The sequence below is a fragment of the Desmodus rotundus genome, chromosome 4 (assembly GCF_022682495.2).
Source record: "Desmodus rotundus isolate HL8 chromosome 4, HLdesRot8A.1, whole genome shotgun sequence".
In the NCBI taxonomy this organism is placed as follows: domain Eukaryota; kingdom Metazoa; phylum Chordata; class Mammalia; order Chiroptera; family Phyllostomidae; genus Desmodus; species Desmodus rotundus.
The window spans coordinates 115,409,136-115,697,493 of record NC_071390.1 but is presented as its reverse complement, the minus strand read 5'-3'; the positions used below and the strand labels follow the sequence as shown (position 1 = coordinate 115,697,493).

General features: G+C 41.5%; 2 protein-coding genes and 1 pseudogene across 2 annotated transcripts; 1 reads left to right on the top strand and 2 right to left on the bottom strand.

The window, feature by feature from the left end:
- Positions 1–24,690: 24,690 nt before the first annotated feature.
- On the bottom strand, positions 24,691–25,102 carry LOC112320527 (elongin-B). The gene has a single exon (XM_045187502.2). It carries the CDS (start codon positions 25,089–25,091, stop codon positions 24,750–24,752), a length of 342 nt encoding a protein of 113 aa, XP_045043437.1. The 5' UTR covers positions 25,092–25,102; the 3' UTR covers positions 24,691–24,749.
- Positions 25,103–75,426: 50,324 nt separating this feature from the next.
- ITGA8 (integrin subunit alpha 8) lies at positions 75,427–252,334 on the bottom strand. Its single transcript, XM_024578009.3, has 30 exons — positions 251,966–252,334; positions 251,130–251,263; positions 229,402–229,502; positions 226,252–226,375; positions 216,933–216,994; positions 215,939–215,984; positions 213,353–213,478; positions 208,829–208,873; positions 203,685–203,728; positions 202,218–202,274; positions 199,760–199,812; positions 187,997–188,202; positions 186,911–187,102; positions 162,443–162,488; positions 159,434–159,541; positions 152,343–152,398; positions 151,798–151,952; positions 150,422–150,559; positions 149,864–149,931; positions 148,310–148,457; positions 135,474–135,566; positions 130,857–130,936; positions 125,830–125,910; positions 113,568–113,673; positions 110,749–110,907; positions 100,514–100,642; positions 95,145–95,258; positions 88,551–88,652; positions 80,355–80,477; positions 75,427–78,530 (listed from the first exon to the last, which is right to left on the bottom strand). Exons 1-30 carry the CDS (start codon positions 252,169–252,171, stop codon positions 78,444–78,446), a joined length of 3,189 nt encoding a protein of 1,062 aa, XP_024433777.1. The 5' UTR covers positions 252,172–252,334; the 3' UTR covers positions 75,427–78,443.
- Positions 210,005–212,849, top strand: LOC112320543 (AP-1 complex subunit beta-1 pseudogene; annotated as a pseudogene).
- Positions 252,335–288,358: the final 36,024 nt, after the last annotated feature.

Here is a 288,358-nt window from a genome sequence, read left to right as displayed (position 1 = left end):
CATCAATACACTTACCAAAACCAGCAGTGAGCAGCTGGTAGAGGGTATGTGCCAGAAATGAGGGTGACAGGTGAATCAGATGTGTTCCATTTGCATCAATTGGTTGTAAAATGAAAGCGAGATTAAAACCCCCAGCGTGGTTTATCTGAATTTGCAACCTTTTCTTCTTCACATCTTGCTGGCAAATGATATTCATGGTGAAAAAATCTGGGTTTGAACAATCTGATTGTTCTGTTTTGTCTTGGCATGAAAACTATGCCTAGACAGCTATGAGTTCAGAAGAAAAGCTGGAAGTTATTGCTGTATCTAAATAAGTCCCAGTTGTATAAGTTCTGAGACAAAAGTATTTTCATGGAATGTTGATATTTCAAAGATGTAATGTGAAGAAACTGCTAGATTTTGGATTTGAATGAATATGATTACTTAACATTTACTCTATTTTGAAGACACACATTTTTAAAGGATGTTGACAATTTTAAAATTTCTTAATGTGGTCCCTGTTGCCTTATTTTAAAAAACTGTGGAAATGGAAAAAGGATTCCAGACTAAAGACATACTAACACTTTGGGGGAATTCCAGGCGTGTGACAAAATGAATAGAGAGAAATATGTTGAGACACAAACCGAGAAAACCCAACGCATAAGGAAATTTTTATGACAGTTTGAGGCCCCCATGGAGCACCAACCTGACCACTTGTCTTCCAAGGTGAAGGTGCTCACCACACTGCTTTATGCAGAGTGGTGACCAGCAAATATTGTTGCTGGTGAGGAGTTTATTATGGAGAAAAAGGGAATTTTGTGGATGAAGAAAAATAAAATTGTGAGGCAACACGGTCAAATGTTTTCAATGACTTTAGAATATTTTTTGAAATATAGGTAATCAATTAAAATATGTCATCGATGTGCACAATAAGAATTTGAAGTGATGATCTCAGGGAATAATTGAGTTAATTTTGGCCTAAGACATTTCAGATAGAAATAAAAATGTAATTTAAGTAACATTTTATTTACCTAAAATGTTCAGTGACTCACATAAACCTGGTAACAACATATGAGGGGGGACTCCCCCCAAAATGGAATTTGTTTATAAAAAATGGTTTATTTATTCTTACATCTTTAAACTTCAGTCACCTTGAAAGTACTTGATAGGTGCACCTATTTATTAGACGTTTTTCCCACTGCTCAAAACAGTTTTTGAACTTGTTGATTCTGATGCTTTTTCGTGCTTCTGCCGTTTTCGTTTGTTTGTTTCACCTCTTCCATATTGACAAAATGTTTCCCTTTGAGGAATTTTTTCATCTGGGGACACAAAAGAAAAGTCGCTCAGGCAAGATCATGTGAATAGAGAAGGTGGGGCATGGGAGTCACGCCGTTTTGGGTCAAAAACTGCTAAACAGTCTGCATGGTGTGGGGAGGTGGGCTCATAAATCACACCTCAGGAAATGGGCAAAGGGGTTGAAAGAGTGTTCAGAAAAATTCACTGGAGCCTAACGCAGCCTCTCACCAGACACCAGCTGGTACAGTGATACAGATGGGTTCCTAGAACACTCACCTAGCGGGGGAAGCCTGTACTACAAGGGGCCTGCCCTCTGGAAGATAATTCTGGTTTTGGGGGGTTCCCCCTTGTAGTACTAAATATTGACTATGATTCTGAATGCTCAGATATTGACTCTTCTTGAAGAAACATCTCCAAGTTAGATTTTTCTGTTGAGATGCTTTTCTTCTAGGGAGCATCTTTTTCATCCCAGTATTTACATGATGATAATGGCCTGTGTTTTTCCATTTTAAGTGAGCAAAGTTGGTCGTGGGAGAGTCCAGAATGAGAAAAACGACAATTTGAAAAACATACATCCCTTACTTTGGAACTTTGCACTGGATTTCCTTTTATGGCCAAAGTCCAGCTGGCCAAACTTCCTTACCTTGTCTTGCCTCCTTGGATTTTGTTTGGGGTGAAGGACTGAGAAACAGCTAACAGAGAGCTGGATTTGAAGTGGACAGCAGGGGGAGGCAGCCGAGTCCCCTCCTGCCCGGGGAAGTTGCCTTCCTTCCGACAGAGGCCATGGCGCCTCCCTGCAGGCAGATCCCACAGAGGTTTGTTTGAGTTCTCACAGACGTCCGAAGAATGTCATTCCCTTGGGGTCAGCACTCATGTGTGTCCTCTCCAAATCTCTTGATAGTGTCATACGAACTCCTAACAATGAGCTGGACAGAACTACAAATGGTAGAGTTCGTTGCCCCTCATCGTGGTGCTGGAATCGCAGAGCTCACTTCCACAAGGGAGGAAAGTCTGCCAAGTGTTCGCGGCCACTTCCACCGCGATATGCCGGATAATGCGGATGTCACAGAAACCCTCTGTGCCAAGACAGACACTCTCTCCTCCCCTTACGGAGAAAGAAGCCAGTTCGGGGAAACCAGCACAGACTCACAGAATAGAGGATGTGGAGGAACATTAAGTAGGAGGAACTCCAAAGAATCTTGTGGTTTTGCTTTTGGGGGGTTTGTTTTGTTTTGGCTCACTTGTAGAAGTGGAAGTAGGAGAAAAAGAGGTGAGAAGGGAGAGAGAGGATTCAGGCTTCCATGGTGAAAAGCAGTCCTAGTCCTAGCAGAGGTGAGACTGGGAAGTTGGTCAATATATTTTACCCCCCTTTCATTTGCTTAGTTAATTAAAAAGTATTTCTTGAGTGGCCCCCTTTGGTTGCCAGACAATGTTCTGAGAGCCAGAACTATAGTAGTGAAAGATCAAGTCCCTGACATTATGGCATTTATATTTTTATATCTACACATTATTATTTGTATATAATAATTCATAATTACAAATATATTATTTTATACTTATACTATTTCAGTGAGAGAGATAGGCAAGAACAAAGTAACCAATTAAATAAGTAGATCATGCAAATTCAGCCAGTGATAGGTGCTGTGAAATAAAATAAAACAAGGTCAGTGAATAAAGAGGGGTGAGTGTGTCTATTTTAGATAAGCAGTCAAGGAGGGCTTCTGGGAAGTGACATTTGGAAAAAGAACCTGGAATGAGGGGTGTGAGTGATTTGTCAATAAAATTGGGAAGTGCTTTTTTTTCCCCTCCAGCCCAGGATGCGGGTTGTCCCCAGAGCTGGGACCACAGCCTCACTTCCAGAAGGGAGTCAGAGCTCTTCTACTGTAGCCACGTGGAGCAGACTGACGTCAGGGCTGAGGCCCTATTGGGAGCACGCCTTCTGAGAGAGGTGAAGGAGTAGCTGCAGCCCAAGCTACAGGCCCGGTTGGGGGCGGGAGTAGTGTCTAAGAGGCATAGTTAGCTCTGGAAGTATAGGGCTTGAATCCCAGCACTGCTACTCATCCGCTGGGCGACCTGGGCAAGTTATTTAACCTCTCTGTGCGTCAGTTTCTTTATCTGGAGAATGAAGTCAATGAGTCTATGTAGGGGCCTTAGGATGGCAACTGGAGCATAATTAGCTCCGTGTATGTGTGGGTTGTAATTAACACATTGCCCTCTTTAGGGGCCCTAGCTTCTCCTGCTCTTCCTCACCCCGCTGAAAAGGTTGATTAAGAAGCGCCTTCAATAAGGTCATTATTTTACGCTGTCGAAGCCAGTGTCTTCAGGGCCTACTTCGGTGCTTCCTCACTGAACCTAACCACAAAAGGGCTGATTGTTTTCACCTCTCCGGCAACATGGTGTCCAGAGGGCCTCTCCCGACTCTTGGAGAGGATTTCTCCTGGAAGGATGGACGCCCCTTTCAGGCCTCTTCCTGCCTAGACCCGAGGGAAAAAAATTTACATTAATCTTCCTTGGGAAATCTAGCTACGTTAAGCACCCATATATTTAAGTCTATATACAGAGAACTGTATTTAATAGTTTATAGGAAAATAGAGAACAAAAAGCCCAACCTGGTCCTATCACTTCTCTGCTTAGGACATTTTAATACTAAAATTGTCCCACTGTCTGCTGGACAGAGTGCTCTGCCCCTGCCTACCTCTCCTGACTCATTGCTCCACATTCCATAGGCCTCCCCTGGAAATTCCAGCTCCACAGGAATTCTTTCAGTTTCTGCGGCTGGACAAGGACTTTCTGGCCTCCAGCTGTGCTGTGTGCTGTTCCTCAGCCTGGAGCACTGCCCTCTCTCGCAGGCCCGCCGTTCTTTACCTGCCCAATGCGAATTCATCCTAAAAGTCTCCATTCTCGCATTCCTCCCAGGCCTTCCAACTCTGGGTTAAAGGCCTCTCTTAGGTGCTCCATTGCCTCAGCAATGGTCACCTCCTCCATCACTGACAGTGTTAGCTTGTTACTCAGAGAGATCTGAGCCCCCCATCGCATGCTTGCCCCTCATCCCGTTGCACCGTCAGCAGCAATGAGGAGTAACGCATGAGGTTATTCATCGGAGGCATGTTCTTTGCTTCCTAGGAGTTTACAGTCTGTTTCCTCGGAGGGCTGCAGAATACACTGCACACACACACATCTGCAAAGTGATTCCCTCCGGTGAGTGGACTTCTATGAAGATTTTGCCCAGATTTAACTAGAACACAGAGGAAGGGCAGGGAGTGCTGAGAGATGCGGCTGGAGAGGAAGCGGGGGTCCAATCATGAAGGCTTTTGTAAGAGAGATGAAAGCGTTTGGATGTCATCGGAGCACAACAGGGGACAAGGAAGTGTTTTAAGCAGGGGAAATTGGCTATCCTTTAAGCTAGCCATGACAAAACAATTTCACACATCTTATCTGCGGAGACCAAGCCTAACAAGCTTCTTTTCCCACTGCCTGTGGGAAGCCTGGGTTTGGACTCACTCAGAACTGCCTTATCTCACAGTTGCCCCTCATCAGCTGTGTGGCCTCCTGCAAGTTAGTTGAGTCCTCCAAACGTCATATTGTCAGAGAATAACAAGAACAATAACCGAACTTACTTATATGACATTAGGAGAACTAAAGGAGATAACAGAAGTACAGTACTCGGCGCAGTGACTGGAACAGAATACAAAGGGAATTACAAGGACAGCTGTCAGTGGTAGCAGGAATAGTAATAGCAGTAGCGGTACAGGTTCTCTTTAACCTCCAGAAGAAAGGAGCTGCCCCAGGACTGGCGCACTGGGAACTGAGGAGAGGTCTCTTACTCTGTGGACGCTGTGTCCTGAGGGCGGGCCACAGTGAAGCCTCCTTCCCCTTGGCCCTCCTTGACTTGTCCAGGATTGACCCCCCTTCAGCAGGGAGCACCTAGAGCTGAAGGACCCACTTCACTAGAACCAGAAGAATGGGATTTGGAGGGGAGGAACGGAGGGGAGAAAAGCACAGTGGGATCCGGGGGAGGGCAAGAAGAGGCTGGAATTCCAAGGAGAAAGAGGTTTTTCTTCCTTCTGACAGGTAGGAGTTAGCCAAGCTCCTGCCCCCCATCACCCACACACACCAGTGAAAATGGGGAAGAGGAAGCTCGTGGGAAAGTGTAAAAAAGGTATTCCCAGCCCTCCTACCTCTGGAGTGGACTATGTAATGGGCTAAAGCTCACTTTAAATTGGACCTAAAGGGCCGTTTTACACACTTTTCTGCACCCCATTTGAATATGGGCTAGTGGCACAATTTTCCCTCCTTTCTCTTTCTAGAGCTAGGAGGTAGTGGTGGGGGGTATATGTAGTGCTAAGGTATGTTATTATTACCACTGCTGTAATTATGTCAACGTAAATGCAGGGATCCTTCCACTGGAGTCCATGGGAGATCTGGATTTCCTTGGGTGATCAAAGTGTAGACGCAAGGTGTGAGAAATGGAGGTCAACTTGGGGTCAATGCTCCCTGGAAATGTGTTTCTATATTGGAAATCAGCCTTATTTAAATCACTATTAGAAAAGGCAGTCATTCTTGTGTCCTAGGTTGTATACTCCCAAGGCTGTAATTTCTGTTCAGTCTCCCTCCCACATTCCTCCATCCCCTTCCAAAGCCATTCATTTCTTCTCTCTGCTGTTTAGACTTGAATCCTTTTAAAAAGAGAGATTGACACTGAGAAAAAATGATTGAAACAATTCTAGTCTTTTTTTTTCTCCCTAGGAAGAAGAGAACAAAGTGTTTAGCCTCTTGTCCACTTCAGCTCCACGTGATCGTGCGGAATTTTGGCTTGACACCATTCAAAATCTGCACGTACTGGCTGCAAATGGGGAGCAGCCACTCCCAGATGCCAGAGTGGCAACTCTGCGGAGTCTGCTTTCGGAAACAGCTCTCCTCGCTTGCCACATTCAGGACAACTGCTTTAGTGGGTTGGGAGGGAATTTCTAGGAGGAAAAGATGGATTGAGTCTTAAGGAGGATTTAAATATCTTTCCAAATTTCTTAAATTTTGATTTCTATAACTAAGCTTACTGTGATATATTCTCCCAGTCACCAGATTGCTTGTCTATTTATGCTTCATTGGATTCTGAACAGTGGATACCGAACTTTTCTCCACTTCTCCGTTTTAGACTTAAAACATAATTCCAGCATTCCTCACTGGAATGTTCTTCAAGTCCTACAGAGTTACTGGTCTTCCTGTTTAACACTCCTGTGTTCTGGGAAATATGTGAGATTTAAAACTTAGTGACAGAGACGTGACAGGCATCTGCAGAGATGACAGAAGCTCAGTTTCCAAAGGGCGCTCTGCAAGATTTTTGTTATTCTCATCCCAAGTGTGTGACAACAGTCCTCTGCCCATGTCAACATCCCAGACCAACAAATGACAGTTGAAGAGAATTGTCTCAGATAAGAACGAAGCCCTTTGCCCAAAGCCATGTCCAAGCTGAAGTATGTTGATAAGCACTCCATAAATTGTTACAGTAACAACCCATCCTCCCATTTTCCAGGGAAGCCAGCACACATCAGCTGCACAGATAATAGTCTCAGGTCCCACGTCTGGAGAGGAAAGGTTATAAACGACCCTCCTTTCTCCCAGAGCTAGATGCTGAGCAAAGGGAACTAGCAAAACAATGCCAATAGTCACCAGAACAGTTTCCAGTTTCTGCAAATCACTCTCCCTAAGAGCGGAAACCAATCGTGCAAACCCTTCCCAAGCCTCACCGCAATGTGGTGTTCAGGCCGTTAATCACTGCTCCCAGCACCGGAGGATCCTCTGGTTGATGGTGTTACTTCCTGAGCCAGGCTGCTCACTATCAGCAGGCAGGATTTATGCCTCATTATTCTCTTGGCTAAAGAGTTCCTCAAATTTCATAAGGTTTTCCTCTTCCCACAGGATGAGGAGGAAGACAACTCCCATTCTGGGGGGGTACATTGTTTTTTCCCTTTGAATTGCGACTGCTCTCTGCTCTCCTCCCTCCTTGACTAGCACCGTAATTGATGGGCCTCTAGATTTATTGGTCCAATTAAGGTTCTATTTACATGATACCAAGTGGTGGGTTTGATCACATTCCTGTCAAGAGTAGTGAATTGGGTGGTGAAAAATTTAGTTCCATTGCTGATCAATTGAGTGAAACCTGTCAGCTAGCCCCTGAACTGTGAGTAAATAGCCCCCAAGACATGCTACGACAGAGTTACGGAAAGGACATCCGGAAACTTTTCAGAATGTTTTCTTGGTGTGATGCCTTCTTCTCCATGTTTTGCTGTGGCATAGCAGTTCTCGTCTTGTTTCTGCCATGGTGATGTTCTTGTACAGCTGTCTGTTATGTTCTGTAACCAGCTATCAGGGTACAGAAAATGTGAGTTTTGGGTGTTCAGTAATAACAATCCCTTTCAATGAATGTCAGCTCAACTAAGTTTCTCAGACCAAAGTCCTAGACTATCCAACCTCAGGGAACCATTCAGATTATTAGGTTGGAAAAGTAATTGGTTAAAACCAGCACAAATGCTATAGCAGACACGGTAGGTAGCCTACCACTTTATCACTTCCCTAGCCTTCCCCACTAGTAGGACCCCAGTGTGTTGCTGCATTTGGAGGCAACGTACTCGGTGGGTCCTGCCATCCCCAGGAGTGAATGTTGGCATGGCAAGCCCCTTGTCCTTGCCAGGTTTAGGTTTGGGCTTGTGGCGTAACTTCAGTCAATGATGCATAAAAGGGAATCTGCTGGGAAGATTTGGAGGAGTTTTTCTGCCCTAAGACAAATCAACACAAGAGGAACAACTGTCCTTTTATGTCTCTGGAAGAGCTTCAGTGAGGAGGTGACCTTGGGAGCTGCAGCAGCCTTCTTACCACCATTGGTGGGAAGTGAAGGGAGGGCTGGAGGTTCCAATAAGCTGAAGATGGCAGAGCAGAAAGTTAAAAGAAACATGTTCACTGAAGTGCTGAACTGTCCTGGAACCATCTTGTCTTTGCATTTTTTTTATTATATGAGATAATAAACCCCTTATTGCTTAATGTAGCATTAGTTGGGTTTTCTGCACCTCAAAGCTGGAAAGCCTTCTAACAGGTATAAACACAAAACCAGTTTAATATTCCCAGTGAAAGCATGAAGTATATGCTCTGAAACCTTGAGCAAAACCAATCTTCAAGATTCCAGTATGAGCTGAAGCCCTGCAAAAAAAATTTTAGGTTCCAGATTAAATATCAGGAATCAGGGAAGACTCTCTAATTCAGAGAGGAAATCAAATCTAGAATTCTCACGTGAAGACAAAAGTGATGTTGATGCTCACGGCCAAGACTAAATATGCCCATTATGCTTAATGAAAGAGGCCAGACACAAGAGGCCACATACTGTCTGGTTATTTATATGAAATAGACAAGTTTCCAGAGACAAGAAGCAGATTATGTTTGTTGGGTGTGCGAAGAATGCGGAATGACTGTTAAGTGGGTGCAGGGTTTCCTTTTGGGGAGATGAAATGTTCTGAAACCGGATAGTGATGATGGCTGTCCAACATTGTAAATGTGCTAAAGATCATGGAATTGTACACTTAAATTGGATAAGTGGTACATTTTATGTGTATTTTATCACAACAAAAAATTTTAAAGAAATGTGAAATAAGCATAATTTGGCAATGACGTTGTAAGGAGACGCATTCCTGTTCATGAATTAAATTCATCATTAAGTCTTTGAACATTTTTTAATTTTAAAATTGTTGGGTTTTTCCCATATTTTAAGATGAATTAATTAGAACTTATTTACAAAATATATTGTCAGTTGGTTGATTATTTTAATTAATATTTTTACCAAAGTTAATATTTTTAAAAAGACAACAAATATACCACCTGTTTTTGCAATAGTCTAACTGTTATGTCCGAAAGGATACCAATCAATTGTAAAACATTTATTAGGTCCCTAAATACACCAGAACTGACCTACACCCTGAAAAAATGAAACCTTTGGCTTTCTTAAGAGAGGTCCTTTCTGAAAATGAAAATTTTGATTCTGTGGTACAAACCGTTCCTACAGAAATAGGAAGATGTGTCACCTCAGGAAGAAACAGGGTAAAATATTTAGCTCTAACTGGAAGTGAATATGAAGTGTTGATTGATACATTCAAGCTCTAGAGAAAGTGGGAATCAGTGTTGCCCTACTGTTGGTAATAGCACCAACAGTGCCAGCAATATCTCTGATGCACTGAGTTTTGCAATTGTCAATTAAACAATTGAAAAGAATAAGAAAGCTATCATTAAGTTATTTAACTGAGATGAATTCCATATTTGAAGCAGTTACCGTTACTTATTTTTCAGTGAGGATTAATAACTTTATTTTCCCAAAATATGTCTTTAGGAACACAATTGACTAAAGTAAGTCAATAAGGAATGGAAAGAGTGCGTGGAGAAGTTGTCTTCCAAATTGGGCTGGAAGCATGAGTAGGTTTTATTTGATACCCTCAACTGTGGACTTGGTTTTGACATCTCTTTCAAAGGCATGTGTTATAGTTTCCTAAATGAGGACCTATTTTGAGTGGACATGAGTCATCTTTTTTCACTTTTTGGTGTACTGATTCAGGCTCCAATCTCTCTCTCTCTTTAAAAAAAGCCTGAAGGGAATTAATGTTTTGTCTTAGATGTAGAGCAGAGAAAACTATTCTGATGCAAAGATGAGGCCTGTCTGGAAAAAGTCCAGCCATTGTTAATACAATGAGAATGGTTTGCGTGACATCCATGTAACCTGGCAGCCAAGAAGAGTGGACTGGAATGAACATGCATGAACAACGATGACTTCACTGTTGTAGTCAGTGGGGGTGGTAGACGCAGTGAGTGAGCATGTGTACTGTGTGGCCATAATGTTCAAAATGACTGAGCAAGTAGAGCAATGAATCTGCATCAAATTTTGCATTAAGCTTGAACAGTCCCCTGTAGAAACTATTTGGATGATTCAGAAGGCTGCAGCTAGGGGCAACTGGTGATTGGCAGCTTCATCACAACAACAGACCCACTCATGCATCACATACAGTGCAGAGTTTTTTGGTGAAACATCAGATCACCGAGGTTACTCATCCTTCCAACAGTCCAGCTTTGGTGCCCTGTGACTTCTGGCTTTTCCCAAAACTAAAATTACCTTTCTAAGGGAATTGATTTCAAACCACCAATGAGATTTAGGAAAATATGACAGGGCAGCTAATGGCAGTTGGGAGAACTGTGAGGTCCCAAGGTGTGAACTTCGAAGGGGACTAAGGCAGTCATTGTCCTATGTACAATGTTTCTTGTATCTTCTTCAATAAATGTCTCTATTTTTCCTTTTATGTGGCTGGACACCCTCTGGACAGACCTGGTATGCCTGTAATGGACTTGGTTTCTAGCTCCTAAAATTAAGGCACCTGTGATTTAGAAGAGATCTCAGAATGAAGTCCTTTTATAGAGATTGGAACTCCTGTAGATAAACAAACATTTTCTAGAAAACACAAGACTGGGAATCTCAGTGGCTTTGGGAAAAACTATTTAGGAGTGGCTTTATTTCTTCTTGTTTTGTTACAGAGGTGCTACGAGGGGATCCGTGTATTTGAATTTCTGAGTGTTTGCTTATCGAAAGGGAACAGAGAAATCTCTGAGAGCAAGATTCACACCCAGTCTTTTAGTAATTTTCCAACAGGCTACACTAGACTCTAGTCATAAATCTTAGCAGAAAATGGTTTCCTTCCTTCTGCTGGCAGCTAGCCTCATTTACTCAGGCCACTAAGTGGTGGGCAGTATCCCCAAATCTCCTGCTCTCTCCTTCTGAATCACACTGTCCCGTAGACCAGGAGAGAGAGGACAGCTGACAATCTTTGTTTTCTCTCGCGTAGGAGCAACCTCCCTTTGATCCTAACCCTTGACTTTCTGGCAGCCAGCCACATCCCGGAAGGAAGGAACGGGGCAGAGTCAGGGCAAGCATATTTACTTTAGAGGAACCAAAAGAAGCAGGAAGAACATTTAGACATGAGCAGGTATGCCATGGAGCAGAGTGAAGCGAAATCTGGAAAATGTAAGAAAAATAGACACTCTTGGAAGGTTTGAACACCCCACAGTATCATCTTTCATAGGGACCAGATACACTCTCAGGAAGGATGCACGGCCCAAGATGAATTACTTTTATGAGATTTTGTGACAACCAGGGGAGGGGTGGACAAAATCAAAGGACTCGCCTTTCTCACTGGCATGGTTTCCAGTCCCTGATTCTCTGCTTGTTATGATAAGTGGACTGGACTCATGTTTTATTCTTCACAGTGCCAACACCAACACTGTGTGTCAGGGATGCGCTGCAGACAGGGCTTTCTCCCCAACAGCTGCCTTGTGTCTTATTTTGAGATCATAACCTTATATAAATCAACAGGAAAATCTCTGCCTGGCTCCCGGAGCAAAGGGTAGCCCTGTAATCTCCTTCTGGTGAAGTGGAACTGATGTCATCTGCACGTGCTCCAAGGGACCTTGTTCCTGGCCCTCGGCGAACCATCTGTTCACTAGAGAATGGGACTAGCTCCTCTTTGGGGGGACAAAAAGGGAGAACATTTTGCTTTTAGAGCAGGGCAGGTTCATAAGTTGTTTGCTTTGTGGCAGTAATCAAACTACAAATGCCTGATTCTAGTTGAGGAAGTATTTACTTGGAAACCACTTGCCAACATGGGAAGGTGCTGTGCAGGCTTTCTGCATCCCATCTCTCACCTCTGATTTAAAATTTGGACATCCTTCAAAAACCTTTGAAAGTATGTTCTGCTCCCTTCTCTGTCCTAATTTGGCTGACTGATCATTGCTGTCGGTACAGGCTGATGCTGCAAATGTAGCTAAATGATCCCCCCTCCGCCATGATTCTCTGCCTTGAATGAAAAAGATGCAAACTGTTCATTGTTGAACTTGAGTAAGCTGGTTTGAGTTAGCATTGGAGGAATCCTTCAATTATAAAGTGAGTGATTTCTGTAAGTGAAGTCCCTTTAAGAGTTCTGGAGAAATATTCATGAAATGTTGTCATTTTATTACATAGTTTTCAATATTTCCTATTACTTAAATCACCCTAACATTGCATTTTTATTTGAGTAATATGTAGAAATATATCTCTATAAGTATGTCTAATATTTCGTTTAGTAAAACGAGTGCCATTTAGGTGAAGCATTTAGACATTCCTCTTCCTCCATTCTCGACAGCCATAAAGAAAAAGTGTCACCAACCCCACTCATTGCGTCCTCACTGAAGTCACATCCTCTGCTTTAAGGAAAAGTACCTGGGTAAGTCTCAACTCACCACACACAACCACTAAAGCTTGTGGATTCTACCCCAAAAGTTGTTAGCTTTATAAACGTATTGATTGTAGGGCTCAATTAAACAGCAAGAACCCCAAATGCTATTGTCTTTTTATAATGTTGATACAAATATTTATTGTAATAACATGTACTTTGTAGAACATTTTAAAAATTCAGAAAATAATGAAAAAGAGAATATCACCCGTAATCCCAGTTTCCAGGATAAGCACTACTAAAATTTTGGCATACCCCCTTTCAGTCTTGTTATACATACATGCACAATTACAAAATGAAGAATATACTTTATATACAATTTTATGTCCTATTGTTTTCATAACCTTCCAGTACCTTTAAGTTATTATTTAATTTTCAAGAAAACTTTTGGGAATTATCTGGTGCACAAAGCCGTTTGACAGAATGCCTGTATATTCTATCGAGACTAGGTTAGTCCACATTTGTTTCCAGTGCTTTATTCGACATTATTGAAAGTTCAGCCATGTTTTGCCATCAACTGCTTGCACATCTGTGCCAAGACTCACCCCACCACTGCCGTTACTTCACTGACACTCAGTTTCCTGTTTCTTGACCCTTTCAGAGCCGTGGAACTTATATAAGCCGTTCTCTAATCCTTAGTAATATCTAGTAAATCTAATAAATGACTCAAAATTTAAGTCATTACTTACTTTCTCCCACTCTCAGGAAAAACACGGTGTCTAGCTTCTGGGACTAGTCTGTTCAGCACCGTTGAATATTTTGCAGCTCATTCTGTTACTGAGACGGTCACCTCTCTGAAGTGGCCTTCAGCTGGAAAAGATCATCTCTACCTCTTTTCCTCTAAAAAAAGACAGCAGAAAATAAAACATTTGACCAAGCCATTCTGTATGGTAAACATTTTCATTATACCTCATAAAATTTATTTGAGAAAATTTACTTTTTATATTGACTTATTTTATATATGAAGTTAAATTATTTAGATAAAAATTAAAAATTCACACTACTATGCAGATTTGGAGATTTAAAAAGAAACTTACCAGAAATTTCAAGATATCTGTGGAATTTGTAAATTTAATGTAATAAAATGAGTGATTTTTTAAGACACTTTTTCCCAATGCATTATCACTGTGTTGATATAATTGTTTTTCTTTTCATTTCTTCCTGAAGATATTATATTGTCAAGGCATTTCTGTGGTTATGAAACAAGGATGCTCAGAGAGTATCATTTCCCAGGGTCCAAAGTAGCCTACACTTCCCACTCTCATCACTGAACTCCCTTCCCCCGGCTGGACCACTTTAGGGCCTTTTGATACCAGGCTGGATTGAGTACGGGGCATAGTAAGGGAACATTTGACAGTAGATGGATCGAAGCAGTGATTCTACCATCTGTGGTGTGGTCACCCTGTGCTGTGTGAGTCCAGTCATGTCTGCTCTCCTGATCAGCCAACCTGGAAACAGGCAGACCGAACGGATTACGGAGAGAGCTCATCTCGGGATATGTGGCCGAGCTGGAGGTGGGAGCCCTGCCGACAGCCCCAGTCTAAGAGTTGGAAGGCCTGACTTGTAGTTATGGCTTTGCCATTTACCCGTGTGGCATTGGGCAAAGCACTGTACTCTCCTGAGAGTTAATTTTCTCATCTGGAAAATGAGAATACTGATACCAGTCCTGCTTTTTTTTTCCTTCTGGTCTGCAGGTTTAGAAAACTGCTTTTAGTTTACACCACTTAATTTTTTGTCTATTCTGGACACTTCACAAAAAAGAAATCAAACAATCTGAGGTGTTTTGTGTCTGGCATATTTCACTTAGAGGATGTTTTCAAGATGAAGCCGTATTGTTACATAAATCAGTATTTCGTTTCTTTTATGGCTGAATAGTATTCCATTACATGCATGTACTACATCTTATTTCCATTCATCACTTGTTGGATGTTTGAATTGTTTCCACTATCGTTTTGGCTATTATAAATAATGCTGGGGTCATGTACAAGTTCTTGTGTAGACATATATTTTAAATTCTCTTGGGTATATGTACTTCGGAATGGAATTGTTGGATCATATAAAAACTCTAGTTTAACTTTTCAAGAAACTGTCAAACCCTTTTCATTGTGGCCATAGCATTTACATCCCCACTGCAATGCATAAGGGCTCCAGTATCTCCATATATTTGTGGACACTTGTTATGGTCTGTCTCTTTGACGTAGCCATCCTAGTGGGAGTGAAGTGGTACCTCACTGTGGTTTTGATTTCCACTTCCCTGATAATGGGCAGTATCTTTGCACAGGCTCTTTGTATATGCTTTTTGGAGAAATGTCTATTAAAGTCTTTTTCCCACTTAAAGGTCATCTATTACTGAGTTTTAATTGTTATATATTTTGAATTCTAGACCCTCATCAGATACTGATTTGCAAACATTTTACCACATTCTGTAAGCTGTCTTTTCACTTTCTTGATAATGTCTCTTGATGCACAAAAGTTTTCAATTTTGATGGAGTCCAATTTTTTTCTTTGGTTGCTTGTGTGTTTGGTGTCATATTTAAGAACCCATTGCCTGGTGAAATGTTCCAGAGCTAGATAGTGGTGGTGGTTGCATGACATTATAAATGTACTAAATGCCACTGAATGGTACCCCTCAAAATGGTTAGAATGATAAATTGTATGTCATTTCTCTTTAATGCAATAAAGAAAAAAGAAACCATTGCCTTACCCAAGGTCACAAAGATTTACATCTATTTTTTTTTTCTAAGACCTTTGGATTTTTTATCTACTTTCAGTTAATTTTTGTGTCTGGTGTGACATAGGATTCCAACCTCGTGAGCATTTCTAACCATCCCGGCACTGTTTGTTGAAAATCTCATAGCCTTTTGTCTATAACGTTATTACACCACTGATCACAGTTTGCTTGGTGTTGAAGTTATTTGTGCTTGTGTCTCTCCCCCTAGTAGAATATGGACTTATTGCTTCTCTCTCTATAATCCTCTCCTTTTCACCACACACAGGACCCACTTGCACTCAGGATGTTGCATAGAAAAGATGGTCAATGAGCTTTTACTAGAAAATTTTTTGAGGCCTTATCTCTGTAAGAGCTGCTTTCCTTCTCAATGATCGTCAATTACTATTTATATAATAACCATGTTTGTATTGCTTGTGCATTGGGACTTTCCAGAGTCAATGATTAGAACTTATCTGTTTCCTGGTTTTATTTTATTTTATTTACTTATTTTTTCCATCTCTATTTACCCCCCCATGCCCTCTTCCACTTCCATCCTCCCCAATCACCACACTGTTGTCTGTGTCCATGAGCTCTTTTTCTTTTTTGCTTGATCCCTCCACCCCACCAGGCACTCACCAACCTGAGCTGTCAGCCTGTACTCTATGAGTCTGTCTCTATTTTGCTGGTTAGTTCAGTTTGTTTATTAGATTCCACATATGAGTGAAATAATATGGTATTTGTCTTTCTCTCACTGGCTTATTTCACTTAGCAAAATGTTCTCTGGGTCCATCCATGCTGTTGCACAGGGTAAAGTTTCCTTTTTGTGGTAGAGTAATATTCCATTGTATAAATGTACCATAGCTGGTTTATCCACTCATCTACTGATGGGCACTTGGGCTGCTTCTAAATCTTGGCTATTGTAAAAATAATGCAATGAATTAATTGGAAGATAGGCTCAGGAGTCAGATGGGTGTGTAGAAAATAATCCCCCTTTGTTGTAAGGTTAAGTTGTTGGGAGAAAGGGCTTGGATCTGTAGCTAGATGGGTTTACTATGACTTTACCTGGAGTTAGGTGTACATTTTTTTTTAAAAAAAGCTACGGGCACAACTCCATAACCATAGACTTCCCACACAGGGCAGACTGCTTCCCCTTGGTAGAGAGCAGGTCAGGGGCTGGGTCAGAAGGCTAAGTTTCTCCTAAATTCACTGATCAGATATTTTGTTCAGGGTGAAAGTGAGTGAGGAACAGAGAGAAGAAAACAGATGTAATCCTCTGTGCTCATATTCTTTAGTAGACGAGCTTTGCCTAGTTGGGAAATGTGGAACAATGTCTGTCACGTATAGGTAAGAATCCTTTCCCTGTGGAGAATAAAAAAAGGGAAGGGGCAATAAACCAGGAGTGTTCTTCTGTTGGAGGTCCCTCCATAGGGAAATATGTGGAGTAAGGGAAAAGAGTTCCATATAACAGTTGGCTGAATTGGTGCCTCATTCCAAAGCAATGCTCATCTACCGGAGAACCCAATACTGGTAGGGCTAGAGGGACATTTTGAGATTAATTGTAAATCTTACCTTACCTACTTTTCACTCCTGCTAAATTGCACTATAAAGTTTGTGACTGACCTCACGAAGACAAGCATTTCCCTGTATTTATTTAGCTAAGAAGAATTTTCTGTATCATTTCTTAGCATCCATCTTTTTATGTCACTTTCTAGATTAACATTTAATAATCCTTCATTTTGTGAGGGATCCTAATGTCAGCTGAATTGAATCCTGTGAGATCAGATGATGGATTACGTCTGGAGTCCATGAGACTATTCAGTTCATATTTGTGAAAGTTAAGGAAGTTCATAATTCTGTGTTTTATGAAGGAAGTCTCCCTTACTGTAATTTCCTTAATCAAACAATACTTATGTGGAGAAGCAATGCCTTTTCTGTGATTTTATTATTTTTTTCCTCAAAGCCACTTAACCTTTTAACTTGAAGTTCTAAAGAGACAATCACTGAGTCTTATGAACTCATTGTTCCTATTCTGAAAATATATTATTCAAAAAGGGCTCTATGAAGTGTACACACAACGGTCAGGTGAAACTCTGCCATCTGTACTGCCTCCTTGTTGAGGGAAGACCTCAGCTAGGGCCCTAGGAAGTCACTCAGGCTCTTTGAGGGAAGGGCCATGCCGAATATTTGGCTCGTCATACGAGCAAAAGGGATGCACATGGAACGACTGGGTAGCTTGTTTGGCTTATGGAAATTTAGGGAATCCTCTGCCCTGGAGGAAAAGAAGAGGGGGAAAGTGAAGAAGTTGTGGGAAGGAGACTCTACCCAGAAAGAAGCTGAGGCAGTTTGAAACATACCTGCAGATTCTTTGGCACTCCTCGCGACACGGAGCCGATGAAGACACTGCCTCTCTGCAGGTTCAAGGCTCTTTCTCCTCCTTGCTTGATCCCTTTTGGTCACTCTCTGACGTCTCCTTTTTATTTTCTCTGTAGAGGTCCCGACTAATCTTTTAAAACATAACTCTGATTACACTACTCTCTGACTCAAAAACACTTAATGTCCCTCATTGTCTCCTGGACCAGCCAAGTTCATTGGCTACTCCATTTCCTATACTTGCTCTTAACATCTCCCCACCTATTCCGTAACTATCAATTTGTAACTCAATCCCTTTACCTTGTCCCCCATTCCCCCAGATCCTCCTCTCCGCTGCCATCATCCCAATGTTCTCCATATCTGATTCTATTTCTGTTTGACATGTTGGCTTAGTTTGGTTTTTTTAGATTGAATTGTTGATACTTATGTATTTATTGACATTTTAATGTTCATAGTTTTGATCTTTTTCTTAAATAAGTCCCTTTAACATTTCATACAATAATGGCTTGGTGATGATAAACTTCTTTAACTTTCCCTCGTCTGGGAAGCTCTTTATCTGCCCTTTGACTGTAGACAGCTTTGCGGGTAGAGCAGTCTTGGCTGTAGGTCTCTGCCTTTCATCATTTTGAATACTTCTAGCCAATCCCTACTAGCCAGCAAACTTTCTTTTCAGAAATCAACTGACAGTCTTATGGGAACTCTTTTGTAGGTAACTGTGTGCTTTTCTGTTGCTGCTTTTAAGATTCTCTCTTTTATCTTTAACCTTTGGCATTTTAATTATGATAGGTCTTGGTATGGTACTCTTTGGGTCCAACTTGTTTGGGACTCTCTGTGCTTCCTGGGCTTGTATGTCTATTTCCTTCACCAAATTAGGGAAGTTTTCTTTCATTATTTTTTCAAATTTCTTGCTCTTTCTCTTCTCCTTTTGGCACCCCTATGATGTGAATGTTGGAACTTTGAAGTTTTCCCAGAGTCTCCTTACACTGTCCTTGATTTTTTAAATTCTTTTTTCTTCTTGCTGTACTGATTGAATGTCTTTTTCTTCCTTATGTTCCAAATCATTGGTTTGATTCTTGACTTCATCCACTGTGCTGTTGGTTCCCTGTAAATTACTCTTTATTTCAGTTAGTATATCCTTCATTTCTGCCTTGGTCTTTTTTATGCTGTTAAAGTACCCACTGAGTTCCTTGAGTATCCTTATAACCAATGTTTTGAACTCTGCATCTGATAGGTTGCTTATCTCCATTTTGTTTAGTTCTTTTTCTGGAGTTTTGTCCTGTTCTTTCATTTGGACCATGTTTCTTTTTCTTTGTCTCCTTACTTTGGCACCTTCCCTGTGTTTGTTTCTACATATTAGGTAGAGCTTTGACTCTGTGTCTTGGTAGCATGGCCTAATGCAGCAGGTGTCCTGTAGGGTCTAGATAGCCTCCCCTCTCTCCCAAGCGTGTACTCAAGGTGCTCCCTCCATGTGGGCTGAGAACTCCCTCTTCTTGTAGATGAGTCTTGATTACTGCCAGCAGATCAATGGGAGAAATGTACCTAGTCCAGACAGCTGGTAGGACTGGCTGTGACCCCTGGCCAGCAACCACCTTCCTCCATGCCTTGTGGAGGTGGCTGGGTGGTGCTCCAATGTGGTCTGTAGCTGTGAACTGGCTGTGCAGGCTCTGGGGTTTTCCAGGTGGTGTAGGCCAAGGTCAGCCTCCACCTGTGTTCTGTCTGGGGCCCCTTGGCCTAAGCTATAAGGTGATCTGGAGATGGCTCTGCTAGTGCCACTCACTAGTGGCTCTGGAGCCGCTCAGAGAGAGGTACGGGGGCTGGGCTCAACTGTGGCTTGTTTGAGCAGATTAGGAAGGTCTGAAGCCTGTACCTAGCCCAGCAATTCATATGGAAAAGGCACTATTACCAGAGTGGGATTGTTGCTTGGGTGGGCCCTTAAATTGGATGGGGCGGACCCTTAGGTAATCATAAGGTGGGCTTACCATGTGAGCTAGGTTGATGGAGATTCAGATATAGCACTGCCGCACTGTGGCCCTATGTTGGGGAGGGCTCAGAAAAGGTACAACAGCTGCTGTCTGCAGTTCTGTCTGGAAGGAAGCTCTCACCCAGCTCTTGCCCTGGTGCCAGACACTTCAGTTTCTCCCTGTGTGCCACTGGTGCCCTTCAAGCTACTGGAGCCCAGAGGGAGTAAGTCTGAGTAAGTGCATGAGTCATGTAAGGCCCTTTAAGAGGAGAGGCCTGGGAATTTCGAAGGTTCTTTTGCTGGCCCAGACCCCACTGGTTTTTACAGCCAGAAGTTATGGGGACTTATATTCCTGGCAGTGGAACCCTGAGCTGGTTTGTCTGTGTGGGGGTGGGACCCCTTGCTCCAGAGTTATCCCTCCATTTTACATCCCCCACACATGAGTTTGGGACCAGCCACTTCCACATCTCTGTGTCTCCGGCCCTCTAGCCCTCCTACCCTTCCGGATAAATGAGTTTTCCTTTTTAAAAAATTATATTTTCTTATTTTAAAATTATTTTATTGTTATTCAATTACAATTGTCTGCATTTTCTCCCACCACTCCCCCCCCACCCCAGCCAAACCCACCTCCCTCCCTTGCTTCTACCCCCTCCTTTGGTTTTGTCCATGTGTCCTTTATAGTTGTTCCTGAAAATCCTTCCTCCCATTATCCCCTCCCACCTCCCCTCTGGTTACTGTCAGATTGTTCTTAATTTCAATGTCTCTGGTTATATTTTCCTTGCTTTTTCTCTTTTGTTGATTAGGTTCCAGTTACAGGTGAGATCATATGGTATTTGTCCCTACCCTTTGTGACAGCATGGATGGAAATGTGGTTTCTTTAATTCCTTAGATGTCAGACTTCCATACAGCTCCATTTTCTGATGGGCCCAAGTGATGGTTGTTCTATATTTTAGTTGTAATTTTGCTGTGGTTGTGCAAGGAGGTGAGCCGCGGTTTACCTACACTTCTATCTGGACCTGCTGTCTGTTCATCATTCTCAAATATCCTGAGACTGTAGGCAGTAAGCTTTATGTCAATACTGCATACGATTTTAGAGTGGATTTTTAAAAAATGAGCTGTGAATTCTTGAATAAGGAATTAGTGTTTACCAGTATCAGTTCTCCAAGAACAATTTAGTGTGTAAATCCACCAAATACTTAAGCTGGCACCTGTTGAGCAAACTTCTTCCAGTAGCAGTGTTTGTAGAATTCTGGCTCAGGGAATGATACAGTGTTTTTAGATTTTAACAGGGTGTTTGATGAGATTGCTCATAATATTCTCATGAAATGGAGGGATGTGGCTGAAAGTCATAAGGAAATCATTTTCAGCTTAACATTGAGACTCTTTAAAGCAGAAAGAACTGTTGCAAGAGCAAAAGGATTGCCTTTGACCCTAGAGATATTTGAGCACAAGTTGAACGAACACTTGTCAGGCAAGGTGTAGAGGGCACTTGAATGCTAAAGATGTGTTGGAGTTCAATGTCCTTTAAAATTTTTAAAAAATTCCTACAGTCTGTGATTCTTGCTATAGGTAAAGGTGTGGTGGATGAGATATGTCCTCAGTTCCCAGATATAACTTGCACCACATAACCCAGCCAGGTTCCCATGGACAAGTCACCGTGGGTATTAAAAAGAGAATGCCGGTGGATAAGGGCAAAGCAGTCTGAACCCCAGGGAAAGTCTAATGAAACATGCGTCCTACTGACAGTGACCCGACATGTCGTCATGCCAAGAAAAGGACAGCTTGTGTTGACCACTTTTCTGGGTCACTGGGCTAGTGGGGAGGGAGCGATGTGGCCCAATTCATGGGTGCCATCATGTCCTGCTATCATCCTAGACTGGTCAGAGTGTCATGCCTGAGGGTGAAGGACAGACTCAGAGACTGTACAAGGTTCCTATCTGGCTAATAATTTCAAGGCACAGTGACTCAGTGACCCAGAAGAAATGAGGATTTCTTGTTCAGCCAGGACTCTGAGCCAAAGCTGGCCACTCACTGTCATCAAACCCCCCATCCCCCAGGGGAGAGAAGGGATGTTTTCTGCCTCCCAACCCTTGAAGCAACAGCCGTGGCCCCTTGGCCTCAGAGCTTCTGCTCGCTTCTGTCAGAATGCTCCGGGAGGAAAGAATTGCCCTGAACTTTGGATGTAGTAAACTGCATTCTCATGACTTTCTCACTCGGGGCCTGCCCCATCAACCTCTCCTGATTAGCACTGGAAGTTCGGAGTCTGGATGGCTGGCTTCCTGCAGATGAGGCCAGGAGGCTGAGCTACAGCAGCAATTGGTGGAGGTCACTAGGTCAGTGTTCTCCTCTCTGTTTTCCTGTCCCCCGAAGCAGCATTTTGAATAAACAGCTCTTTCCTCTCACAAACCAAGACATGAAAAATACTTCTGGGTCCCACTCGCTGCTTTCCAGGTCCCGTGTTCTGTGCTCTTTTCTACCATTCCCCCAGACTTCTGTCCTTTGAGGGTGTATCATCCTGGCTAATAGGAGAGGGGCAAACAGGCCACATCAGTGCTGTTCCATTTTGGGAATGGTCTTAGTTACAGGGGTCTCTTCTGTGTTTGGAAAAGATTCTGTGTTTTCTTAAAGGTCTTTTTCTTGCTGCAATCAAGATTTTAAAAATTCCACAGAGAAATATTTCCATTCCTGGTCATGCTTGATATCATGCATCACTTAGAATTGGATGAACATAATTAAAACAAGCAGGGGATTCAAATACACATGGAAATATCAAGACCTCTGAACAGCGGTGCAGGAATATGAAGTTGGTGTCTGTCATTAACCACCTCTGCTCTGCTTTCCCAGTGTTATGGACTCCATCAATGGCTGTGTACGTCCACACAGCCAACAGGCAGGCGTGTGCTGCTCAAACGTGCAGCTGCTAACCACAGACAGACCCCCGGGTTTCTGATGATGATTTCTTTAGGACAAACAAACATAAGATGCTTGGGGAAACAAACGTTCTTAAAACATAAATAACATTTTGAATTCCAGCCCTGCTTATGCGTGATTAGAAATCTTTCTGTTTTCTTGTTTACTCTAAGTTCATTACTTAGAAACCACTGAACCTGGAAATTCACAGTGAGGCATCTATTCTCCTAACTTCTCATCTACGTGACTTTTTTCTTTCTTTTCTTTTCTTTCTTTCTTCCTTCTTTGTTTTCTTTCTTTCTTTCTTTCTTTCTTTCTTTCTTTCTTTCTTTCTTTCTTTCTTTCTTTCTTTCTTCTCTCTTTCTTTCTTTTCTTTTCTTTTTCTTCTGCTTTTTTCCTTCTCCTTCTCCTCCTCCTCCCCCCCCTCCTTCTTCTTTTTTGGCTATATGTGGAAGAAAAATTTGATATTTTTCATCCTCTAGTCTCCTGGTTCATTTATCTGATTTAAATGGTAATGACGCCATTCTCTTGAATTTAAGTTCATTAGGGACATCTTCACTGCCTCCATCCTCATTCAAGCTATCATTATTTCTTGCCTGAACGAGTAAGAGTCCTTATAATTGGTCTCATTGTCTTTACTCTTGTTTCCTTGTAGTCCATTCTCCCCATCACAGCATGAGAAATTAAAAAACAAAGCAAACAAAAGACCCACCCCCTACCCCCAGGAAATTAGACTATGTAATTCCTTTCCTTAAAATTGCCTTGTGGCTCTCCACCACACTTAAATTCAAACTCCTTACTATGGCTTACAGGGGCTGACCTGATCTAGCCCCTGCTTCTTCCTCTGACTTCACTCTTTAAATGAAATGTAATGTTTTGAGTTTTAATAAAGTTATTATCTTCTCAAGCATCACCAAATCAGCTTTAGAACATTTTTAACACCTCAGAAAGTGATCATGAGACCATTTTAGGTCAGTCTCTCCTCCTCCCTCCAGGCACCTCAGTCATGAACAGAGCTGCTTTCTGTCTCTACACCTCTACCATTTCTGAGCATTTCTTACAAACGGAGTAATGCAGTATGCAGTCTCTCGTACCTGACTCTTTCACTTAGTATCATGTTTTTGAGATTCATCCATATTGTAACATCTATGACCACTTCATTCTTTTTTTATTGCTGAATAATACCCCATTGTATAGAAATGCCATGTTTTATTTCTCTATTCACCTCTTAATGAGCACACAATTTCAGTTTCTGGTTATGAATAATGCTGCTGTGAACATTCACATAAAGTGTTTGTGTGGATGCATTTTCATTTTTCTCGGGTACATTCCTAAGAGTGGTTCTGTGCAGAGGTGATATTTGTTAACTTTTTAAGAAACTGCCAAACTGATTTCCCAAGGGGCTGTACTATTTTATGTTCCCATCAGCGGTGTACTGGGGCTCCCATTTCTCCATATCCTTGCCGATGCTTGGTATTTTCTCTCTGATTATAGGCATTTTAGTGTTTGTTCTGCATCTATTGAAATGATCATGTGAATTTTGTCCTTTATTCATATGATACATTACATTAATTGATTTTTGGATGTTAAAACAGCCCTGCATTCCTGAGATAAATCTCAGCTGGTCATGGTATATAATCCTTCCCATATGTGGTGAATTCACTTTGCTAATACTTTGTCAAGGATTTTTGTCTGTATATTCATTAGGAACGTTTGTTTTTCTTGTGTGTAGCTTCGGTATCACATTAGTGCTGATTTCATACAATGAGTTGATAGTTTTCTTTCCTCACCTAATTTCTGAAAGAGTTTATGAAGAATAGGCATTATTTTATTTATATATATATATTTGAGGGAATTTCCCAGTAAAACCATCTGGTCCTATTCTTTTCTTCCTAAGATTTAAAGTTATTAATTCAAATTATTTACTTGTCATAAACCTATTCAGATTTCCTATTTCTTCTTGAGTTAATTTGTGTCTCTCTAGGAATTTACTTCAAAAATTTCTCTAGTTTGTTGGCAAGAAGTTACAACATTCTCTTACAATTCTCTCATTTTTGTAGGGTTGGCAGTATTGTTCCTCTTTTCCTTCCAGATTTTGGTAATTTGTGCCTTCTTTCTTATTTTCTTAGTTAATGTAACTAAGCTTTTGTCAACTTGGTTAATTTTTTTTTCAGGCAGACACCCGAATCTTTTATTGGGGAACGCAGGGCAGTGGGGAGTTGGGGCCGGACTCTCTTCACTGCACAGCTGGTTCACTGGCACTGCTTCCTGAGTCCTGTGGCTTCATCACATCAGGCAGCTCTGGTGGGCTGGAGAAGGGCTCAATGCGCAGGGCCTCAAATGCATCATCTCCCCGGAAGGCCAGTCCCACAGTGGCTGGGGCCTGTGGCCGAGCTGTTTGACTGGTGAAGCCACACTCGCCCAGTATCTTGCCGTTGTCCAGAAGTTGGTCATCCTTGTATAGCCGCTGCTCGTCCGGCGGCCGCTTGAGGATGCCCTCGACGATGCGCTTCAGCTCGAACACGGTGCTCGACTCCTTGGCGTCCGTGAAGATGGTGGTCTTGTGGCGCCGGATCATGAGGAGCACGTCCTGGGGCAGCGGGCTGGCATGAACGCAGAGCCCGGGCCTACCCCCCCCCCCCCCCCCCCCGCCCCCTCTGCCACGAGGCCCGCTGCCGCGCCGCCCCCGGCCCAGCGCCCCCCTCCCCAAGCCCGCTCGGTTAATTTTTTTTAAAGAACTAACTTTTAGTTATATTAATTTTGCCTATCTTTCATGGTTTTTATTTCATTGTGTTCCGCTCTAATCATTATTTCCTTCCTTTAGCTTCGTTTGGGTGGTTTGCTCTTTTCCCTAGCTTTATGAAGTAAATTTTATGTTATCGATTTGAGAGCTTTCTCCTTTTCTGATATTGGCATTAAAGTTATAAATTTCTCTTTAGTACTGCTTTAGCTGCTTCCCATAAATTTTGAGTATTGCTTTCATTTTCATTCAGTTAAAAATTTTTTTTCAGGTTTTAAAACTTTATTTGCATACTAAAAAATTGTGCATTCCAATAATTAAAATCATTTTAACAAAAAAAAATGGCACTCTGATTAAAATGCATTGTACAGCCTGCAGGACACCTTGGACCAGCTTGGTTTTTACTCTAGATTTCACTGTCGTCCCACCCAGCTCCTCCCTTCACCAACAACATGCAAGTTCTTTCCCTGCCCTGCCAGCCAGAGAGGCAGATGGGAGAGGCAGGCGCGATCTTCATTGTCAGTAGTTCTGATATGAAAAGGGGCAGCACACTCATTTTAACTGATCCAACGTCTTTGCAGCTTACAGAGTTAAACAGCTAAAGGTAAAATAAGAAGCCAGTGCTTGTGGAGTGTACAGTGCATATTGGCGGTGCGGGCCTCATTATGGTTCGCCTGCTTGCTTCTCCTGTTCAATCATTTCTTCGGAAGGCATGGAGTTTTCTTTTGTGTTTCTGTCTTCTCCAATTTCGACTTGAATTTCTCCATCTCAGCCATCTCGAGGTTATCAGACATGGTTGCTGAGGAGGCCGAGGGAGGCAGGGAGGAGCGCGAATGAGAAGAGTCCAATCTGCTCAGTGACCACCGCCAAATGAATCCAGTTAAAAATATTTTGAAAGTTTTCTCATGTTCTTTCTTGACCTGTGGGGTTGTTTAGATACATGGTGCTTAATCTCCAAATATTTGGGGATTTCCAAAATTAATTTCTATTGTGGGTCCCTCATTCTGTTTTGGTCAGAAAACGTACTTTGTATGGTTTCAATATTTTTAAGCTCATTGAGTCTTGTTTTGCAGCCCAGCATTAGTGTATTCTGGAGAATGCTGCATGTACTCTTGAGTTTTTGATTTTTGCAGTTTTTGGATTGTGTTCTCTAAGTATCAGTGTGGTTGGTAGTGTTGCTCATTTCTCCTATGTCCTTGTTGATTTTTTTCTCTAGTGGCTTTATCAAATCAAAAGTGAGGTACTAAAATCTCCAAATAGTGAGATATTATTGTTAATTGTGTCTCTTTTAATTTATGTCAGTTAATGCTTCATGTAATTGGGGATCCTGTTGTTAGGTGCACATATATCAATAATTATTGTATCTTTCTGGTGAATGGACCCTCTTATCATCACAAAGCTTCTTTTTGTTGTTCTACAAATATGTATTTTATTAAAATCAATTTATTTTTATTTTTTTAATATATTTTACTGATTATGTTATTACAGCTGTCCTAGTTTTCCCCTTTTGCCCCCTTCTGCCCAGAACCCCCATTCCCTCCAGCAATCCCCCCACCTTAGTTCGTGTCCATAGGTCATGCATATAAGTTCTTTAGCTTCTCCATTTCCCATATTATTCTTTACACTCCCCTGTCTATTTAGTACCTACCATTTATGCTTCTTAATCCTGGCCCTTTTTTCCCCATTTCCCCTCCCAGATGATAATCCTCCAATTGATTTCCATATCTATGATTCTGCTCCTGTTCTGGTTGTTTGCTTAGTTTGTTTTTTAGATTCAGTTGTTGATAGTTGTGAATTTGTTGCCATTTTAATGTTTAGAGTTTTGATTTTCTTCTTTTTCTTAAATAAGTCCCTTTAACATTTCATGTAATAATGGCTTGATGGTGATGAACTCCTTCAGCTTTACCTTGTCTGGGAAGCACTTTATCTGCCCTCCCATTCTAAACAATAGCTTTGCTGGATAGAGTCATCTAGGTTATAGGTCCTTGCCTTTCACCCCTATGAATACTTCTTGTCAGTCCCTTCTAGCCTGCAAAGTTCCTTTTGAGAAATCTTAAAAGATTTCCCTTAAGACTGTCAGGAGACAGTCTTAAGGGAACTACTTTGTAAATAATTGTCTACTTTTCTCTTGCTGCTTTTAAGAGTCTCTCTTTATCTTTAATCTCTGGCATTTTAATTATGACGTGACTTGGTGTGGTCCTCTTTGGGTCAAACTTGTTTGGGACTCTGTGCTTTCTGGACTTGTATGTCTACGTCCTTCACCCAGTTTGGAAGTTTTCTTTCATTATTTTTTCAAATAAGTGTTCAATTTCTTGCTCTTCTTCTTCTCTTTCTGGAGTCTATGATTCAGATGTTGGTACATTTGGAGATGTCGCCAAGGCACGTTATACTATCCTCATTTTTTTTGAATTCCTTTTCTTCTTGCTGTTCTGGTTGAATGTTTATTTCTTCCCTATGTTCCAAATTGTTGATTTGAATCCCGGCTTTATTCCCTCCACTCTGAGTTCCCTGTAGATTTTTCTTTATTTCACTTAGTGTAACCTTTATTTCTTTCTGGGTCTTTTTTTTATGTTGTTGCTGTACGCAGTGAGTTCTTTGAGCATCCTGATCACCAGTGTTTTGAACTCTGCATCTGATAGGTTGGTCATCTCCATTTCATTTAGTTCTTTTTCAGGGGTTTTGTTCTCTTCTTCCATTTGGGCTATATTTCTTTGTCTCCCCGATGTGGCAGCCTTCCTGTATTTGTTTCTGTGTATTAGGAAGACCTGCTTTGACTCCCTGTCATAGTAGCTTGGCCTATTGTAGAAAAGGCACCTATAAATTGTGTGGGGCACAGCCTTAGGTAATCACCAGGGTTGGGCAACCCACTTCACCACTTTGTGGCTCTCTGTGGGGGTAGGGCTCAGAGAGGGGACAATGTTGTTGCCTGGCTTGTGGAGGTTTGCCTGGCACTGGCCCCATTTTCAGTCACTTCATCCACTTCCTGTATGCAACTGGTGCCCTTCCAGCTATTGCCCTGGTACTGCATACCAGAGTGGGTGGGTCTGCTTATGTTTTAAGACTGTGGGGACCCTTTAATCAGAGTCTCCTGAAAATCCAGCAGATTTTTTGGCCACCCAACCCCCCACTGGTTTTTACAGCCAGAAGTTATTCAGATTTATCTCCTGGTGCTGGAACCCTAGGCTGTTTGGTCTGGCCTGGGGCTGGGATCGCTCACTCTCAAGGCATCCTTCCAAATTTTTACCTGCCACATGTGAATGTGGGACCTCCCGTTCTCTTGCTGCCACCTCTCTGCACCACTTTGTGTCTCTGCCCCTTTCCATCTGTCTCTGCATCTCTGCACCTCCTACCCATCTAGATGAATGTGGCTTCTTTAATCCTTGGTTGTCGGATTTCCATACAACTTGATTTTCTGACGGTTCTGGGCGTTATTTGTTTTGAGGTCTAGTTGTAATTCTTTCTGTGATGGTACAAAGAGGTGAAACATGTTTACCTATGCTTCCATCTTGACTGGAAGACTTAAAATCAATTTTGTCTGATATTAATATAGCCACTAGCCACGCCAGATCTCTTATGATCATTTTTTATATGGTATATATTTTTCTATCCCTTCATTTATTGATTTTATTTTTATTATTATTTTAGTCCTCACCTGAGGATGTGTTTATTGATTTTAGAGAGAGAGCAAAGGTGAGAGAGAAAGGGAGGTATGTGTCCTGACCTGTAATTGAACCTACAACATTTTGGCATATGGGACAATGCTCTACCCAACTGAGCCACCCAGCCTGGGCCACCCATTTATTTTGAATGTGTTTACATTAACGAATGCAGCTGTATCTCCTGTAGTCGCCATGTACTTCAGTCATTCTCTTTTGTCTAGTTTGGCAATCTCTGTCTTTTCAGTGGGGCATCTAGTCCATTTACATTTAATGCAGTTATTGATATGGATAGATTTCTAAGTATATTTTGGTGTTTGTTTTCTATTTGCCTCATATCTTTTTGTTCCTTTATTCTTTTACTGCCTTTTTATGTAAATAAATATTTTTAGCATAGCAATGAAATCACTTGTAAATTTTTTTATCACATAATTTTTAGTTATTTTCTTAGTGGCTTGCTCCAGGGTTTATAATATGCACCTTAATGTATCACAATCTATTTTAGAATGATACTAACTTAATTCCAGTAGATACAGAAATATTACTTTAATATAATTTTATTCTTTCATCTTTGTGCCATTATCATATATTATGTTTTTATTATAAGCCCAACAAAAGTATCATAATTATTGCTTTATAGAATCTTATACTTTTTAAATAAGAAAAATATATTTATAGCCTTTTAGATTTAATCACATATTTGCCATTTCTAGCACACTTTATTCTTCATATGGATTTAATGTACCATTTGATGTCACTTTTTCCCTCCTCAATTATCATCTCCTTTAATATTAGCTGCAAAGTGTAAGTGCTAACAACAATTCTCTCAGGTTTTGTTTATCTGGAATTTTCTTTATTTCACCTATATATATTTAAAATTGTTAATCCTTACCTGAGGATATGTTTATGGACTTTAGAGAGGAAGGGAGAGAGAGACAGAGAAATATCAATGTGAGAGAGAAACATCAATCAGTTGCCTCCCATACACACCTTGACCAGGGATCAAACCCTCAACTTAGGTAGGTACTCTGACTGGGAATAACACCCTCAACCTTTTGGTGTGTGGGATGAGGCTCCAACCAATTGAGCCACTTGGCCAGGTCTCACCTACATCTTTGAACAGCAGTTTTGCTGGATATAGATTTTTTGGTTGACAATTTTTTATTTCACTGCTTTCTAGCTGTTAGAAGACAATACTCCATGGATAGTTTCATGTTTCTGCAGGATCAAGACTTTCTAAATAAAGAGCATTGGAACTTGAGTTAAAAGATGATTGATGGCAAACACACTTTGAAAGTTCAATGTAGAAACTTTCAGAGAGATTAGGAGACATCTGCCCTGAAGACAATTATTGTTTATTCCAAAGGGTAACACAAACTTCACATCCTCTCAGAAAGAATTTGTTTATATTCCAGAGTGAACGCTTCTTCCCCCCTCATCCCCTTCAGGTGCAAATGTGCCAGAAGTTCTTATGTGAGCTCTGAGTTTCAAAATTTTGGGAATTACCATCCTGTGGTATAAATTTTATTTCAAGTGCAGGTAACATTGACTTTCATCACATTGTCCTGTAGGAACTGGGAAACGGATGTTAGCTGCACTGTAAATAAAGGCCTTTACCTGAATCCAGAGGTCTCCTATTACTCTGTATATATGTGCACATTGGGAAACCAGCCATTAATAGTTATTCCCTCGTATATGTTGTTTTCTCTTGTTGCTTTTGAGATTCACTCTTTGTTTTTGTCTTTCTAAAGTTTTATTATGATAGATATAGTTGTGGATCTCTTTGTGTTTATGCAACTTGGTTTTATTGAGCTTCTTAGACATGTAGATTAATATTTTTCATCAAATTTGTGAAGTTTTTGGCCAGTATTTCTTCAAAAAATTTTCTGTCCCTTTCTCTCTCTCTTCTTCTTGAACTATCATTATATGTGTGCTGGCACCGTTGATATTGTCCCCTAAGTCCCTGGGCTTCTGTATATTTTTCTTCAGTCTTTTTTTTTCTTTGTTGTCTGAGAGAGTCATTTCTATTGCCCTATCTTCAGTTTTATTGATTCTTTTGTCCTCTCCAATATGCTGCTGAGACCCTCTGGTGAATTTTTTTAAAATTTCAGTTATTCTACTCTTCAACTTTACAATTTGCATTTGATTCTTTCTTATAATTTCTCTATATTATTGATATTTCCTATGCACGGGACATGGTTATACTTTCTTTTGATTTTGTGAACATAATTTTCTTTTGTTCTTTGAGCTTCATAAGCAAGTTTCATAAGGGCAGGGATTCTTTTCATGTTTACTGTTGTATCTACAGCACCCAGAATCATTCCCAATATATAGTATACCTCCATAAGCATTTGCTGAATGGGTGAGTTGACAATGAAGTTTATCTTTGTCCTCTATATGTGTGTCTCTTCTCTATGCATGCCTGAAACTCATATTTATTTATTTTTGTGCTCTGAAAATGTTTCCTTCAAGTGTGTGACCTTAAAATGGAGTGTTTTGGGGATCTCACCAATGTCTCAAAAAATAATGGGAGCCGTTTCCTCAATCATGAGGCAACAGCAGATGCACCGTGGGTCAAGGAACTCACAGCGCACTGATGACTGTTAACAAGATGCGGGATACAATATGCATTTTTATGCATAATATTTATTGCAAAAATAGTAGGAAAACCACCTTCCTCTGAGTTGATTTTCCTCTTTCTTTCACCTCGCCTTCATCCTTCCCACTCCCCGGCACTGGCATAAGAACAAGTCCACACTTCACCAATCTAGGCTGTATTGGAGGTTTGCTTTAAAGACAGACAACTTAATGTGGGGACATTAATAGAATGATTAAGAGAACAATCAGAGGACAAAAATTAAGTTAAAAGGGCACAGTTGAGAGGTAGGACACTTAGATGATTGTCAACATTCCTTGCAAAAGGTAGGACCTTATCTGTTTCCTGAATAGGGGAGGCAAGGGCAGAATAGAAGAGACCCAGAAAAAGTTGCTGTCATGGGAGGAAATAGAAAATTCCATGGGGGAACCACTGGAGAGAAACCTGATGTGTTTCTCTTGGTGGAAGGGGAGTGATCTGGAAGCCAGAAAAGTGTTTCCAAGAAGTCAAACCTGATATGAATTCTGGAGGATAGGCAGGAGTTTGCTGCATCTGGTGGAGAGCAAGGGGAAGGACATTCCAGGCAGAAGGAGCAGAGAAATAGCAAGAGGCTAACAGTTCACTATATAATTGCATTTCAATGCTGATAGTCACAATTATGTTTATTTAGTTCAATTTGATAATTATGTTAGCTTTGAACACATAGCAACTGACCAGGAGGGAAAGAGGCCCCAGACAGGCTTAATGGTGAAGTAAGTCAGACTAAAGTTAAAATGTCCACAGATAATACTTTAAAAGAACAGCTCACAGGGATAATGGAATGATGCCTGCATTGACATTTTGTTACAAAATCTCTATTAAGTACACATTTACAGAGATTATTTCTCTAACATTTCTACATGGATGTCATCTATTCATTTAGGTGAGATTTTACTATCTGAATTAACTATTAAAATAAGTAATAATAAAAGTGGGGAAGTTTGTTCAGTACGGCCTGATGAACTTTGATTAAATGAAGAATTACAAGTGGCACCTTGGTACTTGCCATTAATTCGTTCCGGAGCTTTTGACAAGTGCCGAATCTGATGAGTACTGAGCGGTGGAGCATTTTCTCTCACGGGATGGCATGTTATGACTCATATACATTCTAGCAAGTGTGACAAGTCCTGAGAAAGCACTGAGAGCTGAAACATTTTTACTCATCAAAATGCAACGAGTGCAGGGGTTGACAAGCTCTGAAGCTGATGAGTACCGAGGTATGACTGTGTACTCCAAGAGACCTTGAAGTCATTACAAAACCGACCTGGCCTCAAGCAGGGGTTGAGAGTTAGGAAAAATCTGTACTGCCATTTCTTCCAGTAATGCTTCTTCTCTGGCTCTATTAGTCATCTGAAGTTAAAATAACATTTATTGCTTTCTGCTTAATGTTCTGGAACAGACAATCAGGAGGCCATGAAGCAGAGACTATGGATAATCTTAAAATCAGTGAGATATCCCAACCAGCCTTCCTTCTTGACTTGCTGTAATTTATTACAGGCAGAGGAGCTAGAGCACTAAGCAGCTCCATGCTTAGCCTGAATATGTGAGTAGAGCTGAAGCATAAGACACAAAGTTAAGACTCTTAAAGTATCTCTCATATAGAAAGGCTTAGGAGTTGTATAAATAGAGACTATTGCAAGACCTGCTATTGTATATCCCAGAGCCTGAGACTCCAGTGAATTTGGGGGTGGGGGCTGGATTGGGGAAGGGTAGGAATAGGATAGTACCAGCCATTCTTCTTCTCTACGCAACAGGGGACCTCAGTGTGGACATTTGGGAGCCACATTGCACCACGTTCCATCTTTTTTCAATGTGTGGTCTTCAGGTTTAACCCAGTTTTTTTTTCTTCTTTGCAGCATATACTGTGGTCTTCAAACACGTAGACACTGCCTTTCGAGTTTACAGAGTACAGATTCTACTCAACACCTACCCCCTGTAAAGAGTATTTTGGGAAAATGAGTTACACATGGTGTCCTTCTCAGACCATCTCATCTGACTTCTGGTGGCTGGCGATCTGGGGGCTTCCCCCCCCTTCCCCACCCTGGGAGATTTGAGTCAGATAGTTAGCAAGAGCTCTGAACTGTGCCTTTGAAGCATCTCTCATCTTTTCTTTGGAATGTTTCTCTTCTCTTCCCCTCTCTGTTGCCATAACCACCACTTTTTAATTGAGACTCATTACCACGCTCGGCTTTTGGCACTAGCCTTCCCAGCTAGTTGGCTTGACTCACTGTTTAGAAACTACTGGCTCCTGATTTTGATGTCATGAAGTACACACAAGCCTGTCTTGCTCTAATGCCCTTTCTCATCTGACCCCACACTAGCCCTGTGAGAATCTGTCCTGCCAATTCTCCTCATCATAGCCCCTCTGGGCTGATTGGGCCCGTGTCCTCACTGTCCCCAGCCATTTCCCTGGAAGCTGTTTTTGCTATTTTATTTTATTTTATTTTATTTTATGGAATGCCCATTCCTTCTCTTCTGCTTATTTATATCTTACTTAGCCTTCAGGACCCCCCTTCCAGGAAGCCTCCATGGGTGTTCCTGCTCTCGCTGTCCTGTGAATTTCTCTTCGGCTTTATGACTATCCCAATAACTCCATGCAGTTCTTTTTTATTGACTTCTATCACCTAATAAATGTTTTCAAATATTGGTTTTCCAATTTTCAAAAATGCTTGATGATTCTATTAATACTCTTACTGTGTTTAAAGTATCCCCAACAGTCCTGGGTCCATGATCATTCTCCATAAATATTTAGCTTGATTAATTCTGCATTTTTCAGTACTAAAGAACACTGCAGTCAGTTCCACAAATGTAGCACTTCTTCCCTTCTTCACAGTTACTCTGAGATACTTTTAACACCATTAGGGATCTGTTTTGTCATTTTTAAAGGGGCAGGGTAAAGTGGCTTCAGCTGTTCATCTGGAAATCCATTTTCATAATACAGTCCCTCTTCCCAGCGGGTTTCTTTTGTCCCCTCTAAAACCCACTGAAATGTTCTTTGTCACCCTTTCTCCTGCCTCATAGGAGTGTTAGGACCTCTCATATAAAAGATTTCTTTTTAACCTGAGTTACTGTGTCGCTCTCACTCCATTCTTCCCCACTAAGACCTTCCTCAGGAGGAAGATCCTCTTCTCGTGGGAGGAACAGTTTTGTTAATTCCTGCAGAACGCTGGTCTTAGGTTTCCCTATCACTCGTCAGGTGTTCAGCCAGCTGTTTCCAGAACCCTCCGCAGGCTCTTTGCTCTATTCCAGTCTCACCCATACTTTTAGAGGTCTGTGTTTTGGGGTGATTATTTTACTGGAAGTGGAAGTTTTCCTGGGTTAAAACTTCACACCTCTAATTCCATTTTTTTCTCTCTGTGTTTCCTTCTAATTTTACTTTCTTCACTTTTCATCTTCTAGGTCATTAACAATGATACCCTTGCTCAGCTCTACCACAACCAAAATTCTCAAAAAAAAATTACATGATGTATTTTTATACTCATTTTACATTTAACTTCTGTTGAGATTGTTTTTAAAAGATTGAGCTACTGACACAGTAATTTCACACTCACTTATACCACTGGACCACCTGATTTTATTGTATTGTCTGGGTTAAAGAATTTAACTTAACATTAAGTTCTCAGGGATGATTAATGCGTTCAGTTCACCTGTAAAATGGCCATTTCTTTTTCCTGAAATATTCCCTAGAGATGTACATAAGCGAGGTAAATGTATTTAAAGAGAGTTCTCTTGAAGAGAACTCTTAATTAGGATGTATCCAAAATCCCCAAACTTGGTTAGGAGTGTCTTTTTTCTTCTTTGTCATTCTTTCGCAAAATTCATGATATTTTCATAGTCTCCAAAGCCTTGGTCTGTTTCACTATCCTTTCACTAACTCTATTATTTTCTTTCCCCTGACACCCAGCACTTGATTTCTTCCATTTTAGGAGATTTACAATAGAGTTTAGATTTGGGGAGAATACTTTTGAAAGGAAGGGAATTGCACCCATACCAGAGGGGATAAGATTCCTTACTTCTTAGGGATGCTATTTGTAACCTGGGATTAAACTTGATTAACAAGTGTTTAAGTTTCAGTCTAGGGTATTAGCAAGAGATTTAGGTTGAGAAATTTCTCTGTTGCAGGGTAGCCTCCTCTTAGGAGGGAGGGGAGAGGGTGTCATGTGTACTGTCAGTGAATTCACGGGGACTGAAGAAACTCAACAGAGTTCCCCAGGCTGAAGATGGGCTCCTTGGCTCCCCGGGCAGACATCCTGCCCGCTGCCTGAAACCAATAAACTTGTGTCCCTAAGCCTCTCTGTTCGAGACTGTGTTTCAGCTGTCTAGTTGTTTGTTTTGGAAATGTCACAAGAAAAAACCGAAGAAAGAATATTAGAGAAAGGCTACAGATTCTTTGGGGACACAAAGCCACATGCATGTGGCCTCTGAGAAGAGGAAATGGTTATAGATAATACTTGCTTTTTCTACATTCTCTGAGGACGATAAAATAGAAACAGGAACAAGAAGTAGAGAAAAAAGTCTGTCATTTGTTCGCTGAGTAAAGGCTTCTATTTTAGTCATTTTGGTCAAACAAGGGAATTGGGGGCACTTGATCCTGAGCTGACTCAGTGCCCTGGAACCCAGGAGTTAGATGACTATATCCAGAGGGGTGATACCCACTCCCACGCCTCCGAGGCTGGACCTCTCTCTGGGGAACTTGGCAGGGCTCTGCTGCATCAACTAGGTCTCCATCCACCTCATCGGATGCAACCTGAGGCTTTTTGGTAGAGTGAGTTTGGAGATAGCTTCATAGTCTTGGGTAAGGGAGAAGGGGTCGAAATCAAAGTACCTTCTGCATGATCTGGTCTGTGCACGTGCAGGGGCTCTCTCCTCCCTCATCTTTTTGAGCATGACTCCGTAGGGTTTGGCACAGGCACAACGAAGTCACCACAAGAATCCATGCACCAGAGCCAAACCTGACATCACCAAGATGATGAAACACACCATGTGCAAGGCCTGCAGACATAGAGCCCATTGCTCAGGGGACAAAGAGGGCACTGGCAGCATCCTAGGTGGTGACCCACCCCAGGACCAGCTGCCCCTCACCCAGAGGAGGACATGTCTGCCAAGTCGTGGCTGAATTACTCAGAGCTCATCAAAGAAAGAACTCTGCTTCCCTGGAGAGTTGCTTATTTTTTCTCTTAATTACCAGAGCATAAGGGTGTCTTTTCTGAAATGTTGATTTGGAATTTAAATTTGTGAGGCTGCCTAATTTAGCTTGCAAAGGAGATTCTAAACAGCACAGCTGGAAGGATCTTTGGATTCCAATATCCTCAGCCTGGGAGAGGTGGGCAGAAGAGCCAGGGGATGCTGAATTGCTGACATATCCAAGGGAGCTACTAAGATGGACAAAGGCCTGCAAATGACCGTGAAAGGCGGAAGCCGCTGTATTAAAAAAAAAAAAAAAAAGGATTTTAGCAAGAAATGGTCTCTTAGCCTTCCAAAGGGTGGGGTGTGGGAGGGGTGTCACACTGGGATGAAAGTGATTAATTTCACTTTAAATCTCAGAGGAAGATTCCTCTAATGTTGTAGATGACAGAAATGAAGAATGAACTTTATTATCTGATCTGAAGTAGGGAGTCAGAAGTTGCTGAAAAGATACATATGGCTGATAGGGAGGAAGAACCAAGAGCAAGTTTAAAATAGACTCAGAAAAGGCTTATTGAAAAAAAGTTTCCCTTGGTTTACAAGCCATAAATACTACTGTTTTTGGACTATAATTGACATGTGTTGAAAAAAGAAAGAAAAAAAGGACAGAAAGTACAAACCAAGTAAGTATCTAGTCCTCTGAGAGCTATGCCAACCGGGCAGCCTCCTGCTGAGTCTTTCCATCCACAGGTGTAGCTTGTGGATCTACAGACGTGCTGGGTTAACCTGGGTTCTTCGAGAAGTAGATGACAAGATGGGACTAATGAGCAAGGATTTCTGCAGGGGAAACACCTGTGTGAGAGAAACTGCAGAGAGAGTCAGGAAAGGATGGAGAGCCCTCAGACCACGTAAGGCTGACCCCAAGTGAAGAAGAGAGGGAAGGACGGTGGGGTGGCAATGCCAAGATTGCTGTGCAGTTCAAGAAAGGCTCAGGAAGGCTGTTGGTGCCAAAGCCAGATTTCATGTCAGATTACTCACCTGTCTCCTGGATGTGCTCTGCTGGGCTCAGTCCTTGGCTGAGAGCAGCCGGCGGGAAGCAGGATCTGGGTGCAGACACAGGGATGGCTTTCAGAGCACGAAGCTGGACCTCTCCTGCAATTACACTTCCTGTAGTTGGAAGTTTACGTGACTTCCCATGGCCACCATAGAACTGGAAAGAACCTTGAAGGTCATTGTTCCAACCCTCTGATTTTGCACATGCAGAGACCTGGGCACATGGGGCTGGATGACGTTCTGTATTGGGCAACCCTGTGCAGTGGAGCCGATTTTATCCCTAAAGCATTCAAATGCCCTCACTCCTGTGCTCTTTTCACTGAGCCAGGAACATCAACAAAGGTGTGGGCAAGGCCACAGTTCTTAAAAAATAAAGTTCTGATGATAAAACATTTCTGATGATAAAAGTTTATGCATACTACAAATTTGGAAAATAAAGAGAAGTAACAAGGAGGAAAAATATTGCCTTTAACTTGGCTAATCAAACCCCACCAATTCTTAACCTTTTGGTGAATTTTCTTACAGTTTTTCTATGCATTTTTATATATATTGAAGTTTATACTATGTAAAATTTGTATCCTGGTTTTCTGTACCTGGCATCATAATATAGGCATTTCCCATGCTGTAACTATTTTATAAACTTAATTTAAATAACTACGTAACACATTCATCTTTGACCCAGTTATCATGAACTGTTAAAAAACAAAGGAGAATTTAAGGACATATAAGTTGAGCATAATCTTTTAAAGAAACCTTTCTGAAACTTATTGTTTCCACCTGGGATATTAGACCATGGCTTCCTACCTTCTTACCGCTTCCTCCCCTATTTTATGGAAATTCTGTCTGGTCTCTGAATGACCAGAAAGGTTCGGGGCTATAGGTCAGGGAGTGAATGGGTGGGAATGAAGAGGAAGGGATAATTTATTACAATTCATCCCCCCAAAGCAGAATCCAAATGTGTAAGGAATGACTGCCCTGGACGTCACAGACCTGGAATCTCTGAGCCCAGAGGCAGACCGGAGGAGCTGACAGTCCTTTCTAGTCATGTCTAGGTGATGTCTGGGTTTTCCCGGGGAGGCACACATGAGCAGCTCATTGTTTTTCTTCAGCCAGCTCTGTCTCAGTTTTTCTTCCTTTCTTACCTCCTCCCTCCCTCCCTCTCTCTCTCTTTCTCTCTTTCTTCCTCCCTCCCTCCCTTCCTTCCTTCCTTCCTTTTTTTCTTTCCCCCTTTTAGTTTTCCTTTTTTCGAAGGAAGGTCAGGAGTGGTTATAGCTTGATTCTAATTGCTGTTGTTGTTTAGCTCATTCATTTAACAAGTATTTATTCAACCTTAGAAATACCATGTATTTGCTGGGTTTTGGAGATACAAAGGTATAAAGATATGAGGGGGGACCCCAAAACTGGAATTTATTTATAAAAATTGTGTATTTTTTCTTACATATTTAACTTCGGTCACCTTCAAGATACTCCTCATCTGATGCAATACACCTATTGAGACTTTTTCCCACGGCTCAAAACAGTTTTTGACCTTGTTGATTTTGGTGCCTTTTAGTGCTTCTGCTGGTTTTGTTTTACCTCCTCCACATTGTCAGAACATGGCCCTTTGAGGACTTTTTCTTTTCTTTTTTCTTTTAAGTTTTTAAAAAATTTTTATTGTTATTCAATTACAGTTGTATGCCTTTTCTCCCCATCCCTCCACCCCACCCCAGCTGAACCCACCTCCCTCCCCCACCTTCACCCTCCCCCTTGATTTTGTCCATGTGTCCTTTATAGTAGTTTCTGTAATCCCCTCTCCTCACAAAAGTCACTCCTGGTGAGATCAGGTGAATAAGGACAGTGGGGCACAGGGTCATGCCATTTTTGGTCAAAAACTGCCAAACACTGAGTGCGGTGTGGGCAGGTGCGCTTGTAAATCACCCATCATGAATGGGCAAACGTGTCGAAAGGGTCTTCAAAAACAAAGTTCACTGAAGCCGAATGCAGCCTCTCACAGCAACACCAGCTAGTACATTGATACAGGTGAGTTCCTAGGACACTCACCTAGCTGGAGAAGCCTGTACTACAAAGGGCCCGCCCTCCAGAGGATAATTCTTTTTGGGGGGGGCTCCCCCCTTATACATAGTCTCTGCTTGTAAGGAAATCAGAGTCTGATGAGGAAGATGTATGAAAAAACAAATAAATCATAGATTTTACACACACACACACACAGTATAGCAGAACACCTGTCCCAGCCGAGCTACGAGTGCGTGCACACACATACATGTTTAACCTTGTTTTAGTGCAGGCCTCCGAGTAAAGAGAGTCTTATGTAAACTATACCATGAAATGTTTTACTTGGAATTCAATCCCAGGGAAGCAGGGGTAAAGTGCAAGCGGAATAAAGCAGGGAAGGACCGAGAGCATTCTGAGGGCTGCACTGACGAGCTGGACACTGCTTGGCATCAAGCATAGAGGCTTGCTTGATTTTGTGTCTATTTTCAGATAGGCCACATTAAGAACACTCCACACCAGGGAGGAGACAAGTTTATTCACCATGCCCCTTTGGTCACAAGTTCCTCACAGGGGACAACCCCTCTCCAAACATTTGGATTGTGCATGGGTGGGCACTCGGGGAGTCCCGTGACATCTCACACATCAGCACCACAAGGAGGTCCCAGGTCAGGAGGCGATTGGCCCCCGTGCAGGCATGAGGGAAGGTGCGGTTGGGTTATGCCCAGGGGAATCATGGCAGCTAATGTTCTGGGAGAGCCCAAGGAACCTTGTGTCAGATGCCTTGTAGACGCTCTTAGGCGGTGCTTATGCAGGTCATAGTGTTGTCCACACAGCCAACAACAGTGGCTGTGAGTAGTGTCTTCGAGATTTCACTTCTGTGTGGAGTCTAATAAACAAAATAAGCTAAGAAACAAAATAGAAAGAGACTCATAGATACAGAGAACAGTCTGCAAGCTGTCTGAGGGGAGGGGGGCTAGGGGACTGAATGAAAAATGTGAAGGGATTAAGTAAAAAAAACCCCAAAACCAAACTCATAGACGCAGACAATGGTAGGATGATTATCAAAGTGAACATGGGGCGGAGGGTGGGGGGAGTGTAGAAGAAGGTAAAGAGGTGATGGAAGGAGATTTGACATGTGGTTTCTATCCTTCATGTTGTTTATGTGAGCTATCACATTTATTGATTTGTAGAAATTGTATCAACCTTGCATCCCAGAGGTAAATCCCACTTGATCAAGGTGAATGGTCTTTTAATGTTGCTGGATCTGGCTTGCTAATATTTTGTTGAGGATTTTAGCATCTATGTTCATCAGGGATATTGGCTCATAATTTTTTTTCTTTGTAGTGTCTTTATCTGGTTTTAGAATTAGGATAATGCTGACCTTGCAAAATCAGATTGGGAGCCTTCCCTTTTCCTGAATTTTTTGAAATAGTTGAGGAGAGGTGTTAGTTCTTAGTATGTTTGGTAAAAATAACCCATGAAGCCATTCAGTCCAGGGCTTTGGTTTGCTGGAAGTTTTTTGATGACTGTTTCAATTTCACTAGGTGTAATCCGTTTATTCCGATTCTTTCTGATTTAGTTTTGGAAGACTCTATGTTTCTAGGAATTTATCCATTTCATCTAGGTCGTCCATAATACATTCTTATGATTCTTTGTATTACTTTGGTGTCAGTTGTTATTTCTCCTCTTGAACTTTTGATTTTATTTATTTGGGTCCTCTCTCTCATTTTCTGGATGAGTCTGGTTGAAGGTTTGTCAATCATGTTTACCTTTTCAAAGACCCAGCTCTTAGATTCATTGATCTTTTTATTGTTTTTTTAATATTCTATTTCACTTATTTTTGCTCTGGTCCTAATTATTTCCGTCCTTCTACTCACTGTTGGCTTTGTTGTTCCTTTTTAAGTTCCTTTACATGTGAAGTGAGGGTGTTTATTTGAACTTTTTCCTTTTTTTTTTTTTTTTTGAGATAGGCTTGTAATGCTAAGAATTCCTGTCTTAAGATTGCTTTCCCAATGTCCCACAGTTTTTGGATTGTTGTGTCTTCATTTTAAGTTGTTTCAAGGTATCTTTTGATTCCTTCCTTTATCTCTTTGTTGACTCATTCATTGTTTAATAACATGTTATTTAGCTGTCACATTTTGTGTATTTTTCAGTATTCTTCTTGTGATTGGTTTCTAGTTTCATAGCATTGTGGTCAGAGAAGATGTTTGATATGATTTTAACCTTTTAAAATTCATTTGGTCTTTTTTTGTGTCCTAGGAAACATTCCATGTGCATTTGAAAAGTATGTATATTCTCTGCTTTGAAGTGAAATGCTCTGAAGATAACAATTAAATCCATTTGACCTAGTGTATCATTTAAGGCTGCTGTCTCCTTGTTGATCTTCATCTCTCCATTGAAATCAAAGGGGTGTTAAATCACAGTCCCTGACTATGACTGTACTTCTGTCAATCTCTCCGTTTATGTCAATCAAGATTTGCTTTTCATATTTAGGTGCTCCTATGTTGGGTGTGTAAATGTTTACTAGGGTTATATCCTTTTGTTGGGTTGTTCCCTTTATCATTATGTAGTGTCTTTCTTTGTTTCTTACTAGAGCCTTCATTTTAAAGTCTATTTTGTCAGATACAAGTATTGCTACCCCAGCTTTTTCCCCTTTCTGTTTGCATGAAATATCTTTTTCTATCCCTTTTCTTTTAGTGTGTGCATATCTTTCAATCTGAGGTGGTTCTCTTGGAGGCAGCATATATATGGATTTTGCTCTCTTATCCATTCAGCTACCCTCTGTCTTTTGGTGGCATTTACATTTAGGAGATTATTGATAGATATGTATTTGGTGCCATTTTACTGTTGGACTATTTTCTTCTGTTATTTTTTCTTTCTCTTTTTCTTCTTGTTAAAGCAAGTCCTTTAACATTTGTTGCAGTACTGGTTTGGTATTAACAAACTCTTGTAGCTCTTTCTTGTCTGGGAAGCTCCTTATTTCTCCTTCAATGTTAAATGATAACCTTGCTGGATAAAGTAGCCTCAGTTGTAGGTCTTTGCTTTTAGTCACCTTGAATACTTCATGCCACTCTCTTCTAGTATGAAATGTTTCTGTTGAGAAATCAGGTGACAGTCTAATTGTTGCACCTTATAAGTAACTAACTACCTGCTTTTCTCTTGCAGATTTTGGATTCTCTCCTTGTCTTTAGGCCTTGACATCTTAATTATGATACATCTTGGGGTAGGCCTCTTTGAGTTCAACTTGTTTGGGACTCTCTGAGCTCCCTGGGCTTGTGTGTCTTTTTCCTTCACCTTATTGGGGAAGTTTTCAGTCATTATTTCTTCAAATAGGTTCTTGATCCCTTGTTCGCTCTCTTCTCCTTATAAATTTCCCATGATGCTGATGTTGTTATGCTTCATGTTGTCCCAAAGGTTTCTTAAGCTCTCCTCATTTTTTGAAATTCTTTTTTCTTTTTGCTGTTCTGCTTGGTTGTTTTTTTCTACCCTGTCTGCCAAATCACTGATACAATCCTGTGCTTCATGTAACTTAACTATTTATTCTTTCCAGTGTATTATTTATTTCAAATACTGCATTCTTTATTTCTGACTGGTTCTATTTTATGCTTTCTATGTCTTTTTTCATGCTGTTGAGTATCCTTATAATCATTACTCTAAACTCTTTATCTGATAAATCACTTGCCTCCATTTCATATAGTTCTTATTCTGGAAAATTCTCTTCTTCTTTTACTTGGGGCCTGTTTCTTTGTTTACCCATTTTGGCCACCTTGTTGTGTTTGTTTCTATGTAATAGGTAGATCTGCAAGACTCTGGTACAGGCCTAAGTCAAACTCCACCTGTGACTGGCCCTGAGTAACCTGTTTGGAGCTACCAGCAATCCACAGTGTATGGCTCCCTCTGCTGGTCCTGAGTGTGTCCAGAGAGAACCAGGCTGTGTACCAAGCCCAGCTTTATCAGCAGCTGGCCCAGGGGAGAGTCATCTGAAGACTCAGAGCTCCCAGCAATCTGCCTCTGTCTGAAGGTTTTCTGTAGGGTTAATCAGTGAATGTATTCCATCTGTACCCCTCAGCAGTTCAGCATGGGGCTTAAGCACCACAGGGTAGGGCAGAATAATTCCTGTGAGCAAGGCTATTTCTTTCCCTCAGGCTGATGCCATTTGGAGAGGAGTGCTCTGCCTGAGAAAGATGGCTATTGCAGAATGGGGAATGACTCGGCTCAGGGATCCTGGCAGCTGTTCCTTCAGTTCTTTCCCCAGAGCCACCAGCCACAGATTATCTTCACACATCTCTAGTCCACTCAGCCCTCCTTCTGCCAGAGCCCAGGGTAAGTGACTGCAAATGGAATTTTGTGTTGGCCCTTTATGAGGCTCTCTGTGTCTCCAGAATCTCTCCCTGGTGGACAGAAACCCTGCTACTGTTCACAGATGTATATTATTTGTGTTCCTTTCTTGAGCTGGTGCTGTAGGCTGGGGAACCTAATCTGGGGCTTAGACTCCACACTTCTCTGGGAGAACCCCCTAGCCACTGAAATATCCCTCTGGCACTTCAGAGTCCAGTCAGCCTTCTCACTTCTCCATACTCCCTACCAGTCTTGTTGTGGCGATGTGACTTCTTCTGTCTGTCCATGGTTATGTCTTCTCTCCAACTAGTGTTCAATTTGTTATTCAGAATAATTTTTTTTATAATTTAGTTGTGATTCCAGTTTGGTCCTGGGAGGATGTGTTGTGACAATTCAAGGCCGGACAGGTCATAGAATTCAGGCAGATGAAAAAATATTCACGTAGCCATTGGGATGTCTGACATGCCTTTATTCAAGGGTGTGCTATCCATGCATGCTTCAAGCTGCATGTCCCTGCGTATCACCTGTCCCCCTGTGTGGCACCCGGTAGGGAGTGCCTACCCACTTAAATACTGGATGCAAACAAAACCGGCAGGATACCAACAGATATTATGCAACAGATCTTCATACTGCACATGTGAGCCCACTCAAGGCTATGGGAACAGTTTATCGGACCCAGTCTCAAGGCTATTAGACCACTGGTTATCAGGCCCATTCTCAAGGTTATAGGAAACTGCTTCCCTTAGTTGCCTAGACACCTGGGTGAGGAAGCTAGACTGCCTCTGTTTACCCTACAGAGGAGGTTAGTGTAGCTTCCACTTAATCCTCTGCCATCTTGGGTTCTTTGTGATTCAGTCTTGTTTTCTATTGGTCCATTTGTGTAGGGGTCAACCCTCAGTCTGGCTGACTATGGGAATTAACCCCAACCACTGTGTGCCAGCTGCTGTGTAGATGCTCACCACACAGAGTGGAATTTGCCTGGGCAGGGTCTGCTGCCTGCTGATATCTCCCTGTGCATGTGCTACTTGTGAAACTAATCGGATCCTGTTCTGATGTTGTCTGAAGCTGGCCACTGAGTGTGTTGGTTATGGGACCTCTTTGGAGGAACTCTGGTGCAGATCAATGTCAGGCACTGCCTCTGACTGGCCCAAGGCAACCTCTTTGGAACTACAGTTTGTGGCTGCCTCTGCTCGATCTGCGTGTGTGGCCACTTGGTCCTTGGGAGGGACCAAGTTGTGAACCAGGGTTAGATTTTACCAGCACTGGGCCTGGGGGCAAAAGTCCCAAGGCACACCAAGAACTGCCTTTGCCTACCGGTGGCTATGATCTCAGCTCTCTCCTCAGAGCCACAAACCCCAGACTCTCCTTTCATGATTCTAGTCTGCTTCTCCCTCCCTCTGCCAGAGCCCAGGGTGACTGCTGTGAATGAGATTTTGTGCATTGGGCCTTTAAGAGGGCAACTGTGTCTCTAGCAGGTTCTTTTCTCTCCCTGGCAGACAGAATCCCCACCAATTTTTCCAGCCAGATGATATATGGGTGCCTCTTCCTGGCTCTGGTACTCTGGCCTGGGGTGCCTGGTGTGCGGTTGAAACCCCACACTCCTCAGGGGTAACTCCCACAGTTGAGATACCCCTGCTGGGTCACAATCACCACCCATGAGAACAGGGCCAGCCCTTTTGCATCTCTGGACTTCCTACCAGTCTTGATGTGACTTCTTCAGTAAATTCTTGGATATAAGTCTTCTCTTCAGCTAGTCTTCAGTTGGTTATTCAGGTTGATTGCTCTATATTTTAGTTGTAATTCCAGATGGGTCCTGGAAGGAGGTGAGTATAGCTCCCACTTACTCTGCTGCCATCTTGGATCATTGTAATTTACTTTCAAATGACTTGCAGTATCTATTATCTATTCATCTCTCTACCCATCTATCTAGTTAAAGCAAACATGGCAAAATGTTAACAATTTTAGATTCTAGATGGAGGGTCTACGCATGATTATCATCCTATTCCTCGGTATGTTTGAGACTCTTCATCAAAAGCATTGGGGAAAGCGATATTGCAGATGTTTATGATCTTGGGGATAAATGTGACCCTAAAGGGTCATCTGTTTTAGGCTTGCCTCCCACCAGAATTGCACTTGAACCATGAGTGTTGGAGAATAATCTTTCTTACAAAAACGCATTCCTCCTTCTTCTTTGGCATCCTATTCTATATCTGTGTTTGCAGTTAAGTTCCTTCTAATGTCTGTTCCAAACAGTAACTGAAATCATTGAGGCTCTTTCTTGGCTATTTTGGTATCTTCCTATTTCCAAAGTTAGTTGGAGATTTGGAGCAGGTGCTAGATTTTTACTTTTCTTCAAGATTCAAATTCCCATAGGCATTCTTGAATGGCTGGTGAGACAAGCTTCTCTCCAGTGTGGTCTGATATTTATCCAGGAACTTTGAAAGGAAACAGAACGCAGCACTATGATGCTGAGCCAGCTCTGCACATGTCCCAGTCCCTCACTTCATTCGCTGTTCCAAACTTTTCTTCTTTGACTGCCCTGTCTGAAATAACAACCCATTACTCTTCCCTGTTTCCTTGATTTACAGGCTTAAAAAATTACATTGATCATTGCCTGACATTATATCACACATTTTAAAAAATTTATTGCTTCCTTGTGAAGGTACACTCAGGGAGGGTGGGGTCTCGATCTATTCCAGTGGTTCTCCAGCTTGAATGTGTATCCGCATCTCCTGGAGGGCTTGTTAAAGATCAGACTGCTGGGGCACCAGCTCCAGAGTTTGAGGTGGAGCCCAAGAGTTTGCATATCTAACAAGTTCCCAGGTAATATTGATATTTCTGGTCCCAGCACCACATTTTCAGAACCATAGGTCTATTAATTGCCAATGTATCCTAGCATGTAGAATAGTAAAATGCTCCACACACTTGTCAAATGGATGAATGAACGAATGAATGAATAATGAATGATGAATGAGTGGAAGCTGGCTTGCCAGTATGATCACTGGGCTCTGGAAGTGGGAGAACTTTGAAAACCGAATAGTAAACAGCTGAGGAAACTAGTGTGGTTCCCATGCTGGGGACGTCTGGCTGGGGGCCAGAGTCCAGGCACACTTTACTTTGAAGCACATGGGCATTCGAAATCCTTATTTTAAATCATTCTTACCAACTCTTGACAGGGAATTTTAGGGATATTTAGGAACATTCTAAACTTTTGACAATGACAAGAAGGAAAATTTTTATTTAATTCCTTTTAGTGCCCTTGTCAGAAAGAGAATACAGAAGTAGCTGATGCAGTGGTTTTTGTCTGAATGATCCAGTGGTCTGAATTTGTGAGACCTTTTCTTCCGTTTGGGGATGTCTTCCCAGGATGCTTTTCCTTTGCTGTAACATTTTCCTGGGAATGTTTGTTCCTTCTAGTCAGTTCTGTTCTAGAGGATGTATCATAATAAAAGATGCTTCATTTGGAGCTGCATGCTTAGAGGTATCTGGGTGGGCACCAAGAAGCCATTCTCCGACTGTATTTGATCTCCGGAATCTCAAACAGAATAGCTTTAGCTCTGTGCCCCAGATCCTTTTTCTCCAACTTCATTTCATTGTTTGCTTTCTAATTATATAAATAAAACATGCTCTTAGCCATGTAGACAACCGCATGAGCGAACTGAGTGCTGGAGAATAAGAACAGAACAATCCTAGGTGTTATTATTAGCAATGCGTTATATTTGTGTAAACCTATAGTTTCCAAATGACACAAATGATCTCATCTTTCTTGGAATTACTCTGTAGTGGACAGTTTGGTGTTTAAGGAACTCTGGGTGAGTGGAGCAATTTGTGTTTCCAGATGTACATTTGTTGGTCAAGATTGTGCACGTATGCCCTGTAGTGAAGATAAGTAGTAGTCTGAAAAAGCACAAGCTCGTGTGCACGCGCACACAGATGCACACAGTTAAATACACGACTTTGCCCCCCTGGAATCCAGGCTGAAAGCAGCAGCGCTACCCTGGGTGTGCTTGGACGGTCGGAGGAGCAGGGGTCTGGAATGTTTTCAAGGTTCTGTTTTGGTGTCAGATTGAGTGGAGATAGAGCATTCATTAATTTAACAGAGCATCTGGGATCTTTAAAGCCAGAAAGAACTATACAATTTATCAATCTTAATTTGCTCACGCTACAGTTAGACAGAGAAGATCTCTGGGAAACTGTGACAGGACCCAGATGTTCCCCATTCGGTTGCTATCACACACACCAGCCGAGCTGCACAGCTCCGCCCCCGGCTTCCTCAGCCCCGCTCAGCCTGGTCCCTTGCACTTTGGCCTGCTGTCCTCATGCCTACCCAGCCTTTAGTAGCAGAAACACACTAAGTCGGTTAGGTATCCTGTGGGCAACCTGCCCTGCACCCATACTGTCAGCCACTGGCACTGGGACCAGGATGAAACTTTCGATCTAATAAACATTTGTGTTGTTAACCAGCAGATCCAGAGGGAAATGGCCAACCCACACAGGATTCAGGACACTCCCAGGTCTCACAAATGCTCTCCTGCACCAGCCACGTGTAAAGGCCAATGGAAACGTTAGAGCTGCCACTTCTTTATTTTAAGTTCGTTGAAGGTAGGAACTGGGTTTAATGTTGTTTATTTTCCTGCAGTCTCACCTACAGTGCCTAATACAGCGATGCTCAGTGTGCATGGCTGAACGGGACCACTGGGCTCACACCGCTTTACCCACTTTTTACCTTCATCTTCTTTAAAATTTCTTCTTGAAATGAGGTTATTAGTCCCATAGGAATAAAAACAAACACATTTCTCTATTCTTCAGATTATGGATTTCCTATGAGGTACCCTATCCTAGGTCAGGTTTGGGGCATACAGAAGTAGTTTGGGCTCCAAACACTTTAAAATCTGGTGATTTTGACAGAGAAGTAGATGGCTCTAGCTGATGAACACTGCAGGGGCAGGCAAGGGGGAGGTGCTGGCTTTTATGAAAGTGCATAGCCCATTTTTATTCTAGTTTAGGGGTCAGAGAGGAGGAAGCAATACTTATTTTGATTCCTAAAGTGCGGGAAGGAGTGGGCTAGGTAGAGAGCATGGGTGAAGCTTAGCACACATTTACAAAGGAGCTGAGCATGGTGTTTTGTTGTCACTGCCAGAGCTCGGGTGGCAGGAACGACAGAGGCACTTCCCTTCAGTTTCCTAGTGGTGACCCTACGCACGGAAAGAGGAGGTGACTTTCCTTCTGCAACTTCTAGGTATGAGAATCTCAGTGTTTGCACTATTCCTTCGAACTTAGCCATTATATTTTAGGGTGCCTCAGTAAAAATGTGAATTTTCCTAGAGAGAGATAATTAAAAAATCATTACCCATAGCAACTTTAAGTGAAGTGAGTGACCTCTTCATGTGTTCTAGTCACCTCTCTGGGCCCTGAGGAAATGAGTGGTAAGACTTGAATTTTGAAGGGATGACTTGAGGTTTAGAAGAAGGAAGGAAAATTGGAGATGGTAAGGTCTTAAGGTTCCCGGGGTGGGGGGGGGTTAGGGAACACTATTTTAACCTGGTATTAGTAGGCCTTACTTTTACTCCTCTCAGAGGTCCCATGACCAAATAAGTTGGGAAAACACAGGCTTAAAGAAAGGAAAAGTTAACTTGTAATAGGACTCTTCAGAGCCCCCATGATGCCAAGATGCGTGTGGTTCTCTGAGACGTTATAACATGAAACATTTCCTAAAGATATTTCACCACAGCACCCCCTTGGCAGACAATTTTCCAAGAATAGTGTCCCAGGCATCACACTGTGAGAAATTCTGGTTTGATGTATGAAGTGGCTGAAAAGGAAGGCAAGTCCAAAAGGCGCCCCACCAGAGCACTGCAGCCGAAGCGTTCCGCAGTGATGGGTGCTGGGTTGACTCAGTTTTTACCAAGGAGCAGCCTTACTTCTCACGTACATCACTGTGTCTGACCTACTGTAGAATTTAGAATACTGTAGTTTTGTAAACAATTCTCCCCCTTTTTATCTACTTAGAAGTGTTTTGAGATTGAAGTTGTATACTGTACTCCCGAAAATGGAACAGACCCATAGAGGGTCTGAGCTCTTACGTACTTGCTTCCCAGAAGAATGCTCTGACTGTGTCTGTAAATGTCTCATTTAATCCATTTCGGCCACTTGACCTTTTTTATCTTGCTTAGCTTATCAGCTCATCTTGGAAACACACACTTTCACCGAGCTGACCGTGACTGTTTATATACATTTGGAAGACATTCTACTGCCCGTTACCCTCAAAATGTTCTGTTTGGTAGAGCAAGGAAGTGGTAATAGGACCCACTGTTTCATCCCTGTGTTTTCCCGAAGATAGTTTCCTGCGGTGTTATCAGCCAGTGAAGGATTAAGGAAACCTCCTGCGGGCATTCTGAAACTTCCTTCCAATCCTTTGGGTTTCTTCTTCTGGAGCAAGAAACATTAAAACTGTGTCTTTACTAAAAGCTGAGAAGGCAAAATCTAAGAGAGGAAAGGGGGAGAACTGTTTGTTTAATTTATTTCAACTATTTAAATTTCAACTACGAACAAGAGGCTCTGCACACCACAAAAAATGTAGAAAGGGCTATGATGTGGCCACGTGGCCCTTGCCATTGGGAGGCTGACAGGAGAGGAAAGCAAGATAGCCACATAATTGATTAACTACCAGGAGGGCAACTAGGAGATAACAAAATGTGCCAGGATTCACTCTGAGTGCGGTGAAGGGAGAGTTTTCTGTGACAACTTCATGGGAAAGGTGGTATTGGAGACAGGCTTCAAAGGATGGACGAGGTTTCATCTTGGAGATGATTAGGGATGATGTTTCATGGGAAAGGAAGACAAGAGCAAAGGTGAGGATATAACGGGTATTCAAGAAGAAGTAGGCAATTGTTTGGATATTAGCTCTGGCTCATCCTGTAATGTCAGCTAAAAATCAGGAGTCATTCTTTCCTCCTCCTCTGCCTCCCATTGCCTTATTCAATGAATCCCCAAGTCCTGTGAATTTTACCTTCTGAGCATCTTTCAAATCCCCCACTGCTCCATTCCCACTTCATCTTCCCTGGCCTGTCGCCTTGGGCTAGACCCCTACCTGCTTTCCTGTTTCCCTCCTGGGCTGCCTCCAATCTACCCTCCACACTGCCGCCAGAGGAAACTTCTGGAGTGTGAATGTAACTCTTCCACACGCATTCCAGAGTGGCCCAGGCCCTTAGGGTAGTGTCTCAGTTCCTGAGCAGGGCCTGAGCCCCACAGTCAGACAGACTTGGCCTCAGATTCCAGCTCTTTCTTAACAAGTTGTATGACCAGCTGTGTTAACCTGAACTGTGTAACCAAACTTCAATTTCCTCGCCCAGAAAATGGGCCTCATTGGCAGCCATCCTCTGTTTTCTTGTTACTCTTTCCCTGCCCCATCCCCACAGGCATCCTGGCCCCACCTTCAAGGCCTGTTTGCATTCCCCACTGCACAAGGTCCTCTCTTGGCCGTGCCTCTGTCCTCCCATCCTCTTCTGGTCCTCCTTCTTCTTGTCTTTCAAGACTGGTCCCTTGCACCTCCTCCTCTTGGAAATCAGCTGGAATCCTCCTCCCCGTCCTCTCTGGTCCTTCATGCACCTGTGTTCTGTGTTCCCATCCCCCCCCCCTACACATACTGCACCGTGGTGTGTCGCCCCCTCCCCACAGCCGGCTGACTGTTCCTCCAGGATAGACTCCCAGAAGTGGAACTGCTGGTCAAATGACGCGCATTTTGAATTTGGATAGCCAGTGCCAGACTGCGCTCTGGAACGAGGTATCGATTTCCACTCCCACAAGCAGCGGATCAAAGGGCCTTGTTTCCCACTTCCTACCCAGCCCTGGGTAGGATCGCTCTTTTTATTCTTTGCCAATCTGATAGGAGAAATGTGATATAGCATTGTTGTTTAGTAGGACTTTCTTTGATCTTTAACAGCATTTCATGGTATCTGTATTTCTACCTTTGTGAATTGCCTTTTTGTTTTTTTGCCCTTTTTTTCCTAGTGGAGAATTCCTCTTTCTCTTATTGATTCATGGAATGTCTTTCTATACTCACCTTTAAAAAGATACATTGCAAAGATTTCCCCTAACTTGTTATTTACCCATAAACTTACATCATATGTCTTTTTTTTTTAACTACAGGGAAGTTTAAAATCCATCAATCTTCTCCTTTGAAATTTCTGAGTTGTTTTTTCTTAATATTTAGAAAGACATCCCTCATGGTAGGATTATAAAAATAATCTATTTAATTTTCTTGGAATATTTTTTACATTTAAATCTCTGTCTATTCAGAATTTATCTAGATATAAAATGTAAGGTAAGGATCAATCTTCATTTTCCCCCAAAATGGTAGTTCATTGTTTCAAGAGAATTGAGTAACGGTATTTTCTCCACGAACTGCCAATTTAAAATATTGGCGTTATGTAATGTATTTGCATGGGTGCGTGTGTTTGTGCCTGGTTCTTGGACTCTGTGTTCTTTTACACTGGTCTGCCTTCCTATTCCTGTAGGAGTTCTATACTAATTTAGTGGGTGTGACACGACAGTGTGTTTTGATATCTGGCAACTCTCAACAGTGTTACTTGCTGTAATCTTCCTACGGTCCAGCCCTTGTCACCATGGAATGAGGAAAGGAATCATAGCCGTCTGCCGTCCTGAGAGAGGGCTGGGGTGCTAGTGACCTGAGCAGATCTGAATGCCTGGATGGGTGTGTTCTTTTAGAAATCCTCGAGATTGGGGGGATGGCCTCCGATTTGAGAATGTCTGCAGAGCGTGGGGGCTCAGTGCTGGCCCAAAGCTGCAGGAGTGCACATGCAAGTTTGGGCCTTTCTGTAACAGCGGAGGTTTTAGAAATTAGACAGGTACCTCTGGAGATCGATGACAGTGGGAGGCAAGGATAGCGGTGAGGGAGCCAGAAGGAGAATGATGTGATTTTGAACTCTGTTGTCATTCTGATTTATATTCAATACTGATGTGATCCCCGCAAAAGGGGATTTCCACATTTATAAAATGGGGATACCTAAGCTGATCTATTACTCTTAAAATAAGAATGTGGAAACTGACGCATTGCAAACGTGAACACTGGTGACAAGAACACTGTGTGAAATGGTCGTCCACAGAAGGAATGAAGTATTGTTTATTCATACCAAGAAATACTTTTAATATTTTTAGGGCCAAGCGGAGAGGGATTTTGCCCCAGTACCTTATATGGGCCTCATTTCTATCCTTTGCTGAAGTGAGAGCACGTGAATTCACCAAGCCTTCATTCATACATTCTTGTTCCTAGCCACTGAAACTGTCCAGCTCTTAACTCAATCCAGTCCCACAAAATACCATCTGCCAGAAATGGATCAGGAAAGCAGCAAGCAAGGTTTGGATTAAGCCTGTGGAGAAGCCCTGCTGTAGAGCTGTTACGTGAGGAAGGGAAATGGTTACACAGGTCAAATTCCACCAAAGCAACACTTGGATTAAATCATCTGTGGTCTGTGCTTTCCTAGTGATCAATGGTGTTCCTTTAAGTAGGTTATACCCTTGGGGCATAACAATCTTTTGTTATTGTGCATTTTTGTGGTGACTCGATTTAGCCTATAAATAGAAATTGCATGAATATGTTCTTCTGGGAATTAGGAGCAAATCAGTCCTAAACTCAGCTTTCAGAGGTGGCTTATCAGATTATGGACAGAGTACAGTTTCTCCTTCGTTAGGAAACTGCACATTTCTGAGTGGTGTTGTCATCGGGAAATGTGCAATACATAGAATTTCTCTAAAATGCTGCTAGAGTATCAGGATGTCTTTAGGCACCTTATTTCTGTTCTGAATTTACAAAATGAAACCCAGATTTTTCTTCTAGAGATGTAAACGGAGTGATTCTCATGTAAAAGCATGGCCATGGTGAGTAAAAACGAGCACTTCATCAGCTTCCAGTTGTGTTTTAGTGTTATCTAGGTCTGAATTCTTGAATACAATCAGCTCTCAGGAACAGAAAACAATTACACTTTCAGTTTAACACTTCTAGTAGAGAAAAACATCTTGCATGACGATCAATAGTCCAAAGAACCAAATTGAAATGAGATTGACTATGTATGCAAAGAATGCATCAATGTGTAGCTGGTGTTGGTTTTGTTGTTTTGTTTTGGTTTGGTTTGGTTTTTTGACTGGCCACTTGTCTTGGTTACACATCCCAGGCAGTAATGAGTACCTTTAATCGTGACCACAGACATTTGTTGATTGTCTAGATGTGCCAGTCACATAGATGAGCTCTGGTGCCCGAGAGGCAAAGGCCAAGCCCCTGACCTAAGGGCTGACGACGGGGTAGATGAGAAATAAATGTAGAATGACTGTCTATGATTCTGTGAGAAAACAATGGAGGGCCAACTGACCTGCATTAGGAATGGGGATGAGGAGTCACAAAAGGCTTTCAGGAGGTGGTGATCTCTGAACTGACTCCACAGAGAAGTGGAAGGAGGCCCAGTGAAGCAGGCCCAGTGAAGGACAAGTGCTATGGGAACGCGGGCTAGCATTGCAGAGTCGTGGAAATGTGATAAGTAAGCCAGTTTGGGGAGAAAGGTGGGTGCTTGTGGGAAAGGGGATAAGTGAGGGTAAAATGGGCGATGCTGGTGATGTGAAGGACCTCATATGCCACCAGCTCGAAGGTGAGGCAGAGCCTCTGAGAAGTGGGGCAAGAAGCTGGGGTGAAGGTCAAGTGGCAGATGATCAGGCTGGTACTTAGGAAAGAGCAGTTTTGCAAAAGGGTGGAAGAAGGATGACAAGAGATGGATGGCAGTGAAGGTGACTAGCAAGGTGTTGTAGAGATGAACGTGGACAATAAAACAGGCGTAGACCAGAGCAGTGACACAGAGATGGACAAGTTGCTTCTGATTTAACAGATGTTTTTGGTGGTGGGGATGGAGAGAGGGGAGTCTTGAACAACTCCTTGGATATTTGGGCAACTAAGAGCAGAACTACTGGCTGAGATAGAGAATGGAGGAGGAGGAGCAGGGTAGAGTGAGAGCTGAAGATGAAGGGTGGTGATGTGTTCAAACCGGATGTGTGGGGGCTAAGTATAAACAGTTTTTTTGTGTTTTGTGTATAGCTCAGGAAGGAACTCTGACCAAGAGATATTCCTCCCTCCCTCTAGCCCCTGGTAACCACTACTCCACTTTCTATTTCTATGAATTTGACCACTCTAGAAATTTCTTATTAGTGGGATCATACGACATTTGTCTTTTCGTAACGTGGTACCATGTATCAGAATGACTTTCCTTTGTAGAACAGTGTAGCGTTCGATTATATGAATGTACCACATTTTGTTATCCATTCATTTATTGATGAACAGTTGGGATATTTTCACCTTTTGGTTCTTGCGAATAATGCTGCTGTGAACATTCGTGTGCAAGCATCTGTTTGAGTCCCTGCTTGCAGTTCTTTTGGGCATATACAGGATTCCTGGGTCGCATGGGACTCTACCTTGAACTTACATGCCGAAACCACCATATCGTTTTCCGTAGTGGCTGCACCATTTTACACACCTACCAACAATGCACGAAAGCTCTAATCTCTCCACATCCTCACCAACGCTTTTTAAAAATCTTATTTATTTATTTTTATAGTAGCTTGGCAACTGTTCTCTTAACTTCTGTCTCTTCAGAGTTCATGGCAGACTGCTCTGTGCTCATGAAATCCCATTTCTCTTTTTCTTTTGGGTCCATAGCTAGACTACATTTCCCAGCATCCCTTGTAGTTCAGCAGGGCCATGCGGCTGACTTTTGGCCAACAGAGCATATCTGCTGCTCCCAGGCCTGGGCCATAAAAACTTAGATGCTTTTACCCCATCCACTGGCTAAATGGAAAAGGCTCTGGGGACCCAAGGGAAGGCAGAGCCATAGACAGAAGGAGCAGGATGTTGGGGACACACTGACCGAAACTTCCTGTCATAGACTACTATGTGAGCAGGAAAGAAAATTGTGTTAAGGCACTGAAATTTGGGGGTGTTTGCTATAGCAGTCACTGTACCCTAATGCAGGATTGCATGATCTCTTAATCTTGTGTGCTTTAGCACGGCTGCGTCATTTCCTTAAAGGATTCACTTTCTTTTGCTTCTGCATACATGAAGCAGAAGGTAACCATCCCTGAGTTTGCATGTCCTGCTATCCCATCCTTCTAGTTAGATAACTAGTAGAGATTATTAGCATTGCTGAATTCCAAGTCCAAGTCCTCAGAAGAGAGAATCTGACAGGCCCTAGTAGAGGAAAATATCCTCCAGTGTACCAGTCTATGGCCAGACGGCAGGGCCACTATGTACAACCTGGCGGCTGCTGGGGCCTTCCCTGTGGGGAAGAAAGTAATGGGTTTAATCGGCACCTCTAAAGGCACCTACCATAGTACTTTTTCTTGAGATGTGGTCTACAGATTCCCTGACTTAGTTTCACCCAGTGAATTAGAATCTCCGATGGATTCTGTGAAGAAGCTCCGAGAAGTGGCCGAAAAGTTGGGGTGGAAGGCAGGCACCAAGCGATCAGATTGGTACTCTGGCTCCAAAAATCGGCATTTTTGACAGGCTCTGCAGGTGATGCTGATACTCATCATCCTTGGGGAACCACTATCTTCTAGAACTCTCAATGGTATTTTAATGCCTGATCTTGATGAATGTTTGTGCAAAAATCATCTGAGACAGATAGTTAAAAATCCTATCTTAAAGGTCACCAGAAATGGGCCTGCAAAAGTTCTCTTTGATTTAGAACCGTATAGTATTTCTTCATATTTAGTCAAAGTTTCTTGAGGTGCTTTCCATTCCTTTTTGGTTATGTACTAAGGGTTTAACTGGGCATTGCAAGCTCAGATGCTTTTGGGGGCTAGGTAGGGATCATATGTAAAAGCTGAAAAGGGTTTAAATCAATCAGAAATGAGGAGACCCATGAGAAAAGGGAGGGTGTGCACCCAGGTAAAGGATTCCATATTCAGTATTGACTTCCCGGGTCAAACGAAACGCGTCTCCAGGCTGTAATGAACACGAGAGGCTGTGCGATCGGGATGTTGGTAAATAGTGCCTTTTTCCTTCCAAATCAACTGACTTCCTGTCCTTCCTCTTATATAAGGAGTCATTCTCACTACTCATTTTCAGATCCTCATCCCTTCTTTTTAAAGTGGTAGGGAAGGAGATTCTGCCCAAGTTCATCTTGCAACATGAAAACCATCAGTGCTGAGAAAAGGTCTCTGTTTACGAATGTCATCATTTCTAATAATATGTTATCACTGTGTTTGTATAAGATCACGGTCATTTAAATTTTGTTATTAAAGTAAAAGATAAACCTAAGGGAAAACTTGGAAAAGAAATACAAAAAATAAGCAAAATGATCTCATCATTTCTCCATCCAAAAGCTATCACTGTGAACATTTTTCATATTCTCCCAGTCTTTTTTCCATGTAAAGTTAGAAAAATCATTTATTTTTCAACTTGACTTTGTTCCAAAAAGGATTCAAGACAACTAAAAAGTCACTTTTAAGTGGTTGCTTATGTCCATCCATATTTATGCAGACATGTACATGTTATATATATAAATTACAATCATATTGAGTGTGTGCATGTGTGTGCCTTTTTTTAACCCATGTGTCTTGGAGATCTTTTCATGTTGTTACTTGTAACAACAACAGCTTCCAATTTATTGAGTACTTTGCTTGTGTCAGCTGCTGTTCTGATAACATCACGTGTACTGCCTTACTTAATTCTCACAATGAAATGGGTGCTGTTGTTAAGTCCCACCTTCAGATGAAGATGCTGGGGCGTGGAGAAGTTCAGAGCTTGCTGTTCATGTGAACAGTAAGTGATGTGACTGGGATGAGATATCCATTGGTCTGACTCCAGAGTCTACAAGCTTCACCACCAAATAGTATCGCCTCTCACACTTCTTAACTATTGGGTAATATTTCATAGACTGTATTTAAACTATCCATACTAATTGATGTTTATGTACCTTCTAAAATTTTAATATTATCAATAATATTACAGCAATATCTTGGTACACAAATGTACATATTTCTCTAGAATAGAATAGAATTAACATTTTTGAAAAAAATGCACCCATTTCTTCAGAGCTTCTGCATGTTGTGTCTTTTCTGAACGAGGCCTTCTCTATCCTAAGGTTATTAACAACTTCTGTTTCTTTTAATGTCAATGTAACATTTATTTTTTCTTTAATCCATTTGGAATTTCTTTTTGTGCATAGGGTGGAATAGAAATCTACCCACATCATAAAGAAAACAGTTGATGTAAATGATTTGCCAGCAGGCTGGCCCGTCTCTCTGGGGAATTTTTCCATCTCAGGAGCTCAGCCATTTGGTGCCTGCCATTGGCCGGGGGGCCCCCTGAGAGGTAAGGAGGGATCATCAATATTGTTGGGCCACGGATGGCCTCTATCTTGTGTCCCACAGTGCATGCCACATCCTCGTCTGTGCCCCAGGAGGCTGACTGCTAAGGTCTGCGTCGCCAGGGTTGCCTGCCCTCTGACATCCATCTGGGGCGGGCTGATGAGAGGTGTTGGTGGGAGATCAGAAGACGGGATGAAAGAGAGGTCAGAGTATTTCTTCCTTTTATTTTTTCCCTGTCCAGCTATACACATGCTCTCTGTAAATAATTCTTCTAATGCTCTTCAGTTCAAGTCTTTGAATGCTCCAAGTGTGTCCTGCTGGGATTGTGATTAATACAGTAATGGAAATGAAATTAATAAAAATGTGAAGCCACAGAGTTTTAGATGGGAAGAAGGCATTTAAGGCTGACACGTACAGAATGTGTCACTAATCCAGGCAAAAATCTGTGGATTATAAGAAAATATATTGACTAAAGTCCACAGTTGATGGCCACTCTTATTGTATTGCTCCTTTTGGGTGAAATAATTAATTATTTCGGCAATATGAAGTGCTCAGTTGAGATTTAAAGTTTGTGGTCATGTGCTGGAGCACAGAACTACCTTCCTGGGCGAATATTTGTGTTATTTCTGTTGGGGGAGGACAGTGAGCTGGAAAAGATGGAGTAGATTGCACTGCTGTCAACACATAATTAAAAGAATTTTTTCAAGGTCATGTTTTTAAGGGACCTATGATTCTTGCAAGATAACAAGAATAAAATGCGGTTTGCGCTCCAGGAGCATTGAAAGAATTTTTAGTGAATGTATACAAAACCCTTTGACCCACGTACTGAGGCTTCCCCCACTCTGTAAACTCCTTTAAAAATAACCTCAATGTAGCTGTGGGAAGGATTGCTACATTTTACCCTCCGCCTGTGAATAGGACACTATGGCATAGACTTGGTCAAGGTGTTACAGCAGAAAGATTGAATTAAAAACTTAAAGCTTCTTATGTAATGGTATATTAGTTAAATGGAGGTAATATTTAAACAGTATATTAGTTAAAGAGAGGTAATATTTAAACAGCTAAATCCATTCTACATAATCATAAGTTATCTCCTTCTTATGTCTCATTCATGTGCCTCATTAAAACTGTTTCCTTTCTCCCCTTTAATTTGTTCTGAGTAGTTTTATACTCATACTTCCTACTAATTTAACCAGCATGATATTAGGCATGAAGTGATTAAAATGTAAATACCCTTGAACTACTGCTCTGCAGGGACGAGGAGCATGTGTTGAGGAGGTGCTGTCATTTAAGATGTTACATGAGGAATCGTGGCCACCCTGTCTCCGTGCCATGGACATCTCTTTCAGCTGAGACTCTTGCAGGAAGTGGCACTTCCCATCCACTGTGTTTTAACCAGGACCATCTCCTCTCTTCCGTGTCCTAACCACCGAGAGGGAAAGTGAGGAAAACAGAGCAGTAGGATCTCTGAAAGCACAACCAGTATTTTTTGCACCAACTTGGAGAAAAAGAAGGCCTCCATGGGAAGAGATTGAGTATAATTAAGTATTTAAATATTACTTAGGACTCAGCTGACTTATGGTTTATTCATCCATGAGACTGTAAACCCCACGAGGAAAGGGAACATCATGTTTCATTGCATATTCGGTGCCTAAATAATGCTTTGTCCATGGTAGTTACTCAGTGCTTGTTTATTAAACGACTACCATATTTTTTGGACTATATGATGCACCAGACCATAACACGCACCTAGGTTTTAGAGGAGGAATATAGGAAAACAAAATTTGAAGCAAAAAATGTGGTCTTGCTCCTGCCTCCTGTGACCCTGCTCCACCACTGCCACCCCTCCCCCACCCCAATGAGCCAGGTAAGCTACATTTGGACTATAAGACACACCCCCATTTTCCTCCCAAATTTGGGTGAAAATAGTGCATCTTATAGTCCAAAAAATATGGTAAATTCAAGAGAAATGACTGAGCTGAAAGGACTCTGAAGAATGAAGGAATCTTGAGCAAATAGTATAGAGTTAGATCCCCTTGAGATTACAGAAGATAATTCAGTTTGGATTTTGTGGCAGATAAAATAATAGCTCCCCCCCTCCCCGCCCTTCCCAATATGTTCTTGTTTGAATCCATGGAGGCTGTGAATATGCTGTTACTAGTCAAGGGGAATTAAGGATGCAGAGGGAACTAAGAATGCTAATCAAGTGATCTGAAAGTAAAGAGATTATCCTGGTTCTTTGGATGGGCCTCACAAGGGTCCTTTAAAGTGACAGAGGGAGGCAGAAGAAGAGGTCAGAGTCAGAGACACATTTGAAGATGTTGTGCTGCTGGCTTTAAAAATGAAGGAAGGGGCCAAAACCTAAGGAATACAGGAAACTTCTAGAAGCTAGAAAGGGCAAGGCGATAGACTTTTCTCTGGAGCTTCCAGAAGCAGCATGTCGTCCTCACACTGGTTTGAGCCTAGTGAAACCATTTCAGGCTTCTGCTTACCGAACTGGATTCACATCAGATGTGCATGTGGGATTCAGCCCGGGCCCCTGAAATGCCACATTTGCCTGGTCTTACTTATTAGTTAAGGGTTGGGCATGCCTGTGTCAGTTAAAAGACCTTTTCTGGGACCTGTGGGAGAGAGGCTTACGGATTTGAACTCTAGGATATGGGGAGCTATCTACTGCCATGGAGAGCTGAGAACTGAAGGCAACAAGAGGAGCTCAGAGCCAAGAGAGGGAGACAGATTGGATCCCTAGGTTAAGCTTCTCTCAAATTTTTCTATTACAAGAGCCAATAAATTCATTTTTGCATAAGCCAGTTTAAATTGAGTTTTCTACTTCTGTCCCCTAGTTTTTAGTGAGGAGGCACAAGAAAGTGATAGAATCAACTCTATGTCTCTTATGGTACATATGTATATGAAATATGTATATCACTGCATATATTTTTATCATAGAGAGTATGTGTGTTCAGCCATTCTTAACCAGTCACTTCTTCATCTTTACAAAGACCTGAGTCAAAGCACCCTCCTCGCAGCACCACCAGTTGTAGCTCTGTGAAGAAAGATGATGTACCTGAATCCATCTGACCATTAATGTTAACACTGTATCAGGAAGACGGTGCCCAATTACGGAATTTTGCCGTAATGAGTCTTCCTTCTGTCTTATGCATTCTACACTATGACATTGCCTAGCACATTGAAATTCTTCTCTTTATCATTTGAAAGTATTAGCTATTAGAATTCTAAATATTAGTAGGAGATAATTTTTTAAAATATAATAAAATTTTAAAAAGTGATTTGTCCTCACTAATTTTGTTTGGTTTTCTTGTGGTTTATCCATATTTAAATATTCTATTTCTTATAACTTCAGCAACTTGATTTTTTTACACATTAGCAGTTTTATTTATTGAGACCTATCTGTCACCGGGTTATTCACCATCGAAAAACAAAATTTGCCTTCTGTGTGGGGGCCTCGCTAATGAGTCTATATCTTAGCTGTAAAGCTGTGCCCCCCCCCCCCATTCACATGCAAAGACTCACCAGTTCAAGTGACTGCCAGGGCCAGGAGGCTCACGGGAGAAGTGAGCTAGGTGTGATTGCAGTTGACTAGAGAGTCCATGTCAGTTTGAAGGCCACCTGCTTGCTCTTGCAGAATGTAGACCCAGTTGCTGATCTTCCAATTTTCCAAAGAGGCAATAAATCTGGATTTTTATGTGCAGCTACAGGGCTTTGCATACAGAAATCAAATTAAAATTAAAAAGTGCTTTTTGGACCAAATGAATCCCACATAAATAACAAAACTCAGGACCACAGGCTTCCCAAGCTGTGGCCCCCAGGTCCCAAGCTTGTCCTTTGAGGGTACACTGACTCACCCTCTGCACCAACAGGTGGCATCAGCCTCAGCTGGACCCTTTGTCTAGTTGTGAGCACTGTGCCTGTGCCTCACTTTCAGGTGTCTGGGACATTATTAACCTGAAATGGCCAATAAATGTGAAAGCTGTGGCCTTGTTGAAACCACTAGCAAGGACAGACATAAAATTATGGTGGGAGGATATTAGGGAAAACAAAACACAGGAAAACGGTGCGAAAAGGACAGAAGTCGCACATGCATGGGGGACACCTTATTGGGGAGTAAAGCTGATTCTGAAGTACAGAGAATCCTACATGTGCAGAGTCCATGATATGCAACCTTGTGGGGGGGCTCCACCCACAGGGCCCCCCCAGCTGCCATGGATGAGAATAAGTGTACCAAGACATGACCTGCTTGGGGAGGAAAGGTGGCCAGTCTCTCAAAGGAGAAGGGCCAAGAGCCTTTTCCTCAGTGGGCTTTTATTGGGTTCATTTTGCACAGGAATACAGGTAAAGCTCATCAATCATTGTCAGGCAGTAAGGATCAAACAATAGATAACATACAAAGAACTCTGAGGGCTTATTCTGAGTCAGGGTCAATTAGCTAAAGGGCTATAAGATTTTGGGAAACAAACTCATTTCAGGCTTGGACCCTTATCATTTAACTTGAGGGTATTAGCAAAGTAGGTTTCATAGTTTTATGCATTCTTTCTTAGGCCTGATCTCCCCGGGGAACCTGCCCTTTCCAGCACACGGCCGCACCCACCTCTGTCATAGTTTCAGGCTTAAGTCAGGCAGGGGAAGTAAGGTAGCCAAGAGATTAGGAGACGTTTTGCAGGCAGAATGAGGACTCAGGCTATGTCAAAGTCAAGGGGCGAGGGTCCATCACCCCCTTTTTCTATAGCCCCCCCCAAGTCCTTCCCTGTGGGCCTTTTTCATGACCATGCCTGTCTTAGGTCATCCCTCCCTTGAGGAATCTTACCCGTCATTGGCTAACTGGTCAAGCTCAGAGCCAAGCAGGGTCAAGTAAAGTGGGCAGAGGCGGCGCCCCTGCCAGGGAGATAAGCTTTGTCTCCTTAGTGGCTTATGGTCCCAAGGTCTCTGACTCAGCCTTAACCATGGGGGTTTCAGCCTCTGAAACCAGGCAGGGCAGTTCTCAACACAACCTTCCACATTTGCAAGAAAAGAGGAAAACTAATTAATGAAATAGGAAAAAATTTGAGTATTGGCTGTGGGATTCAGTATACAAAATAGATGTCTATTTACCTAACACTTTTCAGAAGAAGGCTAGCAATTTGTTGAAGAACTTGAAGAGCGTATGTGGCGAAACTCCTGTGGATATAACTTCTGTGGCAAGCCCTGGCTATGTCCATTGGATCGACCTGTTTTTGTAATGAGGTGGCAGAAGTGTGACTATCGTAGCTGTTCAGGAGTTTGTTGTGATATTTGTGGATGTCATCAGTGAAGAGATTTATGTGCCTCCACTAACTTCAGTGTTGGTAAACTGCTCTCTTTTTATTATGATAAACTATATATAACATACAACTTACCATTTTAACTATTCCTAAGTGTGCAGTTCAGTACATTTGCACTGTGGCACAATCATCACACCACCCATCTCCAGAAATTTTTCACCATCTTCAACTGAAATTCTGTACCCACCAAACCCTAACTCCCCATCTTCTCCTCCCCCTGCCCCTGGCAGCCACCATTCTACTTTCTGTCTCTATGAATTTGGTTACTCTAGGTACCTCATGTAAGTGAAATCATTCAATAGTTTTTCTTTCAAGCTGTTTTTCTATTTTAGAAAACTCTATTGATTAAGTTAACAAATATGTCTTGAACCCCTAGTACGTGCTCAGAATTGATCTATGTGCTAAGGATACAGTGGTGAAAACAACAGACCTTCTTCTGGCCAAAATGGAGGTATAGGTAGACACACTGTGCCTCCTCGCACAACCAAAAGAAGGACAACAATAATTTAAAAACAAAAAACAACCATAACTGACAGAAAATCGAACTGTATGGAAGTCCGAAGAAACACTTACCCAGACCGGTAGAAGGGGCGGAGACGGGCAGCCAGGCGGAGAGGACTCACAGCAAGACGGTGGCTGGCAGACCCTGCAAGGTGGCAGATTGTGGAACAGGGCAGACCAGGCTGCAGCTGGCAGACCCCACAAGGTGGTGGCTGGCAAACCCTGTGGCCCCACATTTGAGCATAGATAAACTGGGAGGAATGGCGGGGGAGTGAAGCAGACCACGCAACCCAGGGCTCCAGCGGGGGGAAATAAAGCCTCAAACCTCTTATTGAAAACACCTGTGGGGGTTGAGGCGGCAGCAGGATAAACTCCCAGCCTCACAGGAGAGTTCATTGGAGAGACCCACAGGGTCCTAGAGCGTGCACAAGCCCACCCACTTGGGAACCAGCACCAGAGGGGCCCAATTTGATTGTGGGTAGCAGAGGGAGTGACTGAAATTTGGCAGAGAGTGGAGCAGGCGCCATTGCTCCCTCTCGGCCCCTCCCCCATGTACAGTGTCACAGCACAGTGACCAGTGTTACCCCACCCCGGTGAACACCTAGGGCTCTGCCCCTTTATGTAACAGGTGCGCCAAGAAAAAAAAAAAATGGCCCAAATGAAAGAACAGATCAAAGCTCCAGAAAAAATACAACTAAGCAACAAAGAGATAGCCAACCTATCAGATGCACAGTTCAAAACACTGGTAATCAGGAAGCTCACAGAATTGGTTGAATTTGGTCACAAAGTAGATGAAAAAATGAAGGCTATGCTAAGAGAAACAAAGGAAAATGTACAGGGAACCAATAGTGATGGGAAGGAAACTAGGACTCAAATCAACGGTGTGGACCAGAAGAAAGAAAGAAACATCCAACCAGAAAAGAATGAAGAAACAAGAATTCAAAAAAATGAGGAGAGGCTTAGGAACCTCCAGGACATCTTGAAACGTTCCAACATCTGAATTATAGGGGTCCCAGAAGGAGAAGAGGAAGAACAAAAACTTGAAAACTTATTTGAACGAATAACGAAGGAGAACTTCCCTAATCTGGCAAAGGAAATAGACTTCCAGGAAGTCCAGGAAGCTCAGAGAGTCCCAAAGAAGCTGGACCCAAGGAGGAACACACCAAGGCACATCATAATTACATTACCCAAGATTAAAGGCAAGGACCTACATCCAAGATTACTGTATCCAGCAGAGCTATCATTTAGAATGGAAGGGAAGATAAAGTGCTTCTCAGATAAGGTCAAGTTAAAGAAGTTCATCATCACCAAGCCCTTATTATATGAAATGTTAAAGGGAGTTACCTAAGAAAAAGAAGATAAAAAATATGAACAATAAAAATGACAGGAAACTCACAGTTATTAATGACCACACCTAAAACAAAAATGAGAGCAAACTAGGCAAACAACTAGAACAGGAACAGAACCATAGAGATGGAGATCACATGGAGGGTTGTCAATAGGGGAGTGGGAGGGGGAGAGGGGGAGAAAGGTACAGAGAATAAGTACCATAGATGATAGGTGGAAAATAGACAGGGGGAGGGTAAGAATAGTGTAGGAAATGTAGAAGCCAAAGAACTTATAAGTATGACCCATGGACATGAACTATAGGGGGGGAATGTTGGGGGGGGCAGGATGGAGTGGAGTGAAGCGGGGGGGAATGGGACAACTGTAATAGCATAATAAATAAATATATTTTTAAAAAGAAAAAAAAACCCAACAGACCTGGTTCTTGCTATTTTGGGTGGGTGGCAGGAGCCAGATAATAAAGAAATAAAAATAAAACAGGCGAAATAATTTTATAGTAGACTTTGAATAGACTAAAGTTGAGATGCCTATTAGATGTCCAAGTGGAGATGTTGACTGGGCGGTTGAATGATAGGTGATTCCGCCTGGCATGATCAAAGGTGAAGAGTTGAAGCCATTGTCATACACACGGCATCTAAGTCCACCAGCTGGTGGAGGTAGTCTGGAAAGGATGTGGATACATCCAATCAGAGAGCCTAGGACAGCGCCCTGATGCTCCAGGATTTCGAGGTTGAGTTTTGGAAGAGATTGCACAAGAAACCAAGGAGGAATGAACAGGGACAAAGAACTTAGGTGGATGTGGGGATTCAAAAGCCAGAAGAAACTATTTCTAAAAGGATGGAATGGTCTGCTGAGCCGCATACTGCTGAGGACTGCAGATGAAGAACAAGAGGTGGCCCTTGGCTTTGGCCCCACGGAGATCTCTGGGGGACCAGGCAGGTCCAGGGAAGCAAGGGAAGTGGAGATGGAAGCTGTGGACAACTCTTTTGAGAGGCCATGGAGGTCATGGTACAAGAGATGGTTCCTGAGAGAGCGTTTCTCAGTAAGCGGGAGAAGTTTACGCTCAGCTTTCATGATTCTGCTCTGTTTTGGAGGGAATGCCTCAGGAATTGCTGGCTTTGAATCACAAATCCGCTTATGAGCCACCTGTAGGAACCTAACTTTTTTGTTAAAAAAAGAACTTCAGTAAATGATTCTCTTTCATCAAACCTAAAGGTGAATTTAAAACATTTTGTCATTTATTTTGTTCTCTAACCAGGGGTCCCCAAGCTCTGGGCTGCTACCAGTACTGGTCCGAGACTGTTAGGAACCGGGACACACAGCGGGAGGTGGGCTTGAATGTAATGCACTTGAATCATTCTGAAACCACCCCCTCCCTGTCCATGGAAAAATTGTGTTCCACGAAACAGGTCCCTGCTGCCAGAAAGGTTGGGGACACTGATAAACAACTTATGGCAGCAGTTTGCATATTAGGTCATGTTTTAGCTTAGATAATGTTTTATACTTAGCTGGAAACTTTTTCATTTCAAAATGATTTTATGTGCCAGAATTATTCCCTTTTAAAATTTTTTAAATTGATGAGAGAGAGAGAGAGAGAGAGAGAAACATCGATTTCTGGTTCCACTTATTTACACATTCATTGGTTGTTTCTCGTGTGCGCTCTGATGGGAGATCAACCTTGGCGTATCAGGATGATGTTCTAATCAACTGAGCTACCTGGCCAGGGCTCAGAATTCTTCTTATTCTTTTTTGTTTTTTAATCCTTATTGAGGACATTTTTTCATTGCTTCTAGAGAGAGAGGAAAGGAGAGAAACATTGACGTGAGAGAGAAACATCTGCTGCCTTCAGCATGTGCCCAGACCCGGGATTGTACTCATCAGGACTGCAGAGCAAACCCACAACCTAGGATGTGCCCTGACAGGGAATTGAACCCACAACCTTTTGGTTACAGGTCAACACTCCAGCCAACTGAGACACACCGACCAGGGGGAGAATTATTCTTTATTATTAATCAACGGTGCAGGTAGAAAGGTAACAGAAGAGAAGGTATTACAAATTCTCAGATGATTGCAACAAAAGCACAGTGCTGGGGGGGCATTCTTGCCGGCAACACTCAAGGCCATTAGTCACCATCCCTCAGTGACCTCAGCTTGGGTTATCGGGTTGCTGGTCTGCAAGTAAGCAAAGCAAGAGCAGCACAGGTATCAAAGAGGAACAGATAAATAAAGACCTTAAGTTTTTGAACCATTTCAAAAAGGCACTCCACAAAATCTTACTGAAAATAGCGTTCCATAATTAACTGCTGTACCAGATTTAGAATTTCTCCAAAATCTCCAATTTTAGTTAATAGTATCTTCCTAGTCAATAAATTTTAGAAGATGAATCAACTTAAATTTCTTCCCTAAAAACACACCGTATTGTTTCTTTTCAAATAAAACCCGTACCATTCAAAACCCCACATTTTTGAGCTCAGGCAAAATGGCTGCATGAGGGAAGCTTCCCCATTACATCTTCCCAGCTGCTTCTTCAGCCCCAGAGCCTAACACTCTCCAGGTGTAACCCCTCACTCTTTCTCCCTCCTCCTAAGTTTTGTCTTGACTAAAACACAGCTAAAGGAGGTTTTTCTTCCTCATATGAACGCAAAAGCAGGAGACATGGAATTGCCAGTGATAAATACTGGGTAGAGGGTGGTTTTCCTCCTGCCCCTTGGGTAGACATATAAGGGTAATGGTAGTAGGAGGAAAAACGAATACTTAAAGTTGAGTTGAAAGGACTAGATTAAAGAATATATAACTCATTTCAAAGGGAAACATCGGTTGTAAACTAAAAAGTACAATTTCCTTGTATCTACTCTCCCACAGACAACAGTATAAAGGATGGAGAGGGTGTGTGTGTGGGGGGGTGATGGTGGGAGGGAGAGAGGCAGAGGTTAGGCAGCTAAGGTAATGATTTATGAATGATATTTATGATAATAGGATGACTTCAAGAAACAGAAGCCTTGGTGGGACATAACTGACTGGCTGTGAGGAGAGGACCCCCAGTGACAAAAAGGCTCAGGCCCTGGGCAAGCACAGAATAAGGGAGGAAATGATGAGGTTACAGTCCTTTTCTCTGACACTCAGGGCCTTGATGAGGCTTCCTCCACACAGCTATGGTGGAAGTGAGATTTCAGGGTGTGTCACCTTTCCTTTTCTTTGCCCTGCACCTTTATCATCCAAAGCAACTGCTTAGCTTAGTGGCTGACAGTGGACTCTGGATTCAGGTGCCTGCAAGTTTGTCTTGCACTCAGACAAGCTACATATATTATCATGTATATTATTTGTCTCACGTCTGGGTGGTAAGTGGTCTGAGCCACACTGGGCTTGGGTGCGGTGGTTCTGCCCACGTGACCCTCATCCTCCTCCTGGGATAAGGAGGTTAGCCCTGGCTGGCCCTTCCACAAGAGTGGCAGAGTTTGTGAGGAGTAAGCTTTATTACGCATGTGCTTTTTCAAGCCTCTGCTAACATCCCATTATCCACAGTGCATTACATGGCCAAACTCAGAATTTGGCTAGGTGGCCTTGTGATGGGAGGAACACACCACCTCAGGGCAAAGGGCATAGATACAAGAAAGAGTGAAGAACTGAGGTCATTAACGCATCTACTGTTGACAGGCAGGTCAAATTCTGCCCAGTGGAATCACTGAAGAACATTGCATCATGGGAGGAAAAGAAGTTATAAGCTTCACGCTAAACATTACTATCCCATCGTCCATGGGAAGAGTGCCCACGAAGCTAAGTTCCTTACAGGGATTCCTGTTCCTCTCTTGTTCTCCTGTCCTCAGTTCTGTCACTATGCAAAACGTTTCTCTTCTCATCTCTGCTTCAAACCTCTCAGCCTTGAGGGAACCGCCCCCTCTCACTCACCAGACTGCTCCTCAGTGACCCTCCCTCTTAGCACTTCCCCACCTCTGAGCATTTAGGGTAGAGGGGTGTTCCTTAGGGTGCTCAGGTACACCTGCCTCTCCACCTGCAGCTCCCTTGGGGTTCCTCCACCAATGTGCTCTGCAGATCCTTCTCTCCCTCTTCCTCCCCTTCCCACCTCACACACACACACACACCCCTCCATCTCCTAAGGATAAATATTAATTCTTGAAGAGTGTCATCCAAATACTTAAAGAGAAAGTAAAGCATCTTCTGTATTTCCCTCTCTCCCCACCCATCCTGAATGAAACACTGCGTGCCTGCCCACAATGGCATCACCTCACTACAGGCAAAGCAGGGTCATCCCTTTCCTTGACCCAGAGTTCAAGCCAATGAAGACCATGGACTTCCCCCATCTCTGTGCAGCAGGGGAGTGAGTTAGGGAGGATTCATTCCTCTAATTGTACAGAATGCATCTTGATTAGAAAATAATGGATAGCATTTCAATGTCACAGAGCCTGAGTTACAGATGAACATGCGTTGATGTTCATACAGTTAGCAGACCCCCTAGGTAGAGGACTAAATTGGAATTCTATTTGCCAGGGGTTAATCCCTCATTATCTCTGGTTTTCAAAAGATGAAAACAAAATATCAGATTAGTTTCTTCAGCAATGAGTTCAGTAGAAAACAACGGTTTGAGGCCTTGACAGGATATTATATGAGATTGCTGTTTACTAAAGTGAAGTCGATAAAGTCTCCTGCCATTTAGGCTTCTAGTGTTTTGCTGCGGGAAAAACTATTTAAAATATCTTGTTCTTAAACTCTGAAATCCCTGTGGCTTTGGGAGTCAGCTTTGATCTTGGCAAATGACCTAAAGAATGAGTTTCTCTATTTATATATTTTGAAAATTAAAATAATCTAACTTTTTTTAGGTGTTGAAGGATATTGACAACGTTTCATCATGTGTATGAATCTAAACAGAGTTCGGAAAGTAGAAGAGGATGCAGTTCTAATTCCCAACTCTGTAAACTAAATGAAGGATTCAGCTTTCTGTTTTTGTGCCTAGAAGTCCTTATTCTTGTTCTGGGAGTTTTTAAGAAAGATCTTCAAGGAGATCTTCAAGGTCATGAAAGTCCATTCTAACCCCGCTTTCTTAGATGGGCACCTCTCTATTTTCAGTGTGGAATAGAGTAGATCCTCTCAATTTGTTGAAAATGACAGGCTGGATGATCCTGGCCTCTGGGGTAAGACAGACCTGGGTTTGCATCGAAGTTCTGCCACCAACTATGGTGCAAACCAGCAATTTACGACCAGTGTGCAGCAAGGATCTTTTAAAACGTGCAACATACCTGACTATTTAGTCAGGGGCACTGACCTCTTCTCCCTTAGATTGTCAAATAAAAAAATGACAACAGCCAACACAACAATATCTGTCTGGTGTAAATAGATCAAAATTGTATGTATTATTTTTGTCAGATCACCAAAAATATACTTTTTTGGTGTGCCACCGAATTTTAGTAATTAGTTTATGTGTGCCATCAGATGAAAAAGGTTGAAAATCACTGGTGTAAACTGCCAAGCTACCTTCTTTCTCTAGACCTCAATTCATCTGTAAAATAGGGGTAATCCTAGAATCTGCTTCATATGGTGGCCGTGAGGATTAAATAAAAAATGCATGTAAAGCACTTAGCAAGGGGCTTGACGTGGAGGGAGGGCTTAATGCATTCCAATTTTTATTGTTGTTACAGTGACATTACTTCATCCTCAGCTCCTTCCTACTCCGCTTCCTCTTACTCATAATGGCCCTTCAGATTCTCACTGTTGGCTAATATTTTCCCCAGGACATTCTCTTCTCCAGGTTAAATGACCTCAGGTTTCTCGAGCATTCTTTACATGCTTGAAGCTTTTCCTGTTGTTCTTGTTTTTCTCTCAGTAATGAAATGCAGCCAGTGCAGCTGAGGCCTGGAGCTGGTTGGCTTGCATGAATCCCTGAAGCCGAGTGCAAGGTGAGAGGCCACTGGCCAAAGGGCACCACTCAGTGCCCTCCACCTGGAGCGAGAGCCACCCCCACATATAACCGGATGGAAACTGCCCAGCAAGGACTGGGGCAGATGAGGGTGGGAGGAACAGATAGGTGAAGCGAAAACTAGAGAGAAGGTTTTCTTAGCGTGCTGTGACTCTGGCCTGTTGGCCAACCTGTGACCAGACTGGAGCCTGAGGACAGGCACCTCTCCCGCCTGTGGCACTGACAGACCTTTTTTTGGTAAACTGCCTCCTACCACCTATTGTGCAGCCCAGTGCCACACATAACATGTACCCAGTAAATTCCAGTTACCTTTGTCTTATTTTCTTGGCTCCATCATTCACAGGGCAGCAGTTTCTTCCCAGCCCTGGGTCCATGAGGGTTTAAGCAATGCCTCCCTGTGTTGAACGGTAGGGCCTGCAGCCCAAAGATAGGGCCTTCCCGTCGGCTTCTCATGTACTCAGTGACCAGCACTCTTCAGTTCCCACCAGTGAGGAATCTACTCTGTTAGGTCACAGAACTCACCTTTGTTCATATTGTCCCTGAGAATAAGATGATTATTTCAAGGGAAAGGAAAAGTAGAGAATGAGAACATGAATGGTGGTGGTAGGAAATTTCAGAGCAAAGCAGATGAGTAAATTATAGGAATAATGCAATTGTCTTACTCTTCCAGTATGTGCATAAAGGCAATAAATGAGGGAAAAGGTAAATATTTATAAATCTATTATATACCGGGCAACACTAGTGTATTACCCGAATGACTATAAATGAAAAGACTGATGTAAAGATACTCTCTTTAAACTCTTCATATGTGGTTTGTTAACGTCGGTTCACTTGTCAAACCATCCTATATGATAGTTTTTTAAAAAGACTTTATTTATTTATTTTTAGAGGGGAAGGAAGGGAGAAAGAGAGGGAGAGAAACACTGATGTGCAAGAGTAAAATACACGAGTTGCCTCTCATATGCACCCCAGCCAGGACTGAACCCGCTACCCAGGCCTGTGCCCTGACCAGTAATTGAAACGGTGACCTTTCTCTTTGTGGGACGCTGCCCAACCAACTGGGCCACACAGGTCAGGGCTTTTGTGATGCTATGAGTTGTTGAATTGTGTTCTTCCAAAAAAGTATGTTGAAATCCTAGCCCCAGTATCTTAGAATGTGACTGTAGTTGAGATAGGTTCTTTACACAGGTAATCAAGTTAGAACAAAGTCATTAGGGTGGACGCTAATTCAATACACCTGGTGTCTTTGTAAAAAGGGGAAACGTGGACATAGACACAGAAGGGAGACAACATGAGACACACAGGGAGGACTCCACGTGAAGAGGGAGGATTGGAGTGAGGCATTTATGAGCTCAGGAGTGCCTGGGACTACCAGGAGCTCTGAGAGAGGCACAGGAACAGTTTTTGCCCTAGAGCCTTAGCAGGGAGCACGCCCTGGTGACACATTATTTTTGAACTGCTTGCTTTGAAAACTGTGTGACAATGAATTTCTGTTGTTTTTAGCCACCCAATTTGTGGTACTTACAGCCCTAGGATGCAAATATAGAGGAGAAAGAAGGAGTTCTTTAAAACTGAAAATGCCATAGAAATAAAAAGTGTTAAACATGCTGGTACCCAACAGTCAATTAAGTGAATGAAAGTTGAAATGTAAAATTTGAAAACCAGGGAGACCCACTTTACTGCTTAAAAATAAGTCCCACCTAAGGATGGGATCGCAGGGAGATTTGCCGATCACTCGGTTGCTTCTACAGCACAGTGCACAACCAAAATAAACAACAGAGCAGAGATTTTAAGAACATTCCTACTGTGTCTTATCATGGCGCTGAGAGAAGTTAAATTTGAGACTTTTTATTGTCAAGAGGCACTAGTATCAGGCTACATTTCCATGTGGATTTTGGCCAACAATCATAAATAACAGAGAACTTGCTCATAAACAATTCCAAAAGGCAGTGTGTCAGGCAGATGGTATTTGGGGGGTGGGGTGGGGAGAGCTGAACATGGGAAGTAGCGTGGTGCCTTGTGTACACTGGCCATTCTGAACTCACCATTGAGTGAAGCATCGCTGGGGGTTATGGTTTTACTCAGCTCTCAAGTGAGTCCAAAGTTTTAATGCTTTAAACTTCTCATGCTAAAGAAATTAACCTTTGAATGTTGCCAGAGTTCTGAAGGAGAAAATCTTCTATATTTTGAGAAAAGAACTTTAGACCCCAAGCCAGGTAGATGCTGTCTTAACATTCGTGGATCTCAGTGAAAGGTTTTCGTGTTTTGGCTCTTCGTGCCAGGGTGCTGGGTGCTGTAGCGGTAATCTGTGAGTACAGTGCAGATTTCACGGAGGAAGAATGTGCAACTAGTAAGGGATCCTACTTTGTCACAGAATTCTGCAAGGAGCAATCCCTATCTCACTTGCCCACTCCAGGCATCCAGGTGTCAACTCCATGTTTAGAAAGTGCTGACACAGTTAAGTGTACCCGTAGAAATGGCTGGAAGTGACAAAGATAGCAACAGAATTCGGTGAGAAGACTGGGCTCTCACCACACACATTCAACTACCAAGCACTTCACTACCACAAAAGACAGGATGAGCGTGCTTTCCCCTCACTATGAGCATGTGTAGGCTTTATCCAGTGGGGGGCCCCGTGTGGGGCCTTCCATGTGCTTCTGGGAAGTCTTGCCCGCGCAGATCAGTTTGTACTGGGATGGTGCTTTCATCTTCTGCACCAGTGTCACAGAATCTTAGATCCGGTTTCGCATTTCTTCGTTTGGGCTACACAGGCACCCTGGACCAGCGTAAGCCTCTACATATGCCTAGGCTTTGAAGACGGGGTAATATACAATGTGAAGTGAAGGAATCGTTGTACTGCTTGCTGTCAGCTGCAAGGAGAGCACGCAGATGCTGGGCTCGCCTCGCCGGGGTCCATGAGCACCGGCCAGAAAAGTGGCAAGTATTTCACACCCTATGGAATATGCCCAACAAATTGGTCTATGTTGAACAACTGATAAATATTAGAACTTAAAATTAAATGTGTACATTTAATGTACTGAATTCTAGTAATATTTGCAAACAAGTACCAAAATATCCTGAAATACTGAGAGAATTATAAAGGAAATTGTGTTATTTAGGTTAATGCAAATTGATCTAGCATTCTCAAGAAAAATATTTTATCCAGAACTACAAAATCTTTATATACTTTGACCAAGTACTCTCACCCTTGTAAAGCTCGTTCACTGAAATAAACAAAAAGAAGCCTTGTGTATGAAAGTAATCGACTTACCGTTATTCGTCGTATACAAATCTGGGAATATCTGTTCTCGATCAAAGGGGGAAGCTTAAACAAACGGTGGTCCATGCATTGAATAGAATAATAAGTAACCATAACAACACTGTATGAACACTACAAATAGGAGGATATGGAAATCTGTGTGTCCTGAAGTTTGTAATGAAAACAAATTACAAAAGATTGTGTTTCCCATGATAATTACTGTGCACATATGTTCATTCATTCATTCATTCATTCATTCATTCTAGAGATGGTTTTGAGCACCGAGTAGATACCAGAGGTTGGTGCTAAGTGTAGGAGAAATAAAGGTGAAAAGATACGGTTCCTGTCCTCACTCAGGGTCAGTTCAGCTGGAACATAATCAGGCAGAGAAATAGAAAAGTGTAGTAATTCACAAAATGCCACTGAAGGACAGGGGTTGGCCGAAGACGCAAAGGAAGGTTTCATAAAAGATGTATTTACAGCCAAAATTTGAAAGGCAATGTAGAGAACAGAAATCAGGTGCATGAGGGTGGGAAGGTTAGAAATGACTTAACAAAATTTTAAACGTTTTCATTGAACTTTAATTCACATACCACAAAACTAGTCTATTTAAAGTATACAGTTCAGTGTTTTTTTAGTATATTCACAGAGTTGTGCAAACATTACTACAACCTAACTTGAGAACATTTTCATCATTCCAAAGGAGTGATGTATTTTTGCTCTTTCAAATTTCTTCCCTTATTTTTATACTACAGGAATCAAGGTGTGAAGACAGAAACTTTGATGTCTGCCGCTGCAGAAAAACGTCGCTATGCTTGTGAAACAAACCACAAGTATATCGCTGTGTCTTTAACTCTTAATTTTATTAGTGACAAGGTAAATAGGTACATGAAAATCTTCACAAGATAGCTACAAATGTGTTTAAATAAAACAAGAAAAAGAAGAGTGGAGCTGAATAGGGTTTCAGTGGTGACTAGTCCTTGTATATTTACTGTGTAAAAATCTCCAAGTTTATAAAATGTAATTTGCCCACTTTCCATGTCTTAAAAGCCAGCTGCAAGAACTTTAAAAGGTGTATCTAACACAGCGAGACACTCTAAGAAAAGCACGGTGTGTTATGGGTTATGGAAGCAGTCGGCGATACCATGATGAAAGCAGATACACCCAGTGCACGGTGAGAGGACTCTGCGTGTGCAGGGCACGCTCGGGAACTGACTGTGCACGGTTCACCTGACCTCGGTGCCCCCCGCACGCCATTTACTTCCACATTCTAAGTGGCCGAGCGGGCCAGTGTGTGTGTGTGGCCCTCTGTGAGATGTCTGCGGTAGCACTGCTCGTCCCGTGAGAAGGGACCACTCTTGGCTGAGACTGTGTGGAAGGCAGAGTTTGTCTCTGAAGTCCTCATCCCTTGCTCTATTCTGGGTCCCAGTCTTCTTTTGGGGACCTCTAGTTTCCCCAGGTGCCTGTGTATGTGGTCTCACGGGTCCTGCATTTATCTAGCTAGCTCTAAGAGTTCCGGGTACCTTCACCAGAACTGTTAGCTTAAAAGGCAATGGCTGTGTTTTCTCAGACACCTCTTAGGGCCAAACTCCCGAGGCACTAAGTTCTATCGGCTAAATGTCAGGCACTACGACAAGAGTTAGGGCATTTTTTATTTGGGGGTAGAGAGTCCCGCCTGAGATCCCTCCAATCACATCTATCGATGGCCACCTGCCTGGATAAGCAGTTCTAGCTAGATGACTAACACCCAAGGCCGGAGGCTGACGTGGGAACCTCCCAGAGCTCGAGGCACGTGCGTCTCTCACCCAGGTCAGCCTCGCACAGGGCGAGCCAGATTTCATTCCTGCCAGACTCGAAACCGCTACCACGACAGGATTCGATTCACAAGCAGGAAGAATATGAGCTGCATTAGTGTATTCTTCCATGTGCCTTTCATTTGATCTCCAAGGAAATTCTGCAGCTACAGCCAAATGGCTTGTCTCCAGGTTAAGGCGTGACAGAAAATTTAGTGTCTGTGAGTTTGGCTCTTCTTTCAAATAAACTGTGATTGGTGAAACTGGGATACAAATTTTCCAATGGCTTTATGAACTGAAGGATTTGGGGCTGCTTATTTTATCATACTTAATAATCAGAATATTAATTTAAAAATAACTAATGCCAGTGTAAACATGCTTTAGATACATAGGTCTATAAAATATTGCACATAAATATAAAATTTGTTCAGCATTTCTTCATAGTAATTTTCATTATTATAAAAAAGATACAAAGTTGTGCAGACTATATGAGTTCGGCTGGTCAATTTTACTTCGAAGGTGATAATATTACACACGATTATGGATTATTTACAACAGTTTTAAACATCAAGTTTTTGTAATGGTTAAATTCAAGATAATGGCAAAATAGCTTAAATATAGATAATTTTCCAAAGTCATGTACTATAAAGATCACCAGCAAAAATGAGTAGTAAAGTTGAAATAAGCAGTTCTAAATAAAATCCTTGGGAATCCGTTTTCTAGCTTCATCTCACATCTGCATAACTTTGTATTCCCTTCCTATTAATGTTTAATATGTCTTCTCTGTGTACATAGTAAGTCTGAGGTATAGTAGAGAAAATAGGCATTGAATCTGAAGTTAAATATTGGTGTTGCTTCTTATAGATTTAAAAAATGTTTACCCATATTGTTAAACTGCTTTTTTATTAACTGACTCTAGAAATTTTACCATAACTTTTGAAAACCACACAGAATTGAGAGTACCTTGAAATTTGTGTATTGCTACTTAAGTAAATGGGATGATTATGTTTCTTTTTTTAAAATAAAAAGAACTATAAACACAACTTCTCGCAAAGCTAAATGAAGCAGGTGTGAGTCCCTGGAAAGTGTGAAGACAAGTAAGTTTCAGGTGGAAGGCAGCAAAGTAGGAAGTGACACTACCTTCTAATACTAATTGCTTTTCCTTAACACTGCTACATCCTAAAGAAACTCTGCTGAACAACTGATCTGCACGAAATGGTTGTGTTAGAAGGAAGTTTGGTGAGTGAGTTTGAAAACCAGCTAACCAAATCTTAATTTCCAAATCCTCTAGGTGGCCAGAGTATCAGCCTAGAGAAATGGAAAATAAATAAATAACTTGTTATCCTTGCTTACAAGATTATCTTTGTCATTTCACAAGTACTTTCACAGTACCAACAACAACATATACTTGTCTCCCTGAGCCGTAATGTCATTAGAAATATTTCTTTCCTATAGGGAGGTGTCAAATATTCTGTTGGATACAGTAGTGTTGGAAGGTTCAGTCCTAGTTCACCTTCTAAATTCTATTGTAATTCAGACATTTTTGCCTTTGCTACTTAAGTTGGACTTACCTGGAAAGCAGCCTCGGTTCCCTCACCCATTTCAAAGTGTCTGCCCAATACAGAAAGACTCAAGCAAAAGGAATCTCCCATGATGGCCGGCTGTTTCTACAGTGTTGAAGGTGCTCCCTCTCCCGAAAGGCTCCCTGTGCTCCACAGCGCGTCTTCAAAGGGTGGTATGGACGAGGTGGTGTTTCCCGGGGCCATTCTGTTTCCTAGGACACTGGCAGGTACAGGAAAACCTTTGTTTAACCTTCATGTGTTTTTTTTCTTTGGACAGGACCAGTGCTGTAGTTTTTTGGTCTTTGGGTTTTCCTCCTCACGCCCCGGGGGTTTTCTCGTTTGTCAGTTGCTCCCTGTCATTCATTTCATCTTGGGGGGGTCTTGATCGGTCAAAGAATCCACACTATGACAAAGAAAAACAGGCGATAAAATCAAGCTGTTCTGGGAATTTGTGAAACCCCTCATGTTAAGAATTTTTACTTTATATAGTTTCTTTAAATTTGTTTTATTGATTGATTTAAGAGAGAGACACACTGATCTGCTGTTCCACTTGTTTATGCATCCATCGGTCGGTTCTCTTACGTATCCTGATCAGAATCAAACCCACGCCCTTGGCGTGTCAGGACGATGCCCTAACCAATGGAGACACCTGACCGGGGCCTTGCTTTATATATTCCCTAAAGAACTTAGAGCTCTGGAAGACAATCTTCCCAATTCTCCAAAGTAGGAGGTGAAAACAGGATGTGCTTTACCTGCAGAGGAACTCACTGCACAGGGCGCAGTGCTCATGTCCTTCCTCCCCCCGTGTCCTGAGAGTGGGAGTCTGTCCCTGCATTGCGGACCGCGTATCTTCTCCTGGGGTTACAGCAACACGGCCCAGGGATCTGCGCTCGCTTTCTGCCTGTTTTCTGGGGCCGGCCGCAGCACTAAGTGCTGGCCAGGGAAAGGAGATTCTTTCCTGAAATGTACTGTAGGCTCCCTCAGGATGGGTTATAGGAGGAAGTCAGGGGATCCCTGGGTAACCCTCTGCACTTGGGAGCACATATAGTATATAAAGGAAAATTAGATTGCTCATTTTTTTTTAATCCCAGAACATCTTAGAGACTTTGCAAAGATTAACCAGGAACTCAGGGAAGAGGTGATTCTAGAATGTTCATCCTCCTGAATTTCAAATGAGTATTTGGTCTAGGATAATATATCTTTTCCTAGAAATCTAGAACCTCAATTTTTTTATTGTTTCTTTACTGGAAGCCCAATTCATTGATTTTGGCTTATAACTATCAAGCTGTATTTCTTTTGGAGGCTTGGCACAGTGTTCTGTCAATTGGTGCATGGAACTGTAACATTTGCGGGGTGCAGTGACTGCAGATAACAGAATACCACAAAAGCCTGCCGTTGCGGTGTGTGAGGCTGTGTGGGCCCAGGACGGCACAGAACAGCTGACAATGACCGAGAACGCCAACATTTAACATAAAAGGCATGGTTTTCTCAGTTTAGGGGTCTACTAAGCATGCTGCTAAGTAGATGTGACTGGATTATACGCTGATAGTTATGTAATTCAGACATGGTTTTCATTTTGGAATGGGAAACTCTGTGAAACTTGGCAGGCAGGTTTGTTTTGGGGCCAGAAATTAATTTCTACTGTAGACTTTCAGAACAAACTTCAGTAAAACACATGAAAGAGTATAAGCTTCCTAATGGAGATGAACTAATTGTTAAGATTAAAAAAAAAAACAAGTCTAAGAATACTATAACATGCATAATCTATTTGCCCTACTTGATAGTCTAAGTCCCAATTAATTACTATATTAACTGCATCTGTGTAGTGCTTATAAAGAAAAATCTCAAAGGACTGTTGATAGGACCATTTCAATAAAAACTTTAAGATCTTGGTTAATTAAACAAGAAAAAGAAGTCTTAATAACATTATCACTCCAAGCATATTGGAAAGATCACAGGTCCTAGTTAATAAAGGCTAATTCTCTCTATACTCATTCACAAGAAATCTCAAGATTAAAGCAACATTAAACATGCCCAGGCTTCTTAAATACCAGCTACATGAGTACTGTTTGTCCAGGCAACAAGATACAATGTTTCTCTTATGTTTTTAGACGGTTAAAAAAAACCCAAATCGTACCTCTAGCATTGTCTTTTTAAATCCTTAGATAAACCCTTCTAAATCCCTTCAGTGACCCCTCTACTCAGAAAAGAAAAGAAAGAAACTTACCTTCCATAAAGCTAAGGTCAAAATGGCCAGAACCAGTAATCCAAGAAGGATTGCTAGTATTATTACCCACAGTGGGACTGAGAAGGAAACATTCGGGGTTGCCCAGATAACTGATGTCTTAATCTGAAATGGAAAGTAAAGCAAATGAGCTCTAATCTGAAAACTCCTTGAGGAAATAAAGCAGTAGTTACCAATACAATATAGGAGGTCGTTGTGAAAGGGTTCATATAAAAAACTGAAATCATCCTGAGACCGAAGGGGCTATCACACTTGAACACGGATCCTAAAAGTGCCCACATTCTCACATCTCCCAGGTAGGGTGAAAGTCTAATTGTAGATACTTTGTGGATGTTTGTCTTCGATAGCACAGAAACCCTAGAACAGAACTGAGGTGGACCGGGAACCAATGGGTAGAAAGACATGACCTTAAATTGGGCTGGACCTTTTATGGCAACAATAGCTAAAAGTAGGCCCTACAAAAGGCCAAGTCTGTCCACTCAAGTTTCTCCACCAAACTGAGCTGACCTCACTGAGAGGTGGGCTTGTGAACAACCACAGATTGTTGGGGGCACAGGAAGGTTGGAAGTCACCTCATCCAACCCCCCATTTTAGACGAGCGAAATGAGTCCCAGAGGGCTAAGTGAATCACATAACTAATCTGTGCCAGTGCCTCTTTACCCCTAGGTTCTGTGCCCTATCGATGAAGGATAGCCCAGAGCGTGAGGCTAGGCATCTGGCACTTCATGGACATAACTACAGTACGTGAAGTGAACACCAATCGTCCTGATGCTTCAGAGCTGCCCTTAATCCTAAATCTAATTTTCAGATGCCATGGGAACTCATTTCATTTCCCACTGTCGCAGGGGACCTTGGAAGTAAATGAGACCTTCCCAGCGGGCCAGCGTGCCCTGTGTCTGTGAACCAGCCCCACCCCACCACAAGCTCTCCTACCACGCGTGTGCCTGCGGCCTGTGCCCGAGAAAGCCAGAGAACAAAGAAGCTGCAGACCCCTTGACAAAGCCAAGTAGAGACCCCACCATGTATGTGGCTAACACCTTTTGTCAAAGAAAAAAGAAATAAATATATTCTTAGATCCAAAATGTTCTTCACCAAGATAGGCCTATCTGGTTCCATGACCTCTGCTAAACTGGCTGGAGTGATCCCTGCTTTAACCGAGCTGGTTGGAAGGATCACAAGTGCACTCCTGGCACACGCTCCCAAACTACAGGCCACGCCTCTCCAACCCACCAGCGAGCGGAGGCTGAATTCGTGCTGGATGTCAGGGGCTCTCGAATGTTCCCTGGCTGGAATCATACAGACGTCTTCAGAGCCTGCGCTCTGTGTTGGGCCCTGACCCCACTCCTTCTTTCTTCTGCCTTCTTAACCAGATCTGAGCAGCCTGTGCACGCTCTTCTCAGCTTGTCAGGGTTTTATTGCTCCTTTCATCTCGGCCCACTTCCTCTACACAACAGACATGCTGAAGACTTAACTCATTGGATTCTCCAGACTCAAATGCCATTTATATTTAGACCAAACAACAGAATCGACAGTAGTGACACTGCTCATCATTCCACAGGGACCACAGTGCCCAGGACTCGACACGTGCTCTCTGAGAGAAAAAGGCTGGCCGTAACCTACTCACTATTGTGCTTTCTTCCTTGATGGTCTACTTTCCATGCCAGCGTTGTCCAGATGTCATCCAGCAAGTTAGCAGGAAGCGCGACATTCCGTGACCACACTGGCATCACCCTCACCCTGCTCGCCACAGTTTAGGGACAGGATGCATGGGGCACATACATGGGGCACATGCATCCCAAGGGCTCAAAGCAGTCACAGTGCCACCTGGATTCTGCTGCCTGAGTCATTTATATAAAAACTATCCTTTCATGTGTCCTTTCTTGTATCTGAGCAAGTCGACTAGATCACTTCTTAATCAGTTCTTTTTATATCCCTCAGTGAATTCCATCTGGTAACATGTATGAAATTAACATACAGCGTTAACATTGTGAGGAGCTTGGAAAGAGGGCGTGAAGCCGTATTTTAAAATGACCCTTTTGCTATTCAGAGCAGACTGACACCATTTTGGCAATCAGAATTTCAGGATTTTGGAACTAAAAGAGAAGGCAGTGATCATGAGCTCACAGGCCAGTTATACTGCCCCAGGAGAGAGAAAATTAGGAGCCATGTAAAATTCTCAGGTTCCTTATGGTTTTTTTTTTCTCCATAAGCTCTAAATCCATAGAGGAAATAGTTTCAGTCTATATTTTGTGCATGTGTTAATAGGTAATTTACCGTAAGACAGGCAACAATACTTCTTGATTTTCCTTGTCCTGATTTACCTTGTTAACACCTTAAGTTACTTCCCACTGTTGCAGGTTAAACATAGGAAACAGTCCTACTTTTGTAAGTAAAAAAAAAAAAAGCTGAAAGCTGCAGAAGTTGAAATAAAGACCAGAGACTGTTCAAATATTTAGTGTAATAAAAAAGAACGGAATGAGGGGACAGCCACCGAGTACTCTGCTGGGTCTCCTGGCCGCTCTGTTATCGTGGGTTGGGATGTGCTGTCTTGACCTTTGGTGGGTCTGCAGAAAGGAGCAGGGCAGGTCCCTTTCCAGGAACTAATGGTATTTGAAGGTTTGGGGTTTTTTTTTGCAGAAGTGACGGAAAAGTAGGAATAAAACATTAAATGGAACAGGATATGCTTAGTAGGGTCTCTTGAAGCAGAAAACACCTTTATAGGTGTAATTACAAATCTACTGGCTTTTTGTTTGCATTCCCTTATGATGCTGACAGCAGCGCCTTTAAACAGCCGGAGAGTCCTTTTCAGTTCCAACATTCCGCAGTCCTCATCACCACACTGTCATCGATCTGCTTCAGTAACTTCCTGTTCCTTTGAAAAATACCACTCCGTACTCTTTCTCCAAATCCTTTAAGTGTCAGGGCTACACATGTTGTGTAACTTTCCAGTATGTCATCGTGTGTAATTAACGAAGAGGAAAGAACATCAAGAATTTTAAAAATAGGCGAACTTGGAGCGACTGTCCTCCTGCACTTGCATTCTGCTCTCCTCGCCGACTGCCTCTGTGGCATCATGTGGCACTGAGGCTGCCCCATCTTCTCAATCTAAAGGGGTGCTGCTTCAAAGACTGTCCTGGGCCCCAGCTGTTTTCCTAGACTTTTCACTGCACACTCACGGAGCCACTGCGCTAAGGAAAGTGAAAGCACAGCAAACCAACAGTGGCGCCCAGAGCACTGCTTCAGGTTCCCTGGGCACGCAGCTGCTGCAAAGAGGAGGGCGAGAGGCCAGCGTGGCCCATGACTGGGACAGTCGCAAGTCTTGGAAAGAGAGGTCTTTGTGAGAACACAGTGACTTGGGACCCATGTGACATGTGTCACATCTGTAAGTGGCAAGGGGGCATTTCATCTGCAGGTGGAAGCAGGTAAAGCAAAGTTTCCCCTGAAACTCGATGTTCTGTTTATAAATAAACTAGAAACTTGAACTGCAGAGCAAGCTAGAAAGGAAAAGATTTAATCGATCATGTGTATAGGACTGAAATTTATTTAAATCTGTATTAGTGCTGTGGAAATTATAGAATGGTTTGGGGAAAGTTTGGCAAAGAAATAAAATGTTGGAAAATACCCAAAATTTGTTACTTCTGATATTTATGTTTTTCTTGCAGCTCCTTTTGACAAGCCCACAAGCAGCTTACATTAGCCTTTGGATAATAAAGAATGAGAAAAATAGGCCTTAATTTTTAGAGTGTCTAATGACTAATTGCTGACTTATAGCAAGAATTTTTCATTCATTTCAAATAAGATTTATGAAATGCCCCCCGTTCTCTGCAGCTCCACAGGGATTCTCATCAGCTCCAAGCTGGACTCTTCCACACTCTGCTCTAGATCCATGCTGCCCGACAGGAATATAATGCAAGCTTAATTTAAAATTTTAAAACTTAAAATTAAAAAACCTCCACTGGCCACATTTTAAAAAAAGGAAAAAGAAAGATGGGCCATTAATTTTAATACACATTTTATTTAACTCTAAATACCAAAACTATTTTCAACATGTAATTAATATAAAAATATTCCCTAGATATTTTACATTCTTTTTTGTTTTTACTAACTCTCTGAAATCCAGTGTATATTTAATAGCTGCAGCACCTAACAAGTGCTAAACTTTCAAAAAACTGAAATAAAACAATAGAGTCTTAACAAATAAAGTCTTACCGAAACAATAGAGCTGTGCGTAGTGGAGAACAAATATTCTATACAGCTGCGGTGTTAAGTTTACATTTGAATGAGTTAAAGTGAGTTGTAACTATGGGTTCAGGCCTTCGGTCACACTTGTCACATTTCAGGCGCTCACGAGCCAGGTGTGGCCAGCAGCTCCCACACTGGACCGAACGGCTCTCAAACACCCTGTGTCATGGCTCAGGATGCTGTGATTGGCTGACTTAGCCACGTCTAAGATTCTTTCACCAAGAAGGTGGCCCCGAGGCAGCAAATGGGATGTACTAAGGACTAAAGGTCTACCTTCAGAACACAGGCTCGTGATTACGTATTTTAACTGCTTTAAGAAAAAACAGTAATGTTGAGTAACTGAAATACTTCAAATTTAGGGAGAAAAAAATGAATTGCATGCTAACTAATCAACAAACTGTTTTAATTTATTTTTATGTATCAAGAACCTGTAGCTATTTAAGGAAATAGTATAAAGTTTTAGCAATTCACTTATAATTATCTGCAATTTTAGGAAAGGGGATCAATAAATTGTAGGTGGTTTAGATTTTCTTAAAGTGATGCTATGTAGGGAACATTTAATCTTACCTTCATTATGTCATAAATCTTGTTGTTCTTTATTATGGTTGAAAGACCATAAATAAACCTTTAATAGGCCCACATTTTCTCATTGACATTTATAATATGTTTTTGTATATTTTGACAAAAAACCAAGGTAAAAGGAAAAAGCTCCATTGTATTTGCACTGCAATGAATGTTGACATCTGTATTTATGTATCACAAAGTCTAGTGTAAACATTCTTTAGTGGGGTCACAAGGATGTTTGAGGTAAATGTACCAAGACACCCTACCTACAGGGCCACTTTCGCATAAAGTAGACCGCTGAACACACATTTTAACAGTGTTCAAATCGCCCCTGCGAGATAAGTAGTCCCTATCGTAAGTCTGAACTCCAAACAACTGTTCAATGTAAGAATTCCATTTTAAGCTGCTGAAGTTTTGCTGAAAATCAAGTGTATTCACAGTTTATGAATGAGTTTTTAAATAAGGGTTTTCATGACATACTCGTATTTTATAATATCCAACTTCGGAGTAATACTAGACAATAATACTCTCTTTGAGATGTAAATTATGGAATTTGGCTTTAGTCACGTGGATCACAAATGTCAAAGTTAACTGGTAAGCAAAAAGAAAAAAAGCGTTCAAATAACAGAGGGATTTCTCCTGCTGTGCTGTGGTGAATCGGTGTTCAGTCCTCACCCTGTGCTTCATGCAACCTTCCCTTCGCCTCTGAACACGGCTAGTGTTGCGGCACAGGAGGAGTTCATTTTTACCAACACAGACATATGCAAGGAGCAGATGGGGCTGCTAGTTCTTCAATATGGAAAGCTTATGGAGGCCTCAAGAAATGCTTGAATTATGGCCATGTTGAAAGGGAGTATAAACAAACTAATCATCCCACACAAGGGCCTAGGAAAACAAGCAAATACTCTCTAGTCTCATTACGGAAGGAGGAACTGAGAGACTTTCTCCCCAGGGGCAGAGAAGGGACTGGAGCTCTGATGGTTTTCAAGCTACCGATTCCAATGAGTTCTGCTGCTTGAAAGCAATCCTCTCCCTCTGGGCTCTTTTCAAGATAAGAATGGCAAGACTTTCGAGATTTCACTATAAAAAATGTCTGAATGTTTTTCCAGTTACAGTTAAGTCCTCACTTAACATCATGGGCAGATTCTGTGACTTTAAGCAAATTTACATATAATGAAACCAATTTGACCATAAGCTAACTGACAGAAACAAGAGTTAAGTTCCTAGGGCATCTTATCAATGTTGTAACTAAAGAACACTGAACAATGCAATTCCAGGACCTGCTGGTGGTACCTTTCCATGAATGGTGTGGTAAATCACCTAGGTCAGATAACAAGGCTGTTTTTTTACAAATGCGGTAACAAGGGCGGTGGGGGTGGGGGAGGCATGTATTTGATCATTTTGTGGATCTCCTGAGATGAGTTGAGAACAGCAGGCTGTCACCTGTGGCCAGCGCGGAAAGATCCGATGCTGTTGATGGGATCGACTGCAACATATGTTTCTGTTAACGAACATGTGCTCAGAGACAACAAAAGGGTCCAGATTTATCTCCCTCGGCACTACAAGCCTTTGAACCTCTCTGGATGAACATTCTATATTAAAATCCCAAAGCCTCCATTTTCTAAGTTGAACATAAATCTGGGCTATACCAGACATCTTGTGAAAGAGGCGAACGAAACGAAGAAAGATGTGGCAGCGCTTGCTTTAAACTGCCACCGAAGTTCACTGAAACGGCTTGGCTCTGCAGTCTGTTGATGAGTCCGATATTGGGAGGGTCACAATTACGTTATTCCAGGTACAACGCTAGGGCTTTACAGACATAATTTTATTAACCGTTTCAACGATTCTGTCAGGTGAACATGGCTAACAGCCTCAGCAAAGTGGAGTGACTTCCTGAAGGTTTTCCAATTAGAGTGGGGTGGGGCCAGGACGAAGCCCAGGAAAGGGACTTTGAAACTGCATTTTCCTTCGAGCTGCCTGCCTGTGCTAGAGGCTCTCAGCCCCAGCCTCCCTGCAGAAGAGCCACTTGGAGGTCTTTTAAAGCGCGGTGGCAAAGCCTGCCTTCAAACACACTTAATCCTGGCAGTCGAGGTAAAGACTTTAAAGTTGCATGAGTGACCACTCTTGAATACTCAGGGTTGGGAATCACGCATCAATGGACTAAGTTAATTTAAATTACTAAAGGTAGTTCGGCTAGAAAGACTGTTACAATTACATCTGAAGACCTCTGATGTGAAGAAATGGTGGGAGTATCAATTTGTACGCCACCCAAAGCAACGCTGCCCCAGTGATGCTGTGAACATGATGCCCGATGCTTTTGACAAAACGCAGGTCTGCGGGGAGGCCTGTTTCTGAGTGTCTAACAGTTTCCTGGGTGGTGCTGGGCTCTTTGGTTTGTACACTGCACTTTGAGTAACATGGATCTGGGGACCAGGGTTCAAGTGGGGGTTGTCAATGTCTGTGGGTGGCCAAGAGATGGAGGTTTAAATCTTAATATGTTTCCCAGAGCCCTGGCTGTGGCCACTTTCACTGTGCAGGCAGAGTTTGGGGACTATTGTCTGTTCCCCCCCTCTCGCCCATTGTCCCCTCTGCTCTTCATGGCCCTGTCGGGCTGCTGAGGATGTCACAGTTGTGCTATGACAGAGAGTTGGGGGGTCAGTGATGCTAAATAGCCTCAATTTTTAAAAATAAAATGTCATTTGATTTTAAAAAATCAAATGAAGCTCACAGTATACTTTTTATTCCCCAGTAAAAATTATGGTTCTTTACACTAAAGGAAAGATTACCATCCAATGTCATGCAGCTGGTCTCTGGCATCTGTCCCTAAGGAAGAGATTTGACCCTCCCGACTCACTTGTGTTAAAATTAGGCAATCGGTACAATTTCATTATAGTGGTCATTGCTATCTGGACTTCTCTGAACCAAAATAGCTTGACTGAAAATGATATTAGTCCTGCCCTGTGGTGGTTTTTTATGGGTGAGGGCATAGAAATTTACATTAAGTTTAAAAATTTGATCAAATGACACTAAGTAATTTCCATACTGGAAGAAGGAAATAGTGATCTGAAGGGGAAACTGTTCTCAAGTCAATGTAAGAAGCACTTAAACCTAGCAACAAGCTAGAACACAGATTTTAAAAATAATTATCTCAGGAACTACTATAAAGGACACTTGGACAAAATCAAGGGGGAGGGTGGAGGTGGGGGAGGGAGGTGGGTTCAGCTGGGGTGGGGTGGAGGGATGGGGAGAAAAGGCATACAACTGTAATTGAATAACAATAAAAATTAAAAAATAAATAAAATTAATTAAAAAAACCAAAAAAAAATATTTCAACAAAATATTTCAATGCCTGTATATTTTTAAAATACTTACTGCTATGCTTCCCTCTGGGAGTTTTGCTGGCTGGTCTTTATAAGGCATCTTCTTAACTTCAAAGGACACCAGGGATGCAAGAGAATAGGGATCATTTTTTCTCTGAAATTAAAAATATTTAAATATATTTCATATAAAGCCTTTAAGAGTTATACTGGCAGCCACCCAATTGTTTTCAGTGTTTTTCCATTTTCAAAGCAAAACTTTCTCCTTTCTTCCTTTTCTTTTACTTTCCCCCATCCATCCATCCATCAATCCATTATCCATCTATCTATCCATCCATTATCCATCTATCATCCACCCACCATCCTTCATCCATCATCCATCCAGATGACCATCTATCATCTATCCATCCATCCATCGCCAGTCCAGATGTCCATCCAACTGTCTATCTATCCAACCATTTGTCCTCCTCTTATTTAAAGACAATTTGTCTTATTAACAAAAGACTTGGTACAATAAAGTTAAAATAAAAAAACAGAAAATGAGTCCTAAAACATAGTAAGCACAAAGATTTATATAGTTGCTACTAGTGAAGAACAAAGGGGAAACACAGTGAGCTAAAAAGTCTTGTCATAGAGGGAAATAGTTTAGAGAAAAAACTGGTACTGAGTTATAAAGAAATGTATCACATTTCATCTTATAGAGAAGACCCAGAGCACTGTCTCCATCTCAGTACCACTCAGATTTTAGGTTGGCTGGGGGGCTGTCCTGTGCAATGTAAAATGTTTAGCGGCATCCCTGGCCTCTACCCACTAGATGCCAGCAGCACCCCTCCATTCCCGAGCTGTGACAACCAAAAATGTCTCCCATTATTGCCAATGTCCCTTTAGAGCACAAAATTCCCCTAATTAAGAACCACAGACCTAGAGTCATACAGTGTTTTTGACAGAACTTTTCAGCAAAAGTTCTTTTTGTTTAATTGGTCCTCATTTTAACTGTTGATTAAAATCAAAGGAAAATATTTTAGAGCAAGTCAAGAAAAGACATTCTGAGAACGTAAGCTTCTGTGCTTCTCCTCCGCCTCACTTGAGGCAGTGATGAGACCCACCCAGTGGCAGCCTGTGGCTGGCTCACATGGCTCTTGAGAGATTGTTAAAGTTTCAGGAATGGTGAGGACCAGTTGTTAAATAGAGCCGTTTTTAAAATTTAAATTATGTATACATAAACCTCAGTAATTGTATTTTTAAAAGGTAATAAAAACTCAGTACTTACTACTTATTTTATTGCATTTTCCTATTACTTGTTCTCTGCATACTCTTTACGTCTACCGTGTCTGTAAGGGGAAACCCTACATGATGGTGAGCTACAAGTGCATCAAGAGATTCATATTCAGCAATGCTGGCAGCTTGAAATCATGTAGTGTTGTGTAGTGTAGTGTTCAATCATGTAGTGTTGAAATGTAGTGTTGTAGCTCTGGGGGCAACATTTACACCATGGGAATCAGCAAATGCTACATATTGGAGCTTTTTGCCCTCACAGAGTGCACTTTATTAAACATTTACCAGCAACTCACTACCCACGAGCCAATGTTGGGTTTCTTAAGGCTAATCCAACAGGTGAGATTGTAATAATTTTGTTTAAATTATCTCTATTTTAAAAAAGTTTGCTTTCTTCTGTGACTCATTTTTTTTCCTCCTTCAATAAACCCTATTTCCTCTATGTGGTAAGCACAGGCCCGAGCACGCAAAACTTTTATATACTCAAAGGCACTATCTTTGTCTTTTTCTTCCTTTCCACCCTGACATTCCAGGATAAGCAACTCCTTTCACTTGGAAAAATTCTCTGTGGCTGTTACTTGGTTGGTTATTCTTCTGATGTTCTTTTTTCTCCTGGCATTTCCATTTTAACTGAAAGCTGGATTTTGTTTGTTTGTATGAGAAGTATTTTTTTTTAAGTGCGGAAATTTTTGCTCACAAAATCATGTGTGTACTTGGTGGTTTAAACCTACTTTCCTTATCATCCTGGCAGGTAGCCACAGAGCAAACACAACAATCCCGGCAGTGAGGCCTGTGCGTGAGGGTCACAACCACCTACGCACATGTGCGTCCGTGTTCTCAAAGCTCCAACGCGCAGGTTTTCCTCAGCCTCCAAGTTCAATAAAAAAATTGACAGAAAATAATTTTCTTGCCTCGAAGTCACGTGCTTGAAAAAAAATCACGGGAGAAGCCCATCTCTGTATGGACACTAGACGGAAAGTGTTTGTGCTACGTGATTCTGCACTTACCAATATGAAAGCTTCTTAGTGCATAAGAGGTGGGATTTGAATTCTGGCATGTAGAACACAGAGAAACACATTTCTCTGAGGACTTTCTTTCGCGGACACCCTTTACCACCTCTGCTCTTGGTCACAAGTTTGATTCCTCCTCACATTTTCCATTCATTGCCACTCTTTACTGTCATTTCCAGTGGTTCACCCCCCCCCACACACATGCACCCCTTGCCAAGCTTCAGAGACACCTGGGACTGGTCTCAAGACCCTGATTCCATACTCTGGGATGAGACACCAGTTGTCATACGTCATTTGGAATTTTCACATCGTTGTTTAACTTTTTACTTTTCTCTGTTACTTTTCTCTCCAACAAGATCATGCCAAGATGAAAGGCATGAACCATGGAATGTGACATTTGTATTTCTCCACAGCACCTAGCGCAGCACACACAGAAGGGCTTCATCAGTTCAGGCTGACTGACCACACGAACGGACAGTGAATGAACTGGTCAGATGGCGTGGTTATCGATGACCTTCCCACCCCACATTAATACCCATCTGATAAACAGTACAACTCATACAGTGGTCTGCTCTTTATTTTAAATTATTCTCCATAACCAAGGTGTCTTCTATGCTTGTCAGTAAGAAATTTTTTTTTCATTTTTTTAAGATGAAAAAAATGGAGCTGCAAGGATGAGAAATGTGAGCTTTAGGCTATAGTTGGCTTGGTGGGCCTCAAAGAAAGATATATTGGGCTGTGGCCACTAGGGTGTAGGCACATCACAGGTGAGCATTTAATTCATGAAGGACAACGAGGAGCAGAGTCACAGTATTGATTCCGTGTTGAAAGTTGAATGCTTCCAGCTGTGCTCTTTACAGAGCACCTGTAGTTTTCTTAGGTTAAACAAAATCTCTTCTACGTAGCAATCTCCTTGTGTAATAGCAATCACTGCCATATTGTGGGCAATTTAGGATTAAAAAAGCAGCTGGAGTTCAGACTCCTGGACGATATTGTGGACCTTCCACCAGCCCCAGCTAGCTAGTCATCCTCACAAAATGCCCTATTCCTCTCTCATCGCAGTGCCATGGAAACTGGTTTGCAGCCCGTTCGCTACCTCAGTGAGGTACTTTTGCACAGAAGAGCCACGGTACTCAAAACAATTACAGAGTTGGCAGCAAGCGGAGTGGAGAGTGAGACTTCTGGGTTGATTAAACACTTGGTGAGGCTGGTAACATTATGAGCATGCTCACTCCCACCTCCACGCTACTCAGTTCCTTCTGAAGAATTATTTTAAAACACATATCCATTTTATGCAGCCCATGTTGCAATACCCAGCACTTACCAGAAACATTTACCTTGTGAGATGACAAAACCTGAGCAACTACAGGTAAAACTTTAAGCTGCAAAGGGGTTGCTGTTTCAAGGAGCCATCACAGAACAGGCAAATATTTAAGTTTAACCCAAAGAAAATATTTTGCTGACCAGTTTGCTTGTTTACCATGCGGATAGAAACAAACACAATAAGGCAAATCATGTCAACCAAGACTTGTAAATTTTCTATGCTGAATTAGGAAGGCAGAAAATGTTTACTTCCTTCTGGGTTGCATGCGGAAACTATCAAAAGCCTTCAGTATATCCAATAGGTGTGTGTGTGTGTGTGTGTGTGTGTGTGTGTGTGTGTGTGTGAAGAGAGAGAGAGAGACAAAGAGAGTTGCCTTGTAACACTGCACTCCCCTTTGCCAGTCAGCTTCCGAGAGTGGAATAAGAAGAAACTGGAGAAGTACAGAGATCTGGGCTATGGCTGTGGGAATACAGGGAGACACTTGTGCCACTCTCCCCCAAATCTTTGCAAGAGGCACCTTGCTCTGGTAGGACTCCAGAACGTCCCTGCAGGTGGCTCTGGTCCGCTAAGTATTTATTGTTCAGAAAGTCCCTCGACTGTTACTGACTTCTTGCAGACTCACTGGGTCTTTTCAACAGAGAATGGAGATGCCATTTCCCTCTCTGGGCGTCTTCCTGGAACAGAACGTTGTGCACAGACCTGATGCACATCCTCCACTACAAAACCGTCTTCCTTTGGCCATGGCTTCACAATGATTTCAGTCCTGCTTCACTGAAAAGTCGTTCCCCTCATTCCAGCAGGATGTGGCGCCCAAACTGACAGGAGGAATGTATGGTTACCCATTTACACTCGTGGGTTTGGGCATTCACTCGGATTCCTGTTCCTTGTCAACTCTCGGATGACAAGTAACAGCAGAGTCACCATGAGTAAATTGATGGATTGTGAGTGGCACTTGAAGCAGTGTGTGCAGCATAGTTGGATTTCCATAAATATTTGTTGAGAGAATGAATAAATAGTGGTTTAACTTAAAAAAATGCAAATTGTGCACTGCACTTCTCCCTGGGTCACTTGTTAAACCAGGGGTAACTCTGAGCCCAGAGACACTGGCAATTGTAATTACGTCTTTTCATTGTCACAGCTGGGTTAGGGGTGCTACTGGTATCTAGTGGGCGGGGCCAAGCATGCTGCTGAACGTCCTATAATACACAGGGCAGCTGTACAACAAAGAATGATCTCATCCAAAATATTAATAGTGCTAATGTTGAGAAAACCTTGCGTTAAATTTTTTTAAAAAGGGCTTCACAACAAACTTTTAAAAACAACTTAAATTTTCCTCCTGTTTATTTTAGAAGCAAAATGAAATAATATTTTTGAGACTGTGGAGGTATACTGAATCAGAAAACATGAAAATCGAGAACTACAAATTTCTCTATTTGTTAGCCAGACTCAAAAGAATTTTACCATTTGATTTGCTATGGCACAATAAACCAAATAAAACATTTTTAGTAGTTAATATTTAAGCAACAGCCCTGACCAGTGTGGCTCAGTTGGTTGGGAATCATCCTGCAAACCGAAAGGTCACCGTTTTGATTCCTGGTCAGGGCATGTGCCTGGGTCGTGGCCACGTGGCCCGGTTGGGGGCATGAGAGGCAACCAGTCAATGTTTCTCACATCAACGTGTCCCTCCTTCTCTCTCTCCCTCCCTTCCCTTCTCTCTAAAAATAAATAAAATCATATATATTAGCAACAATGCACAGATTTGGTACTTTAGTTAAGCTTTTGTCCCCCTAAATCCTTCCTACACAACAAGATCATAACACAATAGCATCATTTAAATAAATAGCTCTTTCCAAGTGGAAACATTCATCTGCTTGGTATAGAAGAGATTTAAAAGCTTTAAAACACACACGATCGATAGGGCTATCTATGGCCTTGCTGGATGCCACAGCACAGAGCGGCCGGGGCTGCGTGGAGCCTACACATCGCATGGACCTGGGACCTGGCTGAGACTCCGGCTGGGCTGGTGCCTATGCTGTGGGCTCACCTGGTAACAGCACCTCTCTGGGACAATCTCCCTTTTCCCTTCTGAACTAATTTCTATTTTTACTTTTCTGAGCACGTGGCCTGAACTGTGCCCTTATACTCACCATCATTTCCGTTAACTAGCATTTACTGAGGAACTACTATGTGCCGGGCACTGGGTACATGGTAGTGAGCTAAACAGATTTGTTTGAATATTAAGTTACTGTCTGAATGTCTTCAGGAGTCAGGTTATTTACACCATTTTCTCCTAAATTAAGGGAGATTATATATACTCAGCCATAAAAACAGGAAATCCAGTCTTTTGTGACTACATGGATGGACCTTGAAGGCATGACATTAAGTGAAATAAGTCAGACTGAGAAAGACAAACACTATGTGATTTTGCTTATATGCAGAATCTTGAAAAGAAGCTGAACTTGTAAAAATAGAGAGTAGAATGGGGGTTGCCAGGAGCTCGGGGTGGGGGAAATTGGGGAGGTTAAAGGGTTCAGATTTCCAGCTACAAGATGAGTAAATGCCAGGGACCTTATTTACAGCATGGTGATTATAGTTAACAATACTGTATTATACACTTGAAAGTTATTAATAGAGTAGATCTTAAAAGTTATCGCCACACTCACACAAAAAATATAATGTGTGAGGGGAAGAAGGTGTTAGTTGCCCTTATTGTAATAATTTTGCAATATACAAGTCATCACATCATACCGTTTAAACTTATATACGTTATACGTCAATAATATTTCAGTAAAGCTGAAAAAAATGTCTATCTGATAGGAAAGATGAACAATTGATCTTTCTTTTAAAAGAAATAAAATTTCTTTAAAAATTAAAAAGCAATTTTTAAAAATAAAATATTTTTAAAATTAAATCTAAAAATTGTAAAAACAGAAAATGTTAAGAAAATTTAAAAACCATTTAAAAAAAATAAGCTTCACACTGAGCGCTTGGGAAGAGGTTCCCCAGGGGCACAGCGTCGGCGCCCCCGCGGGCTTGGTACCTGGAGAAACGTCTGGGCCCACAGCCTCGACCTGACTTTCAGCACTGCGCTCTCCCCGCCGTCGAGGCGTCCCACCGCACAGGAGATCTGTAAGCACTCGATATTCGTACAATTCTGCAAAAGATAACAGCGACTCTGGCAAATCAGCATTTTTAAATTGTGGTACAGAATCCGCATAGAAGTCAATGTATTTATACTTTATTTTCTAAGAAATCATCACCTAATCCATGTGATTAACTTAAATGAAGAACAAATACATTAAAACAACGAAGCCAAAGCACAGTCTGGTAGCAAAGATGCCTCAACTTCAGCAGTAATGCAGAGATAAATAAAATTTAAGTTATTTTCTAAGGACTTGTTACTATCTGCTTGCATCAGGAATTGAATGTGCTGCTGGTTCACTTTCTCAGAACTCAGGAGGACATTGCTTATGGACGTGCATAGCACCCGATCCTGGACTAAGCGAAGTCCTAACAAGGCTTTCAAGGAAGGTCCCTAGGACCACATGACCTCAAAGACCCAAAGGTATTAACCTGCTGACAAGCATTTGTTCTGTAACATTCATCTTTCTGTCTAAATTACTTCCTGGTTATAAAAACTAGTTTTTAAACTAGCTTCTAGGGTTGTCCAACTTATAATGGATAACCTTTAACATATAAAAGGCAAGTTCCTGCAAAGTGTTCACTAGGATGACCTTCTACCTATCGAATTGTATTTTTTGATTGGATCCTCTTATGGGAATAAACGGACGCCTCACATCCATTTTCCATGTTCCCGTGGACAGGATGCCCTTATTGAATTACGCTCCCTGACTGAATTTATCACATGGGCCACGCTTTAGTTTTTATGTCTCAGCCCTGGGCACTGGCCTGCAGATGCCCAGTAAACATCACTATCACATTAAGGAAATCGATAAAATACAGAGGAGCCTGAGGAACATATTCCTATGAAAGCCTTTTTCGAGACCCTCAGAATTCTTTAAAAACCAAGCAATAAGTAAGCTGTTATCTGATGAACTCCAACAAGGTTAGATTTCTTCGTGATGTTTCCAAATACAAGTGGCTGGGCTGCTCTTGTTCTACTAGAGCTGGGCACTGAGGAGTTGGGGTCTTGTGTCTCCAGCAGGAGCAGGGACCCTCAAAGTCCACAGTTTGTGCCACCTGTGAGGGTCCTCACGTGAGCCTCTGCTCCATTATGGACACGCTGTATACGGCCAATGCTGCCTTCTGAAGGCAAAGCAGGTGGGGAGTCAGAAGGAGGTAATTCTCATAAACTCCCTGAAAGTGGTGGTCCCAGTTAGCTAGCTCTGTTGAAGGCTTTTGGAGGTGTTGCTTAGAGTGAATCTTGAAAGGCGAGAAGGAGTTACCTAGAAGCACAGGGTGACGGAGACACGATTCTCTCGTAAAAGATCGGTGTGTGTTCAGGAAAGAGGAGAAAAGGGTATTTGGGGCGGCGTGGGGGACAGATGGCAATGAGATAGGGAAGGATGAAAGTCCAGGTGGTAAAGAATCTTCCTACTTATGCTAAGGACTTTGGATGTTATTCAGAAGGTACTGGGGAACCTGTGAAGCTTTTTAAGCAAGGGCGATGGCCATGTTCGTAGTTTAGGGCACAGGTGGTATGTGGCGAAAGAGTGGAGAGAGGAGTGGGAGGCAAGGACGATGGTACGTACTTCTTACACGAGTCCGAGAGAAATGATGAGGCCCTGAACTGGTGCTGGCACTACTGAGACTGGGAATTTTAAAGAAGGGGCACATTTTGGAGGCCAGGGAGTCAGAGTTTTGGATATGTGCAGACTGGCATGTCTACCAGACATCCAGATGAACATTACAGTGAGCCCTGCTAGTCCTGAAAACAGTAAGATGGTAGGAGTCACCTAAGAATGACTAATGACTAGAGTTACAATCAGGCAAGAAATTTCCACGGAAGTGCAAAGCCAATGGGAAAGAAGAGACCAGGACTGAGGATGGAATCCTGAGGTCTGGGAGCATTTAAGGATGGGCAGAAGGGAAGTCCATGAAGAATTCAAAGGGGCAAGTCAAAAGGTTGGAAGAGAAACAGGAGAGAATATTTTAGGGGAAGCTAGGGGAGGTGATGGTTTCAGGAACTGGTCAAGAGTACCAAGTGCTGAACAGGATTAAGAAACATAAAGTTTCTGTAAACTGAGTAGTAGATGGAGGAGGAGGAGAAGATGGGGGTGATGGCTGCAAAAAGCAGCAGGGACCCAAGATGAGAAAAGGCACAGACATTTTAAAAAATTTTTTATTGTTGTTCGAGTACAGTTTTCTGCCTTTTCCCCCCACCCCAGCCCAACCCCCAGCCCTTCTCACCTGCCTCCCATTTCCACCCCCCACCCCGTTATTGTGTGTCCTTTATAATTGTTTCTACAAACCCTTCACCCTTTTCGCCTGAAATTCCCTCCCCTCTCCTCTCTAGTCACTGTCAGCCTGTTCTCAGTTTCAGTGTCTTTGTTATATTTTGCTTGTTTGTTTGTTTTATTGATTAGGTTCCTGTTAAAGGTGAGATCATATGGTATTTGTCTTTTACCACCTGACTTACTTCACTTAGCATAATGCTCTCCAGTTCCATCCATGCTGTCGCAAAGGGTAGGAGCTCCTTCTGCTACATAGAATTCCATTGTGTAAATATACCATAGTTTTTTGATCCACTCATTTGCTGATGGGCACCTAGGCTGCTTCCAGCACTTGGCTATTGTAAATTGTGCTGCTATGAACATTGGGTTGCATAGGTTCTTTTGGATTGGTGTTTCAGGGTTCTTAGGGTATAATCCTAGCAGTGGAATTGCTGGGTCAAAAGGCAGATCCATTTTTAGTTTTCTGAGGAAATTGAATACTGTTTTCCACAGTGGCCTCGCCAATCTGCATTCCCATCAACAATGTACTAGGGTTCCCTTTTCTCCACAACCTCTCCAACACTTGTTATTTGTTGCTTTGTTTATGATGGCTATTCTGACTGATGTGAGATGGTACTTCATTGTGGTTTTAATTTGCATCTCTCTGATGGCTATTGATGCTGAGCATCTTTTCATATGTCTCTGGACCCTCTGTATGTCGTCCTTGGAGAAGTGTCTGTTCAAGTCCTTTGCCCATTTTTTGATTGGGTTGCTTGTCTTCTTAGAGTGGGGTCATGTGAGTTCTTTATGTATTTTGGAGATTAAACCCTTGTCTGAGGTATCATTGGCAAATATGTTTTTCCATATGGTTGGTTCTCTTTTTATTTTAATACTGTTTTCTTTAGCTGAGGCACAGACATTCTTAAGTAGAGGAGAAATTATATCTCAAGGTTACACATCCAGATTTTTCCTATGCAAATTGGAAATTATGATCCCAAACAGGATTTTGGCATTTTGCACTTTCAAATTCCTAATCAGAAATGTGATTCAGTAAGTTGTTTTTAACTAAACAAAAACTGTAGGAGGTCTTATTTAGCTTTTGATTTCAGAATAAACTTTGCATAATCACTTTCTACCCAGAATTATTTTGACTCGAGGACATGGGGAGGCATATGATTTGCAATTTTTGAACCAATAAGGGAGAAAGGCAATAAAACATGATTTAACAGAATCAGACGTAGAAATCAAGGCTTGCTTTGTCCTCGTCTGCAAGTAATAAGTTTCTGTGATATTCAGAGGTTAGAAATCATCTTGCATTAAAAGTCTTTAATGAGAAAGAATACGAGGAAAAAATCTGATCCTGTAACACAAGAGCACATACTTTTCAAAAAAATATTAGTTATTGATCTCCACTGCCTTTATATACTCATGAGACATATGCCCAAGTGGAAACTGAAAAATGTAGTTGAAGTTTGATTTTCCAAATTCTTGGTCCCCAGAGGTTTGGACGTTGGTTCTCCAGAGGGCTTTCCTATTGGTACTGTGTACTAGAACTCTACAGATGTCAATCATTTTCTTTTAAAAAATTTTTTTAATGTAATGGGGTATAACTGATAGAACATGTTTCAGCTGTACAACATAATGATTTGATATTTGTTTATATTGCAAAATAATCACCACAATAAGTCTAGTTAACACCTGTTAATAATTACACAATTATACATAATTACACAATTTTTTCTTGTGATGAGAACTTTTAAGATTTACTTGCTCAACAACTTTCAGATATACCATACAGTATTACTAACTTCAGTCAGTGGGCTGTACATACATTCCCAGGACTTAAATCTCTGTTTTCTGTTCTGTTCCTTCTGGAAGCTTTTTAAAAATGATACTATGCAGAATTTCATGAATTTATTCTAAACTCAATAGCATATCTATTCTCTACTTTTACATTTTTAAAAACATTACAATGTCATAAAAATTTACAGGGACTCAAATCATATGATCTGCCAGCTGTCATGGCTTTTTACCGTGTAGTTTCGGGTTCTTTTATGACAATAAACATTCCTCTCTTGACTTAAGTTTAACTGGTTAAGTTAGACTTGCTCATTAGACTTTTCTGTCCATTTCCATGTTTGAAACTTTTTACAGTGTCAGAGCATATTCAATGCATAACTTAAAAAAAATCCATTCTAACCCCTTTAAGCGTAAGGTTTAGTAGTGTTAACATTCTCATTGGAACAAGTGGGAGAACTGAATAAAAATGCTGACTCGGGAATGCTGTCCCTGACGTGCTTTTACAAAGTGCTGACTAAGCTCAGGCTAGATCTACCACAGACCCCAGTGGGAAGGCTCTGTAGTTTTTTGTTTTTGGGTTTTGGCTGGAAACTTGGACACACCATTCATTCATGGCTCTTCCAGTGGAGCGCAGGGCGCTGAGATTCACTCCAGGGGCCCTTTGAAAGGCAGCCGCACTTTTCTAGGCTCAGTTCAAACCTCCTCCGCACAGTGTCTGGGGACAGGCTAACAACGGAATCTTTATGTGTTTGAAATACGTTAATAGCCACATTTTATGTTTTCACCATTACTTCTCCACTGGGCCTTCCATGGCAGGTTTAGAAGGGTGAAAAAGTTACATTGCAAACACTCATTTACAAAAGCCCCTTTCATTTCTCACAACATGTACTGCCAAACAATGTTTGGCATATCTGAGCATCGGAGGAGAATGGAAAACAATACTTGAAGTTAAGAGAAGGGTGGAAGTAGAAGAGGGTAAAGGGGAATAAATGGTGATGGAAGGAGACTTGACTTGGGGTGGTGAACACACAGTACAATATACAGATGATGTATTGTAGAACAGTATACCTGAGACTTCTTTAATTTTATTAGCCACTGTCACCCCAATAGGGGTAATAAAAAATAACTTGAAGTTAAAACCATCTGTAGTGGGGAGCTCTGTCCAGTCTGGTCCTTCCCCTCGGCTCTGTGCACGCCGAGAGCCGAGATAACTCACCAGGATTTTTGCTGGGCTCTGTCTGTGGAGCTCCGGCCCAGGCACGTCTCTCTTTCTGACAAGATGAGGGATGGTCGAGTTTCGTAAAAAGGCACTCAGCTCAGGGGCGTCCTCTCTGGGGGCAGCAGGCTGGAAACAGTAAGCAAGAGGTATCACAGACAACCACGTGAACACTTGTTACCTAGCCTTGAACTCTAGGCAATTTTTTTTTTCACAACTACAAATGATTTGCATCAGAATTCAGACATGTTCTGATTTACCAGCAGCATTTCCAACAGCAAAATGAACCCTATGCAGAAGGAACAACCTTTCCATTCTCCAGTTACAGGAATTCATGGGGCCTGGGAATGTACCTGGAAAGTTTGTCTTGTGAAGAAAATATTTTAAGGAGAACGACTTCCCCATAAGGACAGAAAACATGGAGTGACTTTTCAGGCATGAGTCATTATTCTCTCCTCACTTTCCTCTCCTTGTATAAGGGGGTTGGTTAAACTAAGTAGGTTTCTATGTGGAGAGACGGGTCCTGAGGTAGCAGAAAAGTGAGGTGCTAACTACGAGGCGCTGATGTGGTCTAGGACCTGACTTCTGAATGTCTGAGCCCCACACTCCTGTAGGTGTAAGTGCCCCCTCAGAAGAGAACCACGTTCTAATGACAACAACTTTTCCCAATCATGCCACATAAACATTATGCTGTAACAGAGTCTGTTTTGAGCCCCAAGTTGGTTTTACAAGTGTTTTAGAATTTATGATTTTATCTCAGGCTCCAGGCTGGGTCATCTGACAGCTGAATACATACTTTGAGAGTTCCAATAAATCACACATAATATCCCATTAACATTCCTTATTGTTGACTAATTGAATACAGAACCCTAATTTTCTGCTCCCCTCCCCCCCGAAGACGAAGACATCTTTTTTTAATGCAGGTTTTCTTTGGAATCACAGGAGCAAAGTGGTACGCTCATCTGTGGAATGAGAAGGGATACTGCCACATTGCTGATGTAAGGATGCACCACAAAAGATGAAATGATAGTGCTCAGCGTGTCCTAAGAACCTGGAAAAATCTGCTGGGCAAACAGAAAGACAGTCCAGAATTCTTAGTATGTCACACACAACCTTCCAGGTGCTGGCTCCACCTGCTCCGCCGCCTCGCTTCTCACTAAGCACCCTCGCGTCCTGACCCCGTGTGCAGACTGCTCTCCACGCCTGACCTGCACCAGGCTGGTACCCTCAGCCCCTATTTGAGGTTCTACAGGATGGCTCTGTTCCCCATCAGCACCTATCAAGATGTACAGTAACTGCCTGCTGACTGGTCTGAGTTGCTCGATGAGAAAATGAAAAATGAGAAGCATAGAGTCACATGCAGCATTGCAGGAAATACCAGGAAACAGGGAGAGGAAGAAGATCCAGAGAGGAAAAGTAAAGATGGGGAACACGAGATGTAGGAGACAATCCCAGGAAAGTGTGAATCTATGGGAGGCCAGCCAAAAGAAAGTGGCAAAAAGAAGGGTGTGACTACAAAAATATCAAACACAGCCAAGGGATAAAAAAAGTTAGGACGAAATGTATTCATTGAATTTGTCACTTGGGAAATTATTGACATATCCTCCAGCAATTGCACTTGTAGGTATGTATCAGAAGAAAAGGAAAACACTAATTCAAAAAGCAGTCTCCGCCCCACGTTCCCTGCAGCGTTGTTCACAGCAGCCAAGACCCGCAAACGGCACAAGTGCCCATTGCTGGGAGACTGGATAAGGAAGCACACTCCCATGCACACAGGGAATACCACTCAGCCAGCGAAGGAAGGAAACCTTGCCGTTTGCAACAGCATGGATGGACCTTGAGACCATTATGCTAAGTGAACTAAGACAGAGAAAGACAAATACCTTGTGGTCTCATTTATATGTGGAATCTAAAAAAAGAAGAAGAAAACCTAAACCCCAAACTGAACTACAAGAAAACATCAAAACAAAACAAATAAAACATGGATGTTCTTAACAGTTATTTATAACGGAGACAAAAGATAGTAACATAAATATTATGGGCGTTATAGGTTACTGGTTAAATAAGTTATGACATTTATACAAAAGACTGCTGTAGAGTTTTTTAAAAATGATGTAGAGATACATATAACTTAGAAAGATATAAGACCTTAGTAAGGGAAAAAGGCAAGTTATAAAACAGCACATATAATAAGATGGTATATTTTAATAAAAAATGAATGTATACTTACCTTGTATACCTAGAAATTGAAAAATAATCTGAAAAAAATAGTTATCTTAGCATTACCAGTGGTAGAGATTTGATGATATTAAGGAATTTTGCTAATTTCTTTTTAGGTATGATAATGGTATTATGGATTTTTTAAGGAGAATCCTTAATTTTGGCAATATGCAGTAAAATGGAGAAATAAGTCCATGCATAAGTAGGAAATGCAACAGTAAGTGGGTACTGACATTACTTGAAATTTAAATTTTTCTCCTTTGTGTTTTTACATGTTGTCTGACATTCTTCTGATGGGCATTTAGTATAATTTAAATATGAAAACAAAAAAAAATTATAATAAAAGAGAAATAAGAAAACAGGAATAGTAAGTATAGTGTGGCTAAAAATGGAAGGGAGAAGGGGCCCATTTTTGAAAGCGGATGCAAACCAAGTATTTTGCTTACTGTTTGTTTTGAAGATAGAGAAAATTTAAGTAAGCTTGTGGGATCCAAGGAAGGAGCTAGTAGAGAGGAAGAGGTTGAGGAAACAGAAGGGATACTTTATGTAGCAGAGTTAAATTTAGAAGTGGAGGAAAAATTCCTCTTCCCCTGACAGTGTTGTAAAAAAGCTGAGGATGAGGGATAAACGTTTAGGAGTCTGCAGTGGGGTGGGGTAGGGGTGGGGAAATGGATCAGTCTAAGATTCTCTTGCGCTAAAGTCACCTGCTGATAGTAACGCTGGAGAGGCTGGAGAGGAGGAGAGCAGTGAAGGTGGGGAGAAGCCAACAAAGAGAATGGGAAGGGAGATTGTCTTGTGGCAGGAGGACTTCTCCAGAAGCTGATGGCCAGTGGGGGTTTCCTCCCATCGGTCTGTTAATGGTGCTCCCAGGCTAAGGGGTAGAGAAGTGGAAATGTGGCCTGTGCACAGTGGAGATTTTCAGGGACTTGGAAGGGTGGAGAGGGAAGGGAGTTTGTAAGAGTGTATCAACCAACTCCTCACAGATTCCAGGCCATCTTGGGAGTGGGTGGGTTAACTGACTTGGAAAAAGTTTTCATTTAAAGGAAGTGAGAAAGTTACAAAAATGCGAGATTGAATTGGAGGCTTGGATGTTAAATGAAAAATTTGAGACTTAGAAGTGAGGGAAGGCTCAGCCCCACAGACACTGGAATACTCCCAGAAAATGGTAGCGCCTGGCCCGGTGAGGCGTGCGAGGCGGGGCTCGAGGCTACGCAGTGCGGGAGGGTCTAGGAGAAAAGCCTTCATATTGTAAGATTAAACTGTGAGTTCGGGTAGAATTGTAAAAATATAGATTCCATCACATATTTTCTACCACACACTGTGTGTGTCTGTGAGAAGAGGTGCTGGAAGGAAGTAGGGAGTATTTCTTTATTCCCAAGTTACAGCCCAGCAGCAGCAGCAGCAGCAGCAGTAGTAGTGGTGGTAGTAGTAGTAGTGGTGGTGGTGGTGGTGGTAGTAGTGGTAGTGGTGGTAGTAGTAGTGGTAGTAGTAGTAGTGGTGATGGTGGTAGTAGTGGTAGTGGTAATACTGGTGGTAGTAGTAGTAGTGGTAGTAGTGGTAGTGGTAGTAGTAGTGGTAGTGGTAGTAGTAGTGGTAGTGGTAGTGGTAGTGGTGGAGTGGTAGTAGTGGTAGTGGTAGTAGTAGTGGTGGTAGTAGTGGTGGTAGTAGTGGTGGTAGTGGTGGAGTGGTAGTAGTGGTAGTAGTAGTAGTGGTGGTAGTGGTAGTAGTAGTGGTAGTGGTGGTGATGGTAGCAGTAGTAGTAGTGGTGGTGGTGGTGGTGGTGGTGGTGGTGGTAGTAGTAGTAAAATAATAGCCCCGAGAGAGGAAAACTCTTCAGCGTCCTATGTGGTTTCACTGGGTGCAGCACCTTGGGCACACAGAACACATCCTATTAAGGTGGGCCCAGTGTATCACCATTCGCAAGTATTCATAAGTGGTCTTTCAGTAAAACACAGGACTTCCTCTGAGCTACAGAATGAATATATCACACAGCAGAGGTTGATAACACACATTTCTCTCTTTCAGTATTATTCAACATTATTTTATGGACAGAAGAATGCCACTTGTAAACACCATAGTCAGAAAGTCTTCAAATGGCTTGCAAACCAGTTTTCTCAAATGAGATTCCAGAAATTATTTCAAAATACAAAAGGAAAAAAAAACACCCCAAACAAAAAACAAGCAAGAGGTTATCCTAGAAATGTAAACAACAGTTAAAGCCTATTTTCCAGATGAACTTTTGGAGCCTGTTTTACAATCTTGTCAAGAGCTGTGAGAAGCTGGTGGTAACCGCTGAAGCGCTGTCTTCAAACAAACATGAAAATTGCCCCTTTGTGCAGTTAGGAAACAGCCGTTAGTAAATACGGCTCTTTCTCCAGCTACTACTTAGATTTTGACCCCAACAGGAGTTTTCTGTTCATTACTCTTCACTGAACTCTTCGCTCTGGCACAAGTTTACATTTATGGAGTAAAAGAATAATGTGTGGCTAGAATGTTGCAACACAGTTGGAAAATGGCTTTTAAAGAAGAGCGCTGGATGAAATGAGATTAAGGGTTCTGTGAGCCCAAACAAGTGCAACGCATACTATCTTTTTCTTGTTTGTAACTTGTGTTGGGATTTCAGGTATTCCTAGTAAGAAAGAGACGGCGGACATCTCTCACAATTAAAAAGAAGTAGAGATAAGCCCAGGTGGGTCAGATCTCCGTGTACTTTTCTTTAAGACATAAATGTTAAGAATTTGTTGGGAAGAAAGAAACCCACATTTTTTTAACATCCTGAAAAGTTCATGGAAAGCATAACTAAAAGAACCAATTCATTCCATTGGCAATTTTGAAGCTTTTCTTAGTTGTTGGACATGTGTTTTACACTTTTCAAAATACAGGAGACCCTGAAAACCATCTTGCAGAGTAGATAAAGCACAGAGAAATTGTCCCTGGAGAGAATATTGTCTTTGGTGGCTAAAAGTTGGACCTGTCGGTACTGCTAAAGAAGTAAAGGGTGAGTTAAATGTGTGTGAGAGAGATGCCTGAGCGGGCTGGATGCTGTTGTTCCGGGAAGCACCAAGGGGCCCTGCATTCTGAATTCACGAGAAGCAGTAAGTAAATGGAGGCACTTTTGAAGGAAGAAAATGCTCTTAAGGATAAGACGAAACTATGCGAATCTGCCAGGCCAAGCCACTGTCTGTGGGCTCACTGATTTAACAAATGGAAAACTATTTGCAGGGCTGTAATCTCTGACAAATGGTTTCTGGGTTTCGGCTTCCCATGTTTGTAGTATTTGGTTGTAATTTGGACTTCCTGTGGGGGTGGCCTCGTTCAAGAGACACTCTCAGTCGTGACCGCCTGCCTCCCATGGCCCCGAAGACAGGCCTGTGGCTTTCTGTCTTGTGACGGTCATCCTAGTCTAGGCTCCGTCAGGCTGCTTCTAGCTCAGGATTCTTCTTTCTTGAACGTAAGCCCAGAATGTCGGGCTGTGATCTTAATGCAGGTTAAATTTGAGCATCTTATTTGTCTTCCTCTCCTGGGTACAGTTTTACATTCCGCAGTCCTTTCTCCTAGCATCTCACACTTGGCTGTTCACTATGAAATCTTGCCAATTTAAAAAGTCCTTTATTCTTTATGCAACTTTGGTTCCTTAACGGTGTTTACTTTTTCAACATCATCTTATCTAGAAATCATAGCCTGTCTGAAGGACTCTCCAAACCTCAGGACAGACTCCGCCAAAATAAGAAAATTGGTAGTTTGAAATCATTATTTTACTGCCTTAAGAATTATTGAGAAGTACTTTGCTCAACTCTAAAATTTTATTCCAAGATGGATCTGGAATGAATTAGATTTAATGGGTTGGTCTGAATGCCACAGACAGTTGAAAGTTTCAAAATGCTTTAGAAGGTAGAATGTGGAGAAATTGTCACATTAAAGTGCTCTGCCTCTGACCTGGACCGTAAACTTGATGAAGTGAAGCCATTGTGGGAGGAACAAATAACCAGACAGGGACCTTCTCCCTGGGGACAGACGTGAAAGTGCGAGTGAACGTGCCCACGGCACTGCCACACCCTCACGCACGCTTGGACTGGGCAGCCCACTCAGCCTTTCCTGAACCCCACCATCTCCCCACGCTCCCACCAACGCTCATCCTCACATATGTGAACGGTGTCGACAAAGCAGGCGGAGTGACTCTCCACAAAGCCTGATAGGACACAAATAATATTTGAGTTTAACTCACCAACTTCTAGGGGCATCTGAGTGTGTCCTTGCTGACCACACCCCCCAACCCTAATTCAGTTGCTGATGCTCTGAATTTGGCCAATGAGGCAGGTGTAAGTGGGTAAGATCTTTGCCCACTGTCTCCTAAAACAGCCACGGGTGACAGAATGATCGTGGTGGTGACTTTCAAAGGCAGGCATCGTTAGATGGGGCAACTTCCTGGGAGATCCGAACTGGACCGGTTGCTGGTGTAAAAACTAAACCCCATTCAGGCCTTTTTGGACTTGGAGGGTTACGTGAGCACAGTCACATTTGGAATACATATTCACTCTCTAGATGGATTGTATTTCAGGTTTCAAGCGAGATGTTTGGCACTCCGCACGCATTTCCCTTTAGAAATGATGCTGTAAATGTCGGTCCTGTTCTCAGGCCAGCCCACAGACAAATCGACTGTATGTATGATATGGCTTTGGAGCATAAAACTATGCACAATAAAGCCAGGACAGTTGCTATATGAGAAATTAAAAAAGAAAGGAAACAAATCACTGTGTAAAGTACACTATATTAAATGCTGATCCATTTAGTCACAGGAAAATGTTGTGGAGATTCTACAGAGGCCATCTGGGAAATTTCAAAGGTTTTAGAGTTGGTGGCACTGGTTCCTTAGATTGGGTGGCCTCGGAATCGTTCCTGAGGAAATCTGATGGTTTCTTTTTCATAAACAAATTTCCTTAGGAATTTGTGAGAGTTGGGAAGAAGCATGAAGAAGGCTCCTTTTCAGGGGTCAGTGGGCAAACATGAGAATATGCACAGGAGGGAGAAGTTAACTAAGAAATGGATGTGAACCTGAGAGAAAGGGGTTCTGGTAAAAGAAAATTAACTGAATGGTTGAAGAGGAAGACGTGGTCGGGAAATCTAACCATGTTCCAGAGGAGGCGGTAGAGATTGGGGTGGTGGGGCCCCCTTTGACATATCCACGGAGGGGCATTCTGGTGGCTAGTCCAGTGGGGACCAGAGTGCAACCAGAAAGGATTAGCAGAAAATATACTGCTCACAGAGGCGCTCACCTTATCACTCAACTTGTAAAAAACGTATAGAACCAAATGGTAACAAATTTTACCTTCGCTCACTCAGTGGGTAAGATTTAACATTGGGACTTAGTTCTTGGCTCCAAAAATATATTTCTGCCTCCTTGTTCCTTTTACTAAACCTACCCTCTCTGTACTTCTTAAAGAAACAAGTTAAAAAAAAATAACTTTAGGTAGTTAAAAATAAAACCATCTATACTCCAATTTAAAAAAATCAATTAGCTTTGATGTAGGAATCTGATATTGATATTAAAATTTTAAATTTCCCAAAACTATTTTTGAAGATAAGATACAATAAGTAATTTGTTCCTTACTAATTTCCAGTCGTATTAAAGGCAGAGAACAGGCTTTAGCTTTGAGTTATCTAGGAAGAAATAAGTTGCCAAGTATCTTAACAGCAACTTCACCAAGAAGTTATTTAATATCTTAAGAGGAAAATAATCATCAAATACTCTCAGTTGTTTATAGTTACAGATATAAAATATACTGTTTATCATTTTTTTTAATTCTCTCTCTCTTTTCCTTCCTTCCTTCCTCCCTCCCTCCCTTTCTTCCTTCCTTCCTTCCTTCCTTCTTCCCCTCACCTGAGGACATGTTCATTGATTTTAGGGACAGAGGAATGGAGGAGCAGGGAGAGAGAGAGAGAGAGAGGGAGGGAGAGAGAGAGAAAGAGAGTCATCAATGTGAGAGAGAGACATCGATCTTTTGCCTCCCCACGCATCCTGCCCGACCAGGGATCAAACCCGCAGGCTAGGTATGTGCCCTGACGGGAACCGTTCAGTTATTGGACGACTGCCAACTAACTAAGCCCCACTAGCTAGGGCTAAAATATAGTTATTTTCTATTGACAAAAGCTCTTTTGGACTCTGGTTCATGTCTAGTGAATTAAGTAAAAGTACTCTGAGAGCCTGAAAGTAACAACATTTCCAGTGCTCAATGAATTCAGAATTTCAAGAATTCACAAATTGTAGTAATTAGTTATTTTAGGGAGCTATTACTTCAGATTGTAATAAAATCTTATGCTCACTTTCTACAGATTGAGAAATTTATAAAGGAAACATAGTTAAGTGGCTTTTTAAAAATTACTAACCTTGGGCAGATTTTAAATCAGAGTCTGTATGGTAAAGTCTATATTGGGTAGCGGGAAAAACAGGTACTTAGCATATATATACTCCCACTCAGTTTGCACGAATCTGTCAAAATTCAAGTCAAGTTATCTGTCTATTTGTACTGTTCCAGTCACTGTAAATGATTGTTAATTGCATTAAAAAAATAACAACCGACATGGCGCACATTAAACAAGTTACATAACATATACGAACGTATATAAATAGTGTCAGATACAAACTAAACATTGCACTCAGAGAGTTAGGAACCCCCTGTGTAATCATGTGCTTTAACAATCTATGACTGAAACAGAGGATCTGTGAACTGCAGAACAAGATCTGTGAATGTCTTAATTCCTTGGTTGAAAATGTTATTTGATAATATAAGTGATTGTCTATGAAGACATTGAGATGTCAATGAAAAGCAAAGAGAGAGGAAATGGACAAGAATTCCCCAGGGAGGAAGTATTTTAAATAATTCTGGGGAATACAAGTGGGCTTCTTTATTATTTCCCCAGAAAGCAGGAGGCTTGATGCCCCATAAATCATTTAATACTGAACCCCCTTTTAGTCTTCTTCTCTCTGAATAGAAGGCATGTTGGGCTGGAAAAAGGAGCCTTTCATAACAGGCAATGTCCCAGTGCCCCCGGTTGAGAGTTGAGGGAGACCTGCGTCCTGGGAGGCTGAGCGAGCATCTCATGAAGCCTGCCCCCTGCACCAGTTCTTGTGGACACACTGTCCCTGCAGCCACTGGAGCATATTCATTCCTGAATGAAGCTCTCCTGTGAGGACAGCATCTGATTAACAAGTGGTCCCCCTTCCCCCCATTCAAATGTGACATTTTCAAGGGTTTATGCTAATTAACTTCTTTCCTTTCCAGAAGGAATCTAAAGCCAGATTTGGATGTCACTCTAGATGGAATCAGCCCCAGGGATGCTTGAGCTCCTGATTAGCTGAAGAGTGACCAGAAAACTAGCCCAGAAAACTAGCCCGTGGACCTCAGGCGGGTGTTTACAGAGAGGTAGAGTCTCAGGCCCCACTCGGTCCCCTGCATTCTAGGCTCAGATACGCTCAAGAGCTTGAGGGGCACTGCTCTTGGCTTCTTTATAAGTTTCACTAAAGAATAGGGTCCTGAAAATTCCAGTCTGGGGGTTCTCAGGACACAGAGATGGCGTTTGGCAAATTATCACATTTCACCCCTCACCATTGGCAACAGCTGGAAAAGTCATTTGGGCAAAGATCCTCATGTCTTTTGGCAATATACCAAAAGTAGTTTAAAAATAGCATTTTGTACAAATTCTCCAAAACATGACATGTCTATTTATGATTTGAGTTTGGTTGTGCTGCTAGTCAAGTGATATGTAAAAAGTATTTATTGAAATAGGCTAAATAAATAACAGGCCACCGTGAACAGTAACACTAAGAGAGATTCAAGTTTTCTAGGGGAGATATTTTAAGGTAGGTCTGGCAGCTTAACTATAAAGCTAAAAGAAGAGGTCTGGTCAATTACCATGGAAATAACGTATAATTACTTTGTTTTCTTTTATAAGCCACTGTTTTTGTTTTTTCTTTACCATAAAAATTAAACAAAGCTGCAGTTAGATGAGGCTCCTACCTTTATATCCTGTGGGTTGATATCTGGTTTTGTTCGACATCGTAGAGGTCCCAGAGTTTGAATATGAAAAATGTAAAGAAGGAATTCTTCCCGGGCAGAGAATGGCCAGCCCACCTCCAGAAGGGTGTCGCTGATGGCACTTGGTCCAATATTGTGCAGCTACAAGCAAGGAACACATCGTGTTATGGCCCAACACAGGCAGGGAGATGCAATTAAACTCCACATACTCTGTGCCCATCCTGGAAAGCATGATTTTCTTGTTTGAAATCATCTGGACCAGGACTGTGAAAAATAGCAAATAGAGTCTCTAAAAGCAAGAAGAGCTCTGAAAGCAAGCTGTGCTGATGCTTCCAGAAGACTCTCCGATCTGTGAGGCTCTAGGGGCAGATTTCGTCTGCAGAGATCACATTAACCATGTCTGATAGCTGTGATGCTTACTTCATATTTATAATAATTCAATCACAGTGCTAGAAGTGCAATTTGAGTGATACGCTTTCAAAACCTAAGTTATTTTTTCTTTACGATGAAATCACCTTTTTCCTGACTACTGACTTGTCGATTGCAACCATATGCGATGCACTCTCCTTCACCCTCTGGAAGCATGGCTATCCATCAAATGTCAAAGACCCAGGCTCACCACAGTTCACTTCAGGCATGCATTTCAAAGCCGAGCTCCTTCTATTTTAATCAGCGAATCTCAAGGAAAGAAAGGCCATGTCTCATAAAGAGATGAACGTTTTAAACACGAGAATCCTGTACTCACAGGACACAAAACGGCTTATGAAAAACACTAAGTATATTTAAATTGTAATTAAAAAAATTCAAAGGTAGCAGGGACCTTTTTTTTTTTTACCACGGTTCTGAAAATTATCATCGTCAATAAAATAATTTATAATTGGTTTTCCCTATTAGGTGGCCAATTTAATTCACATTATCAAAACAACGTGGCACCCACTGATAGCAATATATTTTGAGACATGTAAGAAGCATTTGATGATTGCTTTTGGCACTACTGATTATTACCCTAAAATTTTATGATCCATTTATGCTAAGATTAGAAGCAGAGCTGCGCTGAGAATGATTGAATTTCAGTGTGTTTTCAAACTTTAAAGTTTCACCATTCTTAAGCAGAAACTAGTGCACAGAAGGTTTAATAAATTGTTGGCTTTTTTTTTCCCAGTGAAGTTTTAATCCTTGGCCTTGGGGACTGTGTTCTCCTGTTGCTATCTAGAGAGCTTAAGGCACAGCTTTGATGCAGCTCTGGACAGGGCTTCGATTCTGCAGCGCAGGTGGGGCAGACAGCGGAGGGGCTCAGGCTGACACTGCACAGGAGTCGATGCATCTTTCCCGTGCAGTAAACAGCTCATCAGTTTTGAAATGGCTTTACTGTTAGCTGTAGACAATGTAGTTTGAGATGGAAGTCATAGTCAGATTTACTAGGGCAGAGGCCCTGGTTACCCAGGGAGGGGACAGAGGGCATTAATCAAGAAGGAACCTCAACAGAAAATGCTTGCAGTATCGCTTTTACCAAAATTCCATTTCTGGGTGCTTGAAAATAAGCAGGAATAACTACTCCCCACCGAAAGCATTAACTTTATTTTAAAGAATAAAAAAGGAACAACTACTAAACTAATCATTAACTGTATCTTGGTTTCTAACTGTAAAAAATTTAAGTGTTTCAGACAATGTTTCAACAAAGCTCTTCCCTACTCAGTACTCAGTATGTAACACCTGAAATGGGACAAGGCCACCAGGGTTTATTCATGAGCCACTGGCTCAATTCTGGAACACATTTTACTAATCAACAAACTATTTCAAATCCCAGGATAAGGTGTTCATGTCTCATTTGTCTTATTTGAATGCACAGTAAAATTACTCTTATCTACCATTCACCCATCATATATTCTACATATGCATTTTTTGTATAGTAGTAAATAATCCATAAAATTTTCCTCTGGTCACTTCTGGTTGGTGGCCTTGAGTTTAAGAGGTGGGTGGGCTTTGAGGATATCTGAAAATATAAGAGTAAGTGAAATAAAGCCTAGGGAGCTAGTTGTTTTTATGCTCATGTTGTCCAAACATTGAAAACAGAGGAAATAAAGAACATTGAAAAAAGAAGAACAGGAATAAGGTAAAATGTTTCTTGCTATGTAACAGCTCTCCCACTAAAAGCAAGTGGCCGCATAGTGGTCACTGAACAGGACATCCTGCACCGCCCACTGCAATGTGACAACGCAACAGGGCAAGTCTAGGCAGGACATGATGCTCGGGTCCTCGGTGTCTTTTATTCTATTTTATTTTAAAGATTTTATTGACTTTTTAGAGAGAGGGGAAGGGAGGGAGAAAGGGGGAGAGGAACATTAATGTGCAGAGAAACATCTATTGCTTGCCTCTTGCACGCCCCCAGCCCAGGCATGTGCCCTGACTGGGAATCGAACTGGAGACTGTTTTGCAGGCTGGTGCTCAACCCACTTAGCAACACCAGCCAGGTCCTTGGTGTCTTTTATTAAAAAAAAATTTTTTTAATCCTCTCCCAATGTGTTTATTGATTTGAGAGAGGAAGAAGAAGGGGAGGGGGAGAGGGAGAGAGAGAGAGGGAGAGACAGACAGACACCATGTGAGAGAGAAACATCAATTGTCTGGTATATGCCCTGACGGGGGATCAAACCCACAACCTTTTGTTGTATGGAGTGATGCTCCAACTAATTGACCCACCCAGCCAGGGTTGTATTGGTGTCATTTAGAAAGATATGAAGCATTTATTAGTGAGGAGCATAAGAATAAACCCCTAACACAACCTCAACAGAGACAATAGCTACCTCATAAATATGTTCCACCAACGGTCCAACTCCCTCCTCTCTGCGGGGCTCCTCTTCTGGGTCCCAGTTGTGAAGGGGCAGAACAATCTGCGGAGGGTGGGAGACTCTGAAACATGCAATGACGGGACAAGAATGTTTCACTAGCGTACAGCACAACAGAAGCAGGAAGAAGTGGCTCTCAATTTACTTGAATAGATATTGTCTATAAGGAAAACAGTATTGAAAAGTGAAGTTCCTTATTACATGAAATGTTAAAGGGACTTATCTAAGAAAAAGAAGATAAAAAATATGAACAGTAAAAATGACAGCAAACTCACAGTTATTAACAACCACACCTAAAACCAAAACAAAAGAAAACTAAGCAAACAATTAGAACAGAAACAGAACCACAGAAATGGAGATCACATTGGAGGGTTATCAACAGGGGAATGGGAGGGGGAGAGAGGGGGGAAAGGTACAGAGAATAAATAGCATAAATGATAGGTGGAAAATAGACAGGGGGAGGAAAGAATAGTGTAGGAAATGTAGAATCCAAAGAACTTATAAGTATGACCCATGGACATGAACTATAGGGGGGGAATGTGGGAGGGAGGGGGTGGGCAGGATGGAGTTGAGTGAAGGGGGGAAATGGGACAACCGTAATAGCATAATCAATAAATAAATAAATAAATAAATAAATATATATATATATATATATATATATATATATAAAAGAAAAGTGAAGTTCAGCAAAATAACTACGGCAACGTGAAGGGTCTGAAACACGCACCCTAGGCTCTTATGGTGTCCAGCTCAGAGGCTAGCTCTATTATCTCCTGGCCACTAGGGGCAGAGAGGAGCGCATTCTTGCATTGAGATGCATAAATTAGTATATGCATATATAAATATATATTTACATATATTAGATCCTGTATAAGTGTAAGTATGTGTGTGTGCATGTGTATGAGATATAAAATTCCACCTTTAAGCCATATCAAGAAATAGGGCTTTTCGTGTGAAGAAAAATCTAGAATTCTGTGTTGTGTGTTAGATGTCCAGTTGTGAAGAAATATAGTCTACAGTTAAATACATCATAGTAAGAAAATGACCACTTGCATATTCCTCTTTCTTAGATTTCTTTGGAGTCCCATTAATTCAGCCATACATCTGAACAAAACAAAATGAAGTGTTTGTGTTCTAGAGTTGTTTTGTAGATAACTGAAGGGTGTGAGAGAGTTCAATGGGGTAATCACGTAAATAGGGTATTAACTTGACAACTAGGTATCTTTACCTGCAGCTCACACCTGGAGAGTGAGCACTGGATGAATGAAATACAGTATATGGCATTATTCCATATGAAAAGCTGATTGTAAAACAAATGATTATTTTTACACAATGTTAAAAAGGATAATTCTCAAAAAGCCCACAATGCTTTCTAGTAATTTTTAACTAAAATGTATCTTTAAAAGAATTTCCAGTTAAAGGTAAGATCATATGGTATTTATCCCTCACCGCCTGGCTTATTTCACTTAGCATAATGCTCTCTAGTTCCATCCATGCCATTGCAAAGGGTATAATCAACAAAAGAAAAAAGCAAACAAAATATAACCAGAGACACTGAAATTAAGAACAATGTAACAATAGCCAGAGGGGAGTTGGGAGGGGATAGTGGGGAGAGGGGTCTACAGGAGCTACTATAAAGGACACAAGTACAAAATCAAGGGGGAGGGTAGAGGTGGGAGAGGGAGGTGGGACTGGCTGGGGTGGGGTGGAGGGATGGGGAGAAAATGCAGACAATTGTAATGGAAGGAAGGAAGGAAGGAAAGAAGGAAGGAAGGAAGAGAAAAAAAAGAATTTCCAGACTTTCAGCTGGAAGTAACGTCAACATCATCTCCTTTGGCAATTAGATGTCTTAAATGACTTTTTAAGAGTATCCAGTAATTCACACAGCCTCCAGCAACCTCCGATGTTATCTTTTTCCTTCTTCTGGTAATCTCTTTCTAAAGGAGATAGTGAACTTTATTGGGTTAAATTCTGGCCCAAGGGCAAATAATTTAATGTCTGTGTGTCTCTATTTGCTCATCTAGAAAATTATGATAAAGTTTTGGAGTTGTACACCACAAATAATTGGAAAGCATCTCAAATGCTTTTGTTCAAAATTAATTTGGCTGCATTGTCTTCTAGGGGTGAGTAGGCGTAGATTTTTAAAACTGAAAACCACAGAAATGTACTAAATTGTAAAGTCTTTTGCATTCATCCTTAATGTGTAACTATTAAATACGAACTACCAGACACAGACTTGTTGGGTGGATACCTCAACATTCTCTCCCCTTAGAGTGGTTTGTTGTTCTGCCACATACCTCTTACCTTCTTAATTTGATTAAATCCTGTTTAAATCAAACAGGAAACTTGGTAAGAGAATAGTCCAGAACATGACAGGTTTCTGTCATCAGAGGGAGGCCCAGAGGGCTTGGACATTCATTCCCACGGGATCTTGATGACCTCTCCACGCAAAGCCTTACTTTGCCCTTAGCTTCTTAGCTTGACAACAATAGAGAGTTGACTCCATCATGCCACCATCCATTGCGAGGATCTAGGAAAACTATATTTTTTTCTTTTGTTCTTATGATCATCAATCCTATACAACTGGTAATAAATTTTCTAAGACCGTAGAATCATAAATTTAGATCTGGGCAGGGACTGTGGAGACATTGTGTTTAAAATCCCTTGTTTTATTAAATGAAATAAAAACTGACATCCAGAGAAGTAGGGGATTAGTAACAGATGAAGACCATAGCTCAGGTTTACTCATGGACCATCCACTATTTCCAATACACAGCACTCCACAGAGGCCACTAAGATGCAGTGGTTTTAGTAAACACAACTTAAAGAAACTTCCTGGCCCATTTCTGTGACAAAAAAAAATAAAAATCTATAAAGCTATCACAGGACATGGCAAAATCATTCAAAAGTATGACTTACAAAATTCACGTAACTACCCTCTAAAGACCTTTTCAAATTTGGGGAAACCATGGCAAAGAATGGCTCTCTAAAGATCCCAACTAAGTAAGTGAAGCATTGTTCACTGTTTTCAGCATTATTATTATTTTTTTTTAGAAGGAAAGGAGATAGAATATCATTAGCTAATTAGCATAGGATGAACATCCATTGCAATAATGTAACGACCGTTACTAAATAGCCTGCATAGTCTAGGATGGAGGATAGAGCATTACTCCACAAAGACCCCTGAGTAATAAGATGAGGGGCACTCAGTGCTAGCACCGGACATTAGGAAGGGTTTGGGGGGAAAGCAATGAATTAGGTTTTTGATAAATTAAAGTCTCCATGCTATCAGGAAGTTTAAATCTGATGGGGTAGTAGAGTGGCATGAACTCTATTTTCATAACCCTGTTTTTAAGCCGGACTAGTCCAAAATAGCAAAGACTACCACTTACGGAATAACGCTGACTCTCCCTGTTGTATACAGTATCTATGCGGATGACGGGTTTTCATGATTGTAGGCTTTCTTAATACAAACCCATTCAATTCTAATTATTTTATAAAATGTAAAATTATATTATTCTCAGAGATCTCAATATATGGGTGCTGCTTCTTGTGACCAAGTTTACTTCCTACATACCATGCTAAATTAATCCTTCGCACCAACAAATGACATGAAAATCCACTTAAAGACAGTGCTCACATTAGCTGGCTTTGAAACAAATGAAACAATTCTCAGTATTTTTTCCCCAAGCAAACAAATAAATCCATTTGAGATTATTTTTTTAAATTACAAAAACAATGGTGCATTTTTGAAAAGAACTCTAGGAGATAATGCAGGATAACACACTGGAATAAAGATCCTTGGCCAAAAAGAAAATTAGATTTTCTCAAAGACTAAACCTAGATTTTCAACACAGTAGCTATTTGTTAAGAATTAAACATTGGAACTAATATTTTTGCTGAGTATTTAGAGGAAAGAGTTTTATTTGTAAAATGACTAAAAGGAACTTTAACACTATCTTAGAGAAAAAACTATGGTCCATTATTGAACATTAATCTAGCAATTAGAATAAATGCACCCACACAAGAAACCCGATTTTAATTTTCTATTTTGATTATTGGCAAAATGAATAGAAAATTTCCCACTTTTTTACTTAGAAACATTAGTGCAATAATTGATGACAGAAATACATTTTAAAATATTAATCTCATAAAATGAATATGTGAGAATACAATTACATTAATCCCTTAGCTGTCTCAGACTGAGTTGTATCTTATGGAATAAAAGCAGTTCTCAAAGTAAAATTTACCTTTGAACTAAAAAGTTTCAATTTATTTTTGATTAGCAAAACAAAGATAAGCTACATTTGAAGGAAACAAAATTTACACTAGTTGTGATTTTGTAAAAAGTAGTAAATAATAATGCTGTGTTTTCTTCTCTGATTTTTAAAATAGTATTTTTCTTATCAAGAAAGGGATGGGGGAATGAAACTAGAAATGCACAAAAATAAAATAGATTAGCTCCAAGTATCTCTAAACCAAACAGGTGACTTCCCATGAGTCAACTCATAAGTTAAAGAGGAAATCACAAAGAAAATCAGAAAATATTTTGAAGTGAATTACAATGAAAACCCAGCATATCAACATTGTAGCGTGCTACTAAAGCAGTCATTAGAGGATAATTTACAGCACAAAATGCTTATTTAGGAAAATAAGACAGGTTTCCAATCAGTGATCTAATTTCTACATAAAGGAATGAAGGGAAAAAAAGAGAAAGTCCAACCCAAAGTGAACAGAAGGAAGGAAATAATAACAACAAAAGCAGAAACCAGTGAAATAGAAAACAAAAACAGAAGCAACAAAATACTAAAGAGACTTTAAAAAAAGGAAAAGCAATGAACAACAACAAAAACCTGATTCTTTGAAAAGATCACTAAACTGTAGCCAAACAGAATGGTGGAGGGGGGGGGGGAGGTCGAAGATACAAATCACCAACAGTGGGAATGATGAGGGGGCATCATTAGAAGTCCAGACATTAACAGAAAAATGAGAGAATATTATGAACAACTTCATAGCAAAACACATAACAACTTAGATAAAATAAACAAATTTCTTGAAAGACAACTATTAAAGCTCACTCAAGTAGAAACAGAGACTATGAATAGATTTATATCAAAGAATGAAATTGAATTGTTAAATACTCTTCCTACAAAAGCAACAAAAAATCCCCCTAATTCTCCAGACTTAGGTGGCTTCACTGGTGAATTTTATCAAATATTTAAGAAAGAAATAATACCAATTCAATACAAACTCTTTCAGAAGGTAGAGCAGATGGAGAAATACTTCCAACTCATTTCATGGAACTGGCATCCCCCGGTACCCAAATCAGAAGCAGATATTGTAAGAAAAGAAAACTGCAGACCTGTATTTCTCATGAACACATACGCCAAAGGCACTGACAACATTTTTCTTAAGGTTTTATTTATTTATTTTTAGAGACGGGAAGGGAAGGAAAAGAGAGGGAGGGAAACATCAGTGTGTTGTTGCCTCTCATTTGCCCCTGATTGGGGGCCTGACCTGCAACCCAGGCATGAGCCCTGACTGGGAATCGAACCCTTTGGTTCACAGGCCCACACGCAATCCACTGAGCCACATCAGCCAGGGCACTGACAAAATTTTAAGTTGAGTCCCAAAGATGTAAAGAGAATAATCATCATGACTAAATGTGCTTCTTTCCCAGGAAGTTTGGTTTAAAATTCAAACACATATACACATGGTATAAAATATGTCAAAAACATAAATGTGGGGGAGAAAGTAAAAACTGTGGTGCTTTTAGAAAGTGTTTTGAACTTAAGTGACTATCAGTTGAAAATAGACTGCCATTGTTATATATGAATCTCATGGTAACCACAAACCAAAAACCTATATTGGATACACAAAAAATAAGGAGTAAGGAATCCAAACATATCACTAAACAAAGTCATCAATGCACAGGAGAAGAGAACAAGAGAGGAAGAAAGGAACAGAAAAGAACTACAAGAAACAACCAGAAAACTATTAATAAAATGGCAACAAGTACACATCTATCAATAATTCCTTTAAATGTAAATAGACTCAGTGGACCAATCAAGAGACATAGGGTGGCTTAATCAATAAAGACAGACCAGTGCTTATGCCACCGACAAGAGACTCAGTTCAGATGGAAAGACACACACAATCTGAAAGCGAAGGGATGGAAAAAGATATTGCATGCAAACTGAGACAGAAAGAAGGATGGGGTATCAACACTTGCATCAGACAATAGACTTTAAAACAGGCTGTAACAGAGACAAAGAAGGACAATACATAATAATAAAGGGATTAATCCAGTAACAGGATACAACTCTTGTGAACATCTACACACCCAATGTGGGAGCACCTAAACATACAGCAAACATTAACAGACGTAAAGGGGGAGACTGACAGTTATACAATAGTGGTGGGGGACGTTAACACCCAACTTACATCAATCATTCAGGCAGAAAATCAAGGAAACATTGGTTTAGACCAGATGGATTTAAGAGATGTTTACAGAACATTTTACTCAAAACAGCAGACTACTATTCTTTTCAAGTGCATACGTAACATATTCCAGGACAGAATACATGTTAGTTCACAGAACAAGTCTCAGCGAATTTAGAAGATTGAATAATATCAAGCAACTTTTCTGACCACAGTGACATGAAACCAGAAAGTTAAAAATAGAACTACTATTTGACCCCGCAATTCTACTTCTGGGTATTTACCTGAAGGGAAAAAAGCACTAATTTGAAAAGACAGATGCAGCCTTATGTTCATTGCAGCATTACGTACAAGAGCCAAGATATGGAAGCAGCCGAGGTGAGTGTCGATAAGTGAACATGTAAAGAAGTTTTACATATAATATAGTGTGTGTAATGGAATATTATCCGGCTATAAAAATGAGTGAAATCTTGCCATGCTAAGTGAAATAAGTGATACAGAGAAAGACAACTACTGTGTGATTTCACATAGATGTGCAATCTAAAAAACTGGAAACAAACTCATAGATACAGAGAACACACTGATGGTCGCCAGATGGAAAGGGGTAGGGGGCCGAGAGAAAAAAGGTGAAAGGGATTAAGGAGTATAAATTTCCAGTTATAAAAATAGTCATGGGGAAGTACAGCACAGGGAATATAGTCAATAATATTGTAACGTGCCAGACGGACACTAGACTCACTGCGGTGATCACTTCATAAGTTATATAAATGTTTGATCGCTATGTTGTAAACTTGACACTAATGTGATATTGTATGCCAACTATAACTGAAAACTAAATTTTAAAAAAATCTAAAATTTGTTAAAATGCAGAAACAAAATTAATCAAGTTACCACTTTGATGAACAAAAAAAGGAAAACCATTTTAATTATCTTCTTAAACACAGAAAACACATTTGACAGAAATGTGAATACACATTTATGTTAGAAATTTTCAAGAGAACTAGGGGGGAAAAGGGATATCCTCAACTTGGTAAAGGCATCTACAAAAACCCTGTAGCTAACATCAGACTTAATGGTAACAGACTGAATGTTTTCCTCTTAAGATCAAGGCAGAATCGACACATGGACAAAATCAAGGGGGAGGGTGGAGGCGGGGGAGGGAGGTGGGTTCGGATGGGGAGGGGTGGAGGGATGGGGAGAAAATGCGGACAACTGTAATTGAATAACAATAAAAATTTAAAAAAAAAAGATCAAGGCAGAATCTAAGAACAAGGGAAGGGCGCCTCCTCTATTTTTATTTAAAAACGTTTTTTATCCTTACCCAAGGATAATGTTTTTTGTTGCTTTTTTAGAGAGAAAGGAAGGGAGGAGAGAAACATGGATGCAAGAGAGAAGCATTGATCTGTTGCCTCCCATTTATACACGCCCGGACTGCACCCTGACTGGGGATCAAACCTGCAACCTAGGTACATGTCCTCATCAGAATTACATCTGCAACCTTTCATTTACAGAACCGTGCTCCAACCAACTGAGCCATCCTGGCCAACGTGGGAGGGGTGTCTCCTTTTACCACATGGAGTCAATCTTGTAGTGGTGGTCCTACTCTACTCAGTAAGAGAAGAAAAAGAAAGAAAAGGCACTAACTGTGTAGTAAACAGTTTAACCTTGCTCCAAAAAAGGTCTGCCCTTTGTCCTCAGTGTCTGAGAGGGAACCTCTAAGCTCTCAATGTTTCATGCTCAAGAGGAAGTAGTATCTTTGCCTGGGGGCCTTGGATCACAGCAGACATTCTAACGATGTGATTTATGGTGGGGATTGACCACACCAAAAAGACCAACGCTGTGATTTAGGATGGGAGGTTTGGTCAAATCACAGCAGTCAACCTGGAGACTGAGGTCAATAAGTGGTCATTTAATCAATCGTGCCTATGGAATGAAGCCCCCTGAAAAGCTGAACACAGATGCTCAGGTGAGCTGTCCTGGTGGACCATACTCAATGCCTACTGTCACTCATCAATACCGAGAAAGTAACACATCTGTACAGAAGAAACAATGGAAGCCCTGTGTTTGGTGCTTCCCTGGACTCCAACTTATGCCCTTCTGCTCTTGAGTAATTTTGATCTCTATCTTTTCCCTGTGGTAAACTGTGCCACAGGGAAAAGACTCACAGTGAGTTCTGTGAGTCTTCTCAATGAACTATTCAGCTTGAGGGTAGATTTGGGTTGGTGTCAGAAGTGAGGGTGATCTCTTGTGGGGACTGTTCCCCCTATAACTTTGTAGTTGGCTAAACTTTCCCACAGACAGATTAGAAAGGGAGAAATAAAACTGTCTTTAATCACAGATAACATGATAATTTTGTAGGAAATCCTAGAATATCAACAAGCAAGAAGCTACTAGAATTTGCGAGTTTACCAAGATCTCAAGACACACTACGGCATTTCAGGACTTACTGGACATGTGGCTTAATGGAACAGAACAGGGGGTCCAGAAACAGACCTGCACAGATGGACAACTAATTTGCAGCAAAGGTGTCAAGTAACTGAATGGGAAAAGGATGGTCTTTTCAACAAATAGCCCAGCAACCACTGGATCTTTGTATGCAAAAATGAACCTTGTCCCTTACCTCACACCAGATATAAAAGTTAATTTAAAATTATTCATAGACCAACATATAAGACTGTAAAACATACAGAAGAAAACAGAGGAGCCAATCTTGTGACTGTGGACAAGGCAAAGATTTTTTTAGAAAAGAACAAATTGAGCACAGACTATAAAATATTTAAAAGTTAGATTTCATCGAAATTGAAAACTTCTGTTCTTTGGACATCAGTGTTAAGAAAATAACAAGCCAAGCTGCAAACCGGGAGAAAATCTTTGGAAGACCCTTATCTGATAAATAATTTTGTATTCAGAATATATGAGGAACTTCTACAACTTGAAAATAAAACCCAATAATAGATGGGTACAAATTTAAGGAGACATTTCACCACAAAAGAGATACTGATGGCAAATAAGCAGTGAACAGATGCTCAATATCATTGAACATCAGCAAATGCTAATTAAAACTTCACTGAGCTATTTGTACACATTTACCAGAACGGCTAAAAACAAAGAAACCTCAGGCGCATGCTGGCAAGGACGTGTCGCAATGGGAACTCCCATACTTTACTGGTGGGAATACAAAATGGAAATGGTGCAGCCCCTTGGGAAAACAGTTCTCCAGTTTCTTACAAAGTGAAACACATACTTGCCATACAACTCAGTAACTCCATTTGTGAAACAATGTCCCAATAAAGACCTGTATGTGAGGACCTATAGCAGGTATGTTATTAATAGCCCCAAATTAGAAGTAATACAAATGTTCACCAACTCAGGAATGATTGAACAATTCTTAGGATACCCATGCAGTGGAATACTTTGTAATAAAAAGAAACAAATCGCTGACACGTGTAAGAACATGGATGTTTTTCAAATGCACTATGCTAAGTGAAAGACGCCAGACTCAAGAGGCTACATTGTGTATTTATATGATTTTCTGGAAAAGACAAAACTATGGCCACCGCAAAGTCAAGGTTGCCAGGGCCTGTAGTTGGAGGAGGGGTTGACTACAAAGGCACATGAAGGAACTATTGAATATCTGGGGTGTTGGAGCTATTTTATATTGAATGTTCTCGCAATATCACAACTCTTCAAACTGGACCCCTAAAATGGGTGAGTTTTACTTTATGTAATATATACCACAATAAGCCTGACCTAAAAAAAACCCCCAACCCATAGACTACGAAAAGATATTTTGCAAAATGTGCAACTGATAAAGAATTAGTGTCTAAACACTAGAATATAAAAGGAAAAGTTAAACCTCAATATAAATATGTGCAAAAAAATGAACATAAATTTCCCTGAATAAGAATAGTAGGAAAAAAACATACAAAAAAGCTGGTAAATCTTATCTAGAAGAAACTGCAGGGAACTGCAAATGAAATCTTCAGTTAGATACTATTTCTTAACCATGAGATTGGCCCAAAATTTAAAACTGGACCATTATGAAAGTTCATGAATAGTGTGGAACAATGGAAACCTTATCCATTTCTTGTGGGATTGTAATGCGGTAGAACCACTTTGAAAAACAGCTCAGTAGTACTTGGTAAAGTTAAATGGCGTATACTGTCTGGCCCTGAAATTCCACATCTGAGCACATACTGTTCTGACAGTCACCCACGTGTGTATCAGGAGACACGCACAAGAAAGTTTGTCAAAAAAAAAAAAGCAAGAAAAACCCCAAATATTCACCAAGAGTAGAATGGACAAATAAGTTACGTGACAGTTTTACAGTATCATACTCTCCTGCAATTGAAATGAATGAACTACATAGGTACATGCACTGAAGTGGGTGAATGTGAAATACACTCATTTGTATTTTAAAAACCCACAGAAGCATACATGAGATTTTGTGTAGATAAGGTCCAAAAACTGTATTTCATAGGTTTTATAGCTAATCATTTGTAAACATGCACCTGGAGTCTTGGCCAAGGTAGTGCAGTTGGTTAGAGCATCGTCCTGATATGCCAAGGTTGTGGGTTCAATCCCCGGTCAGGGCACATACAAGAATCAACCAATGAAAGCATAACTAAGTGGAATAATAAATCCACATCTCTCCTAAAAAATCAATAAATAATAAAAAATTTAAACATGTACCCAGAGACAGGCTGCCTGTTTTTATATTCTAGCCCCCACTTCCTAGCTGTGCAGCCTTTAACTGCTTGTGCCCAAACTCCCTCACCTGTTCAGCAAGAACACTAGGACTTATTAAGAAGTCCTAACACGGTGGGGCAGTTCATGAAAGTATCAACAAATGTTAGGCATTATGATTATTCTCTAATCCACTAGGTGACGCCTTGGTGGCGCCAGGATAGCAGGTATTCACCCCCTTCCTTGAGAGCAGCAGGGGGCAGCAGCAGGAAAATACACGGTGACTGGCTGTGAGTGGAGAAATCTAATGTTGCCAGTATGGAGGAATGTGAACCACTCAAGAACTGTGGAAAGGAAAAGGGAGCTGGGACTGCTGAAGCCCCAGTGACAATTGAGCCCAAAAGACATTTTTATCCAAGTCCTTGATTGTTCTGGAGAAACAAGAATTAGAGTTAATGAAGTCCACACTTGTGCAAGATAAGAACTGCATGCAGTCCACTTCTGACTTTTTTTCCTCCAGGCATGAATTTCCCAGATGGTAGTTACTCCAAGTCTTTTACTTGACTACTTTCCTCCTGTCTCTCAATTAATTGCTTATTGGCACCTTCTTCAAAGAATAGGACAGAATGAAAAAGATTTAAAAGGTAGACCCCATCAACCCTCACATCTAGGAGTCAGCCATTTCTTAAGCTCAAGATGTGGTGTGGTGAGGCTGAGTTTTCATTATGCCCAAATTAGTGTTGGAGAAGGAAGAGTTTCAGGCAGTCGCACGGTCATCTACTTTATCTGCCTTCTTATCACTTGCTTTTATAGTTTGATTACTGAACTGTCAGTTTGAGGAATCAAGTGAGCCTTTGTTTTGATATCCTTAGACTTAATTACCATACAGGGTTTACTCCACTTTGCAATGGAAGTCTAATGACGGGTAGAAAAGGAGGAAAATTTATAACCAAAGTGAACTGTGATCTCAGATGTGTTTGGAAAATTCCATATAGTTTTCACTGCTATTTAGGTAGTAGTTTCACTACTCTCACAGACAGAACACTACTACTATACCTAGGGTAACTACTACAATGCTTTGTCCATTACTTACCCTCTGATTTCTACTTGAGCGACAGCAGTGATGTTGATTTGCAGGCTCACAAAGTTGCTGTCTGGGTTGTCCTTGTTGGAACTAAAACACAATGACATGATTTAAATATGTTTTCTCAGATGTGTCACTATAATATATGATCATAAAAACATTCTGTATTTCACACAAGTAACATGATCATTCAGAAAACAATGGCATATCCATTCTATAAAATCATAACCATTTATAAATGGAAATGCTAAGATCCACAATAACCAAAAGTAGTGAATGTAACTTTCCATGAAGAGACACCTTCTCAGGAAGCACAATAGATATCTAGAGAAGCTGACATTTTTTCGTCTCAATGGCTCCACCCAAAAGCCAGTGAGCTGAGTTCATTTTCCAGCATCTATCTTGGACACATTCCTTCACTTCTCTCATCATCATATTCCTTGTCCATGAATGAAAAGGGACAGCGCAGTCAACTCCTGATTTTCCATGCTCAGAAAGAGGACTGGCAAGAATAATCCAAGAGCAGCACATGATGGAAAAAGCATTTGCGTTTGGCTCTGGAATGCATCATACCATACATTGTTTGGGCAGCAAATTTATCTTCCTGATGGCTTATTTCTTAACTAATATTAAGAGAAGTGTATACCCACTGCCTGCTCACTGGCTGACTGGGGTGGGGGTGGGGGCGTAGAAGCACAGCCAATGAGGAGAAGGGCAGTTTGCACAGGCGCAATGAGCAGAGGACGTGGATGTTTGTCACGTGTCAAGAATCTGAAGATGGAAAGTATGTGTTTAATAATATTTATTTGCATGGTGGCAAAACCATGTTCAAGTTTGCTGTTTCTATCTCTCAAGCAGATATAATTAGATATGAGATTAAACTTAAAAATGCATGTGTTAAGAGCCAATGCTGTAAGGAAAATGAAATGTCTCATGAGAGGCTTGACCCAGTAGCTGAGCTTTGGATGCGAACCACTTGCATTTACTGTCCTGTGTTTTCATCAAAGTCACCCTAATATCCCAAAGGACCATGCAGCTTTTAGCCAACTGAGACACGGCCGGCCACACCTCCACTAACAACAGATCGTGTTTATATTCGGGCCTCACAAGGAAGAGAAAGCCCTCTCCTCTTCTCATCGAATTTCACCCAGACTCAGTGGACAGGCCCTAACACTGTGATGATGGTAATGGGCTATGTTCTGATTAGCTTTTGAAGCGTTCCAAATGTGGGAGCTGGAAAAGACAGGATAAAGGTCTGCTTTCAAAGGAGGAGAAGACGGAATTGTTCCCACATTGCTTTTGAAAAGTTCTGTTCGATTGTATATACTGATAAGGCAACTTAAGCCGCAAACACACATAAAAGATATAAACAGGCAAATGTCAGGCTCATTTCCTGTAATGGGGTACCACTGCTAAGCTTGTGATGAGCCTAGAGGGCCTTGTTCACCAAAGTTTGAACCCCAGTTTCCAGGCAATTTTACTAGTATCACATCTGGGGAGGATCAGTCAACTAAAAAGTTTTCTTTTCTTTTTTTTTTTTTAAAGGCAAGACTCTGAATTACTAACCACTAAAAAGTCATTAAGTAACTCCACTTGCTGTAGACTTTGTGGTTCCAAATCTATTACGGGGAACTCTTTAATTTGGAAATTTAAGTCTAATTGTTCCACAGATTAAGCAGACTTTGTTCTATTTTCTAGCTCATTGCTATTTTGTGGCAGTAGAAATGAGAATGGGGGGCGGGGGGGAGTCATTTGAGTTATCCCATAATTCTATTGCATTTTGTTTCTAAGAGGTTCAAATATCATGATTTTCATTACTCACAACACCCTGAAAATATAAGTAGATGTTAAGCCCTGAAATCCTTTTGGGATAGGAGACCAACATGAGACTTACAGAGGCGGTTTTGAAATGTAACAAAAGCAAAGGCAGACTTGGAGGCTAGACCTGGTGGGCTAGTCAAAATCATCTTCTGTCACACAAGCTTGCCATGCTACTTGGTACTGCAACCAGTGCTGTCCACAAAATGTCCTGGTGAGAAAGATACCAGGCTTGATATGTACCTTAGATGCTTCTTTGACCTCTTTCCTGGACGGAAGCCTCCCTCACTAATACCACTGCTGTATTCAAACAAGCAATTCATCTTTGCCAAGGATGCTGAGCTATTTATACCGTCAGTGCTAGTTCTACACAAGGAATGATGAATTTCCTCTCCGTGGCTACACCCTATGTCATGCACCGAGAATAAACATGATTTTTACTTTTTACTCCAATGCAATTTTCTTCTTCTGTACTGTGTTCTATTTCCTACATTCTAGCAATCCCTCTTTGCTCTCTGTAGTCTTTGGAATATCAGCAAAGACAATACAATGTTCATTTCGCCTTTACTGAGGGAGCAACTGCAACGATGATCACAGAGACGTGTTTGCATGTGGGAGCTGCTCTCGGAGACCCACTCTGCACCGGGAGGGAAATGTTTACATGTCACACAGAGCCAGGGCACGGAGACATCGTTTAATGCAAACATTTGGTAACACGAAATATCTTTAAGTTTATTAATTTATAAAGCCCAGTTTTCTTTTGGGTTCTATATTTGTGGCAAAGGGCATTAATTGTGGGTAACAGTGGTCAATTGGTCAGCAGCTTTAGACTTCAGAGCATTTGGTTTAGTTTATTTTTGGTTTAAGCACATTTAAACTGGACTCAAACCATCCATTAAATACTTATTTACATCTTTGAAGTCTGCCAGAAAAGCATGCAGAGAAATGCTCGCTTCTCAAATGCTTTCGTATTCGAGTACTAAAAGTATTCTCAAATGCTTTTTATCTCTGTAATGTGTGTTTCTGGAATCTGATGCTTTGTGTAGGCTCCCCAGTGCTTTCTGCATGTCTACGTTTTTGCATTTTTCAAGCTAATGTAGAAGTCATAAGTTTCATAGCATACAAGAATGAAATAATCATGGCCCATTCTTTTAGATGAAGGGGATGTGAAGAATGACTATTTCTACTTCCCATCATATGCAGCACTTCATTGCCAAACTCATTATTTCAATGTCGATGTACAGGATGGATCCGGGGAAGGAGGAGAACGTTATTTAGCATCCTCTGCTCCTTGAGTGAACTGCAAGTTGCCCCTATTCTGTTGCACACAACTGCAGTCCCAGGTGAGGAGGAAACACCAGGGACATTGCTTTGCGCCTTTGTAACAGACTTTGTTCCTAAAGAAAGCTGCGTATTTTATGAAAGAGGTATCCTTCCCCAAGTGGCACAAAGCTGCCTTCCACCACAGCATCAGTGTCACAGACGACGATGTGAGAAACCAAAACTCTGGCCTACTGTCCGGAGCGATGGTGGCCCTTCGCCAAGGAGCGCCCTCCCTCCCTCCCTCTGTCCCTGCTTCCTTCCTTCCTTTTCCCTGAAAACTTACAAACATGAACCAATCACCCCAATAGATATATTTATGACTAACAAAACCTCTTGGGAAATATACATTTATGTAGATAGAAAAAAAGCCATTTAATAAGCTTTTGGTGCAATGAAGGGATATCACAGAATAATTTATTCCATCCGCATCCACACTAATTTGGGTAAAAAAATTTTTTTAAGTCTCTAAAGTTCAGCAGAAAATATTTAAGTTAAATTTAAAAAGACCTAATTATGGTCAGAAAAAGATACCAAAAGTAAGTTGGAAAACCTTTCTCCCTAGAAGGTGGCACAAAGTTTGAGGGATATGGTTTGTGACATAGGTTGCAAATTTTCTTGAAATCTACATTATAGAGTTTATCTTTTTTTAAATCCTAAACTTCTAATTGAGTAGCTATTAAAAATAATCCATTATGCAAAATGATTTTTTTAGAACTCTTCACACTCCAATGATATCTTCTTGCACAGGAGGTACATTTGGAGATCAGCCACACTGCACACTAGTATTTGAAACCAATTGTAGATACTGACTTCAGGGTCATTTTCATGTTAGCACCTGCTGGGCGAGTTATAAATTACTACGGAAGGCCCGTTTGTGCTGTCCACATCAGCGTTTTCCAAACGTTTAAAATTGCAGACCACAAAATAATACATACATCTCCCAGGATGCCTTACTGTATATTTACATTTATCTGAAAGAGATGTTTCATGAATAGAACTCTGATGTATTATATTCCATCAATCGCCTTTTCTTTTATTGTGAGTCTGTAGAGTCATTCAATTGATTCCATTACTGGATAGTGGGCTGCAGTCTATAGCTGGGACTCCCTGGGCCTCGTGGACAGCTTTCTACAGGTCTTCCTACTCATGAAATACGGTTTTCGGCCATGAAGGAGCAAACAGAATAGACAGTGAAAGGATGAAGTCACACTTGAATTCCTGAACAGGATCAGTCTTAGAGAAAGGGGGCAGCTATACATATGACTCAGCTTATAGTTCCAGAGAAGGCCCTGCCCTTCGAATGCAGGGCGGGGCAAAAGTAGGTTTACAGTCGTTTGTATAGAAAATAATACAAAAACTCATGAACAGTAATACGAGGATAAGCTCTGTGTTTCACGTACTCACAACTGTAAACCTGCTTTGCCCGCCCTGTACATGATCTTACCTGCATCTCCCCTTGGTGTGCACGTTACAACAGCGGCGACTCACTCATTCTCAAAAAGGTAGAAGATTTCAAGATTTCTAATGCAAAAATCTATGCTTTTTGCTGAAATCTTGTTCTAGGGATTAGCTGACCCCCAACTGAGAGCATGGTGGGATGCAGAGGGGGTGGGCATGGTAGAAGGCTTGTGCATCGGAATGAGGGAGAATGGAGGTGAAGGGGGGGGTGCCCAGCACAAAATGTTACTCTCATAACTTGGCCTATGGAATGCAAGTCCTCTTCAGAACCAAAAGTATTGGAAAAAACTGTAATATCTGAGAAAAACAAAGGAAAAATGGACTGTCGGAGTCTGGGTTCTAATTTTAGATGAACTTTTAAGGTGCAGCTTGACAAGTACCATTCATTTCACTACAGGTCTCTTTAACATTGAATACTAGGCATTTAAAGGTCTAACCTTCTGATTTGGAGATCAAAGTTAATGCTCATGTTTGTTTTCTCAAGACGTGGAACTGCAAATCGGAGGCCCAGAGAATACTACAATAAAAAATAAAACACATGCACACAAGATACTACGTTATTACACGGGAGGAACCTTATACATAGCATAAAAACCTTTCAAAGTCAGCCTGCAAACTCCACCCTCGACTGCTGTTCCTGCTCCTGCTCCTGCTTCCACCCTGGAGGCTGAGAGCCGAGAGGAAGTCGTGCAACTGGGACTGTGGGTCCCCTGATGATTCCGGTCCCTGCACAGTTTAGTTTCCTCTCTTCCTTTAGCCCCATACCAACCCTTCCCCGACACCTTCCTTGTGTGCCAAATTACAAACAACCTAAATATATGAGAGGAGATTGATTTGGAAAACTGTGATGTTTCTTTACGATGGACATTTATGTGGTCATTGAAATTATGGCCACGAAGCCTATGCAACAATGTGGAAAATGCTTCTGATATGATGATGATCAGTGAAGAAAAAAGGTGACAATGTTGTATGTGTGATGTTTTTCAGCTATGGTTTTAAAAGTCTACCAGTGGAAAGGTTATTGTACGGTAGTGAAGGCGTATTGTAAGAAAATATGCCAGAGTAATACACTATAGTTAAGGTTATAAATATGTGGGCTATTTTTTCCATCTTTGTTTTCCAAAGTTTTACAATTCTCTTATTATCTTTATAATTTGGAAATCAGATTTTAAAAACTTGGAGAAAGATAAATCCAATGGTAATATAAATAGGGAAGTAGAAACAATAGCTAAGACACATAATGTTACTACTACTTCTCTCATGCACTGTACTAAGTCTAACACGCATCATTGTCTCATGAAATCACAACAACCACTCTAAGAGGTAGGTGCTGTGATTGTTGACATTTTTCAATCCAGCACCCATCTGACGATGAGAGAGATAAGTCACTTGCTGAAGTACAAAGCAGATAAACTGCAGAGCTGGAATCGAAATCTCTCTAAGCTGACTCCTGAATCTGGATCCACTGCCACTACCCTGTGAGAATCAAACTTGTAGTAAAAACTCAGGTTAACATGAACCAGTGATGATATGAACTAACAACAAATTATCATTTTCATCAGAAATCATCATTTTACTAGCCCTTACTGAATAGGCTGCTAGTCAAATACCACCCTTGTATAAAGCCACTACTGCTCATATCATATCATATCATTGCATTGCTCCAAACATTCCTGCAAACAGGTAGTCTCCCATTCCAACTTGACTTGCCTGAGGCATCAGCTGATAAATGGCAAAGCTGGGATTGAAAGCAGGTGTGTCTAATTATTAAGCCTGTGCATCCTTATGCTCCAGCTAGGCTGAGTATCTTTATTATTCCAAATGTGCGATTTTCTGGCAGACCTCTGGGCCTTTGCACATGCTCTTCTTTTTTCTTTGGAAACCTTGTAAGCCTTTCCCTGCTTTTTGTACTTGGAGAACCCTGCTAATGCTTCAAAGCTCAGGACAAGAGATACCTCCTCCAACTCATCCTCTGATTGATCCCACAGGCCGGGCCGGGCAGTAATTTTCTCTATTTCCTCGCTCCTTCTTCGCTCCTCTCCCATCACTCAACCTATGATATTGCTAATTTTGAGTTTCTTCTTGAATGGGGGTTGTATATTTTCATCTTGATATTGTCAGACTCTAGCTTGGTACCCAGCATGTAGAAGGGGGTGGCAATAAAAATGGTTCCTTCTCATCAAAAAAGATGATGAGGAAGAGTGTGTCATTGTTCGCACACGTGCAGTGATGGGGACCTTCCCACGTTGTGAGGAGGCCCGCCTGACGTTGTCGGTCTTCGTTACAGAACAGTTCAGCATGGGGCGAAGATACAAAAGTGTGACAAATACGCACTAGTAAGAGATGCGTGTGTTCTCAACTAGAACCAAACACCAGATCTCTGCGCATGGATTCTAAGGGGCCTTTGTTAACCACTGTTTTCTTGTTTTCCTGCTTGAAAGATTTTGCAAGTTTTTACGAACGTTACTGGCATATAAATGTTTTATATTGCTATAGCTATTCTATGAAAATGACACTACTACTTACAAGTCAGAAGCAACAGTTCTGAATGCTGCCTTGAATGTTTTGTTAAATTAAAACACAAAGTCACTTGAAAACTATTTTTTAAAAATATTTGGGGCTGGACTAGACATTCCTGGAGATTTATAATGCTTTTTAATATTCAGGACTGCTTTTACGTTTAGATGTTTACTGCAATCCACTGAGAGTATTCTTTTTAAAGTACAAAATGAAGTAAATAAATCAAAGCGTTTATAACAAAACAGAATGCAATAAAATTGGATGTGTTTAAGGGCCTTACAGGGTGAGATAAGAAAGCTATTAGGTTTCTTCCACTATAGACCTCAGAGATAAATGAACAGAAACAATTTACTTCCTTGACTTCTAAAGATTACTTGCTGGTAAAACGGATTGACATCATTTCACATAAACACATTTTATCTTCTACTTTGAGTGACTCTGGTGGCCAGTCTTTGTTCCATAAATATTCTTAGTTATTGATGAGCTTAAATGATCTCTGCTCTAGATTGAACACTTAAGAATGAAGAAGGAGTAGTGCCCAGTCTTCTCTATATGCTCACACCAATGCTACCATGTCAATTCACTTCTCTGTGGCCTTAGGGAGAACTCTTCATATCAAATGAGGTGGTTGGATTTTTGTTGAAAACTAATAAAAGGATTTATTAGCTTCTACATAAAAGGCTTCTAACGAAAAATGTTCTAATAGCTCAGCTGAGACTTCCATCCTATCTTTCATGGTCTCATTTAAATATCTCATCTGTTACCCATTAGTTTTCACCCGAGTACTATTCACAGTACAGACCAGATGTATTCAGGCCTGGTTCAAATCTTGGGTCTGTCTGTCATTACCTGTGTGACTTCGGGCACGTCATTGACTTCTCTGAGTCTCGCCGCCCTTCTCATTCACACCACAGGAGAAATACCTGACTCCCAGAGTGGTTGCTTGTTGTGAAAACTAAATGCAAATGTTAAAAAAGCACCCAGTAACGGGTTGATACCACAGATGGCCATCAATACCTGTTAGCTAATAAAAACCTGTTATAAAAGTTTAACTTTCATTGAAACATTTACTTTTTCTCAACCAAGACATGAGTTCACTGGACTACAGCTTGGTATCTTTTTTAACTATCCAGGATCAATGGTATAGTGTGTGTGTGTGTGTGTTTTATAGTGTTCTTTTTATAGTGTAAAAAAGCAAGAATATTATTCTAGCACAATATCCTAAAACAGAAATTGGGAGGAGGTATTTATTGATCGAAAGTTTCAAATGCTCAAATAAATGTGTGAAACACTGAGCCAACAGCTTTGTTTCCTGAGGCGCTTCTCAGGTCTCAGTCACAATGCAAATGTGCACCTGAGTGTCCCCGAGGGTGTGACACTCAGCAGGGACCACAGAACTCTCCTGGAGAGGCCTAGCTCAAGGAACTAGCACTGTTTGGAATATAATTGGGGAAGTTGTTCTACTAAAAACTGTTCAATGATAGCTTTTCATGAATTTTTTCAAATGAGCCATTTTATTGATAATCGTAAACATCTAATTTAAAATAGAGGAATGCATGTTTAGTTTAACATTTAATTTAATGTGTTTAGTAACATTTAATTATATAGTATTTGCAGATTTCAGAATTTTTTTCTGACTTCAAAAAATAATTATTTCTACCGTGATATTTATTACAAGAAGTTCCTACATGTATATGTAAATGGCAATTGCATAAAATAAATTTATTGTCCACAAGTAATACCGAATGGGAAATGCTTAAATCTGGAAACAAAGAAAGAAAAAGGAGGAGGAGGAGCTGGTAAAGGAGGCGGAGGAAGAGGAAGAGGGGGAGGACAGGTGAGGGTAGGGGGAGGAGGGGAAAGAGGGGGAGAAGGAGGAGGGAAAGAGGGGGAGGAGAAGGACAGAGGAAAAGACCCAACTCCTTATTCCTTTGTAAGCATGTAACAGGTCATTATTAACCCTTCTTTTTTGCTAGATTTTACTTTATTATTTTTCAAGTAAGATACCAGGTCTTCAAGCAATACCTGGTAAAGCTGATTTAGCTGAATTATTATAATATTTTAATATGAAAATACTGTGAATAATATTCATATAGGAGGTATATTGGAAATAAAAATGTAATCACCTTTGCCAAAAATTTTTAATTGTTCTTCTTAAATCCTTTACTTAATTGTATTTGTTTTTAAATTCAAAGAAAAAAGCTGTAGTAAATTCAAGGAAAAAATAGTCAACAACAACAAAAAAAGCCACAGTAAAAAAATAGCATGTGTAGATCTGTTGCGACTAAAAGACAAGCAAGTGTAATGTCCAAAGAGAAAGCATACGAAGGTACTCATCTTCTGGCGGTGGTAACCTCGTTCTGCCCGCTCTGTGTCGCTAATGATGCTAAATCCCACTCCCCTGGTAATTTCCCGCCTAATTCGTTTCCATTGCTGTGTGCTAAACTGCTGAGTGCTAACTGGGGAGCTTTCCATTAGTTCCCTTTAAGATTCAATTAGACAGAAATCAGTAAGAGCTTCTGGTTTTCTCTTACATTTGTTCCAGCCACCATCGGGTTCCCAAGGTCACACACCACCATTCTGGTTACATTTTCCATCTTGTACTCACAGCTCAGAGGTCGGAATCCCTGCAACAGGAAAGAACACCAGGGCAGAGTTCAGGGGGCAGAATAAATCACATCCTGTCACAAAAGCAATGCTGTGGGTGGGAGGCTCATCTTGATTTCAAACACCTGTGTGGGTAAATGGGCCCAAGAATTAATTTGTGACCATCAACTCAGAAGAAAAGCTGGAGAGAAAAGACCGAAGTTTAATGTTAGAAAGAAACATTTTAGATTGGTAAACACATTTATTGCATTAATCCTTGAGAAACAATACTTCCTACAGTATTTATATAAATATTTTAGATATTATTTTCATTAACATTAGTGTTAAATTTGGGCCATGAAGATCACAGACAATTCATCATGACTAAAGAAATTTACTCTCGGTCTTCGGAAGATGGCGGCAACATAGGTGGGAGCGGAGTCCACTTCCCCTCAACGCCAGGGAAATACCTAGCTGATCTGAGGAGCAGAGCGAACAGCCAACAGTATTCCAGCATATACGAAGATCAGAGACCAAAGATAGAGGACACTGAAAGATCTGACGGTAAGAAGAGTGCTGAAGGACAATAAGGTCCACGGGACCCAGGACCGCGCGGTACAAGGGCGGCAGAAGCGCCAGCCCTGGCGCAGGGGCTGCGGCAGGAGTATTGGGAGAGGGCCAGGCTGCGCTGTGAGCAGCCAGGTGCTTGATTAGACCGGGGGGGCTTGAAAAGGAGGAATTTCTCAAAAAGAAAAAGAAAATAGAGACACTCAGGGGCTAATTAGAGAACTCTCGGTAGTAGCCGAGGCCCCTGGCGCCCCTCCCCCTCCACCCCTGGACTGCTACGCTCACCTGAGGTCCGGTCGCGCGCGCGAGCAGATTAGCCAACGGGACCCACACTTGAAACCCCGGAGGGGCGCCCACACCTGAAACCTCCGAGATAATTTGGAGCAGAGACTAGCTGCTCCACCCACAGGCCCAAAACCTCGGAACCGAGTGCCGGGTGATTCAGTCCCAGGGCGGCCCCGCCCACCCGAGAGACTCAAGCCCAGGGCGGCTGGATCGGGCCCCCAAGCACAGAGCCTGTGGCTCAGCGGGCTGCGCGCGCTCACCAAGCACAGGGCTGGCTGGGTGCCTGTTTTCCAAATACAAAGCTGCTGGCGAGTGTCCTAACCCCAAGGCGGCTGAATCCGCCACCTGCGCGCCAGCGTTCCAAGCCCTGGCGGCTAGATTGGTCCGCCGGCTGCGCGCTCAGGGCACAAAATAGCGTCACAACCCAAAGCGGCTGGATTCCCCTGCTGCGCGCGCACGCGTCACAAGCCAAAGCGGCTGGATTGGCTGATCAACGGCCTGACTGACTGCCAGGGACCACACCTACAAAACAGCGAAGAGTGTGACCCAGGAAGAGAGAAAAGTGAAACCAATCCTTCCAACCACCCCCTCCCGTTGCACACACAGGACACCAGCAGAAATAACCTGACCGGTTTAAAGCCAACAGAAGATTTTTTTTTTTTATCCTTTTTCTTTTTTTTCCTTTCCCCCTGAATTCCTTCTTCCTCTCTCTTTTTTTCTTTTTTTTCATTCCTTCTTCCTCCCATCCTTTACCATTTTTATGTCTTCTTCCTGCCTTATTTTATCTATTTCTATGTTTTAATTTTTTCAAAAATTCCTTCTTATCTTGCCTACGATCTTTCTTTATTCCTTCTTCCCTCCTTCCTTCCTTTCCTCCTTTCCTATTTCCTTTTTCCCTCCTTCCCATCTTTGTTTTGGTTTGTTTTGTGTGTGTGTGTGTGTTTTTTTTTTTCTTTTCTTTCGCCCCCCCTTTCTCTTTTTCCCACAGGTGAGACAACAAAACCTGGAGTGCTGAAAACACTAGAGTTAGACCGTGTTAAACACATAAACGTCAGCTCAAGACCAGTGAGCACAGGAGAGTAAGGAGACAGCACCACCGAATCCCATTGGCATTCTACCATAGAAGTTCATATCATAAATCCAGGGAGTCAGAACAAAGCAATTTAAGACGCAGAGGCCAACAAGAAGAGCCTCACAAACAATGGGAAGACAAAGAAACAATTCCCAAATGAAAGGAAAGGAGGAAGTCTCAGAAAGAATACTAACCGAAAAAGAGGCAAGTCAACTATCAGATACTGAGTTCAAAGCAATGGTCATCAGGAAACTCACTGAGCTCTCTGAGCTCAAAGAGAACTACCAGAAACTACAAGGAAACTACAATGAACTCACTGCAAACTATATCAACATGAAAAAGGAAATAGAAAATATCAACAAGAGCCAAGCGGAAATGAAGAATACAATTTCTGAATTGAAGAACACAGTAGAAGGAATTAAAAGCAGACTTGATGAAGCAGAGGATCGGATCAGCGAGCTGGAGGATAAAGTAGAAAAAAACACCCAGAAGGAGCAAGAAAAGGAAAAGAGGCTCAGAAAGAATGAAGAGGCAATAAGGGAAATGCAGGACAACATGAAACGTAACAATATCCGTATAATAGGAATACCAGAAGGAGAAGAAGAAGAGCAAGGGATAGAAAACCTGTTTGAAAAAGTAATGATGGAAAATTTCCCTAATCTGAGGAGAGAAAAAGTCACCCAAATCCAGGAAACACAGAGAGTCCCAAGCAAGAGGAACCCAAAGAGACCCACTGCAAGACACATCATAATTAAAATGGCAAATTTCCAAGACAAAGAGAGGATCTTAAAGGCAGCAAGGGAGAAAAAGGAAGTAACATACAAGGGAGCCCCAATAAGGTTAGCAACTGACTTCTCAATGGAAACGCTCCAAGCCAGAAGAGAATGGCAAAAAATATTCCAAGTACTGAGAACCAGAGGCCTGCAACCAAGACTACTTTACCCAGCAAGGCTCTCAATCAAGATAGAAGACCAAATAAAGAGTTTCCCAGACAAAAAAAGTCTAAAAGAATACAGCTCCATCAAACCAGCTCTGCAAGAGATGCTAAAGGGACTGCTTTAAGGAAAGGAAGGAAAAGAGAAAGACAGAGGAACACAGGTAGGAAATAATGGCAATGAATAACTACCTATCGATAATAACCTTAAACGTAAATGGATTAAATGCTCCAATCAAAAGACATAGAACAGCTGAATGGATAAGAAAACATGACCCACACATATGCTGCCTACAAGAGACCCATCTCAGGACAAAAGACTTACACAGACTGAAAGTGAAGGGCTGGAAACAAATTTTCCAAGCAAACGGACAGGAAAAAAAAGCAAGGGTAGCAATACTCATATCTGACAAAATAGACTTCCAAAGAAGGGCCATAAAGAGAGACCCAGAAGGTCACTTCATAATACTCAAAGGAAGAATCCACCAAGAAGACATAAACATTGTAAATATATATGCACCCAACATAGGAGCACCCAAATACATAAAGAAAATATTGGAGGATTTCAAGAAAGATATTGACAGCAACACAATTATAGTAGGGGATTTTAACACCCCACTATCAAAAATGGACAGGTCTTCCAAACAAAAGATCAACAAAGATATTGTGTCACTTAACAATACCCTAGAGGAAATGGACTTAACTGATATATACAGAGCTTTTCATCCCAAAGAAGCAAAATACACGTTCTTTTCAAGTGTCCATGGAACTTTTTCAAAGATAGACCACATGATAGGACACAAAGCAAGCCTCAACAAATTCAAGAAAATTGAAATCATATCAAGCATCTTCTCTGACCACAAGGGTCTGAAACTAGAAACCAACGCCAAGGGTAAAAACCCAAAACACTCAAAAGCATGGAGACTGAATAGCATGCTATTAAACAATGAATGGGTCAAGAACGAGATTAGGGAAGAAATCAAAAACTTCCTGGAAACAAATGAAAACGAACTCACAACAACCCAAAACCTATGGGACACAGCAAAGGCAGTCCTGAGAGGGAAGTTCATAGCAATACAGGCCTACCTTAAGAAGTTAGAAACAGTTCAAACAAACAACCTAACCCTATGCCTACAAGAACTGGAGGAACAACAACAAAGACAGCCCAGAGCAAGCAGAAGGAAGGAAATAACCAAGATCAGAGCAGAATTAAATGACATAGAGACTAAAAGCACAATTGTAAGGATCAATGAATCCAGGAGCTGGTTCTTTGAAAAGATAAACAAAATCGACAAGCCTTTAAGTAGGCTCATCAAAAAGAAAAGAGAGAGGATCCAAATAAACAGAATTAGAAATGAAAGTGGAGAGATTACAACTGATACCACAGAAATACAAAGGATCGTAAGAAATTACTATGAAGACCTGTATGCTAAGAAATTTGAAAACCTAGATGAAATGGACACATTTCTAGAAAAATATAATCTTCCAAAACTGACTGAAGAAGAAGCAGAAAACCTGAACAGACCAATATCAGCAAAGGAAATTGAAGCAGTCATCAAGAAACTCCCATCACACAAAAGCCCTGGACCAGATGGTTTCACAGGAGATTTCTACAAAGCATTTAAGGAAGAACTAACCCCTATCCTTCACAGACTATTCGAAAAAATCCAAACTGATGGAAGACTCCCAAACTCTTTTTATGAAGCCAACATCATCCTAATCCCAAAACCAGATAAAGACACAACGAAGAAAGAAAACTTCAGGCCAATATCGCTGATGAACATAGACGCTAAAATTCTCAACAAAATATTAGCAAACCGCATCCAGCAATATATTAAAAAGATCATCCACCATGACCAAGTGGGATTCATCCCAGGGATGCAAGGATGGTACAATATTCGCAAATCAATAAACATAATACATCACATCAACAACAGCAAAGACAAAAATCACATGATCATATCAATAGATGCGGAAAAAGCATTTGATAAGATACAGCACCCATTTCTGATAAAAACACTCAGCAAAGTGGGAATAAAGGGAGCAGTCCTCAACATAATTAAGGCCATATATGAGAGACCTACAGCCAACATCACACTCAATGGACAAAAACTTAGAGCTTTCCCACTAAGATCAGGAACTAGACAAGGATGCCCTCTCTCACCACTCCTATTCAACATAGTATTGGAAGTCCTAGCCACAGCAATCAGACAAGAAAAAGCAATAAAAGGCATCCAAATTGGAAAGGAGGAAATGAAACTGTCACTGTTTGCAGATGACATGATAGTGTACATGGAAAACCCTATAGACTCCACTCAAAAACTACTCGACCTAATAAATGAATTTGGCAAAACAGCGGGATACAGAGTCAATACCCAGAAATCAAAGGCATTCCTCTATACCAGCAACGAAACTGCAGAAACAGAAATCAGGAAAAAAATCCCATTCGATATAGCAACAAGAAAAATAAAGTACCTAGGAATAAACCTAACCAAGGAGGTAAAAGACCTGTACTCAGAAAACTACACAACACTGAAGAAAGAAATTAAGGAAGATACAAACAAATGGAAGCATGTACCATGTTCATGGATTGGAAGAATCAACATTATCAAAATGGCCATACTACCCAAAGCAATTTATAGATTCAATGCAATCCCTATTAGAGTACCCATGACATATTTCACAGATATAGAACAAACATTGCAGAAATTCATATGGAACCATAAACGACCTCGAATAGCTGCAGCAATTTTGAGAAAGAAAAACAAAGCAGGAGGGATCACAATACCTGATATCAAACTGTATTACAAGGCCACTGTAATCAAAACAGCCTGGTACTGGCATAAAAACAGGCACATAGACCAATGGAACAGAATAGAGAGCCCAGAAATAAACTCAAGTCTATACGATCAATTAATATTTGACAAAGGAGGCAGGAGCATAAAATGGAGCAAAAACAGCCTCTTCAACAGATGGTGTTGGGAGATCTGGACAGCTACGTGCAAAAAAATGAGACTCGATCACCAACTTACGCCATACACGAAAATAAACTCAAGATGGATAAAAGACTTAAATATAAGCCGTAACACCATAAAAGTCCTTGAGGAAAACATTGGCAGGAAAATCTCAGACATTCCACGCAGCAACATCCTCACAGACACATCCCCTAAAGCAAGGGACATAAAGGAAAGAATAAACAAATGGGACCTCATCAAAATAAAAAGCTTCTGCATGGCTAAAGAAAACAGCACCAAATTACAAAGAGTACCAACAGTATGGGAAAACATATTTGCCAACGATACCTCAGACAAGGGCCTGATCTCCAAAATATATAAAGAACTCACTCGACTCCACTCCAGGAAGACAAACAACCCAATTAAAAAATGGGCAAATGACTTGAACAGACACTTCTCCAAGGAAGACATACAGAGGGCCCAGAGACATATGAAAAGATGCTCAGCATCACTAGCCATCAGAGAGATGCAAATTAAAACCACAATGAGGTATCATCTCACACCAGTCAGAATGGCCAACATAAACAAATCCACAAACAAATGTTGGAGAGGATGTGGAGAAAAGGGAACCCTTGTGCACTGTTGGTGGGAATGCAGACTGGTGAGGCCACTGTGGAAAACAATATGGAATTTCCTCAGAAAACTAAAAATGGAACTGCCCTTTGACCCAGTAATTCCGCTGCTGGGATTATACCCTAAGAACACTGAAACACCAATCCAAAAGAATCTGTGCACCCCAATGTTCATAGCAGCACAATTTACAATAGCCAAGTACTGGAAGCAACCTAAGTGCCCATCAGCAAATGAGTGGATCCAAAAACTATGGTATATTTACACAATGGAATTCTACGCAGCAGAGAGAAAGAAGGAGCTTATACCCTTTGCAACAGCATGGATGAAACTGGAGAGCATTATGCTAAGTGAAATAAGCCAGGAAGTGAGGGACAAGTACCATATGATCTCACCTTTAACTGGAACATAAGCAATAGAAGAAAAAAGCAAACAAAATATAACCAGAGACATTGAAGTTAAGAACAATCTAACAATAGCCAGGGCGGGGGTGGGGGGTGGGGGCGGGGATAATGGGAAGAGGGTATTACAGGAACTACTATAAAGGACACATGGACAAAACCAAGGGGGAGGGTGGAGAGGGGGGAGGGAGGTGGGTTCACCTGGGGTGGGGTAGAGGGATGGGGAGAAAAGGCATACAACTGTAATTGCATAACAATAAAAAAAAAAAAAAAAGAAATTTACTCTCGCAAAAATGAAATGACAGTAATGTATATAGAAGATCACATAACTTAATGACCATTTGCAGAACTGCTTTGAACACAAATTTCTGCACATCATGGTCCCGTTTCGAGATTACACCGTCAAACTTAGTTCAGTCCTCTGAATACTGAAGAAGGAAAGAACACCTTCCTGTCTAACCAGTGCTCCCTGTCTCCCTTCTTCCCCTACATCTTACTCGGATTGCAGTGGACACAAACTCAGGTTTGAAGAGGTGCTTAGAACTGTGTGTTGGAGGAGGTTTCAAGGTTACACCAGAGAACAGGGGAAAGAAAAGGAGGTTTACGTTTGAGCTCCTGTTCTCTGCTCGCAGCTCCACCTCTTGTCCCCATGCTACGCCCAGCTGCCTAGAAACCCACACCGTGTTCTCTACCCCAAGCCCTTTCCATATTTCAGAACATAATGTCCCCACTGCCCTGCTCTGCCTTTGGTGATGGCTACCTACGCTCACCCCTTATTTCACTCTAACTTGTTAAGTGCTACTAATATATCACCTGTGAGAAAGAGGTGATGGGATCGAGAAATACAAACTGGTAGTTACAAAATAGTCATGAGGGTGTAAAGTGGAGCAGAGGGAATACAGTCAGTAACATTGCAATAACTACTCATGGTGCCGGTGCGTACTGGGAATATCGAGGGGAGCACTATGTGAAGTATGATTACCTAGCCACTATGCTGTACACCTGAAACCAATACAAAGTAATGTTGAAAGTAAACTGTACTTGAAAAATAAAAATTAAACTTATCAAAAAAACCCCCTATAACCCCCCCCAAATATCTATTACCTATAACCCTCATTCCCAAAGATAAGCTTACAAAATGAGGGCATTCACCAAGGAGCAACCACCTTTGGGAATTTGTGCTCCGTGAGAGGTCCTTGGAAGAGGGTTCCTAATGTGAGGACTATTTACCCATCCTTCAGCTCTGTTGAAACTTCAGGTAAGGAAGTAGTTGAATTTCCAAGTAAAAGTTTCAGAAACCATCCTCCACTCCACCCTTTCCACTTTATTTAGAAAAACCAAGATTCAAAACCAAAAGAAGGAAAAGACAAGCACACCCCCGATATCTTGATAAAAAAATTATCCCCCTGTAGGTAGATCATCATGTGCTTTGAGAAAAGAAGCATCAGGGGGAAGAGGGTTCTGTATCTGTTCTATTGCCAGTGCCTCTGAGCAGTATGGTACGAAGGAGGTGTTAGGAGATACAGGGCGGAAGTAACACACTCTTTCCCAAGGAGGAGCCTTCAGTGAAATAGACAAACACACAACCGACTATCAAGTCCTCTTCCTATAGCACCCATTTCAAGTCTGTCCCAAGTAACAAGAAAGGGAAGAATCACTAATATTTGGAGGCATTATTTAATGCATGCTCTTTCTAAACATGAAATGAATGACATGTCAGTCTCCTGACGGAACTAAGAAACATTTTTTAATTGATTTTATTAGGGTGACATTGGTTAATAAAATTATACAGGTTTCAGGTGTGCAGTTCTATAAGACATCATCTGTATAATGCATTGTGTTTGCCATCCAAAGTCAAGTCTCCTTCCATCAGCATTTATCCCCCTGTCCCTCGGGTAATCCCATACTGTTGTCTGTCTATGAGGACTTTTTTTCTTTATCCCTTCACCGAAACATATCTTCAAAAAGCTGGTAATATTCTCTCTTCTCAAAGATACCTTTAGCACATATTTCAGTTGAAGAATTCATAACTAACTCTAATTGTACAGAGATGTTTTGTGTTGAGATTATTAATTCAATCCTGAAAACGGGGGGAAAAGCCCAGCAAAAGCTTTTTTAAAAAAGTCCACATATCCCCTGAATATAATTCAAGGGTTTAGTTTCTATGTAAGTATTTTTATCTTATCTAAAGGTTAAAAGTTATGTGTACATTTTTTTCTAGCTTCCTAGAAATAGCTTTTCCACATCAATCAGTTCTTCTCTTTCCCCAGGTCTCCCACCCTTTTTCTTTTTTTAACCTTTATTTCCTCTCCGAGTAAGAGAAACAATAACTGTTTTTCTAGATATTTCTAGGTTATTTTCCTCCACTGTTCCAGGAACACTCTTGTTCTAATCCATTTATAGCTCTTAGGTACCATTCATGCATTTATTCATTCACTGAAAATATTTACTGTGTACCCCTCGCCCTCACTGAGTTTCCAATGATCATTAACAACTGTGGTACGTGATCACAAGCAACTCTATTGTAACAAGCAAAGAAACACAATTAACATTGACTGCTAAGTTTCTTCAGGAGAGGTTCATAGTGGTAGAGGAGGACATGCACCAGAAAAGGCAACCTGAAGGAAGTAACCCCTGAAGGAAGTAACCCCGAAGCTGACAGGAGGCAGTGCAGATCAGTGGTTATGAACAAGGGCCTGGACCTGACGCTGAGGTTTCCATCTGAGTTCTGCCGTAGAACAGCTGTGTAACTCTGGGTATGTTACTGCATTTCTCCTTATCTGTAAAATGGAAATGACGATAGTCTGGCCATTTCTCTATAAAGCTGGAATGAGGATTAAGTAAATTAAATATATGCAAGAGCACAGAGCAGTGCCCAACCCATAGCGACTGTGAAAGAAATGTTAACATCTAACAATAGCCAGAGGGGAGGGGGGAGGGGACAGTGGGGAGAAGGGTTTTCAGGAACTGCTATAAAGGACACATGGACAAAACCAAGGTGGGGGGTGGAAGCAAGGGAGGGAGGTGGGGAGAAAATGCAGACAACTGTAATTGAACAGTAAAATAAATTTTTAAAAAAGAAATGTTAACAGTCTCAATCATTAGTAAGCTGAGGCCTAAAGGACGAGTAGAAAGAAGTAAACTGGATAAAGGGGAAGAGGGAATAGTTAGTGCGTCAGAGAGAAGGAACTGCAGGTACAAGCTCTCTGTGGTGAGAGCGTGCGGGGCGATTACAGAAACTGGAAAGAAATTCCGTTTCTCTGGAATTTAAGGTGTGGAGTAAAGGAGAGAATCAATGACTAGTGATGAGGCTAAATAGGTATATAATTTAGCGGTGATATAATTAGGGGCCTTGTTAGATATCTCAGGAATTTGGCCTTGATCCTAACAGCAATGGAGAGCTAGTGAGGGTTTGAAGCACGAGACTGATGTAGTCAGATTTGCATCTTTAGGAAGGCGGGTTCTTTTGCAGGGAAAGGGCCTGGAGGCAGGAAGACGAATTAGGATGCTGTTACAGTAATTTCAGAGAAAGGCCACACCAGCCTGGATGAAGGCAGTGACAGTGGCGGTTAAACAGAGAGAGGGAGTGGACTGGGGAGATTTGGGACTAACTCTGGCTTCAGGAAGTAGGTGGATGCTGGTGCCTTTCTCTGAGACAGGAAATGGAGGGGGAAGGAGGAATGTGAGCGTGGGAAGACAGCAAGTCTGGTTGTGGACGCTCTGAGTGTGAGACACAGGAGTGAAGTGGGGTGTATGAGGTGCCTTGGATCACCAGATTCATGGAGATGGGGGGTTGAATGGTGGTTACCGGGAGCTGGGGAGAGGGGACACTGGGAGTTAGTGTTTGATGGTGCAGAGTTTCAGTTTTGCAGATAAAGGAGTGCTGTGGGGGGCCAGTGGTGATGGTTGCACAAGAGTGTGAATGTGCTTTTTGCCACTGAGCTGTGCCGCACAGTTTGCACCTGATGTGTTGTTGAGTTGTAAACTGGAAACCTGTTCGGTTTTATGAACCAATGAATAAATTCAATAAAAAACAAATTAAGAATGGTAAATTTTATGTTACATATAACTTACTACTACAATAATAACAATACATGTATAAACAGGTAAAGCACATAGGTCTTTATTCCTAGAAAAATTTATGAGAAAGTTCACCAAAGGGAAGAATAAAGGCTGGCTCAGTTAACATTTCCAGAGAAAGAGATAATCACCACCCATATTTTTGAAAAGATGAATGTTTTCAACAAAATAATAATAACACTTACAATTAGATAATCCTAATACCTTTCCCCGGGAGAAAAAATTGTTAAAAAAAAACTTGAACTGAGTCTAAATAAAAAGATACACAAACCTCAAACTGCTCAGAAACAAAGAAGAAATTAGAGTGTGGCTTAGTCTGAGTGAAGTCTCTGCCCCAGGGGACTGATGAAGAAGAGCGAGGGACTCATCTGAGATCGCGGATGACATCTGTTGTAACACGTACGGCCAAAGACAGAAACGGTAAACACTCTCCCATGTTTTCCATGCCACAAAGTGAACAGTAAACTGGACATTTTGCTAAAAGGGAAACATTTTACCACAGACGCTTTGTTCGACAAAGCCAGAGGAGGAATGGCCTGAAGGGAATTGAAACAGAAATGAGAGGAGCCCTGGAATGCTTAAAAATGACATACTGGAGCTCATTGTTTAGTTAGTCTGCGTATTATCTGCATGGAAGTATTTATAGGTGGTATTTTTTTGTGAATTTCAACAGAAACTCGTAATGATTTTGTGATCGTCAAAGATACATGATTATGACCTACCCAGATTTATTTATTTATTTTTCACATTTTTTATTGTTGTTCAAGTACAGTTGGTCAGATTTATTTTTTTTTATCAAGAAGATAATTTAACCAAAACATGAACTATGACACTAGAGGTTTGAAGAGAGAATTTTATAGTCTTGATATTTTTCAATGCCTATAAAATAGCAATATTACAACAGTTGGTTAACATCTCTTTAGAGGAATTATTTTTAATTAGATTATTTAATCATTAGCATGTTCAAACTCCTCAGAATACACAGTATGTGGAAACTCACATGTATTTACTAAATCGTAGTCCGATGAACAGACCCATCCGTGAGTTAAGGGACACCCAATGAGCCAGATCCATGGGAAACGCCGTGACAACTATGAGAGAATGCTTTGCCCTTAACTGTGAGTCTGCATATTTCGGAAAACGAGGGACTCTCTCCATTATCCTACAGTGTGTTTGTAATGTTTCTTGAGACCAAACGCTTATAAACACAGCAGAACCTTTGAATACCCTGAGTGGGAAGATTCAGGTTCTGATAAGGAAGGAAAGGCTATAAAAAACATCTATGTCAGTTTAATAAACAGTGGCATTGCAGGTCTGGCAAAGGACAGAGGCCTGGCTTTTCTTGGTCCCAGTCCTGAAAAGGTGGACCACGAAGAAAGAAAAATGAACGTGTTTCCTTTCCAGTGCCTGTCTAGGTTGTTATCAGTGCTCAGCTGGAATTGGCTGGACCTTCCTCCACAAGCAATAATGAGAACCAGACCTCCTGAGACCTACTTGAAACTTAAAGGAACTCAAAACAAAGGCCTGAAAACAGTCAGTCAGGGTGGGAGTGAGCTTGTGAATGTAGCTGATGGGTCCATCAATTTGTAAGCTGCGTCTCTCAGCCAGTTGTATTCTCTTTCTTGCTTCAGCTCTCAAATGCTGGCCAATTTGCTCCTGCACTGTGGCCAACAAAGATCTTAATACCGTTTAAGATCATCCCCTGCCTGGTTTATTGCAATTATGATTAACAAAGTAAAGTGCCACTTTGTTCTCTTTTATTTTGGAAGAAACTCTCAGCTGAGATGGCTCTACTTAACACTGATTTGACTTCCAAAATATACCTAGCTCTTTACTTCTTCAAACAGTCGGTAGGCATTACCTTGTTGCTGCGCTCAATCCCCACATAATCTGCCTCTTCTGGAATCAGCACAAAGAGTTCGGCTTCATAGGCTCCTTCTCCTTCGTTTCTGGCATTGATTATGAGCATAAGGTGATTTTCATCTCCAATGATGACCTGATGCTTATCTCTAGAAATGCAGTTTAATAGGAATCATTAGTTACTACACTTCTCTGGATTCGTCAGTATATTATTCAGGGACTTACCTGGGAGGAAAAGACAGGAGGGGTGGAAATGCAAGACTGGGACAGAAAGAAGGTGGATGGTCATGAAGGGGTGGTAAGAAGAACCAAGACAACCACGTCTGGATGGGAAGGGCCAGAAAACAGCCAGTGATGCGCTGGTAAATGTTTAACAACCAGGTCTCCCCCCAAACCCCCGAAAACAAAGAAAAAACCCCACCCCAAACCACACCTATTCGTAGCATTTGCTGATTCCAGTGGTGTAAGTCCTCCCACTGTGGTCCCTTTCAATCTACTGACACACTTAACAATCTTCCAGCAAAAGTTCTAGAAAATTTAACAACTGGCTCGCAAGCCAGAATGAGCAGCTCCAGCACATCCCTGAAAACATCAGCAGGAGGTAAGGGAAGCAATGGAAAGAAAAGGAGAGACACGGTTGAGAGACTCAGAGGGAGAGATGTGTAATGCGTAGTGGACAGTAAGAGGAAAGAGGCAGATAAAAGATCACAAATAGCTGATTGAGGATTATAAGGTATTTTGAGGAAATTTAATTCACTCCAAACTTCAAATTGAACCAACATTTGGAAATGTCTGTTCCACTTTTGACCCTTCGTCAGAGCTATTGCTTTGGACACCGGCTAACTGGTGAAGCTTGGAGAAAGCTCCTTGAGAGGTACTGAGCAAATTCCAGACACTGGCAGCGAGTCAGGTCCTGGGGGGTGGGGGTGAAGGACCATGAATCTGTTTATTCCCATCATAGATGCTTTATGTCTTAATTTGATTTCTTCCCACATCATAATGCAATGCAATCCCCAGTGCTGGACCGGTGGCCCGCCGTTACAGGCACCCGGGAAGCCCTTTGATTCTCCCTTGATTTTGTCACACCTTCTGCTTTACTCCATGGAGTGCCTTTGCATGTTCTCCCAGCAAATTAAGTCTGAGTTTGCTTTGACAGTGTTAAGGATGTCTTTGAGTCACGGGGTGCTGTGAAAAAAGTTTCTGCCAAGGTGTCGATGGAAGCAGCTTGCCTCTGAATCCTCTGCCTGCAGAACCCAGCCAAGTAAATACAACCTGAGCCACCTCCCAGATGAGTTTACTTTGAACAAAAACATGTTTTTTTCACTTCTGCTGAAAGATGAAGCAGCCCGGGCGAAATCTGGGGGTGCGTCACTTGACACCAATGACAAAGAAGTGACCCACACCACAGGCTAACCTACGGTGTAGCCCAGCTCAAGAATTTCACGCAGCGTGTTTTTTTGTAGTGGTTGGAAGTGTATACTTTCTCCAGAAAAGCTTTAAATAAACACCTGTGTTCCATTAGATAAAATGTACAAGATTATTTATTTCAACTTACGGTCTAGCTGACAGCTTCAAGTCAGGAATGCACATGTTGTCTTCTCCGCAGTCCACCAGGATGTGAGCCTGGGTCGGGCAGACACACATCAGGAGTAACCTTGGAAAACCTGAATCACATCCTCCTCCTTGAACATTACCAACGATCCCACAGATTAAACCAGGGCTTTCATTCCACTCGGCACTCTTCTACCCAGCTAGAAGCCCCATGGTAGGCAGTGACCTCCCAATATAGGCTAGTTTACACAATCGCCCAATTCCAATCCATTCTGAAATGTCTGTGAAGAATGTGACTCTGGCAACGTTCTGAGGATCACAGGCTGTATTGCTTTCATTACAGCCACATTTTGAACAAATTAAATCTTGGTTGCACAAGGGGGCAGGTTTCCGAAAACACAATAATGCAGTGTTTCAGGAAACATGTTATAAAAATCTCCCAAATGGTACATGTTTGTGCTCAGGAACGAAGACAAAAGGGGCTAGATTCCACCCTGGGGTCACGGCAGCAGTGCTCAGGGCCTGAATGGGAATTTCCCACCAAAGGCCGTCGGGGACCTACCTGTTCAGTAACAACATTTTCCCTGTAGTGGTTCAATATTGGTGTCACTTCCAGGCCTTCCTGAAAGGTGGATTCATCCAAGCTGTAATTCAAACTAATGTTGATTGGAGATAATTTATCTCGGAATTCAGTTTCATCCTGGGGAAAACAATCACCAGCTCAAGAAAGGCTCTGTGAATTAGCTGCAGTATGTCAGTCTGTGAAAGAGGCACTTGACTTTACTCAGTGAAAGTGAATGATGAACTAATTATCACCACCAAGAGCTTAAGCACACACTGATTGATGTGGTACTAGTGGCCAGCTTAGTTAACATGTGCTCAGAGATGAATCATTCAGAGCCATGGCTTCATTGAAATACATGCTTATAGAAGTAAACTTCAGTTTGTCCAGATCTGCAAAACTCACACAGACTGGCCAAATCACAAAGTAAAAAAAATCATATTTATATATGCAATAAATGTTGAAAATTTCACGAATTGGGATTTATATTTTCATGAGGTTGGCAGAATTTGTGAGTCCATTTATGAGTCCTCTTGGGCTCAGGGGAAGAAAACATCTTGATTCTCTTCCTCTTATCATCCCTTTAAGCTCTCGCGAGCATGAACTTTGAAACATCTTCCGCACATCTGAAGTCCCTTCAGGGAGGCAGGCGAGCAGCACCAGCAGCGGCCGTGAGCACACAGAGCCCCTTCCGTGTGGTGCACCTGCCGCCCTTCAGCTGTGCGCCAGTCACGCTGAGACTCCAGGGTCATGTGCCGAGTTTCCTAGGGTGTGTTTGTAAGCTTTGCCTTCGCCAGCTCCCTCCTCACTAACGCAATCCACTAAAGGAGGAGACGAAGTACGAATAACAACAACCTCACAACTGGTAAGAAGATGAAATAATGGTATTATAAATATTTTGGCCTTTTAAATTTCGTAGTATGTTTGGATTACTGTTTAAAATCCCGTTTTAAAAATATAATTATAAATAACTTTTAATAAAGGCTCTGAATGCCTAAACATTTTCCTGAGTTGGCTCTGAATTGCACATTGATAAAATCTGGCCAAACATACTCACATAGGAGAAAAATTCAAATAAATTGTGTTTAACATTTATGTCTTTTTGCGGAGGAGGCAGTTAGAAGTGAAAACCACCTGGGTTAGTGCTATTATCAACTCTGTGAACAATGCTAAGAAAAGCCGTGGGAACGAAGAGCAACACATCACTGGATTAGCAGAAAGCAGTTCGGCTGGAGATGGGAGTGTGCGGCCTTACCGTGAGGTTCCCTCCAATAACCCGAAAATAGGCGAGACAAGTGTGATGGTTAAATGGAGAAAAATGGCTGGACCTGGGCTTTGAGTGTGAGAGGCCAGCGAGGTGATGCTGGAACACTTACTCGCAGGTAGACCATGAAGTCCTGGCACTGGCGGGATTTCTGCCCCCTTATCACGAGAGGGAAGGTGAGGTGTGACTGATGGTTATCAAGGAAGAGCGTGCGTTTAATGGCTCCTTTTTGTTTCAGAGAATCTAACTGCACCTCAGCAGTCAGGCCTAAAGAACAGAAATTAAGTGAATGTAACCGGGGAAGGAGAAGCATTCAGTGAACGCAGCGTTTTATCAGCAGCGTGAGTTCCTGTTTCATCTCGCTTACTCAGGAAACATTGTTTTCATAGTTGGGATCGAAAACATTACAGGAGCTGAGAAAAATTTTATGAAATACTCCCCAAACTAAAAAAGTTGTTTTTAAAACAAATGGTCATTTCCCCCAAATTATTTCTGTTTTTCTAGATAATACTACTACCAATTATTTGAGTGATGTTTATGTAGGAGGTTCCATATATACACTAGGGATCTTGGTATTGCTGTGGTGTGTGCTGAGAAATGCTTACGATTCACTTTTCTTAGTACATTAGAGGACTGTAAAAATGAAGACATGCTCACCTATTGCATTTGAAATGCTCTGGCCTTCTACAGATGCACACACTCTTAAGGAAAAGCTATGGAAAATAATAGTCAATAATTTATTGGTTAATGAAGTTTTGAATCTGAAGTAGACCTCTTCCTTTGCCATACCCCAGATATATGAATACATTGTTTTCCTCTATCCTTGTTATTATACACATGCAACTAAAAAATAAATATGCATATATTTATTTATCAATATATTTTTATAAAACACACACACACATATATATATCATACCAGATGAACACAACACTAATACAATTAAGACTAGTTATTAACACACAATATAATATACAGATGATATTTGTAGAATAGTATACCTGAAACCTGTATAACTTTATTAACCTATGTCACCCCAATACATCCAATTTTTAAAAAAGACTGGTGAGGTTAGCTGATTTAATCAGTGGATTGATATCAATTGCTTGCTGCCATTATTCAACACAGGAATATTCCCAAATGCCAGTCGGTGAAGAACTGGGCAGTACGGCAGGGGAACAGCTAGTGGCAGAGCCTGGAGATGAGCAAGAACATGCCGCATGTGAGGAACGTGAAGAAATTCCACGTGGTTTGTGCATTACAGCAAGATGGGGGAGATCGGTAGGGAGCAGGGCTCTGAAATCCATGTTAAAGAATCTGGATTTAATCCTAAGAGGCATGGAGCACCATGGTGTGATTAACCCACATCCTCACTCTGCTGGGAAGGAGAAGGGAACTGGGCGGTAACTTGCTAGGGGGTGGGATCCAATTTGAGGCAGAAATGCTAGAAGAGGGAATGGCGAGAGAAGGATCATAAGGGGCATAGAGTGGCTGTCTCAGCTAGGCAGGTACAATGAAATGACATATAAAGACAATAAAAAGAGGCAGAGGTGCACAAGAGACACTTTAAACGTAAATGAATGACCCACGGACATGGACAACGGTGTGGGGATTGCCTGAAGGAGTGGGAGGGCAGGCTAGGTAGCAGGGGGCAAAAGGGGAAAAATTGAAACAATTGTAACAGCATAAATGATAAAATATTTAAATTGAAAAAGAGACACGTTATAGTTTTGCCTTGAACATAATCCAGAGCAGTGTCTGCCATGGCTTGTAGGATGACCTGCACTCGGGCCTGTTCTGTGGCCATGGAAGGAATAAAAATGGCTGGTTGACTCTGCCTGACTTGGCTGAATGTGCTCAGCTCCCTCCTGAAAAATGTCAAGCCCTACATAAGCCAGCCTTTGAGATGGGTCTTTTTCACATTTCTAAGGAAGTAAAAATATAAGAAAATACTTAAGGATGATTTAATGACAGTCTTAACATTTTTGCTAGTAAAATATATTGTATGATTAGAATATTTCTACAGAATCCAAAAGGAATAAATAATCCCTAATCATACATTAATTATGTGTCAGCTTCCTGTGTCAAACAATGAAAATGTGTCACATCTGGGATTCATCTATCTACCGTGACCTCAGTCAACGTTTCCCTTCAGGGTAAATAATTTGCCACATGCCATTAAGCCAAAAGTTTCCTGAGATTTCTCTGTTATTACAATGTTTTTACCACTTCCCCAGAGAAATCATAAATTCCAGCCCACTTCTACTTCTATTAGATATATTCAGGGGAGACAAACAGTTAATCGCATCTTTAAATTAACTAGCAGGTCTGGCTTTCAAAATTGGAATTGTTTTTCTGCGTCCAACTTTTTTGGAAGCCCTTTGTTATCAAAGAAAGCTGTGAACTATTATGAATAATTATTGAGTTAAAATTTCAAACTAGAATTTATGTTCATAGTCGATACAGTGCATGATAGCATGAATGGTTCTGACTGGAACAAAAAAGATCAACTGAGCTCCCTCATCACATAAATTCTACATGAAATGGTCCATAGTGCTTCTGATAAGTCAGAGGCAGGACAACCCACTACAAACCCTGTAACACAAATCCCAACCCAATGCAGTAATGGTTGGAACAAGGATTCTGTGATACAACAGTGCTCATAGCCACGGGTGATGGAGAAAGAATGAGATAAATGTGAACCAGGATTTAAGTAGCGATTCATTTTTCAGCCTGACCAATTCAATCCTATTTCATTCATAGCAAATACTATACATAGTTAGGCATATGTGAAGTCTTTTTCAGATTTGAGAAGTGTGTGGACTTTTAAATTTATAAAATGAAAAATTAGAAATTCTAGTAGTGAGAACTTTATACAACTACATCATTATTTGAAAGATGCAGAAATTCACATCGATGGAAGTGAAGAACTATTTCCCAGTTAGAGTGTACGTAATAGTTTTCAGATGTACAGTACAAGGTTATTTAAAATACACATGAAAATTACAAAAAATAAAATCAACAAATGCTTCTCAACCATTTTAGAAAAACTGAGCCAAATTCTTAGAACAAATAAAAAGGTATCAGAGAAACTCATTCTAGACTGAACCAGCTATGAGCTTTCATCTCCCAATGCTCTAAGCCACCATCCAAAATTTTTTAATGTGAAAACGAAACATCTTTCAGAAAATGTATGCCACAGAATCAAGTAAAGAATTGTAAGGGCATATTCCATATATTTGTCCATATACCAAGTTGCCTTTTTATCTTAATAACATGACTTAATGCAACAAGGAAAATGGTGTATGAAAAGAAAGACATTTTCTTGTTACAAAGTAATATTCTTTACATAAAACCAAACAGATCACATAATCTGTTAAAACTACTTAAATTTTATAAAAATACTGTACGAGACTTCTGGCCAAGATGGAGGTGTAGGTAGACATACTGTGCCTCCTCACACAACCAAAAGAAGGACAGCAACAATTTAAAAACAAAAAACAACCAGAACTGACAAAATTGAACTGTATAGAAGTCTGACAACCAAGGAGTTAAAGAAGACACATTCATCCAGACTGGTAGGAGGGGCGGAGATGGGCAGCCCGGAGGAGAGGGCTCGCAGCAAGGCAGCAGCTGGCAGACCTGGTGAGGCGGCGGCTGGTGGAGCAGGCAGTCCCACATTCATGTGCAGATAAACAGGGAGGAACAACTGGGGAGTGAAACAGACCACACAACCCAGAGCTCCAGCCCGAGGAAATAAAACCTCAAACCTCTGAGTGAAAACATTTGTGGGGGTTGAGGCAGCAGCAGGAGAAACTCCCAGCCTCACAGGAGAGTTCATTGGAGAGACCCACAAGGTGTTAGAAAGTACACATACCCATCCACCCAGGAATCAGCACCGTAAGGGCCCACTTTGCTTGTGGGTAGTTGGGGAAGTGATTGAAAGACCGCAGAAAGCAGAGCAAGCGCCATGGTTCCCTCTCAGACCCCTCCCCCACATACAGCATCACAGCGCAGCGATGTGAGTTGCCCTGCCCTGGTGAATACCTTAGGCTCCGCTTCTTACTATGTAACAGGCACACTGAGACAAAAAAAATGGCCCAAATGAAAGAACAGATCAAAGCTCCAGAAAAAATACAACTAAGCAACGAAGAGATAGTCAACCTATCAGATGCACGGTTCAAAACACTGGTAATCAGGATGCTCACAGAATTGGTTGAATTTGGTCACAAATTAGATGAAAAAATGAAGGATATGCTAAGTGAAATAAAGGAAAATGTACAGGGAACCAATAGCAATGGGAAGGAAACTGGGACTCAAATCAACGGTGTGGACCAGAAGAAAGAAAGAAACGTCCGACCAGAAAAGAATGAAGAAACAAGAATTCAGAAAAATGAGGAGAGGCTTAGGAACCTCCAGGAGATCTTTAAACGTTCCAACATCTGAATTATAGGAGTGCCAGAAGGAGAAGAGGAAGAACAAGAAATTGAAATTTTATTTGAAAACATAATGAAGGAGAACTTCCCCAAGCTGGCAAAGGAAATAGACTTCCAGGAAGTCCAGGAAGCTCAGAGAGTCCTAAAGAAGTTGGACCCAAGGAAGCACACACTAAGGCACAACATAATTACATTAGCCAAGATTAAAGATAAGGAGAGTATCTTACAATCAGCAAGAGAAAAGGAGCCAGGTACCTACAAAGGAGTTCCCATAAGACTGTCAGCTGATTTCTCAAAAGAGAACTTGCAGGCAAGAAGGGACTGGAAAGAAGTATTTCAAGTCATGAAAAGCAAGGACCTACATCCAAGATTACTCTACCCAGCAAAGCTTTCATTTAGAATGGATGGACAGATAAAGTGCTTCCCAGATAAGGTCAAGTTAAAGAAATTCGTCATCACCAAGCCCTTATTATATGAAATGTTAAAGGGAGTTATCTAAGAAAAAGAACATGATCAAAAATATGAACAGTAAAATGACAGCAAACTCACAGTTAATAACAACCACACCTAAAACAAAAACAAAAGCAAACTAAGCCAACAACTAGAACAGGAACAAAACCACAGAAATGGAGATCACATGGAGGGTTATCAATAGGGGAGAGGGAGAGGGAGAGGGAGAAAAGGTACAGAGAATAAGTAGCATAAATGAAAAGTGGAAAATAGACAGGGGGAGGGAAAGAATAGTACAGGAAATGTAGAAGCCAAAGAACTTTTATGTAAGACCCATGGACATGAAGTAAAGGGGGGGAATGTGGGCAGGAGGGGGTGTGCAGGGAGGAGGGGAGTGAAGGGGGGAAATGGGACAACTGTAATAGCATAATCAATAAAATATATTTTAAAATAAATAAATAAATAAACATAAAAAAATAAAATAAAATACAAAACAAAAATACTGTACTAAAAACCCTGGGAAAAAATTACCTAATTTGAAACAACACTTTATATCACAGCGTGCCACAAACACGTGCTTAGAGGAATTTAGCCTGGAGCCCACTCTGCTGTGAATGTGTGAACACAGGACTATGGGGGAAATACTGAGTTTTTCATACTCATACCCAAGCGGCTCTCCCAGCTCCTCTCATGGTCTTTAATCATGCCGGGGCAAGGGTAGGTAGTAGCTCTTTCGCCTATTTTCTCAGATCAGGTTTTCATTATAATATTTTATGGTTTTAAACCATTTCAAAGTGTGCTCAGGGCATTCCCCAGCTATGTTCAAAAGCTGGTTAAGGAGAGGACAGACCTCTAAGAATGGGAGCTCCCAGCAAAGAATGTTTTTTAAAGAATTCTTCAGGGCCTTCCTCATCCCCACCCTCCACCCGCAAAGGCTTTGCCTTGACTATGAATTCCTAGCCAAAAGCCATCAACAGCATGCTAAACTGGCTGGAAACACTGAACTTCTTTGGGTCAAGACTCCATTCTCAGGAACCAAACGGGCTGCCTGAGTCAGTGCACATCTCTGGAAAACGAGTGCAAATCTGAAACACACCAAGTCCTTGTGGGTCTTTCAGAAGACATACCCTGGTGGCACTACCCAGTCAGACAGACTGCTGAGCCTTGCGGCCACACATTAAAAACAAGGTGGCGTTTTCTCAGGTGGTGTTAAAATCGAGTTGCATTTTGTAGTCCCTTTGGATTACTGGCAAGATTCAAAAGCAACCCTTTCCTTCAGAAGTTGTATAAGCCATGCGCTCTAATGGCCCAGGCGAAGGAAGCATAATTCTCCTGCTATCCTGATGATGAGATCACGGCCACAAAAATAGAGTTTCGGACACAAAAATCTCTATTTTTATAATGTTTACCTTCTGTCTAACTGTACGTGCTAAGTTAGAAAACTGACATCTATTTTCAGCAAAGGAAATCAAGTACTTTAACCCAAGCTTGACTACTGAAGGAAAAAAGGACATTGTGAGGGGGGCCCCTTGTAGGACAGGCTTCTCCCGCTACGTGAGTGTTCTAGGAACCTATCTGTATCTTTGTGCCAGCTGGTGTTGTTGTGAGAGGTTCTGTTCAGCTACAGTGAATTTTTTTGAAGACTCTTTCAATGTGTTTGCCCATTTCATGATGGGTGATTCATGAGCTCACCTGCCCACACTGTGCTGGGTGTTCAGCAGTTTTTGACCAAAAACAGAGTGACCCCCATGTGCCACTCTCTCTATTCACCCAATTTCGCACCAGGCGACTTTTTTTTTGTTTGTTTCCTGGATGAAAAAAGTCCTTAAAGAGAAACGTTTTACTGGTGGGGACGAGATGAAACAAAAACAACAGAAGCACTAAAAGGCATGAAAATCTATGAGTTTAAAAACTGTTTTGAGCAGTGGGAAGAACATCTTGATAGGTGTATTGCATCAAATGGAGAGTGTTTTGAAGGTGACTGAAGTTTAAACATGTAAGAATAAATACACAATTTTTTTATAAATAAATTCTGGGTTTCTTCTGGGTCTCCTCTGGTACTATGTCCGAAAAGTGGTATCCATACTATACGTAAAAGCAAAAGTCAAGATATTTTATTATATTTTCAGTTTGGTTAATGTTTTTTTTTTTAACATGCCAAGAATCTGAAAGAGATCCCCAAGATCTGTTTCATTAGAAACTTTCCCAAATGTTTTTATACATCTGACCTTTGAATATGTGGTAGGTAGGGTTGCTTACTCCCAACCCACGAAGTTGAACTTCTGAGGGTATGGTCAGCCCCTCACATCTGCAGATTCAACCAACCACTGATGGAAACAGTGTTTTAGCTGTGCAGTTGGGAATCTGCAGTCACGAATGTAAAAATACCTTTTTTGATTCACAGTTGGGAATCTGCGGTTGGGGATGCAAAAATATTGTTTTTGATCCATGGTTAGTTGAATCTGAGGATGCGAAACCTGCAGACACAAAGGGCCAACTATATTTATAAAAAACAAATTCACATATTAAGTGGACCTGCACAGTTTAAACCTGCGTCGTTCAAGAGTTACCTGTACTTCTCATCTCACCTGGAGCCTGCAGGCTGAGGTAGCCTTCATGTGATAAGTTGACAGCAAAAAAATCAGCATCATGTCAGCATCCTGGCTTTTATTTATTTACTTTTTGAAAGACTTACTGCTTGCTACTTGTGTCTGGTGCACAGACCTGCAGCATCAGCATCCTCTCAGAGTTTTTCTGTTTTGCTTTCTTAGAAGTGCAGAGTCTCAGGGCCCACCCCAAACTGACAGACCCAGAAGCTGTGTCTTCACAAAATCCCTGAGTGATTTGGCTGGACTAACTCACCAGGCCACAGAGGTCGTAAACTCTGGAATCTGGCAAGTTTTATTTTCCAGATTGATAATCATCGGGTGCAGCAGAAGCTGGGCATCCACCGTCACCACCGGCCTTGCTCTGCAGGGAGAAAACACAGGATTTCAATTAGCCACAGGAGCCAAAGGCAGAAGCCCACCCCACTTCTAGAAGCCACTACCAACATTCCCAGGCTTTGTGCCAAGGATTTGCCTCATGCCTTGAACAGGTGGGCACCAGACCCAACTAACTACCTCTGGGAGCTGGTGAATACAAACACAGGATGTCCTTCCTGGGCCTGGCAAAGAAAGTCACCACACTTTGCTTAGGGAGTGGGTTCATGGTACTTGGTGAGAGGGCCATGAAACACTTCTCTGGGGTCTGCTACTATATCTGTATGCATCATCCTACGGTCATTTGTGTTGGTAAGTACTTGAGTTTTCCACATTTTCTCACCTTACTGGTCAATGATTTTTTTTAGTTTGGTAATTTTCTAGCCACGCTTTGCAGATTTAGCTCCATACAGAGCAGTGGTTCTCAATCCTGACAGAAAATGTAAGCATCCTCTTTTAAAGTTAAGGAACTTTGAAAGAGGTGATATGCCCACACCCCACCACGGGCAAACTGAGTCAGATCACTGGGGTGAGGCCCAGGTGCTGGAATGTTCAACAAACCTTCCCGGTGATTCTAATGTGCAGCCAAGTTCCAGAAGAGGGACTAATTTGAACTCAATTCCCACAACCCATAACCAGATGAGAATATAAGTCATAGGAAAAGGAGAGAGGACAATTTTTATAGCTCAGTTCCACGAAATGACAGCTGGGAGCCCAGGCTGCAGGTGACCACAGGAAAGGATACTGCTTTGCCTGCATTCTTCTCTGACGGTGGGAGGGCTGCGCCTTGGGGCCGAGTGTTGTCTCGGACACTTCAATCAATTCCATGATTGCAGCATGGGGACCACTGGGAATTTCCCTACACTCCATCACCCTATTTCTCTATGCTCTGTTATATAGTTTTGTTTTCAATGTTGTGTTGGCTCCAGTCCTTGGAAAAGCGGCAATGAGGCAGGATTCGCCATGTAAGACGTTTAGGGGGCGAACATCTACGAGGGAAAGAGGGGAAGAGAGTAGAGGAGGCTGCAGCCCGTGTTCAGACTGCGATGCGGGGAGGATCCCTGAGAAGGAGCGAGGGAAGCGGGGCAGTCCAGTAGGAAAGTTCCAGCAGGGCACAGGGGAGGCCAACGTTGCCTGTCAGAGGAGCTCCAAGTCTCGCGGGAAGGGGCCTGTGTTTATACCCCTGTTGTGCCCGGTAATGGGCTGAGAGAAGCTCACGGAACACGTGACCTTGGTGCACCTGTGGTGGTGGATTCAGAGAACAGCAGGTGGACTGCCAGTCGGTTTCACTTCATAAGCTCTGATCGGCCCACCCTTGTGGCCACAACAAACAGAGCCTCACGCTCGCGGTACTTTGGGTGTTTCAATCATTTGATTCTCTATCACCTGAAGTGGACAGTGGCTGGTATAAATCAGCGCTCTGGTTGGGGAACTGGTGAGGAAGAGAATCTTACCTACTCTTGGAAACCTAACTTTAGACTCTCTCTGAGAGCAGAGCCAGGCCAGGCAGTGTGCGCCGGAACACCTGGGTCGGCTCTCTGCCTTTCATCTTCATATCCTGACTTAGTGTCTCCCATTCCCATAAAGAACTTTTTTAAGAAGAAAAAGAATCTAAAAATGTTCAGCACCAATTGTCTACCAGTTACTAGTCTGTGTACTTTACATGCAGATTCCCACTTACTCCTTTTAAAATAACCTGATAAATAAATATTGTTATCCCCATTTTATAGATGAAAATCAGAGGCTCAGAAAGTTATAGGAACTAGGCCAAGATGACAAGTTGTGAGTGTGTGGGAATGGCCAGGTTTTTGAAGCCAGACCTGTCACAACTGAACGCACATTGGAGCATTTGCCCAATGCTGGCTGGTGGAGGCTATGAATTCCTGGTATTTTCTGTTCCCCAATTTAGGGTCCTCACCTGATTACAGAGGTCAAGGGACACAGCAACACCCTCCTACCCCACATCCCTTCTCTATAAGCACATTCTGATGCATTTCTAAAGCAAAGGGGAGCATTTAAATATAGTAACATCTAAAAATGTTTTGTTTTATAAGTTCTGCTAAGATTCATATTTTATTTAACATTATGCTAATAGGGACTGGAAGTTTGGTCATCAAGTACGAGAATAAAAAGACAAGGATAAATGAAAGATAAAAAATGAGATAAAAAAATCCCTCCAAACTTTAAAAAGAATATCTAAGCGTTCTCCCAAATAAATGGTTGAGATATACTCTTTAAGGCAAAACCAACAACAAAAAGAAATGCAGTTGAAACAATAAGAAAAACTCAACATTTGATAGATGAATGGAGGAAGAAAATGTGGTGTATATATACAATAAGATATTATTCAGCTATAAAAAAGGAAATCTTATAATTGCAACATAGAAGACCTTGAGAACATTATGTTAAGTGAAAAAATTCAGACAAATACCATATGATCTCATTTACATGTGAAATTTGAAAAATAAAAGAATTTTTTTAAAAAGTACATACAGAGAACAGACAGACTGGTGGTTGCCAGAGAGGTGGCGGGGGTGGTGTGGGCCATGGGCAAAATGGGTAAAGGTGGTCAAAAGTCCACCTTTATAACCTTTATAACATTTCCAGTTATAAAATACGTAAGCCCTGCAATGTAACAGCATGGTGCCTGTTGCTGACAAGACTGTATTGTATGTTGGAAAGCCAAGAGAGTAGACCTTAAAAGCTCTCATCACCAGCAAAAGAAACTTGGTGCTACGCGTGGTGTGGAGGGTAACACGACTTAGTGTGGTGACCGTGACACAGTGTGTACAGTGCTGATTCCTTACGCTGCGCACCTGGAACTAAGATAATGTTATGTGTCAATTATACCTCAATTAAAAAAAACATCTGCATACCACCAACCACATACCTGTAGACAGCTACTTTTCCTGTTCCGAATGCACCCACAATTAAATCTAAAAGAGACAGAAACACAAAACACATGCACAAATTTTATAGAAGCAATCTGAGCTCATCATCATCAATAGCACATCGCGCATCCTGAAATGCCGATTGCAGAGTGAGGGTCACAACAATAAGAATAGCAAATTGTACCTTCCTCAAGACATTTAGAAAGGATATTGGAACCTCACTGTAGTTGTTCAACATGACACGTAGACCAGTAGCTCTCAAAGCCTTCTGGACTTAGGAAGGCCAACCTTCTAGAAATGCTTAAGAAACTCATCATAACACCAGCTCTCCCATCCTCCAGAGGCAAGGCACATCCCTTAAGGAAAGCAAAAGGGGAAAAAGCATGTGCAGAGAGCCTGCTGTGCACCAGGCTCTTAAACATACCGTTTTATTATTCTCCCACCAGCCACAACCCTATGAGGCAGTAGTATTACCAACAGAGTGGGACACTCTGTCGTCTTGAGACAACCACTTGCTCTCTACAAATAGTGCGAATGGTGAGTATACTTTTGGCAAAATGATCAGCAGTATGTGAAATAATCAGCATATCCTTATAATGATCTTAAGTAACAACGATGATAATAAATAACACATATTGGACATATACTTCAGGCTGGAAAGTTATCTAAACAACTTACGTTACCTGATCCCTAACAAGAAGTTAGGAAGTCTCTATTATTAGCGCAATTTTGCCTACAAGTAAATTGAAGCTTAAGGAGGCTAACCTGTAAGTTCACTAAAGTTCACAGAACTAGGAAGAGGCAGAGCTGGGTGACAGCAGGCCTGGGCAGCAGAGTGATCTTAGACTACCTGAGGGGTGATGCTCACAATGATCTCAGCAACTGGCTAATATATGGGCAGAACTCTGTTTTTCTTCATCTAATTCATCACGGTTACTCTTGGTGAATACAATCAAATGAAAATAAAAGTGACAATGACTAAGTATGCAGAATTAAGTTTAGAGGTAGAGGTGAGGACACTGGATGTGGTAAAAATAATGGCCACAGGAGAAAACTTTGAATATTGAAACTATAATTGCTTAATTCTAGTAGAACAGAAGAAAGAAAAAAAGAAGAGGGCAGGAATACACTCCATATGGAAAAGTGATCAAGGAATTAAACTGGTTTAATGGAGTTTTCACAGGGAAATGATTTGGAGTCACATTCCCTTGACACTCACCTTTCCAGGACGTGGCAACAGGGTCAGACTACAAGCAGCTATGACTCTTCTCTGGGGCCCCTCTTGGCTGGGCCGAGATGGATCACCCCTCAGGTGGGATGACCCTGAGGCATGTACTTCCCCGTCTCGCAGATTTCCCCGGCGACACAGAACCCTAGTTGCCCACAGTGTCAACCTCTTTATAATAACCTGTTATTACACCTTCCTTTCCACATCTCTCTTCCCTATTCCCTTAGCAATATTTTCTTTGGATTATTTCTCAAAGAAATTGCTTGCTTTCTAATCCTTGTCTTAAAGTCTACTCTGGAAGAAGCCAACCTAAGATACAATAATTTTGGTTAAAATGTTTGTTTGTTTTTTTTTTTAAAAAAAAAACAGACTCAAACATCTTCGTGGCGAAAACCATGGCCAGAACGTCTCCGGTTTTATCTATACAGAATCCAGTTCAGATAGTAGCCCAGGATTAGACTCCAAAGCTCCATATTTTAAAAGATGTGAGCACTAATGCTGAAGTAAGTCAAATGAAGGTCATCAAAGGATCTTTGTATCCACGAGATTAAAGAACACATTAAGATGGGGCTGTAATTGGGGCAGTGGGGCAGTCTTAAACCATTTCAGGGGTCATGCTCACACTGTGCTCAGCAATTGGCTAATATGTAAGGGTTCAGATCTTCGAAGCCAGAAGCCACAGTTTCTAAGTCTACCATTTGAAAAAATCATACCATAACTTCAACTTTTTAACTATTTTCACATTTTTTTGTTATATTCGTCTCTTCAAGTATGTCAGTGACTTTTTACTCTGTCAGAGGAAAAAGCACTACTGACTTGAAGAAACATGAACTCTGTTCTTCCTGTGTAATCGTTGGGCTCAGTATTTAGACAAGTGCAACCAGGTGGCCCTTGGCCTGAGCTGTATCTGTTGGCATGACACCGGACAGGAGAGTTCCGTTATGAATACCGATTCAAGAGGAATTATGCGCTTTGTTTTCGGATCCAAATATTTATATACCAAGAGTAGACATTTTGTAAATAACATGAGTTGTAAGAATCAAGTCTCTGGAAATGGAGAGAAAGGACTGTAAGCTCCCTCAGGGCAGGAATCTCTGTTCAGGTTTGATTATCAGAAATACTTTATGGGATGGTATGGGTTGATATAAATAATCTTTGCACCCACAGTACCAGGCACAGAGCCAGATGCAGAACAGGAATTTATAAATGCCTGTGATTTAGGGCGATAAGTAATGACAAGGTAATATCCGCAAGACAAGACAGGTGAAGGAAGGAATGCGACAGTTATTAACACAAGCTAATGCAAACCACAGTTAAATTCTGCTGGATTTTTGTATGTGCACAAAGGCTCTATTCCAGAAAATTCTAGAAAGTAATAAAGGGGCTGCACCATGGCTAGATTGTCATTATAGGTGATAACTTGACAAACACCCTCCTCGTGATCTTGAGTAGGAGGCGTTTTTCTTCAGAAATGTTAATTCTTGTGCCTTAGGGTGGGAATTTTCCTGCTCTATAAAAGTAAAATAACTGGCAAAATAGGCCACAGCTTTTTTCATGAGAATGTGGCCACAGTCTTTCAGAGGCCAAGAACACAGTTATCTACCACAAAAGTATGTTTTTCTTTTGAGATACCACCTTGGTATCGTGACTGCTGGAACAGGCTAGAAGCATTGGTGCTTGGGACATCAAAAACCTCTGATCTCCCTCGGGCAGGAGAATTGATCTTCTGATTTCTGTTCATAACCAGTTTGTCCTTCCAAAACATGTGATAAGTTTTGATAAGTAGTATGTGGTTTCCATATATATGTTATATATAATATATACAAACATACAAAGTCTGTGCAGAAAAAGTCCAGCCATTGTTAACATAATGAGGAAGGTTTGGGTGACATCGATGTAACCTGGCAGCCAAGGAGAGTGGACTGGAATGCTCATGTGTGAACAATGTTGACTTCACTGTACTAGTCAGTGGGGGTGGTACACACCATGGAGTGAGCATGTGTACTGTGTGGTCATGGAAATTCAAAATGACTGAATGAATAGAGCAACAAATCTGCATCAAATTTTATGTGAAGCTTGAACATTCCTCCACAAAAACTATTCAGATGATTCAGAAGGCCACAGCTGTGGGCAACTGGTGATTAGCAGCTTCATCGTGGCAATGCTCCTGCTCATGCATCATGTCTCATGCAGAATTTTCTGGCAAAACATCAAATCGCCCAGGTAATTCAGCCCCGCTACAGCCCAGATTTGGCACCCTGTGACTTCTGACTTCTCCCAAAACTAAAATCACCTTTGAAAGGGAAGAGATTTCAGACCATTGATGAGATTAAGGAAAATATGATGGGGTAGCTGAGAGTAATTGGGAGAACCATGTGAGGTCCCAAGGTACCTACTTTGAAGGGGACTGAGGCATCATTGTCCTATGTACAATGTTTCTTGTATCTTGTACCTTCTTCAATAAATGTCTCTATTTTTCATATTATGTGGCTAGATAACTTCTGTACAGACCTTGTACTTCTATATTTGTGCATATATATGGGGTGGGGCAAAAGCAGGTTTATAGTTGTTTGTATGGAAAATAATACAATAATTAATAAATAATAATAGAAGAATAAACTGTTTCGAGTACTCACAACTATAACCTACTTTTTCCCCACCCTGTATGTATACACACCTAAATGTATGCATGTACACATAAACACATCATGTGTAGGGACACACACACACATATATACTTTTTTGGTTCAAATTAATGGTTTTTTTAATCCTCACCCAATAATATGTTTACTGATTTTTTTAGAGAGAGAGGGAGGGAGAGAAGAACATCAGTGTGAGAGAGAAACATCGATCGGTTGCCTCCGTACATGCCCTGGCCAGGGATCAAACCCACAGCCTACCTATGTGCCCTGCCCAAGGATCGAACCAGCAACATTTTCGGTATACAGGACAATGCTCTTACCACCAGAGCCACTCGGAAGGGCCAAATTAATGGTCTTATTTCCATCTTTAAACCAGCAGAGGAACCCAAAACACACTGTCGTCCATGGATATAGTTTAAATATAACAAGAAAAGATTTGAACTATGTAGATTGAGGAAGGGAAAAGGATTTCTTTTCACACCAACCTTTTCTTATTTTGTGGTTTCTGAACAGTGGAAACTAAGCATACTTTTTCCCCATTTTAATTCAGTATGAAGAAATACAACTGGTATGATCAACCGTTTGTCTTTAAGCATAAAGACATGTACATATATACACACAAAAACCTACACACACAACTGCTTTTAATTCTGCACTATTCTGTCACGTTTAGGAATTTAAATGATAATCAAAAACCAAAGAATTTTGGTACTGATATTTGGATTCATAACTCTGCAAACTTTCTCCTTCACTTTGAGACAACAGGTCTTATGCTATTACCTAACGTTTACTTTCTTATAGAAATTTCTCAAAGGCAGATTCTGAAAACCAACAAACAGAAACTGTGCCTTTCTTTATACCAAGACACTTACCCATTTTTTTTCCTTGAAGAGAAAAATGGAAGCTAAAATCTGTTCTTTCCTGTTCATCAAAAACAATTCTCAAAATGCTGGAGTCCTTTGTTAGCACCTCACATTGCCCGAGAAACATGGTTTATTTTCCTTTTGGCTTTTGATGGAACAACTCAGTACTTTTAAGGATACAAAAAAGGGACATTAGCATCAACGCAGGATCAGTTAGCAAGAAAAAATAACCCTAAAAATGTGAGGTCATAGGAGACACATTACACCTCCGTTTTGTATTTCACTACTTCAAAATTGTTATTTTTAAATGAAAAAGAAGAGCCAAGTATTTAAAGTGGTAGCTGGACTACAGAGTCAGATTTCATTAATCTATGAAGAAAATTCTGGAGTTGGAAGAAGTTCTATTTGAAAACATCAGCCTTGTTTTGAGTGTAGATTTGATGTTTGGCTTTAGGTGGGCAGGGTGCAGGGAGGAGAGAACAAAAACTTCCTGGGGGATGGCTGGAAGGGAAGACAGCAGGAAAATCACCACGGCCGCCCGAGTGCCCACAGTTCATAAACTCTGAGACTTCTCATCTGCTGCCTTCTTGCTTCTTACTTCTTACTCTCTCATCGTGTTGAGAAATACTAATGCTGAAGTCTGCTTGGCACTACTTTTTTTATTTTGGAATTTTAAAAAAGTAATATTTTTAAGTATATTTTATTGACTATGCTGTTACAGTTGTCCCAATTTTCTTCTTTTGCACCCCTCCACCTGGTACCTTCTTTCCCTCCAGCAATCCCCACTCCCCCTTAGTTCACGGCCACAGGTTGTGCATAAGTTCTTTGGCTTCTCCCTTTCCTATACTGTTCTTAATCTCCCCCTATTTTGTTCCCACCAATGATGCTTCTTGATCCCTGAACTGTTTCCTCTTTCCTCCCCATTCCCCCACTCAGCCAACAACCCTCCAAATGATTCCCATGCCTATGATTCTGTTCCTGTTCTGGCTGTTTGCTTAGTTTGTTTTTGTTTTTGTTTTTCAGATTCCATTGTTGATAGTTCTGAGTTTGTTGTCATTTTAATGTTCATAGTTTTGATCTTTTTTTAAAATAAGTCCCTTTAACATTTCATATAATAATGGCTTGGTGATGATGAACTCCTTTAGTTTTACCTTGTCTGGGAAGCACTTTATCTGCCCTCCCATTCTAAATGAGAGCTTTGCTGGATAGAGTGATCTAGGTTGTAGGTCCTTGCTTTTCATCACTTTGAATACTTCTTGCCAGTCCCTTTTTGTCTGCAGTTTCCCTGAGAAATCAGCTGACAGTCTTATGGGAACTCCCTTATAAGTAACTCTCTCCTTTTCTCTTGCTGCTTGTAAGATTCCCTCTCTATCTTTAACCCTTGGCATTTTAATTATGATGTGTCTTGGTGTGGTCCTCTTGGGGTCCAACTTGATTGAGACTCTCTGTGCTTCCTGGCCTTGCATGTGTATTTCTTCACCAAATTAGGAAGTTTTCTTTCATTATTTTTTCAATAGATTTCCAATTTCTTGCTCCTTCTCTTTTTCTGGCACCCCAGTGATGTGAATGTTGGACCTCTTGAAGTTGTCCCAGAGGTTGCTTATACTATCCTCATTTTTTTTATTCTTTTTTCTTCTCATTATTCTGATTGGTTGTTTTTTGCTTTCTTATGTTTCAAATCACTGATTTGATTCTCAGCTTCTTCCACTCTACTGTTGCTCCCCTGTAAATTGTCCTTTATTTCAATTAGTGTATCTTTTGTTACTGACTCGATCTTTTTTATGCTGTTGAGTTCCTCACTAAGTTCCTTAAGCATTCTTGTAACCAGTATTCTGAACTCTGCATCTGATAGATCGCTTATCTCCATTTGTTTTAGCTCTTTTCCTGGAGTTTTGATCTGTTCTTTCATTTGGGCCATGTTTCTTTCTCGCCTCGGTTTGGCAGCCTCCCTGTGTTTGTTTCTATATATTGGGTAGAGCTCCTTTGACTCTGTGTCTTGGCAGTGTGGCCTAATGTAGTAGGTGTCCCATAGGGTCCAGTGGCACAGCCTTCCCCATCAGCCAAGTTGAGTATCCAAGGTGTACCCTTTGTGTGGGCTGAGCACACCCTCCTCTTGTAGTTGAGCTTTGGTTGCTGTTGGTAGATCAATGAGAGGGATTTACCCAGGCCAGTCAGCTGCAAGGATTGGCTGTGACCACTGACCACCAACCTTTACTCTCCATAGAGGATCAGCAGTGCAGGGGCAGGGTGACAGTGCTCTGAAGTGGTCTGTAGCTGTCCACTGGGTATGCTGGCCCTGGGGTTTCCTGGGTGGTGCAGCCCAAGCCCAACTGGGACCTGTGTTTTGCCAGGGGCCACCCTTCCTGAGCTATAAAGCAATCTGAAAAGGCTGCTACTTGTGCTGGGCTATGAGATTCTCAGGTGTAGCCAAGCTGTGAAACCAAACTGGCTGCTGCTAATTCCTGCCCTGGGACTCACTGAGACCAGCTGTTGTTGATAGGATTTAGGAAGTTGTGAACCAGGAGCCAAGACCAGACATTCATATGGAAAAGCAGCTTGGGTGGGCCTCTAAACTGGGTGGGGTGGAGTCTCTGGGGATCTCCAAGGCAGTTCAAATAATATTAGCCAGGTTGATGGAGTCTCAAGTATGGCACCAGTCTGCTGGCTCCATGGCTCTGCATGGGGGACGACTCAGAAAAGAGATAGTGTCCTCCTCTCGCCCTGATGGCAGCTTCTCCCAGTATGCCACTGGTGTCCTTTAAGCTGTCTCTCTGACACTGGAGCTCAGAGGGAGTGAGTCTGTGTGTGGGTTCTTTAAGAGGAACTGCTTGGGGCTCCAGAAGTTTTTTCCACTGACTCAATCCCCACTGGTTTTTGCAGCCAGAATTTGTGGGGACTTATCTTCCTGGTACTGGAACCCTGGGCTGGGGGGCCTGGTGTGGGGCTGGGATTCTTTGCTTCCAAGTTATCCCTCCCAAGTTTTTATCCACGACACGTAGGTGAGAGAGCAACCTGTTCTGCATCTGCACCCCTGTCCAGTCTGGATGGATGTGGTTTCTGTAATTCCATAGTTGTCATACTTCTACTCAACTTGATTTCTGACACTTCTGAGTGATGGCTGTTCTATATTTTAGTAGTAATTTTGATGTGGTTGTGTAAAGAGGTGAGCCATGTCTGCCTATGTCGCCATCTTGATGTAGAGGGAAGCCCTCTAAAAAATTAATATTTTGAAATAATTCTGGACAATGAGAATTGCTATACAGAACCTCTAAATACATGAGGAACATGGGAATGGAAGCCTAACAATTGCATGAAAAGACTGTGGTTTCTCTAAAGGGCAGATTCCCTTAAAGGTGACCAAAAATGTAGGGGTCACAAAGGAAATTTTAAAATTTAAACTTTAGCTAAAAGTCTGAGCAAGGTTAAAAGAGTAGTGAAAGAAATGAGGGACGATGTTTATAATGTACATGACTTATCAAATGTGAGTACTTTTCAATGATTAAAAGAATGTCTGGGACCTAGTAAAAAATAAAGGTTCATTGTTATCATTAACCCTAATTTATAATAGAAACTCATGTAAATTAAAAGATTTTCAACCTCCTTAGGCATCAGGAAATACAAATGAAAGGAATAAGGAGATATCATTTTTGACCTTTCAAATTAGAAAAAATATAAAGATTAGAACTAGGCACTATTGGGTAGAAAGCCAAGGACCAAGAACTCATATGCTCTGTTTGTGGGAATATCAACTGGCACGATTTTTAAACACTTAATAAAATTTATTGGGGTAACATTGGTTAATAGCATTATATAAGTTTCAAATGTTTGATTCTTTTTTCTTATTGATTTACATTTTATTTATTTTTTAACTTCTTTTAAAATTTTTTCTATATTTTTTATTGTTGTACTTGCATCTGTGTATTGCATTATGCGCTCACCACCCAAAGTCCAGTCTCCTTCTACCATCATATGTTTGACTCCCTTTACCTTCTTCTTTCTCCCCCTCCCCCTCTGACACCCACTATCCCGTCATCTGTGTCTATGAGTTTTTGTCCGTTGCTTTCTGCTTTATGTCCCACATATGAAGTGAAATCACATGGTTCTTGCCCTTTTCCGTCTGACTTATCTCAGCATGATGTTCTCGAGATGCACCCATGCTGTCGCCAATGGCAGTATGTCCTCTTTTCTTACGGCTGAGGCTGAGCAGTATTCCATTGTTTGTACGGACCACACCTTCTTTATCCACTCAGCTGTTGAAGGACACAGGTTATTTCTGTGTCTTGGCTTTTGTGAATAATGCTGCAATGAACACAGGGGTCCATATATCTTTATGAATAAGTATTTTCAAATTTTCAGAAGAGGAATTGCTAGGTCATATGGTAGGTAGCTCTATTCTTAATTTTTGAGGAAAGTTCATATTGTTTTGCATAAAGCCTATACAGTAACAATTTCATTCCCACCAGATTTAACGAGCGTTCCCTTTTTTCCACATCCTCTCCAAAACTTGTTCTTTCTTGTCTTACTGATGATAGTCATTCTGGCAGGTATGAGCTGGTATCTCACTGATTTGCATTTCCCTAATGAAAATCTAGTGAGGGTGCACGTCTTTTGGCCATTTGTATGTCTTCTTGGGGAAAGTGGCACGATTTTCTTGAGAGGTAGTTTGGTGACATGTATGACAATGCAAACCTTTGACTGCCATTGGCACTTTTAGGTATTTATCCTTAGGATACACTAGACAATTGTGCAAAATGTATCAAACAAAAGGTAGCTTTGTAAACATTTTAAATAGACTAATTCCTTTGTCACAACAATCCTAGATGTGGAGGACAAGCTTTGAACCCAGGCCTCTGGCTACAGAGCCCACACGTTTAACTATTTTACCATGCTGCCTCCCAGGAGCATATCTACAGGCTATTTTTTCTCTTTAAAAAAATTTAAAATTAAGGTGTATTTTGCATACAATAAATTTTATTCTTTCTCAGTATTCTCTTCGAAGAGCTTTGATAAATGCATCTGGTCTTGTAACCACCACCACCACACTCCAGAAGAGGACAGTCCCATCACCCAATAGCGTCCCCCATGCTGCTTCGTAGTGATGCCCACCCCCGCCCCGAGCCTCCGTCTCTGCTCATCTGTTCTCCAGAACATCATAAATGGAGGCACATGGTGTGTAGCCGTTTAGTTCTGGCTTTTTCCACTCAGCTTAGTGCATTTGCAATGCATCTGTGACGTTGCATATGTCCAAAGTTCATTCCTTTTCATTGCTGAGTAGTATTCCACTGTGCAGATGGCCCACGGTTTGTGTATCCACCTCTGGCTGAGGGGCAGAAGTTGTTTCCAATCTTTGGAAAGTCACTATAAACATTTGTTTACAGGTTTCTGTGCACCTACGGGCTGATTTTGATATAATCAATAAATTATCTCTTATTGAATCCCTAACATCTCCGAAGCCCTCTTTTAAATGGAATGTTTTTATTTCAAGTGGAAAATTACTGAGTAGAGGGTAAAAAATTAGAAACTCTAAATTTCAGTTCACTCTGCCACTGGCTTCCTAATGACTCTGGACAAGTCACCATCCATTGCCAAATCTCTGGTGAAGTCCTCAAGGTTCCAGATGGGAAAACCAAGAGTTCAGTAGAATTGGATGGGGTCCCATGACTGCACTCCCTCTGCTCTGATTTAGAATCCAGGACTCGCCTTTGTTTCTTGAGTCAGCTTTGCTCCTGCAGGGTTCGGCTCTTCTCTTGTCTCCATGGTGGGACAGCCCCTTTCTGGCTCTGTCCCCGGCTTAACCAGACCTGGACATCAGCCTGCTCACCTCCAGGTCTCAGCTGCCAGGACTCATGGTCCACAGATTGCTGGCTCCCCTCTTGGCACTGTTGATGCTCGCAGCTCCCAGCACTTTCTCATCCAGGCCCTGTCTCTGCTAAGCCCCTTCCTGCATGACTGAGGGTTTTCGAGATTTTTACCTGGATCCACCCATGGCCTGTTCACTTGCGTACAAGGATGATGTTAAGAGAAATGATGGAATTAAAGATAATGTGTGAAATGATGGGGTTAAAGATGGTGTGTAAACATGGCAATGTTGACTGCAAGTGGGTTATGAAATTGGCTTACGTGTCTAGTACTGGAAAAAGAGCCCACGTCCGTGGGAAGCAGGCATCTAGACAAGTCTCCTAGACGCGTCTCCAGAGTTTGGCAAATGTGTTCATCTAAAAATAGAGGCAGCCTTTCTTCCTTGAGTTTTTATTGCAACATGCAAAATATTACTGAGAGGAAGGTTATGAGTTGAGGAAGAAATGTTTGGAAAAAAAAGCGTGATTTTATCCCAAAAAGTAATAATCCTAACGATCTGTCTGAAATGCTTCCAAATGAACTCTAAAGAAAAACATTTATGAGTTGGAACATGCTATTAGGTTGCAACATTCTAATTTACTTGGGGTTTATTTTCCTTTAAAAAAGATCCCACAAAAAATAAGAGTGAAATATCAAACAACAAGTCTGCCTTAAGAAAATAGTTTTTTTAAATACATTATTAGCATTTTGTGTCTGCAAGAGTCCCCTCTGCCTCTCCCGTTGCCTGACGCTCCTTGTTGCATTCCATGTCATTGTACCTAAGGCATTTCACTTTGTCCTTGTCGTGGCCACAACGATAACATGTGTACTGTCCAATCAGTTGCTCCAAGTCCTGGAGAAAACTGTGTTTCTTTAGGACCAGTTCCATTTATAGCAGCTGCTTGTTGGGGATGACGGCACACAAGACGCCAGGAAAGCCTGATGTCTCACAAGCCACGCCCCCTATCTCCTGCCTGACAGGTAAAATCCTATGATTAAATCATTGTAGGACTTCAAGGGTTTGCTAAGTATTCAGGACTGAACTGTGTCTCCCCAAAGTTTGTATGCTGAAGCCCTAGCCCCCCAGTACCTCAGAATGTGACTCTACTTGGAGATAAGGACTTTAAAGAGTTCATCAATTTAAAATGAGGTCATTGAGCAGGGCTCTAATCTAATCTAACCGGTGTCCTTATGGGAAAAAGAGATAGGACACAGACACAGAGGGAAGACCACATGAGGACACAGAGGAAGAAGGTCATCTGCGAGCCAGGGAGAGAGGCCTCGGAAGAAACCAACCCAGCCCACACCTTGATCTTGGATTTGCAGCCTCCAGAAATGTGAGGAAGTAAGTTGCTGTTATTTGAGTTACCCAGTGTGTGGTGCTTAACTATGGCAACTCTAGCAAACTGATACACTCAGATACAGGAGATCCTCAAATAATGCCATTTTGTTCAGCATTGATGAGATGCCCTAGGACCTTAACTCTTGTCTGCATCAACTGGCCTACGGTAAAATTGGTTTCGCTACCCTTTTGCTGCAGTTCCAACCACCTAGTGAAGACATTAAGTAATGACTTACTGAACAAATTCATAGAGTTGCAAAGGAGGTAAGAGAAGAAGGGAAGACATTTATGCAGTGGTTTCCTATACTGGGCACCCTCATTCAGCAGCTTATTGAACACCTACCATAAGTCAAGCTTGTCCCAGCTGCCAAGGATTCAGCGGTGAGCCAACCAACACATCCCCTGCCCACGAGGTACTTAGTCTATCAGTCAGCTCTCCCAGGGAGCTTGTTAAAAATGCAGACCAGCACCCACTGAATCGGAGGCTCTGGGTGCCACCTACTTCCCTGGATAACTTATATCCTGATGAGAATGAGGATATTAGATCCTTCCCCGCTGAACATTTGAGAAAAGGAAATAAATAGTGTAAGTTTCTGCAGCTGATGTGGAGGAGCCCTTCGGACAGAAAGAAAAGGAAGCCAGGGATGAGAGGGGCTAAGCATCCCCCACAATGACCTTCACCTACATCACAATCTAGCCTAAGGGCTGCTCTGTTGTTAGGGTTGGTGGTTTTAGGAAACTAGGTATTAATAATGTCATCACAGGGAAATGTCAGTGAGAAAATATGAAATGATGGCCACATAGAAAGAAGAGCATTTCATGAACATTTGCTTATAGAAAAGACTGAAGAGAATTTTGCTTCTGTGTTAGTTACTTTAAAAATCTCTCCTTCCTCATCTCCTAGGAAGTTTCAGGCATAAATGACCCAAGGCATTGACTTAAGACACAGACCTGGGTGTGGAGCAAAGAGCCTGGACCTCAGCATGAGGAATTGCATCCTGTCTCTCCCACATGCATTTGGTGGGTGGTACTAAGAAATAACAACATTTGACTATGTAGAGTTCCTTACAGTCAGCACATCACCTTCCCAGCAATGGTGTGATGACCTGTTTTTTTGGCTGGAGAAGCTAAGGTTCAGAGATGGAAATGGTATGTCCAGGTCACAGGGCTAACAAATGATGGGTGCAGAAATGACAATACGGGTCCCCTGACGGCCAGGGGGTGCTGGTTCTAGCATGCTGGCCACTGGTTCGCCTGATCTAGCAGTTTGAACAGCAATCGGCATTTACATGTCCAGTGAAGAAAGAGCTAGAGTCAAGGGTTCTGCTCGTCAAGAATGAATGCGCCACCTTGAGAGGGGTCTCCAGGATCCCGGGAGAGGGTGTCAAAGTTTATTTTAAAGGGCATCGTCTCTACATACACTTCCATTCTTAGTCTGCACAGGAGTAAAATCGTTTACTAGATTTATATAGAGCTGGAAGAGAGAGGCCAGGTAAAGAGAGAGGAGAACAACAGTTTAAATGACAAGGTGTGTGGCTGTGAGGAAATTTCGTTCACTCACTCACTCATTCATTCATTTAACAAATATTTACTAGGTGTCGGCCACTGCTTTGGGCACTAGGGATCCCACAGGAGCACAACCAAAGCCAGTGCTTGCCATCCACTAATAAAATGTTCAGTCTAATCGGGCAAATAATCACACAAATCACACAAATGTATAATTTCAATGTGAGATGTTTTTAGAGGAAGGACAACAGTCAGGGAAAGCTTCCTGAGGAAGTGACATTTGAACTGAGTTCCTAAATGGGAAGTGAACTCTGGGAAAATGTCCAGGGTGTGCAAAGACGGAAGGGAAGCTTCAAGTAAAGTACACTAAAATATGGCTTTTAAATTGCATATTAATAAATTAAAATGACTCACGGAAAGAACATGCAAGGGGAGGTCAAAAATAATGTGGAGGTTCTAATAAAAGGGAACTTATTCTGACTCCTCCACATCCTCCCGTCCCCTCCCTGCCCCCACAGCAAGGCAAGAAGTTTTTTTGGTTTTTTAAAAATGTTTTTTTCCAATTTTTAAATTATTTTATTGTTGTTCAATTATAGTTGTCTGCATTTTCTCCCCACCTCTCTACCCCACCCCAGACAAACCCACCTCCCTCCCCTGCTTCTATCCTCCCCCTTGGTTTTGTCCATGTGTCCTTTATGTAGTTCCTGAAAACCCTTCTCCCCACTATCCCTTCCCCCCTCCCCTCTGGCTATTGTTAGATTGTTCTTAACTTCAATGTCTCTGGTTATATATATATTTTTCACATGGTAAGTCTCAAGTTTATTTTATTTCCTTTAGGCTTTCTACATGAATTGTAGTGAATCAATTGTTAAACATAGTATCATTCACTGAGTTAGATAATCTACTAGTTTCACTGTTCTAGTCTTACTTATTCACTTCCTTTGTCTGGACTGATGTTTCACAGATAGAAACTCAAGATAAATTGCCTGGCTAGATTTTAAATTCTTTACCTTTAGGCATTTTCTTTGCTATTACTAAATTTTTTTTTATTTAAAATTTTTTTTAAATTTTTATTCAGTTACAATTGTCTGCATTTTCTCCCCATCCCTCCACCCCACACCAGCCAATCCACCTCCCTCCCCAGCCTCCACCCTCCCCCTTGATTTTCTCCTTGTGTCCTTTATAGTAGTTCCTGTAGACCCTCTCTCCACTATCCCCTCCCAACTCCCCTCTGGCTATTGTTACATTGTTCTTAACTTCAATGTCTCTGGTTACATTTTGTTTGCTTTTTTCTACTGGTGATTATGTTCCAGTTAAAGGTGAGATCATATGGTATTTGTCCCTCACCGCCTGGCTTATTTCACTTAGCATAATGCTCTCCAGTTCCATCCATGCTGTTGCAAAGGGTAGGAGCTCCTTCTTTCTCTCTGCTGCGTAAAATTCCATTGTGTAAATGTACCATAGTTTTTTGATCCACTCATTTACTGATGGGCACTTAGGTTGCTTCCAGTACTTGGCTATTGTAAATTATGCTGCTGTGAACATTGGGGCACATGGGTTCTTTTGGATTGGTGTTTCAGGGCTCTTAGGGTATAATCCCAAATGCGGAATTGCTGGGTCAAAGGCAGTTCCATTTTTAGTTTTCTGAGGAAAGTCCATACTGTTTTCCACAGTGGCCTCACCAGTCTGCATTCCCACCAACAGTGCACTAGGGTTCCCTTTTCTCCGCATCCTCTCCAACACTTGTTTGTTGATTTGTTTATGATGGCCATTCTTACTGGTGTGAAGTGGTATCTCATTGTGGTTTTAATTTCCCCTCTGATGGCTAGTGTGCTAGAAGCAACCTAAGTGCCCATCAGTAAATGAGTGGATCAAAAAAACTATGGTACATTTACACAATGGAATTCTATACAGCAGGGAGAAAGAAGGAGCTCCTACCCTTTGCAACAGCATGGATGGAACTGGAGAGCATTATGCTAAGTGAAATAAGCCAGGCGGTGAGGACAAATACCATATGATCTCACCTTTAACTGGAACATAATCACCAGTAGAAAAAAGCAAACAAAATATAACCAGAGTCATTGAAGTTAAGAACAATCTAACAATAGCCAGAGGGGAGGGAGGAAGGGATAGTGAGGAGAAGGGTTTTCAGGAACTACTATAAAGGACACATGGACAAAACCAAGGGGTAGGGTGGAAACAAGGGAGGGAGGTGGGTTTGGCTGGGGTGGGGGGGCATGGTGGGGGGGAAATGTAGACAACTGTAATTGAACAACAATAAGTAATTTAAAAAATATATATATAAGACATGATTTTAAATATGCATGGCCTTTTCAAAGTTGAGCCAGAAATGAAGCAGATGATGGTTCTCACAGATCTTCACATCAGAATAAACAAAATAGAAATACCTGTTTTAGAGACATGATTCTTCAAACTTTGATGTCTTCATTTAAGGCTGGAGAAATAAGTTCTTTATATTACGCCACTGAACTTGAAAATGACTGTCGTTAATCTTTGTGTTTTCTTTCATAAATGCAGTTGTGAATATAGACAACAGTCATTCTCAACCTGGACCTGTGAATTTCTAAATCGAAACAGAAGATCGTGTACCCAGATCCCCCTTGGAGCGCTATCACAAAAATAGAACGTCAGCACGCTGGCGCGTGGCTGGGAAGAGGCAGGTGGGTGTGCCAGTCCCTCTCAGGTGTGCACAGAGCAATTGTGTAATTCAGCACAAGGCTTGGACTCAACCACGGTAGGAATATTTACACAATGGAAACTGGTAAATGCTACAGATTTGGGCTTTTGTTCCCTTGCAGATCTGCTTGTTAAACATTTACTAACACACCTCTGAATTTAAAGGTCGTTTCCAGGTTGAAGGCATAGGCAGTGGGATCTCTTGAGAAGGGTGCACAACCATCTGCTCCCAACCATCTCCCTAAAGCCTGGGAGGCTGGTTAGTTATCCGCCAGATCTTGCCCTCTGGAAGAGCGGAATGCCTCCTGGGGCTGTCTATCCCCAAACACTCTCACGCCGCCCAGTGGCACTACCCTTGCACTCACCTGGCTCAGTGGTTCAGAGCACTGCTCTCAGCTGGGATACTGTAATGACCTTTGACCTCAACTTTCTTTTTCATTACAACTCATTCTGGTGAGTGCTAAAGACTGAAGTTCTTGAAGTGTCATTTTGAAATCTAAAATGTTTTCTTTCTCCATTATTTTCCTAACAAAACACCAGCTATTCCACATGCTATTCAATGTCCTCTAGTATTTATTACCTGTCCCAAATCTAACTTTCATTGGCTCTCTTCGTTAGCGCTCCCATCAGTTTGGACAAATTCGTTTCCAAATTTGCCTTATCTCCGAGTCTTGGCTCAGGCTGTGGTCTTCTTCTGGAATCCCTTCTCCCTGTAACCACGTCATAATCATACCTGCATCTTAAGACCTTGCTTAACCGTTACTTCCCCCATGAAGCTTTCTTCAAACATTTTAGCTAAAAGAATTTTTTCTTTTTAACTCATTCATTATTTTTTAACCTTAAAACTCTTCTCTTACACTGTCTTGTATTACAGTTACCAGTGGGATGATTTATCTCCATGACTTCACTGTTTATTAAGGGCATGGATTATGTCAAACGGTATCAATATGTCATTTGTCATCAATAGTTAATGATTGTAACTAGTTATTATTCACAGTGCCAACTGCTTTATACATAGTATCAAACCTAACATCCATAGCCCCCTTTAAATGGGGACTGTTATTAGGCGTTGATATACCTGTTTTACCCAAGAGGACTGAGGCTTAAGGAGGCTGAGTAAGGTTACACAGCCAGCCATTGTTACAGCTAGAATTTGAACTCGGGCCCACGAGGGCAGGGTCTTTGTTTAATTCAGTGCTGTATCCTCAAAACTCAGAAGAGTCACAGGCACATGAAAGGCACTCAGTAAGTGTTTGTTGAATAAATTAATAAACTGTATTTCCAAGCACAATCTCTTCAACATTATATAATCAGTATTCTACTATCATCACCATCTTTAAAAATGAAGAACATTGGTGGCTGTCCTCAACATTAGCTAAATAGCATTAGCTAAATACTATTAATACTAAAAAGTATTAATAGTATTAAATAGTGCCCTACCACCTGTTATTGACAACTGAAATGCAAAAATACTGACTTACAAAATACAGACTGAATAATAAAAATGTAATTTATTCAGCTCAAGTGACATCAATGGCTTAAAATGTAGCTCTAATGTAAGGGGACCTGGCACTCTGGAGAGTTCAGTGCACCCCAGGTCGTATCTCAACACTCCAGCAGCCTCGAGAACACCTGGTGTCCAGATCTTGGTCTCTAAACACCATTCTTCAAAAAAAGGCACTACAGGACTTTGAGGAATGGCTGATTCCAGCACTGAGCTGGGAAACACAAGATGAGCCTGAAACATGTGATGGTGTCAGAAAGTAAGGAATTGCTCGTTAGAGGGTGGAGATGGTAGAAGAACACAGGAACCAACCGGAAGGGATTCCCACTGACCAGATATGGGACAACTTAAGCAAAATATATATGTATATATAGTAATGGAGTATAGCTCATAAAATAAATGTCCATGGATCCATGCAGATATAACATATTGAATAAATAAATGGATAGAAAAGACCTCTTTTTCTTATATTAGAATTGCAATTAATAAATGTAGAAGGAATAATGGACATAGAAAATTGCAATTAAGCAGTACTAATTGTTGCAAGGGAGAGTCATCAGTGGATGCTAAGATTAGTGGGCAATGATAGAATGAGAAAATAACCCAGGATGTTTGCATAGTGTCTCTAAGGCAGGGGTGTCAAACTCATTGTCACCGGGAGCCACATCAGACTCGCGGTTGCCTTCGAAGGGCCGGATGTAATTTTAACTCCATAACAGTTAAGGAGCAGTTACATTTATACAGTCCTACAATTATTTCAGCCCCTTGAAGGCAACCGTGAGGCTGATGTGGCCCCCGGTGAAAATGAGTTTGACACCCTGGCTCTAAGGATACTTATCATTATGAAGGGAAAATAGGAATCTTACAGTGGGAACCTAGCTGATACCTAAGTGCAAATAAGACAGTAGACCCCATGTATTTCTAGCTGCGATGCACTAAGAAGGGCACAGCATCGGTTGTGTGGTGTTCTTGCCAAAAATGCAAACACCAGACAAATCTAAATTCAAGGACATGCTTCAGAATGTCTATCCATATTCTTCAAAAGTGGCAAAGCCATGGCAGCAAAGGAAGATCAAGGCACTGTCACAGATTGGAGGACACTAAGGGGACATGACAGCCAGCTGTGACGTGAGATCCCAGACTGGGTTCTGGACTAGAAAAAGGACACTAGTGGGACCGACGGCGAAATTCTCTTAGAATTTCTAATAGTTCTACAGACTAGTTAATAGCTAAGTGCACTATGGTTATATAATATGCTAACATTACGGAAGCTGGGAGAAGGGTTTATAGGACTCTATTATTTTTGGAACTTTTCTGTCAGTCTTAAGTTATTTTGTAGAAAAAGTTAAGAAAAAAATCTTGTATGTTCCATTAAATCTATTTTTCCCCAAAGATAGGGCCCTAATAATCTACCCAATTTCACACAGAAGTCTGGGGAGATAGCAAATTTAGAGCTTGGATTATGGAATCGAAGTTTAGAGTTCAAACGGACCCTGGAGAAGTAACCCATACATCCACGTCACTTTCAGGTGAAAGGAGCAAGGCCGGGAGGGCTACTGAAGTCACGCTGTCTTGGGGGAACTGGTTCTAGAACCTTTTATCTCCACTCATTTTTACTTCTCTTTATGACACTGATGGAGTCAAGTCCAAGAACTCGTTCTGTTAATTAATTCAACTTGATCTAAATTCACAAGATCTTTTTTTAAGTTTCTTGTTATTGTTGACACTATTACAGCTGTTCCCGCTTTCCCCTGCCTTTGCCCACCTCCACCCTGCGCCCCACTCCCCTGGCCGTCACCACGCTGTGTCTGCGTCCATGGGCCACGCGAATCTGTTGTTTGGCTAATGCCTCCACCTTCTTTCATTCAGGGTCCCCTCCCCCATCACAAGGTCTTTTTATAAAAAATGTAATACTCATGTCTAATGTGTTTATAATAAAATGATGAAAATCTTGCTTAAGACGAATATAATGCTTTTCATAAAAACTTGAGGAGCGGCTTGAGAAGTGAAAATAAACTTCATATCAATTCGAAGGAGCTCAAGGTTTGATAAAATGCATTATTCTCTTTGGTTAAAAGCCAAAAATAAAAGCCACCCTTTTATTTCTTTTCATGTATAGCTCCTCTCTTGCTGGGTTGTTTGCACAAACACACACACGCAGCACTTACTACAAGAGAAAATGGGTCATTTTGTTACAGTTGGTGTAATCGCCTGAGATGGCTTCACTATCTCCTCACCGCCTGTTGGGGGCCTGAACAAGACAATGACAGCCTTGGCATTCAGCCCACGTCTTCCTCCGGTTGTTATCGCCTGTGTGATTTCTACTCCTCAGCAAAACCAGCACGTCCCTCCTCCACCCGCCAGTGTCTGGACTATGCATCTAGCAGATGGCCTTGTTATACAATCATGTTTAACAGAATTAGACAAGATCATGGAATTTCAGGGATTCCTGACCATCACAGCTGTTTCTTCTCTGAAATGCCTTCACTCAATTAATGTGTAAGATACTCCTCTGGTCAACCCTAGTTTTCCAGTGAGCACCAGTGTAGAAACCTGAACACATCTAATTTTTGAATAGGAAAAAAATTGTGGTGCCAGCAATAAAAAGTACTTATGACTCCCATTTATGTATGCGTGCTGATGACAATATGAGGGGGGACCCCAAAAACCCCAGAATTATTTTTAGAGGGCGGGCCCCTTGTAGTACAGTCTTCCCCCGCTAGGTGAGTGTTCTGTGTTCTAGGAACCCATCTGTATCAGTGTACCAGCTGGCTTTGTTGTGAGAGGCTGCATTCGGCTTCAGGGAATTTTTTTTAAGACAACACTTTTGCCCATTTCATCATGGGGTGATTTATCACCGCACCTGCCCACACCCCACTGAGTGTTCAGCAGTGTTTGACCAAAAAACAGCACGACCCCCATGCCCCGCCCTCTCTATTCACCTGCTCTCACCCTGAGCAACTTGTTTTTGTTTCCCTGGATGAAAAAGTCCTCAAAGGGAAACATTTTGCAAATGTGGAAGAGGTGAAACAAAAATGGCAGAAGCACTAAAAGGCATCACAATCGACAAGTTAAAATACTGTTTTGAACAGTAGCAAAAACATCTCCACAGGTGTATTGCATCAAATGGAGAGTGCTTTGAAGGCGACTGAAGTTTAAACATGTAAGATAAATACACAATATTTTATAAATAAATTCTGGTTTTGGGGGGCCTCCCCTTGTATTTATCATCAGAAGTCTAAAAACAACACTGAGTGGTTAAGCTAGATGTTAGAAAAATGATTCCAAATATTGTTTCTATAACAGAATCTCCATGTTTTTACAACTGAATCTCCCATGTCTATCCATTATGCCCTACTTTTCTTGGGACACTGAATCAAAATTCCAGGCTCATCTTTAACATCGTGTCTTCCTCCCACCCGCCCCCCTCCTCTGTCTTCCATCGTAGCCTGTCATTACCAAGTCTTGTCTATTTTCCATTTACCCTGTTTTGTCAGTTCCTTTCTTTCAATTGCCATTGTCCTCATCCTAACTTGGGCCTAATTTTTATGAAATTAAACACCCCCAAATGGCTAAGGGGTTGAGAGGAAGAGCTTTTTCCATTCCTGGTACCCAGTAAATCATAGTTGTGAGATGGTAGAAGTCCTTTATGCCTCATCTCCCCAGGGGATGGGTGAGTGGTGGAATTAAACCGTAGCTGGGCAGCAGCCTCACAACAGCAGGGGACGCCTCCAGTGAGGACCCAACCATGGGAACAGTATGAATGGTTCTCAACCCAGCAGGGTCTCTGTAGCTGTGTTCTTACTCCCACAGTCCTATGTGTCTGGGGCAGGGGAAGGAAATGTCACACTCTAAATTAAGCTTGTGGACTATGGGAACCCAATAAGCAAAATAAAATAATATAAGTTAGTGTGCCTGAGAAAAAGAATACCTCCAAAATATAGTCTTGTTTTAAAATTTGTTTGAAGAGCTGTCATTTAATAAACTATGTTTTCTATATAATCTCACTTTAACGTAACCACACATTTCATTCTATAAGCAATCTAATTTCATTTTTATACCAACATACAATTATCTTATTTTGCAGGTAAGGAAACTGAAGTCAGAGAGGTTAAGAAACTAGAGGTCATTTGTATATAGCTAGAAAACAGTGGCATTAAGTTTTAAACCTGTCATCTACCTCCAGCATCCTAGAATGCAGGTTTTCAAAATCTTCGCTGGCCTGACATGTCTGAGAGGTTAAGTAGCTTTGATTCTGTTCATGTTCATCGGACTGATAGCCCTTTCTATTATAAGCCATTTCACAATATTCCGTAAAAAAAGAAAAAAATAAAACCTTTCCCAACCTAGAAAGCGTAAGCACACACAACCCAGTGAAGTGGGTATTAGTAGCCCCATAATACCAGGAAAGAAAACAGAAGCTCAGAGAAATCCAATCTCTCAGCCACGGCCACACGGCTCATCAGTGAGGGATGGGGACCTGACAACAGTCTGATTCCCCTTTCCTTGCTCACCGGCACTCTGCTCGGTGAGATTAAGTCTGAATCTAGAAGTGACCTTATGAGTAAGGCTTTCCACCTTTGTGCAAATGGAGGCTTGAGAGCTAAACGGGATTCACTTATAGGAGAATGGGGAAGTTACATGTCTACTTCCAGAGGTACGCCTGCACGTTTCAAACCCGCTATGCTAGTTACCAGGCCTAGTCGCCCACCTATTAGACAGTTTTCCTCTCAAGAGGTCGCTGGGGATTTGGTGTCAATGTAAAAAAAGGCTTATTTTGGGTGGCATTCTTTTTGCAAGAAGATAAGGATCAGGGAAAATGTTAAATAGGATCATAAATCACAAGACACCTACATTCCCATTTAGGAGACAGAATTGGGATCAGAACCAGGTCTAATTAAGAGGAACTCTGAAAGCCTCAAGACTATCATAAGGGATAAAAATTCAGCTCAGTGGCACTGATGGTCTCGCCATAGTGGAGAACGTTTGCTTGACAGACAGATGAGTATACACTGCATTAACGTCACCAGTCACTGTGAATCAAATCAACCTCAGTAGATAAGATATTGACTAGCAAATGGCCTCAAATGACCTTTTTCTAATTGTTAAGGAGGATGAAAAAGACATACTTAATAGGTAGCCTCTCTGTTCCCTGTTCTACGCCTTTTTCTCCCCTCCCTCCTTGGAGGAAATATTCTTGGAGAGAAAACTTGTTTCATATTCCTCTCCTCCCTGGCCCTTTCTTAGGAGACTTCACAGGAAGTCAGTGGACTGGCTATTTCCCTGATACACCCTTTATTTCCTTTAACCTTATCTGAGGCACAGCCTGATAAATAGCACTAACTTTCTAAATTAACTGTTTGTCTAAAACTGCAACCCAGGAGTTGAGTGTCATTAATCACCCCAACATACAATATATTTTGAGAAGAAATCACATAGAGGATATAAATTTTGGGTTATTTAATATAGAATACATTACATGTGAGGCCCCCCCCTCAAAAATAACAAAAACTAACCATCACTGATTAGACTCACACAGTATAACCTATGAAGATAAATTTAACTAGATGTTCTTGGAATTGCTGCAGGTAGGACGCATTTGTGTACGAATTCATGTACAAAGCTATGCTAATCCACTCGGAGCCCACTGAAATGTCCAGGCTAGTGCCATGAACTATTCCTTAAAAATGTGTAAGAACATGTTGCATATCCTTTTTGCCTGATCCCAGAGGGGAAGAGAAGGCCGAACCACTGAAATTAGTGATGCATATTTAGGCAGTCAGTGGACTGGAATGCTGCCCCACAGCAGAAAAAGCTCTACATATGGAAAATGCTCAATTAGGGGAGGGGTGGTGGAAAGAGACAAGGCTTTAATAAATAGTTGAAGCTGTCAGTTAACTATTAATGATTTCTAAGTATTTATTGAAACCATCTTAACATAACCAACATAAAAGTGAAAACTGAACCCTCAAACCAAGAAGTCTAATGTTCTCTGCTGAAAACCCTGATTACTGAAACAATTCTTTAAAGCCAGTCCCGGTTTTCACAGGGCCTGCACAGAACGCCAATGACAGCGCCCTGCTCCACGGGCTCACATGCGTCCTCGGTATGAATTAGGTAATCAAGGATAGTTTATGATTTCTGTTATGAGCCACTTCTTTTTGCTTCACTTTAAAATGTTCACTCTATCTTTGGAAAGCCCGAAGTATGGCTGGAAAATATTTATGCTCTAAAAGCGTGAGCTTTAGGGCAGCAACGATGAGGTTCACAAGTTAAGTAATAGGAACTACAAGATCAAAAGGGAACATGTAAAATAAAGTGCTCTAGAAGGGTATCCGGCACAGCTGTCTTTGTCGATGGAGACCAAACTACTGAGAGGTTTCTAATAGAAATCTTTGTTGGCAGAGTCAACAAGTTTTATGTCCACAGCAGTTTTTTTTTTAATTTTTATTGTTATTCAATTACAGTTGTATGCCTTTTCTCCCCATCCCTCCACCCCACCCCAGCTGAACCCACCTCCCTCCCCCACCTTCACCCTCCCCCTTGATTTTGTCCATGTGTCCTTTATAGTAGTTCCTGTAATCCCCTCTTCCCACTGTCCCCACCCCACTCCCCCCTGGCTATAAAAAGTCTTCTCGCTTTTCTTTTTTGACAGGAAAGGGAGTGTTTGTTTTGTCTACCTTCAAATTCTCGTGAAAGTCACTCTGGAACCCCAGAAAGACCCTGTGCCCTGGGTGAGCCTGGCCTTCACCTGTCTGAGAGAGCTGCTTACACACAATGCATTTCCCAGGGAACGGGCTCCTTGCAGGAAGTGGACTGTCTCAAGGGAAAAGAAAGAAAACCTTACCTGGGTAATCGTTCTTGTCTATGTCCGAGTCTCCTCTCAACGTGAAGCCGAAGCCAGAAGGCATGGCCTGCGAGGCCCACATTCCTTGCAAAATTTGGGAAGCCTTGGTGTTTAGGCCGTGCGGGTTCCCGTTGTAAATGAACACTTTGCCTCGTCCATCTGGGCCTGCAAAGGGCGCGCCGATGGCAACGTCTACAGAGACACATGAATGTGTTTTGTAAATAAAGAAGAATGTTTTGAACTACAATTAAGCACAATCAAAGAGCAGTACCATATAATCCAAAGGGCTTACTAAGTTTCTCGTGAAAATTGGTAGTACTGCAGCAAGAGTTCATTATTTGATGTCTTTTATCCACTCAACACAAAAGGTACAATACAAGATACTTAATACCAATACCTGCCAAAAGTACTAATGGATACTGATCCAGTGAGAATAACCCCTTAGGCTATTTTGTGAAAGCAAATTCCTATTCATTCCTTGAAGTTCAATCAAGAAACCCACTACGTGTTTGTTCTTAACTGAAAAGCCCTGAAAATGTATCCAAGATTTTGTGTGAGCTTGCATGTTGAGGAGAGAGTACTTATAAGACATTCACAAATTTCTAACTTAAAGAACCACAACCTTAAACTAAGAATTTAACACTATTTTATTGCAAACATTGAAGCTGACTGTCAGCTGAAGTTTACAGACCAATTAAAATTCAGCGTCACCTATACATGACCCATGCAGATTAATCAGAAGGCCATATACTTGCTAATATACGAACATATATGTATTCATTCTTGACTTGGTACATATAGAAGATTCTCTAGTTCTTCTCCAGTCACTATATCCAAATATCAATTTTAAAAATGACCACTGCCTTTATTTAGAGCTGTTACATAACACCCTAAATCAACTTGAGAAAATTTCCATGTAACACTTACATTAATCAAAACATATACATTTTAAATTGCCTTGAGATTGTTGATAGTTTATTAAAAATCAACTGTATCACACACCCCACTGTGAATGTCTCAAAACATCCAGGAGACAGCAACCCTGAATCATGCAACACAAACCCTTCCCACACAGCTACAAATTACCATTGTATCCATCTTGATTCAGGTCTCCTAGGTGTGCCACAGCGCTACCAAATCTTCCGAAAACCTCGGTGCCTGCGAGGACCTGCGGGTCTTCAAAGAGGAGAGTGCTCACTTGCATATACAGGTAAACTTGACCCACTTCTCTAGGGTTACTCTCGAATTCACGTTCCATAAAGAGAGGGGCCCCAATCAATAGGTCATCCATTCTGTAGGGAACAAACACAGAGGTCAGCACACTGGCAGACATGAGGTCCTTTCTGGGTCACTGTAAATCATCTCCATTAGCACATTTCCATTGGTATTTTTCCTTTCGCAAATGGCATTTTGCAATCATCATCTTTCTTTCATTGTTTTGTTACATCTATGGAATAGAATGCTGCAAGAAAACAACAGTTGCTAAATTATCACATTGAACTTTTTACCTCTGTTAAATGTGACTACTTTAAGAAAACCATAGATATTTCACCCTTTTCAGCTTTGAGTGCATTCCCAGAAACTGTGATACACAAGTAAAACATATCAAAAGGACCTAAATAAATTTTTCTAAAAGTTGATTACAGGTTTCCAAATTTATATGACTATAAATTTAAATTATGAAGTTTTCTTGCAGTAATAAGGTTTAAAACAAATTTGTCCCCCTATTTCCTGTTGTTACCTTCATTTAAATAAAACAGAGACCAGAGAGGGTTATAGCACTGGTGACAAAGATAGAAAATAAAATTTTCATCCCAAAAGAGAATTTACAGGGTTTTTTTTTAAATGTAGGTATTATAGCAGGAAACTATAGACAATTTTTAAGGTTGAAAAAAATTCAAGAAATAGACACCTAACCACCTTATTTAGAGATAAAGACAAACACCTAGAGAATAAAAACCAAAAATGGTTAAAGGTATTATTTCCTTTAAAAACCAGATAGCAAAAAAAAAAAAAAAGAAAGAAAAAGTAATAGAATAGAGCCTTCTAAGCTACTCAGTGTTTTAAAACTATACAAGCATTATTTTTATTGAAAAGCTTTTAAGAAAAGTCACATCAACCAAAATTCATAATTTGGTCCATACTAATGACCTCTACTAACATCTGTCCGGAGGCGCCCGACCCTGGGAAGTGACCCCAGACAGAAGTACAAGGCTGCATTTCACTTTTATGTCTATGTAGATTCGGTAATATGTGGAAGTTTTCCAAGTAAACTAATTACTAAAATCTTATCATTAATCTAAAAGGCAGGGGTAAAGTGGCAACAGTTATTGAGGGCAAGACACCTCTTTTACAGTAAGCGGCAAGACACGCCAGCATTACTCGGGCCCACCCCTCTCCCCAACGTGTTTTCCGTGTAGCGTTCATCATATTTCTCAGGGTGATTCAACAGATACCCTGTGTACCAGCTATATTTAAGATGCTAGGAGAAGTGATTTAAAGAATACAATGACTCTTAGGTCAACTCTGTTCTTATTAACTTGAAAGTGAGGTCGAACTGCTCCTCATATAACGATAAACGAGGAAGGCACAGCAAGAAGAAGCATGAGTAGTCCAAACTAAAGGCTGGGAATTCCAGATGGGGAGAGGCAGGACTTGGAGGGTGTTAAGGAAGGCTCAGGGAAGACACAGCATTGAACCTGAGTGGGACTCTGACAGGTAGATCTGGAGGCAGGCTTTCCAGACGGTGGTGCTGTGAGCCCAGGCTAGTTAGTCCCTGAGTGGCATTAGGGAACAGTGAGTGGTTCAGAAATCTCCGTGCTAGAGGGATGCCTACGATTTCAATTGGAAAAAAAAATATACGAAGAATTCTTAAAATGCATAATATGAGATAGCAATAATAATATATAGCAATAACATAAAATATAATATTGGGATGTATAACCCAATATATTATTATCATATCAAATCAATAATAGATGATTATATAATACAAACAATAAGAAAACAACCCATTAAAAATCAGGCGAAAGATCTGAATGGACACCTCATCAAAGGGGATATACAGAAGGCAAACGTGCATTTGAAAAGATGCTCACTATCACATGTCATTAGAGAACTGGAAATTAAACAACAGTGAGGTACCACTACACACCTATCAGAATGGCCAAAATCCCAAACACTGACACCACCAAATGCTGACGTGGGTGTGGAGCAACAGGGACTCTCACTCGTTACTGGTGAGGACACAGAACGCACAGCTACTTTGGAAGACGGTTTGGCAGTCCCTTACAAAATGAAACACTCATACCACATGACCCAGCAACTGCACGCCTTAATACTTGCCAACAGGAGTTGAAAACATGTCTACACAGAAACCTGCACGTGACTGTTTAGTTTTATTCATAATTGCGAAAACTTGGAAGCAAGCAAGAGGCCTCTCAATAGGTCAATGGCTAAACAAACTGCATCCAGACCAATGCTGACAGTGCCAAGTGCGGGGGAGCACGTGGCGCATCAGATACTCTCATTCATTGCTGGTTGAGATGGAAAACGGCACGGCCACTTTGGAAGACATCCAGTTTCTTAACAAGCTAAACATAGGTCTACCATATGATCCCATAATCACTCTCCTAGGCAGTTACCCAAAGAAGGTGCGAAAAATGTCCACACAAAAATCTACAATTGCCCCAAACTGGAAGCAGCTAAGACAACCTTCAATGAGTGAACAGATGAACAGACAGACACTGGTGCATCATACGAAGGAATAATTTTCAGCAATAAAAAGAAATGAACTATAAAGCCACAAACAACACAGAGGAACTGTATATTGTTAAGTGAAAGAAGCCAGTCTGTGATTCCAAGTTTATGACATTTGGGAAAAGACAAAACTACAGAGATAGGAAAAAGACCAGCAGATGGCAGGGGATGGGTGAGCAGCACATGTTTACGGCAACAAAAGCATTTTCTGTGATACTGTATGCGGACCCATGACATCAGGCATCTGGCAAAACCCACAGAATACACAACACTGAGTGAACCCCCGGCCATTTAGTTAATACCATACCAACATGGGCTCATCGAGTGTAACACGTGTACCACACCAGTGCCTGCTGTTAACAGGAACACTGAGGGCAGAGGGGAGAGGGAGTGTGTGTGAACTCCCTGTACTTCCTGCTCAACTTTTCTGTAGACCCAACTCTGCTCTAAAAACCTAAAGCTGATTAAGCAAAGATGATAATTGCGAAAGTACGTTGAGCACAGATAACATGAGTATAGCCTGAGTTTGGACATCATACTAATCTAGATTTAAAATCTGGCTGTTTGTAACTAGCTGTGCCGTGCTGAACAAGTCACATTACCTCTACAATGTGGATAAGAGAGAAATAGCTGCTTCATTAGCTGCATCACTACCCATCTCTCTGTTTGTCTGTCATTCCCCCCTCCAAGTGTGCGCACATGCACACGGATTATACAGGAGTATGTCACAAATGACAGGCGCGATGGAGGCATGGGGCTAGCCATTGGTGGGAATACACAGCATTTTACATTATGGCCATAGAAACAGAAAGAGTTCCTGCTAAACAAGCAAAGTGCACTCTTGTGTTCCATCTCCTGTCTCTAGGAGCCAGAGAAAGGTGAGACAGAACACTGGGATAGCGTGGGGCCTCAGGGACGTCTAGAACAGGCTCTCACCGTCTGCCCACAGCAGGGGAAGTCACACGTGGATGGAAAAGCACCTTGAGAAGGGAGTTCACAAACCTGTAGGAAGGAAGGGGGGACTGAAAGGCAGGCCCATGGAACTGCTCTTATTTTGGTATCAGATTCCAAAACATAAGTTGGATTGCTACACTTAGGGAAAACTTTTTTTTTAATGTTCCAGATACATTTACTTAAAAAAATATTGCCATTGCTTGCAATCCTGTTGTGCTCCAGGCAGAAAGGAGAGCAGGGAATGGCGCCATTGTAGCCCCTGGCCTTCCCTCGCAGGAACCTGGTTGTCTCTCTCTGTTACTATTATGGCCGGTATCAGAGCCACTTGTTAAACACCTAATTGTGAGTACTGCTGCCTTGTAGTTCAAAAACATCTAAAAGCACAGCTTCCCTCCCTATCACAGAGACTGAGGGGGGGCCATTTTCCCATTCTATAAAGAAGGAAAAAGTCAGATCATTGTTCCCTGGGGGTATGAACATGACCTGGGCCTGCTGTGGTCGCTCACTGGTTTCTCACCGCCAGCACCTGGTTCCAGAAGGGAAAAAGTGTTTGACCTGTCGTGAAAGGGCAGCATGTCCAAGAAATCTTTAGATTCTTGGAGTATTATGACAGCACTGATTTATTTCTTAGAAATACGTGTTCCTAGATATTGTCTTCTAAATGTTCTAAACACACAAAAAAAGACATTTCTTCTTAATTTATAACTGTGTTCTCATAAGGCTGAGAGACAGTAACTGTCTTGAATTCCATCGGTACAATGCGCCTTGTAGACCATTCTGCACTGGGTGCCAGTAGTTTTTCTGTTAGCGATGCCACGTAAGAGCCACGGTATACACTGTTGTTTAGGCTGCTATTGTCGAATCTCGATTTGCAGTTCATTACTGGATTGTGAAATCAATTTAATGGGTCTTAACGAGCAATTTTTTTAATGAAATTAATATAATAGAAAATATGGAAGTGAATGCATTACACACAAGGGTAGATGTTGTTCCTTGAAACTTTTGTTCCAATTACTTGTGTGTGCGTGTGTGTGTCCTGGGCTGCAATGTCAAATGTATTTCTCACTATGGACCATGAAGCAAAAAAGTCATTGAAAACCCCTGCAGGAAGCTATGTGAGCTATTTCAGTTGTTCCAAAATTTGTGTGTCAAATCTTCTTTCTGAATATATCCAATTCAAGTTTAAAGTTTTAAAATATTTACTGGTAAAGATGTTTTTCATTGACCTTCTGATAAAGCAGGTGTATGATACACGTCGCCCAGCCTGTTACTGTATACAGGATACAGTAACTCTCTCAGGATGGCACTCAGCTGTCATACAACTGTGTGTATGTACGTGTACATATACATATGAAGAACTAATTATCAGGTTTTCACTAAAAACTATATTCTCTGTCTGTTGGGTCGCATTGGTGGTTTGGATGAGGTCTAAGATATTACATGAAAGCATTTTATAAAAGTAGGATATATGTGCTCAATTTCACTTTATTTAACATGTCTAATGTTTAAGCAGTTTTCTTTAAATCTCTGTATAGCTTTAGCACAGCTTTTGTGCCTCTTCTTTATGTCTAAATGCACCCTAATAATAATGCCAAGCAAAGCTCAATTATTCATTCTTCACATGCTGTTTGCTATAGAAACATTATAAACACATTCCTGAAAAACACAGCATAAATAATGATAATGAGAGGGTGAGGGAACCCGCCAATGAGAATATTCAATATTAAAAATCCAAATTTGAGCTTTCTGCAGCCAAATGGTGTTAATGAATTGATTTAATACATAAATTTTCTGTTTCCTTTCCCCCCTAATAATACATATTACAGGTTAATGCCCCTGACTAATTTTCAGAATGTAGTTATTTACTAAAAGAGACTGTATACCAGAGTTGCTATCTAGTCAACTTAATTCTTTTATGACAGGCAAGAACTAATATGGCTTATAAATTATATTACAGATCAATTTAACTTATAATCTCTTTTAGTTTTCTAGATTTTCTACTTATCTGAATCATGATCTCTCCTGTATGAGAAAATATACTTGGGCTAAATCTAGCACCAAAACATAGTTACCCAGAGCTGTTTCCTGCCACATAAATATTCTCTAAAATGCTCTCAAGTTGACTAGCTGCTAGGAATCTCCTTAAATGTATTTCCCTTTGGCCATTCAGATGCTAGGAACAGTCCAATGGCTTAAACTGTAATTCTGTGAATTTCTGAAATAGTGTAAATACTATAAGTTTCAAAAGCCATTAGAAAAAACAGATTTGCTTGCTTGGGCTCAAGATGAAAAATACCATCTCCATTTGTTGTTAAGTTTATCCAGAAATCCCTAACGGAGTTTACATTGACAGGGTTTCTAGCTCTGGCTATTTTAAGACAACTAAACTGAAGTTAATTTCACCAGCTTTGTTTAGATTTTCAAAACAGTCACAGGCCTGACAACATCAACCACCAACCAGTATGCGCACAACTGTTTGGTATGAACTCTTGGAATCCACGTATATACCTGGAGACTATTTTAAATTTAAAAAAAAAAATGGGGGTGGGCCTGACCGGGTGGCTCAGTTGGTCGGGGCATCGTCCCACACACCGAAAGCTGACGGGTTCAATTTCCAGTCGGGGCACATACATAGGTGGCGGGTTCTGTCTCCAGTCAGGGTGCTTATGGGAGGCAACTGATTGATGTTTCTTTCCCTTGCTTTCCCTCCCTCCCTCCCCCTCCCTCTCTCTCTAAGATGAATAAAAACATATCTTTAGGTGAGGATTAAAAAAAATGTGGGGGGAAATTCTCAACAATTTACTTATTTGGTCACATTACTTAATGACACAGTCTTTCTTCCCTTTGATGCTGAGACTCTGGAGCATTTGGGGGGACCTTGCTTTGGCTGTATAATGGATAGAAAAGGTGCCATAGGCTGTGGAAGAGTGTTCACTGCATAAGCTCATTCACAACAGCACCTCACTATCTCTTGGCTGGAGAAAGGAAAGTCGAGTTCAATCACAGAAAACGTGGGAGTCCTAACTTCTGAATCATCAACAATCAACTACCTGGGTGACGCTCTCACTCGTAGTCCGAGTCCCAGCACAGCATCCACTCCGGCCCAGGGCTCAAAAGGAAAGATACAAGAGGAAAGATGACAGAGTGGGGCAAAGGTTAAGTTTACAGTTGTTAGTCCAGGGAACAGGGTTTGCTTTATTTTCCAAACATACGAGGTAAACCTACTTTTGCCCAACCCTAAGTATATGATATGAATTTCGGTAAAAAATGGGAATTAAGTCTTAAATTTAGTACTGAACAGACAGCTGAACTCTGCTAGGTGACGAAAGCTCACTGATACTTCCTTAGTAACTGATAAATTCTAGAAAAGCTACAAAGGGCTTTGTGATTTTTTTTAAAGTTGTAGGAGTTATAGACTCTGTAAAATTATTTATGAATGATAACCAATGACTCAGTAAAATGTAGCAGACTAGTGTGGCTATTTTCAATATAGTGAAACAAACTGAATCTGCATATATCCCATGGCCTTAAGAACCACTTACAACTGAGGTTCCTAAAATCACTAGTCAGTTATTTTTAGCACAATTAAAGACAAGTCCAAAGTTCTTTGGTGAAATAACTTTGAAATTATGATTTTATATCTTTATAAAGTAGAAGACCTTGCTTATAAAAATAATGGAAATTATTAAAATGCACACTTAATAAATACACATGTAGTTTCTTTAATCAATAGCCAAAATAGAGTAAAACATTTAAAACATAGATTTTATTCTTCTACCGCAATGCTTATTTAAGGTTACTGGAAGCTATATGCATGCATACATCTATATGTATGCACACAGATGTACACAGACACATCTACATGTTTAAGTACACATGTATATAGAGGTATATATAGGTAGATAGATAAAACTGTGTGTGTGTGTATATAATGGAATCTAAAAAACTCGAATTCATGGAAAGTAGAATGGTGGTTACCAGGGGTGGAGAAGTGGGGGGAATGGGGAGAAGTTGGCCAGGGCTACTGAGTAGCAGTTGTGTAGGGTGAGTAAGTCTAGGCTAGCACGGGGACTGTAGTTAATGATACTGTATTGTGTCCTGGAACTGTGCTGAGAGAGTAGGTCCCTGGTGCTCTCTTACCCCACCCCACCCACAGATCACACAGTTAGTACCCACCTGCTCCTATGTGATCAGGTGGGTACAGATGGTCACACTGGTAAACATTAGGTAGCTGTAGCTTGAACACAGTGGTCATTTTGCTATGTATATTTATTACAAAACATCATGTGGTACACCTTAAATATATATAATTTTACTTGAAAAAGTAAAAATAAAAGATGTTACTGGGTTTCTTCAGTGACCATTATACTACTTTATCCCATTTCTCATCTTCTGAAAGTGAGAGTCACGCCATCATTTTACTCACTTATTTGATCAAAAATTCCTAATACAGATTTATAAAACCTTGAAGACTAAAATTATATTTTATAGAGCTTAACAAGTTGTTCTCTGTAGATAGTAAAAAAAAAAAGTTGGGTAAATTAGCAGAAACTAATTAAGCTATTTCCCTACTTACTGTGTGACCTTGGGCAATTCGCTTAACTTCCATGCCTCAGTTTCCTCATGAGTGAATTTTTAGATCATTTCCCTGGATTGTGGTACAGATGGTCTGATGCAGTTAGACATATTACATATGAAGGCACAGAGAGAGGAAAAAACTGTCTGCTAATCATACATGATAAAAATTGTGTTGCTTAATAGCAATATAAGTTTCTACAACAGTTTTGGTGAAGAAGAGTTTTCTGCATTTGAAACTGCTAACAAACTGGGGAGACCAAACATACAGATAATGTCCAGAAAAACTTTGAGATAAGGATTCCTGTTTGTTACAAGTCTTCTGCGGCCTTGGATCTCTGCTGGAAACCTGGTCAGGAAGGAGAACAGCACAGCACTCCTCAAAACGAGGCCACGTGTGTCTGCACAGAGCCATCCGGGACCTTAGAAGTCACTGGCACACGTGACTTGCTGCCCTTCCTGTCTTGTTCTGCCCAGATCTCTGAGGCGCTGCGGGTTCACGTCTCTGCCCAGGAGGGCTGCTTCCGACCTTCCCCGAGGATGAGTGCCCTTCCTGGGAGGTGAGGCCACTGGCTGTCACTGTTCCTAGTGGCTTTCAGACCCCCATTCTGGGATCCAGTATAAACCCAGAAACACCAGATGCCACACATTTCCTATTTGTGTCTGTTTGAAAGCCACACGATATCCAATGATATTCTGGAAATACAGGTGCTGCAGAGATGATGGCAGATCATATCTTCCCTATTGTAAGCTCAGACATCACCTGAGTATCTGTCTCGGTTTGAGATGAAGGGCTCTCAGGGGCTTCTACTGCGCACTGCCTTACAACAGGACCTTGCATTTACATAGCATGTAAATAATTAAAAACTGCCAATTACGTACAAACCGAGAACTGAGGGGCACTTTATTTTGTTTAATAGCAACATTAAGACAATGGACATACTGTTCAGTGCAGGTGAAGCGTTCATACTGAGTTCATCTGAGTCCTGTCAAGGGCTGCACGGTCCCGGGGAGAAGCCCTCGAGCTGGCTGCGGCGCCCTCTGCTCAGAGAGGCGTGTCTACACGAAGCCTGAGGCCACTGTGGGACTTTCTGTTTTCCCTAAAGAATGGACAATACTCCATGTCTTGGACTCAAGTTCTTCTTCTGCCATTTCTTTCTAAATTACTAAAAGACCCTGATAACAAATACAGTTCATCCAGGTTGGAAATTGTGAATGGTTATCCTAGTTGTTATTTTCTTTTCACAACTCAGACAGCTGAAGGTTAAAGCTATTTAATTTTAAATCATCTGCTTCCATCCCAAGAGACCTTTAAAATCCATCCAGACTGAGGCCACTTCCACTTCCTGCCGCCACTGTTGCTCTGCCCCACTCCTCTGTGCTGCCTCGCCTGGCTTCTGGCCATGAGCTTCCAGAAGGCCTCCAGCTGCCGAGACCCAACAGCCAGAGCGTGCCTGCTAAGACTGAAGTGGGAGCAAGCCACTGCCTCACTTAGTACCATCAGTGGCTCACAAGATGAGGTGTCCTTCTTGGAAACAGACCCATTCTGCTCTCGGCAGAGTCAGGGCGGCTCTGTGAAAGCAGTCTAGCGTAAATGCAGTGCTCACAGACCTTCCCGCCCTGCCGCCCACCCCCCTGCCTTTCCCTCTCCCTCATCTTTGAGGTCCCGCCTCCAGGAATTTGAACACTCTTCCCCCAAAATCATCACGCTTGCCCCCTTACCCCCTTCAGGTCTTTCCTCAGCTGTAACCTTAACACCCAGGCTTTCCCTATACACCTGATTTAAAATCACATCCCTCCCAATATTCCCTATGCCCTTGTTTTTGTTTTTATAAGTGTAATTAATAGACTATTTTTTAGAGCAGTTTTAGGTTCGCAAAATTGAGTAGAACATACAGAGAGTTTCCATACATCCCCTCTCCACCCCGAAGGCACAGCTGCCCCTTTATCTCCATCCCCACCAGGGAGGGGCATGTCACAGTCGATGAACCTACACTGACACACCACAAGCGCCCAAGTCCATAGTGGACAGTAGGGCTCACTCTTGGTGCTGGGCATTCTGTAAGTCCTGACAACTGTGTGATGACAGGGATCCACCCGTGTAGTTATCACACAGAGCAGATTCACTGCCCCAAACCCTGTGCTCCACTGGTCATCCCTCCGTTCCCTGCTGGTTCCTGGTAACCCCCAACCCTGTTCATTACCCTCTCATAGTTCTGCCTTTTCCGATTGTCATACAGTTGGAGCCATTTACTAAGCAGACTTCCAGATTGACCTTTTCCACGTCATAACACTCATTTAAGTTCCCTCCATGTGTTTGCATGACTTGACAGCTCATTTCTTTTTAGCGTTAAATAATATCCCATTGCCTGGGTGTATCACAGTTTATTCATACATTCGCCTATGGAAGGACATCTTGGTTGCTTTCAGCCCTTCTATTTACTTCCTATATAGTGTTCATGGTGATCTAACACACGCTTACTTGACTTGTTTATTTTTTGCCATTGGCTTCCACACCCCCCAACTCTTGTATAGACTTGATGAGGTAGGGGTTTCGATTTTGTTCTCTGCTATGGCCCAGCAGGTAGAACAGTGCCAGTGTACGGTAGATGCCCGAGAAATGTATGTTCAATGAAAGCATAATGAAAAGATATTTTCCAAAAGGCACAAAAGTTATTAAATACATCTCTGATCATAAGCCTCCACGTAATGTATAAAGAACATTTCTAGCTATACAAAGGTCACAGCTAATGTCTGTCAATGATGAGTCTAGGCCAGATCCTGGAACACAGTCATATTCTTCAAATATCTGCTTTCTACAGAAATGTGAGCACCATTCACTGCTATATTCTGGGCACGGAGGACAATGCCTGGCACGTAGTAGGTGCTCCAACAAGATTAATTGGATGGATAATCATGATGTTCATCTGAATTTATTGATTTTCTTGCTTGATCATTTGTTTTTTATGACAGGTGCTTTTACTGAACCAAAGAGATGCTTAATAATTATTTTGGAAGTAATAACTTATACACAAATGTAATTTATCATGTTGTTTGGTCCAAGCTCAACTGTAATTTACTACCATAATCTGAAAAAAATAACATGATTATTTCATCTCCTCCATTGTGTTACTAGTCTGTCAGTTAAAGCAATGCCCAGAGAAAAAATATTTTTTAAAAAAAGAGAAAAATATTCTATGTAAAAATGCTTTATGAATGTATAACTTGCTAAAGGGTGAAAAGACATGAGCAAACTCTTCAATGGCTATGGATTTTGAGTGGTCAAGGACTAGTCAATTCATTAAAGATAAAACTAAATAAAATAGTTCTTTTCTAGAAGTAGCAGATGTGGAAAATCTCAAGCATAAACTAGGATGACAAAGAATTCTTTACAAGATACATCCTCTTGCCCTGAAGCAAAAAATAAAAAAAAGAGTTAAAACAAGAGAGCCTCTATCTTGTCAAGGAGATTTGGAAGAATGTATTTCATTAAGGGAAAAATATAACATTTTCATGGATGAGTATAATACACGGAGAGTGAAGAAGTTCTTATTAGCTTACCCATCATTGTTAACATCTGATATTGCAACCGTATATCCAAAATAAGATGCCATCTGCAAAGGAGAACCACGAGAGGACGTATTTTACATTCAGAAAGCATTTCTATAGTCATGTCTCGATCCCTGGAAGAGTAATCTCATTGCAGCAATTCCTGCATTTCACTCCATAGACTGTTGGACGTGGGCAGTCTTGGAGTCATTTAGTCTAACCCCTGACCCAATGCATAATTCTCCCCCAATCCCCCCGACAGCCACTTGGACAGCCTCGGAAAATGTTCAACAATCAGCCCATTCAATTTATGGACTCAATTATTAGAATGTTCTTTACTAAAATTGGCCTTTCTCTAACTTCTAGTCCTTAATCCTACCTAGTTCTGCAGTCTTGAGCCTCACAGAATAAATTTAATTCCACTGCTATATGCGATGCCCAATGGAAATATTTTCAGCTGCTGTACATCCCGGCCCCTTCTTCTCGGAGACCCGACATGGGATAGCACACAAAAGCGGATACGCCATGAGCACACCAACACTCCTCCTGAGTAGTATTTACACTCTGTGCTTGGGGCTCTTTATAGCATTGAAGAGTAACAAGGGATTTAATTTGGGGGAAATTGCATCTTAGTATCAATTCATACTGTGTTTATTGTCAAGTAAGGTTCCTAAGTCTTTTCTGAGTGTAACTAGTGTGCCATAATCTATCCCCATTCTAGCTCTTAAGTTTTTCCTTTCCAACCTATGCTTTCGAGATTTGTAATCTTTTCAGACTTGGCCCATAGTTTCAGCTTGTCAGGATTTTGTTTTGTTTCCATATTCTGCCATCCACTGCTTTAGCTGACTTAGCATCATATCGCCTACTGATTTAATCAGCACTCAGCCCACTCAGAGTGTGCTCCGCACAAGGCGAAGGTGGTGGTGTGTGTGGTTCATTCTTCCACCTGCACTGCCTGACCAGGGCTCCCCTAACTCAAAGTAGGTGCCAGTGCCAGGTCCTTTCCGCAAAGGGAATGAATACAGGAGTGAACACAAGAATTCTATTCTCCCCCCTCTTTTCTCTATTCCAAACGTTTACAGTAACATGTTTATTCCTGGTTGGCGTTGTGTGCCCTTCACCCAGCGGAATATCATAATTTATGTAGTAAGTTCTCAGCCTCAAGAGTGTAAAACTAGGTAATGTTAAGGACGAGAAGTTTTAGAAAAGCCAAATTTAACAACATTTAAGGAGCTTCTAATGTAAAACAAATGTAAACTGTAAAAAAAATATGGGCAAAGGAGAAACCTTGCCAGATTTCATTAAACCACGTGGGATTGTTCAAAATTCATAAATCCAGCCAACTTCTCTATCATCCCAGCATTATTTCTCCATGTGCACCTCATGGGTGTCTTGACAGACGTTGTTAAATGCTTTGTTGAAAACCGCAGAGTAATGGAGAGACTAAAGCCCCGATTTGGGGGGAAGGGGAATGTCACAAATGCTCCGTGTTCATTGAAAAACTCTACTAATCGTAACTGCGTGACAAATATATTATTCCAATTCTCCAGCTAAAAGGTGAGCATTTCAGCATTTTATACCATAATACAGAAGGCCAAGATGTGACTTGGCCAGATTCAAATGTGAGTCTGGCTAGACACTTAGTAACCTGGGCTGGCAGAGTTGGGAGAGACTATTGGAAGCCCAGAGAAACTAGTGCAACTATGACTGGCTGCCTTAGATGGCAGCACCACATTCACTGTTTTAAAGAAATGTGGCAACTTTCACCAGGTCCCAAGACCCAGGAAAATGCAGGATGTTGGATGAAGTGTGGCCGCGGGGCATCTTACCTCAGGAGAATGACAGCAGCCTGTTTTCAGGCCATTAGGCCACGCTTAATAAGACCTTAGCCAGTGAGTGGCCAGGAGCACTTGCTCCCTGTGAGGAAGGGAGCAGAGCCAGATAGCTTTTTAACCTCCTTATAACTTTGGGACGAGGGGAGGGCTCCAGTCACAGTGAGAAGGGGAGGCAGAACCCAGGATCACCGACTCTGCCCAGTACAGGGGGACATATGAGAAGCCCGTGTCTTCTCAGATGGAAGGCGGGTGCCCAGGACTCACTGCCAGGCACTACATACAAGGCTGCAATAGAACAGGATTGCTCTCAAATCCCAGCAGCATTTTGGCTTTTAAGGATCATAATCTGTCTTTATATAATTTATCACAATCTGAAATTATCATGGACATTTATCTGTTTGTTAATTAACTGTCGCCCCCTGCCCCCACCCCCCTCCACCTGCCTCCCCCACACTGCTGCACGAGAGCTGGGCTCTCGTCTGTCGGACGTGTGGCTGTATTCCCAGTGCCTAGGACAGCTTCCAGAACATAGTAGGTGCTCAGTAAATATTTACCTTATAAAAGAATAAATGGTATAAAAATTACTACATGCTATTAGTACCAAGTGACATTATTTAATATTAAAATGGCCTCACCTGTTCACCAGTGAAATTCTGAATAGATGTCATATCTGTAGAGTTAATGATTGAAACCTGAAATCATAGAAATTAGATAGGTTACATCATTTGAAATAGAATTAGAGAAAAAAAAATTAATTACAACTTAAATCATTTTTAAATTTTGGAGAAGAGGGATAAATGATTAGCTATAGATAAAATAAAAGTGTAGCCCATAAGAATGATCTTTAAAAAACCCCACTGAACTTTTTGTTTATGGTTAAGTCTAGGGGTCCTTTCAGACAAAATGCATGGTTATTACTCTGAAGTGGAGAAATAAGATTTGAATTCAAATTTTGCTTCTTTTGAATATTTCTTGAGAGCAATTAATCTGATGGTTGGTGAATTGATCTAATTACGATTTTTGTATAGATTCATGCTATTATGAGAAATTGGAGATTATGCTTCTTTGCAAAAAATGAAATTTTAGGACGATATTCATGTAGTAAAATTATTCCTTGTAATTCTATTCAGCCCACCCCAAATCTATAAATATTACAAGTTTACTAGGCTTTTTTAAAATAAACATTATTTAAAGTATTTTCATTTAAAAAGTCTTTCTTCTTATAAGATCTATTTATTTCCTTTTCCTAATTTTGTAGTAACCAGTTACAATGGATTTGAATAGCATTCCCCCAAAATCCATGCTGCTATTTGGAAGTAGGGACTTTGCAGATAAAGTAAGTTAAGGATCTCGAGACAAAATCCTCCTGGATTTGGGGCAGGCCCTGTAACTAATGACCGGTGTCCTTACATGAAAAGGAGTGGGCGCACATGACACAGATGGGAGAAAACCACGTGAAGGCTGAAACAGAGATGGGAGTTAAGCCGCCACTTGCCAAGGAGAGGCGGGAGCCACCTGAAGCTCAAGAGACAAGAATTCTCCCCTAGATGCATGGGAGGAAGTGTGGCCCTGCAGACACCTTAATTTCAGGCCTCTTGAGAGAGTAAATTTATGTTGTTTTAAGCCACCCAGTTCGTGGTCATTTGCGATGGCAGCCCTAAGAAAACGAATGCCCTAGTGAATAACAATTGATTTTATTTTTCTACTACATGAGACATTGAAATGTTGATCACACCAACAATAGGGTCCTCTGCAGCTATCCCCAGATTACACACAAGGATCAGGCAGGCTCCATGGGTGTGTGACCTGCTCAGTCACACAGGGACCCAAGGTCAGATGGGCCCCGACCTTGCTTTCATGCCCAGCTTCCATGTCCTGAAATTCTTAATAATTTTGAACAAGTGGCCCTGCGTTCTCTTGCACTGGGTCCCACCAGTTATATAGCTGATTCTGCGCACAGATCCAAAAGAAAGAAAGATCTGTCCACCTTTTTAGAAACAAAACAAGCATGAATCAGTGGGGCTTGCTATGAAAGGGCATTTAAAAAGATTTAAAAGTTGTATACATAAGCAAATATTCTGTAATGTATCCTTAGTACTCACATATCCAAAATTCTGTGCTCCTCTTGGAACTCCAGCAACCAGTTCTGGTGATAAAAACAGTAATTTAGAAGGTGAATTTCACATATAATTTATTTTTACAGCTATACAACAACTCAGTTAAAGACAGTATTTCTTAAATAAGTACATCGTGCAGAGAGCAGCAAGTTTGAAGTCATGGTTTTCTATGCATTGGATTTTGCTTCTGCTGCAGACAATAGAAAACAGAAGACCCGACGTTGTACTGTGAGAGTAACCAGTCTCCATCACCAGGCTCCATGTGTTTCTGCCTCTGGACCACGAGCCTGGCTTCTCAGCTCTGCGTGTGATTTATGTGTTAAACCTGTTTCCCTCATCTCTCCAGCTTTCACTGTGGTGACATCTTTTGTGCTGGTGTAAACAGTTAACAGCTCCTGTTACACTAAAATGGTAAAATAATTTTGGTTATCTAAGAAAAGGGCACATATCACAGATGATATGAGTCTGCCCCCTGAAACTGTTTGTTGGCAGAAGAAGTGGGGGGCAACCTGGCAGCCGAGAAAGGAAGTTTCAATGACAGAGATACAGGAAATGACTATGGGAAGGGGGCAGGCATTCCAAGGCACAGAGAGCTGGCTCCAGATTCACAAAGTAGTGTTTTGGGTCCTTTGTGCTGTCATATACCTGGGACGAGTCATTGAACCTTTTTTTTTTTTTTTCCGAGACTTCTGCAATCAGTGGGAGGTAGAATCTCTGATTATCAAAGATCGTTCCAGCTGCCATTTCTATAAGTCAAACTATTATCTGATTCAGTGGGGTTCAAATTTAGTTTAATTAAAAAAAATAAGGGCCTGGAATACAGACCCTTTCCATTTAAATTTCCCTTCTCCTACTCTTGCCCCTAAAAGTAGAAAGCAAATTCCAGCATTAACACTACCTGCTGTGCTCAACGTTAGCAAAGATGGGTGGTTATACTATTGGCATTAATAGTCAGAGAAGACTCATTTGGGGCTAGATGTTGGACTTTTCAGTAGTAAATTAACTCATTTAATCAACACATATTTACAGGCACACATACAGAATACACAGTGAAACATAAAATTCCCTCCTCTCGTGGAGCTAATACTCCAGTTGGAAGAGTTGGTCACTTTAAAAAATAGAGTTAGTGAAATGGTATGTTAGAAGCAGGTAAGTATAGTGGAGGAAACTAAGCAGTCCAATGGTATGATAGTGCTGGAGTTGGAATGTATTGTAGTGATGTATTAGGGTAGTCAGGGGACGACTTGGAGAGAAGGTGACACGTGAGCAAAGACTGAAGAAAGTGGGGAAGTGAATATTATAGAGCTCTGGGAGAAGTGTGTTCTAGTCAGAGGGAGCAAGGTCACAGGCATCTGGCATATTCAAAGGAACAAGAAGGCCGTGGTGGCTGCAGTGAAGGGAGTGAGGGGTAAAGGAGTCGGAGATGAGTTCAAAGCCATTAGTGGCTTCATGATTAGAGTTTTTGGGTCACTGTAAAGATTTGGATTTTAGCCTGAATGAGTTGGAACTCCACTGTGAGCAAAGAAGTTACATAATCTGATTTCTGTTTCTAAATGGCCACTTCGGCTGCTGGGTTCAGGGAAGACTACAGGAGGCAAGGACGAACACAGGGAGGCCAGCTGGGAAACTACTGCAGTAATGTCAGTGGGGCTTGGGTATTATGAAGAATATTCTTGAAGAATAATGTTCTTGAAGAATAAAATGGGGTTCAGAAAAACTAAGCTATCTGGATACATTGCTAGGAAAGCTATCAGAACTGTAGCATACTGCTTGGTTTTCAATAATCTTTACTTGGTAGGAAGTAGATTCCCCCAGCATCTAAAAACAGATCACTGGCAGATAAAATGGAGTTCACTGATTCCAGGATCAGGCTTGTCAACCAGGAAAGATTGGGGGGATTATGCCATTTGGGACATATGGCAACCACTACTTCTCATACTCAACAGACACTTAGCATTTTGTTTTTAAAAAATCAACCATCATCCATCATCACACTCAGTAGTAACTTTGGAGTCTGTGACCTCATATGGCCACAACATTAAGAAGTTATCAAATGAAATGTTGATTAAAGTGTTCATAACTGTTTAAAAATTATCAAGACAATAAATTGATTGGAATCTGAGCCAAGTTAGGAGAACTGTCATTCAACTACCTAAATATTCAGTGAGGGGAGGGAAAATAGGAGACTTTTCTTAGAACCATTTCAGTAACTCATGGCAACACCTTCAGATGTCTCTTAATATCAACACCATGCACAGGAAAAATTGAGATCCCTGGCCTCTAAATACATGACGTGGATGTCAACCCCACTAATGAGAAGCCAAAGGGAGGCTAGCATTTATTGAATGTCTTCTACCCACTAGACCATGTGGCATGTTCCTTATAATAATTCTCTAATTTAACCTCTCAAAGGTAGTCATTCATATGCATTTTTGGCAGGCTGGGAAACTGAGCATGAGAAAGGTTCGGTCACCAAACATAGTTGGTGAGTAGCAGAACTCAAGAACTGGCAGCAATGTTCTGTCCATCCCATCAAATGACTCTCCCAGGATTCAGTGGGACCAGGTCACTTTCTCGGGCATTAGCTCCCCTCGTTTCACTCTAAAATGAGAATGGAGGGTCTTAACCTTTTTTGAGTCATGAACACATTTGAACATTAGATGAAAGTTATAGATTTTCTCATCAGAAAAATTCACATACATATAAAACTTTGCATATAATTTCTGGGCATTCAAATTCCATGAGGTCCATCCATGTACCACCTAGAGTTCAAGGGCCCAGTATCAAAAATCTCTCATCTATAGGACATCAAGTTGCTCACTATTTTGCATAAAATGCTCACTCCTTCTTGACTAATTAAGTAAATAATGAACAGCCTTGGACTTTGAATGGTCTGATGAATGGATTATGACCTCCGATAATGCCTCTACTTCAGATACCTGTAATTCACTTAAAACTTGGATCCATTCACTAGATACTTCTGAGACCCCATGGGAACCCACCATGGTTTTCTATCGTCTTTTCCCATGGTAAGCTGTCACATGTCATCATTAATTTCCTTGGGTCCAAACTGAATGCTCTCCTGGCGAACTTTCTAACAGGGCCTTAATGCCACGTCTAAAAATCACTTGGCACATTTTGAAGTTTCCTTTGCAAAATCACTAAGTGACTGTGAGATCTGACTTCACAAAGTGATAGTTATTCAGTTCTATCTCTGATGGCTCCTAACCCAGGGATTCTTTCTTATTACAGCTAACATTTAAATAGTATTTTTATGTATCGGGCATTGCGCTATTCTGTGAATCTTATAGGATTAACTCGTTAATCCTCTCAAGAGTCTTATGATGTAGATGATACTATCATCACCGTCATCCCTATTTTAGGAATAAAGAAATGGAGGCGCTGAGATGTTAGGTAACTAGGACGTAGAGTTACTAAGTGGCAAAGTCAGAGTTTAAACCTGCGTGGTCTAGCTCCAAAGTCCATGCTTTTTAACCACCACGATAGACTGCCTTTTACTGTCTTGTAGAAAAAATGATGGAAAGAGAGGACCTTTAGTAATTAGCTTGTATTCAAAAGAAAATGTTCTTCTAAAGAAAAAAGTAAGATACCTGTATTTAACCTCTACCTAATAGCAAAAACATTCTTCATGAACTTCCGCTCTGTACGTCTTGTCAGGAGGAAACTACTGAAAGAGCTGTGATGATTCCTGAAGAGGGCCATATTTAATTCACTCTTAATGTTTTGTGAATTATAAGGCACATTAGTGGAAAGCGGTTGATGTTCACAGGAAACAAGATGGAAAATGGCCAGTATGGATTGCTGATGGAGTTATTCAATAAATCCTACTAGTAAGTAAACACCGCCATTTACTGTCGTATATACGACAGGTCCTGCTGTGGACTGAATGTTTCCACCTTCTGAACCTCATACGGTGAAAACTACGATGGATTCTCCGGAAGGCAACCAGGTCATGAGGGCAGAGTCTTCCCAAACAGGATTAGTTCTGAACTTTACCCTAACTTGCTACAATTTTTAATCAGGTATTTTGTGTTTGTTGTTTCATGTCTGTTAACACCCTCGGCTACAAACTCTGGGATTAAGTTCACCTCTGTGTGCTTAACACTTAACACATAGCCTGGCATGTAGTAGGTGCTCAGAAACATGTGATGAGTGAATAAATGGTAAAAGCCTTAGTGGAAGGAAAAATTAGATGATATAGGAGGGTTTTTTTAAGATTTTATTTTATTTATTTCTAGAGAGATGGGAAGGGAGAGTGAAAGAGAGGGTGAAAAATATCAATGAGAGAGACGAACATCGATAGGTTGCCTCTCACGCACCCCTTCCAGGGAGTGAACCCACGACCCAGGCCTGTGCCCAGACTGAGAATTGAACCAGTGACCTTTCACTTTGTGGGATGACATCCAACCCACTGAGCCACACCAGCCACAGCCTGATAAAGGGGTTTAAAGAAGAAAGCTAAGGAAGGATTTCTAGAGGAGATGACATTTTAAAGTGGCCTCAAAACAAAAAGCAGCATTTAGCCACTGGAAGATGAGGGTAGATACAGAGTCAGAGGACTGAAACCTAGAAGACAGAAGGCGGGGGCCATATGAGGACAGAGATTGGTTTATTCTGCTACTGTGTGTTTGGCCGTGTCCAAAGAGAAAGAGGAAGTGATGCGGAGGTGTGGGTTGCTGTTGGGCGGGGGGCTTGGTTTGAATATGTCAATATGAGATCCCAGAAATTAAAATGAGGGATCTTGGTTCCTCACATTTGATATGTCACTAACAGCATAACTTTTGTATAAATCATTTAATTATCTGTATTTTTATTATTCAGAACATGGGACTATGGGACTAATTTTTTTATTGCTTAATTAGAGTGCATAAAGATTGGTATTCATTCATATGATATTCTTTGAGACTTAAAAATCTGTGCTAACGTGTTTTTGGTTTTGGTTTTGGTTGGGTTTTTTCCTTGCTTTTCTACAAAATATATACATTCTGGGATTCCATTTACATACATTTAGTGTAGCAAAGAAAATTACATTTGGAAAAGGTCTTTTAAGGTGATTTTTATCTTTCCCCGTGTTTTATAAATGACTTACATTCAACAATGTCCCTCACCTTGCTGAGTGTCTCCTGTAAATTCCCCAGCAGCAACCGAATATCCTGTTTTAAAGAAAAAAATGACATGTTGAATGCTTTACAAATATGTTAGCTATATAGCTAGAAAAATGAAAGAACTACCATAGTACTGCTTTGTACAGAACTCTCTACAAGTAGTATAACATAAAAGCTTAAGGTTTTTTGTTATAGACAAAATATAGCTAAGCACGCCAGCTTAGCTTTTGTCTAACTCCTGGAAGCGTATTTCTGAGTGTGGCGACACTTAGTCTGGGGTCACTTTTTAAAGGAGGAATGCTTCACAACCCCCCTTCAAGTGCAAATGGCGACCACTGCATTTTAAAGTCACTGATTCGTCAAGATCAGACATGATACTCTGAACCCCTTGTGCTCAGATTTTGCTATTTCTGATCACCAACAAGGTCTAATTCCTAATTCATTTAATGATGGCTTTCCACAAATTTCACTTAGCTCTAAAATGTGATGAGATTACAAAACATAACTTTTTCCTTTTAAATGCATCCATCTGTCAAAATGCCAATCAGGATACCACAGGTGGGAAACAACAGTGGTAAAATGACATTGTGTGGCTTGAACATAATGAACTGTCAAACATTCTAGCAACTGGAAAGTCTCTTGCTGTTGCTCTAGAAGTTGGAAAGGCCACCATCATTTTGCCCAGAGTGTAGTACTGGGCAGCCCCTCTTAGTACCCACCACCAGTGGCAAAATATTTTATATGCAAGAGGTTGCTACAGAGCCTATAGAATAGCTTCAAGTCACCCTGACTGGTGTGGCTCAGTTGGTTGGAGCTTGTTGCATAGACCAAAGGGTTGTGGGTTCAATTCCCAGTCAGGGCAAACACCCAAGTTGCAGGTTTGATTCCCAGTAGGGGTACATATGAGAAGGCAACCAATCGAAGCTTCTCTCTTTCTGTCACTCTTCCTCTCTTTCTAAAGGCAATGAAAAAAATGTCCTCAGGTGACAGCTATTAAAAAAAAATAGCTGTCAAGTCTATAGGGTATATATCATGGCTAAGTCAAAAGAAAAGAGAGATAAGAGCCCATTGAAGCTAGTAAGAAAAGAAAACTTGATCACAACACCACTCGGGCCGTGCTCTCTGGCTGCTGCCTCCACCCCCGCCCTCGCCTCCGGTACACATTACAGAGCCAACGCCATGACCGACTCACAGTACTTCACAACCAATAAGAAGGAGAAATCTTTGAATTAAAGGCTGAACTCAACAATGAAAAGAAAGGAAAGAGAAAGGAGGCTGTGAAGAAAGTGATTGCTGCTGTGACCATGGGAAAGGATGTTAGCTCCCTCTTTCCCACTGCAGTGAACTGTACGCAGACTGACGGACAACCTGGAACTGAAGAAGCTGCGTCTCTCTGCCTGAGGAGCTGCGCCAAGAGTCACCAGACATGGCCATCATGGCTGCCGACAGCTGTGTGAAGGACTGGGAGGACCCCCATCTCTGACCCGGGCCTTGGCAGTCAGAGCCATGGGGTGCATCCGGGTAGACACGATTGCAGAGTACCTGTGTGAGCCCCTCCGCAAGTGCTTGAAGGATGAAGATCCCCATGTTCCAAAAACAGCAGCGGTCTGTGTGGCAAAACTCCACGATATTAATGCCCAAATGGTGGAAGATCAGGGATTTCTGGATTCTCTGTGGGATCTCATAGCAGATTCAAATCCAGTGGTGGTGGCTAGTGCTGTAGCAGTGTTGTCTGAAATCAGCGAATCTCACCCAAACAGCCACTTACTCAGTCTGATCCCACAGAACATTAATAAGCTGCTGACCGCCTTGAATGCATGCACTGAATGGGGCCAGATTTTCATCCCAGACTACCTGTCCAATTATAACCCTAAAGATGATGGGGAGGCTCAGAGCACCCATGAGCGGGTGCCTCCCTGGCTATTTCATTCCAACCCAGCAGTGGTGCTTTCAGCAGTAAAAGTGCCAATGAAGTTTCTGGAGTTGCTACCCAAGGACTCCGACCACTACAACATGCTGCGGAAGCAGTTGACCCCCACTCGTCACTTTGCCGTCTGGGGAGCCAGAGGTCCAGTAAGTCGCCCTGAGGAACATCAACCTAATTGTTCAGAAAAGGCCTGAAATCTAAAAGCAGGAAATCAAAGTCTTCTTTGTGACATATAATGATCTCATCTATATTACACTAGAGAAGGTGGACATCACAATCCCTTCAGCATCCCAAGACAATGTTGCTCAGGTTCTGGCCGAACTGAAGGAATGTGCCACAGAGGCGGGTGTTGACTGTGTCCGCAAAGCTGTGCGGGCCATTGCACAGTGTGGCATCAAAGTGGAGCAGTCTGCAGAGTGTTGTGTACGCACATTGCTTGATCTCATCCAGACCAAAGTAAATTATGTGGTCCAAGAGGCCATCGTCATCAGGGACACCTTCCGCAAGCACCACAACAAGCATGGAAGTATCATTGCTACTCTGTGTGAGAACTTAGACTCGCTAGGTGAGCCAGATGCTCCAGCAGCTGTGATTTGGATGGTGGGAGAATATGCTGAATGAACTGACAGTGCAGATGAGTACGAGAGGGCTTCCTGGAGGGTTTTCAGGCTGAAAGCACCCAGCTGCAGCTCACTCTGCTTACTGCCACAGTGAAACTGTTCCTCAAGAAACCATCAGAAACACAGGAGCTGGTACAGCAGGTCTTGAGTTTGGCAACACAGGATTCTGATAATCCTGACCTTCGAGGTAAGGGTTATATTTATTGGTGGCTTCTCTCAATGGATGCTGTCATAGCCAAAGAAGCAGTCTTGTCTGGGAAGCTGCTGATCTCTGTGGGGACAGAATTTACTGAGCCAACTGCTGAATGAGCTAATCTGCCCCATTGATCCATTGGCCTGTGTATACCACAGCCACCCAATGCTCCTGTGGAAGGAAGTCATGGAATCCATCGCAAACACTTGCCAATACATCATGGGAGCACTGATGCTGGTGACAGCCCTGTTGGCACCACCACCACCACCAACCTGGAGCAGCCTCAGGTTATTCCCTCTCAAGGTGACCTTTTGGGAGACTTTTAAACCTTGACCTCAGTCCCCCAGTCAGTGTGCCACAGGTATCCTCCATGCAGGTGGGAGCAGTGGATCTCTTGGGAGGAGGACTAGCTCAGCAGTGACCTTGGCGGGGGCATTGGAAGAAGTCCAGCAGTGGGACAATCCTTCACTCCATCATCAGTGCCTGCAACCTTTGCTCCTTCACCTATTCCCACTGTGGTCAGCAGTCGTCTGAATGATCTGTGTGAACTCTCCACAGGGAGAGGCATGGCGCGTGGTAGAGATGTGGCTCCTGAGGCTGTCTGGCTGCCTGCAGCAAAGGCTGAAGGCTTGGAGATTTCCGGAAACTTACTCATCGTCAGGGGCACATCTATATGGAAATGATCTCCACCAACAAAGCTCTGCAACCCATGGCAGACTCTGCGATCCAGTTTAACAAGAGTAGCTTAGGTGCCATCCCCAGCATTGGTTCCCTCTGGCCATCCACATACCACTGATGCCAAACCAGAGCACTGATGTCTCCCTGCCCCTCAACACCTTGGGCCTGGTCATGAAGATGGAACCTCTGAATAATCTGCAGGTGGCTGTGAAAAATGGTATTGCTGTCTTCTACTTCAGTTGCCTCATCCCATTCAATGTGCTTTTTGTAGAAGATGGAAAAATGGAGTGCCAGGTCTTCCTCGCAACATGGAAGGATATTCCCAATGAAAATGAACTTCAGTTTCAGATTAAGGAATGTCATTGAAATGCTGACACTGTCTCCAGCAAGTTGTAAAACAATGTTTTTATACTATTACCAAGTGAAATGTGGAAGGAAGTGCAGGACATGCTGTACCAATCTCTGAAGCTCACCAATGGCATTTGGATCTTAGCTGAGCTACGTATCCAGCTAGGAAACGCTGATTATACACTGTTGCTGAAGTGTAGAGCTCCTGAAGTCTCTCGGTACCTCTATCAAGTCTACAACAGCATTTTGAAAAACTAATAGCCTGGTCTAGTGCCCTCTGGCCACCCTATGATCGGTGCAAGCCAAGAACTCTTTTAACTGGAAGAAATTGTATTGTCATGTAGAATCTGAACCCAAATACACCAAGGCCACCTACCAAGGTAGTGACTAGTGTAACCTGTGCTAAAGTAGGGCAGAGCCTGTTGGATAGTTTTAGCTTCCTGTGAACGTTTGCTAACCACTGCTTCAATCACTTCCCACCTCTTGCCACCTGCTGCTGCTCTCTGTCCTTATTTGTTGCCTTCTCCGTGCCGTGCCAGTGGCTGGCATTTTTTAGTATAGTTTGATATTTTATAATTGAGAGTTCATTTCAAAAGCAGAAAAAGACAAAAATATTAAAGGATAAGTGTCACTGAAGCATAAAAAAAAGAAAACTTGTATAAGAGGCAAAATAGTGTCAGATAACTGAGGAGTAAAACATATCCACACATTAAACATGTTTGTCTTTTGAGGGAACAAGTGTCTTGAGCAATGGACCTCACCCAAGTAACTGTCATCGTAGGAAGCTGGAGCCACTTCCGTCTGTTTTTCTCGAGTCAGTCTCCTTAGAATATCCTTGAATGAGTAATTTGCAATGATGTCTGCAATACTGGCGGTGATCACCTGACCTGCGTTCAAACAAATGGATAAATTAACTGAATAATGTCGGAACATCTGGACAACACATACTCCTTTAAAAATGATCATGGAATTGCTTGCATTTTCAATGATGGAGTTTCTTGCCGGCCGTGACAGCGGCAAGCTGAAGCTGGTTTCAGCTGGAAGAGCTTTCCACTCTGACATAAGAGCCAAAGATGAACTATGTATTTTATGTCTTTCCTCACCATATATAGTCCCTCTACCTTCACATGACAAAAACAGCTAAGAGTGAAGACACCCGTAGGCAAAATTTATGATTACATTCTAACTAGGAGAAACATTCTCTAGCTTTGGGACCATCCAGCCCAATTACTCATGGGAAGGCTGAGGCCCAAAAAGCTTACGCACTTTCTCTAAGATCATTGGTGGTTTTGCCCTTAGGGTATTTGGCATTAAAATGAAGATCTCCTTTGACATTCTAATTGGACTTTTTGTGTTCTCACAAAATACAGATATTTTAAATCTAAATCATTTGATTAACAGATTGTGAAACATAGCTACATTAAAGGAAAAATACAAAATCTTTGAGCCATTTACTTTTCATGCCGAAGTGTACAGATAAAGCATAATATTATGAGAGTGAGAAGCAGCTGAGCCCAGTGAGATCCAGAATTTTAACAAAAAAAAAAAGGAATCGATGGCCAGCAACATCAATACGATCAAAATATCAGAACATCAGAACATCGGCTCATCTCTCCCACATCAAGTCACCGCCACAGGTCTGGAAGTGTGCTTACGTTGCCTGGGGTGAACTGAAACCCAAAGCTGGCCAGCAGCTTCCCACCACAGTTTTTAGCCTTCCCATATCTATTATGGACATCTAAGGAAAAATGTGATCTTATGCTCTTTGGGAGAAAAATGGAGGCACGTTTTCAAGAGACTAACATTTAATATTAATTTTAAAGCCAAATTATTCTTTGGGAATTCACACGTAATTTCACATTCTTGTCTGAAGTCCAAAAAGAATAAAACTGTCAGACTAGGCCATAAATATATGCAAGTGACTGTGTCTGAAATGACTGTTCTTATATTAAGACAAGGGTATTTGCACATGAATTGCTGAACGATGTCTGTGCAATTTGCCAGTCTTCTCTAGGTTAAAGCTAAATAGCCCCTTCCCTCCTCTCGCATACACACTGCCTTTGCTATTTCCTCTAGCTGCTTCTATAAACATGATAACCTCAAGACTGAATAAAATTTTAAATTATCTGCCTCAGACAAATGCTTCTATATCCCCTTAATACAGCTAATTTTCAGCAAATCATCTGTATTGGGTATTTTTCAATTTAAGAAAAGAATTACATGAAATTAATCAAAATAGAAGACAATCCTTTTAAATACACATAATTTTAATTTTATATCCATCGACTGCCTAAACTGTGTTGTTTTTAGTTTGCAAAATAATTTTTAAAGATGGAAATGTTAATTATTTGATGTTTATAGCTGTATATGTATGAATTAAGCTTAACAGTAACTTCATATACAATTTTATCATAAATTCATCTGTCCTGTATCTTTCCCATTGGATTTTAAACATGATTAGGTCTTTTGCAATAAAAATGCAACCTCACTCAATTATGCATCTCTCTCCGATTCAACTCTACCTTCATCCTAAACGTTACAGCCAACAATCAGTCCATATTCTCTGTCATCTTTCACTGGGCAGTCTGCCCTCACCTTCAGTTATCGCCAATATGCAAGTGATGTAAGTTGGGGGTTTTTTTTCAGCCACCTGGGGTTAGCTAGCTGAGCTGGCATGGATCAAATGTCTTCATAGCCATTTTGGACCAGACCAAATATCCTGCAAGGTCATTTTCATACAGTCTCTCCTCTCTTCACCTAGTTACTTCCTACTCAGAATTCGGATCTCAGTTCAGGGTTGTCTGTTTCCAGGTAGGGTGACCTGTGTAACTAACACCTTTACAAGAATCAGAGCAAGTCATCCCCTTTGAATTCAGGTTTTCCTCCAAGCAGAGCACAGGTTGTGTTCCAGCTCCCACTCAGCCGGTGTGCATAGGGCACACCTGCATACGGCCACCCTGGAGGAGCCTCCTGGACTCTCGTGGCCCCATCTTGACATACCTTTCCTTCATAGTGAGTATCATGCCTGGTGTTTCTTAGTACTTACATGAGTATTCGTTTAATGCTTGGGTCTTTCCCTAGACAGTAACCTCTGCAAGGGCAGGAACAATGTCTGATTTTACTCGCTATTGTGTCCCAGCATCTAGCACAAAGCCTGGCAGAGCCTCAGTGAATAAATGAATTAGGTTGCGACAGTATAACCGAGTACAAACTGAAAAACACCACTCACTTGAGAAACTATGAATAGATATGAAAGTAACATAATAAAAGACAGTGTTTGATGTTACTCTGCTTCAACTGCTCGTTAGTAACACAAATGTGCACGTCCTCTCTGTAACCGAACATACCTTGCCAATAAAAACTTCCAGGTCCTCCAACTATAAGGTCTCCATTCTACAAAAAGAAATGGCAACAACAGTTGGAAAAGAAAAACAGATTTTTTAAAGGGTGATAAATCATTGTTAATAAGCATTGCTCTAACAATTTGTTGTACATTAAAAAGTAATTTTTAAAACAGGCCTTTATATCTGAGTCATTTTCTTTCCTTTTCTGCTTTTGATTACTTAATGTATTATATGCTTTTAATTTGACTTAGTTAGGTGAGTTGAATTCTCTCCCCTGAGAATATGTGATTTCAGCTTTTTGGTTCCACTGTAGGTAGGCAAAACAGCTATGTATTTAATGCTGTGTACGTTAGCAGACATGGTCTTTTGAGCTTTGGCAATAAAATAAAAATTCAGTTTCTATTTACCTCAAGGCCATAGCAATGCCTATTATTTCCATTCATTTGCAAACCCACCTTTCCCAGGAGAGAGAGCAAAAACTCCAAACCAGTGAACACAAGTTTTGTCTCTGACCTACAAACTACCTTCTATACTCTGCATCCTTAAAGATGCTGATGAAATTTATACTATTTTTAAAACCATAGAATCTTGGCCTCCTATATTCTTACTAGAGATCTCTGTTTTTAATTTGTGAAAAGATATGTGAATTTTAGTACATGTTAAATCTAATCGGTCAGTTAGAGCGACGAGATAAGACAATTTACATATTCTTGTGAGCTTTTCAGAAGCATAATAATGCCGAGGTGTGGGAAGAAAGACTGTTGTTTTTAATCATACATATTTTTTACTATTTTAATAGATCATCACATGCATAGATTACTTTAACAGAAATAAAGTGTAAACAAAAAAAAATTAAAGAAGTTGCCAAAAGAGGCTAGATACATACCTAAAAGTTCTTTTGTTGGTGGTAGTTAATGGGGGTAGAAGCAGAAGGTAAAAAAAAAATAAGTCAAACAGATAAGGTAAACATTAGAAGCTACAAGACAAAGGAATTCACCTTATAAAAGTCCAGGCTAAATCCCGCTTGGCAGTAGCCCTGGCCTTCAGGATCAGCATTACCTAGAATGATCAAAATATAACCAACTCAGAATATTCTGCTGTTTTCTCTACAGACTTCTAAATTTAAAATGATCAGTATGTGGTTTATATTTATTACTAAATCCATTCCGAGTAATTTATCAAACATATTTCAACCTGGTTTCCTGTTCCAGACATCACTGTCATTTTATAACAGTATGCAACATTATATATAATAAGAAGGAATAACATCTCTTGGAGTTACTATACTAGGTTTTACAACTCATGTTTTTTTAAAAAATAAAATCTCCATTTCTCAAAATATCCCCAATGGCACCAATGTGTTTCCTCGTGGAGCCAGACTGCCATTCCTCCGGGCAGCGTCAGGCTGAGAAAGGGCGAGCTCAATGTGTCCACCTGGGCGGACGCTTTCCGCTGGGGGCACCGACAGGACTTCAACTTTGATAACCTCTAATAGGAAATAAACTTTAACATATTCCGTTGCCATTAGGAAGGTCAGTTTGGAGACTGTGTCCCTGGTTATGATGACTTTCACAGGGACACCACCATGCTGGTGTTCACAGAGAGAAAACTCCCTGGCAACGGCTCCTTCTGTACTCTGTCCAATATGATGCGCTAACAGAATGTCCAACGGAACCTTACAGTGCACTTTTTTTTAACTATGGGCTGGCCAACATGTGGAGTTTCTGCATATTGTTATAAAAAGTCTCTCAGACATTCAGATAGGGAACTTACTGCTTGTCACTTGTACTTTATAACCATTTCCTACACCTTTTAAAATGCTGAAATTAAAACTAACATGTAGGTCAGTAGGGGTGAGCTCAATCGTGATATGGTGAGATAGAAACATGTAAATAATTACTTCTCTCTTAAAGGGTATTCCTGAGTGGGAACTAAAGCAAGAGGACAGGAAAGGAAATGCACGCCATCACAGGAAAAACTCACAGGCTGGGCGTGTGCCTCTTCCAAAAGCTCTTTAAATGGACCTGGTCTTTCCAGTTTTTCCTAGAATGTTTTGTTTGTTTTTCCCTTTTTTTGTTATTATTAGCTAATTTTAACATTGTGATCATCCATTCCTTCCAGATGCTCCCTTTATATTTTAAAATACTTTTCTACCTCATATACTGTGGGTTATTTTTGGATGATAAGATCTGTTTTTAATTCAATGTCAATTAATGCTTTGTGTATTTTTAAGCTAAGTTTTTTTCGGCTTTATTAAGGTGCACATAACATACAAAAATTGCACACTTTCATGTTTACAGTTTGGTGATTTTGGACATATGCATATACCCATGATACCATCACCACAATCAAGGAAATAAACACATCCATCACCAGCGAAAGACTTCTTGTGTTCCTTGCTTTCTTTTTAATCCTCACTCAAGGATATGTTTATTGATATTGAAAGAGGGAGAGAGAGACAGAGAAACATTGATAGGTTGCCTCCCACACACGCCCTTACCGGGGATTAAAACCTCAGCCTAGGTGCGTGCCCTGACCAGGGATAAAACCCACACAGGTTTGGTGTGTGAGACGATGCCCCAACCAGCTGAGCCACCCGGCCGGGGCTCCCTTGCTTTTTGTTGGTTATGTTTTCATGTGTGTTAAAAACAGTTAACATGAGATTTACCCACTTAACCAATTTTTACATTTTCTTTAAGTAATTTTTTATTTTTCAATTATAGTTGACATACACTATTTATTAGTTTCAAGTGTGTACCCCAGTGATTAGACATATTATTATATTTCACTAAGTGATCATCTCAATAAATCTCATACTCATCTGACACCACACATAGTTATTAGAATATTATTGACTATATTCCCTATGCTGTACTTTACATCCCCAAGACTATCCTGTAACAACCAATCTGTACTTCTTAATCCCTTCACTTTTTTCACCCATGTTCCCAGCCCCCCTTCCCATCTGGCAACCATCAGAATGTTCTCTATCTCTGAGTCCGTTTATGTTCTGCTTGTTCCTTTATTTTGTTTTTTAGATGTAATTTTTGATAGATATGTATTTATTGCCATTTTATTGTTAATATCTTTGATCATTTTCTTTTCCTTCTTAAAGAAGACCCTTTGACATTTATATAATACTGGTTTGGTGGTGATGAACTCTTTTAGCTTTATCTTATCCGGGAAGCTCTTTCTATGTCCTTCAATTCTAAATGATAGTTTTTCTGGGTAGAGTAATCTTGGTTGTAGGTTCTTGCTTTTCATCACTTTGAATATTTCTAGTCAATCCTACTGGGCTGCAAAGTTTCTGTTGAGAAATTGGCTGACAGTCTTATGGGAGCTCTCTTAGAGGTCACTAACTCCTTTTGTCTTACTGTTTTTAAAATTCTGTCTTTGTCTTTTACCTTTGGCATTTTAATTATGATGTGTCTTTTTTTTTGGACTTAAAAATTTTTTTAAAAATTTTTATTGTTATTCAATTACAGTTGTATGCCTTTTCTCCCCATCCCTCCACCCCACCCCAGTTTTATGAGGTGTCTTGATGTGGGCCTCTTTGCATCCATCTTGTTTTGGACTCTGTGTTCTTCCTGGACTTGTATGTCTATTTCCTTCAGCAAGTGAGGGAAGTTTTCTTTCATTATTTTTTCAAGTAGGCTTTCAATTTTTTGCTCTCTCTCTTCTCCTTCTGGCACCGCCATGATGTGAATGTTGGTATGTTTGAAGTTGTCCCAGAGGCTCCTGACGCTCTCCTCATTTTTTAAATTCTTTTTCTTTTTGCTGGCCTGATTGGGTGTTTTTTGCTTCCTTATATTTCAAATGGCTGATTTGATTCTCAACATCATCTACTCTACTGTTGACTCCCTGCAAATTATTCTTCATTTCAGTTAGTGTAACCTTCATTTCTGAGAGTTTCCTTTTTTGGTTTCCATGTCCTTTTATAAGTTGAAGTTCTCACTAAGTTCTTTTACTCTCCCCTAAGTTCACGGAGCATCCTTATAACCAGGGTTTGGAACTCTACCTCTAGTAGATCACTTGTCTCCATTTTGTTTAGTTCTTTTTCTGCAGTTTTGTTCTGTTCATTCATTTGGGCCATGTTTCTTTGTCTCCTCATTTTGGCAGTCTCCCTGTGTTTCTTTCTATGTATTACGTAGAGCTGTGACATCTCCCAGGATTGGTACAGTGACCTAATGTAGTAGGTGTCCTATAGAGCCCAGTGGCACAGACCCCTGATTCACCTGAGCTGGGCACTCCAGGTGCACCTCATCCCCCACCCCCATGCTTCAAAACAGGAAACTGAAAAAAATTAAGAGAAGAGAGTAATTTTTCATAAAACTCATTAGAAAATAACCAACTTCAAATGTTTGTTTTAGGTGGTAATCACAATAGAAGGTAGGTTCCTTCATTCACAAAGTAATTTTCTCTCTTAGAATAATAGTTTATGAGAGCTGAAGGAATCTCTCTTCCTGGAACTTCAGAGCATCTGTGAACTTTATAGTTATGTCCCAGAGTGAACTCAGGAATCCAGGGAATCATGCTGACCATTCACTGCTCTGTGTTGGCTTCCAAAGTAGAATAAAGGGTGTGTGTAAGCCATCCCCACCGGATTTATGAATGACTATAAGAGCTATCAGTGTGCCATTAATATGAATGAGCCCGTTAGTGCCCACATTGCTCACAATATCAGTGGAGGGGGGTTCTGATACGGAATGAACATGAGAGCATTCTTTAAATTCTCTTTTGAAAATAATATTGCTGATGTTCCTATTCTGTGAGATGGACCATATGCTCATGAACAAGCTGGCTTTGTGTTAATGAACTGTGAACTCCTTAGGAGGACAGGAAGTCTGCTCCCTGGGTGGATTAGAGGAAGAAGAAATATTCATGGTGAAACAGAGACCATGAACATGTGAAAACTATGGATATGTACTCGAGTTGAAAGAATTCTTGGAAATTTATTTAGCTATTCTGTGACTCAAGATAAACTCCATTTTTAACTTTGTCCAGCTATTCTTTTGTTTAAGAAAATAAACAGTACGTAAGTTGGCATCATAATGTGTTCACATAACTCAAGATGCAAGCCTACTATAATCTGTATATTTAGATAACAGTTTGAACTCACTAAAACTTTTACCTCACAAGTCTAGATGCCATGTGCTATATTTTAATCTGAGCTCTCCCATCATATAGGCAGTCAAAAAAAAATGGCAGAATGAAAAGCAGTGACCAGATTTATAAGTGATTATCCTAGACATTAGTTGGAAAAATATATCATCAAAGCAAGAGGCCTCTGAAGGATGGGCTCACCATTTCAGCCATAATAGTTTACTGTTATGGGGATGTATCTTTAGCAAAGTGTGAAAACTCGGATATGGATAGGTGTAAAAACAGATGAAACAATTTCAGTATTGAACCTCAGCTCTTACCATGAATTTTCTGGGTAAATCAGGGATTTGATTTATCTGTCTACCTGATTTTTCTTTTTAGCATAATAACAACCACCTCTTCCTGGACACAGGAACACAGCACCTTCAGTGGAACAGGACACACTGTTCTGTTGGACTCCTCTTCTTGCTGTAGTCCACGCCTGGAAAGCTCCCCAGTTCCCACCCCATCGGTCATTTGCTAGCAGAAGCCCTTTCCCATCATCCTGCCAACAGCTCCTCTCTCCACCCAGAACATGTCACTCCCTTCTCTCTTGACTCCTTCTATTTTTCTTTGTAGCACCGTTCAGCATCCGACAATGTACCAGGAACTTATTTACTCTTGAAATGTTTTTATTGAGATGTAATTGACATATAACATTGTATTAGTCCAAGGTATACAACATAATTTGATATATGTATATATTGTGAAATGATTACCACACTCAGTTTAGTTAATATCCAAAATATAAGTTTTTATTTTTTCTTATGATGAGAGCTTCTAAAATCTACTCTCTTAGCAACTTTCAAACATACAATATAGTAGTGTTAACTGTGGTCACCATGCTGTGTCCACACCCCTAGGATTTATCTTAGAATGGGAAGTTTGTGCCTTTTCACCACATTTACCTGTGTATGTCCCTCCACCACCAGCACCACTGGCAACTACCAATCTGTTGTCCGTATTTATGAGTTTGGGTTTTGGGGGGTTTTTGGGGGTTTATTTTTGTAGATTCTGCATTTAAATGAGACCATTCAGTATTTGTCTTTATCTGTCTGACTTCACTTATCAGAATAGCTTCAAGGTCCATCCACCTTGTCACAAATGGCAGGATTTCCTTCTTTCTTATGATGGAATAATATTCCCTTGCGTATATTACCACATCTTCTTTATCCATTCATCTACCAGTGAACACTTAGGTTGTTCCATGTCTTGGATAAGGTACATAATGCTGCAGTGAACATGGGGTTGCAGATGTCTTTTCAAGACAGTGATTTCATTTCCTTCAGACAAATACTCAGAAATGAATTTGTGGAATCTGAACTTATTTACATGTTTATGGTTGGTTCCCCCACTAAAATTTAAATTTCTTAAAGATACAGGTTTGTTTTCTCTTGTTCTGTGCTTTATTCCCTAAACATAAAATAATTAGAGCTCAGTGGATTCAGTAAACATGTGTTGAATGATTACATAGTTGACTTTCATTATCTACAAGAAACCCCTCTTTTAAAACCATTTAAAGTAAAATACTAATTTTACTGACACTCTTTCAGTGACACCTGTCACGATATAAGGAAGCGGCTAATTTATTTTAGTATTTTAAAACAGGAAGTCATAATCTTCTTTGTGCCAAAATCCTCACCAAAACCCATCAAAGCTAGTTGTTCCATTCCCAATCATTTAGATCTCTAAATGTCATCAGTCTCTTTATTAACCCTCTATTATCACTGATCCAATCTTTATCTTTATTGATTTATTTCTTATATCTGCTCATTATCTTGTCTACAGTAAACTCAAATTTTAAAAATAGCTACTGAAATACAGAAAGTTTACTTATAGTTTTGGGAATATAATTTTGGATTGAGTTTTAAAAATCAATACCCTGAATCGTTCACTAGAATGATCTTTCTAAAGCCATTTCCTTCAATGTGGTCTTGTGAATTTCAAGGAAAAGAATAAAAATTCATTGGTTGCTTCCTAATAAATTCAACGACCTATATGATACATAAAAAAGTGGAAGAATGCGCAAGTGCACTCTGAGTGTATCAATCCATCACTAATAATGTCCCAAGATCCTTAGGTATGCCACCAAGATGAAGTGATTAAACAGCAGTGCCCCAAAGATGGTACAAGGACACAAGCCCACTTTAAAGGATGCTTCCCTGGAAGATTCCTTAAACTGCCAAATAAGACAAAGACTCTAAATGTAGAGAGTCTTTTTGAAAAACAGGGATTAGGATGTGGGACTTTGGGTCAGGTTGGAGGTGTAGGTAAACACAGCTCGCCTCCTCTTACAACCATAGCAAAAATAACAACTCGACTATGAAACAAATATCACCCAGAATCGTCAGAAAATCAAGCTGTGTGGAAGTCCAACAACCACAGATTTAAAGAAGTCACATTCATCCAGATAGGTAGGAGGGGTGGACACATGGAGAGGCACAGAGATATGGGGATGCGGAAGGGGCAGTCCCACACTGACATGTGGAGGATAAAAATGGGTAAAAATCAAGAGGAATACCTTGGGAGCAAGGGATCCCAGCTCCCATCACACCACCTAGCCCAGGGTTCCAGCACCAGGAAGAAAAGTCCTGTAACGTTAGGCTGTAAAACCAGTGGGGGCTGGGCAGTAGAAGAAACTGTGGGATTCTCAGGAGTCTCCTCTTAAAGGGCCCTCAACAGACTTTGAATTTAAGCAGAATCACTCCCTCTGGGCTTCAGCACTAGGGCAACAGCTGGAAGGGTACGAGCGAAATACGGGGAGAAATTGAAGTGTCTGGCATCAGGACCAGTGCCAGGAGACAGCCTCCTCCCAGACAAAATTCCAGAGGTCAGGCAGAGCTATGAACCCTCCCTCACACACAGCCACAGAGTGGTGACATGGGTTGTCCCACCCTGGCAATTACCTAAGGCTCCGCCCCATCCAACTTACCAGTGTGCTTTTCTACAATAGACCATGCTACTAAGACAGGGAGTCAAAGCAGCTCTACCTAATACACAGTAACAAACACAAGGAGGCTGCCAAAATGAAGAGACAAAGAAATACGGCCCAAATGAAAGAACAGATCAAAACTCCAGAAAAAAAAAACTAAAAGTGGAGATAAGCAATCTATCAGATGCAGAGTTCAAAACACTGGTTATAAGGATGCTCAAGGAACTCATTGGGTACTTCAACAGCATAGAAAAGACCCAGGCAGAAATGAAGGGTACACTAAGTGAAATAAAGAACAATTTACAGGGAAACAACAGGGCAGTGGATGAAGCTGAAAATCAAGTCAGTGACTTGGAACATAAGGAAGAAAAAGACATCCAGTAAGTAAAGCAAGAAGAAAAAAGAATAAAAATAAATGAGGAGAGTGTAAGGAGCCTCTGGGACAACTTCAAACATACCAATATTCAAATCATAGGGATGCTGGAAGGAGAAGAGAAAGAGCAAGACATTGAAAACTTATTTGAAAAAATAATGAAAGAACACTTCCCCAGTTTGGTGAAGAAAATAGACATACAAGACCAGGAAGCACTGAGAGTCCCAAACAAGACGGATACAGATAACCACACCAAGACACATCATAATGAAAATGTCAAAGGTTAAAGATTAAGACAGAATCTTAAAAGCAGATAATTACCTACAAACGAGTTGCTAAAAGATTGCTAGCTGATTTCCCAAAAGAACTTTGCAGGCTAGAAGGGACTGGCAAGAAGTATTCAAAATTATGAAAACTTAGGAACTACAATTTAGATTACTCGATCTGGCAAAGCTCTCATTTAGAATGGAAGGACAGATAAAGTGCTTCCCAGACAAGGTAAAGCTAAAAGAGTTCATCATCACCAAACCATTATTACATGAAATGTTAAGGGGACTTATTTAAGAAAAAGATCAAATCTATAAACATAAAATAGGAATAAATTCACAACTATCAACAACTGAATCTAAAAAACAAACTAAGCAAACAAGCAGAACAGAAACAGAATCACAGATATGGAGATCACATGGAGGGTTATCAGTCAGGAAGGGGAAGAAGGAGAATGGAAGAAAAGGAGCAGGGATTAAGAAGTACAAATTAGTGGGTACCTAATGGACAGGGGGATTTAAGAACAGTTTAGGAAATGGAAAAGCCAAAGAACTTATATGCATGACCCATGGACATGAACTAAGGGGGGATGCTGGAGGTAATAGGGCGCACTGGGAGGAGGGGGGCAAACGCGGAAAATTGGGACAAGGGTAATAGCATAATCAATAAAATATATTTTTAAAAAAGAAAAACAGGTATTAAATACCTAAAGGAGTAAATCAAATCATGCAGATAACCCAAGCACACAGCTGCCAAAGAAAGCAACAGCCCTTGACAGCGCAGGCTGGCCACACTGCTCACATGCAATGTTAACCTAAAACACAAGGCCTTTCAACGTGAGAGGCAACAAGTATTTACTTAGATAAAAAACAGCAGCTATTTGGGAATTACTGATTCCAGCAAAACCCCAAATAGTGTTCTGATCAGAAGACAAAGGCAAGGGATAGTCCTGAGAAAAGGAAGGTGAACAATCACATAAGCAGAAGGAAGACGTTTCTATCAGTGCAGATAAGCTAACACAGGGATGCTAATTCTGAGCAGTCTTTAATTTTCACTCCAGTAGCCATCAGTCAGGTAGTCAGAACATTTGTTTCCTGTTATCCTTGCAACCAGTTCTTTGGGACACAATGTGACTTTAGGCCCAGTCCAAAGGGTATTTTGCCCTGTTATAACATCATAAGGTTTGAGGCATAAGATGCATAAGGGCAGTTCCTCTGGGATGGCCGAGCCTTTAAAGTGGCTCCTCTTAATTATTATTATTTACACAAACACCATTCTTGTGATTCACAGGTAAACTGGGCAGTCAGCATTCCTTAGATCGCCACGTAAATTTTGAATACCAACTGAGAGTTTAAGGCCTAAAATAAGAAACTAATCAATTCTACAGGAAAATATCTAAACCCACAAATTTTCTGAAACAAGGAAGAGGATCAGCAGAATTCCACGTCCTGGCCCTCGTGTCACAGCAAGGCATCCTGTGAGGCTGCCAGCGACCTTTACCCACCTCATTTTCCTTATCGATGGCGTTTTGACATTACCCGCACTGTCTACAACCAAAAAGCTCTGCAGCTAAATTTGCTTCAAGGAATAAAAACAACTTACTGTTCCGACAAGGGGAGTACTCAGCATATGCACTGAAATTCTGAATTGCCACATAGCAAGTGCCAACTGGGTCCTTTTCTGGCGTGGATTTCAGAGTTCTCCAGTGATACAAGGGAGCGCAGGCCTGTGAAACATCAAAGACAATAAATATTTTTTGACGTAGGTTCCTTGTACTATGATTTGATTTGACTTGTTAATTAATATACCTAAATTTGTGACAAACTATGTTAATTATTAGGTGAATTAATTGGTCTCCAGCATGCTAAGGAGTACCCCGGTAGTCACAGTTTATTAAACTTCCAGACCCAATTTGTTAACATTAATGCACCATAGAATTGAAACAAATTAAACATATACAAAGGAATGCATTTTTCTCCCAGAGGATTTTAAATTAAATAAAAGTAACCTGGCAAAAGTTATTTTTCGTCAAAGCAAAAAACTCGTACTTTTTTAAAAAATTGGATCTACATAAAAGCAAATAGTCATTTAAACAGTAAATTAATCAGTGTGATGCCTTAAAATGAGAGCTAGTTCCATTCTTTGTCTAATTGTTGCTTAAAAAAAAAAAACTACTCTCAAATCAGCCCCAGCCTGCAAAACAAAGGGTCACGAGTTCGAAACCCAGCCTGGACACATGCCTGGGTTGTGGGCCGTGTCCCCAGTATGGGGCATGTAAGAGGCAACAACATATTAGTGTTTCTCTCCCTCTCTTTCTCCCACCCTTCCCCTCTGTCTAAAAATAAACAAATGAATATCTTTTTTTAAAAAAACTACTCTCAAATCAAAGGATGCAGACAAGTTTATATACCTCCATATTGTGGATTCTCCCAGTTTGTCATTAAAGGTGTACCTTATGTGACTTTTTAAACATGACTTTCTTTTGGATACACTAAGCTCTTATCACAGTGTTCTTGGCTTTATTTTTCAATCACTGGTTTTTATTCATGGCAAGCCAGGAATTAATTTAAACAACAGTAAGCTAAACATGACTCATGTGAAATATTCTGGTTGCTTCTTCAGAAGCTTAGATTCTAACAAGAGCACAGTGTTTGAAAGGATATTAAATGTGAAGGGGGATATATTATATCCTCTTTAAGTAAATTAAGTGACATTAATTTTGCTAGGGTTGAGAGAGGCCATGATAATAAGTGTGTAGGAAACACAGGCACCTTTCTGACTTCTGTTGTGCTAGTTCGAATCCTGATCACTCAAGCACTCATTTCTAAGGACCCAGAATCACAGATTGCTAGCATCTGGAACCACTAGCTTATCTCCTAATTTGGTGACATCACAGTGAAAACAAAGCCAGAAAAGTGAAGGCTGATGCTGAGTTTAAATTCCTTTCACAATTCCAAATGTGTCCTTGGCATTCAGTCAGGTATAACTTCTTTAAGTAAAGATAACTCACATTGTCAAAGAAGTAGGGTGCTTCTTCAAGGTCAGTTTTTTGGATTTCTTGCTCCATGTATTGTGAGGTCTTGGACAATACCTAAAAACTCTTTGTCATCTAAGGTCCCTTATCTTGGGGCCCTCTTAGTGAGCCGACAAGTTATGTGGTAAATTCATTTCACATAATGTGCGAATGGTGAAAAGTAGGAGGGCTTTGAGCAGGGCAAGCATTCACCTGTGTGGTTCTGTATTAGCAGCTGGCCTCCCCTTCCCTGTCACCACAGGACATTTAAATACTGTGAAAATTCTTTCCAGTGCTTGCCTGCTGTCAGTTCTAAAATGTTATCCTTTAAATATCTGCTCAGTTTCACACTGATGTGAAATAGCCTGATGTGATGTATTTGGGCTTCAACCCAAACTTAATATTGTTTGTACACACCTGACACCTGGATCTTCAAAGTGATACTTCTGTTTGCAGAAATTAGAAATTCCAATAGTTGACACATAGAGTAGAATTTAATTCTTGGGTCTGCTAAGTTTCAGTGCTCAACAAAAATAATTAACTTGAATACACTCCATATTATCCTATTTCCTCTGCATTTTCCTTGAAAATGTAAGCATGCCCCATAATTAACCATTTTATGATGAACATGATATATGATTTTATTTTCAATGTTTCTGAAGGCTTCCCCAAATATCAAATAAGTGCACAACAAGTATGTTACAGATAAGTTTTTAAGGCTTTAAAAAATCAGTATAGAACTCCCCCAAATTTTAGCCCCAAATAGTTCATTAGATGAAATTAGCTCTCAATAGTAATTTACATGTCATGTACTACTAAAGGTTAAAAAAAATTTACCAATTCTGGAATGTGAAAACTATATCAATGCAAATATAATTCTACAGAAAGCACATTGGTAATGCTGGGTTTGTAACTAGAGAGAGCCCTCTCTATTTTATATATTTATTACCTACTTCACATCAAAGTCTTTTGGGGGTGGGAATAAGCACACACCAAATAAAGCCAAGCATTTTCTTGAGATACTTTTTAAATGACAATTCAATCAGCTTTAAAGAAACCCTAAAAGCCAGAGTTATTGCTTTATTGTTGTAAGGAAATTAAAGCCAATGGTTTAAAAAATTCCCCCAACAAATGAATTTTTAGATTAGCTTAATACAATTTATTTCTCAATAGTTTAGACATGTATCATTGCTCAGAAATAACAACAGGATAGAATCATAAAGTCATAGCATTTTAAATCTGAAAGATATCAGTTGGGGAGTGAGCATTTTTTACTTTGAAAAGTATGGGTGTACTCAGAGAAGTATGTAACTAGTAGTTATATTGTTAAATAAAGCTTTCCCTTAGTCCTAAAAAGGATCAATGACACCACAATATATTAACCTTGAATGAATCATAACAGTAGTAGTCCTATTCTTGTGGTGATTTTCAATCAGCCCCTTAATGCACCTCTCTAATGTGGAGTTTTTATTTTCCTATCCCCCTTAATTGTTTTTGAAATATTTGAATATATCTCATTGATCTTCTAGAAAACAAGCTTTATTTCCTATGGCTATAAATGCTAAAAAATAGATTCTTTAATTTTCAAGTACTCAATTTCTGTTTCAAAATGCTGATAAGCTTATCTTAGAAAGTCTGACATTTCTCACATGGAAGGATTTTTGTAAGTGTGAGTTTTAAGGCAGTGCAGTGTACATTTTATTCGAGAGCAGCCCCGCAAGCCCGCGAGCCATACTCACCACCACCTTCCCTCTGTGAGCTTTCACTGTTGCTCCAAACCACTGATTCGATTTAAACTCGATGGGTTCCTTGGTTCCATTAACTCTGATCTTTCTGTTGTCTGACAAGGAGTATACATCAATTGTTAATAACTTATAAAACATGGCAGCCAATTAACTACGTAATAATAAATTCATCCATTAAAATACTTGAAAAACAACTTTTATAGGCAGAGGTGTTTCTCCTTGACTAAATCTAAGCTCAACTTTTCACTTAGAGCAACACCAATCAAATGCAAAGATATATTTGAACGTTACATTTTACCACTTCACTTGAAAGAAGCAATTTTTTACAGGTGACATTTTCACACTACTGTGAATCTGATGTGGACTCTGATAGCCTTACATTTATACTTTTGTCATTGATTTGTATCAGATCAAAGACCAAACATTTATAACTGCTCTTAAAGAATTTCAATTCTTTTCCAATAGTGAATGAAACACATGGGAATCTGCCTAATCGGGGACGCACAAGCTTTCTCAGCGTGGGTTAGCAGGAGTCAGCATGCAGGACCCCCAAAGCCTTGGTGTTTAACTAAAGGACATGTGTCCATGCAGCCACAGAAAATAACACCTCAACACAGTTTTATAGGCACTGTGCAGATGTCGGCATGAAGGGGGCTGTCTGGGTTGCAGTTCAATCCAATTATAACACACTTCAACTCTTAATAAAAAGCAGATATCTTTTTCTTTCTACTCCTGATTCCCAGTTAACATACTTCCCACGGGGCTCTAACTGCACGGTTCTAACTGGAGCTTCATAGGGAACAGCTAATGAGTTTTGAAAGACAGCTGTACTAGGGTATCTTATTGGTTTCCTGGGGTATGCATTTTACTTTTCTTCGTAGACTCTATAATACATGCATTATAAAATGAACTTTTAACTCCTATCAAATGAGGCCAAAACATATACATAATTAACCTTGAGTTTACATATGATTACAGACTTTAAAAAAAAAGAATAAATTATATAAACTAAATCTTAACCTAAATTTTACATTTTGACATGTTACTAGAAAATCATAAGTTTCCTTCTTTAAAATGGTATGCCTTTGATGTTTCTGGGCTTAAAAAAAAGAGTTCTGGAAATCCTTACCCAAAATGCACACAATTGGCAAAGAATTAGAGGATCTTACAGATTACAGCATAAAATTAAAAATACAAGCATTTCGATTTGCATCTCGGAACCCTAAGGGATTGTAGAACTGGGAGTCGAAGGACCTTGTCGCTGTTAACCGGGTGATTTTGGGCAATTCATTTAATCTTCTGGAGTTCTGACTTCTATAAAATGAGGCTAAGCACACCTTTCCCCTTTCCTTTTTCTCAAGGGACCACAGACTCATAAAGACCACATGAGACAAAGGAACATGAACGTGCTATACAAGCTGGCGAGCCATATAATTAGAAACCTATAAACTCAACCCAAGTCCACCAATTGGAAAAGACCTCACAGACATACAGGCATAACGTAATTTGTGGTGTTCGGCAATGAAATTAGTGACACCTCCGATTATAGTCAATGTGGCTTTGATTAAACCCAGGGAGAAAGTGCTCCAGTGGTTTTGAGATTTTGAAACTACTAAAAGGCAATAAAAAGAAGACAGTACCTCAAAAATTCAAATACACTTAGAGTAGATCCCATAAGGATTTAAGTAAAGCAGGCTTCTCGGGGGAAGAAAATGGATTATAGGGAAAGACAGAAGCCAGTTCCAAATTTGGCCTCGTTTTTCTAGAGAAAATGATATGACTCTCCCATAGTGATTCCTGAGGCATCTTTCCTGCTATTAAACTGTATAATTTGACTAAAAGTATAAATTGTGAGTTATTTTTCAGCACCAAATTTCTTCTGGACCATTGGACCTAAACTGGTATTGAAAGGAAGGAGATATCAAATAGCCTGTAATTTCATGGAACGATCCTGAGCCTCGCCTTAAAACTGTAATTGACAACACTTGTTGCCTACCAGTTTGGCAAAAAATAATAATATTCACTCTGGTTTCAAAGTAACTTGATGCAGAATTTAGGAAGGGCCATTTGGCAACATATATCAAAAATTTAAATGTAGACCTTTTTTATTTGACCAAGGAATCCAACTTCTAGGATTTTGTTCAGTGGAAATAATTACACAAATGCATTAAGATGCAATATGAAGCTATTTGCTGTATTATTCATGATAACAAAAACTGCAAGAACTTAAATGTTCATAAATAGGAGATTCAGAAAGAAATTTCTATCACCTATAGACTACTATCCAACTGTTAGAACATATACAGTAATTTGTATTCACTGATACAGAATATGTCTGCAAAACATATTTTTATTTTTACCTTTTCCAAGGCTTTAAAAAAGTATGGAAAAGTACAAGGACTTAATATAACTAACACTTGTATTCCCACCAGGCAGAGCTGATGATTTAAAAATTTTTTCGTATTTAGAAACATTACCAGAATCCCTTGACAGATCTCCACAGTTTCAGTTCCCGCTCCTCCTCCATTTGCAGCCACCGTCCTGAGTTAGGTGGATGTACTTCTGGCCATTCAGAAAACATGTCCGTGAACAACACAGTACATGGGTCTGCAAGTTTCTCTGCCAAGGACTGGTGAAAAATATCTTAGGCTTTGAAATCTCTTTGGTTTTTGCCAACTCTGTTCATTTACGCCCTTGTAACAAAAGCAGCACATAGATAATATGTAGAAGAATGGGCTTGGCTGTGTTTCAATAAAACTTTATTTACAAACACAGAAATTAGAGTTTCATGTAATTTTCATGTGTCATTAAATATTATTCATTAAAAATGTTTCCAACCATTTAAAAATGTAAAAGCTACTCTTAGCCATACAAAAACAGGTTTTAGTTGTAGTTTGCAAACAATTGATTATTACTGAGTATTTTTTGCAGGTTCTTTTTAACCAAAAAAAATGGTACTACATTATCTATAGGTAGCCATCTGTACCTGTGCTTGACATTTAATTTTATGTTTGTTGAAAAATATCCATGTTCTGATAGAGAGATAGATAGATCTAGCTCATTCTTTTTAACCCCTGTGTAGAACTGTAACTCATTAAATAGCCATCTACTTTCTATTTATCCATTTTATTTACATATGAACATTTAGGTTTTCTCAGTTTTTCCACGAAAACAAACACGTGCCCTGAGCATCCTTATATCCATCTCCAAGTACACAAGCACAAGAGAGTCTTTCCTGCACCAGACTAGAAAGGACGTTACTGGGCCATGGAGAATGATAATATCCATTTTGTCATCTGTGCCAACTGGTCTCCAAAGTAGCTGTAACTTCCATGCAGCACATAAGAGAAGGGCCATCATCTCTTGTTATATAGGACTTTTAAGTTTTTGTCAATCCAGATGACTATGAAATGGTATGTCATTTTGTTCTGTTTTCATTTGCATTTCCCTGATTATTGGTAAGGTTGATTATCTTTTTTAAAATTTTTATTGTTATTCAATTATTTGATTATCTTTTTATGATTATGGACCATACACTTTTTTCCTCTATGAATTGCTAGTTTTTATCCTTTGATCATTTTCTTGTTTGGTTATTAGTGTTACCAATTAATAAGAATTCAATATACCATATCAATTCTTCTTCCCACATACATATTGCAAGTACCTTCTCCCAATTCTTGCTGATCTTTTAATTTTGTTTATGGGGATTGTTACCCATCTGGAATTTATTTTTGTATATGATGTGGCAGAGCTACCTTACTTTCAACATGAAAGGCCAGTCATCCCAACACCACTTAGTGAACCATCCGTCTTCCCCCACCCCGCCCCCCCCAGAGTTGTAATACCACCTCTGCGGTGATGCCTCCCAGCACAGCCGAAGGGGCCCGTTGTGATCTGTCCCGACCTGCCTCCAACCTCCCCTCCTCCCACTCTCCCCTGCTCATTAAGCTGCAGAAACACTTTCTCGAACACACCCTGCTTTTCTGTGTCCTCATTGTCTTTATTCTTCCCACTGCCTGAAATACTCTTCCCACGGTTTCTGGCATGGCTGTCTCTTCTCATTACTCAGGCTTCAGCTCAAATGCCACTTCCTCTGAGACCCCTTCCCTGCCTTTGTCATTCAGTTTCCCATTACTCTTTTTTTTTTAGCCAAATGCTTTATTATACAACACGAGCATTGCATAAAATTGTTCAACATTTTTTTTTGCATTCAACAATTTTTGTATTAGTTTCAGGTGTATGCACAGCACATGGTTTTCTCTATAACGCCAACCCTATCTGAGATGCTCTTATGTCTCCATCTGTGTGCTTACTTACTGTCTCCCCCCTTCAGAATATACCCAAATCCAGAGATGCCCTCTGCTTCACCCCTGCATTTCCCATTTCTAGAACAGTGCATTGCACATAGTAGGCCCCCTGTAAATGTTTGAATGAATGAATGACCAAACTCTCGTCTATTCATTCAGAAGTTTGTCTAGAACATTGTTCAGTGTGATCCCACTTTTATTTAACGATCAAATGTTCTGCGTAGGGGTGTGTGTATGTACGTGAAGACACTGAACTGTTAACGACATTTATCTTGAAGGCAGGTGTGCACATGCTTCAGTGGCTTTTGAAATTTCTTTTTCATATATTTCTGTGTCATTTGTTTTTTTGCAGAGAGCATTTTTACATCTATGATCTGGAAAAAGAACACCTACGATAAAATCAAAAGAGTTGGAGGCCAACCCGAGAAATGGAGATGGGCGAGAGCAATAAAATGGATGTAGCTTATCCTGCCTTTCTGGGCTTTGAAGGCACCTCTCTTAAATTGGCAACTTTGGTCTCTGGGCAATTGGGGTACGAATCCCAGTGTGTGGCGAGCCTACTAACTCTGGCTTCTTTTTTCATGGGAATATTCATTTCTGAGCAGAAGTGAGGGAATGGAGAATGTGGCGCACATATGGGCAGCGAGCAGCTTTTTCTAATCTTTTAGGCTAGTAAAATGGGAAGGGTTGCACGACGTGAAGATAGATCACCACGGGGGAGAGAAGGGAAAAGCTGAAGCTGACACAGGTGTGGCCAGACATCGGACTTCTCAAAACCGCTTATGACGTCCTCGACCTCATACTGGAAAACAGTAAGTTTCCCTGTAACCTTCAGTCATCACTTTAAGTGCCTCTCCTTGGGGACTTTCTCAAGGCTGTGGCAGGAGCTGTTCAGACATTTTTCACCAGAAAAAAAGGGATAGAAATCCTTAAACTTTTGTTTATAATCTTCCCCATAATTAATGTGTGCTGCAAAAGTTTCACTTAAATTGAAACTCTGTCTGAGACTAGAGAATACCGGTATGTAAAATTCAAAATAAAATACCTGTGGCCAGAGAACTCCTTGTCTAACAGAAACAAATCCAAGAAAAGAAGATGAGTTGAGTTTTGTGTCCCAGAAAATTAAACTTCTAAAGATATGACTTCCAACACCCTAAAACACAGGAGGCAAACACAAGGCCCACAGGCCCAATCCAGCCCTCCACCTTGTTTTATCCGGCCCGGCACCTTGTTTCTACCCGGCTGCAGCGCTGAGCTCCTTGCCCCTAGTTAAGGAGTAGTTACATTTCTACAGTCCTAAAATTACACTCAGCCCTTTGAAGGCAACCTCGAGGCTGATGTGGCCCCCAGTGAAAATGTGTTTGACACCCCTGCCCTAAAATCACCACTGAAAACCATTAAATAACACCTCTAGCCTTGTTAATCATCTTATTATGAATTTTCAAGTTTAAGGAAATACCACACATTCACTTTTCCATACAATGTTCAAGAAACGTGTATTTTTTCAGTTTTATTTATATATATAATTGACATGCAGCACTGTATAAGTTTAAGACGTACAGGATAATGGATTGACGTGTGTGTGTGTGTGTGTGTGTATATAATGAAATGATTGCCACAATAAGTTTAGTTAACATCCGTATATAATAGCAATACCAAAAAGAGAAAAATATTTTCCTGATGATGAAAACTCTTAGGATCTACTCTCTTAACAGCTTTCATCTATATCGCACAGCCGTGTTCACCTTAGGCACCATGCCGCACGTCACATCCATGGTGCTTCCTTCTCCACCTTCTGACCTCCTTCATCTAATTGCCCCACTCCCTGCACCCCGCCTCTCATAAACCCAAATCTGATCTCTTTTCCCTTGAGTTTGGGTTTTTTAATTCCACATATAAGAGAAATAATACAGCATTTGCCTTTCGGTCTTATTTCACTTAGCATAATGTCCCTAAGGTTCATCCATGTTGTTGCAGACGGCAGTGGTTCCTCCTTTCTAATGGCTGCACAGTATTCCCGTGTGTGTAAAACCTCTTCTTTATCATTCATCCATCAATGGTCAGAAGTGTGTTATTCCAGTAAGAATATTCTATATAACTGAAATTTATTATTTATACTGTATATATACTATATACGAATATGTGTGCACGCACATACACACACTAGTTTTCCTGTCTCTACCTAGTAGATCAAATCTAAATACCTTGCCCCCCACACCATGGGTCCCAGACACCATACCTGATCTCTAGGTATAATGTTTCCTTCCATCCGGGTACCCTCCTCTCTGTTCTTTACTGGGCCTCACTCCCAGACTTCATACATGACATTTCTCTTGCAAATTTCCATTCCTTTGGAATTCCAAAACTCCACTAGTTGTTTCCCAACCAATCCAAATCACTTCCTTAAGAACCTGTTTTAAGATGTAGAGCCCCCAATTTTTTTTCAAATTGAAAATCTTTCAGATTTTTGTTTTTAAAAATTCAAACAATAGAAAGTAACAAAACTTGCATAAAGAATTATTTGAGGTAGTCAGTGAAAGGCTGTTGGAACCCTACGCCCTGGACACAGTTGCTGTTAAGGCTGGTAAAACCATCTAGCCACTCAAGCTCATTCCTTTGGCTTAATACATTTCTTCTGTGAAAATCATAAAATTTTTATTTTAAATCTAAACTATCACCATTTAAAATTTTTCATATCACTACCTAATGTTCACTTCCATATGTAACCAAGTAACTAAGAAAGCTAAATGAGCTGAATGTATGCTTTTAGAGTTCTAATAATAATACTCATAAATGTGGGTTTGGGATAGCAATAGTCAGCAATGTATCACAATCTTCCTGTTATATAGTTTTCCTGATCCAAATGAGAATATAAATTTTCTGCCTCAATTATTTCCACATCTACATCATCTTCCCAAGAACAGAGATCCCATTTCCTACTTCCTGTTTTTAGTAACCAATAGTGCCTAGAGAATGGTATTCAGAACTTTCCTAAGCAATAAATATAAATGAGTTTTCTACATCATATAATAAATATCATTTTAAATGTTTTTCATATGTAAGTTGATTCAGGTTGTATGTAGTCTGTTCTGGACATACATATGGATTTTTGTGGGTAAGATGCAAATGAGATTTGGGGGTGTGTTCTGTTAATTTATATGATGCAGCTAGAGAATCAAATTTTAAGAGATGAAAAACATCATCTCTCCAAAGGGAAATGGCAAGCCATCCACAGATCAGATTAAAAATAAAACCAAACAAGAACTCCCCTAGTATGACACAAAAATCTGAAAGGCAGAGCTATTACGTGGAGACTGAGCCATCAACTAAGACCTCATCTAATACAAGTCACGCCACCTCATCCACACTAACGAGGGCCGATTTCTCTCTCATCTCATCCACGCCCAAGGCAGACACATGCTCAGACACACACACAGAGCCCACTCTCAGCTCTGCCCTGTAATGATAACGCTCTCTGAAAAGCGTTCCCTGATACAGAGAGCCCCACCCCCAGGGGGTCATGGCCAGGAGCCCTTCTTTTGCACAGCTAACCCCTTCTTCACTTCCTGCTGTCAGAGTATGTATCCCTAGATTAGAACTGGCAGGCACTGATCCCTTCATCCACTGGACTTAAATATTGTGAGGTCGGAGGATATGCCTGTCTTGTTCTCCACATGGCAGTCCCATTACCCAAGCCAGCAGGTTGGAACGCATCCTTGACAATCGCTGAGCCTCCTCTCCCAAATCCTATTCAGAAATCAGTTCCCATTGATTCTCCCTTCTAAAGCTCTGACAAGTCCATCTATTTCTACCCATCTGTGTTGTCGCTTCCCAGTTGTGACCACCGTCTTGAAGCACCAGTTTCTACAATGGCCTCCTAACTGATTTCCCTTCCTCCAGGCTTGTCACCTTCAAAAGCACTCTTTATCCTGAAGCCAGAGTTCTTTCTAAAATGCAAAAATTCTTAAAACCAGGCTTATACCACTTTGACCTTTCCAGCATCATCTCTCATCATTCCCAACCATAGTGCTTTTCTTTCCGCTCCTTGAATTTTTTGTACCATCTCTCATCTCTAGGTTTTTCTCACATTGGAAGAATGACCTGGGATCAAATATCTTGTTATAGATACAGTTGGGGAAATGAGAAATCTCAATATGGCTTATATGTCACCTTCCAATTGGCAGGGCACAGCATGCTTCTGTTTAGTGCCCAATAATTTATTTACTTCAAGAAGTAATGAAAACCTCTCAGCATGGGAACCTCAGGAAGCAGACTAAATGACATAAATCTCTTCAATATGACCTCAAAGCAATGTTTTTAAATACAGGATATGATTGGGTTTCAGGATGAAGGTTGTATAAACTTGCCTCTCAATAGCACTTGAAAATGCATTTACACTAGCTCTTGGTGTGTGCTTGCATTGTCCTTGGGATGTCGCCCCCGTTGCCAGAATATGTTGTAGTAAAAGGGGTCCTAATCATCCTCTACCAAGATGGCTCATTTTGTGGTCTAAAAAAATCACCATTCCCAATGTTACAGAAAACAGGCAATTCAGAATTCAAACCTTCTGTGTCCACAATGTATCCTTATGGAAGATTAACACCCAAGATGGAATTGTCCTCTGGGAGATCTTAAATTCCACCCAATCATGTAGGACCATCCTATAGGGTAAGCACAGGCAAAAATGTATTCCTTCTACAAATAAATAAAGATTTATAATTCATGTGGTCCCTGTGTTCTGCCTGGTTATCCTATCACTCAACTTATTCTGCCATTCTGCCATTTCTACTTACATGTTCTCCTTCTCCCAACCTTCTCTACCGCCTCATTCTCAGCTGATTGTCTTGCTCCTTATTTCACTGAGAAAATGCAAGAAATTAAAAATTTATTTTCTTCATTCTCTCAAAAAACTCATCAACCTACTCTCAGTTGTCCCCTTACTCTGCCTTCTTTGTCACTGAGGAATTGACTTTGTGCCCCTTCAAGGCCCACACTTCCATCTGTACAAGAATTCCACCCATCATTTTTTATCTTCTTAGGAATTTGTTCCTGCATATACCCCTTCTCCAGTCATCATTGTTTCCCTCTCAACCAAATAATTCCTATTAGACTACGCTGTAAGAGCTTATCGACTGTTACATTTCTCTGGTCACATCTTTAACAAAACTCCTTAGGCCCTGGATGGTGTGGCTCAGTTGGTTGGAGTGTGGTCCTGTAGACTGAAAGGTCATGGGTTTGATTCCCTGTCAGGGCACCTAACTAGATTGTGGTTCAATCCCCGGTGGGGGCATGTACAAGAAGGCAGCCAATCGATATTTCTCTCTCACATCGATGTTTCTCTCTCTCTCTCTCTCTCTCTCTCTCTCTCTCTCTCTCTCCATTGCCCCCTTCCTTTCTCTCTACAAAGCAATGAAAAAAAATGTCCTTGAGTAAGGATTTAAAAAAAAGAAAAAAACAACTCCTAGGGAAAAAATGACTCTACAGACGACTGCCTCCTGTTGGTCTCCTTTTCTCTTGACACACTCCAGCCGCTTCTTTCAGTCAGCAAGAACTCACTGTTGCCAAGTCAGTCTTCAAATTTCAGTCTTCTTTTCACTCCAACTCACAAGACATTCCTCATTGGCTTCATGACTTCTTTTTCCTAACTGGCCACTCCTTTATAGTATTTTTTTTAATGTTTTTGATCTTAGAAAGTGTTTGATCATATAAACACCATATATGATGTCACATAACCATGAATATGTCATTAGCAAAATGCACAACTATTCATACAAAAAAGAAAAAGACTATGTTTCACTTCCTGTCAGGTCAAGTCAAGAGAGGTTTTGACACCGAATGAGTCACAAAAATATTTTTTTGTATTTAGGGCTATTTGGATTTTAGAATTGCAGATAAGAGATTGTGGGCCTGTATCATGGCCTCACAACCTTTTCATGAGCCAAAATAGCTTTGTCTATCGTTGGTTTTTGCTGCTGTTTTTAGTTTGCATGGTGGTGGGAAATGATCTTCAATTAAATGCCTGGGTCTTTTCCTTTTCCACACAGTAGTGTGATTATTCCTCAAGAGTGAAAATTCCACAGTTTACTTTACCACCCCTCCCTTAGCTTTACTGCACATTTTCCTTAATTAATTTTGCTCTCATGGCAAGAAAGTAAAATCTACCTTGAAAATTTTATTTGAATGTATTATATAGTCTTTAGATTTGTATACAGCAACTGGAGGATAATTGTGTATTGTATCTATGCAATATACAATAGATATATACAGAGTGAAGCAAAAGTAGGTTTACAGTTGTAAGTACACAAAAGTTTATTCTTGTATTGCTTGCTAATTATTGTATGGTTTTTCACATGAACAACTGTAAACCTACTTTTGCCCCACCCTGTGTTGGAGTTTAGAGGGATTAATAAAAATGGACCAAAGCACAATGTCCAAAACAGTGGGCATACAATGTAGGATGAAGGCCTAACGCATCCCACGGAGAGAAAGTCTGAATTTTAGCTTGCCTTGCTGAGGCCTGACTTCTTTTTGTAAGCTCAATCTAAACACCACATTTTTGTGCATATGCACCACATTCATTTTGAATTATTTAATTTAACTTCCTTTCCAGATGAACTATCTTTACTAAATGCTTGTCATGGATGGACAGAGTTTACGCAGAACATACGTATCTGTGACTAGCTTGGTACATGCTGTACTACGATCTAAGGTGTAGCCACGATGCCGAATATTTTCTCCCAAGCTTGACAAACCATTTGTGAACAAAACAGGAAAAAATGCTTAGAAAGTAATTTATGCCAACCACATGTATGTATGATACCTTCAAACCTCGTATTTCTCTGAGACCCTGGTCAGTGTGTGTGTGTGGTTCTAAGCTAAAAAAGAATTTAAGTTCTAAGCTAAAAAAGAAGATAGTAAGTTTGCCTATATGTACCTTAAAACTGGGTATAATCTAGAACTTACATTACGTGTGATACCAGTTTTGATCACTCCAACGGAGGCGCTAATTTTAGCAAGACGCTGGGGCCACTTCCCAAAGCCAAACGCTCCCGCGCGCCTATCTGCGGCACCTAGCGCTCCAGTGCATCCGACACTCCCGTGCAGGGTGAATGTGTCTGGGGCTGAGCTTTTGTACGATCTCCAGCCTGTATTTCTGACCACTGTTAAGATAAGCTATTGCATTGTATACACATGCAATACATATACAGCATACCTTCTTTGTACAAAAAGTCTAAAAATTGTAAAGTGAATTAAAAACATAGCCCTGTTTTCCACGGCCTCAACAACGCTGCAGGTACAAGTACAGATAAACACAGTATAGGATGCACTGAGTAAGGGGTTTCAGTAAAGACCTATCTGAAACACAGAACAGTCCAGATGAGGAAAGAATTCATGTCATTGGGCAGAACTGGGAATGGATTTGGAAGGATGTGAAATCTGAATAGGATCTTGAAGGATAAACAGGACTTTAAAAAAAGATAAAAAGAGATGAAAAAGTATTCCAGGTGGATACATCACACAAGTAAAGCTGCAGGGGCGAACTACTTCGTGACGCAGCTGGACCTCGGGGGATGAAGTACTGAAGATTCTGGACTAGGTTTCCTGTCCACCTGCAGTTCCCGTCCCATCTCAGACTGAGTGTCCTCCAACAAGACATGGATTACCTGCCAACCTCCAGCCATTGTCCCAGTTCTCATGCCCCAAACCTCAATAATCATTTTAGCTTCACTTCATCATATTTAATGTCCACTAAATGATAGCATATGTGCAAGAATTAACATTAATTTAATATTAATATCAGTGTTTTTATACATCCTTCTCAATTCTCTGATATTTCTCTAAATGTCAGTTGGCTCCAGGATTCAATCTCAACCTAGATCTTACTTCTTCCCTCCCCTTCTCTTCCTTTCCTTCCCCTTTCCCCATCTTTTCTCTTTGCTTCTCCTCTCCTCTCCCCTCCATTCATACTCACTGCTTAAGTCATGGTCTTAAAGATCATTTACATTCTTATGACTTCCAAATTTAAATCTCCAGCCTCTTGCCTGAACTCTGGGTTTATTTACTCACACGCCCATCTGACATCACTTGGATGTCTAATAAGCATCTCAGATTTCACATATCTGGACTCAACTCTTAATATCTTCTCCAAGACTTGCTCCTTCTCCACTGTTTCCTGTCTTAGTCCCATTCCTCCAGTCACTCAGGTCAACATTTTCTTTCTTCTGTACCCTTTATCTGATCCATAATGAAGTCCGACCAACTGTGCTTTCAAACCAATCCCAAATCCAACCATTACTCAATCCTAACTGCTATCCCTCAACCCAAATCATACTTTTCCATCCCTGGCAACAGGACTGCGTCCTAACTAGTCTCCTTGCTTCCATTCTTGCTTGCCTACGGTCTATTACACTGATCCTTTTAAAAACATAATTCAAATTATGTTGCTTGTCTACACCTTTAAAAGCACTATCAGCTGCCCATCACTCTTGGAATAAAATTCGAAGTCCATGCCCAGGCCTTTAAGGTACATATAATCTCACTTATATCTAGCTGTCTGGTCTCATTTTCTATCACTGTTTCCTATAGGGAAGATTATCCTGGATATCTGGGTGCGGCTAATGTAATAACAAAGATAATTTAAAGTGAAAGTAGAAGGCAGAAAAGGAAAACCAGAGACCTAAGATTGTGAGAAAGACTCAGCCTGACACTGCTGACTTTGAAAATAGAAGCCGCGAGAAACCAGAAAATAAAATGCAAGGAAACAGATTCTCCCTGAGAACCTCTAGAAAGGAACACAGCTTTGCCAATACCTTGACTTCAGCCCAGTGAGACCTGTTTTAGAAATTAGCCTCCAGAAGTGTAAGAAAATCAAACTGTGCTATTTAAAGCTGGTAAGTATATGGTAATTTGTTACTGTGGCAACAGGAAGCTAATATTCCACTCAATCGAAAATGAACGTACACATACACGCCACTCTCTGTGCTCTTGTCCTTACCTTACTTTTTCTCAGCTTATCACTGGTCGTTCACTGTGTGGCCCACAAGGGCGGGGCCCTGGGCTCTGCTCACGGCTACCCTTGCAGCATCTAAGACAGCATTTGCTCTTGGAAAGTCACCAACACTCTTCTAGTCACTGAAATTAAACTCTACTGTTTGCTAACACTAAGCTTTACTTTCAACTCCACTGTTCCCTTTAGAGTACATCTTTAGAAATAAAAATGGGTCAAAATTAACCAAAAGGTACTTTAAAGGGGAAAAGACATGACGATTTAGTAAGAAGTCACTCAAGGAGCCCAAGTGAGAGAATGAAGGGCGCCCCATCTTCCCAGACAATGCAATTTGTGGTGGAGAGTGAAGACCAGCCGGAGCAGGTTGAGGACTGACTGTTGCTATAAAAGTCTCACTTATCTTCCCATCTGTTGAAACAGTGTCTGCGTTCTGCCATAGCTGTGGGCATTGGGACTGTAGCCCCAAAGAGCTGTCACCACGTCCCAAAAATATGTCCTGCCAACTACACCCATTAGAAATAGAAAACCTGTTTTAACTGTATTTCCAAAGAAAACCTCTTTTATTGCACTTCTTTCCTAGTATTCTTATAAGGGTTGCAGATACAATTTTGATAGGCATGGGTAAATAAAGTGTTGGATATCTGAGTAAGTTGGCATGGCTAGCCGTCTAGGCGTGCTGTGGACTACCAAATGTGAGGAGAAGAAATAAATGACAATTCCCGGCAGAAGCTTTACCAGACACGGAGCAGTCTGCCACATCTTAAAAGCACATGTCAACAGAAACCTTCATTTTCCATGTCCTCGGGTGAGTAAAGCTGCTTTTGAGTAAAGCCGAGTACGCTACGAAAGCCAGAAGAGATTAATTCGCAATCTTCTTATCGGGCAGTCAGTTCACAGAACTTGTTATAAGAGGCCATGGGCAAAAATCAGAGTGGCCACAGGTCCAGACAATCTTCTGGACCTTGGAACATGGAAGGCATTTCTACCAACTCATATTAAACATAGAGTGTGGGTGAGCAATAAGCTTTGGTTGTCTCAAGCCAGAGATGTGGGGCCATTGTTACTACAGCAACACCCGGGCATGCTCTGGCCTAAGAAACGTGAGGAGAATTAATATCCTGTTGTATGTATCCAGTGGCTGAATTTATTTGTTCATAAATTCTCAGTGCCTTTTCTAGGAGAATATGCACTGTGAGTCTCATAGATGGCGTGACTGTCAATTTTATGTGTCAGCTTGCCTGGATCACAGGGTGGCCAGGTCCGTGAGGGTGTTCCCAGGTGAAATTAGAAGTTGACTTGGTGGACAAACTAAAGTGGTTTGCCCTCCCCAAGTTGTTGAGGGTCTGAATAGAACAAGGAAGAAGAGAAAAGAATCTGGCCTTTCTGTCGGACTGCCAGGGCTGGGGCACCGATCTGCTATTGCCCTCAGCACAACTAGCTCTTACGCCTTTGGCCTCCTCAGCCTCAGTCGTAAGGCCGGCCGTCCTGTGTCTCCCGCTTGCACGTGGCAGACCGCGGGCCTTCCCAGTCACTGCAACTGTGTGGGCCGGTTCCTGAGAGTAAATCTCTTCCTTTCCATGTACATCCTGTAGGTTTTGTTTCTCTATGGAAACCTAACTAACATGAAAGGGGAGTGAATACAGCCATTTCCAAAGGGGTTGCATAGTCCTTCTTCTGTTCTTTTAAGACTGCAGATACAATTTTGAAGTTTATGTTTTCACTTAACATTAATACAAAAGCATTTTCCCATATTATCATCATGATTCTTGAAAAACTTCATGTTTATGGTTATACAATACTTAATTGTTGGATTATGCCATAATTGACTTGACTATTAATACTGAAGATATTTGAAAATACTATTTTTTAGTGTTATGCCCTTTCTTCTGAAAAAGGGTTTGCAGTAACTTTATTAATTTCTGAGAATGAATTTCTGAGACATACGTCCTGTTCAGAATTATAAGAAGAAGGAAGCCTGATGTTCCAGCAAATCATTTCTGGAAGTTAAGATGTTCTGGGTGGCTGAGAAAGACGCACCAGAGCAGAACGTGGACCCAGAGTGAGTGGGCACACATGTGTACGTGCCACACCTGGGAGAGAGACGCTGGGCGGTGGTATGCTATGCTATGAAGATAAGGTGTGTACGCCGTGTGAAAAGAGGGAGGTGGCCTCGCTGGAGACATCTGGGCAAATCATAGAGGATGATAATTGAGACAGATCCGAAACGGAGCTATAACCTGGCTGGAGGAGTTGACTTGTCACCGCTACACCTGGGGTGAGATGCTGTGTGTAATGTGGGCTGTGTAGGGTCCTTGTTTAAACCTATTCCTATGGTTTGATCTAATCCCTATGTGTCCTGGAAAGCAGGGCAGACTGATAGAGAGGCTCTGCAATGTCATATCCAAATCTGTGTCCGTATGGTAAATATCAGAACTAAAGAACAAAACTGACCTAAGGTTAATAAGTAAATGCTCTGCAGTGCAGTTATACTAATTTTGATAACTACAACAATGTGTTTGAAGCTGGACCTTCTTCACTGAGTGATTATCACCGAGGGGCCATGTCTGAGTCTCAGTAAGGATGTGAGACTTACATGAGTGCGGCTGTTCATTACAGAGACCCGCCCTTCCTCCCCATGCTTTCGATCGCGGTTCTCCTATCAAACACATTCTGAACGTAGCCTCCTTATTCAAAGAATAATAAAGAAGGTCATATGATGATCTGACTAATCATCACCCTCACTTAGAAGCAGGACCCTGAGCACTCAGGGGTCACATGTCCTTGAACTTGCAGTCATTAACTCTCAGACCCTCCTGTGGTCCAAGAGCTGACTGCCCACAGGTTCAGAGCAATGGCCACAAAGCCACATTCAATCATCAGATCGAACATGTAACTCTCCAGCGTTCTCCCTAACATCTTCTTTTCTCACTTTTCCATTCACGTGCAGTACAATTCACTCTTGGTGATGTATAGTTCAATGGATTTTGGCAAATACATACAAACGAATCCACCACAATCAAGACACAGAAACTTCCATCACCTCCCCAAACTCCCTTGTTCTGACTCTTTGCAGACAGCTCCTCTTTCCTATTCCCAATGCCTGGCAGCTACTCCTATAAAGATTTATTTTTGTAATCTATGTCTTCATTTTACTAACAATTAAAAGGCCACGTAATCGCTTTGAATGATGCTTGTGGATGTAGAAGCGTTCCTCAGTTCGGCAGACCTTTGAGGCAATACCCTAAATATCAGAGATGCAACATTCTTTCCAAACTGGATCAAGTCCGCACAGACTAACCCCAGTGGAGCAGGTAGAATGTTTTCAGTATAGATTGTCTATTTGTGAGTCCTGATTTGCTTACCTACCTTAAATCTCTGTATAACATAACCCAGAATTAAAATTATTTTTAATATATTTTAGGATTTTATCATACAAGTAGACCTTTCTTGATACACTAAATATGATTTTGTGAAGACAGATTTAAGCTGAATTTGGCAAATTAAATTTTTAAGTGAATGCTTTTAATATGATCGATAATTACTCTTTTAACTCCCTCCCTTGAAAATCCATATTTGTGTATCTGGATGGTGTCAGTCAGGGCACAGACAAGCTTTGGGAAATACTGGCAAACTCCCTTCAACACAATCGCAGATACAAGACTCTTACACAACAGGCAAAGTTGGAATGCGCACATCTCAACCAACAGGCCAGCTTAAATGTCAAAGTGCATTTTTCTGCTTCCAGAATAATTTCAAGAGTTTCCTACATTTCTCCCAGAAAGCCGCAGCCACTGCTACACCGACCATTCCTGCCAGACGCCCGAAAGCCTGTTCCATCACACAGACTTCCAACTTCTTGAAAGAATTTTGCAGATTAAACAACAGGTGCCTAATGCTCATACAACTCAACTAGCCGTCGAGCAGATCTGTTTCCCATTTCTGGTTGGAGTTTCAAGGACTTCCTTTTTCTAATTGCTTCCTCAGTTGCTATGTGATGTAGGGTCCACTGCCTTCTCCTTTCTCATATCAGGACTCGACTGCATTCTGTCACATGGAGTTCTGAGCCGACTGGGAGACATTCCGGAAATTCGGCTGCCTCTGCCAGGCCAACTCATCGGCATGGTCGCAGTCTCGAATCGCTTCGAGAATAAGTAAACCATCCTGCTAAGCCACCTCGGTGACTCAGTGAGATCGGTACTTAGCAGTGTAAGCTTCTGCCCTAATAGATGGGTTTATTCATTCTTAAAAGGAGCAGGTTATCTCTGGGCTGCCTTCTCCCCTCCCTATTTTTTTTTTTTCATTTTCATTTGAACTTTCCAGAGCCCAGATTTCAGTTCTCACTGAGTTTGTCACATTGGTGTTATTTCCTCTGTCATTTACTTGGGTAGGTCTGTCCTACATTTTTCTTTTCTTTGTTCCTGAACAAAAACTGCTTTCTTTCTGAGGAAGTTGGAAAAGCAAGACTTATGTGCCCAATATGTTTCCCAACCCTCACAGGAGAAAAAGGGCACACCCACGACTTTCAAAAAGCAGCCCTGTACCAGTCACAGCGCCAGATGCTCCACGGGGCTTCTTACTGTGGGCTCGCTCAACACAAAATAAAACAGACCCCCCCCCCAGAAAAAAAACCAAAGGCTTCTGGTCTCCAAGCCAAAACACAATTCCAACAAAAATTTTACCATTCCAGACTTTTGAATATCTTAAACAAATTATCTCCATTTTAAGGCACTATGGTTCTTTTTAATGGCGGCGGGGGGGGGGGGGGGGGGGGAGGAGGTTGTTTATTTGTTTTTCACAAAGGTACTAAATTAAGGTCAGCCAAATCCTACCAGTCTTTCTCAAAAGACTTCCAAATCTCAATGGCACTTCCCACCTCTTCCTGTTCACTCCTTATCTGGGTCCCTAATTGCAGGTGGGTCCCAGCTGTATTTTCTCTCCATCATTAGTGCTATGATTATTATCATTAATGAGCACATGTCTTAACTTCCTCTTCTAAATGTTTCATTTGAGCATTTTAAAACAACCAAATATTTGTGTACTATGCTTTAGTTACAATTGTTGCAATTTGCCCTTTCCCCACTCCACAGATAGGTGTCTATTTCATTCTGTTTCATTCACATCCCCCTTTCACGGGAGGGCTGTCATCCAGCAGTTTTTATCTAATCCACACACGGGTTTAGAAAATGTAAGAAAAAGAAGAAATGAATTTGGCAGATGTGATGATTTAAGTTAGGATGGGGCAGAGTTGAGAGAGTTCCTGAGGCAAAAGTGAAAGAAATCGAGTTGCTGATGGGGGTGGGGTGGGGGGATTTTCTTCCAGTGAAGTAAAAGGGAAAGACAGAGGGGAGATGAGAGAAGTGTTTTTTTGGAAACACTTGATTTTGTACAGAGCAGGAAAATTATCTACTCTTTGCACTTTGCACCTCCCCCACCACCATATGCTTCCCTAAAGTTTCCTTTTACCATACTTGAAAGGACCACAGATTTTAATAGTATTCGTGCATTTGAAGTGCTAGGCTATTCATTCCCAGCTTCCTCTCTTGTTGCATTTATGATGAGAAGTAATAAAAAAATCCAAGTTATATGATAATGTAAAATGATTATTTAATGAAAAAATTTAAACTAAAAGGCAGTTTAAAAAAAAAAGGCAGTTGACCTTAAAAATAAACTGAGGTTCAAGATCACAACCAGATTCAGGAACTAAATTACAGGCCAGCCTCCTTCAGTGTCTAGGCGGAGAGAATTCAGTATGTTACCATCGTAGATACCCCAGGGGCCTGAACAAGTTGCAGCAATGTCATTAAAAAGGTCAAATTTACTTAGAATGTCTTGAATTCAGATATAATAGTCAAAACAGACAAGGTAAAGACAGGGGAAGTCATGACTACCTTTACAGAGGAATATTTGCAATTATATATATTATTCAGGAATATATAAATATATTTACATATTCCTGAAACATCACACCATTACATGAATGTCAGTTTGTGGACGTCCAGCAGTCGGAGCTACTACGTTGTCAAGCAGAGAGCTTTCCTTCCTCCTTGTGGGGAGACTACATAGCTGCTGAGGAGGACAGTGAGCGGCAGGCTGGCGGGAGCTGCGGCAAACCAGAGGGCATATGCAACCTATTATTCCCACCAAGACAAAGGCTGCTTCTACAATCTCTGGTTTCCACAACCCTCTACCCAAGGGCTTTTCCCTCCAGAGCTTCTCTATAGGATCATTTAAATTGATATATGTGAAGCTAACATTGGGGTGAGGGAATGGAGGAGGGGACTGGAAGGTGAACAGTGCCTCAGGTCCAGTTCCATGAGGAAGGAAGACAGGGTGAACAGGCCGGTTTGGGAGCAGACAGACCTCTTTCCCAACCCTGCATCTACTTCTTACCATTTTTTAAACACCTTTGATGTCAGTTTCCTTATGCATGAAATGAATTTCACATGGTTGTTTAGTTTTATGGATTAGAAATAGTGTGTAAAAATGGCTGGTACCTAGTAGGTGATCAATAAATGTAATGCATCTGGTAACACTGACTGCAAGACACACAGTCAGCAGTGCCTTTGTTTCTGCCTTTTATCTTTGGTTGCAAGATCATATTCTACCGAGAGAACAGATGCTGAAGCTGGAAATAGCTCTACTGGCTCCTGCTTTCCCTTCCTCTTTTTCACAGCTTCGCAGCAAATGGCAGCTACTGGCACCTCCATCATCTCCGGGGTGCATGGGTAAAGTGGCAGGAAAGATGTGTATAGTACTGGCAGCCACTCAGTAGCAAGCACCTGAGCCTAGGTCATCTGACTCCTTTTCCCCCACCCTTGCTGTTCTCAGGCCTTTCCAAACAGCAACTAAGGTTCCTGGGCCCACAGTACCCCCTGATGGCTAACTGGGGAACTTTCTTTTCTCAATGATTATATTCTCTCTTAGTGAAGCTCCCCGCAGGCTTTGTTCATTCCATCATGGACCATTCATTTCTCAGAAATGTTCTGTGGCCTCCTCTGCCTTGCTTTTTTCTTTTTCATTTTTTTCTGTTATTTCAGAAACATCCACCTCCCTTCCTGTTGCTTTCCCTTGTGAATCCTCAAACGACTGTGGTTATAGTTGCTAAGAGTAATAGTAGGACTAGTGCATCTATCTATCAAGAAAAAAACCCTGTACATTTAGAAGTAAAATAAGACATATTTAAAATACTTTCAGAAATCAGGTCTTTTTCAGAACCCGGACAGAAGACGCCATCTACCCCTGCTCCTGCTCCAGGTAACACTGACCTCTTCTCGACATTCTCATTATCTCCTATTTATTTAATGGCCATAATTGCACTAGCTTGTCTCCTAATATTTCATTGCAAATGTAACATATTTTCCTAATTTGGTCATAACTCAAGGTAATGCTTGTATAGTATTTCTTTGAAATTATTTCCATAGACATAGAATTGCAATTATTTTCTCCATTAAAATAAAAAAATGCAAATTAGTTAGAGTAACAGGTAAATACCACCTATCCAATTTCACCAAAATTCTATGGAAATTGTTTTCCTACCTAAATTCTAACTGTACACTAATGAAATAATAATGAAGCATGATGTCATAAAATATTTGTGTGGTGCAAATTTAAATGATTGTTCATTGAAGAACATTATTTGAGCTGACATAGTCACATTTTTCAGAAAAGAGGTATTTGCTTTCCTATAACATATACCTTTGAATTCATAAAGTTGTGGAGGTACAAATTAAAACATTCAGTGTTAATGGTTTTTGAAAGCATTACATTTAAATTGTTTTCTCAGGACCCAAAGAGAAAACACCAGAGGAAACATAACCAGCCTGAATTGTTTAAAATGTATTTTCCCTTTAATTAAATAAGAAACATGTGTCTAGGGATTTTGGAAATGAATGTAATCCATCCACACTCTGCCTGTACTAGTTTGCCTCCAATGTCCAATATTTTGAAAGAAAATTCTTTCTTTCTGTAAAGAATTAAACAACAACAGGGAGCGAAGTCTGGGTCTTGCCTCCGGAGTCTGGGCAATGCTAAGGGCCTGCCTTCTCCCAGACCTGCCTTTGGGAAGCAACCAAATTCTCTCCAGAGTCAAGGTTAGGGTAGGACGTTTGCACTTCTCCAGAGGATGCACTCACCCTGAAAATGCTGTCTCCAGACGGCGAGGAAACGCAAATCACTAGGATGTATGCAAATACTCCAGGTCAAAACATCGTTCCCTCTCTGGGGTCCACTCACCATTTTCCTCCCACTCAGGCTTTTTTAAAAAAGCTGGTTTCTCTAGGGACCTGCGCAGCCCACAACACAGACCCATCGGGCAGGCCAAATGAGTACAAAGGAAGCAGGGGTGGCTCTAGGACGGCTCTGGCTGCTGGAAACCGGGGCCGCGGTTAGGAATGACAAATATCACTTACTGGTGTTGTCAAACGGTATCTGCTTGCACCGCGCAGCCCCCTCGGCGGGCCAAGGACAGTGATAGACGGCTCCCCCTTCCACGATGTCTGGCTGGGTGGTGTTGGCTTTGGGCGCTCCCACCAAGACACTCGCTCTGCGAAGGGGTTGGAGAAAACCACCGGTGAGAATCAACAACGCGCACAGGAGATGCAGTCTCCGGCCACGTGCCCACTCGGACTAGTGCGGGGGTCGCGGGCAGAAACGTATGTATGAGGGACCGACTGTCAAACCTTATTTCCTCTTGGAAACCTGCGGGCGTCTGAAACCTGGTTTGGAAGAGGGTGCAAATAGTCCTAACTCTTCTCTAGGTGGAGCTGTGCTTACAGTGAGAGGAGAGGAGAGGGGTGGGCGGTGGGGGGAGCACAGGACGGAGCCCAGCTGCTGGCTGCGGGCGGACAGCACTTGCGCCCAGACACTTAATTGTTACAGGCTCTGTCTAAACAGACCGGTTGTGGTCGTTGTCTTAATCGGCCGGAGTCAGCTGGGTCCGGCTTTCTCCTTTGTGCAATGCAAGGGTCCTTGTACGGGAAGTCCCCAACACTGGCGTGTTCTGTGCGAGTGGCAGGTCTCTCGTTCAAAGGGCACAAGGCACCTTTAGCCTGTCAGAGGAGAGAAGAGGCTAGTGGCGGGGAGCAGGACGCCACCTTAAGTGGAGAGCGAGAGGGAATCTCGGGAATCTCAGGAATCGCCTTCGCTCGGGCTGCGGGACGGGCGCGGGCCCTGGGCAGAGAGGCACAGCCGCAACCTGTGGCCGGGTTCGCCCCCGCGCGTGAACTCCCGGCGCCGGGCGACTTACCTGCGAGCAGCAGGTATGTGGAAGTCCACCGCGTAGCCAAAGTAGCTGCCCTCTGGGCCGCTGTACACCGTGAGCTTGTCCACGTCCAAGTTGAACGCCTGTGAGGCGGGGGACCACAGCATCCCCAGCGCAGCTGAGAAGCAGCAGAGGGGCGCAAGCGGCTGCGCCCGGCTGCCCCGGGGACTGCGGCGGGTCCCGGCAGACATCGCCGTCCGCCCCGGCGGCTGCTTTCTTGGGACAGGGACCCCAGGTGGAAAACTGCGCGAGTGGTGGCCGGCGGTCTCCAGATGCCCCGGTCCAGGCTCAGTGCGCGCAGCGCGTCAGCTGTGACAGCCCCGGGCGCTCTGCCGCGCGTCTCCTGCGATCTGCTCCCCGGCCAGCTCAGGGGCTGGCCGAGAGGATCCGAGCCCTCCTCCGGTAGCGGGCGGGGACCAGGCGCTCTCGGGGCGCCTCCTAGCGGGGGTTCCGCAAGCTGCGGACGGGAGCTGGCGACTCCGGGGCTGCCCCAGCCCCTGCTGGCGGCAGGCGCCAGGCGCCTGTTTGGTCTCCTGGTTTTCTATTACAGTTGCATCTCAAGGACGATCTGAGTCTCATACATGTCAATTTAAGCCATTGCTTTTGGAAGGCATGCCCCCCCGCGCGGGGCAAGAGTTTGCTCCAGTGGGTTCCAAATGGAAGAATGTGAAAACGTACCCCAAAGCGTCCTCTTTGCATAACCTCTGCAGTCCGAAGACCCTCTGGATGGATGCATTTTTTTTCCGTCTGTGACTGAGAAAATCTAAATCCAATAGTCCTCTCCTCCTCCAACTCCACCGCAGCTTCCTACACAGGAAACTAAGAAACAAAGAAAGTCCTAAGGTTTTATTTAGGACGTTTTCAAAGGCACGCGGGGCACGTTAAATGTCCTGTACTACATCTTCATGCCCCCATGTAACTGTGATGAAGATCAGTAAAGTTAGGAATGTTGGGATGTACAGTTTACCCTCAGCAAGGGCACGAGGTGTAGGCTGGAATCTCCAGGAGTTTATTACTGCTCTCTTTCTGTGCCTTCTGCTTGGGGGCAGGGTGAAGGAGTAGGCGGGGGAGGGAGATGAGATACAGCGTAGATGCCCCTACATAACCTGTGGTCCTCCAGAGAGACAGGGCTAACCTGAAAGAGAGCAACTAAACTGGTGGGCATGGAGGGTGGTTTGGGGACAGGACAGGTAAGTAGTTTACAAAGTAGTTTAAGGAGATTTGGTGACAGATGTAGACTTGGGCAGGAATGTAAATAGCAGGCTTGGATTGGGGCATTGCGTATGGAGAAGCTGAGGGTAAGTGTCAAAGATATGAAGGCCGGGGTGAAACAGTTGTGCAAGGGAGTGGAATAAAGGAGTGGGTTAGGGAGTGATAGGAAATAGGGATGGATCCCCTGAGACAGCGGATCTTCACAACAAGAACAGTTACGGAGGCTAAGGGAGGCAGTTTCAGAGCAGGGGCATGACATGCCCACAGGGATTCACGAAGTTCAGTGGCCAGGATGCGTGTGGGGGGGAGGGGGGGTGAGAAGGGAGCAGTTGTGAGAAGAGAGAGAAAGCAAAGCAGCTGTTGCCTACCTGCGTGGGGCGATGAGTCCCGCGGTGTGGTAACAGAAGGAAGGGAAGGGAAGGGAAGACGACAGTGTCCATGTGAAGGATAGGAGTCAGGAGACTGATGGCAGAATGAAAATGAGAGTCCAAGGTGAGTATGAAGGTATCTGCTGAGGAGAAAAGAGTAACAAATAGTAACAACTGGGCGAAGAGAGCAGGAGGGGAGGTAAATGGTGAGTTAGATGCTGGATTTGTTGAATGGGAGCCGGGGAGATGCTGAAAGCATAAAATGCGGCTCAGAGCGGTGCTCCGTCAGGCGGCACAGATTTGGGAATCTATCCGCAGAAACTCTCCGAGCTCCCTGAAAAGCTGGCCCTTTCCCTCTCTCTTAGGTCAAAATCCACTTGGTAGACAGATTTGAATTTTATGTCTTTGTCTTTGCTTGTCTTGTCCCTATAGAAATAGTAAAAATTAATAAGCTGTAACATTACCGGGCAAATCACCAGGTCTGGATAATTTCCTAACTAGATAGCTTTTTCCCAGACAAGGACTTAACAGGAGACTGTAGAAGACTTTTCTCTCAATTCAAAAGTCCATTTGTGTGGGACGCAGAGCCTGCTTCTCTGGTCAAGTTACTAGTATTAATAAATGTGATATTCCCTGTAGTAAATTCCGATGAGTAACTCACATGCAGCATTCACATGGGGTGTGCGAAGCTGCGCAGGACACAGAGGCTCAGGAATAAACTCAAATCTATCACTTCCTGACTCTAGCATGCCGAAGTTCAGACATCCGTTGACTGCGTGCAAGCATTAGACATGGAGCCCCGCAGAGGTGGAAAGGAGCAGCATAGTCCTAGACGTGCCCTGGCCCACGCACTGACTCGCTGGGCAGAAGCAGCTGCACTCTAAACAGTGCTTCAGTTCCTGCAGAGCAGCGCGTCACCAGGGCGTCCCCTGTGTTCCTCCCTTGCTTTGTGATATTTCTTGCGTATTCCTTACCTTTTAACCTAAACTAGGGTAGGTAAGGAAAGGAAAATTCTACTTCTTGCCACATAATTGGATGCATATGCTTGCTCCTTTCTTCTAAAACACACTTGTTCATGACTTACACAATCCGTATTCTTAATGGGGTCACTTTCCTCCTTACAAATTAGGGCTTTGAGGTTCACAGAGGGACAACAGTAAGCATATTTACAGAGCAAGTGAGAGGTGCAATTTGGACACAGCACTGTCAGGTGCCAAAAGCAGTTCCTCCTGCTTTTAGGTCTATAAGAATATATACACATCTGCATTTTCCCCTGGGCTAACCTTTGTGCGTGCCTGTGGGTGACTGAGAAGTGGCATCGAGCTGTGTACTCTTCCAAGAGACCTTAGAAACAGGGTTGATGACAGCAATTCCCCCTTATCTGCGGTTTCACTTTCTGTGGTTTCAGTCAACCGTGGTCTGAAAATATTAAATAGAAAAATTCCAGAAATAAATAATTCATAAGCTTTAAGTTGCGTGCTGTTCTGAGTCTCGTGATGCAATCTTATGCTGTCCTGCTCCATCCTACCCAGGACAGGAACCACCCTTTGGTCCAGCATCTCCACACCGCGGACACTTCCCAGCCATAGGCCCCTCAGATCGACTCTCATGATCTCGTAGTGCTTGTGGCCAAGTAATCCCTGTTTTACTTAATAATGGTCCCAACGTGTAAGAATAGTGATGCTGGTGACTCAGATATGCCAGAGAGAAGCCAAAAAGTGCTTCCTTTAGGTGGAAAGGTATGTGTGTAGAAGAAAACACATAGTATCGATACAGAGAGCATTTGGTACTATCTGCAGCTTCAGGCATCCACTGGGGGGCTTAGCACATATTTCCTGTGGATAAGGGGTGGGAGACTACCGAACCTTAGCCTTCAAAGAGTGGAGGGAAAGCAAACTAATTCCAAGCTCTTCAACTTCCCTGGGAGGCCAAAAGCCTGGGAGAGTAGTAATTCTCCCAAGAAGCTGGGAGCAGGGCGGGGGCGGGGGCATGGGGGAGCTGTAATAACTGCGGGGACAGGAGGGGTCGGAATAGGTATATCCGCCATTTCACTAGTCGCACACGTGGGGAGCGTGCCCATCAGGAAGAGCTGGGTGCTGTCTGAGAAACACACGGGCAGCGACAGGCCCCACACTGACTGAGAAGCCCGGCACTTTAAAGATCTGCCAGCACTGATTTATTTGTCAGAAAAGCAAGTCTGGGAATTGCTTATCGTGCATGTGAGTACGTGTGTATGTTTAGTACTGGGAAAGGTATACCTAGTTGTTTTTTAGAAAGAAAAGAAAAAACCCGAAGGTCAAAGATGGAACAGACCAAACTTTCCAAAAATAAATAAGTAAAGAGCACCATAGGAAAAAAAATGATCTCTGGGTTGTAGCCATGTACAAAGAACTTAAAAATAGAGATGTCGTAACATTTAACCACTAGTGCATACTTTTTTAAACAGAGACCAAAAACATTTGTAACCCTACCAATTGTTGTTTCTAACTATGTGTAAATGTTTCTTTATACAATAAAATGTGATCCTGCCTTCAAATCAAAGGGTATGAGTCCCGACATGATTATTTCATTAATACAACCACGTTTTCAATATGTTCGTTAAACTATTTACAGTATAAGCCGATGTAAAAACAATGTGTTCTGGAAGGTTCCATCAGCTTTAAAAACGCAGCAGAAATGGAAGGTAGTTTTTCAATCTCTTCTTGTGTTTTGTGGAATTGAGGTGATGCTGGGTTTTTCTTTTGACCAATGGTCCTGAGTTTTTCCTGCCATATTAGAAACAGCTGATTAGTAGAATCCGGCAAGAGAAGCCTCCTGAAGGGAAAGAACTTTAAAATCCATCAAGTGTCTCTAAACATAGGCTTATGTCTACAAATTTTCTATTCTGGTCCCTGGAGGGTGAATCTCATCATAGTAAAATCATTTTCTCCTTTTCGATGATTTTGTTCGCAGTTCTCTGGTAGGACTTTCCTTCAGGGCTGTGTCAGCAACTACTGCGTTAAGAGCGCTGCTGCCTGGTGACCCTGTGTGACCAGCGTGCAGGCGTGGCCCCAAGTTAGGTGGCCGAAGGGAAGTTCCCATTGGTCCAAACCAGACTCTGACTTGATCTCTTTTTAGAACGAACCTTTTAAATACAGCTCTGCTTTAAACAAAAATAAAAATAAATGAAACAATTTTTCCTCTAAAGGAGAGGTAACGGAGGCAAACTATGTTCTGCCAAAGTAGTGACATTTACGGATAAATGTCCCGGAGAGGCAAAGCCACAGGGGCGCCTCAGCTTGTACTCGGGATCTTGAGCGATTTATGGGTTCCACTTAGGGCCAGTTCGCTCTAGAACCCTGAAAACTCTACACGTCTGATGGGTTGCTGGGACGGGCCTTTCAGGCACCTACTGGTTAAAGTGACCAAAGCGAACTTGTGGGTAGGTGGGGGTGGTGGGAACCACACATCTTGTAAATTTGGATTTGCAGTCTGGCAATTGGGGAGGCCAGTTCCCCAAAAGCTCATGTTTGAGTCCAGTGCCAAAGGAGGCTGTGGGAATATTTTTGAGGGTCTTTTTTTATTATTATTAAATTTTAATAAGGTGTTAGGGTTTAGGGCAGCACCATTTTGGTCTTTGGGGAAGACACTCACTTAAAATGGGAAGAAGGCATCCGCCCACGCACAGGCCAGGTGTCTGGGTCCATTCCGCCTGCCAAAGCAAAAGACTGTGTGGCTTATAAAACAACAGAAATTTATTTCTCACTTTACTGGAGGCTAAAAGTCCAAGATCAGGCAGGATGTCAGCATGGTTGGATTCTGGTGGGGACCATCCTCTAGGCTGAAGAATGCTGCTTTCTTGTCGTGTCCTCGCACAGCCACATGGAGATGGGCCAAGAGAGCTCTCTGGGGTCTTTTTTACAAGGGCATTAATCCCATTCATGAGGGCTCTGCCCTCATGACCTAATTATCTCCCCAAAGTCACACTTCCTGACACCATCGCATGATGGGGTTAGGATTTTAACATATGCATTTTGGGGAGACAAAAGTACTCAGTCCATTGCACCTGGATGTGAAGGCAGAGGCTTCAGTGGACACAGTGCTGCTGGCACCTCTGTGGACCCAGACAGGGCAGCAGCCATGGCTGTGGGGTCCCGGGGAGACAGTAGCTGTGGCCTTCTGAGGCAGGCAGACACTCCTTTACTGAGTTTTTGGGAGAGGTTAAAGGACTTAGGTGAGACACCAGAGGCCTCCTACAAACAGGTGGGGAAGTCATGGAGGGTCTTTCCATGGTGGAAGGGGGTGAAGGCTAGTGCATCTGATCTGTTGCCATGAGTCTGTTTAAACCCCAGGCTACGTTGCTGTGTTTATTCTGCCTTGGGAGGACACCACAAGGTTGTCTAGGACTGCGCCCTAGTGTCTGTGATCCCATTAAAGTATGTGGGATTTTGTCATGAAAAATGATTTAGTCTCACAACAATTTAGATGACCTATTTTTCATTTAAAAGTTTCCAAATATCAAGTTGATCTCTCCCACATTTATCACCATCTTTATTTCCATGTTAAGACTTTGCAAATCATAGAGAGAGAATGGGGGAGAGAGGGAGGGAGAGAGCGAAGGGATAAAGAGGATAGAATATAGAAGAAAGGAATTGGCCATAAAAACAGTATTTTATGTTTTCCCAACTAACTGCAAAATCCAAATCATATCTCCATGTCATCCATGCAAGGACTATGTCCTACTCAACCTCACATGCCTACTTCATTTTGTAACTTTTTTTTTCATTTATTTAAACCACACAATAAATATGAGCAAATAGGTACTGTGTGCAAGCACTGGAGATAGAACTGTGAGCTAAAGAGATACAGTTTCTCCCTTCATGGAACCTGTGATCTAGCAAGGAGATAGGTAACAAACTAGCTAGTAACCTGATGAGAATGCAATTAAATGGATAAACTGATAAGTGGCAGGAGCAAAACTAACAAGTGTGTTTAGAGAATAATGGGGGACCTGAGATGGCAGAGGAGTAAGTGGAAACTACACTATCCTCCTCCCAGTACCAATCTGGAATTAAAACTAAATTGTAGAGAAACCATTCTGAATAACCAAATGAACACTGGCTGGAGAGAAGCCTTATAACCATGCACAGACAGAAGAAACCACTTCACCAACATGACTGGTAGGGAGTACGGAGGAGATGTGAGAGGGCTAGCTGGGCTCCCAAAGGTGGCAGCTGAAGTCCTGGAAGGATATTTCAGTGGCCGGCGGGGGGGGGGTCCCCCTGAGAAATGTGGGGTCTAAAGCCCAAGCTGGGCTCCCAACCTACAGCACCAGAGTCAAAGGAACCCAAATAACATCCACCTATGAAAAGCAGCAGGGGTTCTGTCTGCCAGGGAGAGATGGCTGGGTGCTCAGAGAGCCTCTTAAAAGGGCCAACACACAAAATTTCATTTGCAGCCACTTACCACTCCAGCAGAGGGAGGGCAGAGTGGACCAGAGATGCTTGAGGAGAGTCTGGGGTTGGTGGCTCTGGGGAGAGACCTGAAGGAACAGCCACCAGGATCCCTGTGCTGAGTCATTTCCCATATTGCAGAAGCCATCTCTCTCAGGTGGAGCACTGACCTCCAAGTGGCATCAGCTTGAGGGGGAAGCAATAGCCCCACCTGCCGGAATTACTCAGCCCTACCCTGTGATGCTTAAACTGGGCTGCTGCTTACAGCTTGATTAGTTTAACAACAGGTCAGTTTAATGATTGATTAGTTTAACAACTAAGGCAGAAAATACAAAGCAGCCAAAATGGGAAGACAAAGAAAGAGAACCCAAATGAAAGAACCAGAGAATTCTCAAGTAGAAGAACTAGATTAAATGGAGGCAAGCAATTTATCAGATTTAGAATTAAGAGTGGTGATTACAAGGATACTCAAAAGCATGAAAAAACACATAGAAACCATAAAAAAGGACCAGTCAGAAATAAAGAATGCAATATCTGAAATAAATAATATACTGGAAGGAATAAACAGTAGATTAGATGAATCAGAAGATCACATCAGCGATTTGGAAGACAAAGTAGAAAAAAACACCCAGGCAGAGCAGCAAGAAGAAAAAAGAATTTTAAAAAAAGGGGGAGCTTAAAAAACCTTTGGGACAACATAATGCGTAACAACATCCACATCATGGGAATACTAGAAGGAAAAGAGAGTGAGTAAGGAATCGAGAACCTATTTGAAGAAATAGTGACCGAAAACTTCATTAATCTGCTGAAGGAAAAAGACACACAAGTCCAGGAAGCTCGGAGAGTCCCAAACAAGTTGGACAGAAAGAGGCATACACTGAGACACATCATAGTTACAATGAAAAGGCTTAGAGATAAGGAGAGAATCCTAAAAGATGCAAGAGAAAAGCAGGTAGTTACCTACAAGGGACCACCAATTAGACTGTCATCTCATTACTCATTAGAAATATTTCAGGCCAGAAGGGAGTGGTATGAAATATTCAAGATGTTGAGGCAGGGACCTACAACCAAGGCTACGTTACCCAGCAAGGCTATCATTTAAAATCGAAGGAGAAATAGGAAGATTCCCAGACAAGAAAACACTAAAGGAGTTTGTTATCATCAAACTAGTAATGCAACAAATGTTAAAGGGCTGGCTTTAAGAAGAAGAAGAAGAAAAAAAGAAAGCAAAAAAAACCCCAAAAACAGAGGAAAACAGTCTAACAATAAAATGGCACTACATACATATGTATCAATGATCACCTTAAATGTAAATGGCTTAAATGGCCCAACTAAAAGTCATAGGGTAGCTCAGGGGATAAGAAAACAAGACCTATGTATATGCTGCCTCCAAGACACCGACCTCAGGCCAAAAGATACAGACTGAAAGTAAAGGAAAGGAAAAGATATTTCATGTAAATGGAAAAGAAAAAAAAAAAAGCTGGAGTAGCAATACTTACATCCAACAAAATAGACTTTAAAACCAAAGCTTATAGTAAGAAACACAGCGGACATTACATAATGATAAAGGGAACAATCCAACAAGAGGGTATAACCCTAGTAAACATTTACAACCCAACATAGGAGCACCTGAATATGTAAAGCAAATCTCGATGAAAGGAAGAGATCAACAGAAATATAGTCATAGTTAATACCCATTGACTTCAATGGATAGATTTCCGGGCAAAAAATCAACAAGGAGACAGTGACCTCAAATGACACACTAGATCAAATGGATTTAATTGATATCTTCAGAGCATTTCACCCCAAAGCAGCAGAATACACATACTTTTCAAGTGCACATGGAACATTTTCTAGGACAGACAACATACTAGGACACAAAACAACTCTCAATGAATTTCGTAAGATTGAAATCATATCAAGCCTCTTCTCTCACCACAATGCTATAAAACTAGAAACCAATCATAAAAACACTGAAAAATACACACAGACATGGAAGCTAAATAATGTTATTAAACAATAAATGGGTCAGCAAGATAAGGAAGAAATCAAAAGATACTTTGAAACTAATGAAAATGAGGACACAACAATCCAAAAGCTGTGGGACACAGGGAAAGCAATCCTAAGGGTGAAATTTATAGCATTACAGGCCTATCTCAAAAAAAAAAGAAAAAAGAAAAAGCTCAAATAAACAATCTAACTTCACACTTAAAGGAACTTGAAAAAGAACAACAAACAAAGCCCAAAGTGAGTAGAAGGAAGGAAATAATAAAGATCAGAGCAGAAATAAACAAAATAGAGTCTAAAAAAACAATACAAAAGATCAATGAATCCAAGAGCTTGTTCTCTGAACAGATAAACAATACTGAAAAATCTTTACTCAGACTCCTCAAGAAAAAAAGAGAAAGGATCCAAGTAAATATAGTCAGAAAAGAAAGGAGAAATAACAACTAACACCAAAGAAATACCAAGGATTATAAGACAATATTATGAACAACTATATACCAACAAACTGGAGAACATAACAAAATGGATAAATTCCTGGAAACATACAATCTTCCAAAACTAAATCAGGAAGAATCAGAAAATTTGAACAGACAGATTACACCTAAGTGAAATTGAAGCAGTAATCAAAAACTCCCAACAAACAAAAGCCCTGGACTGGATGGCTTCACGGGGGGAACTTTACCAAACATTTTGAGAACTGACACCTCTGCTTCTCAAACTATTTCATAAAATTTAAGAGGAGGGAAGGCTCCTAAATTCATTATACAAAGCCAGCACTATCCTAATCTCAAAACCAGATAAAGACACTACAAAGAAAGAAAATTATAGGTCAGTGTCTCTGATGAACATAGATGCTAAAACCCTCAAAAAAAAATACTAGCAAACTGAATACAGCAATGCGTCAAAAATATCATACACCATCATAACATGGGATTTATTCCAGGAATGCAAGGCTGGTACAACATTTGCAAATCAATAAATGAGATTCACCACATAAACAAAATGAAGGATAAAAATCATATGATCATAGCAATAGATGCAGAAAAGCATTTGATAAAATCCAGCGCCCATTTATGATAAAAACTCTCAGCAAAGTGGAGTTAGAGGAAACACAGCTAAACATAACAAAAGCCGTATATGACAAACCCACTGCCAGCATCATACTCAACAGGCAAAAACTACAAGCATTCCATTTAAGATCGGGAACAAGACAGGGAGTCCACTTTCACTTCTCTTATTCAACATACTACTGGAAGTCCTAGCCACAGCAATCAGAAAAGAAGAAAAAATAAAAGGCATCCGAAGTAGTGGGAAGTAGTAAAACTGTCTTTATTCACAGATGACATGATTCTGTACATAGAGAACCCCAAAGATTCCCCCAAGAATCTACTAGAACTAATAAATGTATTCAGCAAAATAGCAGGATACAAAATTAATATCCAGGAATCAGTCACATTTTTATTTGTGAATAATGAACTAACAGAAAGAGAAATCAAGGAAACAATCCCATTCACAATTGCTTCAAAAAGAATAAAATACCGGGGCTTCCAGCCAAGATGGAGGCGTAGGTAGACACACTGTGCCTTCTTGTTCAACCAAAAGAAGGATAACAATTTAAAAATAAAACAACCACAACTGACAGAAAATCAAACTGCCCTGAAGTCCGACAACCAAGGAGATAAAGAAGAAACATTCATCCAGACCGGTAGGAGGGGCGGAGACGGGCAGCCCAAGTGGAGAGGACTCGTGGCAAGGCCGCGGCTGGCGGACCCAGCGAGGTGGTAGATTATGGAGCGGGACAGGCAGTGCGACTGCTAGCAGACCCTGCAACCCCACATTCGCGCATAGATAGACCTGGAGGAACGGCGAGGGAGCGAAACAGACCACACAACCCAGGGCTCCAGCGTGGGGAAATAAAGCCTCAAACCTCCGACTGAAGACACCCATGGGGGTTGAGGCAGCAGCGGGAGAAACTCCCAGCCTCACAGGAGAGCTCGTTGGAGACCCACAGGGGCCTAGAGCATGCACAGGCCCACGCACTCGGGAATCAGCACCAGAGGGACCCAGTTTGATTGTGGGTAGCGGAGGGAGTGACTGAAAGCCGGCAGAGAGTGGAGCGGATGCCATTGCTCCCTCTTGGCCCCTCCCCCACGTACAGCGTGACAGAGCAGTGACCAGCGTTACCCTGCCCTGGTGAACACCTAAGGCTCTGCCCTATATGTAACAGGTGCACCAAGACAAAAAAAAAAAAAAGGCCCAAATGAAAGAACAGATCAAAGCTCCAGAAAAAATACAACTAAGCAATGAAGAGATAGCCAGCCTATCAGATGCACAGTTCAAAACACTGGTAATCAGGATGCTCACGGAATTGGTTGAATTTGGTCACAAATTAGATGAAGAAATGAAGGCTATACTAAGAGAAACAAAGGAAAATGTACAGAGAGCCAATAGCGATGGGAAGGAAACCGGGACTCAAATCAACGGTGTGGACCAGAAGGAAGAAAGTAACATCCAACCAGAAAAGAATGAAGAAACAAGAATTCAAAAACATGAGGAGAGGCTTAGGAACCTCCAGGACATCTTTAAACATTCCAACATCCAAATTATAGGGGTACCAGAAGGAGAAGAGGAAGAACAAAAAATTGAAAACTTATTTGAACAAATAATGAAGGAGAACTTCCCCAGTCTGGCAAAGGAAATAGACTTCCAGGAAGTCCAGGAAGCTCAGAGAGCTCCAAAGAAACTGGACCCAAGGAGGAATACACCAAGGCACATCATAATTACATTAGCCAAGATGAAACAGAAGGAGAGAATCTTAGAAGCAGCAAGAGAAAAGGACACAGTTACTTACAAAGGACTGCCCATAAGACTTTCAGCTGATTTCTCAAAAGAAACCTTACAGACAAGAAGGGGCTGGAAAGAAGTATTCCAAGTCATGAAAGGCAAGGACCTACATCCAAGATTACTGTATCCAGCAAAGCTATCATTTAGAATGGAAGGGCAGATAAAGTGCTTCCCAGATAAGGTCAAGTTAAAAGAGTTCGTCATCCCCAAGCCCTTATTACATGAAATGTTAAAGGGACTTATCTAAGAAAAAGAAGATAAAAAATATGAACAGTAAAAATGACAGCAAACTCACAGTTAGTAACAACCACACCTAAAACAAAAACAAGAGCAAACTAAGCCAACAACTAGAACAGGAACAGAACCACAGAAATGGAGATCACATGGAGGGTTATCAACAGGGGATTGGGAGGGGGAGAGAGGGGGGAAAGGTACAGAGAATAAGTAGCATAAATGGTAGGCAGAAAATAGACAGGGGGAGGGTAAGAATAGTATAGGAAATTAGAAGCCAAAGAACTTATAAGTATGACCCATGGCCATGAACTATAGGGGGGGAATGTGGGAGGGAGGGGGTGGGCAGGATGGAGTGGAGTGAAGGGGGGGAACTGGGACAACTGTAATAGCACAATCAATAAATATATTTTTTAAAAAAAGAATAAAATACCACCCTGGCTGGTGTAGCTCAGTGGATTGATCATGGGCCATGAACTAAAAGATTGCCAGTTCAATTCCCAGTCAGGGTACATGCCTGGTTGTGGTCCAAGTCCCCAGTGGGGGGCCATGTGAGAGGCCCCCCACACATTGATGTTTCTCTCCCTCTCATGTGGCCCCTGCACTGGGGACCTGCCTTCTCCTCCCTTCCCTTCCCCTCTCTCTAAAAATAAGTAAATAAATTCTTTAAAAAATAAAAATAGAATTAAAATACCTAGGAATAAACCTAACCAAAGATGTAAAAGACCTGTACTCAGAAAATTATGACACTGAAGAAAGAAATTGAAGAAGATACAAATAAGTGGAAGCACATACCATGTTCACGGATAGGAAGAATTAACATCATTAAAATGTCCATACTACCCAAAGCAGTCTATAGATTCAGTGCAATTCCTATCAAGATTCCAATGACATATTTCACAGAAATAGAACAAATATTTCAAAAATTTATAGGGAACCACAAAATGCCCCATTTAGCAACTGTGATCCTGAGAAAGAACAAAGTTGGAGGAATCGTGCTACCTAATATCAAACTATATTACAAGGCCATAGTAATCAAAACAGCATGGTACTCACATGAAAATGGACACATAGACCACTGAAACAGAATAGAGAGCCCAGAAATAAACCCACACCTTTATAGTCAATTAATATTTGACAGAGGAAACAAGCACATACAATGGGCTAAGGGTAGTTTATTGAATAAATGGTTTTGGGAAAATTGGACAGATACGTGCAGAAAAATAAAACTAGACCACCTTCTTATACCACAAATGAGAATAAGTTCAAAATGGATCAAAGACTTAAATGTTAGACCCTAAATAATAAAAATCCTAGAAGAAAACATAGCAAAATATTGGACATTGTTTGTAGCAATATTTTAATGGGACATAGGTTCCCAGGCAAGGGAAATAAAAGAAAAATAAATAAAATTAAAATATAAATAAATAAAAATAAAATAAAATAAGAAATAAAAATTTGATGGACTATATCAAACTGAAAAGTTTTTGCACAGCAAAGGAAAAACATCAACAAAATAAAAAGACAACCCACAGAATGAGAGAACATATTTGCAGATACATCTGATAAGGGGTTAATATCCAAAATTTACAAAGTACTTACAAAACTCAACACCAAAAAACCAAACAACCCAATTAAAAAATGAGCAACGGACCTGAATAGACACTTCTCCAAAGAGGACATACACATGGCCAGTAGACATATGTAAAGATGCTCAATGTCATTAATTATCAGAGAAATGCAAATTAAAACCACAATGAGATATCATCTCACACCTGTCAGAATGGCCATCATCTATAAATCACAAAACAAGAAGTGCTGGTGAGGATGTGGAGAAAGGGGAACCCTTTTGCATTGTTGATGGGAATACAGACTGGTGCAGCCACTGTGGAAAGCAGTATGGAGATACCTCAGAAAATTAAAAATGGGTCTGCCTTTTGACCCAGCGATCCCTCTTCTGGGAATATACTTGAAGGACCTGAAAACACTAATTCAAAAGAACATAAGCACCTCTATGTTCATTGCAGCATCATTTACAATTGCCAAGATATAGAAGCACCCCCAGTGTCCATCAGCAAATGAGTGGATGAAACAACTATGGGACAGTTACACAACGGCATACTAGCTGGCCATAAAAAAGAAGAAAATTTTACCATTTGCAACAGTATGGATGGACCTGGAGAACATTATGCTAAGTGTCAGAGAAAGAAAAATACCATATGATTTCTGTCATAAGTGGAATCTAATGAACAAACTGAACTAATAAGGAAAATAGGGACAGACTCATAGATGGAAAGCAGATGACAGCTAGTTGAGGGGGATGCTAGGGAGTGGAGAGATTGAGCAAAAAGGAAAAAGAACTCATGAACATGGACAACAGTGTGGTGATCGCTGAGGGGAAGGGGAGTAATGGGACTGAAAGGTAATGGAAAAATACAATACAAATTAAATTTTAAAAAAGAGAATAATGGAAGTAGGAGTAAAATGAGGAGCTGTAATGAGATGCCTTTCCTCAAAGAAGAATACAGCCATGTGACAAGCCAAAGAATGAAATGGACTATTCATGACACAACATTTCAAAAAAATATATGGTTGTAACCCTGCTCACCCAGATCTGGAAAGCAAGAGACACTATGGCTTGTCTGGGGTCATTGAATTAGTGAAGTTCAACCTTAGCAGAATCCATCTGTGCACACAGAATCAAGTTAAGACATTTAGTTCCCCTATAAAATGCCCTATGCCTCCTATGATATCAGTGTATTTTTTCACCTGTGTGATCTACATAAAAGGCCTCCTACCTGCCATGACATTAAGTTGTCCATGTCCATGACCTTGATCACTTTAATTCGGTCTGCGAAAGAATGCCCTGGCCTCTTTCCAGGGAGAGCAGTATTCGAGAGAACAGTTTGGAGGTTGGAAGGGAATTTGTCTTCTACTAAGTTTGCTTAAAACGTCACTAATTGACTTAAGTTGACCTTTCTGGTTTTTATTGTTGTGACTTGTTTAAAAATGTGTCCTTTTCCCGAAAGCCTCTAGACATATGCACACAAAAAAATAGAAATACGACAAGTTAAATTAAAACCAGCAGATGAAAATTAAAATATTCTCATAATGGAAAGAGAAAGATGCCAAGCAGCATTACTAGAAGGAGAAAACGAAACCAAATGGATAAAGTTTAGCCCATTTTTCAACTGTTTACAAGGAGGGCTTGTTTGAAGTAGATGTTAGAGTAACCTCCTAGAAAATCCCTGAAAAACTTTTGCTACTGCTTATTATCATACCAGATCAGGGACCCAATGGCAACCCCAGGGGAAGAGAGGATCTAAATTATCATTCTTTTTATACTAATGTTAGGATGTTGTCCAGCCCTTTATTACTATGAAATCTCATTCATTTGCATCTTTCTCTCGGAAGGTGCGAGATTAGCCCTAAGTATCAATGTTTCCCTCTCGATCCCGCTGTCAGCACGGCCACAGAACGCTTCTGCTTGGAAACCAGTGCTGCCCGCAGGAGGACAGGCAGTGTAACGCAGGGGTTAAGAACGTGGCTTCTGGAGCCAGGTATCAGGGTCCATTGCTCAGCTCTGCTCTTGAACAACCCTGGTCAAGTTACCAACAACTGTGTGCCTCCCTTTCCCCATTGTAAAATGCAGATACTAACTTCATACCACACAGACTTGTGAGGACTTAATGAGTTAAAATATACAAAATCTATAGGACAGTCCATACAAAAAGCAGTGTAAGTGTTAGTCATTATTATTACTCACATTTCTGATTGGTTACGGGTTAATAATAGAATGATGTTATCCTTCCCTTTCAATTATCCCCATGTGCCTGTCCTTCACAAGAGGCCTCAAGAACTCCCTGTTTTACCAGATTTTAGCCTGGAGGTGGTCATACTCTTCACAACCGTGCCCCGTTGTTTTGGTTGAGCCTTCTGAATTAATATTTCTTCGGGTAACAGCAGGTGGTAGAGATGTTAGCAAATGATTTTAAGTTTTTCAGGGATGGAATAAATGATGTTTGGGGAATACTAATTGAGTCATGCAAATGAAGGACAAACAGAGAGTAGTACATAATTGTATTAGTTTACATGTGAACAAAGAAAGGCCCATTAGGGCAGTGCAGTGGGGATGGCACTTTAAAGTTTTGATTCTAGAGCTTTTAATACCACGTATGTAGTTGCAATTTTCTTTTTATTGATATTCTTGAAGCGTGTAACTCCTAGAATCTGTGTTGTTTCTTGCCCATGTTTCTCTCCTCTTCTGAGACTCCAATTAATATTTTTGACCTTGTCATAGTATAGCCTATATTGTTATTTTATTTTAATATTTTCCATCTGTTTAGTCCTACTTGTTTTATCTTAATGTTTTTCCTATGATTTATATTTTAGGTCACTGATTATTTCTATAATTGTGACTAATCTGCTGCTAAAATTGGTCCATCGAGTTCTAAATTTTGGTTAGTGTGTCCTTAAGTTACTGAGTTGCCTTAGTTTATTTTATTTTTAATGTTCTCAGTTCTTTGCCCAAGTTCTTAATCTCATTTTTTTTTATTTCTGAACATTTTCAGAGTAACATGAATGATGAGGGAGAAGTCTTTATATTGTCTATTGTTCTCTAGAGGCTTGATCACATTCTTTTTTTCTCATGTGCCTCTCACATAAGAATTTCTTTAATTAAATACCAGATATCGTATATGAAAGCGTACCTAAGTAATTTGATGCTTAGGATTATGTTATCTTTATTCAGATAGAGTTTACATTTATTTCTGGCAGGCTACTATGAGTAATAATATACTCACTCACTTTAACTGATTTCCAGGGACTTAGTTGCCTCAAAGGTGGACGTCAGTCCCTGGAAGCTCCAGTTTATTTCCAATTCATCCTTAATCTCAAAGTCTTGGGATCTATACTGGTAGGCTGTTTACTATTGGACAAATGCTTTCCAAGACCATAGATTACAGTTCTAGTTCCTAAGCTTCCTCAGTCCTCCCCCGACCCCACCCCACATCTCAGTGTTCCCTTTCATCAGAAAAGCAGGAGATGTTTTTAAGGAGAAATAGATCCAGATATTGGCTACCAACTCTGAATTTCCTTCGTCTCTTGGACATCGGCTCTGTAATTCCTTTGTGCCTTTAAGACTTGAAAAAATACTTTGTCTGTATTTTGCAACTATTCTTAGCAGGAGGGTTAGTCTGAAATCTGTATTCTGGTATTATCAGAGTTTGTATGTGGATAATTTGGGTGAATTATGGTAAATTGTGGTGCTTCTGTTAGAAAAATAAAATTTTAATTTGGCAAAACAATTTAGTTTTATATGTTTTGAATTTGTCCATATACCCACCTAGAGTTATCTAATAGGTGGTTTGAAATACAGGACAGCTTGATAAACAAGTCAAGTGATTCTTGCATTAGATTTTATATGTAAAGAAAAATACTTAGCAAAGCAATTGTGTCTTACTCAAAAGATCCAAAATTCAGAAAGAATGGGTGACCCCTTCTTGGTCATTTATTGGTCATGAGCTTGATACTTTGCCTTACTCTTTACATACATAATCTCTTTTAATATGTTGTTAATATTCCACTTTAGAAATTAGGAAACATAAACTTTATGTGGTCAGTAACTTGCAGGAGGCTACGTCTCTGGTAAGTGGTGAAACCTGAGGATAAGTCACAGGATGTCTATCGGACACCGGAGAACTTACTTTTCTATTACTCTATGTGCGCTTTCTAGGTTTGGGAAAAGACACTATCGTCAAACTGTTTCAAGAGTTAGAGTCAAAGTAGGGAGCACTGAACTGCTGTCACCGAGAGGCCCAGTGGCTGCAAGCACAGCCATGACCCGGGTTCTGGTTTCCAATGCCACTCTCCAGCAAAAAGAAGCCAGGCCCCCTGGAGAATGGCTAATTCCATGGCTGGGGCAGGAAACGCACAAGATGGGCCTCGAGCATCTTGAAAAGCAGAAAATAAGGGAGTGCTCAAAAAACCAGACTGATGGGGTACGTCAAGGGGACGTGAGGGTCCGCTGAAAGGGCTCCCGATGGCTACTTAAACAGCAAAATGAGTTATATAGTATTATAACCCAAAGTATAAAATAAATAATCGTGAATGGATTATGGACTGATCTGTGTCTCCCCGCCCCCCTGCCCCAATTCTTATGGTGAAGCTCTAACATCCAAAATGAATGTATTTGGAGATAGGGCCTTCAAGGAGGTAAAGGTTAAATGAGGTCATAGGTCTTAATAAGAAGAGAGAGTGACACCAGAAACCTCCCTCCCTCTCCCTCAGCATGTGCACAGAGGAGCAGCCACGTGAGGACACCGGGAGAAGGCAGCCAGACAAAGGAGCGAGTCCTCCTCAGAAACCAGCCCTACTGTTACTCCGAACCTTGCATCCAGCCTTCAGAACTGTGAGAAAACAAATCTATTGTTTGAGCCACTCAGTCTGTGGTATTTTGTTAGGGCATCCCTAGCAGACTAATAAGAATCCATACTTATATAAATAAGTAATTGAATAAATAAGTGTGAAGAAGAGACAAAATCTCATACAGAAGAATTTTTTTTAATTTATGTAGACACTGACTCCTTAAGAAGGGGAACCCTAACTCCCTTGCCCTTAAATATGGGTTGTACACAGTGACTTCCGAAGAGCATAGTGTGGAAAGGGGGCGTAAATCTGTGGAAGATTGATATCACTACTGGTGAGTTATATTGATAATGTGTCCTTGATATGACGTGATGAGAATGTCACTTACCTCTGTGACCTTCCTCCCAAAAACTCTAGTCACAATCAACTCAAGACAAAAACATCAGATAAACTCAAATTGAGGGACACTCCGCAAAATATCTAGCCAGTAGTCCTCAAAATGTTAAGGTCATTCAAAAGAAGCAAATTCTGAAAAATTGTCACAGTTTAAGGGAATCTAAGGAGACGTAATGACTAATGTGATGTGGTCTCCTGGCTGGGATCCTGGGACAAAGATGAGGTAAAAACTAAAGACATCTAAATAAGGTATGAGCTTTGCTTAATAATAATGCATCCGTGCTGGCTCATTTTTTGTGACGAATGTATCATACTTATGTAAGATCTTAACAATGGGACACAGGGCACAGGATATATAGAGATACCCTGTGCTATTTTCCATGCAGGTTTCTGTACATCCGAAACTACTCTAAATTAAAAGTCTCTTTAAACAAAACACAAAATTGTGCATTTGTTGCCTCTTCCATATGACTTCTCTCTTGCATAGTCCTTCTGAATATTCCAAAGTGAATATTCATCAGCTTTATCTTGGGGGGAGAGTTTAGTGTGGTTGTGTTTCTTCTCACTGAGCAGGGCCCATTTTTGCAGTGAGAAGCCCAGGAGATGGGGAAGGCCAGCTCAAAGTCGAGCGTGTTTATCTGCCTGACTGAGGAATTCCTGTAGGTATACTTTAAGGCAGCGTGTGCAGCTTCTATATTTGAAACATTCCCACAGTTTTATCCTTCTCTTCTTTAGTCATCAGTTTCTCTCTCCCTTTATAGAGAATCTCTGAAAACCCCAGAAGACAGCATTTGCTTTTAGATGTTTTGGCTTAAATCCTCTATTGTCTTTTTCCTTTGAATCCTCTTGTTCTCTCTTTTCCCACAGAGATCCTCCCAGCTTTTTCATTTTATTTTAAGATTATGTTACTGAACCAGATGATTCAGCTTCATCCTTTGCTTCTCAGGCTCGGGGGGTGGGGGCGGGGAGAAGCACCCAGGCTGTGGGATTTAACAAACACGTCTGCCTCTCCCCTTCCAGCCCCTGTCAGCTGCACTGTTCCAATGGCACTCAGAGTAGATCTACAACTCTGAACCCCATTCCTCCTGGATTTCGTGCTGGCCTAAAACCAGGAACTTGCTCCAGCTGTACTGGCCTCTAATTTCCTTAACTCTTTCCTCTTCTTTACTCTGCTTCTGGGAGTCAGAGATGGAGGAAAGGAGAGTCAGTCAGTCATTCTTCACACGAGTGTTTAGCAACCGTCTACTCTATGCCAGCCTTGAGGTTACAGCAGTGGACAAGGCAAGCGAGGTCCCTGCCCACGCAGAAGCTGCATTCTGATGAATGGGGAACAACTACAGAGCACTCAATACTGCTGCGAGAGTTGTCTGCGGGTGTGATTTCACTTAGTGCTGATGGTGGCAGCGCTATTGCTGCTCCGCATTTACTGAGACACAGGTGCTAACTGACTTACCAAGGGCACGCAGCTGGGAAGTGATGGAGACACAATTGAAATCCAAGGACTCAGATTCCAGAACACTTGGATTCCTTACCAGTATAATATTGGTAAAATTGTTATTTTGGTTACATAAATACTGTCCTATTTCCACTCGTTTTGCTCTTAAAAAAAAAAACCCACTGCTTTTTAAACAATATCTGTAACATCTCATTATTATAATTCTACAATGAAAAAACAGTTCTTTTTTAAGGGAAATAGTGCAGTTGGCATTCAATAGTTGCTGATGTAGCATCTATCTCCTCTCTTCCCCTTTTCCACCACAAGCCTCCCCCGCCCCTCTTTCTCCCTGCCCCCTTTGCAGACTGTCCCAGGTGGCTCAGGTGGAATGGACCTACCATCACCTCTATGGACAGGTACTGACTGGTGTAACCGAAACACCCTGTGCTGTCTTTCTGGCCACAGGATTGGTAGGAATGAGGTCAGTGTCTGGCATTCTAGTAGCCACAGTGATTGTGTCAGGTCTATATAATACAAAAAGAGAGGTGAGGCTGTCTGTCCTCCCAGTGAGGACAGAGTAGGTGCATGACCCTACCCGCTGCTGGCGGCCGTCAGGGAGGAGGACGGATGGAGCTGGAGTTCCGGCGGAACCGCCCTGCCGTCTGCCTCGCTTCTTGCCTTTTCAGGGATGAGTCAGAAATGTTCTTTATTGTTTAAGTCATCTGAATTGGGGTTTCTTTTCATTTCGTCCCACATCATGCCATTTGATACTATTAATTTCTTATATTTTAGGTATATGGACCCTAAATGTTTAAGTAGTGTTTTAAAAACAAATTTCATAAGAAACTAAAAAGTAAATTGTCCGGAAGTTTTCAAAGATCTAGAGAACACTGGCAAACAAATTTGGATCTCTGACTTATGTGACAAAAAAATAAGATAAAGTAAAATTAAATAAAATTCACCTAGCGCAAGTGACTCCTCTGTTTCACACATGAAGATAATCAAGATTGTGAGTTTAGTTTGGGGCCAGATGTAACAGATGCACAGTTAATTGGCCCATGATATGCTGGTTTCAGAATGCAGTGTCTTGGATTTTGTTGCTAAAAACACTCCTGTTTTTGCCAAACAACACTGTTTGGGAGGTTTGCCACCGCAAACACAGAGAGCTTGCTGTGATAGATTTGTGCTTTTAGTGGGACCTGAGACACCACTAGATTATAACAATGTGAGGAGCAAGACATCAGCCTGCCTGTGTTCAATTAATCACACATTACCCACGAGATTTCAAAGTGCAGCTCCATTGGGTTAAATAAGAGTGAAGATAACACTGATATGATTAGGACTTCAAAATGCACAAGAAGTGTGTGTGCTTCTAAGGACGTTTCCTCCGTGTCCAATTTAGTGTTTCATGGAGATTTTAGCCTCTGAGGACACAAGGCAACAGCTAATTGAGAATCTGTGGAGATGCAGCACAGTGAAGCTCAACATTTACCAAATTGGGAAGATCACTCGAGAGAGAAGTTAGCTCTCTGGTCGAGACATCCCAGTATGTTTTCAGCTTCCCTGTTAGCTTCACTGGCCCAGCACGGCTCCGTAGAATTACAGAGCGACAGTGACAGCTTTCCCCTCTGCCCTTAGGACGAAATATTAAGAAAACAGACGTCTGCCTGGCAGTGGTAGGAACAGAAGTGGTTAGAAGTTTTTAACTTTCCATTTTTATTTCTTTTATCATTAACTACTGCATCTGACAATTGGGACATGAACAGGCGTGAATCGTATGTTTGTTCCCATGGGAACGCAATACATCTGGCTCACTGGTCTATTAAAACTAATGAGGGAGAAACTCGTGTCTAGCGCAAGCATAACATCCTGTGCAAGCGGTGCCCAGGCTCGGGGCAAATTATGCCCCAGAAACCAGTTTTTGTGGGTTCTATGGAACATGGAACATTTATTTTTTTGTTGGGAACAAATGGAATTGTCAAAAGGCCAGCCCATAATGGCCTCATAATGGAACACTTACCATAAAACCTAGCCACAATATTAATGGTGCTCTGGGTGGGGGAAGTGGTTCAGACCACACTTGGGTTGCTGCCCTTCTCCCCAGCTACAGTGGGAAGGGGCCCCCCTTGACTGCTCCATAGGGATGTGGCATAGTGTGAAGAAGGTTATCGACAGGTGGGAAGAGGCAAGGACTCCGCTACGGAAGGGCATGGGACTGAGGAGCGTGAGAGGGGATGCCAAAGTCAGGGTCCTAACAGAGTAAGTCCTAAGGTCTCTACTTATGACTCATTTCTCTTTTAAAACTTCGTATCTTTGAGGGCAACATCAGATTTTTACTTCAGGTCACTTCATGGACGAAGGAAATGACGAGGGCATTAATTCGGTTCAAATAACTGGGGCTTCCAGTGAGTCGACGCAGCCTGGCTCTTCTGCCCCAGGGATCCATAGCAGCGGCCGGCCGAGTGCCTGGACTCCTGTGTGTTGGAGTGTTCGCGCGTTCAGCCATCAGAGAGGGAGGTCAAAATTGAATGGATGTCCAACAGTACCCTGACATAAACATCACTGCAACAAAGGCCTCATTCTATTTTCTTTCTATTTAAGGCACGTAAAATTCAACTTCTCATCGAAATGTGAGCAACGTTAGGTTTTTATTTTTTTTAATTTTTTGTAAATTTTAATTTAGTTTCATTTTATTTCAGGGAGTACACATTAATTTTTCCATGGAAAACTTAATGCACACCTTTTATGTCGGTTGTCTATATGAACCCAAACCATCTACAATTGCATGAATTATATAAGCTTTCTCCTTGGGAGAGGGGTCCACGCCTTTCATCGGCTCTGTAGAGCATTTATGTCCCCAAAATGTCAAGACTCACTGCTCTGCGACAGGGAGAGTCCAAGTCGCTGTTAATGAAAAACTGTGATGTGTGAGCTCTTTAAGGTCAGGCACTCTACTTTGCATGTCCACCGAGTGTCCCTAAAGGCCCAGTCTCTCACCCTCCATCTTCTTATACATGTCACCTCTGTCCCACGATCTGGGAGGATGGGTACTCCCCGGGGGCCTAGTTCCCTTTCTTCCTTTTTGTGTTCCTACCACCTCCACCTACTCAATATTCTAGTTGTTTTCTTCAGGAATTATTCTCTCTGTTAATATTGTCTATTAACTCTTCTTAATTCTTTCTGATATTCCATTGTAATCATCTTTGCTCATTTTACCAAATTTTTGTCTATCACAGGCTTCCTGAAATTCCTTCATGCTCCAGTCTCTTCTTGGTGGGACTGGAGGGAACCAGGAATGTAAGCGCGGAGCAAGCATCGCCTGAGCGCCCTCTGTGGGTGTGCGGCAGCGCACTGGGTGCTGAGGGTAAGATCTGCAGTCTCTGCGACAAGGAATTCAAGTCCAGGAAGATTGAACAGCCTGCGAAGACCTTCCAGGAACTTCTGTCCCTCTGCTAGGAGGGAAAGAGCCACTGCAAATGAATAGTTCGGGTGCTACCAACCCTGGTATATTTACCTATCAAATGTGTCCATGGGCATTGCATGGGTGGTGACTAAATGTGACATCCCCCAGCCCTCTTTTAGAGAGCGGCACGTGGATGTGCAGGGATGGTGACTATTATATTATTAAATTCATTTTTAAAATCAGTCACTCTGAGAACAGTCCAATTTTCCTAGCCAAAAAAAAGTCCTTTTTGACTACTATGATGATGTGTCAGTCCTTTGAGAGAGATTGCTTTGGACTTTATTTAACCAGCCAATAAGTTAACAAAAATTCACCGAGCACAGGCTGATATGTTCCAGATTCTGGGGACACAACAGAGAACGAGACAAAGACTCTGCCCTCTGGAGCTTGCAAGCTGCTGGAGGGAGAGCAGAGCAGGGATCTGTTTGGCTGTTGCTTCCCGCATCTGTCTTAGGCCCGCTCTAATCCCCCACCCAAGTCATACAAATCCTGTGTGTAGCTGGTGGGGTTCGCTGGGTGGTCCCAAGTTTGGAACTCCCAACTTCCAAGCCCCCAGGGTGCGACAAGGTCCCTTACAGTGGCTTCCTCAGCAGCGGTAACAATGGCTTCTCTGCTACTGTGGTTTATTTTACAGGCTATGCGTGGATTGCTTTTCAATGTAGAGACAGTGGTAACCTTAACTATGCTAAGTTGAGTCACAATAATATTCTTTGGTCAGATTCCTCTGCAGAATAGGCCATCTAATTTGTGTGTACTCCTGTGAAACACATAAACGTAGACGTGATCCATAATATCACTAAGAGTTTTTCCAGAGTTATTTTAATTTGATTTCTGGGAAAATGAATGGAAAGCAAAAGCCTGGGATGCAGCCTGCAACTCGCTGAAAAGCAAATATCCCAGCAGAATGGGGTCTGAACCGCGTGAGATTCCACTCCTGCCATCACTGTAATACAGCCCATCCTCTGCCCAAGCGAGGTGGGAACGCGACACATGTCCCTCTGTTCTCAGTTAGGACCTTGTGCTAACATGCACGAGACTCAAGGATGCTCTTCAGATGGAACTGTTGGTCTTTCTCATTCTTTCTAATGTGGTGCCTTTCAGAGGAATAAACAACCTGGCCAGACTGGTGCTCCTATTGGGTTGGGGTCCATCCAATCTCAGCTCTTTCGGCCACCCCTGTTCCTGACTGCGTATACCTGCTCTTCCCTGATGCATGAGGGGCAGGGGTCTTCTAGGCTGATTAGGGTGTCCACTTGGCACTCTCACTGCTTGTTTTCTGTGTCATCTTGGTTGGGTTGTAGCGCCCGGGTATTTGGTCAAATGTTATTCTGGATGTGTCTTCAGGGTGTTTTCTTTTTCATGTTTTTAAAAATTTTTATTGTTCAATTGTAGTTGACATACCATATTAGTTTCAGGTGTATGATGTAGTGATTAAACATTTATGTCACTTGCAAAGTGATCACACTGATAAATCTGGCACCCATCTGGCACCATACACAGTTATTACAATATTATGGACTATATTTGTACTTCTTAATTCCTTTTTCACCCATCCCCCCAACCCGCCTTCCATCTGGCAACTATCAGTTTGTTCTCTGTGTCTATAACTTGTTTCTATTTTGTGTGCTCGTTTATTTTGTTTTCTAGATTCCTCATATAAGCACAATCATATGGTATTTGTTTTAATCTCTATGACTTATTTCATTCAGCATACTATGTGAGTATTTTGGATGAGGTTAAATTTAAATCGGTGGACTTTGAGTAAAGCAGACTCCTCCCATAACATGGGTGGGCCTCATCTAATTAGTTGAAGGCCCGAATAGAAGAAAACACCAACTTTCCCCAAGCAACAGGGGTTGCTGCTGGCAGACAGCCTTTGGACTTGTCCTGCAATATCGACTCTTTCCTGAGTCTCCAGACGCCTGCCCACCCTGCAGATTTTGGTCTTGCCAGTCTCTACAATGTGTGAGCCAATTCCCTAAAATACAACTATCACCTATATTTCTCTCTCACACACCCTATTGGTTCTCTGGAGAACTCTTAGTCAACAGATAGGTGGGCTACCAAGGTCCACTCACAGGGAGTTCTTTGGCCCCCACACTTTGTGAGGCTCTAGCTCCAAGTACGGGAGTGATGGCTTATGACCCTTCCCGGATATGAAGGGGCCATCTTAGATGTTGGAGGGTGCAGAAGAGAGAACGTGGAGGAGGGTGGCTCTGCAGAACAACCAAGCAAGTCAGCCCACGTGTTTTGTGCCATAGCAACAGCCCAGCTGACCACTGGGTCCATTCAAAACAGTAAATGTGATCCAAGAAGACTTCTAGTACCCTCGTACCTGCCATGACACTACGCTGCCAAACAGTGAACATGTCCATAGACCGACTGGCTGACTGAGTTAGAAGACTGTGGACCTTTGGAACCCATTCTCCTCTCGATCAAACCCAACACCAGGAACTTTAAAATGAAATGTGACCTACTTATCAAAGAAGGGAGTGGTGGCCACAGAAAACTCTCTACCAGCTATTCCCCTGCCCATGCTTCCAAGGAGGCCATTTTTGAGGGTGAGAATGTACGTGTCTGGCAAAGGAGATGCTGTTACTAATCTCCTTGTACCCTAGCTTGACTGCTGCTGGGATATCATTTTTTTTCCTGGCTTTCTCTATGGGAATATCCTCCAGTGACACGTCCCCTACAGTGGTCCCACTTTTCAAAGGGCTCTCTCTGCTTTCATATAGAGTCTACCACACTCCTGTCTGTCCCTCCCCTCCCATTGTTATCAGAGTCAGAGTTGAGCCTTGTTTCCATTGGTTCTTGTTTTATTTATTTTTAGAGAGATGGGAAGGGAAAGAGAAAAGAGAAGGAGAGAAATATCAATGTGTGGTTGCCTCCTACACGCTCCCTACTGGGGGTCTGACCCACAACCCAGGCATGTGCCTTGACTGGGAATCAAACCGGCAACCCTCTGCTTTATAGGCCTGCACTCAATCCACTGAGCTACACCAGCCAGGACTGGTTCTTGTTCTGACAGTGAGGGTATATAAGCCATTGACCTAATTACTAAGCTCCGGTCAAGAGAGCAGTGACTCAAATCCTACTGGTGCCACCTTATTTAACTTAGTGAATGAAATACTCAGGAATAAGATATGTATCTGGCTAGGTCAAACTGACCAGGAGAAGGTTATCTCTGATTGATTATGTATATTTAAACAGTTACCATTTAAAACATTGTCAGTATCCAACTTTAAGGATGTATACTGCCCTGGCAGGTGGGTCAGTTGGATGGAGCATCATCCCTCACACCAAAATGCTGTGGTTTGATCCCCAGCCGGGGCGCATGCGGGAGGCCATTGACTGCTGTTTCTCTCTCACATTAATGTTTCTCTCTCTCTCTCCCTTCCTCTCTCTATGACTTTCCACTTCTCTTCCAGGAAAGATAATCAAAATAATATTCTTTGGGAAATGCTTAAGCACAGACTAAAATGTATTCTTTTCCCTTGTATCTTCTAAAGTGAAACGATCTCAAAAGGATTTTGAAGTAATTGTCCATCAGCCCCAAAGTGCAGGCACATTTCTCTTCCACTAATCACTAAGCCAACAACTGCCACCTTCTTTGTCAAGAAGACCTTCTCCTCCCGGAGTAACCTGAGCGTGTACCATCTCCCCAGACTACCTGGCCCCCCATAGCTGCACAGTTTGACCGACCACATGGCAGCAGAATTCATTCCTCATTTTGAACCCCAATTTTGTACAGCACTGTCCCAGAACAGTAGTTCCCCGCCTTGACTATGTCTCAGAATCACGTGTAGAATTCCAAAAATGTGTGTGTGCCAAAGTTCCACCTCTGAATTTTCTGATTCAGGAGATCTAGAAAGAGGCCCAAAGATCTGTAGTCTTAACTTCACAGGTGATTTCTGTTGTCAGACGCAAGAGCCAACTGTTCTAGACCTTCCAAGTCTGGTTTCCATAGCCCCCTGAGTGCAGGCTGTCGGCCACATGGATTCTATCAATTGATACTTCAATGAGAACTCCAGAATAGCACCTCTTACTTAAAAAGGCACATGCTGTATGTACTCACAGCAGAATTCAGCTGTAATGACTCATCATAGCTTACTGGCCAGAACGCTCCCTTTAGTATCAGTCATTGTTCCGCTCCTGTTGGTCCCTGGCCATCCTGGCACCATGTTATCCTAACAGCTGGTCAGGATTAAGGGAGCTGTCACTATACACATATAAGGAGTTCAGTAACTAGTGCTGGGCCCTGGGGGAGGGAGGCAGGGGTGGTTTGTGAGTCTGGGCTCACCTCCAGACACAATGCACATCTGACCAAGCCAGCTGCTGGGACCACAACCTCTGACCCTCCAAGGTAACAGGAGATGCTGTCTTCAAGGTCCTCTCACCCCGTGCATTCCATGAATGCTTGTGTAGCTCCCCAAGACTCCAGACTCCCTTCTCTACCCCAGACTCCTAAGGGTGTGTTGGAAGAGGTTTTGGGTAACCAATGGCATTGTAATCACCCACTGGAAAGCGTATGGGTCAGTGAGATAGAGAGGGAACCCTGCTCCTACCTCTGAAATGTTCTAGGGAACCTCAGCCTCTCCCTGGGTAACCCCTGCTAGGGAAGCACCATCCCTCCCCTCCTGGTGAGAAAGAGTCTGACCTGGTGGGAGGTGGGGTGTGGGTTCAGTGAGCCCCTTTCATGACTCACCCCACTAAAATCCAAGGGTACAATTTTTTAAAAATAAAAGATACTGCAGTTATTTTCTTAGACTTAGGAAATGTTCCCAGATTCTGTGCCCACCCTCTGGCTCAAATCTTTTCACTTGCCCCAGCTTCCTTGGCTTTTGGCCAACGGTCACACACACACCTGTGTTTTCTCTCCACTTCTCTCTTTCTCCAATCCTAGCCCCTTTGGACTGAATTTCTGATCGGGTGTTCTACTGGGCTCTGATTTAAATGCCCCTAAAAATGCTGCTTCTTGGGTCTCTAGTGTCAAGTGACCTTTCTCCCAACACCACTCCCAGGTCCCTGGGAGGGAACGCCACAGCTCAGACCAGACACCTGAACTCCCACTGTGGGGTCAGGTGAAGGGGCTAGCCCCAAAACATCCAGGAAAACTCGATGAAAAACCCAGTACCACTTCCTGCATGTAGGGAAGGAACTGCAGAAGAGTATTGTGTCCTAGTGGGCTTTCTCCCTCCGATGCCCTGGCAGTGGCCTCCAGTACTGCGCTTTCTCTTAATTGCTTCATTATTATTTAACTCTTGACTTCTTGTCTTGTTTCTTTCATTTTACTAGGTCGTTAGCTCTTTGAGGACAAGGATAATGTGCCATATGTATTCTGTGTCCCCACAGTATCTGATGTGATCTTTTACTTAGAATAGGGAGCCAAATAAACATTAATACAGTTCAACACTAAGACATAAGCAGATACATATAACTCATGTTATCTCAGTATATAGGGGTGGGCAGAAGTTTATTTTTTAAAAGTTTATTAAACTCAATAAACTCTACTCACAAATGTAAGCCTACTTTTGCCCACACCTGCACAAAGACAGAAATGAATGGGATGGGCTCAGAGGGACTTCTGTGATCTTAAATAATATGTGTTGTACCAGTTGCATAATCAGAGGCCTTTTAGAGTCCGTGAAAATAGGAAGACTCTACCCAGTCCTCCTAGAAGGGGAACAGGTGACTTACAAATCCAACAAAAAGACTGATTGAGAGCAGCCTTACTTATACTCCGAAATGCGAGCTCTGTGCAATTACAATTAACTATAGATTTGTTCAGATCAGTTCTCCCAAAGCTGTAAGGAGCATGTAGTGGGTTGTGATAACAATCTCCAGCTCCCACTCATGAACCCATGATAGCTTTAACCAGGGTGGGCAGTTGACTCTTGCCTGGAGTCTTCTTTCTCCAGGCCCGTTGTTCTGCACCAGCTGGGCTGTGACATTCTCCCCCCTCCCCCACTTCAAAGTCTCTAACTAAGCACAGAAAGTAGCTAGTGTTACTTATGTCACTGTTCCCAGTACCGTCTGTAAGTGATGAGTCTGTATGAAATTGATTTTTAGGGAAGGTTTTGCTTCCTCCGATGTGTTCTGTAAATGCTGGCTAGACTTTAAATTGATGCTGTATCTCTTTTTTCTCTACCCAGATTAAACTGTGTTTGGATTCTCCTTAAAGGCTTTACTCTCCTTGGGCAATGAGGACCTCTGTGCAGTTGACTTGGGGGATGCGGCTTGGCTGGGTGCAGTCACTTTCTGCCTGGAGTCTTCGGTTGAATGCATCTGCTCCTGTGTTGTCACGACACTCCCTGTGGCTCAGAATCAAACGGCTCAGAGATGGCGTCACCAGCCACTTGCTTTGGGCTCAGTGGCCTGCTGGAGCAGAGGGTCACATAGGGAGGGTGGCTGCTGCTGCTTGTGATTGGAGACAAAGGTGGTTTGATGATGGGAGGAAGGTGTGTCGAGCAAAGCAGTTTTATTTGATCAAACGTAGCACATACAATGTAATCATCTTACAGCCAGTGATAGATTCTGTGGGCAAGGGTAGCATAACAAAAACGCACTTAGGAAATATGACTTCGGTTTCGAAGTGTGCCATAAAATAGAAGGCTGGGGTGGTGCGGAGATCATCATGGGAGAGTGTGGAAGGGGCTCCGTGTGAGTTAACGGGCAGCGCTTTCTTTTCGGGAGAGACCAACTGCCCACATGACCCAGTGGCTCACGTGTAACTCCATCTGGGTCGTCGAGTTGGCGTGAGCCCAAGCACTTCACTTCGGGTACAGGTGTCACAGGCTCCTTGCTCCCCGCACCTGCTGATTTTCCTACAGACTTCCTACCGCCAGTTCCTAGACCTCCAGGCCCGTGTGCCTCTGAAGGACTCGTGTGACTTTCTCTGAGCTGCTGAACTTTGAAAACAAGGTTGCATTTTTCCTAAGGGGATATTCCAAATACAGCTCATATAGCTCCTCTAAAATTTAAATAGTGGACAGAAAGTAAGTTTTTCATGAATCCTTCAAAAAATCCACCTGGTTGCCTTTTTCAGTTGGCATGTGGAGGGCCTGGGGGTTGGGGAGGCAGTGAGAAAGGAAGGACCACTGGGAGGTTCATTTGGGGCAACATAGGAGGAGGACTTTCTGGTGCAGCTTGGCTTTTGTTTTTGCTTTATTTTTGAGAGCAGTAAAGCCCAAAACACAATTTGCTTTTGATTATCTGTAATTGCTAAAAAAAGACCTTTTGTCTTGGGCAAAGCCAGAGAGGAGTTTATGTAGCAGTAATGGTATCCCAGATAAACTTGATTCGGGCTCCAAATTTAAAGCCAAGCATGATAAGCACAAATCCTCTAGTAGGGGGGCTGTGGCAATAAGTGTAAAAGGCTGAAAAATGTGTTAGATTCAAAAGAGAGGATTTCAGGCGCGTCTGGAATTACGGCCAAACAGGCTGTAGTAGTGCAGGTGAACTGTCTCAATCAGAGGGCTGAGTTTACGGGGCTCTGACTCCGTCTTCATGAGGTCCCAGCCCGCAGCTGCGTGTGTCTGCGCGTGTGCCTGTGTTTTGTGTTTAGCTCTAAGAAGCAGAATTCGGGAGTCAGACGCTATCTGTGTGCTCCCAGTTCCCTGCAAAGTGTTTTTTCTCTGAACAAGCCGGACATTCTAAATCTCATGTGGAAGTATTCAAAAATACACTAACTGGAAAAACTTCAGTCCAGCCATTAACAGCTTGCTGGCACTAAGTAAGGAAATGGGAGATGACTCCACTGGTGCTGGATTGCTGGGCTGCGCTTGTCACAGGAAAGGCTGCCCACGGTGTGCCCTGCCCCATCCGTGTGCCCAGCCACATCCATGTGCCCAGCCACATCCATGTGCCCAGCCACATCCATGTACCCAGCCCCATCTGTGTGCCCTGCCCCATCCATGTGCCCAGCCCCATCCGTGTGTACAGCTCCATCTGTGTGTCCGTCCACATCCATGTGCCCTGCCCCATCCGTGTGCCCTGCTGCTTGCAGCTCCCTGGGTATTATGAATAATGAAAATACCTTTTTTTCCTCAAGAACTTTAAAAGTTCTTAGACTCCCACACCCCTCCAAAAAAGTTACTTCAAAGTAACTTCAAATTTTAAGGAAATTAAAAATTAAAATTAAACCCCTCTTTTTCAGGAGAAATCACAATATCTATCCTTATGTATCAACTTCATCACATAATTACATAAGCTTATCAAACAATGGATGTTTTAACACAAAAATCATAGTCTTTGAAATGGTGATATCACGAATTTCATTGATTTAAATGGAGCAGAAACACAAAATCTTTTTTTACTGAGCACTAAACTAGCATGCTAACATAACTGCATGACCTGCCTTTTATTAAAGCACTTATGTTGTGTTTTCCGTGCTAACTGTGAAGGCATTGAAGTATGGAAAACATGCCCAGGGAACATTTGGGCGGCGCTGGGGAATTGGTGCCACGTCCTGTCTGGGGCCTGGAGACTCTTCCATTGTGAGAACTGCTAACATTCGACTCAGTCTATATTTTGGAAATTATTTCACAGCTATTAATAGTTCTAGAGGCTGTATTCAAGTTTTTAGAGATGTCACATTGAAATAAATGTGTTTTATTTCTGGTCGTACACTTATGGAAAAATATTAGAGTATACAACTAAGCATAACAGATTAAATAAAAGGAATCTGTAAAAATTCCTTCTGAGAATTAAGTCCTGTTAGAGCCATGGTGCCCACTCTTCCAGGTCCGTTGCTCTGCCTGTATACAGGAGGGCGCCAGGCATCCCGATTTGCCAACAGAGTGGTTTCCTGGGATGCTGGGCAAACTGGGAGAGTTGGTTTGTGCAGATGCACTAGTGCGTGCACACACACACACACACACACAGTAGTGAAGAAAACCGTTTTTACTGGAAACGTCAAGTGCAGAGCCACACTGAGCTCTTTACATGCGTTATCCTTATTCTCAATTTCCAGAAAGTAAACTACAGCGTAGAGAGCTGTTCCCTGTTATATTCGAAGACTACTGTCCATTTCCCACTGAGGCAGGGTAGTGGTGTAAACTCTTTGTCAGCCACACAGAGTCACGGGCTCCATCACAACACTCCCGTCAAGATGGACTGACTGTACGACCTCGGTGGTCCCGTGACACTGCAACGAGGCTGAAAAAGTCCTGTTGTCTCGTGACATCGGAACCTCCCTTACTCGGTAGCCCAGTGCGTTACTCAGGTGTGTGTGGTGATGCCGGTGTAAACAACCTACCGCACTGCCAGCTGTGTAAAATAACAGCCAGTAATGTCTTCACAACTGCGGATGGTGCCGGGATGGTCTTGAATTATCTGGGGATCGCTTTGCAGATTACATAGTTGTCTAACCAGTAAGCTGTACACCTGAAACTAGTACAAAATAATATTGAGTATGAGCTATAATAGAAAAGTAAAAAATTAATAAGGTATGGCACATACAATTATCTGCAGTACATAATACTCGATAATGATAATAAATAACTATGTTACTGGTTTATGTATTTATTATACTATGCTTTTTATTGTTATTTTAGAATATACTGTTTTTATTTACTATATTTTTCAGACTATAAGATGCACCCCCCCCAAATTTGGGAGGGAAATGGGGGTGCATCTTATAGTCCGAATGTAGCTTACATTTACATTGGTGAAATATTATGTTATTTATGTTATTAAATATTTTACCACATTTTTTGCTTCAAAATTTTTTCCCTATTTTCCTCTAAAACCTAGGTGCATCTTATGGTCCAAAAGGCACGGTGTTTTAACAAAATTTAATGGTAAAGCAGTACGCCGTTACGCCGGAAGCAGCCTCTTGCATCTCGCATTTACCACGTCTCTCGATTGTGTCATTTCTTGTGCTTGACTTGACCTCTCGTTCTTTTGTACACTCCCAGCAGGCCCGCAGGCCGGGAGTAATGGGCTGTACCTTACAGCCTGGGCGTGCCCTCAGCTCCACCACCTGGACTTGGGTGAGTGCGCTCTCTGACATTCTCATGACAGAATTCCCCAACGATACGTTTCTCAGAATGTGTCCCGCCATTAAGCAGTGCAAATTGTATATTTATTTTTTCTAGTAATTTCCTTTTTAATCTTCCTTATGTTTTTATAGAGAAATTATAATTTTTATGTGTCATTACCTTTGTTTTTCTACTTTATTTAATACTTAGAAAGTATTTTCCCATCCTAGGGCTATATAAAGTCACTTAGAACTTTTACTAGTACTCTTTAAAGTTTTTTTCCTGTTTTATTGAGATATAATTGACATATGACATTGTGTTAGTCCACAGTGTACAACACAATGATTTGATATATGTATATATTGTAAGATGATTATCCAAGTATAGTTAACTTAGTTAACATCCATCATACCACGTGGTTACAGTTTTTTGTTTTTTGTTTTAAGAGAGAGAGGATGGGAGGGAGAGAAACATCCATGTGAGAGAGAAACATTGATTTGTTGTCTTTCAAATGTTACCCGACCAGGGACTGAATCCACAACCCAGGCATGCGCCCTGACTGGGTATCAAAGTTTCCGGGATGATGCCCACCCAACTGAGCTGCACTGGCCAGAGCAACAGTTTTCTTTTGTAATGAGAACTTTTGTGATCTACCATACTAGCAATTTTCAAACAAAGTAAGTCCTCACTTAACAACATTGATTGGTTGTGCAACTTTAAGCAAAATGACATAAAATGAAACCAGTTTTACCATAGGCTAATTGACATAAGTAAGAGTTAAGTTTTTATGGCATCTCATCAACGTTATGAAGAAGTGACTAATAAAAGGACAGTTTATGAGAACCCGCTGTATGCTGTACAGAAGGGTCAACTACAGCCGCCACACTGTACATCACATCCGCAGGACTTGCTTACCTTGTAGCCGGAAGTCTGGACCTCCTGACCACCTTCACCCCACACCCCTGCCTGGCAACCACCGACCTGTTCTCTGTATCTATGAGTTCGGTTCGTTTTTCAGACTCCACATACACAGTATTTGTCCTTCTCTGTCCGACATGTCTCGCTCAGCAAAATGCCCTCGAGATCCATCCATGTTGGCGCAAAAGGCAGAATTTCCTCCTTTTTATGGCTGAATGATACTCCATTACATAGCCCACTCTCTTTATCCATGTATTTGTCGATGAACACTCAGTTTGTTTTTGTGTCTTGGCTGTGGCAAAGGATGCTGCAGTGAGCGTGGGGGCACAGCCATCTCTTTCAGGTAGTGACTGGGCTTCCTTTGGGTAAGAACTCGGAAGTGGGATTGTTGGGTGGTACGGTAGTTCCATTTTTAATTTGTTGAGCAGCCCTCCCACTATTTTCTATAATGGCTGCCACAGTTTGCAATCTCACTAACAGAGCGCAAGGTTTTCCTTTTCTCCACATCCTTGCCAGCGCCAGTTGCCTCTTGCGATTTTAATAACAGTCAATACAATAGGTATGAGGTGATATCTTACTGTGGTTTTGATCGACTGTCTTTTCATGTATCTGTTGGCCATCTGCATCTTCATTTGGAAAGATGTCTATTCAGATCCTCTGCCCAAGGTTTAATCAGATTGGGCTGGGTTGTCTTTTCTTTTCTTTTTTCTTTTTTCTTTTTTTGGCTATTCAGTAATATGATATATATCATTCATATTGTATCTATAATATTAGCCCCTAATCAGATGTATAATTTGCAAATATTTTCTCCCACTCCATAGGGTTGCCTTTGCATTTTGTTGATGGTTTACTTTGCTTTACAGAAGATTCTGGGTTTCATGTAGTTCTACTTGTTTATTTTGCTTGTGTGCTTTTGATTTGGATGCCCAGACCAAAAAAAAAAAAATTCATTGCCAAGACCGATGTCAACAAACTTACTCCCTATGTTTTCTTCTAGAATTTTTATGGTTTCTGGCCTTACGTTCAATTCTTTAATCCATTCAAGTTGATTTGTGTGTATGGTATAAGACAGTGGCCCAGTTTTATTCTTTTGCATATGGCTGTTCCAACACCATTTCTATGAAAATACTGTCCTTCCCTCCTTGTAAATTCTTGGGTCCTTTGTTGAAAATTAATTGACTGGAAACCTGTGGGTTTATTTCTGGGCTCTCCATTCTGTTCTGTTGGTCTGTGTGTCTTTTTAAATGCCAAACACCATAGTGTTTTGATTACTGTAATTTGGTAATGTAATTTAAAATCAGGAAGTGTAATGCCCCCAGCTTTGTTTTTCTTTTTCAACATTGCTTTGGCTATTGTGGGTCTTTTGTGGTTTCATTCACATTTTAAGATTGTTCTATTTCTGTGGAAAATGTCATTGGAATTTGGATGGACATCTCTTGAATCTGTAGTATGCACATTTTGGGTAGTAGGGACATTTTAGTAATATTAACTCCTCCAATCCATGGGCATTTATTTGCATCTTCTTCTTTCAATGTTGTATAATTTCAGTGTACAGGTCTTTACCTCCCTGGTTAAATTTATTCTTTGATATTTCTATTCATTCTGGTGCAATCATAAGTGATTTTTTTCCAATTTGTTTCTGATAGTTCATTATTAATGTGCAGAAATCCAACAAATTTTTATAAATTGATTTTGTATCCTGCCACGTTGCTGAATTTGTTTCTCC

Coding starts and splice junctions, on each gene's coding strand:
- LOC112320527 (XM_045187502.2), bottom strand. CDS start 25,091: ATGATCCGGCGCCACAAGACCACCATCTTCACGGACGCCAAGGAGTCG.
- ITGA8 (XM_024578009.3), bottom strand. CDS start 252,171: ATGTCTGCCGGGACCCGCCGCAGTCCCCGGGGCAGCCGGGCGCAGCCG. Junction 229,503..251,129: donor GATACCGTTTGACAACACCA/GTAAGTGATATT, acceptor ACTCCTTGTCAG/ACAACAGAAAGATCAGAGTT. Junction 95,259..100,513: donor AGAGCCCAGCAAAAATCCTG/GTGAGTTATCTC, acceptor TATCTTTTGCAG/AATTGTACGAATATCGAGTG.